General features: G+C 41.7%; 11 protein-coding genes and 1 pseudogene across 17 annotated transcripts in view; 9 read left to right on the forward strand and 3 right to left on the reverse strand.

Annotated features, from left to right (window-relative positions):
• Positions 1-257: 257 nt before the first annotated feature.
• Positions 258-6849, forward strand: LOC142374586 (urokinase-type plasminogen activator-like). Its single transcript, XM_075458325.1, has 11 exons — positions 258-381; positions 456-513; positions 588-692; positions 791-944; positions 2489-2586; positions 2882-2923; positions 3001-3199; positions 3287-3438; positions 4615-4755; positions 4872-5020; positions 5115-6849. The coding sequence occupies exons 1-11, from the start codon at positions 316-318 to the stop codon at positions 5307-5309; spliced, it is 1359 nt and encodes a 452-aa protein (XP_075314440.1). The 5' UTR covers positions 258-315; the 3' UTR covers positions 5310-6849.
• A 2300-nt stretch (positions 6850-9149) lies between these two features.
• LOC142374582 (uncharacterized) lies at positions 9150-13297 on the reverse strand. The gene is made up of 2 exons (XM_075458321.1): positions 12985-13297; positions 9150-11080 (listed from the first exon to the last, which is right to left on the reverse strand). The coding sequence occupies exons 1-2, from the start codon at positions 13088-13090 to the stop codon at positions 9699-9701; spliced, it is 1488 nt and encodes a 495-aa protein (XP_075314436.1). The 5' UTR covers positions 13091-13297; the 3' UTR covers positions 9150-9698.
• Positions 13298-17898: 4601 nt separating this feature from the next.
• On the forward strand, positions 17899-38553 carry nploc4 (NPL4 homolog, ubiquitin recognition factor). Its single transcript, XM_075458309.1, has 17 exons — positions 17899-18072; positions 18775-18855; positions 22154-22263; positions 22453-22674; positions 22752-22800; positions 23480-23574; positions 23676-23799; positions 24858-25037; positions 25129-25215; positions 27428-27499; positions 27593-27719; positions 30434-30594; positions 30749-30820; positions 30933-31025; positions 32219-32335; positions 32609-32711; positions 36252-38553. The coding sequence occupies exons 1-17, from the start codon at positions 18058-18060 to the stop codon at positions 36410-36412; spliced, it is 1869 nt and encodes a 622-aa protein (XP_075314424.1). The 5' UTR covers positions 17899-18057; the 3' UTR covers positions 36413-38553.
• A 7495-nt stretch (positions 38554-46048) lies between these two features.
• On the forward strand, positions 46049-111136 carry rnf213b (ring finger protein 213b). 2 transcript variants are annotated; one of them, XM_075458290.1, is made up of 66 exons: positions 46049-46121; positions 46390-46421; positions 46636-46785; positions 46871-47544; positions 47623-47778; positions 49375-49544; positions 49631-49911; positions 49998-50245; positions 53108-53314; positions 53385-53595; positions 54574-54629; positions 54704-54869; positions 54954-55100; positions 55636-55734; positions 55818-55946; positions 57412-57577; positions 58674-58841; positions 58952-59101; positions 61618-62243; positions 63034-63193; positions 63276-63493; positions 63574-63717; positions 63801-63953; positions 65179-66436; positions 67573-67757; positions 67839-67991; positions 68896-72648; positions 72740-72876; positions 74315-74413; positions 74506-74618; positions 74712-74825; positions 76308-76366; positions 76452-76608; positions 76727-76862; positions 78084-78272; positions 79096-79229; positions 79330-79505; positions 80616-80822; positions 80921-81108; positions 81184-81304; positions 82541-82641; positions 82800-82979; positions 84112-84257; positions 84342-84441; positions 86581-86692; positions 87932-88130; positions 89418-89605; positions 91105-91227; positions 92272-92373; positions 93492-93734; positions 94399-94483; positions 94851-94885; positions 94976-95079; positions 97399-97543; positions 97627-97783; positions 97948-98042; positions 99059-99307; positions 102136-102268; positions 102357-102440; positions 104385-104568; positions 106778-106979; positions 107065-107142; positions 107334-107531; positions 109681-109770; positions 110196-110374; positions 110846-111136. In XM_075458290.1, exons 3-66 carry the CDS (start codon positions 46684-46686, stop codon positions 110982-110984), a joined length of 15261 nt encoding a protein of 5086 aa, XP_075314405.1. In that variant the 5' UTR covers positions 46049-46121; positions 46390-46421; positions 46636-46683; the 3' UTR covers positions 110985-111136. The 2 variants fall into 2 exon arrangements, with proteins under 2 accessions (XP_075314405.1, XP_075314404.1); XM_075458289.1 differs by lacking the exons at positions 46049-46121; positions 46390-46421; positions 46636-46785; ... (9 more) ...; positions 54954-55100; positions 55636-55734 and having other exon boundaries at positions 55822-55946; positions 104388-104568.
• Positions 111137-111364: 228 nt separating this feature from the next.
• Positions 111365-136486, forward strand: cep131 (centrosomal protein 131). Of its 3 annotated transcripts, none has more exons than XM_075458294.1 (30): positions 111365-111499; positions 112777-112963; positions 113108-113202; positions 114654-114765; positions 115343-115470; positions 115813-115917; positions 116017-116193; positions 116294-116411; positions 117219-117332; positions 117764-117956; positions 118129-118223; positions 118304-118411; positions 119409-119577; positions 119668-119762; positions 121214-121393; positions 121495-121686; positions 121841-121978; positions 122074-122199; positions 122283-122399; positions 122593-122622; positions 123007-123109; positions 124804-125005; positions 127374-127481; positions 128409-128526; positions 128609-128683; positions 128971-129113; positions 129849-130026; positions 130127-130323; positions 133927-133987; positions 136245-136486. In XM_075458294.1, exons 2-30 carry the CDS (start codon positions 112778-112780, stop codon positions 136314-136316), a joined length of 3735 nt encoding a protein of 1244 aa, XP_075314409.1. In that variant the 5' UTR covers positions 111365-111499; position 112777; the 3' UTR covers positions 136317-136486. The 3 variants fall into 3 exon arrangements, with proteins under 3 accessions (XP_075314409.1, XP_075314411.1, XP_075314410.1); XM_075458296.1 differs by having other exon boundaries at positions 118159-118223; XM_075458295.1 differs by lacking the exon at positions 122593-122622.
• Positions 136487-138662: 2176 nt separating this feature from the next.
• st6galnac (ST6 (alpha-N-acetyl-neuraminyl-2,3-beta-galactosyl-1,3)-N-acetylgalactosaminide alpha-2,6-sialyltransferase) lies at positions 138663-156665 on the forward strand. Its single transcript, XM_075458323.1, has 10 exons — positions 138663-138812; positions 139639-139992; positions 144439-144751; positions 146795-146960; positions 149161-149335; positions 150824-150962; positions 151047-151150; positions 152823-152906; positions 154135-154234; positions 154540-156665. Exons 2-10 carry the CDS (start codon positions 139793-139795, stop codon positions 154708-154710), a joined length of 1452 nt encoding a protein of 483 aa, XP_075314438.1. The 5' UTR covers positions 138663-138812; positions 139639-139792; the 3' UTR covers positions 154711-156665.
• Positions 156666-172980: 16315 nt separating this feature from the next.
• Positions 172981-179823, reverse strand: LOC142374576 (uncharacterized). Its single transcript, XM_075458315.1, has 2 exons — positions 179560-179823; positions 172981-176759 (listed from the first exon to the last, which is right to left on the reverse strand). Exons 1-2 carry the CDS (start codon positions 179678-179680, stop codon positions 175255-175257), a joined length of 1626 nt encoding a protein of 541 aa, XP_075314430.1. The 5' UTR covers positions 179681-179823; the 3' UTR covers positions 172981-175254.
• A 10231-nt stretch (positions 179824-190054) lies between these two features.
• LOC142374569 (uncharacterized) lies at positions 190055-198906 on the forward strand. Its single transcript, XM_075458301.1, has 2 exons — positions 190055-190276; positions 195255-198906. The coding sequence occupies exons 1-2, from the start codon at positions 190162-190164 to the stop codon at positions 197405-197407; spliced, it is 2268 nt and encodes a 755-aa protein (XP_075314416.1). The 5' UTR covers positions 190055-190161; the 3' UTR covers positions 197408-198906.
• Positions 198907-204610: 5704 nt separating this feature from the next.
• LOC142374581 (uncharacterized) lies at positions 204611-210361 on the forward strand (annotated as a pseudogene).
• Positions 210362-218117: 7756 nt separating this feature from the next.
• Positions 218118-224470, reverse strand: LOC142374583 (uncharacterized). Its single transcript, XM_075458322.1, has 2 exons — positions 224155-224470; positions 218118-219603 (listed from the first exon to the last, which is right to left on the reverse strand). Exons 1-2 carry the CDS (start codon positions 224273-224275, stop codon positions 218270-218272), a joined length of 1455 nt encoding a protein of 484 aa, XP_075314437.1. The 5' UTR covers positions 224276-224470; the 3' UTR covers positions 218118-218269.
• Positions 224471-225499: 1029 nt separating this feature from the next.
• Positions 225500-232716, forward strand: chmp6b (charged multivesicular body protein 6b). The gene is made up of 8 exons (XM_075458326.1): positions 225500-225873; positions 226293-226402; positions 228471-228558; positions 228810-228896; positions 228970-229035; positions 229122-229202; positions 229293-229365; positions 231490-232716. The coding sequence occupies exons 1-8, from the start codon at positions 225811-225813 to the stop codon at positions 231537-231539; spliced, it is 618 nt and encodes a 205-aa protein (XP_075314441.1). The 5' UTR covers positions 225500-225810; the 3' UTR covers positions 231540-232716.
• A 658-nt stretch (positions 232717-233374) lies between these two features.
• Positions 233375-233404, forward strand: part of baiap2b (BAR/IMD domain containing adaptor protein 2b) — an 87267-nt gene continuing 87237 nt past the window's right edge. For all 4 annotated transcript variants that reach the window (XM_075458310.1, XM_075458311.1, XM_075458313.1 and 1 more), the window contains exon 1: positions 233375-233404. This exon is cut by the window's right edge and continues 365 nt beyond it. The gene's annotated coding sequence lies outside the window, so the exon portion shown is untranslated.

The raw sequence follows: 233404 nt of genomic DNA on the forward strand, positions 1-233404 counted from the left end.
TTAATCACACTTAGGCTAAAATCTGTTTAGCTCAGCATGTAAACATCTGCAGACCTGTTTCTGACATACCAGAGTTATTGATGTGCTTCCCAAGAATTAATGCTGCAGATTAACAACAATGAGTCATTCCCAGCTATTTCTTCACATCAAACCCAGCAGGCCATCCAGCTGTCAAACAGCTGGGAGCCAATCAGGGCTCACCCTCCTCCCAGCAGGACAGATATAACAGAATAAACCCCGAGGAGGCTCCCATACAGCTCTGTGCAAGCACGCTCATGCACTTTGTTTGGATTTCAACCTTTGCAGTGAAGAAATATGACAACGACAAGAAGCTTTTGTGTTTTCGTGTGCGTGCTGGCAGCCCTGTCAGCAGCCGAGGCGGTAAGAATGTTTTTTTTTTTTATCTTTCCTGAACTGAAACTTTGAATTTCTTTTCATTCACGTTCACGTTACAGAACCTGCGGAAACACAGGATAAGGGAGGGATCTTCTATTTTTACCTCTGAAACTGCAGGTAAGCTACTCAGCCTTCAGTGAAGCTCGCTGGTTCTGTACATCGAGTATGAGATGTGTGATTTTGGTTTGTAGATGGGATCTGTCTCAACGGAGGCACCTCTGTCCGTTCGCTGACCACTCGTGAACACCTGTTTTGTCTTTGTTCTGATGGTTTTGATGGGGAACACTGTGAAAGAGGTGAGACGTTCATCTCCACACTTATCTCCACACTTATCTCCTTTATCCATGCTGTTTGACCTTTTTAATGACCCTCCGATATTCTGCTGTGCATGTAGCTAAAAGTGATGGGTGCTATGAGGGCATTGGATTGTACTACAGAGGCACGGTGTCCAAATCAGCCAGCGGACAAACGTGTGAGAGGTGGGATTCAGACACCAGAAGGCGCTACCTGTCCTCAGACATCCGCTCCGGGAGGCACAACTACTGCAGGTAGACCATTGTTCAATCTGAACTCAGACATACTGGTGGATCAGCTTGTCCCCTGGAGAGATTTGTCATTGCAAAACAATACAAAGTTCCCCCGAGTGAGCACTATGATGATACATCTCTGTCCTGATGGGAGAGGCCTCTCCCAGGATGACAACCCTCCCATTCACGAGAGGTCACTTAATGGTTTCAGAACGAAACTGATTAATCATATATTATTGGCTTTGTAGTCACCAGATGCCAAACCCCTTAGACACCCGCCGAAGGATCGATGCGATCCGCAGCTTTCCTAAGCAAGACAACTTTTTACTTTTCTTATCATGCTTAATCAAATTGTTAAGAATTTAATTAGATTTTGATTGGACTTGAATTTATCTTGTTTACTTTCTCTGTAGATTATCCGGGGATGACTTTTGTTGTGAATTGGTACCATGTAAATGACCTGAATTGAACAGCTATGGGTTGTATCTTCGCTTAACAAAATGTTTTATCCTTCCACCATAGTTCCAGACACCTGAAGAATCAATGTCAAAATTCATTGAAGCTGTTTTAGCCTGAACGTCCTCTTTTGAGGCAGAACCTGCTAGTTTACCATCTCTTAAATTTCTATTACAGCTACAGACATGTATCTCACTTCCAGCATTAATTAGCACGTGTACTGACCACTTAATCATTAGCCTGCTACTAATTCTATTAACTCATATTAACTTGGGCTAACTATTGAAATAACTTTATTTTTTGAGTGTTACTTGTAGCCAACTGTTTGGTTTATTAGCTTCTCTCTGTGTTGCCATTCACAGTTTTGATTTACATCAAAAGGTGTTACTTAACACATACATAAACACTCTAAAACAGAAGAGAAAAACATACAAAACACAGTCTTTTAATCTTTAGCCACTCAAATGTTCGCTGCCTTTAATTCTGTAGTTCCTATGTCAGCAGTAGCTAGCAAGCTAATTAAGCTAACATAATCAGGACATGCTAGCGAGCTAATTAAGCTAACATAATTAGAACATGCTAGCAAGCTAATTGAGCTAAAATAGCACCATGAGCGGATTGAGAATGTTTTCTTAAGCTGACATTTACATATTTTCAGGGGACTATTTTTGAAACTCCAAATGCCAATACACTTACATTTACTGCAGTTAAAAGCTCTCATTTCATTCCAGTAACAGTTTGGCTCTTTAAGAAATATTTTTCTTTATCAAATTAAGAAAGAATATATTAGAAAGTACTAACTGATTGGGTTTGTTTACATTTGTATTGATGTCACCTAAGTCACATATAGGCTTTGTGAATCTTCTTCATCCATAGAATTTTCATCTGGTAACTGTTGTATTTTTGGTGATCTACCCTTAGGGTAAGGGCTAGTGAAAGGTTAATTAGCCTTAATTAAGACTGTTTGTCCAATGTTGTCTCTTCATTTCAGACCACATACTCATAATAAGAACCAGAAGGAGGGAATATCTTTTCAGGGCCTTCACAGTCAGAACCTTTTAATAACCACTTCAGTAGTATAGCCTGATGTCTTTGTTGTTTTCCTTCAGAAATCTTGACTACAGAAGGCGTCCGTGGTGTTACGTTCGGAAAAACCAGCAACTGGTGTGGGAATATTGTGAAATTCGACGTTGTGGCTTTCAGTCCAGTAAGTGTTTTATTTTCTGGCAGCAGAGCGTTGAAATGAGGTCAAACAGGTGCAGCTTAAGTTCTGTTTAATCAAGTTTCGGTTAATTTGCAGATGAGAGTTTTTAGAACAAGTTGAGACAGATCTCACTCTGACCTGGTTTCAGAGACAAATACACTTTGTAAAATTCATAAAGCCTGAGGTTGCTCCGTATGTTCAAACATTTCAGCCGGATGTTGAGAAATGTTTTAGCACTAAAGGCCTTAAATCTAATCCACGATGCATGCCTCACCTGTCTTTTCCTTTAATTCTGCAGTTACAGCCACACCTTTCCTCGCTTCCACTGAGCCTCAAACAAGTGAGTCATTACTACATGTTTTGTCTCAAATTCATGCTTTTATTTGACCCAGTTTTAAACATGACTTAATCCCCCAGCTGCAGGGATGACATGTGGTCAGCGCACCAGAAGAAAGCAGATGAAGATCGTGGGCGGAACAGTTGCAACTGTGGAATCCCACCCGTGGGTCGCTGCCATATTCTGGCGTAGCAAATCTACGGAGAAAGTTTTCCGCTGCGGGGGTAGTCTGATCTCCACCTGCTGGGTCCTCACGGCCGCCCACTGCTTTCCTGAAGGGTGAGGAAGTGAGATCACTTCCTGCAACCCTCAGCATGTGCTGAGGAATCACAGCAAGGGAACTTATGTTGGGAATTTGTGTTTCAGTTCTCAGAAGAAACCCCGACGGTTCTCCGTCATCCTTGGGAAAAACGCCCTGAATGAGAGCGACCCAGCTGTGGAGCAAAGCTTCAGGGTGGAGGAAATCTACACCCATGAAGGGTTTGACAACAGCGAGGGAAACTTCAACAATGACATTGGTGCGAACACAGCTGTGAAAACTCCCCACTAGAAACTATACAAATATTACGTTACATGATCTCTGAACAATCAGAAGAAGAAAGAAATCAAGTTTGCAGACACTTGAAACTCAGTTATTTCTCTTTAAAGCTCCTAAAGTATTTATAAATGCTATATGTTTTCTGGGGATCAAACAGTCTGATGTAGTTTTGTGTTACAGACCTTAAAGATTTAGGATTTTCTTTATTTAGGGCGGCCAAAGTTAGCTAAACTTAAAGGGATATTATGGAAAAATCTCCTTTTCTGTAATTAATATTGAATATATAATATTATTGAATATACTAGCAGCTAAAAAACTTTGGAAAGTCCAAACCTCTTTTTGCTTTGTTATCAACACATTCATCATTAGTTCTATAGCTCACTCATGACAGAAAGTAGCTCATGATCTAAGACCAGTGCTTTGTTTAATGTGAAATATCCCAACGAGGATATTCAATTTATAATTTACATTCTTACATTTTTATTCCCCAGTTTGAAGTTGGGAAAAACTGATAAATATGAGGGCAGGAGGGTGAATGCCAGCAGCTGCCAAAACTAAATGTCCATTTTTTAATTAGAAACCTTGATAATTAAGTAAAATTATACATGATCTCTAATAAATGAGAGAACCTTTGTGTAACAAAGTGGTGAGACTGCATGAGAATAGGTATTTTAAGTAAACTCCATGACATTTTCCAACAAGATTGAGCAAAAGAGCTCATTTTCTGGGCTGTTTGTCTTAAGTCGTGCAGAAAACCTGCAAGAGACACAACCGTACATTACTTTTAATGTAATTTTTCACCATTTGTGTGATCTTCAGCTTGACTTTTTAATATTAAACCAGAATGGATGTTTATAACTATATTTTTTTAATGTAGAATGTAGAGTTGCTGTGTTTTCATTACTGTAGAAGGAGAACAAACTGTGGGTCACTCTCCTTGCCTTGTTGCACCATCTTGTACAACAGTTTTGGGGTATTTAGTTGGTTGCAGTTTGTAGTTTTTGCCACAAGGTGTCAGTATATCCAACACAGAGAACATTTACTCACCCTGAGAAGAGATTTTCCTACTTTCTTGGATTTTATTTCGTAGTTTAGCTTCAACACAGATGCCACAAACCTGTCACATTTTCAGTATTTCTTGTTAACTGTCTCGCAGCTCTGGTGAAACTGAAGGCCAGTCGTGGAAAGTGTGCCGAGGAAAGCGACTCGGTGAGGACGGTTTGCCTGCCACCGCCTCAGCAGAGGCTCCATCCAGGCATCACCTGTGAGATCGCTGGATATGGCAAAGAGAAACAGGGTGAAGAAAGTTTGCATTGTTACTGTGAAAGTAGATCTGGGGTAAAAAAAAAAAAGCCTGAGAATTAAACAACAAACTGTTCATCCACATGATTTAACCGTTCCTCTTCTCTCCAGGTTTGTGGTATAAGTCTCAGTATCTCAGAGAGGCTCAGGTGAACCTCATCTCTGATGATGTGTGCGCACAAAAGGATTATTATGGAAACATGATCACTGATAGCATGTTTTGTGCCGGTCGTCCCGACTGGAGTCAGGATGCCTGCGAGGTATTTGAACGTGTCTGATCTCGACTTCAGCTTTGCTCAAATAGATCAGTTTGGCGGTTTTTTTTCTTCAATGCTGCACGGCTTTCTCCCGCAGGGCGACTCGGGGGGGCCGCTGGTATGCGAGGTTGGCGACAGGCTGTTCCTGTTTGGAGTCATCAGCTGGGGCGACGGCTGTGCAAATGTGAACCGACCTGGTGTTTACGCCAGAGTTACCAACTTCAACAAATGGATAGCAGAGAAGACGGGGCTGCCCGCCATCACTGCCGGAGCCATGTTCCCACAGAAATGATTCTGAGCTGCGGCTATGAACTGTAAAAGCTGCTGCTCCCTCATTTTCCTGGTGGTTTTATATATTTTATTAATGCCAAATGAATGCTGTTCATCTACCAATAGCCTGGTTCCCATTTTCACCCTCATATAGAGGATGTAAATGATAAACAACAAACTGGGAACCTTGTTTCCTGCTAGCTTCTCGCAGCAAATGGTCAAGATTGATTCCTGAAAATAATCTACTTAAAACATGCCCGTTTCTGATGATCCAAGGCTGAAATCCTCAGCCTTGGATGTCTGATGGCACTCACGATGTGCCTTGTGACACGTAAAAAAACACCTTAAAGACATGTGGGAAAGTTGTCAGTCCTTTAATATGGAGACTGTTTAATTCAGGACTGCATGTTAGGGGCAGATTAGGGATTTTTCTGAGTAAGGGGCCATCAAGGGGCCACAATAATCAAAGAGGGGCCAAGTATTTGTCCAACATCGTTCGAGGTCGTTCGAATCTTCTTCTTCTTCTGTAAGCTGTATTCACGCTTGGACATTCGTATTTGGCTCTTTAGCGCCACTACTGTTTCGGCACGGAATTGCACCCACCTGTAAACTGTTCAGATGAGTGACAGGTCAGGGGAACTACAGGGGCCCAATCAGATTTCAGCTGGGGCCAATGCGCCTGTGGCCCCCCCCTAGAACCGCCCCTGCTTCATGGTGAAACGTCATGTTTCATTAGACCAGAAGCTATCTGGACTTTGGACTTCAGAAGAAAAATGAGTGAAGCAGAAGTCTTCACTATTATCGATAAACAACTATTCAAATATTAGGGTCGTGAACAGGTGACCCTAATAAATGCAACACAAAACACATATTCAGATAAACACCAACAGTAGAGAGAAGACGGTTGCGTATCAACCCATTTTTTCCAGTAAAACACGAATTGTTCAGTCTCAAGATGAATAAATGTAGTTATATTTTCCATTCTCTACATGTTTATTGTGATTTCATCATTATATTTTACGTTGAACTGTCCTGTGATGACCATTTCCTCCTAATAGTTTTATTTACTGACCCTAAAAGTACAATCATTAAGTATTTATCAATTTTCTGTCATTCGTGGGGTATATACCCTAAATATATAGACTTATTTTAAGTCACTTCATGGATACAAATGCCTCGTATGACACTTTGAACTTTAATGAGAATAGAGCTACTTCCAACCGATAACAACATTTGTGACAAATAAGGAATATTAATGAGGATATTGATGGGAATCGAGCCACCGGAGTCAGGGTGGGCTTGGCCAGGACACCAGCACTGCTTAATGTTTTATATTTGGGAGACAGTAGAAAAATCTGCTTCATGAAGGAGGTTTGAGATGTTAGCCTGAAAGAGCCTTAAAATATATCTGTTCTGTTTGTTGCACAGATCTACATGTTTTATTTCATAGTTCTGAAGTCTGAACAACAAAAAAACTGTTGATTATTCAGTATTATTTCCAGATGGAAGATGTATTTGTATATTTTTGTAGATTAGCGAGAAGATAAACTCATTTATACTGATTTACTGGTGTTGTTTAGATTCATATAGCTGTCTGTATTTCATTATTTGGTATATTTGGGGTATTTAAAGCCTCTTTAATGGACACAACCTGTTGGATCAAAGCCCTGAACCTGTGTCAGTGTTATTTCTGTCATTTGTAACATTTCAGCTCCATCTTGTGGTCAAAATAAAGGCTACGAGAAGTCAAAGACAACATTTTAAAGTTGCATTAATGCTCTGCAGCCACTAAGGAACAATGAAATCCTCAGCAAAGCAGGAATTTTAAGAACCAAACCACGTTGCATCATATAGAAATTTGATTTCTCAATATTTCTCCAGAGATGAAGTAGCCAAATTAGGGAAAAACTGTTGTTTGGGGTAGTTTTGGAACATAGTTTGTATGATGTGGCCTTTAATGTGTTAGTTGTTGATCGGGAAGTTTGTCATTAATGAAAACACTTCAATTTATGGAGAAAAAGAACGGCATGAAACTATTAAATTTTGTAGAAGAATGTAAACTCAAGGAAAACCCCCCAGTATATTATTCTTTCCTTATGTATGTAACTGATATTTCATCATTATTTGCCTTTTGGATTGCTGTTTAGTTTGCTGTATTGATGTCAATTTGTCAATAAAGTTTGGAAAAATGACATTTCCGCTAGTTCCGCTAACGGGTTAAACAAAATTTTGGGTAGATGCAGCTACCGGGTTAGTTTGTTAAAATAACTGAATGTGCAAAATAACTGATTTACACCCTTTTTTTTTTACCCTTTTTACGCAAAATGAGCTTTGCAAACAAAGAGGCAGCCGGGATAAACACGTGTATCCATGATCAAAAAGAAAGTATATTTCTGGCCTAAGAATGAATGAATAGAATCCTTGGACAACAAGCAGCACTTTGCAGCCCTTTTTCTAGGTTTACACGAAGCTTGTGACACAGTGAATGTTAAAAGTTATTTAGACCTATCAGTGAAGGACTGTCTGAGGGCTCAATGCTGGGACCACTGGGGGGTCTCAAACTTAAAACAAATGAACTGAAATGTACCCTTTTTACGCAAAATGAGCTTTTTACACATGATTAACGTGCGCACGTTCTATAAATATGTCAAAGTGAGCTTTTTTGGCAAGATTAACTTGTGCAAGTTCTATATGTGCGCACGTATAAACACGTTCACGGATATATGTGTGTATATATAGGACTATATTTACAATTAATTCATTCATTTTGAGATATATATATATATATATATATACAAGGGCTGTATATGTATATATATGACACACTTTTCTTCTTCTTTTAGGTTCATTGGTGGTTGATAAACCAATTTAAGAGCACATTACCGCCACCAACTGGACAAGAAAGTCTAAACATCACAGTGACTGACCACAGAAGTTCAGTTTAAAACCAAAGCACAATGGAGTGGTTCTGTGTTCACATGTGACTCAGATCTAGATTACACCTCTTCCAACATTTTTTCTAAACTATTTGGTGCAAATGCCCACTTTCATACCACAGTATATTCCAACCTACATGCTAACAATGCTGTTTCAGTTCATTGAGCACAGGAGATCTTTTAAAATAACTTTATTGGTCAATGTTCATGTACAAAATAGAAGGGATCACAGAACAGTCATCAGAGTCACAGACGTTTTCCAGTTGTTGAGGTGGTTTAATAATCTGAAATAATTCACAAATGACTTAAGGGTAACCAAACGATAAACAAAGTTGGGGTCTCAGTCCTGAATTATATGTAAGTCCAATAAGAAACTTATAAACTATAACTTATAAACTTAATAAGGTCAGTAATGATCTTACTTAAACCTGCTTTGCTCCTGAGAAGGTACAGTAGAGGTACATTCTGGAAGATCATATAGGAGAAGGAAGCAGCACATGACACCAGTGCTCCATGGCTGGTGGATCTGAGCGCTGACCACAGCAATCTCCCAGAGCAGGAACCAGAGCCCATAATGGTGGCAGACATCCAACTACATACTACATGCATTTTGCTCCTGCCCGAGCCGAAATCAGCCGGCCTGAAGCTGATTTCGCTTAAGCTCTAAACTCTGTAAACTTTAGCAACATTTGAAACATTTTCTGGCGAGAAAGTAGTCGTTTAGATCCCCAACGTGTTGAAAACCTGACAAAATACCGGCTATTTACAATTTTGTTCCGACGAAATCGGCGCTACTAAAGCTAGCCGCAGTGAGCAACGCACTTCCTGTTATTTTCACAAAATAAAATACCCGTTGCCTTTTATCATAGGGAAAGCCATTACGATACAATTGGTGCTTTTGTTTTGAAAACAGGAAGTGAACCTACCCTCGTTGTAGCTAGCTTGAAACTGCCGTTTTGACAGGAAATGACGATCGGCGACGTCACGTTACGTTGCATCTTGGGTAGTTTGAGTAGGAGTAGTAACCTCATGATGCATACCCAACATTTCGGCGAATCTAGTATGCATCCGGGAAAAAAGTCAGTATGAGTAGTAGGAGAAGTATGCGGTTTCCATACTGCTAATGGACAGGACCCACCCAGACTGGTTAACCCAAGGTCGGACAGTCCTGATCGTGTAAGATCCACAGAAGGGGGCGGTTCCATCCAGCTACTGGCCAACATGGAAGCTCCCATAAGGCATGATGAGTAGGGATACGGCTCAATGCATGAGCGGGGAGGACCACCCGAGCAGCTAAACACCAGCTGCTGATCGGACAGGACTGTTAAATCTGTGCAAGTCGTCCGTTACGAAAACACACAAAACAAACAGTGAAACTCAGAAATCCATTAAAATCCCAGGTTGTGACATAAAAAAAAACACTGAAAGCTGCGGAGGTGCTGATTAATAACTTCCACAGGATGGACCGGGGAGTCCTACTTATTGTGGACCAACCTGCGGTGTCTCTTCAGAGTTCCCCGCCGTGAAAAGGTGGCGTTGCAAAGATCGCAGTTAAACGGTTTCTCTCCTGTGTGGATACTCATGTGCGCCTTCAGATGTTTGCTTTGCAGAAACTCTTTCCCACAGTCGTCACACCGGAACCGCCTCTTTTCTGTGGAGACCTTCCGACGCCCTGAGTGAACCAGCGCGTGTCTGTCCAGGTGAAACTTTCTATAGAACCTTTTGTCGCACTGATCGCAGCCGAACGGCTTCTCTCCTGTGTGGAGGCGAGTGTGTCTCATCAGACTTCCTTGCCTGGAAAATCTTGCTCCACACACGCCGCAGCCAAACGGCTTCACCCCAGAGTGGTTTATCATGTGCGTGTTCAGATCGCCTTTCAGTTTAAATTGTCTGTCGCACCTCTTGCAAGCATATGGCTTTTCTCCGGAGTGAGTTTTCATGTGTTGATTGAGAATTCCCTGCAGGCGAAATCTTTTACAGCAAACATCACACTGGAAAGGTTTCTCCCCTGAATGGCTGTTCATGTGACACTTCAGCTTTTCCTTTTCAGCAAATGTTTTTCCACATTCATCACAGGCAAAGGGTCTCTCTCCAGTGTGCACTCTCATGTGTATTTGGAGACGACTCTGGCAGCTAACCGTTTGACCACATTCACCACAACGGACCTTCCCTGCACGGACACTCGTCCGTGGACGTGCATTTTTCTTCAAACGTTTCTTGACAGCCAAAGAACTGGAGGGCGGTTTTCCTGAATGACGAGCCATGTGTCTCTGAAGAGACTGCTTGTAGACAAACTGCTTCTCACACTCGGAGCAGCCGAAGGACTTTTTGGTAGATTTACATTGAACATCAACATCAACTGAGCCCGACTGAACTTCTCTGGTCTGCCTCCATTCAGGGTCACCGCCTTCATCTTCAGATCCTGAACCTGAGGACTGTTCATTCCAATCATCGTCATCATCGGTGTCAGAACTGTCTGAAGCCTCTTCATCAGTATGTGGATGTGGGTTCCCGGCTGGTTCTGGTCCTCCACCGTCCTCTCCACCAGTCTCTGTTTTCATCTGATCAGCTGAGCTGCTGGTTGGAGGTTCTGTCTCTCTGTTTTCTTCAGCTTTAACCAGAAGAAGCTGTGAGGACTGAGCTTTCTCTTCATCATCTTCCCTCTTCACAGGAACAGCAGTGACTGAGAACCTGCTGTTATCCGTCTCCTCCCGTCCGTGAAGCTGCTCTCCCTCCTGACTGGTCCAGCCTTCCTCCTCTTCCTTCTTTATGTGCAGGAGTTCTGGATCCTTCTGGTCCAGATGGGAGCTCCATTCATGAGGAACTTCTTCTTTACTCCCCGACAGCTGCTGAACATCTGCAGGAAACACAGAGACGCACATGGACATTATGGACAACTGGATTTATGATTACACAAATGTTTCTGGTTCTGAGATGAGAAAGTAGAGAGATGATACTTAAGAAATATTCGGTGTCTTTGTTTAATATTCAGTGGGTCTTATGAGTCGCTATTTTTATAATAAAGATGAATTATATTCTTGGATCTCATAAAAATAATCTTTTTTGGAACTTTTTTTGGACTGAGATGTGATGTTAGAGGCTGATCTTACAGTCTGAGCATTAAAACACTGAAGTCAGAATTAAGGGTCCTGTAGTGGCCATTTGTCCATAAAAAAACAAATTCAACTTAAACCAAACAAAATCAAAAGACCACCGATGCACCATGGGGGATGTGGTTTAACGCAGGCAAAAGAAGATGAATGTCCAAAATGAATTCTTGCGTTTTCTGATGATTTATTTCAAAACAATAAAACAAACAAAAGAACAAAGAAAACCTGCTGCTCTGTCCTTTTCCCTGGTAAAAAACCATTGGCCCACCCAGGTGCATGCTGGTACTCCAGGTGCCCAGTGTGACCCAATTACACAAAAATATTCTAAACAAATAACTAACAAGGAATATTAGCAAACAAAATCGAATTTACTCATAATTAGCAAATTAAATTTACAACTAGAACCGAAAAACAAAAACTAACTTTACAAATAGCTCCTACAGGTCCATACAAACAAAGCTGCAAAACAATATGATGTTTAAACAAATCAAAGCCTGACTTCAACCTGACGTGATCAATATGTGGATTTTGCCCAAAAATAGTTGGTCCTGAAATGCCCCACGGCCTTTTAAAATAAGCATGTTCTTCTGCATTTCCACCAAGGACTGAAGGCCAGAGTTATGTTGATAAGGGAAATCAGTGGGAAACATTTTTATATATGTAATAAAAACCAACAGAGAGCGGAGCGTGGAAACAGAAACCAAACGCTGGCAGATCATCATCTGTTTGGAAATACTTTGGATTTAAGGCGAGTGATGTTAACCAAGAACAGATCATCAGCAGAGAGAGCTGCAGAGTTATTAAAGCATCTGAAAACACGAAGGCCAAGAAAAACAGTCCAACATCAACCAGCATAGACTCCGTTTTCTACAGGTTTGAATTATTTAAATACAACATGGAAGAGTAAGCAGGACCCCGTTGGTTTATTCTGATTGGATATTTTTTTAATTTCCATTTTTCTTCTAAAAGATGCTCTGAATTTATCTGAATAAGGATCAGAAGTTTGATTCTGATGAGAAGAGTCATGGTCACAGAAAAGTGGAATTAAAACTTTATTTCCCGCTAAAATCGGGGAAAATCGGGATAAACAATCTTGACCTCAATATTGATCAAAATTATCGTGATTATAATTTTGGCTATAATTGTGCCGCCCTACTAAAAAGCCTTTTTATTCAATCAAGTCAATTTTAGCGGGTTTTAACACAACTTCTCCATCAAAAGTGTAACAACATTAAACTGTGTCAGATGTTGTCGTTCACTGACGTAGATGACGGTGTGGTAAGTTTTGATAAAGTATTTAATATTCGTCTTAGCAGAGCTGTTTATTGAGACATTAAAGCCGAACTTCGCTTCAGCTAATATTGAACTACAAAACGACTCGTTATGTGCGCACAGTAAACTGTCCGGGTGAAACACTGTACCGCTTCACCGTCCTGCCTTTCGCAATCCGTCCACACAAGTTATTAATTAATATGTTATAAACCGAAATCAACTTTTGGCATTTGTAAACTGATTCAAATTAACAAAAGACGAAACAATTTCATTCTTACAGCTTATGTAGCTTTAATGCTACATAAGCTATAACTGCTCCAACAAACTAACCGTTAGCCATAAACACCTGCACAACCATTAAATGTGGGATTATTCTTACCAACAACATACTGCGTCTGATTAACTCCGAATGGTTTGATGTCCAGTCTGTCTTCTTGAGGCAAATTTTCAGTGTTTTGTTGTCGAAGATAATCAGCCTCATGCATGGTGTCTCCCCTTGTTCTTTGCTATAAAACAAACCGGAGGCTCGTTTGACATGAACGAGGCCCTTAAAGAAAAAATATCTGATCAATAAAGCTGTTGAAACACACTTTGACAGCCCCCACTTTGTGTTTTTGTGAACAACTTGTCCACGTCTAAATGTTCTTATCGGGCAGCTACACGGACACGCTTTTCCTCTTCTTCTTTTCTTCTTCTTCATCTTCTTCTTCTTCTATTGGGTTTTACGGCAGCTGGCATCCAGAAAGTTGCATTGCCGCCTCCTACTAAACTAGTGCACTACAAAATTAAATTCTATTATACAGTCCAGTATCATATAAAAAATTAAAGAAGTGGCGCTTTCCCTTCACACTTGTTCCCACATCAAGCACATTTTTCAAGGAGACGTCCTTCATCCCACATCGCTTTAGGCGCCTGATCAATTCATGCCTATGGGCTTCATACTTCCCACAAAATAACAATACATGTTCAACAGTCTCCCTCTGCTGGCAAGAACACAATCCGTCCTGATGTTTCCCTAAAACACACAGAGTGCTATTTAGACATGTATGGCCTATCCTTAGTCTCGCAATGATAACCTCCTCCTTACGCTTACCACTAGTGCAGGCCGTAACTGAGTCAGAAACACTACTTACTATGGAATAGAGATGCCTGCCCTTTGTGCCTTGTTCCCAAAGCTGCTGCCATTTAATAAGAGAGTTCTGCCATATTCTACTCTTGCCTTCTGATTTTGACAGAGTCAGAGGAACATCTATGGCTTCCCTTCGGGTCGCCTCCTTAGCCAACGCATCTGCCTTCTCATTCCATCTGATTCCCACATGGGCAGGTACCCATAAAAATGACACCTTCACTCCCTGTTTACTTACATTATGGATTGCCAACAGTATGTCATATACAATATCCTGCCGCCCCTTGGACATTCCCTTCCCAAGACTCTTGACTGCAGACACAGAGTCACTGCATATTAAAACCCTCCTATCTCTCAATTGATCCGCCCACTCCACAGCCATCAGGATGGCATATAACTCAACTGTGAACACATGTAACGAATCAGACGTCCTCTTTGAGGCATGGACATTCATTTTCTGAACAAAAAAGGCTGCTCCAGTAACCCCTGACTCCTGATCCTTTGACCCATCAGTAAACACTAAAACACAGTCATGGTATCTTTCTTCTATATGACAGTGAAACTTATACACAAGCTCTACTTCAGGATCTTTTTCCTTGAATTCAAGCAGTGTCAGGTCCTCTTCTTCTTTTAGGTTCATTGGTGGTTGATAAACCAATTTAAGAGCACATTACCGCCACCAACTGGACAAGAAAGTCTAAACATCACAGTCTGACCACAGAAGTTCAGTTTAAAACTAAAGCACATGTAGAATGGAGTGGTTCTGTGTTCACATGTGACTCAGATCTAGATTTACACCTAAATATCCTTTTTGTGTCTCTCTTCCACTATTATTTTCTAAACTATTTGGTGCAAATACCCACTTTTATACCACAGTATATTCCAACCTACATGCTAACAATGCTGTTACAGTTCATTGAGCACATTGAGTACTTACTTTTAAAACTACTTAAGTATTCAAAAGTACAAAGTACATTTTCTAATATCAGTACATTGCTGTATTGTTTTCTGAAAAAACACTCTGAAACCATCTGATGATGTACTGACATGTAGACTTTTTGTACCACTCTGCTACAAAAGGTCTGTACCACCTGTAAAAACGTCAGCATAAAATGCAATAAAAGTAATAACGACAGCTATTTTAATAAAAAAATAAAATATTTAAAACATCCCCACCAAAAAAAAAACAGGAGAGCCTTTTTTTTTCTCCCCACACATTCACTATGGAGCAGAAGTTCACCATTGAGTCCATTACCGGGAACAAACTACAACTCAAAGTGGCGATTCAAAGTGCTTTACAGATACATTAAAACAGTAGAAATAAAAAGCATGATTTAAATTTTTAACAAAAAAGAAAGAAATAAGAACAATAGATAAAATCGGATCAAATCAGTAGTTAAAATGTGATTAAGTTTTGAAACTCAAGCTTCAGATTTGGGCCTAAAAGGAACGAGTAACGACAAGCTTCCTTGAAATGTAGTGAAAGTACAATACGTGTCTTTGAAACGTAGTGGAGTGAAAGTTATTCACCAAAAAAAAAAAAAAAACTCAAGTAAAGGACAGATACTCAAAAAATGTACTTAAGTACAGTACTCAAGTAAATGTACTCCGTTACTGTCCACCACTGCAGTCATCAGTCACAGACGTTTTCCAGTTGTTGAGGTAGTTTAATAATCTAAAATAATTTACAAAAGACTTAAGGGTAACCAAACGGCAAACAAAGTTGGGATCTCAGTCCTGAATCATATGTAAGTCCAATGAGAAAAAAGGTCTGCGGGTATTTTTGGTTTTCAGTGTGAAACAAGAGAGAACTTGGGAAAATGTTGTTCTTCTCACTAACTTAGTTTCTTAATATAAACTTAATAATGTTAGAAATGATCTTACCTGTTTTCCTTTCAAACACCAGATCATGAAAAACCTGCTTTGCTCTCTTGACTGACTGAATAAGGTGATTCCTTCCTGTATTACATTTCCTGTAATGAAGTAGTACACGTTCCACAGTTTCTTTTATAAACTTCTTTCATAAGTCCTTTCGGCCCTTTATCTTTTGCATTCCCACTGAAGACTGATGAACAGAGTTCTGCAGATTAGAGAAACTAAGTTGACTGAAGTGTGGATTTTTCCTGCTTTGTAACCTTCAAACAGCTTTTATGAGCTGATTAAACCTGAAATAACTGAGACAGGAAGGTAGAAATCAAACACTAGTATTAAAAGACCAATCAGAAATGTATACATGCAGGAAACAGAATGAAGCTACTGACTGGAGTGTTTCAGATGCTCCGACGCTGTGAACTGTAAGAGAAAACCTGCTGCTTCTAACGTCCTCTGTGGGAGATCCCGGCACATGTAAGTACAGCTCAGTTCACTGTACAGACGTCTTTAAGTTACTTGGATGGTCATTTTTTATCAGACGAGGCTACGGTTATAAAATTAGGATTTTATTAGAGCAGAGCGACACTCTGGAAATGCTTTAAGTGAGTCTGAATGAGCTGATTTTCAGTCAACAGAAACAGAAAAATATGTGAATGAGAGCAGCTTTATTGGGAATTCAGCTGGATTAATAAAGACTCAGACTTTATGGAAAAAAGATGTCTCTTTGGTACATGAACAGAGCACCCAGGCTCATCTGAGTGTTGTTTACCACAACCACATTATCTGTGTGTTAGTCTAGTTTAAACAGCTCCGTTTCGGTCAGACTGGTATAGTAATAATATGTGTAATAAAATAAATAAAGTAAATAAAGTAATAATAGAGTCATATGAACATTCTGAGAAAAGTCAATGCATCAGGATCAGTTATGCAGCCCAACATATGGGCTGATGTTATGTATCTCATTCCTTGGAACAATGATTCACTTTCTCCTGTAAGGATCTACTATGTCTCCTGTTTTCTCTTCTAGATCAGAGCTTTCTTCTTTATTTTTATTAGCTATATCAGAACTAACTTTTAAGCCAAACAAAACCAAAGGTAACCAAGTAACCACACTGTACTGTATAACTTTCCTATTTAGGATTGATTTGAGCCTTTTATACATGAAACTCTAATATGTACGAATAAATCAGGTGTTATGCATTTATCTGTGTTATTACTATCCATCAGGATGGTCAAAATCAAACTGTGATAATAATAAAACAAGATGTTTCAGTACAAAGTCTCCAGTGCATTTTAGATCTAACCTTCATTTTTACAACTTTACCTTCAGAGGTCACATAGATGAAGCCATTCTTATAACACGAGTTGTGCTTCTGCTACATTTTTATGTGTTTAAATCATATATATTTCAAATATCTGTATATGAATAATGATAATGATAATAATGATAAGAGATGGATGGAATTCTCTCCTGTAACTAACATTATATTACAACTGGTATAAGTATTTCTAACATTGCAAACATCTGTCACACACATTTGACGGGACCTTTGGTGAAGTTTTCGTGATCGTCTCCTTTACGGTTTACTGACCCTCTCCAGCAGTGTTTTGTTTACCATCAGCCTCCTGCTTTAAATAGCCAACAGGACTGGACTGGATTTTAAAACTGCAGATTTCCATCTTTTTATTTATTTTACTTTATTGAAACAGATGAACGTGAGAAGGCAAAATTCAAAACATCCCAAAAAACTAAGCCTATAGCTAACAGAAAGTATTTCTTAAAGAAAATACTAGCTTTAAATAAAAATCTTGTAAAGTTTACAAAGGTTATACAATCTAACAGCTTTTTATTCGTACAGTCAAAAATTGAAGAGATGTGTTTGAAAAACAAAGTCAGTTCGATAAAAAAAAAATAGTGTTTTTTACCTATAACTTTAGATTTGTGAATATAAAATTTAAGTTAATCAAACAAAATGGTGAATTAAGCATCCTTTCAACACCGGTGAATCCAAACAGTACTACATCCCAAATCTTTCTGTAATCTCACAAGACCAACATAAATGTACCAGCTTCTGTCGAGCTTTTCCGACCAGTATAATAAAGGTGTACTTATGTTATTTTGTTTAAAATAAAATAAGAAGTCGACATATTGCCTTATTTTCATTCTTGACGCAGCTTTCCATCCAGAATCTTCCACATACGTGTGCGGTACGTGATTGTAATTTATTTTAACCGGATGTTCCGCTCTGTTTTCCAGAAGGAACGCTTGTTTCACCCGGGGTCGCTTCAGCGTGGGACTGATTCTAAACGGTCGGGCACTAATGAGTGCAACACCGGTGTTTTAGTTGTGTGATGGAGTTTCGCTGAGTGACACACAGTAACGTTTGTGACTTTTGTATTAACTGCGTTGTTACCGATACAGCTATATCTACAGGGAGCTCTCACCCGAGCAACATGGCGGATAATATTGTAAGTATGGCGGCAGGTCCTACAAGCGCTGCTGCGGGGTCGACTGGGCTAACTGCAGCTAGCGTCTTAGCTGAAGTCCGGAGTGATGAGGCAGCAGAATTAGCTCAGCTAGTTAGCATTAGCAAAGAGTGACTGCGGCCTGTTTAGCTGACCGGCTAAGCTTAGCTCTGCGGTGGGCTGACAACATCCCAATAAAAAGAGGGGGTGCTATAAATAGACCAGCCTAATGGACGGTTCACTAAATCCGACTAAAATGTCGGATTTTATTGCTTTAGACGTTCTGCTCATTAGCTGAGCATTAGCAAGAATCTGAAGGATGAACGCAGTGGAAGCTACAATGTTCATTTAAAGTGATTAGCTGGATGTGAAGAAGCCAATTGGGAGAAAACGTGTAGTTTAATGACAGTGAGCTCGTGTTGTTGTACTAAAAGGCATTCATGGTCAACGCAGTCTGGAATTGTTGTGAACGCTTCTGTTTTGCACCGTCATTGTTGTCACAATGTCCCGACACTGACACAACTGTGAAGAGGAGGGGGGCGAAAGGGGTAGAAGCGTCCTTGTTTTGATTGGCGGGTGCATGGAAGTCATACGGAAATACTGCCCATGACGTCATTTTGTTATTGTTTGTTAGTAGCTGCATCAACCCTCTGAATGTAAACAACACAAACCGCTGAATGGAGCATTGTTTTTTGTCTCTTTCAGGTCATCAGGGTGCAGTCCCCAGATGGGATGAAGAAAATTCCTTCTACGAAGAGGGAGACGGCAGCTGCTTTTCTGAAGAAGGTACGACGGGTGAAAGTCTCTCAAAGTCTGGAATCGCAATGTGACTGTAGCCTCCTCAAACCCTGATTTCTATGGATCTTACTGTTTTTCACTCTTAATGTATTTGATCTCAGTAGTAGAGCAGATACTACTGCGTGCAGTGTTAGGGACAAACTCTTGAACCTCATTCAACTAAATTCAGAGCGTCTCTTATAAGAAAAACAGAGATAAAAATATTGTAATGGAATAAACTAACAGGGCCCTGCTTTCTCTTCCACGTTGTGTTTAAATAATTCAAAGCTGTAGAAAACAGAGTTGGTGCTTCATTAGCTCTGCAGCTCTTTCTGCTGATGATCTGTTCTTGGTTAACGTCACTCCCCCTAAATCCAAAGTATCTCCCAAGAACAGATGATGATCCGCTTCCTCTTTGTTTATTCTGTTTCCACGCTCTGCTCTCTGTTCTTGTAGATCTGTTCTCGTGTCGCTACTCGCCCAAACTTCCAGCTGCTTGATTAGCTTTTTAAATATCGGATGATTGCCTCCGTTTAATTGTAGGTCAAAACCCAGATTGAGAATAAAATTAGGTAAAATTGTACAGCCCTGGTGTAAATGTAACACACTGGGCTCTAAGAGCAGGCGGCACTCCTGGGAATGCGGTCATGAGGCTTATCTATGGTCTCTGTTTTGTGACTCCTTGTCTCTATCCTCCGTCCTCCTCCCTGTTGACCGAAAATTGAGCCGAGGAAAATGCTCTGATGGATTTTTTAAGATGTGCTGGAGGAGCTGTTAGAGGTTAAAGCTGTCTATATTTTAGAGAAGTCTTTAGGAACCGTGATTCTTTTTAAGGGGAGAATAACATATTTATTCCATATTGAATCTCTAATTAATAGTAAATGTGAACATTATACCCAACACTGTTAATGCTCATCTGACAGAAGTTTATTATTCATCTATAAAGGCTAAGCCAGCGCTTGGAGCCACTGAGCTGTTCCACACCTGCATAACATTCTGTATGTGCTGATCATTTGCTGAATGGATTCATTCTTCATTCCATCTTATTTGAACAACTCTGGCTCAAGGAATATTTCAATTCCAACCTGAACATGGAAACATTTGTAGCAGTCAAAGACTGCTTCCTCTCCAGGTGGAAAAGCTCTCAGAGCAGATATTTGTTCCTCATTTTATCCATGAACCATCAGACCTCATGTTTTATTTATGTTAGTTTAGGATGAATATTTGATTTTGTTAAGTGCTTGTTGCTCCAACTCATCTTTTATTTGCCGCCTCCTCTCGTATCTGTGGTGGGATTATGATGTGAGAAGAGGAATTGAAGATGTGCGTTGGAATAAGTTGGAATGGAGCGGCTTGTTTTGAAAAATGATAAACTGGATGAGGAGATTGAGGTGTTTGGACCTTCGGAGCAGAGCCAGGACATGTGGAGACATTAAATCCTTCTGCTAGTTTGGGGATACCACGGTGTCTCCTTAGATGATTTTGTTGTCTGCTCAGACTGATTTTTGCAAATGAACAATATCACGTGATGTCCGTTTAGACGTCTGGAAACAACTTTAGCAACAGGACTTCCAGCTCCCAGCTGACATGTTCGAGATGCTCACATCTCACATGTTCATTTTCCTGTACAGAGTAAAAGACTCTGCAGAAATGAGTCAGAAGTTAACAGTCTATTTGTCCAGTCTCCCAATCTTATCAGTCTTATCACAGTCCTTTTGTTGTTGTTGTTTTTGGCTGCTTATTCTTGTTTAATATAAGAAGTTTTGCAAGAAGCTCTGGAGCAGGTCGGAGCTGCACGGCCTCTGGGGACTCTCTTGGCTTTCAGTGTCGACTTGTAGCTTTCAAGAATTCCCACTCAGGGATTGCAGTAGAAAAGTCGAGGCGAAGGATGACATGTTGTTCATCATTTCAACATGTTTGTGAGTGTCTCGTTTTTTGTTTTTTTTTGCTCTTTGATTCAGACTTTGGCTACAATTATAGATGCATTAGGAGTAGTAGTTAAAAATCACTTGAAATAGATCTGAGCTCCGCAGCAGCACCTCATCAAACATGTATGGGTGGAGGCATGGTGGCGTAGCCTGCAGATCGATGGGAGCAGCAGCCGTTCCCTTGTTGAGCAGCTGCCATCAGTGGAACAGAAAACTGAGCCCTGCAGGTTACATTTCTGCTGCTGCAACAGTGAGAGGTGAACGTAATGTTTGGTTTCCGGCTGTCTGATGAAGAAGCTTTTAATGAAGCTTTTGTAGGCAGCTGTTACTGATCTAAATGATGAATAAATAACCACACGCTGCTTAATGTTGACTAAAATCAGTGTTTTTTTTCCCAAGAGCCACATTGGCAGAGCCAAATCAAGGGAAGAGCCACTTTTACGACAACATACTAAAGTCCCTTTTTGCAAATATGCATTTCTACATATAAAACATCCCACAAAAAAAGAAACAACACTGCCAATACATTTTCAAATAAGACCACATTTACCTTAATACTGGGATGAGCAGAAGCTGGCATGCATGTCCTTGACTTTCTTCATGTTGTATTTGTAGTTTGTTGTTGTAATCATAGTGAGACATTCAGGATGAGCATGGTTTTTGTGCTGGTTTTTGCCCTTTTTTAATTAAAAACCGATCCATTGTGCCTGCATCTCGCGCTGGCTAAAGGAGCTAGCGTGCACTGCGGTCAAGTGTGACGGTGGTTTAAGCGGGCTGCGTTGCCAGGTTTAACAAAGCCCCCTTTAGGAAACGCCATTAAGCCTTAATTAATACTTAATAAAAATACTTAATACTACAAAAACGCAAACTTAATAAAAATACATAATACTGTGCAGTATTCGCTGTATGTTATTTGAAAAAATGTATTGTTATTGTTACCATATTGTTATAAGCTACTATGCGAGTGCGAGCCGCCAATTAAAGCTTGAGGAGCCACGTGTCGTGAGTATCTCTGGTTTAGATGTTACTGGAGTTAAATTTTAACATCAGATCCACACATTGCTGTTGGATTAAGTATCAGCCTGCCTGGGATAATTCTGTCCTGCTCAGAGGGTTTGTAATAATTTATTTTGGCACCATGTGCAACAAGCTCGTGCCAAGAAGCTCTTTGCTAATCTGCTTTGAATGAGTGACTGGTGTTTTCCCAACAGTGGGCAGCCTTCACACGTCGTGCCATATGTTCTCTGAATTACTTCCCAGCAATGATTCCAAGGAAGAACACCTTTTTTTTTTATTTTTATTTTTTTATTTTCTTTTCTCAAAAGATAGAGATTTAAGTGTCCGTTCTAATCAGCACATGACATCCATGTCTCCCACAGGTGGGCAAAGAGTTTGGGTTCAATTCCAACGGGTTCGCTATTTATCTGAACCGCAACAAGACCGGTGAGATTCTCTCCCAGAACAAAACCCTCAGCCTGCTCAAAATCAAGTAAGTCAGCTGTGGAAAATCAGCATCATAAGAGTTTGGATGTCACAACTCGTCTCTGGCAATATGGCTCAAGTTCAGTTCTTTATGATACAAAGAAAACATGATAAGGAATCGATTACAAGAAAAGAACTGATTAAATACTCCAGTTGTTGTTTATCATTGTATTCTCTTTGTTTTGTTGTTTTTTAGGCATGGGGACATGTTGTATCTGTTCCCCTCTGCTTCCTCCACCTCTTCTGGGGAGGTGATGGACACGGCCACCCCGCACACATCTTCATCCCTACCCTCCATCTCTTCTTCGACCTCCCTGATCCCTCGGTCGTTCTCAGCGCCACAGGTCCAGGAGGACGAGATCGATCAGTATCTGACCAAGCAAGACGGCAAGATCTACAGGAACAAAGACCCGCAGCTGTAAGGAGGAGACCGGCTGCACACAACTGGACCAGCTTCATATGTTTGGAAACTAATTATTCCCTCTCTTGTTCCAGATGTCATCACGGTGCTCTTGGAAAATGTGTACACTGTGTACCGTTAGAGGTAACGGCTCTTCAACTTGTTTCTTTAACTCAGGGTTCCCACGGGTCATGGAATATCATGGAATTTCATAAAAGTTTTTCCAGCCATGGAAAGCAGTGGTGGTTCGGCGTCAGTTGGCAAACATGCCTGGCAAATGCAGGTTCCGAGAAAGTTGGCTCGAAAATGACGATTTCAGAGGCTGGCTATCGCGAATTGATGACCACAGAGCTAAATGTAGCGTTTGTAAAACAGTCATATTTCTGTCAAATATGGGAGAACACGTGTTGCGGAGCCATGCGACTAGCAAAAAACATGCCTTGTCATCGACCTTGTCACAGCATGATTTTTTTTTTCGTCAAATAAACGATCGTAAATATTTAAATTGTTTTAATTGTTTTATTTACCGTGTGTTTACAGGGCTTTCAGCCGAGAAGGGTGGTAATTTCTGACATTTACACTTAAGTTCTGCATATCTGTGGTTGTGTAAACCTTCATATAGACAAAGAACAGCTCTAGGGGTGAAGATAATCTTGTTTTCACATTTTTAAAATCTTTTGAACGTCATTTCTTTCTTTTTGGGTCTGGAAAGTCATGGAAAATCATGGAATTTTATATCTGACTTAGAGTGGGAACCCTGTAAACTTGATGTCAATAATTTCAACAAAAGCTTTACAGAATATCCGTCCCGTGTCTCTTTCAGCCTTTTGACGAAGACTACCTGAATCACCTCGACCCACCAGTGAAGCACATGTCATTTCACGCATACCTTCGCAAGCTGACCGGCGGAGCTGATAAGTGAGGAGCAGTTTTTTTTTTTTTTTTTTTTTAATAGTTTTCCAGCAGGTACTCTCCTGATGCTGCTTGTCAGAGTCTAACACTGTCCCGACCTCCTGCAGGGGGAAGTTCGCAGCTCTGGAGAACATCAGCTGTAAGATAAAGTCGGGCTGTGAGGGTCACCCTCCCTGGCCAGAGGGGATCTGCACAAAGTGCCAGCCAAGTGCCATCACTCTCAACAGACAGGTGTGTCACCATAGATGTGGGGGATAATCAACAGCAAATAAATGGCTAAATGGATGCATTTAAATGATGATAAATTCTACTTAAATTCAATAAGAAATTCATTCTGAAAAAAGAACAAAACAATATTTCTGCTTTAATTTTAACCTGCAGAAATTTAAAAAAAATAACAATTTCTCCACATTCTCCACAATTATTTAGCATAAATGGATTTTATAGGTTTCTTTATAACCCTCATACCTGATTTAAAACGCAACTTAATTTCTGAAAAGGGACATTTTTGTCCCCTTTTAAAACGACCTATAAACATCACATGTTAATATTTGTTTCTGCTTTTTTATATCTTTTTTATATAGAATGCAAAGTGGAATTGTTGAGCGGGGATAATTATGGTCTGGGATATGTCAATGATCAGCAACAACATTGATTTTTAGGGATTTTTTTATTTTTTTGCTTTGTCTGATTTATAAAAAAAACCCCTAAAAACTCCTTTCCAATACTAATCATTGACATATCCCAGACCATAATGATCCCTACTCAATAATTCCACTTTGCATTCCATATTTTGAAAATACTGGCACCTAAAGGCTTAAAATATGGGCTAAAAAGTTCTAATTGGCATCTAAAGGGTTAATTTTTTTGAAAATAATTGAAAACTTGGTAGTTATGATCAGAACTGAAGTGGAATAAAAGATTTATGAAAAAAAAGTGGAAAAAAATATTAATATATGATGTTTTTAGGTCGTTTTATTTTCTACACAATGAAAAATTGCATTGACAAAATAGTCTAAAATGCACAACTGTGGCCAAACATGAGTATCACTATCTACAGTGTGAAATTAGAGGAGAAAGTATACCCCAATTGGACAAAAATGTCCCCTATCAGGGATTAGGGTTAAACAAACTTATATGTTTAGCCATTTATTTCGTATTATGGCAGTTTCAGTTCTCCATTTCTAACCAGGGCTGCAGGAGGGATTTCTGCTCATTCAAAGTATACGAGGCAGGTTGGACGTGAGCTTCCTTCGAAGGTGTTTTTAACTTCTCTGTTCCTCTCCCAGAAATACAGACACGTGGATAACATCATGTTTGAAAACCACACCATCGCTGACCGCTTCCTGGACTTCTGGAGGAAAACGGGCAGTCAGAGGATGGGCTACCTGTACGGAAGGTACACCGAACACACAGACATCCCTCTGGGCATCAGGGGCGAGGTGGCCGCCATCTATGAGCCCCCACAGGTGAGCGACCCGCTGAACGTGGTCATTTTCTCCTTAAATAAATCGGTGATAAACGTCCTGCTGTATTCTGACCTTTTCGGTGGTGTTTCAGAGTGCCACCCAGAACAGCCTGGAACTGTTGGAGGACCCCAAAGCTGCAGCTGTTGACGAAATCGCTGCCAAACTGGGTCTCTGCAAGGTTAGCCTTCTTTCCTCGTGGGTGCTCAGTGGATTGAATGTGGGAGGTGTTCTGGTCTTGCTTTGGTAGTTTAATCCTGGCTGTCCTTTGAAATTTGACCTCAGGGCTCAAAGCGGATTTATGCTTCCGACTGGAGGCACTCGGTTTAGCTATTAAAGAATTCAACCTGTTCGACCGCATCATTTTCAACACATCAGTCCTGCATCGACTTTAGATGCTTTACGTGCTGTAAAACTGCCTCAGTTACTGTATTTAAAATATTTACATTCGCACCATGTTGCAGTTTAGTTTCAGCTGTAATGTCACACCAGGGAGGAAAATCTAAGTTTGTAGCTTATTGTTATATCCTCTTTTGTAAGTCACTTTGGATAAAATAAGGGCTGGAGGAGTTAACTCGTTATTATCGCGTTAACTCGCTAATTATTTAACGACAATAAATATTTTATCGCGCATTAGCGCAGGTTTTATTATTTATTTTATTTTGTAAAAGTCTGTTGCTCACAGGCTTTTATTTTGTAAAAGTCTGTTGCTCACAGGCTTTTATTTTGTAAAAGTCTGTTGCTGTCTGCTGCGGAACCGGAAAAGAAAGTAATCGGCGGATCCACCAAACATGGAGAAGGGTACGGAACTTTTACTCGGCCATTTTCATTTTAAAGTTCTTCCAGACGGCGGAGTCGACAGAACCAAAGTCATCTGTAAACACTGCCAAGTTGAATTGTCTTCTCAGCGTAGTAGTTCCAGTCTAAAATATCACTTAAAGGCAAAACACACAACTGATAGCAGCAAGTCATTCAAGGAAACAGACAGTGGAGCGAGGCTTCTACATAAAAACTACAGAAAGATGCTGATGTTAAAAGTGTGTTTGCACAACAAATGTTATGGCACTTTCATTCATATGGCAGCACATTTAAAATAAAACTAAATGCTAAAAGCTATACACTACTTTTGGATTCATTTTTGGATTTTGCGTAAAAATGCGATTAATCAGGGAAATCATGTGATTAAGTAGATTAAAAATTTTAATCGTTGCCCAGCCCTAGATAAAATGCATAGACATAATATGCTAGCTTTTAATTACAGATATGTGTGTTTTATCATGGGTGCTTCACACATTTTAATTTATTTCTTCATCAAAATGTATTTTCTTTCTTGTTTATGTTTATGCATTTGGCAGACACTTTTATCCAAAGCGACACAGGTAGGCAGGTGGGGTTAGGGGGTCTTGCCTAAGGACCCCTACTGGAGGTATTACCTTTCATGCAGGGGATTTGAACCCAGGTCACCTACACGAAAGGTGGCAATCTTACCTCTACACTATCCACTATGGATTTGAGTTCTGTCATATGCCACTGTATACAGATGGAACCATCACACCGTTGGATGCAGTTAATTCAATTCAATTCAGTTTTATTTATATAGTGCTAAATTACAACAAATGTCATCTCAATGCACTTAAATAATAAAGTCCAATTCAAGCCAGTTGGAGTTCAATTCATTGTAATCATAATTAATTTCCAAATAATCCAATTCATTCATATAGAGGCAATTCAAAAACAATTTCTTAGCTAATCTCTTAGCTTTCTTAGCTATTATTTTTTGTATAACTTAGATATCTTTATACTGTGTGCCTTATATCTTTTTGTGTATCCCAAGCCAAGAGCTCCTAACTAGATTTCATTATGCCTGCATAGTGACAATAAAGATCCTTGATTTTGAAACCAACAGATTGCACCGAAACTGCCTTTAGATCCACCAGAGGGCGCCTTGGTATCAGCTTGATCCAAAGCATTTCCTCTCTATAAAATAAGCTTATTTTGTTTTTGTTTTTATTTTGGGAAATATGGTGAGCTATGTTGATCTAAGAGGAAAATCTCCACAGCAAAGACAAGGATTGTTTGTTTACTTTGTTCAAAGTCTTCCTGTAAAACTGAGCAGCGGAAACTTCTTCTTCTGCGTCTCTGCTCCTATCAGCTGCAGCAGGCCACTCACCAGAGGCCTGTACAAACCACTGATAAGGACTCCATGTTTGTTTTAAAGTCGCCCTGGTACATTAAGACAGGAAACATTTGTTTGTGGAATTCTTTCTGCATTGTGGATAGAATGTTTCCTGTTTTTTTAAATGTATAATTCTCCTTGATGTTTCGCTGCCACGTACACATGTCCTGAACAAAATGAAACCCATTTTAAGCGTTTGCTCTTTCTCATTTTCTAGATGGGATGGATCTTCACTGACCTGCTGTCCGAGGACACGAGGATAGGAACGGTCCACTACACGAGAAACCATGTGAGGACGCCGCTGACTGAAACACCCCCCTGTCTGTCAGAATAATACCGCCTTCCTCCACGTGATAAAAAAATGTCATTGTACCTTTGTTAGGACTCTCATTACCTGAGTGCAGAGGAGTGCATCACAGCTGGATACTTCCAAAACCAGCATTCAAACCCTTGCAAACTCTCTCGAGAAGGACACTTTGGATCCAAGTTTGTGACCGTGATCGCAACAGGTGGGTGTTTGTTTTTTTTTTGTTTTTTTTCCTCTAACACGAGGCTGACGTGATTTATTCTTTCTGATGATTATAAATCCAATGTTTGATATTGTGATTTAGTGCCATGCGACGCAGTGCCGTGTCTGAGGAGTTCTTGATCACAGTTGATCTTTCATTTTTCTGATATTGAAACATGAAACATTTTTATATGTGTTGCTAAACCCAAGTTGCACAATTTTTGCTGAAGCAGAATAAGGAGCTAAGAAGCACTTTTAAGTAGTAAGTAAATGTTTAGTCATTTCTTTGGCGCTTAAGTGACATTTAAGCCCTTTTTTTTGTTGGTGAAAAACCTCACATCGGACTTTTGAGTGCAGCCTGAAGGTGTTTAATTGGTACAGCATCGAATGACTTTATCAAGGGTGAGAACATAACACCCGGGGAAACGTATTTATTTACAAGATGTGGGCAAAGCTCGGTTTTTCTATACAGAAACACGTTCACCAACCATAACGTCACACTTTGAGGCTCTGAAACTGACAACAACAACAACTTGGAGACAAAAATAGACGAGACTGTCGTGAAGTAGTAAAAATATCTCCCTTCTTGTTGCCTTAGTTACGGGCTTTTTCTCTGGAAGGTTGTGGGTCTGAATGACTTGTAGCCCCTCAGAGCACTGAGCGAACACACTGCTACTCCCAACGGAAAAGGACGTGCATTAAAGGCGCTGCTTTCGGTGTAAGAACAGCATGAGAAACATTTTTCAACATTTCTACTCAAATTCCTGCTCGTCTTTATGTGAGTGACTCACTTTCTCAGCTGACAGTTCCTGCAGGGAGTAAATTCCTCTCCTGAAACCTTTTCCATTCCATCTTTCACATTATTGTCCTTAATGCGCCTCTGTCCATCAGAGCAGCTTCAGCCTGGAAGCTGTTAATGTGAACTAATATTCAGGAGGAGGAATGTTGTTAGAAATGTGTTTTTCTTCATATCTCCCAGCCCTAATTGTAGCTATAAATAAAAGCTGGTTAATAATGTAAATGTTTCCCTTGTAGATGATTATTATTGCAAAAGTATTTCTTAACTGATTAATCGATTAATTGATTAAATAATCAATAGAATACTTGATACAAATGACTCATAATCAGAGGTGGGTAGAGTAGCCAAACATTGTACTCAAGTAAAAGTACTGTTACTTCAGAATAATATGACTCAAGTAAAAGTAAAAAGTAGTCATCCAAATAATTACTAAGTAAGAGTGAAAAAGTGCTTGGAGAAAAAACTCCTCAAGTACTGAGTAACTGTTGAGTAACGTCTGATTTATTTGTTAACACAAGCATTCAATCAGACAGACAAAAATACTAAATAATCATCTTTAGGCAAATTAGAGTTCATCCAATTGATAAAATAAATTAAAATGAATGAATTAATTACAAAATAGCTTAAATTAAAATAATCCAGGTAAATTCAAGAACTTCAATAAAAAATAAAAGAGACCCAGGAAATGTTTAAAACATATGTAACCCATATGTAACCTAGTAAACAAATATTCACCTATCCATGGGGGAAAAAACTAATTTATGAAACTTAGCGCTACATGTTTCCTCAAGTGAGATGTTGAGTTTCTGCTGAAATGTGCGTTTGTTTTGGTTGACACAGAAGACACATAATGTAGCTGCTGTTTCTCACTCTTTGTAAGGTAAACATGCTTTCAGTATGAGGCCTCGTCTGCGTCTTCATTTCCCACCGTTGATTCTGACATTTTTCATCTGTTTCTTTGTTTGTTTGCTACGACTGCTAATGCTAAAGCTAACCCGTCCCGCCGCTGAGATTGAGTATGGTCACGTGACCAGACTGCACGGCTACGTCTGATTGGTGAAACACAGTCAGGTGGTAGAGCCTTTGGCGGAAGTCTCTCTCTCTGTCAGAATAAAACATTAAAATGAGGCGTACGCGGGGGGATAAAAATAATGAGGCGTAGAATACCAAAGAGGTAAAAGGAAAAGTAACCAGCTCATTGTAGCCTAATGTAGCGGAGTAAGAGGACAGTTTCTGCTGCACAAGTCTACTCAAGTAAAAGTAAAAAGTATAGTGATTTGAAACTACTCCAAGAAGTGTAATGTTTTCAAAAACTTACTCAAGTAAATGTAACTCGTTACTACCCACCTCTGTTCATAATGCAGCTGTCTCTGTAGATAAATTGCATTTAGAATCTATCCCAAACGAACTAGCATGGGTATAAATGAGGGTGCATAAACCTTATGAGCCTTTGCTTTCTCTTCTTGGTGCTGTTGCAACTACAAACACTCTTTAAATTAGTGGCTGGTGGAGCAGGCTTTCTGCAGCCTGCCGGGTGGAGGCCGACAGGCTCGGTCAGAACGTAACGAGGCCTGCTGGTTTATTTGTTCCAGGAAAGCACCAAACCCAGCCGGGATTTCATCACCAAAGCGCACGCCACGGTTACACGAGCCAGCCAGTATGAAGTCCCATCTGTTTCCCTTCCTCTCATATGAAGACTTAATCTGTTTTCTGATATGTTACAAAGCTGATTCTGGCTTGAGGGAAACATTTGAATCTTTTAGTCGTAAATGAGCAGAAGTTTTCTGGATCCAGTTTAAAACACAAAGAGCTGCTTCAGCTCTCACATTTGTCTCTTAAAGTAAAACCCACACCTGCATGTTCCTCTTCTTTACAACCATTTGATCTATCTGTTTGTATTTGTCTTGCATGTGCAGGTGGTCCAGACAACCAGGTGCACTTTGAGGGATATCAGGTGTCCAATCAGTGTATGGCTCTGGTGAGAGACGAGTGCCTGCTGCCCTGCAAAGATGCCCCCGAGCTGGGCTACGTTAAGGAGTCCAGCCCTGAGCAGTATGTACCAGACGTCTTCTACAAGGTGAGACTCTCACTCTGTCAAATGAAGCATGCAAAGTGACTTAGCGGCCGTTTCTGGAACAAAAATTCCTTCCAGATAGTTATTTGTTGTTTCTTTTCATCCAGATGTTGATACGTTTACATGTTTTATTTTGTTTTAAACCTTTATTCAACAGGACAAGGACAAATTTGGAAATGATGTCACGTTTCTAGCTTGCCCTCTTCCTGTGGAGTACCTTCTCATAGATGTGAGTCTCATATGTTGCTCCTGTGCATTTTATGATCCAGTTTCTGATTTGTGTGCGCGCTGCTCTTCTGGATAATTTCCTTCTTTTATTAAAAAAAAAAAATTCTCTTCAGATTACCACAACGTTTCCAAAAGACCCTCAGTATACCTTTACCTCCACACAACGCTTTCCCATCGAAAACCGGGACATCCTTGGAGAGACACAAGTAAGTGCTTTTAAAGATCATCGGCCTAAATGTCTTTATCGCCGGTTTCATTGTCTGATTTAAGATTTATCACATAAACGTTCCCAGTTTGAGTCCCAAATATTCAAACATTTTAGTACTTTTTAAATGATTTTTTTATTATCTCAGAATGTCAAATAGTTCTGGAAAGATTTAAAAACACGTCATTGAGCTTGGCTCAATTCAACTGGGCAAGGCAGGTTTATTTGTACAGCACAATTCAACAACAAGGCGATTCAAAGTGCTTTACAGATACATTAAAACAGTAGAAATAAACAGCAAACAACAAAAAAGAAAGAAATAAGAACAATAGATAAAATCAGTAGTTAAAATGTGATTAAGTTTTGAAACTCAAGCTTCAGATTTGGAGCTTTATTCAGCTGAAAATAGGTGTGTCTTAAACACACTGAGTGTTTCAGCTGATCTGAGGCTTTCTGGGAGTTTGTTCCAGACATGTGGAGAATAGAAGCTGAATGCAGCTTCTCCATGTCTGGTTCTGACTCTGGGAACTGATAGAAGACCGGATCCAGATGAGCTGAGGGGTCTGGAAGGTTCATACTGGGTCAGGAGGGCACTGATGCATTCTGGTCCTGGACCATTCAGAGCTTTATAGAGCAGCATCAGAAAAAGATGAATGCATCTTTAGCAGGCTTGGATAAGTTTTTAGGTTTTCCGTTGTCGGCTGTACTTTGTACCATATACTTTTGTTATCACTTCCTTTGCTGAGGGTCCAAACGAGCCGAGCAGAGACTCAACAGTGACGGGAAAACATGGCAGATCACAGATTGGTAGAAGAGAATATTCACATGTTAGTTTAAAAAGCCTGAAGCCTTTAACACACAGAGAGACGCTCCTTTTCTCAGAGGAAAGAAGTTGTTTGACTGCACAGTGACGGCTCAGGGTCAGTTCTTAAATGACATAATGGACTCGGTTAATGTGGAACGACCGTTTTGGTTGCTTTGAAATCAACTCGGCCGCATTTCACTCGAACGGAAAAACAAAGAAAACGTGTGTTTACAGAGTCGAGCCTCTCCAGAACAAATCACTTTACAGCCCTCATGGTTTTTATTCTCAGGCTGATGCATTAGACTGAGCTGAGATGTCCCAGCTGGGTTTCAGGTAACCGGTGGCCTCCGGAGGTCGGGGGATTGATGCGTCTTGTTGTTTGTTTTCAGGATTTTCACAGTTTAGCGACGTACCTGTCCCAGTGCACCGCCACGTCATTCCTGGACATCGTTTCAGACTTCCATCTGCTCCTCTTCCTCGTCACCAATGAAGTCATGCCTCTGAGGGTAAGCTGACACTTCAAAGCCTTCTCTCTCTCCTTTTTTCCAGTTGTTTTCAATATATAATGCAGAAAACAGGCCAGAGAGAACACGGCCGCATTCCTCTCCAGTCTGGAAGCGGTTAACTCTTGAGATCCTCGGTGTGTTTTTTTTTTTTTTTTAACCTGGTCCATCATGATGACCAAAAACCTTTTAATCAGCCGAGTATAAAGCTGATATTCCGTTTCAGCGTCTTGAATCATTGTTTGTAGGCTGAGCAGTTTGTGTTTGTGCTTGCAGGACAGCATCGGCCTCCTGCTGGATGCAGTGAGGACCTCCAATGAGGACCTGGCACAGACCTGGAAGAAGTCTGAGCAGTGGGCCACCATCGAGCAGCTGTGCAGTAAGTCGCTTCAGGGTTTAACCTGACCTGAATGAGCCATTCTGCAGTGTTGGAATGGTTTGTTTTTTTTATTTAATCTGCTGTTAAGATGAACCATTAAATCGTCCAGAATCTTAAACATAAACATGGGATACTTTTACCTCTTAAATACAGAAAGGAAATACTTCTAAACTTTTGTTTGGTTCAAGAATGAGGAGAAAAATGTGATTAATATGAGAAATGTAGTTTTTTTTAAACAAATATTAGAGGATTATAAGAAGTACATATAAGTCAAATAAAAGAAAGATGACATCATTAACTTGTAAAAAGTGAACCGAATCCTCATAGAAGCATTTTAACAGCTCATGAACACCGTGTTTAAACACCTATGAAGTCACAAAAAGTTTTATTCCACAATATTTTGAGTTTGGTACAAACTGAACGTTTCTTTACACCAAACAGAAGAATTCCTTTTTAAGCTGCTTCTCTATAATGAGATTTGATTCATTATGATTCCATATCGATTACTAAAAAAAAAAAAAAAAAAAAAAGCAGGTTTTAGTCCCTGAAGGAGAGGAAAACACTTCCTAACATGGCAGTTAGTGAGGACTTATGACTGCATTAAAATAAAGAGAAATAAACTGATGTCTGTTGCAGGATTCGTACATTTGCATTCTTCTTGTTGTTGAACGTGTAAATATTCACTTAACTTCGCTGTCAGAAACAAAGAGACTCAGAGTTCACAGAATGTGTTTTTCTGAGCGTCTGTTTTCAGTTATTCACAAAGAGGTGAGAGCACATGTGGCCGGCTAAAGAAAAGGAGACTCTCCCAGAGCGCTCTTTCTTCTTCACGTGTTTCTATGCGACTCGCAGATTTTATCAGGAGGTTTAGCAACTTTTCAGAGGCCTTTTAGAAAGAAATCTAATCGGCTTTAGTCACATTTTGGACAAAGTGTTGTCAGTGCTGCAACATCTGTCACTAACCAGGTTTTCATCTGGTTTCTTTAGTCAAATATTCAGCATGTAGAGCTATGAAAGATGTTTTTTTGCCCGTTGAGAAGAAGACTTTTTGCACGTTAAACAAGTCTTAACATGGCAAAGAATAAAAAGGATGCGACCGACTCACCGGCTGCTTCTGGTCTGAGCCAGTAAACAAACTGGTGATTGACCAGCGTCTTCTCAGATGTTTTTATAGTGTTTTATTGGAACTTTGTTTAATAACAGAGTTTACAAAGTGCTTTGACAGACCAGGTGGAGTCGAACAATTAGAAGTTAAAGGTGAGACAAGAAACAAACCAGTGTATGCCAGTCTATAAAAAAAGGTTTTTATTTTATTTTCTCAGGAAGATTGTTCCAAAGTTGAGGGGCCCTGATGGCAAAGGCACTGCTACAGAAGGGACCAGACCCATACGAGCTTTAAAAGTGATCAGTAAAATCCTCAGACTGTACAGGGAGTCAGTGCAGGGCAGCCATGATCGGACTGTTACTCCCCATCCTGACTGAACGCGAGCGAGCGATTGATTAAAAGTGATCAGAATGCGTACTTTTCAATCAGCCTGTCCTGACATGTCTCTATCTGGACGACATTTCGCGGCGGCGTCCCACCCCTAAACACTTCTTATTGGTTGAAATGAACACGCTGCTTCCTAGTTAGCAACAGGTCAGCATCACTCAGGGAATAATGGACGAGGAGAAGCTGATTAATTCAATTCAGTTTATTTATATAGCGCCAAATACAACAAATGTCATCTCAAGGCACTTAGATAATAAAGTCCAATTCAAGCCAATTGGAATTCAATTCATTGTAATCATAATTATTTATAAAATAATCCTATTCATTCATATAGAGCCAATTCAAAAACAATTTCCTAGCTAAGGAAACCAACAGATTGCACTGAAACTTGTCTTCAGTCCAATCTCCCGGCCTGAGCGTGTCTGAGGCGACTGTGGAGAGGAACGACTCCCTTTGAACAGGAAGAAACCTCTGGCAGAACCAGAACCAGGAAGGGCGGCCATCCGCCTCCACCAGCTGGGGTTTGAGAGGACAGAAAGAGGGGGGGACACTGTAACACCATTCAAAGGATATCTGTTGGAACAGGGAAACACGAGTTAAGGACCACAATAATGTCACATGTACATAATATCATTTGAGAAATGAAACGGGGGGAAAAAGAAAGTAAAGTGAGGAAAGGTGTGACAGATGAGGCCCCCCCAGCAGTCTGGGCCTATAGCAGCTTAATTATGGGATGTTTCAGGATCACCTGAGCCATCCCTAACTATAAGCTTTATCAAAAAGGAAAGTTTTAAGCCTTAAAAGTGGAAACGGTGTCTGCTTCCCGGACATTTACTGGCAGCTGGTTCCACAGAGAGGGGCCTGATAACTGAAGGCTCTGCCTCCCATTCTACTTTTAGAAACTCTGGAACCTCAAGTAAACCTGCAGTTTGGGAACGAAGTGCTCTGTTAGGAAAATATCTTATAATGAGATCTTTAAGATATGATGGAGCTCGGTCATTAAGAGCTTTATATGTAAGGAGAAGAATCTTAAATTCTATTCTGAATTTAACAGGGAGCCAATGAAGAGAAGCTAAAACTGGAGAAATATGATCTCTCCTGTTAGTTCTCATCAGAACTCTGCCTGCAGCATTTTGGATCATTATGGATTTCCCCTCTGAATAACACACCTTCAGTTAAAAAGCCTAATTTTCTCCACCTGATTGGGAACTCAGCAAATAGCATCAGGGCTCATTAGACTCTCTCATAGATCTGGATTTCCACATAAAGTTACCGAAAACCTTCGATTGGCTTCAAACATCCCAAACTGCAGAGAGATCTAGTTGCTGTTGAGTTTTTGCCATTTTCTTTTTCTTTTCTTTTTTGTACTTTTATATTTATAGAAGGAAACAATATACAGAAAAACATGGAACAAACAGTTGGTCACCTACACATTCATACAGACATTATACTGATGATACGAGTCAGTTCATACAGTAATGGCTCAGTGAGCATCTCTTGAATGTTTGTCACAACATCTATCCAGTCTGTCGCCGTTGGAGGTGAAGCCTGCAGCCATTTCTGAGTTACAGCTTTCTTGCTGGCTGCTAATAATATTTTTAAAAGTTATTTGTCTCGCATCAGTAAATGGGGTGCAATATTGCCGAGATAGATTGTGGAAAAAGAGTGAATTTCATCACCAAAAATATTTTGGATTATCCGCATGAACAGCTGGGCAGCTCCAGAATATATGAAAATGGTCTGCTAGCTGTTCTCCACAGTTCCTCCAGCATAAACCTCTTACTGTCTCCCCTGTCTGCACACATTTTAAACTTATGAAACATCTGATCAGATTCCGCCAGCAGAAATCCCTCCAAAGACCAGAACTAGTGGAACTGCACAGAGCAAATATTCAGCCACTCTTCTACAGCTCCAGATTCTTTTTCCCACTTTAATCTAACCTCATCCGTTGAGTGTTTCTTATTGGATGGAATACGGGAGTACAGTGTTGAAACCAGTTTCTTATTGTCCTTTTGAACAGGCCTGTAATCTGTCTCCTGTCCCTTCAGGTACGGTGGGCGGGCAGCCGTCCAGCTCTCTGGGTTACGGGGCCATGGGCGGCCCCTCGGTCCCCGCCTCCTCCTCAGCCATGTGGTCCTGCCTCCACTGCACCTTCATGAACCAGCCCGGCACAGAGCACTGTGAAATGTGCAGCCTGCCCCGCGGTTAAGACCCCGCCTCCACGCCCCCCCCAACCCTGAGCGTGCTCGCCGCACCAGGACCAGCTGCAAGATTCAGACGGCCTCGCTGTTTTCGTTGGCCTCGCGTCGAAGCCTCTGTCGTTCCCATCTCACAGGCCGCTGTACGCAAAGAGGGATGAGCTTGTTTACACCCAATATTCTGAGTAAAGTTAAACCAGACTGATTTTTCTTGTTTTTTGTCTTTTCATCCCTCCACACAGCAGCTCCTGTGAGCAGCGGGGTACGTTTTTAGGTAAAGCACTTTTCTCCGAGGCCCAGATCTCTTGAATTAGCTCAGATAATCCTGCTGTGTCTGCGGACAACAGTCGGGAGGATTTCTCACGCCCCTCTTTACTCACAACGTCTTCTGGAAAAATCTTGCTGTGTAAAAACAAAAAATACCTTTGAGGAACGACACTGTTATTTAATTCATTTTTTATTTTATTATTATTCTCAGATTGTAGCGTAAACCTTAAACCTTTTGAATCTTCAGCGTGGACTCTGCTCCGTCAGGTTTTTACAGGTCTTTGTCTGTGACAAGCCCCCCTAACAGTACAATCATCGGTCGAAGCTCCGACCTGAAAAGGCTGAAAGCTTCAGAGTGAATCCCCTAAAAACAGAGTTTATATTTTCAGTGTTAAACTTAATCCCAGATTTGGAAAAGGCAGCCTCCGCTGACCTTCTGTTGATGAGTTTCACCGTTTTTTTTAAACCGATTTCTGCAGATCTTTAACCGGTTTGTTGGAGTTGTGGTGGTTTGAACTCGAGCAGGTACATTATGTAGCTTATTTTCTCAGCTGTGTGTTGATAACACACCCCAGGACGACGTCCGCTTTCATTAAATCATCTTGATTAGTCGCGAGGTGCTTTAGAAACAACTGGTGCTCGTTACTCTCGCCCCCCCCTGTGGACCCTCCTCTTCTTCTTTTGTTTTCACGCTCATTCCGGTGCGTAACCGCTGCTCCTCCCATCACTCGGCCTTCAAAGACTTTGCTGCTCAAAGTACGAGGGGGTCACAGGTCAGGGTGGCGTCGGATCGTAATTCTTTAAGCTGGAAGGCGATGGTTGAAGTCTGTTTGAGTCTCCTAAAACCCCAGAGGTCGTCCAAACATCGCAGACATTCAACATTCAACAAAATGGGTCCTTTAAAGGGCGAGTTCACCCAAATTTACAAAAAGGTTAACACGTTTTCTTACTAATGCAGCAGATATTTTTGATCTGATGTGTCAATGATGACTGCCTCTTAACGTCTTTTATGTTTCTCAGAGTTGGAGAGCAACAAACTTCTCAAATCTGGACGGACAAATCCGTTTGAAAGCCACCAGTTGTAGAGAGGTCTTAGTAAAAATCGATCGGATTAAGACGTTTGGTGACATACGTATTTCTTTCTTTTGGGTTTTTCTTTGGGTTCTCATCAGTGATTGGGACCAAAACATGTGAGATCATTAAAAACCATCCGGCAAGCAGGTGCTCGGAGCTTTTATAACATTCAGGAAAACCAAAACATTCTGATGTCTATCTGTACTTTAAAGCCATTTAAAGGAAACAAACATGTGACCAAAACTAGTGCCTCAACACAATTTGAATTGAAAACAACAGATAAAACATTGCAAGCTGTAGATTCACACCTGAACCATCCCGACTGTCACGTTTCCTGCTGACTGACAGAAGGCCAATAACACACTGGAACCTTTCAGCGCCACTTTGGGGGTTTTCGTTCGGTTTTCTCCGTGACTCGGTGAGCTGCATCACTCCAGTGATCCAAACTGGTGGAGTTACTGACGGGCTTTTGTTTGCTATTTATGAGACGTGTGTTTCTCTTTAAGCTCGTTTCCACTCGTTAAGTGAGAGCATATTTTAGTTGTAGATTGATTTGAAGAAGAAAAAAAAAACAATTTTTCTCTTTTTTGGCCCGGTGGTGTCATTCTTGCCCCCATGAGAGTTATTTCTCATGCGAATGGACGGCGGTGACCTTTTCCTTTTGTATTGATCTGGTGGCCATTTGCTGAGCGAGCTCGCTGTTGGACCCACAGCCTGTCCTTATTTTCCACTGAGCTGACTGAGGATCCTGAAAGTTGTATGCTGTTGACCTGGATTTGAAAAAAAAACAATAAAAAATAACTTAAAACTGTACCGTCTTTTATTTGTTGTTTGGATTCTGTTAGAAAACTAAAGATTGGGATTCATTGCCTTGAAATTTGGTGCAATTTGGTTCTTACCAGGTCTGAAAATTAGGTAAATACAACCTTACAAGAAGAACAACACATGACATATTACACTGTCATTTATTGAACAACAAGACAAGTAGTAGCCAGGTGCTGCTGATCAATGCTCTCATTAACTAGCAACGATCTCAGAGAAGCAGCTGTTGCTGCCCATCAACCTGGGAAGGGTTATAAGGCCGTTTCCAAACTATCTGGAGTCCATCATTCTACAGAGAGAAAGATTATTCACAAGCTGAAAACATTCAGGACAGCTGTCAATCTTCCCAGGAGTGGACGTCCCAGCAAGGTCAGAAACCCAAGAGCTACATCTCAGACTCTGCAGGCCTCAGTCAGCATGTTAAAGGTTAAAGTTCATGACAGCACAGTTAGAAACAGACTGAACAGGTATGGCTTGTGTGGAAGGGCTGCAGGAGAAAGCCTCTTCTCTCTAAAAAGAACATGGCAGCACAGCTTAGGTTTGCAAAGCTGCATCTGAACAAACCACAAGACTTCTGGAACCATGTCCTTTGGACAGACCAGACCAAAGTGGAGATGTTTGCTCATAACGCACAGCAGCACGTTTGGAGGAAACCAAACACAGCATATCAGCACAAACACCTCACACCAGCTGTCAAGCACGGCGGTGGAGGGCTGATGATCTGGGCTGGTTCTGCAGCCGCAGGACCTGGGCACCTCGCAGCCAGTGAGTCCACCATGAACTCCTCTGGATACCAAAGTGTTCTAGAGTCAGATGTGAGGCCGTCTGTCCGACAGCTGAAGCTGGGCTGAAACTGGCTCATCAACAGGACAAAGATCCCAAACACAGCAGCAGATCTACAGCAGAATGTGTGAAGAAGAGAAGAATCGAGGTGTTGCAACGGTCCAGTCAGAGTCCAGACCTCAGCCTGACTGAGATGCTGTGGTGGGACCTTCAGAGAGCTGTGCAGAAACCAGAGCTGCAAACCTCAATGAGCTGAAGCAGTGCTGGAGAGAAGAGTGGGAACAAGATTCCTCCAGAACCATAAATAATGACGAAAATGTTGTTTTCCATTTGAGGTTGGATTCACTGACCTTTAACACCTGTTCAGGACCAGATGATATCTAACTGAAAGAGGGATTTCTTCTCTTTTCACCAGACTGAACACGGTCTGGATATATTCATTAGAACTGATAATAAATAAAAAACCTGATGCAGCAGAATATGTGTGATCAGCACGGAGAGCAGAACCACCAGCTGGAAAAGTCCAGACCTCATCATTCATCAGCTGTCAAACTTAGCTTCAGTGTCCGAATGGTTCCAAAAATCCTTCAAAACCAGAGGAGTGGAGGCTGTGACAGCAGAAGAAGACAGATTGTGGTTTTCAAACAGATGTGCATGAGATGTGCAGGTTCCAAACACACTGAGGTTTGTTTTTACTTCATTCGTTCAAGTCCCTGAAAAGTCTTTCCAGACCTGTTTTTGTCGGAGGAAAAAGTCTTAAATGTCCACCTCACTGTCAGATTCTTCAGGTGTTTGTTTTGTAGGATGTAAAACATGTTTTTTGTTCATTAATTCACTGTAATCCATTACCATAAAACCCATTCTGATCAGTTTTTAGCGCCACACATGGGCAGCAGATGAAGAACAGGAATGTTTCGGCTCTGTGTGACCCTAAAACATCAAACACCTCTGAGGACTGAGCTCACACTGCAGCTGTACTCTGGATCGTCTCAAACACGTGATGAAACCATAAGCTTGGACAAAATTAACCCCCTTTTCCTGCCATTTTGGTGCTCTCATCACTGGATTTAAGACAGATGGAAAACTGTGACTTGGGGATAAGTTTTGGCGGACGTTGCAGGACTGATGGGAGTGGAGCCTGAAGACCAGCCCCCTGTTCCAGATAAAAAGCAGGTGTCAGCTTTGTTCATGCTGGATTCTTCCAGCTCTTTAACCACAGGTGAGTTTCCTGCACTCGTGTTTACGATGCTTTGGAGCTCAGAAGCTAAAGGAGGTGTGTTTGCCGTCAGGATGAAGACCGCTGCAGCTCTGCTCGTCTGGTCTGTGGCTCTGTGTGCCGCTCAGAAACAGAAGACCGAGTGGGATCACAGGAACGAAGGCAAGACCGACACCACACAGCCACCGTCCCTCCATAAGTCTGGTGCAGGTTAAAGCTTTCTCACTCATTTCAAGTCTTTAAATCTTTAACTGCAGATCTGATGTCAGGATTCACTCGTTTATAGATCTTACATTGAACATTTTTTCTGTTTTATGTCTTTTATCTCTTTAGCTTCTGGTGCATTTTTAGGGTAACAGACTAAAACAAAAGACACTTTTTAAATGTACAACTATACTTTATTAGTATTCAGCATTTTGATTTGATTCTTTTGATAATTATAGCTTCATTTTATGTTTGCTTTTGGGGGGCTTCTTACCTTTAACTTTATATAAATAATGAAGCAACAACATTATATTATTATTATCTCATCAGTTAGATTCTTGAAACACATTTTCAGGATTAAATTGTTCAACCTTTTCTTTGAAGCGCAGGACTTCTGCCCGCAGCTGTTTGCATTTACAGCGTCGGTAATAATCTGATCCCATCCTTCTGTCTTTCTTGTCTTTTTGTTTCCTTTTCCCCTTTATTCCAAATACTAAGAATGCTGATTTGACCTGTTACCGTGGTGATGATGATTATGGAAGGGTAATTGAATTAGATGCTTTCTCAATCACTCTGAGTTCAGATTAAATCAGTTTAAATGTATCAAAGTTATTATTGTTTCAATGGTAAACCAAGGTCTGGTGAAATAAAGGCTTAATAGCATTTTATAGGCATTCTTAGAGGTGTTTAGAAAGTATTTATGACTCATCGTGTCATAAAGAAAGAAAGACTTTCTCTTTATTTTAAGCTGACCCATATAGAGCTAATTGGGCTTTTCTGTTTTTGTAACTTTAAGGTCACTTAGTGCCATTTACGAGTAGAAGAACGTGACGGAAATCTGACATTAATGATTGTGGTGTCTTCCTGATTTGACCTGCAGCAGAGAGAGTGAACACCAGAGGATGTGCCAACCTCACGCTGGTTTTAGACAACTGGAAATACGCCATCATGACGCAGGTCAGAGATCTGCTGCTGCACGACCACAACACCGTGCTGCCCGACTACGGAAGGTGGGGACACGTGTCCTGTTTCAGGGCTTCATTAACTCACCTTCACTGGAGCGTTTGGACCGTTTAAATAAATAGAGATAAACTGAGTAGGAAATGCAGCCTTTTAAAAAAAAACAGTGCACAAATGACCAAGATTTCAATGTAGATTTAATCAACAAAAGCCACACAGATTGTGGTATAGCTCAGTGGTTTTCAAAGTGGGGGCCACCACAGGGCGCTAGGGGGGCCTCAGAAAATTGGAGGGAAGATAAGAAAAAAAAATCCAAAAATTTAATCTCATTATAAAAAATAGTCAGATTTTTTTAATCAATATTGTAAAATACAATTTATAGCCTAATAATATATCATATTGAAATGTTATTTGCCATGGTTGTCTTTCTGATTGGCTGCCAGTCAAAACATCGTAGACCTGGCGGTTTGCACCTGTTCTCAAGCTGCTCTAAAGGGCAGATTACAGTTCTGCGTCTATCGTCTTGACGTGTTGCTTTGCTCTGGTCGCGAACCACTTTTCATGTTATGGTTCTGCAACCTCGACCTAGAATTTCTAGTGACGCATAGCAGTTTCCCGCCAAAACGCTAGTGGGAGCCCATTCGAGAACTCGCGAGTTGCGAGAACTTCGGTGGGGGGAGTGTATATATTCCGCTGACACGCTGATCCTGGTCAAAACAACAATGGCGCGTCTGCAAGATACTATGGAGATGGATATGGAGTTGCTCGACCTTGAAGAAGAAAGGATTCTGCTATTGGAGTTGGCGAAAAGACGAAGGAGGAAGCGTAGGTGGTCTGTACGCCCGTTGAACCAGACCAGGGAAGAGACTGGGGAGTTTGCTACACTTGTTAAACCCCTGCGACAAGACGAGGAGATGCACTTCAGGTATTTCAGAATGTCTCCTGAGCGAGTCGACGACCTTGTTCGTCGTCTACAACCTTTTATCCACCACCAGCACACACACCGTATGCCTATTGGACTTGAACAAAGACTCAGTGACGCTGCGAGTACTAGCTTCAGGTGCTAGTCAACAGACTGTTGCAGACAGCTACAAGCTGGCTTCCTGCACCGTATCTGGCATAGTCTCTGAACTTTGTTGTCCTTATACAACTTGTGGGAGGCATTGTATAGATGATGGTATTTTCTCACTTCCTCGATGAGTCTCTCGTTGCTGTTGTTCATCGTTCCTTCGGTTTTTAAAAATGGCGCGCCCAACACCAAGCGAGAATGACAACAACACAGACAACCGGAAAGGCACACCGAGGACCAATCACAGCCGCTTTTGTCTGCGCACTTCCGTTGGTGGTCTGCGTGCGTCTGTCGCGTAGTCAGGATTTTTTTGAGGTGCACGAGAACGCGCGCAGAGCCTCTGCGTGGGGGAGTGGTCAAGATTTTGACGCTCGCAGAGGTTATGCGTCCGAGCGTCAGAGGCTGCGTGTACACCAAGAGCGAGAGAATTTGCTTTGGTAGCTTTGGTAGCTCGTGACGTCACATTTAGAATGTTCAATTCTTAAAGGCCCCGCGGCTGTGCAGCACTCCCACGGAAAAAAACATGAGCAAAGAGAGGGCAGGGACACAAATATAAACGTGTTGTTATTTACAATTTGTTATACAAGATATACATCATGTTACAAATTATGTAAAACTACATTAGGTACACCTGAGAAGAGCAGGAATAGCAAAGGCAGCTGTGAAAAAGAAACTAAATTCGAAATTAAATTCGAAATAAAACTTAATTGCAGTGAGAAAGGTATGCGTGGGGTTACTACACTATTGTATTGAAGCACTCGACACGGCAATTGCAACAGTCTCAGGATTAAACGACTATTGTTTGGATAGGAACTAAAGTTTACACGTCTGTTTCCGCGAACCCCGCGGATTGTCGGACCCCTACAATCTGTGGATTGTCATTGGTTTTCGCCGAAACGCGTCATAGCTCATTACCATAATGTTAGCTTGAGTTTAATCGCTTGAATCCGCTCTGGTAGCGCAGTTCTCTTCGCCACTGGAGAATCCGCTCTGGTATCCCAGGTAGCTCACCCTCCATAGAGAAATAATGATTTCCGGCGCTCAGGTAGCGTAGGTCGCTCTTGGTGTACACGCAGCAAGAGGCTTTGCGTCTGAAGCATAAATTAGGCTTAAGAACCTAAAAAACCTAAGAACTGGCCAACTAAAATCAGAAAATACATTAAGTTTGGCTTTACAGCTATACAGAAAAATGGCCACAATTGCCCGAAATGCGTCCTCTGTCTGGAGACCCTCTCAAATGAGTGTTTAAAACCTTCGAAACTTCAGCGTCACTTGATACAAAAACGTCCGAAAAAACGGTAGACTTCTTCAGACGTAAAAAGAAGAGCGTTTAGTCAGGCTGCATTCACACAGCGAGCTGCTGTCTGTGAATAAAAGAAAGAAAATACGTTCTAAAAGTTTATGTTTCTTTACATATTTTATAGCATTGTCTGTGGTTTGCAAAGGGGGCAAGAAGCTAGTACTGTTTGGGGGGCCTTGGCATGGAAAAGTTTGGGAACCCTTGGTATAGCTGTAAGTTTGAGAAGCAAAGTCTATCACAGAGTTATTTGTCAGAATCAGCACATTTCTGGAGTAAATTTAGCTTCCAGAGGGAGTAACCTGATGGATTCCTTTCCATCCCTGCAGAATCCAGCCGCTCTCAGACGCTCTGGGAGATCTCTACAAAGAGTTCAACGCTCTGAAGGAGCGCCTCGCTGAGCTCACAGTCAAGTTTGATGGCGTGGAGGCCTTTGTGGATGATGTTCGATTGGGAAGGAAACCCGCGCCGCCTCGTCGTGAACCACGACCCCCGGGGTCACCACCGGGAGAAGCCCCCGCCACAGAGGCCGGAGGCCGACCTGCCGGAAGGAGGACCAGAGTCATAGTTCGAAGAATCGAGAAACCTTCAGGCTCACAGGACTGACGTCCGGAAACAGCATCATGATTTGTTTATTCAGGAAACTGTTACCGTCTACGAATAAGGAAGAATCAGTGATAACGTGCACATCACAGATATTTGGAGGCCAGTCACAGCCCAACAAGTGTGCAATTATAAGTTAAACACACTCAAAGTGACACTGATGTTCAAAGATAAATATAAAAAAACTTAGGTAAAAGTTAAATAAAATACATACTTCACATTGAAAGCATCTGAATTAATACAACCTGGCGGAAGTAGTACAGTTCCTTCAGACAAACTGTAATACTCGGTATGACCACTAGATGGCTCCCTGCTAATACAAAGAGGACAGAAGCATCCGGTTCCACTCCAGACTCACACAGCTAAACAAATCATGAGATAAGTAGAAATTAGTGGATTAATCTGCCTTTGCTCTCCAAGTATTTGGCTTTCAGTACAGTTTGACCTCTTACCTTGTTTGACCTTTTAACCTAAAATCATTAAAGGCATCTGGGAATGGAAAGCAATTATTTTTCTTTGCTTCCCTTTTAGCTCGTGTTCTCAAAAGAAAAGAAGCCGATTAATGAGGAGTTGATTCAGACAGACTGTTTTCTTCCTTCATCTGTTTGATATGTATGTGTCTTTGAAATAAATAATTTTTTTTCACAAAGTACCTTTTGGTTTTGTTTCCTCCTGGACAAAATATTTATAACCAGCAGAGTTATTTGTTTAAATCAAAATCTAATGGTTCATTACCGTTTATTTGCACATATAAAACACACACATATTATTGCTGTACTGTTCAAAAGTAATTTCTTAAAGTTGTCTTCAGGAATAGTTCTCCAGGCTTCTTGAAGGACAGAGTTAAGTGGCTTAACAAAGAAAAAACACATTCCTCTGAAAATGCTCAGGTACAAGGACTGGAAATGAGGGAAAAAGCAGAAAATGTCCACAGAAAAACTTTTAAAGACCTGGCTTCAGAAAGCAGTTTGTACAGGACTGCAACACAAAACTTAATCAAAGTCATGCAGATATTCACCGTTTTCCTTTTTGCAGGAAAAGAATTTGAAAAGCCAAGGAAACCTGAAGGCAGCATAAGTTTCTTGTTTGATGAAACTCGAGGAGAAATGAAACCGAAAGACAAGTCCTGTTGGTTTAGGGACCGTTAACAAATTATAAACCAAATCCAAGCAGAAAGACCTGTAAAACAACACTTTAGCGGTCTCTTTTTATTAATTTGGACTGACATTTATCAAGTAAAGAAAGTGATATTTTATAAGTCACTAAAATTAGTAGGATATAGAACTAGAAATTTATGGGAAAACAACCGCCTGGAGAGTCATCAATATATTTGTAGAGGGTCCCTTACTGTTACAGCAGGTTGTATCTGATACAAACTTTGCTTTGCATCATTTTATCCTGGATGTTATTCACTGACAGTCACAGGTAGGCGAGCATAAAACCCTAACTGTTTTAGTCTTTAAATGTACTGCCTCTAAACTTTTATATTTATTTGACACTACAGCAGATGAGGAACATCTTAATGAACAGTTATTAAGACTTTTCATTAAGACCAGCTCAAATTAGCTAGCTCAAACTAGCTAGCTCAAACTAGCTCGAATTAGCTAGCTCTTTTCTTTTTAATCGTTTATTTCCTGTAATGTTGTCGTAAATTCAGAGTACAAATACGTGTGTTTGTTAATCTCATTTGCAGGTCATGGTAACAGATTCTTTCATCAATAAAAGGTAAATCATCTGTCGAGTTGAACTAATATAAAACATTTATTAGTTTCAGGTGTTTTTTTTAATCAGTTTTTAAAGACTAGATGGATATCATGCTGTGTTGTGTAATTTGTTGTTTGTGTGCCTCAGCAGGTTGAATAGCTGCACCCATTATGACACTCCCTGCAGGTAATTGTCTCAGAGATTTGTTGTAACTCAGCCTAATTTTTCTATTTAGAGAGACAGCAGCGGAAGAGGGACTCTCCGGAGTAAGTCGTCCCTACAGATGGAGGAGGGGGCAGGGAACCCCCACAGCACCCCTGCGCCACAGGTGAAATCCAGGGAAACAGAGGATGTTGCAACCAAAAGACCACGAAGGAGAAATAAGGTAAAAAATTCAGACAGAACAACTCTAAGTCTGGCTTTTAGTGCTATGTGAGTCGTCATGAAAGCTCTGTAAATGTGTATTCCAGCAAGAAGGACCAGGAAATGCTGGCAGGAGCGTTCAAGATAAGACAAGAAGGAGAAAGAGAAATCAAAGAAGGAAAAAGAGCGTCTCCAATGCAGAGAGAGGTGCAGATGTGAATAGTGAAAGCTCGGAAAAGGAGAGGGAGGTGGTTGTAGCGACGACAAGCAGCCAAACTCAAGACAGTTTGCCTGTAAAAACACAGCATGTGGATCCTCCTCGAGAGGAAAACGGTCGTAAACAAAGCCAGAAAGATGCAAAGATGGTGCAAGCACAGACTCAAACAAGCAAGCATAAAGGAAAGGATAAATACACACAGACCAAAGCTGTTTTTCAGGTGAACCAGGAAACACAGACAGATTCCCTCGTGCCAAAACAAGAGGAGCCATGCACAGGCGGTCCTGCTGAGACACAGCCTGAAGAAGACAAACATGCACCTGAACCCGAGCAGCACGACAACACTGTTCAGACTCCAGTAGGCCAAAATGAAAATCCAGTCAGAGACACGTCACCAGAGTCAAACCCCGAAGAGGAGAGAGTTCCCTCCGCTGATGCAACAACGTCTCAGACAGAAAAGGAGGCCAAGCCAAAGTCGTATGCCACTGCTGTGTCTGGGGGAGGTGAGAAGCAGGCGAGTGCGGCCGCCTCCAACACTGCAGATAAAACTTCGGAGAGAACACGGTAAGTCTGCAGTCACCTGCTTTGTCAAACTCTGCTGCTGAAGCTGGTGTTTAAACGTGAATCTTTCTCATTCCACAGTGACCGAAGCCCGGTGAGGGCTCCACCTGGTGTTCCCATGTTCACCTTCCACATCTACGCTGTGCTGGACAAAAAGTTCAGATTCAACCAAGAATACGACACGCTCATGCTGTATTATGAAGGAAGATATTTACCCTTAGAGAAAACTCATTTTGTGTGAGTATTGATTGATTTGTAGTAGGGCTGGGTGAGTTAACTTGTTATTATTTAATTATTTAACGCCAATAAATATTTTTTATCGCGCATTAATGTATTAAAGTAAAAATAAACTAGCAGGTAACATCACCGTTACAGGTGCTCCTCGGTCTCTGTGTGAAGCTCACGGAGCTAACCGGCGCTACTTCCTGTTTTACTTGTTTCAACATTAAAAAGCACTTATTTCAAAATAATTAAAAAAAAACTCCTGCATTTACAGCCAAGTTGAATTGTCTTCTCAGCGTAGTAGTTCCAGTCTAAAATATCACTTAAAGCTGCCGTCGGCAACTTTTTTTTAGTCATATTAGCTTGAACTGTCATGGGATTCTGGAAGTAGAATATTAAATAGGCTGTTTAGGAAAAATCCCGAATTCTGTAGCTCCCTCTAAAGCCTGTAATCGTGCTTGCAAATATCGAGCGCTCCCGGCTGTTTTTAACCAATCACGTTAGGTTTATTATTTATCTATTATCTGAGCAGAACAGTCACCAACCACGTCTTCCATGCTGAGCGTGAGTCTGCCCCCAGCTTGTGTGCGCGCACACTAGTGTGAACTCACGTGCACAACCTCGTCCACAGAGGGGGAGGGACCTGAAAGTTGTATCAGTTCGATTTTTCCGACTTTAGACTCGGAATTTTGAAAACGGCAGCTTTAAAGGCAAAACACACAACTGATAGCAGCAAGTCATTCAAGGAAACAGACAGTGGAGCGAGGCTTCTACATAAAAACTACAGAAAGATGCTGATGTTAAAAGTGTGTTTGCACAACAAATGTTATGGCACTTTCATCCATATGGCAGCACATTTAAAATAAAACTAAATGCTAAAGGCTATACACTACTTTTGGATTCATTTTTGGATTTTGCGTACAAATGTGATTAATCGTGATTAATCGGGGAAATCATGTGATTAATTAGATTAAACATTTTAATCGTTGCCCAGCCCTAATTTGTAGTCTTTGAGACTGTTGATTATACACGGTAACATTTACAACAGATTGCAGCAGGATTCACACCAACACAGTCTCTCATCTTTCTCTTTCAGTGGGATGGTCATTCTGGATCTGTTGCTTTGCTTTGTTTCTGTAGCTTGAGATATAAAGTTGAGAACGGTTAATCTTTTCCAGCAGCAGCACCACCCGAGTCACGTGTCTGATCATGTGACTGATTGTTGCTGTTGTGCCAAATGTCAGACTCGCCCTCTGTCAAGCATAAAGCACGACGTCAGTGTAAAACCTGTCAGAGACCGGAGCCTTTTCTTTCATTTCTCCAACTTTGAATGCATAAAATAATATTTTGTCAATAGGTTTGGTTAATCAGGTTAGATGTGCACTAATGTTGATCTATTCCACAATGGTTTTATGTTTGAAATGTAGAGATTAAGCTGTTTTTCTCCGAGCTCTGAGTCCTCTCCCTTTGACTTCTGTGGCTTAACTTGGTGCCAGTTTCTTTCTGTATGAAGGTTTATTACCAGCTGGCAATTTATTAGAATCTGCAGTTTTTGCTTGAGTTTCATTAAAACATTTCTAAACATTCAGTTTTCACTATTCTTTTGTTTAGTGGAATGAAGAAGGGAGGCTATTTGGTTGAAGCAAGTCTCTCAGTTGAACAAAGCGACCTGGTAAGAGGCTCCTGGCTTACATACTGGTACCGTGTAAAGCAACGACAAAAAGAGCTTTCAGGAACTGCCACAAGATATCGTCAAATTCCACTGGACCCAAACATCAAAGGTAAGTGCTTGCACTTCATTTGAGTCTACCTTGTTGGTTTCAGTCTGCTCCCAACCTGATGACGAACCCTCCTGTGTTTTATCCAGAACTGCATCTTTATGAAGGCTTCATCTGTTGTTATGATCAAAGCTTTATAAAAAACAGTTTTCAACTCTTTGGCCTGAGGAAATCAAAAGGTGCGGAGCTTTCAGACGCCTGGCAGACCTCAGCAGCAACTCTGCTGAACAGAATCTTCCAGAAATGGACCCCATCAGACAAACAAAGCACTCATAACCTGTGTCAACACTTGATGTATTTTACACGGAGCCTCAATATTGCTCACACAAGAATAGAATACGCAGACCACTCAAATCCTCCCATGATCAAGGTTTGTTCTGTGAGAAGTGTCAAAACCTTTTCTTTTATTTGCTTTACCTCAGCCACTCCACCAATCATGAATGTTTGCATCTACAGGCACTGGAGCTGATTTCAGAGACTTTGGTTCAGATCTTAAACGGAGAGCCAAAGGAGAAACTTCCGGACAGATGCAGGAACATCAGTCCTCTCGTTCTGGGCCTGTCGGTTTTCACGGTCTCCGCAAACATCAAAGCCAACCTTGGAGTTAAAGGCTGGGCCGAGCTGTGCCTGCTGGTGTCTTCAGAGGCCGCGATGGACAAGAAGAACCTGGAAGGGTTGAAAACGTCTTTCGAACATCCACACTTGTAAGTTCTGTAGTCTGTAGTAAAATTCTGGAGAGACAACGCCCCCCATTGAAAACTTTAGGTTCGGTCTCTCCAACAAGGTTGGGTCGTGGCTCACCACTTTGGGCCAAACTCCGTCAGAGAATCATCAATAAGTTCAGAAAATGTTTCTCAGAGTCAGAATGTAAAGAACTTTGGTCTTTCAGCATCTGCAGAGCAGAATATTGTGAAAAGATTCAGGGAGTCTGGGGAAACCTCAGAGTGGAAAGGCCAAGGACAGAAAGCACTGCTGGATGAGCTCTGAGCCCTCAGGCAGCACTGCAAGAGAAACCGTCATCATGCCACCATGATCCATACAGCCACATGGGCTCAGGAGGAGCTGGGAGAACCTTTTTCACTCAACACGGTCCACAGCTGCAACAATCGGTGTCCTCCGTTCCCAAACCATTAAAAAGTGTCATAAGCCCCTTTCACACTGCGACCCGCTACCTTAGCGGGTCCAAATTGCACCTTCGTCCCGCGTCGAGCAATGTGAACGCTTGGCGTGTTGGTGACCCGTGTCGCCTGAAGCCGAGTTCAGGGGGCGTTGCCTAGTGGCAGAGCGTCACACGAAACACATAAAATGCTGGGCGTGTACAATGACGTAGGCACAAGCCATGCGTCGGAGGTAGGGTTAAATACACCTTGAGGACTCGTTTTTGCAATTGTATATGCAGTTCATGGAGATGTTATTTTACGGGGTGTGGATGGTTACAACGTGGGATGCCGCCGAAGAACATATGCGGAGAATACAAGAGCATAGTCCCCGAAATGTGGCGGTAAATAACGTCCTCTGCTCGGAGGCTGAGGAGCTCGCGGACCTCCTTGTCTCCCCAGTTGGCCATCTTCAAAAAAGTCTCGAACTTGATGTAGGCTAAAACAGAGTGAAACTTGTCCTCACCTGTCGCTGTTGTTCTGAATCAGCTGTCCATTCTGTCATTTAAACTCCTCACGTTAAGCCACGCCCGACCCGCGTCGATTGCGTTCACACCAAACTCGGCTCGGCAAAAAGACTAGGGTCCGACGCGGGTCGAAAGGCGAGTCGAGTTTACGCGGCAGCCCGGGTCGGCAGTGTGAACGCAACAGCGGACACGCTAAATTCGCGGATTAAACGCGGGTTATTCGTCAGTGTGAAAGGGGCTATTGAAAGCTGTCCTGGAAACATTGGGCCTCATGCAAGAACCGTTCGTACGCGCCGATTTGTTCTTAAGTCGTGCGTACGAGTGATTTAAGAGAATTTGCGCATTCACCAATCTTTTCGTATTTTACGTTTTCTTTCAGGTACGAACAGAATTTACGAGTGATCCAGAGCTGTCGTAGGAGTTTCCTAAAATAGTTTGCTGTTATTCCAATCAAGTTTGCTCGACTAATGGATTGTATATTTACTTACTTTGAAGCAAACATAAATAAATATACATTATACCCCATAATTATGCTGACATTATTATGTTTGACTTAAATTCTGCACTAATTGAAGGTTCATTTGAATCTGTATATAACAAGGTCAATGGGAAGCGTAACCAGCGACTGACTTGCTACTTTTGGATGCCTTAGGCACTGTGAAAGAGACCGTGAGATGTCCTGCGGAGACAGACAAATGGCTGACATTGCGATTTAGATCACCAAGGACTGTGCTGCTGCAAATATGCAGCTTGCTAGAGCCACAACTCCAGAGAGAAACACGCCGATCAAACCCAATTCCACCACACGCCCAGGTCCTCACCACCGTTTGATTTTTGGCCACTGGAACCTTTCAGAGGGAGACTGGAGACAGATCGGGGGTGTCCCAGTCCTCTGTGAGTTGTGCGCTCCCCTTGGTCATCAAAGCTCTCATCAGTTTATCACCCATGGTACATCAAATTCCCACACACCGCTGTCAAACAAGTACAAATTAAGAGGGACTTTCATGCCGTGGCTGGACTGCCAAACATAATCGGAGCAATAGACTGCACACATTTACGCATCAAAGCACCCGTGCTGTCGTGGAGCGCACTGAGCTGAAGGCCAGGTGGGTGTGTCTAGATACAGCGGGGGGCAAACTGCACTATAGCCCAGAGAAGGCATGCCAGATTTGTACAATATTGCCATGAATGAGGGTCTCCACCTTAAACAGCCCAGGCAGACCAGAAGGTGTGGTGCCAGAAGACCCCCCTCATGGACCACCCCATCAAAGTGCCATCATGATGAGGCAACAACTGAATGCACGGCTTTAGTTGCAGTCATTGAGCGCCTGGCCATGGCGAGATGTTTTCTTTTAAGCCATTTTCATATCAAACCATTTATTTTTTATTTCGGTGACATTACGAACAACAGGTGACACGGAATTAACAGCACTCGTAATTGCTTCCCATTTCTTCGGTTTAGCAGGTCCCGTAATTCCACTGCTGATGCTGCTAAAAATGACAGATTTTCCTTTTTGGATCTCTGAAAGCAGAACTTCAATCTCAGAGCCCCTAAAGTTGTTCTTTATGCGCCTTGATGCCATTCTCATGACTCAACACTCAACACTTCCTGGCACAGGAGATAAGAAGCACAGCCTTATATGGTATAATTTTGGGTGTGGAGTATGCAAATCTTAAATATGCACGGGTGGCATTCATCATTAATGCAGATTGTTTATACACTTTTTCCGAAGTTAAGAGCGAATCTGATGTGGCGTGTTCGTACGAGACCGTCGTACGAAAAAAGTAAGAGAAATTTAGAATAAAAATACGAAAATGTTCTTGCATGAGGCCCATTGTTTGTATTCACTTGAAATTCTGAATTTACTTCCCTCATGGCTGGAGAAACGATGACATAAACATGATCTTATGCATGAGCTCATAACAGATTGTTTCCTTTCAGTACTGTTGGGGGTCTGATGAACGTCTGCGCTCAGAACTCGGTGGCCGAGCTCGTCCTGCTCCCTCCTCTGCTCTTCAGACTCAGACAGCCAGGAGCCGATGCAGCAAAAGTGGGTCCAACTGTCGAGGAGACCAACTGGTCCGGACTCAATAACGTCAACTTTGTTAGATTCAGAGAGAGCGTGAAGTCCCATCCTGACAAGAGAAAGTGAGTCCATCCCAAAGCCGCACAGACTTCCTGTTCCTGACATCTATTGAATGAACTTTTCCTCCCTCAGAAGGATGCTCTGTTTGATCCAGAAACACCAGGCAGCAGCTGCAGAGATGCCTCTGCTCCTGATGAGCTGGTCGTCTCTGCTCGCGTTTGAGGATCTTCCCGAGTTTTCAGATCTGACAGGAATACATGTGGAGCACCTGATCCAGAGTCTGATGTACAGACTGCGAAGCTGTGGAGAGAAAATGGACCTCAATCGAACTGAGAACATAAAAGTGAGTGGATATGATAATTTCCAGTCATTTCATTCTTAACCTTGGGTACTTCTAGATTAGCTTTGGACACTTCAGAAGTCCAAATAGTTTGTAACTAGTTCAGGTTGAGGTAAAACTTTCTCTCGAAACAAAGCCTCCAAGGAGGCTGAGGATTTAGCTCAAGTGCGTTTTGGATTGGTCAGATTCCTGGAGGTTTGCCGAGGGGGCGGGAAAGAGGACGATGGTGACTTGGGAATGCACACGTACTTGCGACGGAGAAGCATACCGAGGCCTTTAGCGGTTAAAGCAGACCCCAAATACAGGACGGAGTGAGGCACAGCCAGCAGACGATCCTAAATGATCGATTAATACAAAGCGAGGCCAACGAAAGGCTACAACACCAGGAGCTGAGGGAGTGACGAGGGGATTGAAAACAGTTAATCAGCATCAGAAACCAGGTGTAACACAGGAAAGAAAGACTGTGCAGAACAAACAAGGGGGAAACTCTACAAAATGAAACGGGAAGTAACCAGAACACAAGTCCAAGAACCACGACTGATCCAAGATTACTGGGTCAGTGTGTACCCCACACCTAGAACCTGGAACAGATTTCCTTTAAGACATCTCTGAAGCAAAAACAAAAAAAAAGCTGAAACTCTGAAAAGTAGAAGCGGATCACTCTTCTTGTGGAATAACTTCCCCTGTTAAATGCTTATGTTGGATAACGTGCACACTCTCGCTACTTTATGCACTCACTGCCTGGAGAATTTGACCACAAAAGGAACTCCTGAACTGTGACCTTTGGCTAAAAAGGTTAAGGTTCCTTCTGCATAAAGATACTAAAACATGCGTACACCTCTTTGTTTGGGTGATGTTTAAGGTGATAATACGTTGTTTAACGCTGCATATAAGCCAGAAAGCATGTTTTCAGACCTTAAAGATTATAGATTCTCTTTTTAAATCAGTGTGTGTGTCGATCCTTGTCTTGTTTACATGCAGCTTGCTCACAAAACCTTGACCCACATCCTGCTGAAGGTGGACAAAGAGAAGGACAGGTACTGACATCTGAGATTTACGCACCAGTTTCTGAGGCGTTGCGCTCCATGTAACTTCAGCTGTGTGTTTGTAGACTGATCGAATGTGGAAACATCGAGCCAGCGTTCATGAGCAGCATCAATGTTGTGAGAAGCACTTGCGGGATTGCACGACTTGTACCGTGGTACCCGACAGCGGTCCTGTCATTCCAGCTGATGTTGAAATTGGCAGAGATCCTGGAAGTTAAACTGAGAAGAGAGGTAATGATATTTTTATTACGTTCCCTAAAGCACCTAAATATGGATTATTGGCTTTGATCTATTGTCTTTGTTTGTGTGTTTTAGTCCAAAGAGGAGGAGTTTGAGGCCTCAAAGCAGAAGTTCTTGGAGATGGTGTTTGCTGTGCAGCAGCTAATCAGCGAGTGGAGGGATGGGCTGCTGCAGAAGTCCCTTATGGCAGCAAGAGTGCTCTCATACCCAAAGGAAATTGAGGTACACCACAATGATTTATGCAGCTGAACTGATTAAACATTTAGTTTATGAACAGTTTCAAAAAGTCTGAGGTAACTTTAACAAAGACCACAGGTATCAAAACCCCCAAAAAGAGTTTCATTTTGCTACAATCAAAGTAGACGTGAAAAGCGAAAACCCTCCTTTTTCTCTTTATGACCACAGAAAACATTTTCCTAATGAATTTACGCTCGTCTTCCTCATAGCAGGAGGATCTTAGTTTTGGCTGCTTTGGTCCCACTTATTGGCAAAATTGTAAAAGTGTCAAAAAACCAATAAGTCCTGTCACGTTTGATTTAAATATGGTAATAAAAAGAAATATTTACATTGTAGTGAGCCTTTCTCTTACGGTTTCTGCTGATGAGAACGTGTGAAATGAACTTTTTTCTTGCCAGAAAACATTAATAAAATGTAAAAAGATTAACATGCTTAAAGATGTTTGCGATAAACTTGAAAAGGTGTGTATTTCATTTAGATTTCACCCAATCTAATGCAACTTACCCCGTTGAATTCTCAGATGTGGGATTCGCTGCTGAAAGTGGAATGCTGTTGTGAGGAAGTTTCATCCCGCTGGACGCAGAGCCTAAAGAAAGACCTGATGAAAAGGATATCTAAGGTCAGCGGCTGTTTACTGATCAGCGGCAAATTAAATCACTTTTGGTTTACTTTCACACCTCATCTGAGCTGTTTTTTCTTCAGGCCACTGACATGGATAAAGTGCTGGTCTGCTGTCTGAAGTCATCTGTGGCAGCTTTAAAGAACAGTCACGAAGTTGTACAGACCTGCTTCCATGAGCTCTGTCACTCTGCCATCAAGACAGTCTGCCAGGTATGATGCTCATTCATAACTGACTCAGAGGCTTATTTTCATTTTTGTCCACTGGGTGCTTCCAGGAAAATACATGAGCTATAGCGAGCTCTCAGCAGGTAACACAGGTGAAGTCTCAGTAGGACTCTGAGAAACTCACAGCCAGCAGTTCAACATCTGGGGAGCAGAGACGCTCCTTCTCAGTGACACGTCCAGGATTACAGCATCTGTTGTTAACCAGCTCTGTGATCCTCCTCCTTTACTGTTAGTGCTCTGTCTGCAGTCTCTGTCTGCCCGGATAGTCTTAAAGCTGAGCAGAGAGCTGTTAGAGCTGTTCCTGCAGCCAGGTTTCACTGGAAAAAATAATATTTCCACTCTGACATTCCTGCTGCATCTTCATCAGGGGTCCAAGCTCGTCCATTTTATCTGCCAGTGATATCACATTTCCCATGATGATCGAGGGAAGAAATGGTTTAAACCTCTTCAGTCTTGCTCCATCTTCAGCTCATCTGGATTTGGGGTCTTATTCCGGGCATTACTTAGGCTTTGGACAGCTCAACCAGCTGCTTCCACATGTAAACAACTATCCCGTTGCCATGGTCACGCATAATAACCGATGTAATAACCAGCAGCACAGCATCCAAACCAGCAAAAAATGTTGAACCACAGAAAAAAGCTCAGGAGAAAAACAGAAAAAGACAGTTTATCCGGAGCTTCTGCAGCAGGCCGCCGCCGTTCTAGAACAATCTGGATCAGGAAATAAGAAATAGACCCTTTGGGTCCTGTGGGTTGTGGGATGGGCACTTCAGGCTTCCCACAGAGGCCATCGGGTTGGTATCTGTGGAGGTTGGAGGCCAGCTGAGCACCTGTTTGTCGTGTTTTTTACAACGAGGGTAGGTTCACTTCCTGTTTTCAAAACAAAAGCACCAATTGTATCATAATGGCTTTCCCTATGATAAAAGGCAACGGGTATTTTATTCTGTGAAAATAACCGGAAGTGCGTTGCTCACTACGGCTAGCTTTAGTAGGGCCGAATTCGTGGGAACAAAATTGTAAGTAGCCGGTATTTTGTCAGGTTTTCAACACGTTGGGGATCTAAACGACTACTTTCTCGCCTGAAAATGTTTCAAATGTTGCTAAAGTTTACAGAGTTTAGAGCTTAAGCGAAATCAGCTTCAGGCCGGCTGATTTCAGCTCGGGCAGGAGCAAAATGCATTATGGGTAAACGCTCTGCATACTGTCTGATCGATGAGTATGAAAGTATGAAGTATGTAGTATGTAGTATGTAGTATGTAGTATGAAGTATGCGGTTTCGAACACAGCCCAGGACTAGAAAACTAAAACCAAACATGAGCCAGAAAGCCAAGACATGAAACAAACCAAAACATGATAAAACACAAAACCAAGAACTCAAAAACATGGGGGAAAACCCCATGGACGTGACACAGGGTGTGACTGATCATCTGTGTGAACGGTGTGTTCATAGAGAGGACAGGAGGGAGACCTGATGCATCATCTCCGCTCCAGGGAGAACGATCTTCCAGAGGCTGTCGTGTCAGCTGTTGTGGTCGAGTCGGCAGCACGTTTCGGAGACAACACGGTCGTCCAGCTGCTGGATCCACAGTCAGCCATTAACTTCCTGCTGTCTAACTGTAAGTTATTTGAAAATCTTGTCATTTATTTTGTTAATCATTTTATTTTATTTTTTACAACTTTGTTTATCATTTTTCCATATTGAAAACATTGACATCATTAGTTAAGCATTTCCTACAAAAGTTGTGAACCCGCCCCACCCCATCCAGGTGGCTTCGCCACAAAAACACTCACGTATCAAACGTGCAAACAGAACACCAAAAGAAGAAAACAAATATACACAAATACAAAAACAGACATGGACAGAAAAGACTCAAACCAATCTATGTTGATCATTATGGTCATAACACCAACATTCTGGACCTCTGGCATAAGAAAAAAGACAAAAGTCCCATAAGTGAGAATATGGGCATCAAGAAGACTAGGACGGCAGGCAAAGAGAAAGAAAGAAAAATAAATACATTGTCTAAATACTTGTCTACAGTAGTAGATCAACCCTCATCTTACTTTGAAGCTCCCAGATCAAGGAAGTGACGTCGACGCAGCTTTAGCAGCAGAAAAGCTATCAGGCTTGTGTTGATAATAATAAACTTCTGGACTATGTACAAACTTCAAAATTCATCGTTTTGTGAGTACAGACCATATTTGTACTACTGTAGAAGTTTGGTGTCATGGCATGTGATTTTAGTGTGGTAATTTTGGAGATACTGCCAGGTTCCGTTAGCGCTTGTACTAAGCTATTCGGGATAACTCGGTAACTCAGCTGATGTTCAGCCAATATCAAAAAAACTTCGGGTGGGCTACTTGGCTGGATGTCACGGTTCAAATGACCCTAGGGTGAATCTACTCCGAACTATCACTTTAATGAATAAAAACAAGGAGTCAGGCAAAAGGCAGGCTCTTGATATGAGTTATGAACTGTGACCAGGTTCTGTCATATTTGTCCTCTAACCCGTGTACTGTATACCTAATTTTTTCCAGAGCCAATCCCAACATCACCTCTCTAATCCAATGAACATAGGCAGGAGGGTTCTTTCCCTTCCAGTTCAATAGTATCAGATGTTTTGTTAATAATTTTAATGTATTTGTTTTCTTCCCAATGTTATTTGCTCTGTATTTAAAGTTTCATGTTGTTTTTTCTACATTTTTGCCCAGATGAGTGGAGATCCATCCAGGTGGATGATGCTGCAGGGCAGGTGGTGCACAGCTGCGTGGAGGCCGTGCAGACTCTGGTGGCGTCTCTGCTGGAAGGACACGTGACCCTGGGACACCTGCAGACCTGCCTGAAACATCGAGAGGAGTTTAAGAAACTCTACCTGCAGTGTACGAACCTTCAAAGGCCCCAACAGCCCTCTGTTAACACCGAGTTAAACGTCCTCTAACACAAAAAAATCATGTTTTGATCGATTTTTGCATCACTGTGTCTTCCACAGACAAGAAGAACACCAAGTCTCAGACCGTTCCTGTCGATGCAGAGGTTGTCTTAGCTGAGAGGGAAAAGGATCTGAACGCTTTCAAGCAGCGAAAACAGCAGATCGAGACACTGATAAAGATGATGGCGAAGGTCACAGAAAGCATCACAGGTTGGTGTGACAGTGCTCTGCTGTGTTCCCTCTAATTTTTCACGTGTCTGGGCAAACACACAAGCTCCCTGAGCACACTGAGGACCACTGTGAGCAACATCAGATGTGCACGGTGTGGCCACACACCAGTATCACACCTGTTCAAAACCTTGGATCATAGCAAGTTACATGGCTTATTAAAATAATCAAATCACAGCAGCAATTTCCATTAGTTTACTTTTAATATAAGTGATTTGGCCCACTTAAAATGAAAAAGACAAAAATCTTGTTGTTCATGAGATGTGTAGTATATCTGTTATATGTGAGAGTCAAGGCTCTAGCATGGTTGCCGCGTCTGCTAGCGCGACCGGTGTTGATGACGTCACGATTTCGTGCCGCCATGTATAGTGGCGCAAGTCGATGCGCCAGTAGTTGCAATTTTCTCCGTCACAGAGGTGGCGCTGCTACGTTAAAGCAATACTATTTAACATTTCTACCTTAAAATAACAACTTGAAAAAAAATGTGCGGCTAGAATGAGTTTTAATATTACGATTGGCCTGTCTCCTATGCCCTTCGGGGGTCTGAGTTGGAAAAACTGCGCTATGTAACTTTGCTGGACCGGCCCGGGAGCTGAGCGGAAGTACTTCGACTTGCTTTCTGGCACACCTACCGCAAAAACAAATAGACCCCTCTCACGCTCCCAGGTACATTTGATTACTCTTACCTTCTCGGTCGACATAGCTTGCACCTTCTGACTCCTCGCCGGTTCGTCAACAAACGTGAAACGTGAAAGCGAAAGGGTGTTGTATTTGCGACAGTGTAACCGTACATTACCTCCAAGCCTGTAGGGGGAGCTCCATAGTGGGCTTTTTGAGAAGTTACATTGTATCGCTTTAAGGTTAGCGCTACTCTACAACCACGAAGGTGGAGAAGAAAACAATGCCGCTGTCAAGAGCAAGAATACTGTAATTAATGATACTGCTGCAGTTTTCGGATCATTTTAATTTTTTAATTCAGTTAAAAGAGGTGAAGGTCTGAAGCCCCCGGCATCACCACTTTGAGTCTCTGCCCTCTTCTTTGCCTTCACGTATCTGTCCCGTAGCTTCTTCCACACATTCTTACAGAACTCTCCCTCTTTCCCCAAAGTTCTGCCCATCTCTGTGCATCAGTTTGGGGAGTTTACGTGCTCCCTGTGCTGTTTCACTGCAGTTTCGTACAGCAGTTTCGTACAGCTGTCTGTACAAACGCTCCTCCTGACTGAGCCTGGTCTCACAACAGTCCATCCGGTTCGTTGCTCTCGGCGCCGCCAAGTTACAAAAATCGACTGGTGCACGACAACGCGCTGTGCCGTCTTTTCAAGGGAAGCGCCAGGCCTGAAACGTCATTTTGACGTCACGGTGCGACACCGCCGTGACAGACGCGGCAACCATGCTACCGCCTTCATGCTTGCAGCCTGCATGTTTTGCAGAGTAGACCTTTCTCACACGAAAAAGAAAAAATCCCCCCCAGTTTCACCGCTTGTTCTTCTATTTGCACTCAGACTGCCATTCCATCCTAAAAGAACCGCATTTCTTTTTTACTTTTGCTCGGTGAGTGGATGTGTCGCTGGCGCTGCCCTTTCGTTTCGCCATGATAAGGGGCGTCTCTTAACTCCTAACTCCGCCGCACTGTTGTTAGCTAGCTAACCTGCACGGCGCGTATGGGCAGGGCACATATGAAAGCACTATCAATGCTCTGATTGGCTGCATAGCGTAAGTAAACCGTATCGTATCATTGGCTGAACACTTGTCACTCATTGCGTTACATTGAAAAATGGTACAGAAAATCACATTATTGGTCTAATTAATTAGATTAGATTAGATTAGGTCTAGTATTAGATATTAATTAATACGTTTATGGTGAATTTTATTTTATGCGCTGCATAGATTTTCTTGTGCGCTGAGAATGTGCGAGCAGCTTAGAGGGAACATTGGTGCTCTGCTGTGTTCTTTAAAGATAGATAGATAGATAGATAGATAGATAGATAGATAGATAGATAGATAGATAGATAGATAAGTACTCTATTCATCCCAATTTGGGAAATTATTGTGTTGCAACAGCGTACAGTATAAAAGATATGTAAACAATTAAAGGAAAAACAAGCAAATAGAATAGAATAAAAACAGAGAATAAACATCAGCTATAAACAAATCTACAGTATAGAAGAAACATCAGAGAAATAAACATTAGCTATATACAAATCTACAGTATGAAGAGGATAAATAATAATAATAGTAATAATAATAAACATTAGTAAACTAAATAAAAACAGATTTGTACATTTAACAATAAAGGTGAAAATCAATTTAACTGAGCAGACTGAACCAATAAGAAATATAGGGTATATGGATAAAATATGGGGTATATGGATAAAATATGGGGTATATGGATAATTTACATTATATTGTACTATATTGTACTATATTGTACATTATATTGTATATTGTATCACGCTTTTATATGGTTTCCTGGTTTTTCTCCAACACGGTTTCAACAGTTCCAGAGATGGCGACTCTGGAGGAGCAGCACGGTGCAGACCTCCTCGCTGTGAGCCTGAACAAACTGGTGCTCGTTCAGCCCTTTGATGCAGACGGGAAGCTGAGGCAGACGGGTCCTCCACAGGTCATCTGGTATAAAATCAGTATGAATGTTTTGAAAATGTCCGCTGAGATGCACAAACTGCGCCACAGCAACCTGATCCTGTCCTCCTGGGTCAAACGGGCGGCATGCTTAGCATCACTGAGGCATCCCGCCCCACCCCCTCTTCAGGTGACCCTCACACAGATTTGTGATGGCGTCTGGAATTCTCTGCTGGCTGAGTTCTCTCACACTGGCGCCAGGATCGCAGAGGCAAACATCACTTTCCAACAGCTCGATCAGGTGTTGTTGGAGTCAGGCGACCAGGGCGACGGGAAGCTGATGGAGAAGGAGCTGAATCTGATGTCAGAGGTGATTTCTGGAGGCCTGGCAGCGGAGGAGAACTGGGTGAAGCCGAGGCTGGATCAGATCCAGGGGTACCGACAGCTCTGCGAGGCAGCGGCTGCAGCCAGCGCGATGCTGAGGATTGCTGAGAAAATGAAGCTTTCTGGAGGATTCACGGAAATTAGCACCCTGAGCCAACTGGTAATAGTTTTTATCTGGATTAAAATGAAGAATGTTCAGAAAGATTGGGGTTTTATTTTCTTGAACCCGCCTTCTTATTCAAGGTTTTTTCATTAGGTTATACTGTGAAGAACAAGAGAGAGACATAAAAATGATCATTTAACTCATGGATTTATGTAACAGTTAAACCGCAATGTGTCACGTATTCTTCTTTTGTTAAAACTTTTCTCACTCTTCATTCCACAACCAGCTTAACGAGGTCGTCACCTGTAAATTTCACATGTTTCGGGCTCTTATTTCTTATTGTTTATTTTTTATTGTTGGTTTGCACTTTAATAAAACATTACAAACAAGAGTACATCACAAAAAAGAAAGAAATAGAATAAAATAAATAAATAAATATATATATATATATATACAATAAATGATAAGCTGCAATGAATCAGTGCTGGAGAGGTTAGAAACCCAGGGAGGGATTATCTAGGACCTCGCCATTAAGATAAATAAACAAAATTAAATGTATCTTATCAGGATAAAACAAATGGATTAATGAGAGAGAGAAAAAAACATGCTTTTCCTTAACATGCTGTGCTCGACCCATCTCAGATCACCTCAGCCGGGAGGCGGTGGGTGAACGTAGATTCGACATGGGGCTCACAGAGCCTGGACATGTTTTTTTTGGGTCATTTTCCAACATTTTTGTTTGTTTTTGCAGTGTCTGTAAAGTGGAAAAAGCCTGTTTGGAATGACTGTCCGCGTGTTGTGGGTAATTTACGTTCATTCTTGAGTTCCGTTCTTTGCTTTTTAACAGGGTGAAGACACCTTTAAGCAGAGAGTCCTGGGATCTCTTACTGACGACCTGTTTCGTGCCAGACAGCAGATCTCCACGGTCACCAGGCAGCACACCGCATGTCTGGAAGAGTTTCTAGAGAGCCAAACTCTGGTCAGATGGGTCAAAGAGCACCTTGGAAGTAAGTATGAACAGCAGGCTCAGTGTGATCTAAATCATCTCACAGCCGGTTCTCACCAGCTCACTTTCCTATCTCATCACAGATATGAGCGAAGTGAAGGTTTATGTGGAACTTGCGTCCATATCTGCCGGAGAGAATGACACAGAGATTGATCAGGTGGCCTGTTTCCATGACGCGGTGATGGGATACGCCCCTCTGCTCTACTCTCTGACCTCTCAAGCTGGCTTTGAGGAGTTTATGGGGTGTGCTCAGCAGGTGTGGGACACCCTGAGCAGAGATGAGAAGCTCCCTGACAAACTGGTACAAACGCACATCTTCTCCCCCTTTACAAAAAGCCTTGTTATTGTGGCGCAGTGACGGTGACGCTTTTTTATTCTCAGAGAGAGTCGACCCGATTACTGAACTGGCTGAAAGGGCTGAAAGAGACTCACGGCTCTGTGGAGCAGTCCTCGCTCTCGCTGGCTTCCTCTATCAACGCTGGAGGAGTTTACCACATTGGATGGTCTGATAGAAGCACAGAGCGGGTAAATGAACGCACGTTAGAGGGCTTCTCAGGTTGAACTCGTAAAATTCAAGACATTTTCTGTCTGATTCCGCGTGTTCTCAGAGATGTCTCCAGAACATGGTCCAGGTGACAGTGAAAACGGGCAGAGAGGAGAAGATCTACAAGCTCGAGGACCTGTTGGAGCTTCAGAACAAACTCATGCTGATGTCTTCGAAGGGGGAACATGGCAGAGAACAAGTCAACAGATTCACAGAGGTCAGAGGCATTTAGGGCTTAAATGGCATCCTGATTAGTGAGGAAATAACTCTTAAAACCCTTTTATAGAAACAAATCTTTTACCTGTGTTGACTTAAAGGTTGAAATTAGTTTACCTTCCAGCTCAGTGTTTAGCTGCTCAATGTTAGCTCAGATTGAGCGTAGCATTAGATCAGGCCGGCCGTGTCATTAAGCTCAGCCTACATATCGATATGTTGGTTTATCTAAGCACAAAAATCACATCAGTTGATCAACCAGCTGTTTCCTCTCTGAACATTTAAATCAGTGATACTCATTATTTTTTTCACAAGAGCCAAATCAAGGGAAGAGCCACTTTTACAACAACATACTAAAGTCCCTTTTTGCAAATATGCATTTCTACATATAAAACATCCCACAAAAAAAGAAACAACACAGCCAATACATTTTCAATTCAGACCACATTTACCTTAATACTGGGATGAGTGGAAGCTGGCATGCATGTCCTCGACTTTCTTCATGTTGTATTTGTAGTTTGTTGTTGTAATCATAGTGAGACATTCAGGATGAGCATGGTTTTTGTGCTGGTTTTTGCCCTTTTTTAATTAAAACGATCCATTGTGCCTGCATCTCGCGCTGGCTAAAGGAGCTAGCGTGCTCTGCGGTCAAGTGTGACGGTGGTTTAAGCGGGCTGCGTTGCCAGGTTTAACAGAGCCCCCTTTAGGAAACACCATTAAGCCTTAATTAATACTTAATAAAAATACTTAATACTGTGCAGTATTCGCTGTGTGTTATTTGAAAAAATGTATTGTTATTGTTACCATTTTGTTATAAGCTACTATGCGAGTGTGAGCCGCCAATTAAAGCTTGAGGAGCCGCACAATGAGTATCTCTGCTTTAACGTCTTCAAGACATAACAGAAATGGTTTCAGAGAGAAAGCATCCTTCTTCCTTAGTGGCACATAGATTTGGCTGTCATCAGCATAACAATGGAAAGAGATGCCATGCTTTCTTAGGATGGAACCCAATTTAAGGTTCACAAACGTCTCTTGTGTTGCTGTAATGAAAGTTTCAGGATATTTAAAACGGTGTGTATCAAAGTAAGTAAGCTAGCTGTAGCTGCCCTGGCACCATTTAAGATTTCTTCGTATCGTTATTGTAGATTTGCGGAGCTTAATTGTACGATAATTGAATATTTCATCATTAAATGATGACATTTCTGCACTCGTGTCCTCTTTCGCCGCAGGTTTTTGAAGGCGTCCAGAGAGTGGGAACCATCCTTCTTCAGATGCAAACATCTGGCAACATGCTCTTCAGGGAGTGGCACGCTGAGGTGCACTGCTGCTCGCAGCAGCAGCCGTGCATGAGCGCCGCCTTCCCGTCGCTGCGGGGTAAACGGATGCTGTACCGCGGAGAGGTGACAGAGCAGCTTCAGAAGCTCGCTCAGTCCATGGACAGCTGCCAGAACAAATGGTGCTCCTTCATCAGCGACATGCGCTCAGGCTTCAGCCTGCTGAACCACTACACCTCAGAGCAGATGGTGTACTTGTGCCAGTGGGTACACAAAGTGTGTCAGCGGCAGGCATCGGCTCCACAACAGCTGTGGCACTTGCTTTTTCCCATAAAGCCTCAGTGCACGCTCGCTGATGTTAGAGCCGCTTACATTAACGCATCAAACATGAGCTCAGTCTATGACAGATTAGAGGAAGGAGAGTCTGATGATGAAGATGAGTTTAATGAACCTTTGTTGGAGGCTACATCTGAGCACACCGAAGAGGTTCGGGATTTGATGGAGTTTTCCTCAGAAGATGAAGAAGAAGATGATGTCATGAAGGGTGATGCTGACGAGGACAGTTTTGAGAACCTCTGGGATCGATTTAAGAGAGATATGTCAGAGTATCTCAGCGAGTCCCTGGACATCTTGACTCTGGCCCACTTCCTCTCATGCCTGTCGGAAGTTAATCAGCTCCTCGTGATCCGAAATCTTCCGCCAATTCTCCAGGAAGGAAAGCCGAATCTTGTGCTCTGTCCAAACGCAGAGGTTTTCACCACCACTCTGTCTTTCTACATGAAGAGTCCAGAGCAGCCTCTGCCGTCTGCTGACGAGGTTCTCGTCTGCAGAGAGAAAACCACCAAAGAAGAAGTGGAGATCTTTCTACGGCGAGCTCTGGGCCAAGGATCCAAAGCAAACTGGCAGAAGATCTATTCTTTGGTCAATCCTGGGGTGCTGGGATATGATGTCAGTGAAGCCTTGGTGGAGCTCTTTGAGGCTCTTGAGAGAAGTGCCAGCCCACGTTACCGTTTGGTCATAGTCAGTCCCGTTGTTCACCAGCACAGATGTGTGCCCTCTTACTTCAGCAACAGTAAAGTACAGGCCGCTCTGAATCTGACAGAAGACACAGGCAGGAAATATCTTCTTCACCACTTCACACAAAGCCCAGTCGCTCTGGTTTCTCCAGATCAGCTCTCAGTCTGGATGGTGTCATCTGTGCGCCCTGCACTCGGTGAGGATAACCACTACTAACATCTCATTACAAAAAGGCTCCTGACATTTAACAGTTGGCACATTTAAAGGGATAGTTCGCCTCCTTTGACTTGAAGCTGTATGACATCCCATATTAGCAACATCATTTATGAACATTTTCTTACCCCCTGCTGCGTCCTGTGAGCAGAGTTCCAGCCTCGTTTTGGTGTTGATGAAGGTAGTCCGGCTAGTTGGCTGGGGTTTAAAAAATAAAGCGTTTTGCTCCTCAAAACAATATGCGTTCAAAAGAGTAATACATTTGCATCACAAAATTGTTCTACAGGAAAAAGTCAGACCTCACAATCGCTTGGCCCTATTTTCTCTCCCTTTGTATCACTGCCTGCTGCCGCCTGCCGCCTGCCGCCTGCCGCGCCTGTTACGGTGTTTACTGCTCGGAAAGCAGGGGACTGCTCGGTGTGCACTTCGGTCTGCACGGTCTACACTGCAGGCAGTGATACGAAGGGAGAGAAAATAGGGCCAAGCGATTGTGAGGTCTGACTTTTTCCTGGAGAACGATTTTGTGATGCAAATGTATTACTCTTTAAAACGCATACTGTTTTGAGAAGCAAAACGCTTTATTTTTTAAACCCCAACCAACTAGCTGGACTACCTTCATCAACACCAAAACGAGGCTGGAACTCTGCTCAAAGGATGCAGCAGGGGGTAGGTCAAATTGAATAAATGATGTTGCTAATATGGGATGTAATACAGCTTCATGTCAAAAGAGGCGAACTGTCCCTTTAAGTAACTGTATAGCAAGTTTGGCGACTCTTTGAGGGAGCATCTGATCTTCATGCAAATAACCACAAACAGGTTGTAAACACTGTGCTAAAGTCTTGATCCAGCCTTCATTTCTTTAAAAATTTCAAGTAAAGCAGGAGATATATGCAGCATTTTATTGACACATGTCCAAACATAAATGCAGATAAAGTATATAAGACAGAAACAGCTTTAAAGTGAACATCTGGTCTGAGCTCCTTTATTCTCCAACACAGCCTGAAGCTTTCTGTCCTTTCTTTAAGGAGTCTTCAGGAATAGTTCTCCAGGCTTCCTGAAGGACATCCCAAAGCTCTTCTTTGGATGTTGGACATTGAAAATCTCTCTCTCCATTAACAGGTAAATCCCTTTACGTGGATCGTTTGTTTGAGAGGTTCCAGCAGAAATTTCCCAGAGCGAAACACATCAGGATCAGACTGATCGAGTCATGCGTTGACATAGACTCACTGATTGAGAGTCTGTCGGAGAAACTGTCGCCCTTGAGAGAGCAGGATCCTGTTCTTCTTCACATCGACACAGCTGGAGTAAGTGTGCACGCCTTCATACCTGCTGGCTGATTGTTTTGTTGTAAACTGTCCACGAGAGTCTGCTCTTTTCCACCTCAGGTTCGCTCGGGACTGGAGGAGCTGCTGTTCCATCTGTTGGTTCTGGGCTGCTTGAGTGACAGCCACGGCATGCTGTGGAGGAGGAACGCAGCTCACCGGATCACTGTGGAGGTTTTGAAAACAAACACCTCCCCTCAAAACCAGCCAAAAGAGGTAGAAATGTCTTGTTAAGGTCTTTTTGGAATGAATACTAACAGTCCTAAAACGTATATTTAAATAGCTGATTTAAGTGTGTCTCAGACATGAAACAAGAGAGAAACTTTTATCTTTTTCAAGACTTTTACTGATTCTACAAAAGGAATTGTTTAATATCTAATATATCTAGGGCTGGGCAAGTTAACTCGTTAATCATTTAACGCCGATAAATATTTTATCGCGCATTATTTTATTATTGTGAAAGTCTGTTGCTCACAGGCTTTTATTTTGTAAAAGTCTGTTGCTGTCTGCTGCGGAACCGGAAAAGAAAGTAATCGGCGGATCCACCAAACCTGGAGAAGGGTATGGAACTTTTACTCTGCGGTTTTCATTTTAAAGTTCTTCCAGACGGCGGAGTCGACTGAACCAAAGTCATCTGTAAACACTGCCAAGTTGAATTGTCTTCTCAGCGTAGTAGTTCCAGTCTAAAATATCACTTAAAGGCAAAACACACAACTGATAGCAGCAAGTCATTCAAGGAAACAGACAGTGGAGCGAGGCTTCTACATAAAAACTACAGAAAGATGCTGATGTTAAAAGTGTGTTTGCACAACAAATGTTATGGCACTTTCATTCATATGGCAGCACATTTAAAATAAAACTAAATGCTAAAAGCTATACACTACTTTTGGATTCATTTTTGGATTTTGCGTACAAATGCGATTTAATCGTGATTAATCAGGGAAATCATGTGATTAATTAGATTAAACATTTTAATCGTTGCCCAGCCCTAAATATATCTGACTTCAGCACTTAAAATCTTTCTTTAATTGCTTATAAAACGTTTACCACTGTCTGTTGTTTCATGAGGCTTTCAAACCTTGAAGTATTTAACTGTTATGTGTTGAATTTGCTCCCTCAGATAAGACTTGGACTGCTTGACATTCTGCCCACCATTCATTGCAGACCACCCAGAGAGGTGCAGCAGCTGTTGGCCAATCGAAAGCTCTTGACAAAAAAGACCTTCGATCCTCTCATGGACGACCAGGAGTTTAGTAGTGAGGGGATTCAGAGAGCCTACCAGTACTTAAAGCTGTACAGCCAGAATCAGAATCTGGATCGTTTCAACTACGAGGAAGGATCCAGAGTCGGGGATCCCAGTGAGTGTCTCCGTCTCTTTCTGTCACACTGTGGCATGGACGATCCATCCTGGGGTGAACTGAAAAACTTCTCCTGGTTCCTCAATGTGCAGCTGAAAGACTGTGAGAACTCAGTTTTCTGCGATCCGGATTTTCTTGCTGACCAGCTTCCTGGCTTCAAGGGTTTCATTGTAAAGTTCATGATTATCATGGCAAGAGATTTTGCCTCACCCTCTCTGAACCTGTCTGATAAGAGTCCAATGCTGCGCACCGAAAGCAGCCACGAGGACGACCTTCTCACCCGTCTGACCATTCGTAAGCGCTGGGAAAACGAGTCTCATCCTTACATTTTCTTTAACGCGGACCATTTCTCAATGTCTTTCCTCGGCTTTAATGTGCAGAAAGATCGGAGGCAGAACGTACTCAATGCGGTTGATCCTCACAGCAAAAAGATTCTGATACAGCGAGTGATGTCACAAGAACTTTTTCAGGATTTGGAGCGACAGAGGATTTCTCTCACAGGGGACTTTGATCAGTTGCCCCGGGCAGACAAAATCAAAAGGATTTCACTTGTCGTTGGTGCAACGAAAGGGATTGACAGAGGGTTGGATCCAGACCCAACGTACGAGCTCACTGCTGACAACGTGATGAAAATGTTGGCCATACACATGAGATTCCGGTGTGGAATACCGGTTGTCATCATGGGAGAGACTGGTTGTGGAAAAACCAGACTGGTTCGTTTCCTTTGCACTCTTCAAAGGGAGGAGAGACCAGTGGAAAACATGGTTCTCGTAAAGGTTCACGGTGGGACCACCGCAGAAATGATCTATAGAAAGGTGCGAGAGGCCGAGGCACTTGCACACAGGAACCAGCGAATGCACAAGCTGGACACCATTCTGTTCTTTGACGAGGCCAACACCACAGAGGCCATTTTTGCCATCAAGGAAATCCTGTGTGACCAGACGGTGAAAGGAGAACCTCTGAAGCCACAAAGTGGCTTAAAGATAATAGCTGCCTGCAACCCTTACAGGAAGCACTCGCCTGAAATGGTGGAACGTTTGGAACGTGCCGGACTGGGATACCGCGTGAAGGCAGATGAAACAAAAGACCGCTTAGGCAAAGTTCCTCTGAGACAGCTGGTGTACAGAGTTCACCCTCTGCCTCCAAGCATGGTGTCGTTGGTTTGGGACTTTGGTCAGCTGAGTGATTTCACTGAGCTTTCATACATCAGGCAGATTGTCCAGAAGAAAGTTGCAGATCATCGTTTGCCGGCAGCCTGCAAAAGCATCATTTCAGACGTGCTGGCGGCCTCCCAGAAATACATGAGAAGTCGTAAAAACGAGTGCAGTTTTGTGAGCCTCAGAGATGTGGAGAGGTCTATGAAAGTGCTAGTTTGGTTTTACCAGCACAGCAACGACCTTTTCGACAACTGTACCCAACTTAACGAGGTTCATAAGACGTTGAAGTGCCTGATTCTTGCTGTTGGAGTATGCTACTACCCGTCTCTCGTGACCAAAGAGGGGTACCTGGCTGAAATTTGCAGGTACTTTCCAGGCCATCTCAACTCTGCAGCAGCATTGCAGGAAGAGATTTCCTCTTGTCAAGACTACTTCCTTCAGAACATTCAGACCAGAGAGACCATTGCCAAAAACATTGCACTCAAAGAGAACGTGTTTCTCATGGTGGTTTGCGTAGAACTCAGGATCCCACTCTTTGTGGTCGGCAAGCCGGGAAGCTCCAAGTCGCTTGCTAAAACCGTTGTGGCAGACGCCATGCAGGGCCAGAACTCCCACTGTCAACTGTTCAGGAAACTCAAGCAGGTTCACATGGTCTCCTTCCAGTGCAGCCCTCACTCAAGTCCAGAGGGTATCATAGGGACATTCAGGAACTGCGCTCGTTTCCAGAAGGACAAAAACATGGACGAGTATGTGTCGGTGGTAGTGCTTGATGAGATTGGACTTGCAGAAGATTCTCCCCAGATGCCTCTTAAGACCCTTCATCCTCTCTTGGAGGACGGTTGCATCGACAATGACAGGCCAGATCCACACATGAAGGTTGGGTTTGTTGGCATCTCCAACTGGGCTCTTGACCCAGCAAAGATGAACAGAGGAATATTCGTGTCCAGATGGGATCCAAGCGAGGATGAGCTTGTGGAGACTGCTAAAGGAATTTGCTCATCTTCCGAGCATATTCTCTTGAAAATCAAACACCTCTTCCCATCTTTGGCAAAAGCCTTTTTGAGGATCTGTAAAGAAACGTCGAAGAATCAGTTCTTTGGTCTCAGGGATTACTACAGCCTCGTAAAAATGCTCTTCGCTGCAGTAAAGTCCACACAGCAAGAGCCAGATGGAGAGCAGTTGGTAGAGGCCATCCTACGCAACTTCAGTGGACAGCCTGACGGTTTCGACGCAGTCATATTCTTCCAAGAAGTTCTCCAAGACAGCACAGAAATCCCCAGACCAAGCACCTTGCAGATGGTGAAAAAGAATCTCGATCACGAGTCGAAGGAGGAGAGCCGTTACCTCCTTTTACTGACCACCAACAATGCAGCTCTCCATACCCTTCAGCAACAAGTCTTTGCAAAAGGAGACCATCCGCCTCCTGAAATCATCTTTGGTTCGGGATTCCCAAAAGACCAGGAGTACGCCCAGGTCTGCCGCAATGTAAATCGTGTGAAAACCTGCATGGAGACCGGACGCACCGTGATCCTTCTCAACATGCAGAATCTTTATGAAAGCCTGTACGATGCTTTGAACCAGTACTATGTTTACCTCAGTAAGCAGCAGTATGTCGATCTGGGTCTGGGCTCCCACAGAGTCAAATGTCGTGTTCATACAAACTTCCGACTGGTGGTGGTGGAAGACCAGAAGAAAGTCTACGAGCACTTTCCTGTACCCCTCATCAACAGGTTGGAAAAGCACAGGGTGGATCGGAGCACCGATCTGGAGTTGTGGCAGCACAGGGTTCTGGACAGACTGAAAGACTGGGTGAAGGAGTTCTCAGGTGAGGCCAGCGAGGACTTCAGGCTGTCTGACATTTTTATTGGCTTCCATGGGGATGCATGTGCCAGCGCCCTTTTGCAAGCATTAGAGAGACGAGCACAAAATGTTGGAGACGAACCAAAAACTCTCGAGTCAGACGAACAGAAACAGGTGATTGAGATGGAGGACGATCAGTTTGTTGATGCAATGGACACGGAACAAGAAAAGGAAACATCAGGGAAAACTGATGATGAATCCAGTGAGGTTTGTGCTGACGAAAAAGGGATGTTGGATAACGAAGAGCTGATGGAGACTGAGAATGATGTTCAGTCGGCCAGAGAAGACAAGGAGGAGGAAATCTTGGATTTGGCCAAAAGTCTGTTGTTGAACTGTGCTACCCCTGATGCTGTAGTGAGGCTCAAGTATTCAGATTTAGCAAATCAGGAGAAGGACAAACTCCAGAGATCGTACTTCCAGCAACAGCACCACCACTCACTCCGAGATTTTCTGGGAGAATATCAGATCCAGCATCGAGGATCCAGCAGGTTTCTGGAGGTATGGTGCAAACTGCAGTTAGAAATTCAGCAGTGCTTCAACAATCCTCACAAACTGTTGAGGGAACTCTCTGCTTTGTTTTTTTGCTTAGATTACAACATTTTCCAGCTTGTTAACGAGATCAGATGTGAGAGTTGTAGCTCCCGCTCTGGGACTGCAAGCAGACAGGATTCTCCTGCTGTCGCTCCACCAGTTTGACACCGAGGTCTCCTTCTGCAATAAAATACGGTACAGATGACATCAGCGTGGCTTTTTTTATATTTCCCCTTTATATATCTTTATCTGTTTTAACCTTCAAATGTTCATTTTTCATTGCTTAATTTCTTCACAAAGACAGAAGCAATCGACATGCGTGGGGGTTAAATTGGGCTGTGGATTTTTGAGACGACCTTTGCAGTAACATTAGGGACATTAGGAACTAGGGACCACGGCCCTCAGTTCCTGGAACCATTTTAGCTCCTTCTCCGAGGCTGGGTCTGTTCTGGTTTCCATAGAAGACATCTGATGGAGGTGTTTGGTGGTTGGTAGCTACACTCCTTGTCAGATTTCAGCTTCTTCATGTTCCTGATCTGCTCAACGTAAAACAGCAAAATAACGGCTGAAATGTTTCCTCATACGACACGGACACAACCGGCGCGTGTTTAATAAGTTAAACCTCCACGTGGTCTCCTTTGTCTGCGGCGCTCTGCTCTCCTTCCTTCATGAAACCAAGAAGTATGGCCTGCTGCTCCATCCTTCGTCTCCTGACTCTCTCTGTGAGCTCTTCCAGCCTCCAAACCTTTCGAAGTTCTCCGTCGGGATGTCGGATACACAAGGCGATTCACCTCCCGATCAGTAGGTGTCGCTACGTTAAACGACCTCGCGACGTCTATGGTGAAAGTCGTTGATTGGTTGTTCACCTTCCGGCTCCGTTCCACTCCTCACAGCGAACGATGGCGACCGAGAGAGAAAGACTGTTGTTGGAGTTGGAGCTTGTTGATTTTGAAATGCAAATAATTTTGACCAAATGTTGACCGGCACACAGTAAACTCTTTCAAAAATGGCGGTGTTGTTGTTCTGAGAGGAAGGAGCTAAACCGGGAAAGTGATTCCGGAAATGATGTTGTTAGCCGACCAACCACAGCCCTTGCGGTCTCCGCGAGTCTCCATCTCCTCGACGGATAGATGGGAATGTTGGCTGACGCATGCAAGCGACGGAAAGCGTCTCCGGGAGGGTCTCCGTCGCCCTCCGTAGACGACCATAAATCAGGCTTTACAGGTCGCTGTCGCAGACGGTTGCGTCGCATCAGTCCCTATCAAGGTCCCGACTCATGTGCGAATGTAAAATGAAACAGTTCCCCTGGGGAAGGGCAGCTTTTAGAACGAAATTCCAGGTGGACCGTTCTCAGAACTGCGTTCTTAGAACTTGGAGAAGCAGCTGGTTAAGTTGAGCTCAGAGCAGCATTTTCTTTGACATTTGAAGGACATTTTGATGAAAACAGCTTTACAGATTAAGATAAAGCTGGTGATTGGGAACTAGTTTTTACTGTGTGTGTGTTTTCTATGTTTAATTCCACATTCAAATGTGTGTGCTTAGTCTGCCTTACTGACGTGATGATATGTAGGTCTGTTACAGAGTGAAATGGCCTGATGCACAGTAATTGTTCTTATTCATCTATCTATATCAGGAGCTTTCTCCAGGGTGCTGCCCACTCTCTTCACATTCTGTTAATCCAGATGGACCTCGAGGAATCCCAGTGCAGTGATGAGCTCATTGCATCGGCAAAGTAGGCCTCAAAGTCGAGCTCCCGAAAAAAATCGTATTTTATATTCATGCATGCCACATCTCTGCATGACAGGTGTGTTTATCTGCCAACAGGTACTGCACCATGAATTACATGATGTCCCCGGTGGATCGGACCTGTTGGGTGATTTTCATTGTGAAGGTGTCGAGGATCCCAAGTCAGTCCCAGTACATTGGTTTTCAAGGAGGTGAGAGCCAATAGGAGGAAGATCGTTCATGCAGCACACCTTTTTACCGCATGATGCACATAACAAAAACACGTTTTGTGTTTTTCATCAAAGGAGTCTGGCATTCAGTGCACATCGATGACCTGAGGGATTCAGAGGACATGAGTCTGAACCTGCTGGTCTTCTGTGGAACTCTCATTAGCAGCCTGCTCAAACCTGCACTGCCGGGTAGGAGCCGTGCTCCTTCTGGGCTTCAACACTGGTTTTATTTCATTCATGGGAATTCAGTCAGAGATCAGAGCTCTGCAAGGGAAAACATCTGTGCAGATATAAGTGATAACGTTTTATACTCTTTTAGGACGACCATTGATACAATAATCATAAAAAGTGGATAAAATACTGGCTGGACGAGATTTTTATTTATTTACTGATATTCATTATTATTCCTAGCCTGGGAATTCCCATGCTGCTTTGCGCTCGATTTCATTCACACTGCAAAGGCAGCTTGGAAACCACCGCCCTTATTTTTGTCTGAGGAACCAATCACAGAACGGGGGGGCAGCAAGACGATGACGACGTCTATGCGCAACACCGAAGCTTGTAGATTGTTAATCCAACATGGCAGCGGACACAACGTTACCGTTCGATGCAGCCTTAGAAAGTGTTTTAAGTAGCTTAGAACGCAAGTTTACTTTTAAAAAAGAGCAACGTTTGGCGTTGAAAGATTTCATTGCCTTCTTCCTCTTCGAATTTCTGTCGCTCTACATACGTCATCTGGTATAAGTGATACAATTGGCTATGAATCGCGCGCAAAGCAGCAGAACCAGACGCCATTTGATAGACATTCGTAGCGCCCAATAAACGGCTCTAGGCATTCGTAAACCACGCCTCAAATACGAGAAAATGCACACCTAGTTCCCAGACCACCATCTCATCGAGATGTGGACGCGTCAGCCAGGCTATATTATTCCTGCAGTGGTTTAATATTTCTATGGTATTTAAAAGTGAACATTTTAAAACATTTAGCTCCTTTCTTGATTTTGGCTTCGTAAAACAGTCTGGACTGCAATTTTCTGTAAATAAACGGTACAGTGAACCTTAAAATAATTTGCTTCTGACTCATTTTGAAGCACATTGACCTTTTGTTCTGAACATTTTGGGGCCTAAAGTTGTCCTGGTGCATTCAGGGACTGAGATACCGTAGTTCACGACTGGAGTTTCCAGCCCTGTTACGCTTGAGGGTCGCTTGACATTTTTGTGGGCTATTAAAGGCGTCTTTGTGGCCTTTTCAACATGACAAAAAAATTCCTATGTGTGGCTGAACATGTGCAGCGCTCATACAGAAATGTGTTGACAAATTCTCACGTACTCTGGTGCTCCAGGGCAGTTTCAGGCCTGTAAATGTGCATGACGAAGGTCAATGTACAAAACGAGTCAGGAGCACATAGATTTAAGGTTCACAAACTTCTCTTGTGTTGCTATAATGGAAGTTTCAGGATATTTAAAACGGTGTCTGTCAAAGTAAGTAAGCTAGCTGTAGCTGCACTGGCACCATTTAAGATTTCTTCGTATCGTTTTTGTAGATTTATAGAGCTTAATTGTACGATAATTGAATATTTCATCATTAAATGAACATGTACTCATGTCCTCTTTCACCGCAGGTTTTTGAAGGCAGAAACGGTTTTAAACAGTTTTCTTTGTCTTCAACAGAAAACCAGTCAGACAATGAAGCAATGAGGACAGGACACGACTCAGAAGAAGACAGAAACGTGAGCTGTTTTATAAAGTGGTAGTAATGTGAGATTAATTGATAATGCATTGAAAATGAAACATCTTGAGTGTGTTTGCGTCCAGGTGGAAAGAGCACACCTCCACAGCCTGTCCTTGGTGAGATCATGCATCCAAAAAGCTGTGGGTTTGCTGAGGGACCCCAGCGGCATGGCACCCAGGAGCATGCAGCGGATGCATGTCCTTCTGACTCTTCTGGCAGCTGGCCAGAAGCAGACAGGAGGTGAATGTGGGGTGTTTTTATGTTGCATCAGAATGTGTCTGCAGAGCTCACAGAGCCCAGTCTCATCTGTATTCAGCGTTTCTTCACATTTTTTATTAAACTGCAATGTTTATTGAAGCTCACTTTCAGAGGGTGTTGATGAGTAGGCTGGCCGAAGCTCTGGCTCACAGAGAAGAAAGGATGGGGGCTCCTAAAGAGTGGGTGAGCTTAGAGGCCAAGAAACGCCAGGCTCTGCAGGAGGGGGGGACTCTGAGGTAAAATCTGAGGGGACGGTAAACTGCTTCATCATCAGCTCAGTTGACAGTAATTGTTCAGTAGCAGATACAGAGCGGTGCAAAAGTCTTGAGCCAGCCTTCTTTCCTTCATGTTTTGCTTCCAAGCAGCCAGACTTTCTTCTAATCTTTTAAAGTAGTCTCGAGGAATTGCTCTCCAAGTCCAAAGCCTCGTCAGAAACGGTCTCCATGGAAGGGTGGCTGTCAAGAAGCAGTGAAATTTAGTTTAACATCACTTTACCACCATGTTGCAGTTATAGCAGTGCAATAACAGTGTAATAACAGTGAAATTGTGATAAACAGAGTTTTAATAAAGGAACAGAATTATATCTAATCCCAAAGCAACAAAGACAAGTTACAACAAGTTCCTGTTCTCCCAAAATCACCTTCATGGCTTTTCTGTTCATGCAGACGATAAAGAAATTATAATTACTGAAATAATGTGACCTCTGATGGGCATGAGACTGACTCTAATTTCTAACCATGAACGAATAATCAGTTTAACGTCACTTTACCACCATGTTGCAGTTATAACAGTGTAATAAAAGTGTAATAACAGTGTAATAGCTGTATAATAAAAGTGTAATAAAAGTGTAATAACAGTGTAATAGCAGTATAATAGCAGTGTAAAAACTGTAATAACAGTGTCATAACAGTTTATAAACAGTGTAATAACAGTGTAATAGCAATGTAAAAACTGTAATAACAGTGTCATAACAGTTTATAAACAGTAATAACAGTGTATAAACAGTGAAACTGCGATAAACAGAGTTTTAATAAAGGAACAGAATTATATTACAGTCTATCTCCTGTTTTCCTGGAATTATAGACAGAAATGAGGGTTTGCTCTAGACTTTTGCACAGCACTGTACATTAACAAACGAGGGATTCAAACAGTCCATGTAGGTGTATGCTGCTGCAGCTCAGGACCCAGGATTGCTTTAAGAATAAGAGACATTTGTTCAGTCCCTCCTCTGAAATATACTAATTCAATGTTATTTTTCTTCACCGTATGATTATTTCAGACAGTAAATATTCAAAACATCTACTTAGTTAACCGAGAAATTAAATAAGAATTGAAATAGTGCATAGCCGCAGCCCTAATGGAAACATATTATCAAGTTTGCTGTGCTTTTAGTTGTAATGAACTAATGTGAAATGAGGGCATGTGAGTGACTGGAGTCTCTTGTCTTTGTGTGGAAGACATACTCTGTGGCGCTGTCTTCAGAGCACCGTGACGCCGATCTTGGCCAACATGTTGGAGGTGATGGACAGGTACGGAAACCTGGACCTGCTTTCTGACGACAGGCTCGGCCGGGGCCTGGTGCAGCTGTGGATGGACATCCTGGCAGACTCACAGATTCTACATCTGACACCTCTCCAAAACCCAAGGTATTGATTCGTTTTTCACCACTTTTGTGTGCACCGAGGAGCCTTCCTGTGATGTCCAAACAGCGCCGACCTCACAGAACTCTACCGACCCTTCGTGGGGAATCTTTTAGGAGCTGCAGGTTGTGAGTTGGAGCTGCTACAGATCAGAAGTCAGTAGTCATCACCTCACTAGTTTTGGTGTTTGTCTAGTCATCAGCAGTTGGTTCGAGTCTTTACTTCCCCACATTTTCACCACATTTGGTTTGAAAACGAACTGTTCACTTCAGGCGTTAGATATCTCAGACCAGATAAGTCAGTTTGTGAGTGACAGTGTTTATATGGCTCACTAATTTATAGGGGTGGGCGAAAAAATCGATTCGTGTACATATCGCGATTTTTATTTTTTTTATGGGATGATTTTAAAAATCGATTTTTCTCCCCTGAATCGATTATATTACGTCATATCCGTGTCCAGAAAAACTTCAGTTATGTTAAAACTAGCCCACATTTGTGCTGTGTGGACATTTCAATTCATTTTGTGACTGTAAACTTTAAAAAATGCTGTACATGTTAAGTACCTCTTTTTGTCTCAGTTGAAATAAACGTCAGCTGCTGGACTGACTGACACAGACTGATGTGCATTGTTTATGGGAACGACATTCATTCTAGAAGTGTATGATTCAACTTTTTTGTTTTTTAAGGAGGAAGAAAATTGCAATTACTGGTTATACCGAATCGCAATACTTGTAGAAATCGCAATTATCAAGAATCGCGATACAAATCGAATCGTGACTAAAGCATATCGTCCCACCCCTACTAATTTATCTGTTATTATATTCTCCAGTGAGTCGGACCAGGAGGTGCTGGTGCAGCACCTCTTTGTGCTGGACGGTGAAGAACAGCCGTGCCTGGCCCCGTTCAGCTGGCTCATCAGAGCGCACCTCGAGAGCCTGTGGGAAGAATCTGAGTTCATGCCAGGTGTGTGGCTGAATGCGTAAACCGGCCATCAGATGCTGAAGCATGTAAACCGTGGTGTAAAACAGATTTGTTCTCCTGGGCTCTTTTACCTGCTGCACAGTGACGAAAGAGGGTGGCTCAGAGAGGATTCTCCAGTTTGTGAGCTCCTTCAACAGCAGCCGGCTGGCCGGTCACATCCAGAAACTCTCAGAGGAGGAGCGATGGGAGTACGGCCGCCTTTTCCTGCAAGACTTCCTGCTGCTGTCTTCAAAGATAAAGTCAAAGGACGAGCTCAAGGTACAGATTATTACGTCCATACCTTCAGATTACAGGGGGCTCAGTGTCCCAACATGGAAAACATTCTCAATGAGAATCTGCCTCCATTAAAGGGACATTTCTGTTGTTTTGAAGCGTAGTGAAGTACCTCGGAGCAGCCAGTCTCTTACCCGCATTAAACATCATTCAGAGCGCTCCAGTTTAAAGAATCAGGGAGGAATTCTGACAAATGAGCTAAAGCTAACAGATATTCAGTGCTGGAATAAAGACACCTAAAACTATTTAAACCTCTATTTTTTCAGCAGTTTGAGCAAACACCAAATATGAATTTTACTCTGTGTCACATTTGCATCAACACACCAACTGGAAGACGGATGAAAAGCCTGTAAAAGCAGCTTTTATTATTGATTTGATAGCCAAATTACCTTCTGTTCAGGGCTGGGCGCGTTAACTTGTTAATTATTTAACGCCGATAAATATTTTATCGCGCATTAACGCAGGTTTTATTATTGTAAAAGTCTGTTGAATGCATCACATTCACACAGTTACAGCAAACACCACGAAGCATGGAGTAATAAAATAAAGATAAACTAGCAGGTAACATCACCGCTACAGGTGTGAAGCTCACGGAGCTAACCGGCGCTACTTCCTGTTTTACTTGTTTCAACATAAAAGCACGTATTTCTAAATAAATTTTAAAAAAAACTCCTGCATTTACAGCCAAGTTGAATTGTCTTCTCAGCGTAGTAGTTCCAGTCTAAAATATCACTTAAAGGCAAAACACACAACTGATAGCAGCAAGTCATTCAAGGAAACAGACAGTGGAGCGAGGCTTCTACATAAAAACTACAGAAAGATGCTGATGTTAAAAGTGTGTTTGCACAACAAATGTTATGGCACTTTCATTCATATGGCAGCACATTTAAAATAAAACTAAATGCTAAAAGCTATACACTACTTTTGGATTCATTTTTGGATTTTGCGTACAAATGCGATTAATCATGATTAATCAGGGAAATCATGTGATTAATTAGGTTAAAGATTTTAATCGTTGCCCAGCCCTACTTCTTTTTATGGCTAATTTGTAGCTAAAACGAACCCGTTTACACTGATCATGCTTATCCCACACAGGTCTTCACCAGAGCCATGCAGAGCTGCGTGTCTGAGCTGCAGGCGTCCGTGGGAGCCGCCGCCGACCTGTCTCCCGCCTGGATAATGGCTGCCGCCAAACACTTTGCAGCCAGACTCGACACACTCTGCCACATATTCCTTCTGCAGCCCCAATTAGCCACAGATGTTGTTCAGCAGGGGTCGAAGAGGAAGGAGCAGCAAGAGATGGTGAAAATGACCTTTTGGTTTCTTTCTAAACACTCTGATCACCATTAAAGTGTTACAGCTGAATTTCTTTGTGTCCTGACGTGTTTTATTTCTGGCAGGTGGAGGATGTTTTAGCTCTCGGTATCTGTGTTGAGCAGACCAAACTCCTGACCGTGACGTCCCTGCACGAGTGTGAGTCTTTTGTGAGCAGAGTGGAGTTAGTGCAGCCCTGTTTGGACAGAGTGTTCGGTCAGAAATACGCCGCCCTCTGTAGCCCCGCCTGTTTGCAGCATCTGGACTCCATCAGGTGAGACGGACCAGATGCAGAGCAGCTTTTTACTCTGTGTGTCGGGTTAATTTCTAACGTCATCTGCCCTTTCAGGTCGCTGTGGCAGGGGATGCTGGTTGTTGCATCTTTCATCCAGCACGTTATCTTTAAAGTCAAACAAGATGACCTGAAATTGAAAGAACTGGCTGTCAAACACTGCAACCTTCATCTTAACGTACGTATTTATGTTTTCGACGTTTTTGACTTGAACTTCCCTCATGAGATTTCCATGATTTTGAACTGAAAAAGCTGAATTAAAGATCTGCTAATTAACAAGCTGATATTGTGCTGATTCACCACAAAACCTCTGTTTTCTTTGGCTAATTGAATAAAATGAATTCGAGTGAACAGAATTTCGTTTCTATATTTCAATAAAAGCGAGAGGCTTTAATGTAAAAGTGACCAATGAGCTAAAGCTAACAGATATTCAGTGCAGGACTAAAGAGGACGACATTCTCAACACCTAAAACTACTCAAACCTCAGTATTTTTTCAGCAGTTTGAGCAAGCACTAAATATGAATTTTACTCTGTGTCACTTTTGCATCAACACACCAACTGGAAGACGGATGAAAAGCCTGGAAAAGCAGCTTTTATTATTGATTTGATAGCCAAATTATCTTCTGTGAGTGTTGGCTGAGTGTTGTTGCTTTTCCAGTTCAGAGATGGAGTTAATGATGCACATTTCATGTCTGAAAGGGGCTGCAGTTTTACACCTGTCAACGGTTTAAAAGCTACAATAAAGGTTGAACATTTTGTAGCTATGAACAAAGACACGAAAGACCAAGGCTGTGTTCAAAACCGCATATTTCCATACTGCATACTCATCGATCAGACAGTATGCAGAGCGTTTACCCACAATGCATTTCGCTCCTGCCCGAGCCAAAATCAGCCGGCCTGAAGCTGATTTCCCTTAAGCTCTAAACTCTGTAAACTTTAGCAACATTTGAAACATTTTCAGGTGAGAAAGTAGTCGTTTAGATCCCCAACGTGTTGAAAACCTGACAAAATACCGGCTGTTTACAATTTTGTTCCCACGAATTCGGCGCTACTAAAGCTAGCCGCAGTGAGCAACGCACTTCCGGTTATTTTCACAAAATAAAATACCCGTTGCCTTTTATCATAGGGAAAGCCATTACCATACAATTGGTGCTTTTGTTTTGAAAACGGGAAGTGAACCTACCCTCGTTGTAGCTAGCTTGAAACTGCCGTTTTGACAGGAAATGACGATCGGCGACGTCACGTTACGTTGCATCTTGGGTAGTTTGAGTACGAGTAGTAACCTCATGATGCATACCCAACATTTCGGCGAATTTAGTATGCATCCGGGAAAAAAGTCAGTATGAGTAGTAGGAGTAGTATGCGGTTTCAAACACAGCCAAACTTATTTACGTGTTTTTCTTTCTCTTACAGCTGATGCAGGAGTCACCTGATATCAGAAGTCTGGACACGCTGCGGCAGCTGATTCGCATTCTCAATTCGTTCCACGATGACTGCATCAGCAGAGACCTGAGGTCAGGTTCTGTCCTTAAACAATGAATTCAGCATTTTATCTGATAAGAGCGTCTAAGTGAGGTGGATCCTCTGCTGACTGCTGGATTATGATGTATGATTTCAGCATTAGCTCGAATCATCTTAAAAGTGAAGTGATGAATCTCTCTTTCCTGCAAAGGTTTGGTATGTCTTGCTCAGTGTGTCTGATGGAGCTCACTGAGCCGTCCGTTCTGCCCTGTCAGCACATCGTGTGCCTGCGGTGTCTCCAGCGCTGCATCGCACAACACAGCCGTTCCTGCCCCATCTGCAGGGCTGAGCTGCCAAACGACTTCACGCCGACCATTTCTCACAAAGTCAAGTAAGTGCAAATAATAATGTTAAACTTTGTGGTGAGCCATTAGCATTCACAGAAAGTTGAACTTTTTTTCACTCAAGTTATGTAACATCAGTGTCTTCATCAGTCTGTTAAACAAAAAAAAAACACTACATGTTTCCTCAAGTTAGATGCTGAGTTTCTGCTGAAATGTGCGTTTGTTTTGGTTGACACAGGAGATTCTGCTGGGGTGTTTGCGCCTTCTTGTGAGGAAAGATGAATTATATGTCACTTTCACAGCTTTCTTGCCTGGTTAGACTTAGTTTTTGTTTGGCTAAAAACAGTCAAATGTAGGAGAAAAGAGAAGAGATGGAGAAAGATGGACCTTACCGGGAGTAACTGAATTGTACAACTTTCTGCAAGATCTGCTAATTAACAAGCTGATATTGTGCTGAAATCTGATCCACCGCTAATCAATAAAGTAAACTAATTATTAGGGCTGGGCGAGTTAACTCGTTATTATCGCGTTAACTCGCTGATTATTTAACGCTGATAAATATTTTATCGCGCATTAACACAGGTTTTATTTATTTATTTATTTAAAAAAAAAAAATTATTAACAAAAAAATTGGGGGGGGCTTTTGTGCCTTTAATGGATAGGAAACTTCAGAGAGCCAGGAAGCAGGGGGCAGAGAGAGGGGGAACAACACGCAGCACATTCATATGGCAGCACATTTAAAACTAGAAATGCACTCAGAGAGTGCAGACCTCCGCCAAGGAAGCTTTGTTGCCACCTTGTGGCAGGTCGCAAGATTGCAGGACGAACAGACAAACATCCAGACCAACAGACTCGGGCGATCACATAACCTCCTGGGCGGAGGTAATAAAGCTAAATGCTAAAAGCTATACACTACTTTTGGATTCATTTTTGGATTTTGCGTACAAATGCGATTAATCGTGATTAATCAGGGAAATCATGTGATTAATTAGATTAAATATTTTAATAGTTGCCCAGCCCTACTAATTATAATACCAACAGATGCATTCAGCAGTGTGTTCATTTTATGGAGCCTCTTGTAGTGGCTTTTGGTAGTTTCTGTAGCAGAGTAATGTTTCGTGAGAAAACGTGATGGTGGAACATCTTGGCAGCCTCAGTTTCCCTCCTCTTTGCTTTCAGGGCAGCACTTGAGCAGCAGGCGGCCATCAGGCGCTGCTGTAACTCCTTCTTCCTGGAAGTGGTGTCCAGGTTCTGTCTGTCAGAGGGGCGGCAGCCTGAAGATGGCTTGGTGGAGCTGCTCTTCTCCTTACTTGTCTCTGCTAACGGTCAGTAGGAGAATTGGTCAGTGATGGTCAACAGGTGGTGGATTGTGCGGTGATAACATATTGTTGTCCTGTCATGTGATGCAGGAGATGTTTACCGCACCAGAGAGCTCACTCCCTTCTTGGAGTGTGTGGATAACAGCCCGGTGGTCCGATCGGTGCTGCCCAAACTACTGCTGCAGTACAGGTGAGGAAGAAGGGCTGGAGGAAGTACTGATTTATTTAATTTTTTTAAACATATATTTAATGGTTTTTCATGTTAATATAACATCCAACAATTTAAACATCCAAAACATATGGCAGTAAAGAAAATAATAATTAAATTATTAAAAAAGATACATTAAACTGCAGTAATTAGTCAGCAAATTACTGTGCAATTAATATGAAATAATGAAAATAATAAAAAATAAGTAAGTAAATAAACACATATATAAATAAAAATAATAATAAATACATTTTGAAAAAGTATTCAAAATGTAGGTTACAGCTTGCACTCCCAACAACAAATTATTTAATTTTGGAAGTACTGATTTAAGAGTTGTAGCGAACCAACTGGTAAATACGAGTTCAGCATGCACGATTTTGAAAGGATTAGCTTTAAATTGAAAGGTTTTAACATGTTTTCTGGCTGTTAAAACAACATGTCATCACCACAAATGTCACCCAAAGTTTAAAAAAGGAGGTATATGCATGTTTTAGTACGTTTATGCTGAAGCAAATTGTTTTATCCATTAAACTCAAACTCTCTCTGAGAGTTTTTTTGTTTGTTTGTTTTTAGCAACTTGGCCACTTTCATGTCATAGTTGACGGATTTCCTTATATGGTCAAATTGCCTAGGCAGTGTGCCCCAGATATAGTGTGTACGTTATCCACTGTGACCATTAGGAATGAGTTTTTCACCACCACTTCTCTTCATTCGTCTTTCCGCTTTGTTTTTGTTTCGGAAGTGTCCTGAAGAAAATATGTTTTTGGTTGTGCGAGCAGGTCGACTCTGTTCAGCTTCCCCAAAGACCTGGCGATCTGGGCTCAGTGTTTTTTTTTTTTTCCTTCCCGGCAACGGTCGGGAGAAGGTTTGGATGTGTTTGCTAAACTTCACGGATGACAGTTTTATGAACAAGAACCAGTTCGACGCTGGCTTTGCAGAGAAACTGAAGCTGAAAGTCGAGGCTGTTCCAACACTAAAAGGACACGAGTCTGAACCTCAGCCGTGGAGTGAAACTGTTTCAAATGTCTGTTGTTTTAGTACAATTTAGTACAAACAACATGGTTACACTGAGTGAAAAGGCAGCTAAGGGGTATTTTGTGTAAATACATTTGTCCACAGGGTAACTGAAAGTATCCATTTGTTGTTTCTACAACTGCTCAGAAACACAAACTTCACATATTGTGTAGAAACAAAAGTCCAAAGCACCTCAGCTTCAGTTAACAGCGATGAGTGTGTAAGCTTCTTGTAGTTTTTCTAGTTCTTGGAGCAGATGTTTTCTGCCTCAGCTGGCATTTTACGACAGTTCCCACATGTGCACCTATTAACATGGGAGTACACGGAAAAATATATAAACGGTGGGGAACTGAAAGACGACCCACTCTGAGCATGTTTACCACACAGAGACGTCCGGCTGGAGCCTTTGTTGTGATGGTCGGTCCTTTGGCTCAGTTTTATATTCTGGATCCGATTCTGACTTCAACATCTATGACGAGTTTCACTCCGTCTGCAAGCCTTCGAGAATTTGACCAATCAGAAGACACTTCACCCCGAATCCCCCAAGAAAAAGCTCTTCCTCGTTCTGAAATGATTTCAAATTGTTTGGAGTTGGTAAGAAGCTAATCTTGAGCTACCCAAGATTAGGAATTAATGAGTGGAACGGATGCTGTCAGTGATTCTCGGTGTTTGGGTTTTTCTTTGCTGTGGCACTCGTCATTAGAGTCGGTTTCTTACAAACCAATCCAGGAAGTCCGACCTGTGATCTAATTTCAGGCGACAGTGTGAGGCATAACAGACTGAGGCAGGAATCATGACCTGAAGACACTTTTCCAGCTAACTGTGCTCAAACTGCCAGTGGAGATTAAACTTTCACCAAATGTAGACATTTTTCCAGGTTAAAAACATTTCTTTTCTCATGTGTCTATGCATGAAATCTGCACGAAATCTTTTAATTTAAATTCATTTAAGTTATTTTATTTGTTTCTCTTTATATTCTTTTATGTATTTTCAATGCTTCTTACACTCCCTGCTGCAATGCTTTTATTTTATGTAAAGCGCTTTGAATTGTTTTGTACATGAAATGTGCTATACAAATAAATTTAATTAGATTTTTTTTTTTTTTAGTTTTGAGCAGGTGAAGACTCACATTCAGGCCTACCTGAAGAATCTGGAGGAGTACATTCTGGACAAAGAGGACCGCACCGAACTCTATCTGCTGTTTGTGAACTGCTTCCAGGTGAATAATAACAGCTTCTCTGCTTCGTCGGGGCTTTTTGTTTTAACGTTATCATTAGTGCTGGGCGGTATACCGGTTTATAATTTCGTTATGATATGAATTTTTAATATACCGCCATACCGGTGTATTTGATTACACAACGGGGGGAACGCTGCGTCGCGCGACATTGTTTGAGACAGGACCCTTTTCAGTGTTGCGCTTCTAAAGATGCATGTTTACTGTCTATGGGTGCGAGGTGGTAATAAGCACTTGCGTTACCCGAAGGTGAAGGTGGATAGCAGTGTTTCCCAGACTAATTCGTGGCGGTGCGCCACAGATTAAACACCGGCCGCCACATATTGCGTTTCGTTATCATTATTATTTTAAACGCTATTTAAAAAATACTCGTATTCGTTAAGCTGCATTTCCTTTCCCTGCTCTCCCTCCGTCTCTCTCCACACAGCCCCTCCCCTCCGTGCACACCGCGTGTGTCTCCATCAGCGAGATCATCCCTGGAAGCCTGGAAGCTTGCTAGCTTCAGCGTCGCGTTAGATTAGCTCCCATTAAAAAGTCCTATAAAAATATTTTATATTTTGAATACAATGTTGTCCCGTCCCGACCCGACCCATAGCAAACAAGCGATTACGCCTTCTTTATAAAGTTAACTAGTCGCAAGTTTGCCGTAAAAAAAATAAAAAAATGTAGTTGGGTTGTCGAGGTCGAAACACTAGCAGCTGTGAATCAAATAAAGTAGGTTTTTTAAACTCTTACACTGAATGTTTGCTGCTTCAATCCAGATGAGTATTGAAAAATATTTTCCGCGATTGAAAAAGAGACGTGCGTGTTGAGGATGAGGACCAGCCTGAACCGGAGGTATCAGTCTGAAACAGAGCTGAACAGTCCGACCAGTGTAATTAGCTATGTTATTAATTTGTTTACAATGAAGATGTGAATATTAATACAATAAAGTTCTGTGTGACCAATTATTAACGAAGGAATTATTTTGAAGAATTTTTATTTTTATTTTTAATTCTGTTCTCAATCTGTAGAAAATGCTGTGAACACCTAATTATGCATGAAAAAAAAATACCGTGATATACCGTGAAACCGTGAAAAAATACCGTGATATGTATTTTTGGTCATACCGCCCAGCACTAGTTATCATCATAACGTCTTATTTCTGTATCATTACATCGTGTATATTTTATGGTTCACCTGCAGAAATCTCTCATTTGTAGTTGTTCTACATTTTTCTCTCAGGACTCTCTGTTGTGCTCTAAAGCTAAAGACGCAGAGCAGAGCACAGAGCAGCAGGCGGAGATCATGTTCCTGAGCAGGATCGCCAGGAAACAGACTGCGGACCGGCAGGAGGACCCGGTGGAGTTCCTGCTCAGCGTAGCCAGGCTGAGGATCTGCCTGAGCTCTGCTGCTAAGCTGCTGGAGAGGGCCACACTTCAAGGTGGGTTTGACTTTAACCACCCCTGGATCACAGCAGTTAATGCTCTCTAGATGTGCAAATTGACCGAAGTTGGGAAATAAGTGAGGATGTTGCCAAGTGTCGCCACTACTATGGAGTCAGCGAAAACTTATATGCATGCAATGATATTTACTCATATTTCCTACTGTTATACAACATGGTCACATACATCAGAGAGTACTTTAAAACCAATCAAGTCTCTCTTCAGGAGAACACTTAAAACTCTCGACAAAAAACCTATACATTACACTTGAAAAAATCTAAGTCTTACCAAGTATATTTCTCTCATTTCTAGTCAAAATATCTCAAACTGTCACAACTGCCTAACAAGTACTATTTCAGCCAGATATAGGGACTTGTTTGAAGACAATACATCTTGAATATCTTGTTAAGTGAAAAAGTCTTGAAAAAAAATTGTTTTGAGTCGGATTTCATATGAAACAAGCTTTTTTTTTTACATTTGAAGAGGGTTTTAAGCTAATTTCAAGATCACTTTTATCTCAAAAGTCCCAAATATCACATTTTATTTCAAGAAATCTTGACAAGCCGATTTTCACTAGTTCCATTGGCAGATTTTTTTGCTTATTTCAGGCAAAAAAGTCTTTTATTTGTTGTTTTTTTACTTATTTTTGGAGGGGCATTCTTTCCAGTGTACCATTATTGTAAAATTATTAAAAAGTATAAAATCTTGGACCTTGATAGCTATCAGTTGTTTTTGGATGTCTGTCTCATCTTTAAGGTTTTGAAAGGATTAGCCCCTCCACTATTACAGGATTTCATAAAGACAAAATCCTCTAGAGTAAACACCAGAGCTCAGACTAGAGGAGACTGTGATGTACAGTGGCGCAGGACTAAATTTGGCCAAATGATGGAGTCCATCAGAGGAACACAGTCTTGGAACACACTGCCAACTCATGTTAGAAACTGTGACAATTACACCACCTTTAAAAAGACCCTTAAACAGTGGTTGAAAACAACCCCTTTGTCTTTTCCATTTTGTGTATGAGCTCTTAACTTTGATGTGAATTAGTGTTTTTTTTTGGTTTTTTTTATGTCAGATTTCTGCATGTTATATGCATTTGTCATGGTGCATTGTCTGTATGTTTTTTTTTTTATGATACCTGCCTTAGGACAACGGATGAAATTTAGCAACTGTGCTAATTCTGGCATATTTACATTGATGCTCTGCTGATATGTTGATTAATGTGCATTGTCCTAATCAAATAAATAGATAAATAAATAAGTTTCCTTTTGTTTTCTTATGAAAAGGTGGAGAGGAGGAGGCTGAAGAGTACCTGCGCCAGATTAGGGGGGTGTTTGAGTACTGTGGCAACGACTGGTTCAGGGTTTACCTGCTGCGAGCCCTCCACAGATGCTCCGGTACGGACTGCATACTGTCCATGATGAACAGCCCGGCCTGGAGGTGGATTTTCCCCGCAGACCTGCTCCGACTTCAGGTAGAAATATCTAAACATACACTGATGGAAAATTACTCTGAAACCATTTGAAGTGACCTCGAGCGGCACTGGTTCAGTCTCCAGTCAAGCTGCAGCACCAATAAAGTCCATGAAAATGTCTGATATTCCCATTGTGAGTTATATTAGGGCAAAAAGTCATCATGTTTTTGGCTTTAAAGAGTTGTCACCATGCATGCATCTATGAAAAACAGCAAAGATAACACCTCGGAGAAGATCCAGGACCTGCTTGAACAATTGCAGTCTTCTGATCCAGCCCTCATTTCTTTCTGTTTCCCTCCAAGCAGCCAGAAGTGGTCCTGATCAACAGTTCTCCAGCTTTCTGAAGGTCTTTCAGAGTTTTTCTTTGGACATTTTCTGATTTTTCCCTCATTTTCAGTCCTTGTACCTGAGCATTTTCAGAGGAATGTGTTTTTTCTTTGTTGAGCCACTTAACTCTGACCTCTGAATCATTCAGGCAGGAAAAAGGCTCCTAACTCAAGGGATGAACCAGCGTTGTGTCCACACAGAACAGACAACTTAGCAAAGAAGCCATTTTAAACTGGATCTTTAGGCACTTTGTTCCCAGCAGCCTGTCACACAGACACATCATTTGTTCCCATTTCTTTAGCTGCATCTGTGAAAAACAGCAAAGATAACACAGTCTGACAGAAAACAGGATTTCTGCAGCAACAAGGTGATTCCCAAAGAGCTGTTAGCTGAAAACTTGGCATATCTCAGCATGGTGTGCAGTGTGTCCTTAAAACATTTGAGGAAACTGGACAAGTGGAGGACAAAAGAAGAAGTGTCAGGCCTAAAGAACTATCTACAGCAGATGAACAGGATCTGAAAGTGAGAGGAAAGAATCCAGCAAAGACCTGACACAGGAGCTGAGAGATGCATCTGGACCTTCAGCTGATCCATCTGCTGTTGGCCCAAGCCTCATCAGAAATGGGCTCCATGGAAGGGTGGCTGTCAAGAAGCTGTTCTTAAGGAAGGGAAACAGGGAGAAAAGGCTGAGCTGTGCCAAAGGACACAAGAAGTGGGCTGAAAATCAGTGGCAACAGGTCTGATGGAGGGATGAATCCTCCCCAGAGCCCGGAGCTCAACATTACTGAAGCAGTGTGGGATCATGTTGGCAGAGAACGGAACAAAAGGCAGCCCACATCCAAAGAAGAGCTTTGGGATGTCCTTCAAGAAGCCTGGAGAACTATTCCTGAAGACTCCTTAAAGAAAGGACAGAAATGTTCACTTTAAAGCTGCTTGTACAAATCTTAGCACCTATTTCCTGTTTTATATATATTAAAATCAGGGGTGGATCCATTCTTTTACACAACGATGTGCATTTTAACTAAACATCACAATTTGCTCATAATCACAATCCAGCCATAATGTAACCATAACAGGGATTTATTAGAATCGACTAAATGTTCCTGATGAGGCTGCAGCCAGTACGTTTTAACTGTTCTTTCAATTAAAATCTATTTTTTTTTTACTCATAGAGGATGATTCCAACTAAAGTGGACCACTTCCTCTGCTGCGGGACGGCCTACAGAGCCATGAGAAACACGGTGGCCCAGGTTCTACTGGAGAACAGGTCCGACACCTTTGTGGCAGAGCTGCAGGTGAGGATGACTTCTCTGATATCACAAGGTTGATGAAGAAGATGTTTACTTGATTTAGTTTGAGATCAGAAGCATCAGGGATGTGTGATGTTGCTGCAAAGCCTCATTATGACCACTAGAGGTCAGCATTTACATTAATGAATAGATTTAGTTTATAATCAACAACACACTGAACAAACACGTGGTTACACTTTTAAATTTCACTCTATAGAAATTTAATTAAAGATTTATACCAGACTTCCCTGTAATTAAAATAAATTAATCAACAGTTTAGTTTGTATCTTTTAAAAGTTAAATGATAACTTTGCCTTTGTTTTCATAGATCCACAAAATGATGTGATTCATTATCTGTTTATACGACAACTTTCTGCTTTGTTTTGTCAGAATATTTCAATCTTATAGTAAAATATTTATATGGGTTACAGTTATTTTAGGAAATTTTAGTAAATAGATTTTGAATAAAGCAGATTTAATATTGTTGCTTTCTTTTTACGGCTGTAATTTAGTAGATTTAATGAATTAGATTAAATATAAGATGTTTTAATTTGTCTCCTGCATCGTGGCCAAGTTCTGAAACATTTCTTTTGTCATTAAGAGAAACTGTTTTAAAACAATGTTTTATTTTTCATGTTTTTTTTCATGAATTCCGATACAAAAGTAACCCGTAACACCTTCTGTAAGTCATGAACAACACAACATGTCATGTTGCAAAGCTTATTATAGTACGTACACACAGCGCAGAGCCAGTAAAGTTATTTAACTTTACTGTCATTAAGGCCTGAGCTGGTCGAGGACATGATTTGATTTAGTTTCCACAGTAATGATATTTAAGGACGTGTAATTACAGTGTTTTTAATCATTTCAATTGTCTGATTGTGGGTGTGGTTTCTCTTAAGTTATTAAAGTGCTACTGACGTCGGTTGTGTGTTTTATGTTTGTTTGTTTGGTATTTTTAGGGCACTGCTGATTAAGTTTGTAGCAGATATATATTCCTAAGCTTTGTATCAGCTCAGCCATAATGTGAGCTTTGTGATTGCTCTGCAGAAGCTGAGAGGCGCTCAGATCAGCCTCGTGGCTCTGGCCTTGTTCAGACAAGTCACCTGCCGCTACAGATCACCTGACCCCAAAACGCGTCCCTCACAGCAGGTACGTCCCCTCTGATGTGATGGCACACATCACGGTTTTTGCTATGGGCAATGTGGGCGACCGCCCAGGGCGCGCCGCACTCTATGTGCACACTCTTAAAAAAAAAAAACTTGCCAGTTTTCTAGAGTACCGCTCATTTCCATGTCAAGTTAGTGGAGTGGGTGCTGGGGCGCCGGGGGGTAGACTGATCCCAGGCCATCAGGTGCCCAGTTTAGAAAGAGAAGAAGAGAAGAAACGGGCAAAAGATAAAGGGATGCAGATTTCTATGAGTGACGTAGGCTATAGGCTATCTGTTAGCCTCTTGCTAATATGTTGCTATTAGCCACGACTGTGTTTGATTTTTAGTTTTGTTGAACTAGAATTAGAATTGAGGCATCATGTCATGCAACTAATTTCACCCAAAGGCAACCTGGTCTAGTTTTTGTTTGCAACACAACAAAGTTAATGTTAATGCCAGCTGTTAACAGGGTGAAAACAGTTGCTACAGTCTGAGCACTGTTGTTATCGTAACTGCAGGAATATTTTTTTCATGCTCCATAAAGTAGCCTTTTTTTTTTTGGCTTTCTTCGGTTATTTTTTAGGATTTTTAGGTCATTTAAGGATTTGTGATTGATATTTATATTCTGTATTTCATTTATTCATCGTGTTTTTTCTCAGTTCTTTTTGTACCTTTTTGTATTTAAGATTATATATTATAAAATAATACAAATAATGTAATATGTTGTTGTGTTGGTGCCGGGTAAGTCTTTTTTTTGGGAGGGGGTTCAGTGTGTGTCTCAGTCACTGCATTGTAGAATAAGTCTAGGAGAAGCCCTGCTCATGGACAAATCCTTTATCTCATCTTTTCTTGTCCCTTTCACTGATAATGTGAGCAGAGGACTTGATAAAGAAACATTTAAAAGTGATTGCAGCCTTCTGCTGTCAGATGACACCATATGTATTGATTTTATAAGTGGTACGGTAATAGTAATGAGAAGATACAATTAGACAAATGAGAAGCGCTTCAAATCTAAATTCTTTTATTAAAAAAGCAAGAAGGTGCCATCCATATTCAGTATTCAAAAGTCTACATGACTTTCCTTTTTCTTTTGGACTTGTGGCTCTGAATGAACCAACAGGAAAGAACGAGACTGGAAGCTCTCCTCAGAAACATCGACTCCAGGGAGTTCAAGGAGTTCTGCTCATCTCTGCTGTCCAACCGGATCGGTGGACCGGGCTCACGTCTCTGCGTCAGCTCTGATCTGTCAGCCCCGAGACAAACTCTCCTGGAGCTGCTGGTCCATCTGGACTCTGTGCTGCTCAGTGGGAATCCTCTGCTGGTTCCTCTGCGTCAGATAGCCTTCCAGCCTGAGAATGTCACCGTAAGATGCCTCTTCTCTTGATCTTTTTATGCATTTTTTTCTTGATTGTCAACTGAAAGCTCACTCTTGATCCTGCAAACAATGTCAGTCTGCATCTGATATGCAGGACCAGTTAGGGCGCTTTCCCAATGAAACCGAGTCCCCTGGACTATCCTGGTGGCCTTTGGGAGTACAGGGAGTTTTCCCAGTGAGCCGATGAACAATTTGTCCGATAAACTTCAAAGTGTTGAAATGAAATAAATAATAAAATAATGCAGTTTTAAAATCTTTCGGTTTATCGGGGTGGTCGGTGGCGTAGTGGGTTAAGCAGGCGCTCTATGTACAAGAGGCTACAGTCCTCGCTGCAACTGGCCCCGGTTCGAGTCCCACATCGGATGGCCCTTTGCTGCATGTCTTTCCCCCTCTCTCTGCCCCCCTGCTTCCTGTCTCTCTTGAACTGTCCTGTCCATTAAAGTCATAACCCCCCCCCCCCCAAAAAAAAAGAAAATCTTTTGGTTTATAACCACATCACATGTGTGATTACAGGCTCAGGTTGGACAGGCACGTGTGTTCCAGGGGTTTTTAATCTGTATTTAACCGGCGATAGTCTTGTGCATCCATAACTTATTTATTTTTTATTGTTTTTTCTGTTACATATAAACTCGACTTGCTTTTTTTCTCTAAGAACTCTTTTCTGCCGACCATGCCGGATGATCACTCCAGTGAAGTCAGACAGTGGTTAAACAGAGAAGACAAAATCCAGATGTACAGTAAGTCTTCACATCAATAGGCTCATTTTTGTTATGAATATATTTTCAAAGTTATCTCACTTTACTTTACATAAACTAGCCAAATGGTTTCAGCAGCACTTGGCGACAGTGGTGAGAAAAGAGTAATTACTTCTAAAAGGAAGAATTCATTTTGCCAGTAAATTCAGGTAAAATAAGGCGTCGTGAAGCCTTTTTTATGTTTGGGTTAAGGAACATATCTTGGTCTTAAATATCTCAGGAGTTCCTCACATCCAGAGTAAATACTCGTTTAGTTTGTATCTAGTATTTAGAGCCAGAACAATGACTTCCTGTAAAAAGCTGCAGTGATAAATTAAATGTTGAATGTTTTGCCTTTCTTCATTTTTAGCGTGTCGAAACGGACATCTGTGCGTGGTGGGAGAAGTGAGTGTTTTTAATTGCCCGAATATAACATCAAGTATTGAAAAATAAAAAATATATTAATTAATTAATTCATGTCCAATCATCTCAAAGTGTGGAAGACCAGTGGTTACATCAAGATGTCCCGACTGTGGGGTTGCGATCGGTGGAGCAAGACATATCCCAGTCGCTGGCTTTACTCAACACATACAACAGAGGTCTGATCTCTTTCATAAAATCAGCTTATTGTCTTTTTGAATCACCAGTCTCAGTGTTTCATGACCCCAGTTCCAAAAAGGTTGGTACTTTGTGTGAAATGTAAATAAAAACAGAATGCAATCAATTTAAAATCTTATAAAGTAATATTTTATTCCAAGTGTTGAAAGTGAGACATTTCACGATTTCCTGAAAACTATTTCTTCTTCAATTTGATGGCACCAATGGCATTAATGCCTGTGGAACTGGAAACCTGCACATCTGGAAAGGCTCCATCAATCCTGAAAGGTGTAAACAGGTTTTAGAGCAACATCTGCTCCCATCCTCAGGGAAGGCCTTGCATATTTCAGCAGGACAAAGTTAAACCACATCCTGCATCTATTCCAACTAGGGCTGGGCGAGTTAACTCGTTATTATCGCGTTAACTTGTTTATTATTTAATGCCAATAAATATTTTATCGCTTATTAACGCAGGTTTTATTATTTGTTTTAGTATTGTAAAAGTCTGTTGCTCACAGGCTTTTATTTTGTAAAAGTCTGTTGCTCACAGGCTTTTATTATTGTAAAAGTCTGTTGCTCACAGGCTTTTATTTTGTAAAAGTCTGTTGCTGTCTGCTGCGGAACCGGAAAAGAAAGTAATCGGCGGATCCACCAAACCTGGAGAAGGGTACGGAACTTTTACTCGGCTGTTTTCATTTTAAAGTTCTTCCAGACGGCGGAGTCGACAGAACCAAAGTCATCTGTAAACACTGCCAAGTTGAATTGTCTTCTCAGCGTAGTAGTTTCAGTCTAAAATATCACTTAAAGGCAAAACACACAACTGATAGCAGCAAGTTATTCAAGGAAACAGACAGTGGAGCAAGGCTTCTACATAAAAACTACAGAAAGATGCTGATGTTAAAAGTGTGCTTGCACAACAAATGTTATGGCACTTTCATTCATATGGCAGCACATTTAAAATAAAACTAAATGCTAAAAGCTATACACTACTTTTGAATTCATTTTTGGATTTTGCGAACAAATGCGATTAATCTAATTAATCAGAGAAATAATGTGATTAATTAGATTAATAATTTTAATCGTTGCTCAGCCCTAATTCCAACAGCACGGCTTCTTAGTAAAAGAGTCTGGGTGCCTGCAGTCCAGATGTTTCACCAACATTTAGACCCAGGACTGCAGAGCTGCTAGAATCCTCTATCAGACAGGAATGGGACGACATTCCTTTCCCAAAGGTCCGGCAGCTGGTCTCCTCAGTTCCAGATGTTTACAGATGTTGTTAAAAGAAGAGGGGATGCTGCACAGTGGGAAACGTGGACCTGTGCCAAACTTTTTAGAGACGTGTTGCTGCCATCAGATTCAAGATGAGCTGATATTTTTCACTTTCAACATCTGATATGTTTCAATTCTAAATGAAATCTTAGTTTATGACATTTGAAAATCACTGCATTTTGTTTCCACTTTCCACGTTCTTGGATTGGGGGTGCACTTTAGTCATGGTTTACGTTTGGATTTTCTAGCTGGAAATCCCGTCTCCTTCAGTTAGTTTCTGTTGTTTGTTTCCTATTTTCAGACGTGTTGCTCCGAGCTTTCTGTCCCGACTCTTTGACCTCTTATGTTTCCCTTTTACAACCTTCCCATTTTTCTATTTGTACTTGCTCCAAATTTCAGACCCAGCTGACTGGGGACATCTTTGACCATAATCTGAGTTGAATGACCTCGTTGTAGGAGTTTAAAACTTCCTGTCCACTGTTTCCACTGACAGCTCTCTTGTTTAGGCCACAGTTCAGGTGCAACAACTCTTTTAACTCGTGTGCACATTTAGACTTAGACTTTCTTTATTGTCATTGCACAAAAAAACACAGGTGAGTCTTGACAACGAATTGTCGTTACTTGGCTTCCAGTCAACAGCACTAAAATTTTGAATGCTGTACAGTACTATACAATAAAAATAAATAGGTATGGAAGTGCTATGTGCCAGCACTCGGAATAAAAATGTAAAAAATAAATAAAATGCACTTAGTGCAGAAATATTGCTAAATATTGCACTCAGCCTTAGGGAAATTGCACAAACAGAAGTGTGTTCGACCCCAGGTACAATGTAAAATACAGATGTGCGAGTGTTGTCCATTTAGACTTTGTACAGGTATTCAGGTTCGGTACGTTGTACAAAGACAGTATGTTCAGCTGTAAAATAGCTTAGCGTCATATCTGATTTTTTGTTTTTCTACCAAATGAAACAGCTAAACAAGCATCCTTTATGATGCCATGTTTGCACGGTATTTTTCTGATCTTAATCTGTGCCCGTTTGTCTGAAACCTCAGCGATCAGACTCGGACCGGACACATTCTCGGCGAGGCTCATCGCAGGTCTGAAGCTCCAGACAGACAGATGACCTCTGCCCAGTCCTGCGTCCTGAGGCTGCTGACGCACCTCGCCATGCTTCAAGGCGCCGTGAGGAACCAGAGAGTGAGGCCGGCTCCTGTTTTACACATTACTGCTCGTAAAAGGCCGCACCGTGTGATGGATCCCGTGTTTCTGCTTCGTTGTAGAGAGTTGAGGACGTGATTCATCCCAGGCCGCCTGATGTCTTCAGCTTCCTGTGGAACCACCTGGAAAAGGACGTGAAGGTGCTGGGAAAGACTCTGGATCAGAACACGGACAACACGGCGGTCACGGTTCATTTGATCCTGACGAGATTCCCAACAGGTGAAACTGACTTCACAACAGCTTAAATCAAATCAAATCAAATCAAATTTATTTGTATAGCACATTTCATGTACAAAACAATTCAAAGTGCTTTACATAAAATTATAGATCGCTGTTTCTACTGAGGAAATATGTGTCACCAGCTGTGCTTTACCTTAATGCAGGTCAACGTGGAGCCACGCCAGATCTGTCCTCCAGACAGGGCCGGCAGCGTTGGGAGAAACTCATCTGCGATTCTGCCATCGACCCAGTACTGAAGGTAAGGAGCACAATGTCTCTAAAATTATCTACAATTAAATGAAGACAAAACTGAGATCATTCTGTTTGGGAACAAAGAGAAGAGGGTCAGAGTTGGTAAATATCTTGAGACTCGGGACCTTACCATCACTGACCAAGTTCGTAACCTCTGAGTGTTGATAGAGTCAGATCTGACTTTCAGCAGCCACATCAAAGCTGTCACCAAGGCAGCTTTTTACCACCTCAGAAATATCAACAGAATTAAAGGTTTCCTCTCCCAAACAGACCAGGAGAAACTCATCCATGCATTCATCTCCAGCAGACTCCATCACTGTAATGCTCTTTTAACGGGACTTCCCAAAAAGAGCATTAAACATCTGCAGCTCATCCAGAACGCTGCTGCTGGAGTTTTAACCCAGACTAAGAGATCTGAACACATCACAGCAGCTTTAAAATCTTTACTCTGGCTTCCAGTCAGTCACAGAATAGATTTTAAAAGCCTGCTGATGGTTTACAATCTGTGATATGTTCAGAGAATATAAAGCCAGCAGAGCTCTTAGATCCAAGGACTCAGGTCAGCTGGTCCAGTCCAGAGTCCAGACTAAACATGGAGAAGCAGCATTTAGCTGTTATGCTGCAAACAAGTGGAACAAACTGCCAGTGGAGATTAAACTTTCACCAAATGGAGACATTTTTAAATCCAGGTTAAAAACATTTCTTTTCTCATGTGTCTATGCATGAAATCTGCACGCTATCTTTTAATTTATCTGGACTGTTGCTTATTTTTAATTCATTTTAATTATTTATTTGTTTCTCTTTATATTCTTTTATGTATTTTTAATGCTTCTTCCACTCCCTGCTGCAATGCTTTTATTTTATATAAAGCACTTTGAACTGTTTTGTACATGAAATGTGCTACAAATAAACTTGACTTTGACTTTGACTTAAAATCTGCATGTAGTAGTTTTCCTGACATTTTCCCTTGTAAGAGACGCTTCCTGGTTCAGGGGGATAAAGTCTTCCTTCTTCTGCTTTCAGAATTTGCAGAAGAATCTGGTTGAAGCTCAGGACAGCATCAGCAGTGATGATGGACTCGCTGGAAGCCCCCTGATGACTCTTCTCTCCGGGGATCCTGGGAACATGCTGGGCCTCCCCTCAAACTGCCCGACACATTGCTCCTCCTTCTGGACTCCACGCGAGACGATGACGGTGGAGCGCTTCTCCCAGCTGGTGGGAGAGATGCAGGGACACCAGCCTTTATCTCTGCTCTGCTTGTTTATTAAGAAGGTATAAACCACCCTCAGAGCGTCCTATAAACACGCATTTAGATTATTTTATTGGCAGGAAACGTCTGAAGCTTATTTCAGATTGGTTTAGTCTAATGTAGAGTTCCTAAGATGAGGCTGAGCTTTCTCTGTCTGGGGTAGTTTATTTCTCTACCTTTTGATTTTCTTCTTCAACCAAAACTTACTAATGTATTGTCCTCGTTGTTTGAGTCTTTTGGGTTTGTGACTTCGTTGTCTGTCTTTCTAAACTTGTCGCATGACTTTAAGCCTTTACTGTCACGGGATTTTAGTGGATTTAGGATTCAAAAAAAGTAGACTCAATGGCAAACATCAGTTAAGGCGGATTTATTTTCGGTAGTAAAGGATGTTTAATCCAAAGTTTGGCATGGCTTAACTTGGGAGGCCTGTGCTTGAGCTTCCTATTCTGTGATATTCATTGTGTAGCATTGGTCTCCAGGGCTGCCTGGGATGGTGACCTGGCAGGACTCTGGGAAATCTGTTAACGAAACAAGGTTAGAAAAGACTTAGACTGACTGTACATGGTGCAGTGATCTGGTGAGGAGTGGAAGAAGCAAACAGATATTTATGGTGAGCGTGGATAATGAGCCTCACACACCAGGAGCTGCCTCTGCCATAAAGCACAAAGAGAGGGGGGAAGGGGAGGCTACCTCCATGACATTTACATGTTAAATTAGACATATTTCACCATGAATGTACCCGTCTGCTCTCATAAAATAGATCCAGATCCCCATCTGAGGTATTTCTTTCTCAAACACTACTCCCCATTCAAAGCTGTTGATTTGATTTTATACTTGAGTTCTACTCTTCTCAATTTGCCAGAAAAAAAATGTAAAAATGCACACAAGATTCAAGCTCTTGCCTGTTAAGATCAGTCGTACTCCCTGAGGCAAACCCCTGAAGTACAGTCCCCAGTAAATGTATTCAGTCCAGTGAAGAGGAGGCTGATTAATTTGGCTTTTAAATGTGACTTATTGCCACGTGAGAGTTTACAGTAGCAGGTCAGAGAGCTTAGCCGGCACGCTAAGCTCACACTGCCTCAGTAAACTGATAACTGCCCGGCAGTTTCAGTCTTAAATACTTACCCTTTCCTCGTTTGTGGTGCAGCTGCCAACAGCTGGTATAATCCTGGCCCAGCTTGGTAAAACACCGCGCCACAGACAGAAGCAGTAGAGTAACGTAACATTCATCCAGAGTTTAACGTTCAGAATCGCTGCTCAAATGATGATATTTAACCGATGTCAAGTTTTTTTTTTTTAATTGATGCTGGACTAAAACACCAGCAAGAACCCTGACTTCCACATTTTAACCAATTTCCCCAAAAGGTGCAGTAGCTTACCAAGCAGTGAACAAGCTTTCATTTGGAATTCTTGATCTAACTGATCAAAAAACTTTGGACGAAACATTATTACTTAATTTCTGTCTTAACCCCTTAACGCCTATTGTTGCATATACGCTACAAACCATTTGACTCAATCAACCAGCTGAGATAGCATCTTTATTCCCCCAATGCCGGTTAGTCCATATTCACTACGGACCTAGGAACCTTTATATAAATAAATGTGTAAAAAAAAAAAAAAAGGGGTGAATAAAAAAACATTGTTTTTTCACTGTTATATTACTGTGTTGTTGTTATCTTATTATTGACCATTATGCGTGGTGTTGCAAATAAGCAACATACCAAATTACATACCAAACATACCAAATCGACTCCAAACTGACCAGGATGCCTGTTGTCGCAAATTTGCAACATACCAAAATTTCTATTTATTTTTTGTGCAAAAGTGAAATTAATAATCTCAGCATTATTTACCATCTACTTAAAGGCTAAAACACACACAAAACATTTTTTTAAATGCAATATATGGTGATGAGGATTTGATGTTGACTGCGAAGCAAATATTAAACATAGACAAAGCTGGATAATTCTACCCAACTTGGTTTTAGTGGTACCGCATTAAAATAGTTTAGGTCTTATTTGTCAGACAGAACCATGTCTGTAAACTTAGCTGGTTCTGAATCTTCCACTGCTCCTCTACTTTATGGGGTTCCACAGGGCTCAATCCTCGGTCCCCTGCTTTCTTCTCTTTATTTGCTTCCTTTGGGTTCAATACTCAGAAAGCATGGGTTCATCGTTATGCTGACGACAGTCAATATACATGCCACTAAAAAAAGGAGCCTTGTTCTAATTTAAAGCCTGGATGGCTTTAAATTTCCTAAATTTTAACGACCAGAAAACAGAAGGGATGGTTGTTTCGTCCCAGCAGTCTCTGTGAAACATCCCTTATTGATCTGGGCCCCTTGACGTCTTATTTGAAGCACAAAATTTCTAATTTGGGTTTTATAATAGAGTCGTGATCTTAAATTAGATCGCCAGGTTGGAGCAGTGGTCAAGTCCTGTTTCTATCATCTTAGGCAGCTGGCAAAGATTACCTGGAGGTACCGAGGTCTAAACTAAAGCTGAGAGGAGACGGAGCTTTTAGTGTTGCTGCTCCCAAACTATGGAACGATCTGCCGTTACATATCAGAAGTGCCCCTTTATTGTCCACTTTTAAAACTCATCTTAAGACACATTTTTATTCTTTGGCTTTTAACAGATGTTGAGACTTTTGCTCTTACTTTCTGTTATCGTGTTTTATTGTTTCTGTTATCTTTTCCATATTTTGCATGTTTATTGATTTTCGTCTGTACAGCACTTTGTTTTAAAACTGTTGTTCTCACGTGTCCCCTTCAACGTTACATTTGTTGTCATATCAGTGTCAGAATGACCTTGGAGCCCTTGCACTGACTCGGTGTGTGTGTTTGTCTCAGATCCACTGCGTTCGGCAGCTGCATCACCTACCTGAGCTGGCTGCCTTACAGTCAGACCTGCTGAGGGTGTTTCCACTGACGTCAGGCTCCACGCCTCAAACCATGGCTCAGATGTTGCAGCAGATACCTGCAGGTATTACAGCCTTCCTTCTTTAACCGAGAAGCAGAAAGAAAACGCTTGTGATCAGACACAAACTGAGTCTTCTCCTCATCCTCGTCAGGGTACCAGAAGAAGACACTGACTGAGAGGGTGGACAGATTCATCAGAGTGTGGAACTGCCTCAGAGCAGAGGTGGCAAACAACTGTAAGCGTGTGGCCTATAACATTTCACATAGATGTATTATTGTGAGAATGCTTTAAGGCATTCTCACTATTAAGTTCCTGTTTTTCTTTATTATTATTATTCCGCCAGTTTTCGGCACCTAACTACTCCTGCATACTTTCAGCTATTTCTACAATTTTGGTATCAAAACGTTCAGCTCCTTCAGCAGATTCCTGCCATCATTTTTGGTGTTTTTAACTTTTACACCATTTAAGAAATTCAACTTTAATTCAAATTTTCCCGTCATTCAAATGAATGGAAACTGCTTTCAGCTCTTCCAAATCATCTTCCTCTTTCCAACTATTTCTTTATGCTTTCAGCTACAGACACCATTCAAACATTAAATGGATCACAAGACATTCAGCTATTACCAATTGTTTCAGCTTTTTCAAATCTTCAGCCAATTTTGAAATATGACAGTTTCAAAAACATGAACATTTAGCTCCTTCTTGATTTTTATGAATAAGCACAGTTGAGTGCATGCTGATAAGTTTCACATTTTAAATTTTTTTCAAACATATTCCTCTAACTTTCATACAATTTAACTTACAGAAACAAATTATACCTCAAAATGTAGGAAAAATTGTCCTCTTTCAGCCAATGTAACCACTAAAGAGCTCACATTTACAGAATTTCAGCTATGAGCCGAGATCAACCTCTCAAATTCTCTGACTAACTCCAATGTTAAGTTTGGTAGTACACAAAAATCACAAAATCCCTTCAACCAATACCCAGTTTTTACTGCTAAAATTGAAATATTAAAAAATATTTTCAGCTTTTTTAGCATGGTCAGCTATCCCCATTCAGCTCATAAGCATTCTCACTGCTGTTTCGCAGGAACAGCTCTTTCTAGTTCCATTATAAAGCTTGCCAATTCACCTCCTTCTACTCATACTGCCAGATTTAACAGGGATCATAAAGGGGAACAAATAAGATCATGTGTCTTTACACTAAACATTAGTTGGATGTAAACAGGAGAAAATAAAACATTTTTCCATTTTAACCACAATGTTTTACATAAACAATTTGAATTCTTTCGTGTTTGGAGTCATAATAATTCCTAAATGTTACAACCCGGCTCGCAGGCTGCAACAAAAAGTAGAGACAAGGGAGAGTTCAGCAGAATAAGGGCTTCATTTGATCAGAGACGGTAACAAAGCTGAAGTCTGTGAGCTGCAGTGCACATGTGAGCATGGGCCATGATGCACTCTTTGGCTCAGATAAAAAAAAAAAAAAGATGTTTATGTGGTCTGCTTTTTATCAACAAACTTCCTTCTTCAATTTAAAAACTTTCAGTTTGGTTATAGTTTCCTTGGTTCGGGATCAAAGTGAGAACGAGCCATTAAAGCCCAACATGTTGCCACATAGTGATCACGGAAACCTTTTAGACTGACCTTACAGCAGCTGGATAGTCAGTGGGAAGCTGCCAAAATGCATTTTCACCATTTTTTCACATTTCAGTTGAATAAATGGACTCAGATACTGAAGTTATGGTGCATCGATTCAAACAAAACAAACATAAAGAAACAGCTGGAAATAGCTTTGATGCAGCCCCTTTTACACGACTCCTTCTTGTAGGAAACCTTTTTCACATATCAGTTGCATTTATTAGTGCAAAAACTAGGGCAGGGCAACGATTACAATTTTAAATCTAATTAATCACATGATTTCCCTGATTAATCACGATTAATCGCATTTGTACGCAAAATCCAAAAATGAATTCAAAAGTAGTGTATAGCTTTTAGCATTTAGTTTTATTTTAAATGTGCTGCCATATGAATGAAAGTGCCATAACATTTGTTGTGCAAACACACTTTTAACATCAGCATCTTTCTGTAGTTTTTATGTAGAAGCCTCGCTCCACTGTCTGTTTCCTTGAATGACTTGCTGGTGTGTGTGTGTGTGTGTGTGTGTGTGTGTATACAGCAGCAGACTTCGGAGTGGATGTGAATCTCTGTGAGAAGGAGGTGACGGTGGACAGCTCAGGGGAGTATCTGACACCGTGCCGACATGGACCGGGTTCCTGCCTCCGAATTCTTGTAGAGTTCCTGTCAGAGACTCACAACAGCCTGGTGAAGGAGGCCAGAAGAGTGCGGGGCCATGAGGACAGGTCAGTCCGGCATCAACTGAACAGGGTCGCAGCTGTTTATCAGATGTTCAATTAAAGGCTGCAAAAGCGCTCGATCCAAGATCAGTCTCTTAAACCGTATATAACGTCTAAGTGATTCCTGAACATTATTCAGATACAATAAAGCACACATTCGACTGCAGACTACCTCATTAGGACACCTTTATTTTACTCACAAGCTCTGCAGATATGACTTTTCTGGCACTTTTTGGATAATTTCTATGGTTTTTAGCCACAGAATAAATCTGGTGGTTTATCTGGGGATTCAAATTCTCATCATTCAGAGCATTTCTGCGGTTTTAGGTCACATTCAAATGTCTGTTCATCACCCACAGAATCTGAAAATGAATACTCAGTCACACTGTCAGAAGCTCCAGAATAAATTAATAAGAGAGCCCAGAGATGCAGTCATGAGAATATCAGACCAAATAATGAAACTCACTGATTGTAAGAGGTTTGATCATTATGTTCATGGTTTATTTCTTTTTTATGACTTCATTCATCCTGTTCTCAACATGTCCAAAAAGTCAGAAATGTATCAGCTCTTTATTTGTTATGTACCTTCTTATTTCTTCCTGTTTTCACGATGGTTAGCTTCTGTTTAGCTGTAAACTGCAAACATATGATATGAATGGAGAAAGTGTTGGATCCTGCAGTTAGAGGGCGTTTTTTTAAAAGGGAGAAATACTGATAAGATTATAACTGTTGTCGAAGTCTAGAGCTTCTAAGAAAACCCTAACACAGAGGCCCAAATATACAGGTTTTAAACTGAAGATGGAACATTTGAGGAAAGTTTAGCATCTGGAGTCCAGTTACTGAATACTGTTGAGATATCTGATTTGTTGGCCAACATGATTAAGAAATGACAGATGTTCCTTCATGTGATCTCACCAGAATCCAGCTGTTTCTTTTAGAGTTAGAAGATCAAACCTGGGAGCTCGTGGATCCAGAGTTGCTTTATTCCAGCACTCATTGATTTCTAAAGCTGAATTAGAGAATTCAAGATAATATTTATAGACAGAAAGTTAAGAACAGTTTGACTTCCTCTGTTGCACTTTCTTTTGTTTACTTGTCTATCTTTCTAAAAATTGAACTTTTGACTCTGTATGAGCTCTGTTGTCTATTTTTCAGTGAATTTCACTCATTCTTATTTATTTATATCCCGTTTTTTTCTACAGCTTTTCCTTATTTTAACTGCTGTCTTTGCACTTTATACTTTCTTTCCTGTGAGCTGCCTCAGCAACTGAATTTCCACACTGTGGGATCTAATCTAATCATTCAGTGGTTATACTTAACAATCTAACACTAACAACCGAACAACTTCTTGATTTTTTTCTTAAAACTAAAATGCAATTAGCAGGTACATCACAGCTGGAGCCAAAACTTTATCCAGTTTCTTCATGATTAATGATAAATACTGTTGGAAATATTCCCTTTACTTGCTGATTTAAAGGCTGGAAAATAGAATAAATTCTGTGTGTATTCAGCAGGTTGTAATGTGTTAATTCCTCACTCAGTGGGGTTACTTGGCACTGAAAGAATCGGATTATTGGCTAAATTACAATAAGATTGAGTTATTAAGTTCATGTAAACACTTTAATCTGACAAGAAATTGGATCGGATCGGATTAAGACCCCGAGATAACTGGGTTGAAAGTCACTCTAAACCTGCTTGTAAATGCTGAAGCACGTGGTGAATCAGACTTTGCGTTCTGCGCATGCTCCAGATGTTTTCCCGGGGTCGTGACCCGGAAGTCGAAGGAGACGATATTACTGTTGTCGTCGCCGTCAGAAAGAAACAAACAACGCGATGGAGAATGCTCCGTTGGGCATCGAGTTTGTGCAACAAGCAGCTCATCACAGACCAAATGTAGAGGGACGTAGCTTCATCTCGCTCTGCGTTCTCCATCTTTCTCCAATGCCTGAGTTTGTTGTTGTTGTTGGTGGTGCAGAGGTCAACAGGAAGTGGCTCTATTAGCAATAGTTGGAATGGGTACAGCGCCACCTATCATACTGGGGTATGACACGCTTTGTGCCTCTGATTCGATTCATTCACCGCCATATATCCAAGGATAATTACCCTTGATCAACTCATTCTTATTGTAATTTAGCCAATAATCCGATCCTTTCCGTGCCATGTGACCCTACTAAGTGAGACAGCTGGTCATGTCTGCTCTCCGTTTGTTCCTCAGTGAGTACAGTGTTCCTTTAGAGAGGGTATCAGAGACCCAGCTGATGCTTTGCGACCCCGAGCGAGAGCTGCTGCCGCTCGTTTTAGCAAACTGCAACTACACGCTGCAGAAAGGCGGGGAGACGGACAGCAGCCACGACCTGCCGGGCATCCAGACTCAGCTGGCTCGTCGCTTCCTGGCTGGAAAACCACTCATCCAGGCGGTAAAAGTCCAACCTAGTCACACAGCTGCATGCAGACGTCATGCACCAGTAAACATGAGGCTGACCTGCAGCTCTTCTAACACAGGACACATCGAGGTACCTGAACCGACGCCTGCAGGATTTCTCTGTGATTCTAACCGAAGTCAGAGGAAAGATCCGTCAGGTAAGATCTTTCCACTCCTCTCTGACCTTCAGCGTTTTACGGGCTCTCATCTGGAACTGACTAATGCCAGCTGAGGAATGTTCACACTGGTTTCCCCTGTTGGATTTTTGGGAGGCCACACTGTTAGAGGTCACATTCCTTCCATCTGCTGCTCTCCTCTGGCCTGCTGACAGTCTGTGTTGGTGTTGCAGGAAGCGTTGAAGGGCTCGGTGAGCAGCGCCATGAGAACTGTGCTGCGCTCTTACACCGACGTCTGTGACGCCGTGTTTGTGGTGGAAATCGGCCTTCGTTTCCTCGGGAAGACGGGTGGAGATCCCCAGGGTCAGCTTTTGTCTTACCTTACTGATTCGCTGCAGATGGGCCCACAGATTTCCAGCACCGTAGCCAAGGTATAAACCCCCAGAGCCACAGCTATGTCCGTTACAACATGACATGCAAAGAATGTTGATCTCATTTTGTGAGCAATCTACTGCTGCAATACACTGTTTTTACATTTATTAAACTATTATGAGCTCAAAAGCACCAATTCAGTGTCAGAGTGGCGAGGAGACGTGTGGTTTCCGTCCTTTGAACAGAATATGTGATCACACTGAGGACTGCTGCTGGTGTGAGCCGGTTCTAAAGCCGTCAAAATGAAATCTAACCAGTTCAAGATGAGGAACTGGCTCCAAACCAGCAGCGGAAAAATGAATCTAGATGTCTTTACAGAGTCATTCTTTTCCTTCCAGGAGTTTTCCAGACAGCCCCGGTCAGAATGCACTCTGTAAAATGTAACAGGCTGTTGGCAGACGCATGATACTTACAGGAATTTGCAATTCATCACAGTGGGTGGGGTTGAAGACTGTTGTCAAGTAAATGGGTTTCATACAAGAAACACGTGTGCGGTTTTCTTGAACTGAAAGAAAACTGAAGCTTTGGAGTGATTATTTTTTACTCTGGTGACATTCTAATAAATGGAGAGAAAGCCCAACTTAAAGACTGAGGAGATGTTGATAATTCAGACAATAATCAACTGTTTTCACTCATCAGACTAGAAGATTTTTATTCAAGTTGGTGTTAAGAGAGCTTTGGGAATGTAAACTACAATATACAAGTATTTATCCAGCCCTTATTTCTTTCTGTTTCCTTCCAAGCAGCCAGACCTTTCTCCAGCTTTCTGAAGGGCTTTCAGAGTTTTTCTTTGGACATTTTCTGCTTTTTCACTCATTATCAGTCCTTGTACCTGAACATCTTCAGAGGAATGTGTTTTTTCTTTGTTAAGCCACTTAACTCTGACCTGTGATTCATTCAGGCATAAAAAAGGCTCCCAACTCAAGGGATGAACCAGTGTTGTGTCCACACAGAACAGACAACTTGGCGAAGAAGCCATTTTAAACCGGATCTTTAGGCACTTTGTTCCCAGCAGCCTGTCACAGAGACACATCATTTGTTCCCATTTCTTTAGCTGCATGTGTGAAAAACAGCAAAGATAACACAGTCTGACAGACAGAAAACAGGATTTCTGCAGCAACAAGGTGATTCCCAAAGAGCTGTTAGCTGAAAACTTGGCATATCTCAGCATGGTGTGCAGTGTGTCCTTAAAACATTTGAGGAAACTGGACAAGTGGAGGACAAAAGAAGAAGTGTCAGGCCTAAAGAACTATCTACAGCAGATGAACAGGATCTGAAAGTGAGAGGAAAAACTCCAGCAAAGACCTGACACAGGAGCTGAGAGATGCATCTGGACCTTCAGCTGATCCATCTGCTGTTGGCCCAAGCCTCATCAGAAATGGGCTCCATGGAAGGGTGGCTGTCAGGAAGCCGTTCTTAAGGAAGGGAAACAGGGAGAAAAGGCTGAGCTGTGCCAAAGGACACAAGAAGTGGGCTGAAAATCAGTGGCAGCAGGTCTGATGGAGGGATGAATCCTCCCCAGAGCCCGGAGCTCAACATTACTGAAGCAGTGTGGGATCATGTTGGCAGAGAACGGAACAAAAGGCAGCCCACATCCAAAGAAGAGCTTTGGGATGTCCTTCAAGAAGCCTGGAGAACTATTCCTGAAGACTCCTTAAAGAAAGGACAGAAAGCTGGTCTGAGAGGGTTCAGGCTGTGTTGGAGGAGAAAGGAGCTCAGAGCAGATATTCACTTTAAATCTCCTTAGGATTCTACTTTTTTATTTTATTTAATATTTCTATTTCTATTTCTTATGTTTCACATGTTTCAATAAACCACTGCATCTATTTCCTGTTTTACTGGAAATAGATAAAGAAATCAGGGATGGCTCAAGACTTTTGTACCGTACTATACAACAGCTATATAAAATAAAATGGAATTAAATGCCCTTATATTTAACCTGATTATTATATAAGAATAATGTAATGACTGAGCTGACGTATTTCCGGCTGCACATGCAGGTTTCAGAAGTTTACATTCACACAGTGAAAATAAAAACAAGAATATAACAGTATTTATGTCACGCTTTAAAGTTTCCCTTAAACATGTTCCGAATAAAACACACTTGTACAGGATTTTTCTGAACAAAGCTGTCTTTTTTTATTTTAGGGTCTTGGGGAAAGCAGGCTGGAGAACAGCATCTTCACCTGGCAGCTCCTGACATGTTGGAAATCTGAGCTCATGCTGAACAGGAAGCAAGTATGTATGAATAAAATCTGAAAAATGTACTGGATGTAGGTGGGATATATGTGCAGCAGGATAACCGTCAATGTCCTTTAAATACTCACAGTTCCTCTTGAAAGACGAACTTTACCTCTGGTGACCACATAAATTGATTAGAGTCAGTACTTTTAGTTGGGACCCCTGCTGGCTGCCACTGACCCCAAACCACCCCACAAAGAGTGAAATTTCACTGGCTGTAATGCGTGAAAGTGTGCCATCTGACACTTCAGGCGCCCGGGGTTTGACCTCAGTAAAAACCCAGGAATTCTTTCCACATTCAGGCCGCAGATATGAAGCATTTTTTCTGGGACAAACACTGGAAAAAAAAATGAGGTTTGAGAAGTGTAACGTCCACAACCTGCATGAACTCTGACTCTGCTGAATTCATGTCGTTGTTTCAGGACCCGTTTCACAAGCTCCCGTCTGAGTTCCAGCAGAAGCTGTCGGCAGAGGACAGGAGAGGCCTGAAAGCTTTCCTCGCTGTCACAGATGTTGAGACTTTTGCTCTGGAGCTGCACGAAATTCTGCTGCTGAAGACCAGCAACGCCGTTCCCGATCAGGATTACCAGCCACACTGGGAGTAAGCACGAGCCATTTGCATTCACTCATCTGTTATTACAACTACTTTGCCATTTGTGGGTTTGCTTTTGGTCGGTGGTAACCCACCAAATGGTCAAACATTTAGAGACCTTTTCTCCCCAGTTTGGCCAGAGGGTGTTTTTAGAAAAGTGTGCCTATTGTCAGTTCAAAGATGACCACCCTCGTCTAAAGGAATCCATTGATTCCTGACAGCTTTAATCAGAGCAAAGTGTGGAGGTCTCAGCTGGGGCCCTCTGGGATTTGGAGCCTTTTGACTTCCAGGATCAGAGCATGACCCTTCCAGGCAGCCATCTGTCAGGGAAAAGCAGCTTAAGTTGTATCCCCTCAGCCACAGGTCATTCCTATGGAAGCAGCAACCGGGCACGGGCTCAATAGGAATGCTTGGGGTGAAAACAATGGATGTAGAGCTAACAGTTGTTTTCTCCATATCTTCCCTCCCTGCTGTGTGCAGCATCAGATCCACCTTAGAGGGCCATTTGGAGCAGAAGGATCTTCCACCTCTGCTGGAGCTCGAGGCTTTACCAGAGGAGATCACGCTGGGGCAAGGAGCTGATGTGTGGAAGGCAGCTGCAGAGTTCAAAAGAAGATAAAATGTCTGGATTTGGCTCTCATTAATTATATCATTCCAAATGAATAGATTCTGATTTAATGGGTGTAAATATTTAAAGAAAATCATTGTTTGAGATGTATTTGAGCAATTATGTTGCTGTTCTTTGTGTCATAAATAAATTAATGAACTAAAGTATTGTTTTCTGTGGGTTTCCAAACACTCTAAACTTGAAGAAATGTCAGTTTGCCATTACGCCTCTTTTTGCAAGGTCAACCAAACATTGACAAGAGAAACGCCCCTCTCCAAATGGACGGTGCTTCCCAGCCAATCAGGTGCAAGCATACGGAACGTTTCCACCAATTAGAGGTGTGGAGGAGCGGCGATCGCCTGTGTTGTTACCACAGAGATGATGATACGCGTTATTTGGTTCTTCGTGTTTGTACTGTGAGTCCGCGGAGTACTTTCACTGCTTATCGAGCGGATTGTGTTGGGGATAAAATCACCACCATTAAGCAGACTGGAGATTATCAGCTATGGTGCCTTCCAGCTGGTGAAGTAAGTCGTTTATGGTCAGCAGCCAATGGTGTTTTTTTCCTCGGCGTTCGTTGAAGGAACGTTAAAGAACTGTTAGCTTGGAATCCTCCCACCAGACTTCACTTAAAAACTAACCGTTTTTATTTCTCTGCATCATATTAGGACTGAAATTCATTAGCGTAATCTGTCCGTATTACAATGGCAGGGAGTAATAATTAAACGTGTGCTACGTTGAAAAACAAAACTGTCTTCCCCAAGCTTAGGTGTGCATATGCCTTTAATAACGTTTTAACTACTGCTAGCTTCCTATATTATTGAAGTTACTAAGTTCTAGCTTCTTTTTTTTTAATACAACTTTATTTTGCTTTACAAGATACAAAAGCAGTGCAAAAACATGACAAGTATCATTAATAATAAATGAAGAACAAATAAGCATACCAAAATGAATACATAAATAAGTAGTTTAAATAATAAATTAAGAGAGAGAGAGATTTCAAAGTGGGAGACTAGATTTATAGTTTTGATAGCTTTCTTTTTATTAGAGGAGGACATTGACTTGAAATATATCTGGAGTTCTATCATGAAAGCACAAAAATTGGGTTTCACCTTGGCAAATTTACATTTGTGTTACTAAGTTCTAGCTAGCATATCGTTAACAGGTGATGCAGCGTCACAATATGTGACCTGGATTTATAGACACTTTAAATGCTTTTCCATCGTGCTTTGTGCATTTGTTTTTGAAAGGTGGTACGTCACTCACAAATGTGTGTATGTTCTGACCTGCCAGCCTCTGAGAAGCTAAAAAACAATCAGAAAAACGTTTAAAGATATTGTTAACTGAGTTTTTTGCTGGTTTACCAGAAACATGCACGTTTCATTTTCTGTTTTTTATTTTTCCTCAATCTATGCAGAACAAACTAACATTATAGTGGCATTATAACATCTTAGATTATAACAGATGTATCATATTAAACCTTTCGACTGGGAAATTCAACAAAAAATCTTAGGTCACATGGGTCATAGAACCTTAATAGGCATCAATTTTAGTGTCATATCTTCTGCTTAGTTTGTCAGAGGTGGTTCATAGCTAGCATGATAAACATTAAAAACAATAGTCCGGTTTCACATCCCACCGAGATGCCATGCTTTCACAGTGGCTGTAAAAATAGTTAGTGGTTTTGTTGATGGTTACCGTGGGAGACAAACACTCAAGTCTGCTCTTTCCCCTGTTGTTGTGGTTGTGCCCGCTGCATTCCCAGGGAAACGGCATGAGAAGCTCATTGCATCTGTTTTCACAGGATGCATACAACACGTAGCCCCTCGTCCATCCCGACAGGTGCCCCAGGAGACGCCCTGGACCTCAGCTTGTCCGGCCTCCAGCTTTCTATGTCCAAACGGCCCAGCAGCGCATCACCGGGGAAGTACTTCTCTCGATCTGTGTCGGTGTCTGTGGCTGGTGACAGCAGAGGAAAACGCAACACGCTGGTGAGTTACTAACGTCTACCACTGATATAATCAAGTCAAGATGCAGGAATGAGGAAGTCCAGCTCTGTCTCCTCGTTCTTGTTTCACAATTCCCTGTAATCCCAGCGCATAACTCGCCTATTAACAAGCCTTTTACGTCCACAGAGTGATGCCAGCTTTGGTAGCTCCCGCTCCATCAAGAACCTGAGGCGGTCCAACAGCACCACTCAGGTTAACCAGCAGGCCAACCTCAGTTTAAGGTGCAAACACACAGTCGCTCACACCCACTGATGCAGTAACAGTTGCACAGAGAGGATAGTGGCGTCTCTCTTTGAGAATCATTTTCTCATCTTACTTCTCTGGGTCAAACCAGTTTTGCTCATTTCTTATCGCTGACATTGACACAGTGCAGTGCGTACAGTACGGTATGTGCTGATTCATGTTCTCTGCAGGGCCTCGGGCACAGCCGGCTCTGAGGTTCTCAGTTAGATCACAGAGTAACCTTTACAGAAAGTACACATGATTCTGAAATATGAAGGACGTGCTTTTTTTAGATAACAAAAAGATTATTTGTGCATTTTAGATCATTTGTGCCCAGCAGTCTTGAAGTGGTGCTTGTATTCCCGGGAACTCATTTAAAGGCTCAGGCCTCCGTCGTGAGGCTCTTTAAACCAGAGTCTGACTCTCCTCGGTGAGCAACAGCTGGTCACCCTGACGCCTCGGCGGCTCGGACAATGGGAACGATGGCGCGCCAACTCCTGCATGATAAAAGGGTGGAGGCTGTTTCTGGGGTCGGGGGGTGCAGGGACTGGCTTTGTCCCATGTTAGAGGGGGAGGGTGAGCACCTAATGGGTCAGGTTACCCCCTCCACCAGGAGCCAGTGAAAGGAGAAGTGTGTGTACACATTTGGGCTCTATTGTCTGGCAGCTGCCGCCATGCCCCCTCCCTCTCAGTCTTTGACATGAGGAGCTGTGTGCTTTTAGATTTAAAGACAGTCTAACCCCCCCCCCCCCCCCAACACTTTCCCAAACCCTCTGGACTCTTTTCGGGCTGTCATTGGGTCACTCACCACCGCTCTGCCTCTCCACTGGTTCCTCCCCCTCCCTGCATCTATTGCTTGAAACTCAAAAACTAGAGGAATGTGCTGCCTGAATAGTGTTGTCAGATAGCTTTTCCCTGGGCCAGCTGGCCTCACACACACCGCCCCCCCCCTCGAAGACACACACTCTCGTCTTATGTACTTATGCAGACAGAAACACGCCGCACAGACAGGGGGTCACCCTGCATCTGCGCCTCATGATGGAGGGGCCGCAGCGCAAGGCCACCAGGATCAACATATGCAGGCATTAGCGTGGAATCCATCACAGGCCCCCCCCCCCCAGCAGACAGTCAGCTGCTACATGGTGAATTCCAGAAGAAAAGAAGTGATGAGCCCCATTTCTGCAGCTGTCATGACAGCAGTTAATCAGAAAAAGCTGCGGCTCAATGGAATACCTTATTTCAAGTTGTGTAACTGTGTGAAAAACTGCTGAGACCCAAGTTTAATGATGGATTAGAGGATTGGCTTTGCTTTCATTCACCCCAACAGCTCTTTTAACAAGTCCAAGGTTACCGAATGACAAAAAAAAAATAGGTTTTTCACCCGCTTGGGTCTTCTTTTCTCCGGGTTTTGAGATAACAGTCTAATGTGTGGCTGGTTTGTGTTCTCCAGTCAGGACCAGAGCGAGGACTACTTGGCTCTGTTTGACAGCAGCTCAGATGGACGTAAGAAACTGGCCAGTTTGAGCAAGACCTCGCCGGACAGAACCACCTGGAACATTCTGGTATTTCAAACACTCTTATCATGCTCTGCTGTGATCCACAGCCCAAATGCCCCTCCAAAAAGAAAAACAACAAATACAAGACGTTTTTGCTTGAAATAAGCAAAAAAATCTGCCAATGGAACTAGTGAAAATCGGCTTGTCAAGATTTCTTGAAATAAGATGTGATATTTGGGACTTTTGAGATAAAAGTGATCTTGAAATTAGCTTAAAAACCTCTTCAAATGTAAAAAAAAGCTTGTTTCATATGAAATCCGACTCAAAACAATTTGTTTTCAAGACTTTTTCATTTAACAAAATATTCCAGATGTATTGTCTTCAAACAAGTCCCTATATCTGGCTGAAATGGTACTTGTTAGGCAGTTGTGTCTTATATCAAGTGTAATGAGATATTTTGACTAGAAATGAGACAAATATACTTGGTAAGACTTAGATTTTTTTCCAGTGCAATCACATCACCTGTGGTAAACAGCTAGAACACAAAGCTAAGCATTAGAAATACAAAAGCCTTTTCAAATATTAATACTAGTAAGATTGTAGTAGTTAAGTGTGTAATAAATGAATGTTTTTGCCTTTTAAGGACGATCAGCCCAGATCTTTCCCCCCACACTCGAGCTCCCGCAGCACCGGCAGCATGGACTCGCCCACCAGCCTGAAGAAAAAAGAGCCTGGAATCGCTCTGGCTGCCACCTTCACTGCCAACAACAGGTGGGCGGCATCTTTGTCTCTCACACACACACACACACACACACACACACACACACACACAATGACCCAGGTGTCTCCTTCTCATGCTTCTCTCTGGATTTCTAGCTGTTTCTAATGTTTCATACCTGCTGATCACGGCATCTGATACCCACGCCTGCACGAATTCCTCCCACACACACACACACACACACACACAGAGTTTTCTTCCATGGAAATAATAAAACAGTCTTGGCTGAGTGTGTGCCATGGTAAGAATCTGTGTCAAAGCCTGCACAGTGTCAGTTACTTTAATGCCCCAAGGAGGTCCGTGCGCTGAATAATGTGGCTGTTTGTTTTTCACAGGAGCAACAAGGGAGCTGTGGGCAACTCCGTCACCACAATCTTACACAACAATTACTCTGAGAAGCCACTCACCCCTAAGAGCTCCAACCAGAAGCCCTCCTTCAAGTACGTCCCGAAATGTTCAGTCACCCGCTGACATCGGTGGGTGTTCAGAATCCCAAGTGCTGCAAACGTATGCCAGACATCAACATGTTGTTCTTCCAGCAACATCCTGAAGGCCACGGCGAATGACGAGGTGTCACTGGAGAACGGCTCCCTCACCAAGTCCCAGAAGAATTTCTGCTCATCTTCCGCCTCCAACAACAGGTCTCCAGTGTCGGCCCGGCGCTGCAGCCCCGTCCCCCCGCGGAGGGGGGAGGTCACAGAGGAGGAGGCCGAGAGGTCAGACCCGCCGAGCACTGGTTGCTGTCTGCATGCTGACTCGGCTTCGGTGTTTTGGTGTTTGTGCGGCTCACAGCAGTTCTCTTGTGTTCTCTCGAAGGTTCATTCTGCAGGTGAACCAGGCAGCAGTCACCATTCAGCGCTGGTACAGACGTCACACTCAAAGAAAACTTACCAACCAGGCAGCTATCAAACAAATCCTGGCCAATAAAAGAAAGGTATGTGTTAAGCCTCATTCGCACTGTAGGAACCTTCTGCAGTTCCTGTAACCTTTTCAGGAACGGGGCCGTTTTCTCCCGCATTCGCACAAACAGGAACTCGGGACAATCGCCCTCAGTTCCTGGAACCATTTCAGCTCCTTCTCCGAGGCTGGGTCTGTTCTGGTTTCCATAGGAACACATCTGACGGAGGTGTTTGGTGGTTGGTAGCTCCGCCCCTTGTCATGTTGTCATGGCTGAAATGTTTCCTCATACGACACGGACACAACCTTGGCGTGTTTAATAAGTTAAACTCACACGTTGTCTCCTTTGTCTGCGGCGCTCTGCTCTCCTTCCTTCATGAAACCAAGAAGTATGGCCTGCGCTCCATCCTTCGTCTCCTGACTCTCTCTGTGAGCTCTTCCAGCCTCCATGTTAGACGCTCGATGTGATCGGCCATGATTGATATCACCGTCATGCAGACCATGAACACGGTGGCCTCCCCGCTCTCCATGTTAGCTTCTTGGTGGTGTTTTTTTCTTCTCTTCTTACTTTTCGCGGGTTTTGTTTTGTTCTGTTTTGTTGTTGAATGTGGCGCTAAAGGAACACGTCGCTGTCGCAGACGGTTGCATCGCATCAGTCCCGACTCATGTGCGAATGCAAACTGAAACAGTTCCGCTGGGGAAGGACAGTTATCAGAACGAAATTCGAGTAGGACAGTTCTTAGAACTGCTCTGTCCGAATGCGGCTCTAGCTTCTTCTTTTTACCCTCTGTGGTCAGAACTGGTTCTACTTTCTGTGGTGCTGACACTCTTTTCCCCCCTGCAGGAGTGGGAGGAGAGAACCCAGGAGGACGGTCACCTGGAGGGGCAGAGGAAGGTTGAAGACAGGAAGCGGATTCGTGAGGAGAAAGCCCGTCTTGCCCGCCTTGCCGCCATCCAGGTGCACACCTTTGATAACACTGATTTACTTCCAGTGATTCCATACAGATGGGAGATGTGATGAGCATTGTGAATGAAAACAGTCCAAACTGAAGCTACGTAACTGACAACTTTACTCTCAGTCTCCTGTATGTGTGACTCTCTGAGAACATTAAATCCTTCTCTTACCATAACTCACAGGCATCTTTCTTAGACCCTTCTGTTTTTTACAAAAAGATTAGAAACTGTCAGACGTTTGCTAAGACTTTAACACGTATGAGGACTCTTCTCAAATGAAAGCACAAACTAACTCAAGCTTCTCTTTTAGCTTCTACACCATAACTCTTAGATATGTGTCCCAATCTCAATCCTGCCAGCATCGATTCTGTGTAGAAACCTTCCCCGGATAGTTCACAGGATGATCTTGTGTCTCCCCCTGCTGGTGTGTTGCAGGAACTGCAGCAGAACAGAGCACAGCGAGCCGCAGAGGTGCAGCATGTGGCCGAAGCGGAGTTGGAAAACGTGTGGCAAACGGGTGCAATTGGACGAAAGAAGCAGCCCAAGATTTCCCCGACTTATAAGAGTCCAGCCTCACCGGGCAACAACAGCCCGATGTCCCCCACAGACACCAAAACTAAGAACACAGGTTTGTACGAGACATCACGATCTGCTTCCAGCCATCCCTGAACCTTTTTATATGACGTTATGAGTGCAAACGTCTTCATGTCCTCTTATAGCTTCCTGAAGAGCGTCATATCAAACATGGATGATGTTAAAGGATTGTAATCAGTGTATTGATCAGCTGCATGTTTCTGCAGACTTCAATCTGAACATTGTGGCTGATTTAGTTGAGATGAGCTTCAGAGCCATATCCCCTGCTCCGTCCAGTCACAGAGGCTCTCAGTGTTCTCAGGTGTGTCCTTCATTACCTCTCAAGGTGCTTTAATTCTTTCATGATCGTTTTGAAAGACTCACTTTCTGTTCTATTTGTAGAAGGAGGACAGAACAGAGGGAGACGTTCCTGTGGGTCAGCAGCAGCATCAGGAGAGTGACAGGAAACTCAAAGAGAAATCTCGTCTGACCCGTCTCACTGCTGCACAGGTGAACACATGTGATTGCGTTTCAAATGGAATTAGTTCCTGGGCTGCACGGTGGTGAGCACTGCCACCTCACAGCTCAAAGGTTTCTGCTTCTCAGGCTCTCCTGTGGGACGTTTGCCTGTTCTCCCATGCATGTGTGGGTGCTCTCTGCACTCCGGGTTCCTCCCGCTGTTCAAAAACTAGGGCTGGGCGAGTTAACCCGTTATTATCGCGTTAACTCATTAATTATTTAACGCCGACAAATATTTTATCGCGCATTAGCGCAGGTTTTATTATTTATTTTACTATTGTAAAAGTAAAAGTTGCTCACAGGCTTTTATTTTGTAAAAGTCTATTGCTCACATGCTTTTATTTTGTAAAAGTCTGCTGCTGTCTGCTGTGGAACCAGAAAAGAAAGTAATCGGCGGATCCACCAAACATGGAGAAGGGTACGGAACTTTTACTCGGCCGTTTTCATTTTAAAGTTCTTCCAGACGGCGGAGTCGACAGAACCAAAGTCATCTGTAAACTCTGCCAAGTTGAATTGTCTTCTCAGCGTAGTAGTTCCAGTCTAAAATATCACTTAAAGGCAAAACACACAACTGATAGCAGCAAGTCATTCAAGGAAACAGACAGTGGAGCGAGGCTTCTACATAAAAACTACAGAAAGATGCTGATGTTAAAAGTGTGTTTGCACAACAAATGTTATGGCACTTTCATTCATATGGCAGCACATTTAAAATAAAACTAAATGCTAAAAACTATACACTACTTTTGGATTCATTTTTGGATTTTGCATACAAATGCGATTAATCGTGATTAATCAGGGAAATCATGTGATTAATTAGATTAAAAATGTTAATTGTTACCCAGCCCTATCAAAAACATGCAAGTTTTAGGTTAATTGGTGATTCTAAATCGACATTCTGTCCCCCTGCACAGGAGGAAGTGGGTAATAAAAGTGAGTGAACCGATTAATGAATGAAACTTGATGGTTTGCCTCCCTCCCTGCATTACAGGAACAGAGAAGAACGCAGCGAGCTGCAGAGATGGAGCTGGAAAGCATGAGGCAGACGGGTACGATGGGACGTAAGAAACCGCTCAAGATTTCCCCGACAAACAAAAATCCTGCGTCACCGAGCAACAACAGCCCGATGTCACCCACAGACTCCAAGACTAAGAACACAGGTCCATCCTGTCATTCACATCAACACTGTCCTCACAGTGACTTTTGTTCGCCAGAAGTAGATTCTGACTTTGGATTGTGTGTTTCTACAGACTCCGGTTTAAATGTCGTGGCTGACGGAGGCGACCTCGGCTTCAGAGCTGTTTCTCCTGCTTTGTCCAATCACAGAGGATCCCAGAGTTCTCAGGTGAGTCCGGAACGTTTCCTCTCACACACCAAGGCTCGGTGTGGCGTCTGACCGGCATCTGTCCTTGTTTTTCCTGCGTGGGACGAACCATCGGCTCTGTCAGACCCAGTCGAGGCTGTTTGCACTCACTTCCTCGTGTTAAATCGCTGTCGGGGCGAGCAGGGGAGGAAATCTGTTGTAATTTATTCTGCCTTTAACTGTTATTTTTCTATTTAGTAAGTTTAAATGTCTAATGAAGGCATTCATGTAGGAAACGTTTAGTTTAAACTAAAATTCTGGTTTTTGGGTCGAAACTAGGGCTGGGCAACGATTAAAATGTTTAATCTAATTAATCACATGATTTCCCTGATTAATCACGATTAATCGCATTTGTACGCAAAATCCCAAAATGAATCTAAAAGTAGTGTATAGCTTTTAGCATTTAGTTTTATTTTAAATGTGCTGCCATATGAATGAAAGTGCCATAACATTTGTTGTGCAAACACACTTTTAACATCAGCATCTTTCTGTAGTTTTTATGTAGAAGCCTCGCTCCACTGTCTGTTTCCTTGAATGACTTGCTGCTATCAGTTGTGTGTTTTGCCTTTAAGTGATATTTTAGACTGGAACTACTACGCTGAGAAGACAATTCAACTTGGCAGTGTTTACAGATGACTTTGTTTCTGTCGACTCCGCCGTCTGGAAGAACTTTAAAATGAAAATGGCTGAGTAAAAGTTCCGTACCCTTCTCCATGTTTGGTGGATCCGCCGATTACTTTCTTTTCCGGTTCCGCAGCAGACAGCAACAGACTTTTACAAAATAAAAGCCTGTGAGCAACAGACTTTTACAATAATAAAATAAATAATAAAACAGGGGTGGTCTGTGGCGTAGTGGGTTGAGCAGGCGCCCCATGAACAAGAGGCTATAGTCCTCGCTGCAGCTGGCCCCGGTTCGAGTCCCGCATCGGACGGCCCTGTGCTGCATGTCGTTCCCCCTCTCTCTGCCCCTCTGAACTTTCCTATCCATTAAAGGCACAAAAGCCCTAAAAAATTTTGAAAATTAAAAAAAAACATGCGTTAATTCGCAATAAAATATTTATCGACGTTAAATAATTAATGCGTTAACGCGATAATAACGAGTTAACTTGCCCAGCCCTACTAAACACAGACGTAAACTTTATACAAACATTGATTTGTTTACGTTTCTGCCTGGTTAAATTATTCGTTGACCAAGTCGCGTCCTTTTGCACACGTGTGCTGTATGATGGAGTCGGCAGTGGAGGTTATCTTTGTGGTGTGTTCAAATACGCCTCCACCTCCCGCCAACATGAGGAGACGCAGCATGGAGATCTGCCATCATTGCTTGTTTGCGACCTTGCTTTGGTGTATATGAGCCCTAAAATCTCATCAGCAATTCTTGTGTCTTGATTCTGGTGACATTTGTGAGCATGTTGGTTGTGTGCGTGCTGCAGGACATCCTGCAGAGGTCTGTGAGTGTGGAGGACCAGCGTCAGGGAGCTCAGTCCTGCAGAGCTCCATCTAAAACCACCCTCAACGAGCTGCTGGACACCCTGAAGCTGTTAGAGGAGGAGCCAGTCAGGCTGTCAGAGCCAAAGTCCTACTGCAAGGAGAAATATGCCTGGATAGATGAGGTTGGTGTTCATTATCTTCAGAGGTTTTGTTTTAAAAACAATCCTGATGAAACTGTGACAAAACTGTTGACTCTATGACTGTGACCTGCATGTTGTTTAAGGACGGGGACTCCAACTCTCTGACCACTGACAACGTTGAGCGTCACGGTCAGCTGAGCCATCACCCTGCACTGCCAGACGGGGGCGCTCTGCTCTCAGAGGCCAAGCTGCAGAGCATCATGAGCTTCCTGGATGAGATGGAGAAGTCTGAGCAGGAGAGGCCGCGCTCAGTCACCTCAGGATCACACAGAGAGGTCAGTGTTAAAGGGATAGTTCGCCTCTTTTGACATGAAGCTGTATGACATCCCATACTAGCAATATCATTTATGAACATGTTCTTACCCCCTGCTTTAACTGTCTTTGTTGAAGTTTCTGGTTGGTGTCCCATTGGCCCGTTGTTGTTTTCAGGCTGTGTTGTCTGAGGAGGAGCTGGTCGGCATCGAGCACGCGTCGGCCACCGCTGCTGAAGTCACCGGCTCTATGATGAGAATCAAAATGGAGCTGGAGGAGAAGAAACGCACCGTCAACATGCTGCAGACAGCTCTGGTGGGCGAGATGCGCACCCCCGTTAGTTTTTGACTCTGTTCGATGACGTGCTCACAGCTAAGGTCTTTTTGCCCCTTTTTCCTCCGGCGCATCAGGCCCAGCAGAGGGAACTGACGGCGAGACACGTGAAGGAGACGGAGAAGGAGCTGAGCAGAAACTTCCAGCTCCAGAAGGAACAATACGAAGCCACCATCCAGAGGCACCTGGCCTTCATCGATCAGGTGCGTGTGCATGCATTTAAAACACCCTGACCGGCTGTGTCTGTGTTTAAACTCGGGCTGAGATGTTCGGTGTCTCTCCTCAGCTCATCAACGACAAAAAGACTCTGAGCGAGCGCTGTGAAGGAGTGGTGACCGAGCTGAAGCAGGTGGACCAGAAGTACACCAAGAAGATCGCACAAATGCAGCAGCAGCACGAAATGGTGCGTTCCTTCCCTGTTTACAGTACCGTCTCTGCATCAGTTCTCACTGCGAGCCTCGGCCTCTCTGCTTTGCATCTGGTGTGAGTGTGACTCGCTTCCTTCTGGTGCTGCTTTAACTGTCTTTTGTCTTCCCTTTTTCTTCATTCTCTCTTCCCTCTCGTGTGTATTTCTGTTTTTTTTTCTCGCCGTATAGGTGTGGCAAATTCTCGGTCCCTTGTGCGAGGTAACTTTAACTTCTCTTCTTACTCATTCATCTTCGGGCACAGTCGTCTTTCAGTTCCTCCACTCACCTCTCATTTCATTTGTCTGTCCCACACAACTTCTCTCGGACAGTCTGTCTGCATGTGAGTCTTCACGCTCATTTTTTTTTATTGATGCCTACATTCAAAGCTCACTGTTCTTCATGTTAGTAGGTTAATTATTTTTGCCAAAATTAGCATCAGCTCTCCTCTTCCTCTTATTACCTGCATCCGCTGTCACCGTTGTTTCATGAAGCAGTGCTGGACTGCCCGTGTTATGGCAGGCTTCATCACTGCAGCATCTTCTCTCTGTTACACCATGGTTACCCTCTCCTCTCCTCTCCCCAATCCTCTTCCTCCTTCTACAGGAGATCAAGAAGTTAAAAGATCTAATGAGCGCCACAGAGAAGATCCGCCGGGAGAAGTGGATCGATGAGAAAACCAAAAAGATTAAAGAGATCACAGTCAAAGGTAGAGTGGACGGAGCTGAAACCTCAGAAATGAACAGGGAGCAAATCAAATCAAATCAAATCAAATCAAATCAAATCAAATATATTTGTAGCACATTTCATGTACAAAACAATTCAAAGTGCTTCACATAAAATAAAAGCATTACAGCAGGGAGTGGAAGAAGCATTAAAAATACATAAAAGAATATAAAGAGAAACAAATAAAGTAATTTAAATTAATTTAAAAACAAGCAAATGTCCAGATAAATTCAAAGATAGCGTGCAGATTTCATGCATAGACACATGAGAAAAGAAATGTTTTTAACCTGGATTTAAATATGTCTCCATTTGGTGAAAGTTTAATCTCCACTGGCAGTTTGTTCCACTTGTTTGCAGCATAACAGCTAAATGCTGCTTCTCCATGTTTAGTCTGGACTCTGGACTGGACCAGCTGACCTGAGTCCTTGGATCTAAGAGCTCTGCTGGCTTTATATTCTCTGAACAGATCACAGATTGTAAACCATCAGCAGGCTTTTAAAATCTATTCTGTGACTGACTGGAAGCCAGAGTAAAGATTTTAAAGCTGCTGTGATGTGTTCAGATCGTTTATTGAGCAAAGAATCGTTTATTGCTTGAGAGCATGTAGTCGGATGTCTTGGACACTTGAAATATCTCCTTCAGGGATTTGGTCAGATATGCAGAGGATTTCTACGTCACACTCCCAGATCAGAGTAGAAATGTCTTCCTGTTCGGATCGTGCCACTTTCACTGTACCTCTGAAATGGGAAGTTGGATTTCTTTTGCTCTTGCTTTTTGTTTTGCTATTAACCACAAATTCTCATCAGCAGTTTCAGTTTTTCATTAAAAACTTTGCCAGTGGAATGTTGGATATTTCTGTTTCCCATTTTATGTGAATGCAGCACTATAACAGAACCTGCTATTACAAAGACATGAACATGTGTCCGATGCTGATGCTGTGCATCGAGGTTTATTGAGGACTGGAGTTACTAGGCTCACTTTCAGCTTCATGAAACTCCATCAAACTGTTATTTTTTGTGCTAATGTGGAATTTCTGAGTTTTTGTTGCACTAGAAGCTCGTTCGTTGACATCTTTTGTGCAGCAGCAGAGGCACCGAGGCGCTCACAAACATTTTTAGCAGATGTTTGGTCACATAGAAAAGAGTGTGGAGGCTGTTCAAGGCAACTGAGAGAGTTGGGGATACATTCACATATTGACACCAAATAGGTTAATCAACACATAAAAGAAGGTTTTACATACATAGTTTTTAAAGTAACGAATCCTTTTTTAAGAAAACTGCTGGGTCAAAGCTCCGTCAGCTGTCTTTGATAAGAAAAGTAAGACTGTGTTCTTGTTTTTTCTGGAATCGACAGGAGGTCTTTGGCTGACTCAGCCCACACAGCTTCAGATTGTTGTTTCTGTTTGTTAGGTGTTCAATTAACTGGCTGACTGTGTTGTTTTTTTTATTTCCTGTCTGTGAGGTGCTGATTCCAGGAGAAGTGTTTGTACAGTCACAGGCCCGGAGACTTTATTTAGTCTGTTGACCAACTTGCAATCTGAGAATAAAACTGTCCTCCTGTAATCAGGCTTCTGAGCCTTGAAAATGTGAATCATGGCAGTTTTTTTCCCGCACATTGTATCCAGTGAGGCGTAAACAGAGCATAAACCTTTCTCTGTTCCTCTCCGTCCTCGCTTAGGATTGGAGCCGGAGATCCAGAAGCTGATCTCGAAGCACAAACAGGAGCTGAAGAAGCTGCGGACGCTTCACGAGGCGGAGCTGCTGCAGGCGGATGAGCGGGCGGCGCAACGCTACATCCGCCAATGTGAGGAGCTCCGGCAGCAGCTGGAGAGGGAGAAGGAGGAGCAGTGCCAGAAGGAGAGAGATCAAGCCAAACACAGGTGAGCATGTCACGCTGTCCTCAGCACTTCATGCTTATATGTTGTTATAAGGCTACTCACACTTTATGCTTATATGTTGTTATGAGGCTACTCACACTTTATGCTTATATGTTGTTATGAGGCTACTCACACTTTATGCTTATATGTTGTTATGAGGCTACTCGCACTTTATGCTTATATGTTGTTATGAGGCTACTCACACTTTATGCTTATATGTTGTTATGAGGCTACTCACACTTTATGCTTATATGTTGTTATGAGGCTACTCACACTTTATGCTTATATGTTGTTATGAGGCTACTCACACTTTATGCTTATATGTTGTTATGAGGCTACTCACACTTTATGCTTATATGTTGTTATGAGGCTACTCACACTTTATGCTTATATGTTGTTATGAGGCTACTCACACTTTATGCTTATATGTTGTTATGAGGCTACTCACACTTTATGCTTATATGTTGTTATGAGGCTACTCACACTTTATGCTTATATGTTGTTATGAGGCTACTCACACTTTATGCTTATATGTTGTTATGAGGCTACTCACACTTCATGCTTATATGTTGTTATGAGGCTACTCACACTTCATGCTTATATGTTGTTATGAGGCTACTCACACTTTATGCTTATATGTTGTTATGAGGCTACTCACACTTCATGCTTATATGTTGTTATGAGACTACTCACACTTCATGCTTATATGTTGTTATAAGGCTACTCACACTTTATGCTTATATGTTGTTATGAGGCTACTCACACTTTATGCTTATATGTTGTTATGAGGCTACTCACACTTCATGCTTATATGTTGTTATGAGGCTACTCACACTTCATGCTTATATGTTGTTATGAGGCTACTCACACTTTATGCTTATATGTTGTTATGAGGCTACTCACACTTTATGCTTATATGTTGTTATGAGGCTACTCACACTTTATGCTTATATGTTGTTATGAGGCTACTCACACTTTATGCTTATATGTTGTTATGAGGCTACTCACACTTTATGCTTATATGTTGTTATGAGGCTACTCACACTTTATGCTTATATGTTGTTATGAGGCTACTCACACTTTATGCTTATATGTTGTTATGAGGCTACTCACACTTTATGCTTATATGTTGTTATGAGGCTACTCACACTTTATGCTTATATGTTGTTATGAGGCTACTCACACTTCATGCTTATATGTTGTTATGAGACTACTCACACTTTATGCTTATATGTTGTTATAAGGCTACTCACACTTTATGCTTATATGTTGTTATGAGGCTACTCACACTTTATGCTTATATGTTGTTATGAGGCTACTCACACTTTATGCTTATATGTTGTTATAAGGCTACTCACACTTTATGCTTATATGTTGTTATGAGGCTACTCACACTTTATGCTTATATGTTGTTATGAGACTACTCACACTTTATGCTTATATGTTGTTATAAGGCTACTCACACTTTATGCTTATATGTTGTTATAAGGCTACTCACACTTTATGCTTATATGTTGTTATGAGGCTACTCACACTTTATGCTTATATGTTGTTATGAGACTACTCACACTTTATGCTTATATGTTGTTATGAGGCTACTCACACTTTATGCTTATATGTTGTTATGAGGCTACTCACACTTTATGCTTATATGTTGTTATGAGGCTACTCACACTTTATGCTTATATGTTGTTATGAGGCTACTCACACTTTATGCTTATATGTTGTTATGAGGCTACTCACACTTTATGCTTATATGTTGTTATGAGGCTACTCACACTTCATGCTTATATGTTGTTATGAGACTACTCACACTTTATGCTTATATGTTGTTATAAGGCTACTCACACTTTATGCTTATATGTTGTTATGAGGCTACTCACACTTTATGCTTATATGTTGTTATGAGGCTACTCACACTTTATGCTTATATGTTGTTATAAGGCTACTCACACTTTATGCTTATATGTTGTTATGAGGCTACTCACACTTTATGCTTATATGTTGTTATGAGACTACTCACACTTTATGCTTATATGTTGTTATAAGGCTACTCACACTTTATGCTTATATGTTGTTATAAGGCTACTCACACTTTATGCTTATATGTTGTTATGAGGCTACTCACACTTCATGCTTATATGTTGTTATGAGACTACTCACACTTTATGCTTATATGTTGTTATAAGGCTACTCACACTTTATGCTTATATGTTGTTATGAGGCTACTCACACTTTATGCTTATATGTTGTTATGAGGCTACTCACACTTTATGCTTATATGTTGTTATAAGGCTACTCACACAACCAGGATGCTGTAGATGGGAGCTTCAGTAGTTTGTTCACTGAGTTGTTTGCGTGTCTCTGTCAGGTATGAGAAGCAGCTGCAGGAGGAGGAGTTGTCCCTGCAGCAGCAGAGGAGGCGTCTCTTCAAGGAGGTGTCTGATGAGAAAGAGAGGCTGGCTCAGCTGGCTGCCAGGTGAGGTCAAAGGTCAGAGCCAAACGCAGCTGCATTTCAACTGAAAAGTACCCAGAACCTTTACCCCGGGGGCCGAAAAGGGGATTTCTTATCACAGATGTTTGTGTTTCCAGTGAAGTTCTGCTCAGATTAGATCATCAGTCTGAGCTCCTCACACAGAGTTCAGCTCAGCTGCAGTCACATGGTGTTGAGGTGTCTGTCAGCCCATTATACACCGTGTTTCTCCTCCACTGATTGATCCAGACAGAATAACTGTCACTGCAGTATAGCATAAAATGAGAGGGAGAGATAACTGAGATAGAAAGGAGAAATAAGATGGCAGGAGTTCTGAATCCATCAGAAATGTTACGCATTTTAAGCCATGTCCTAAACGTACCAGATGCCCTGAAAGGTTCAACCAGTGCCTGTTTGTGGTGTGAAATATCTCCCTGGTTCCTTGTTTAGCCCAGGATCCCTGCATTGGTCAGGGAAGGACCCTCTGAGCACTGTAGCACCGTGGTGCAGAATATTCCTCTGCGACCGTCACAAACACGAGGGGAATCTGCGGGAAGTGAAAACAAAAGCTCTCAGTCCAGAGTTCTGTTCAGTGTTGGTGCTCCGCCGGAGTATCTTTAAGGTTTGAAAAACAAAGGAAGCCGGATCACCTGGAGGTGGGTTCTCCTCCAGTTCTGAAAGGAACATGAAAGCCACGATGCCCTGAGGGACAGTTTTCCCATAAAATAGTTTTTCAGCGACTGAGCTGCAGAGCAGGTCACATCTGGAACACTAGAAAACAAATGTGTCAGTCAGTGTGAACTTTCTACAAACATGTGGAATTTGATCCCACATTGATGATCCTCTTTAGATTTATTTAGAGTGGCTCAAAAGTAGTTTTTTCTGTTGATGTAACCAGAGATTTTGGTTGTTCTTCTCGTTCTTCTGCTGCAGGCAGCGCAGCGAGCTGGAGGATCTGCGGCGGCAGCTGGAGGAGAACAGTTCTCTGGCAGGACGAGCCCTCAGAGAGGAGCTGGATAAGACCAGAGAGGAGCAGGAGAGGAGGCACCAGGTGAGACTTCAGGCTCCACGGCCTCAGATCTCCTGCTTTTATCAGAACTAAAGCTCATGCAGAGTGCTGTTTGCGTTTCTAGGTGGAGATGAAGGCATTGCAGGAACGTCTGGACATTGAAAGGCAGACATGGGAGGGAAACTACAAGAAGAAAGAGGTTTGTCATGAATCCAGCACAGCCACACTCTGCTCTGTTTATCCTCACCTGTGAAGTATAATTAATCATTAGATACTCTGTGAATATGAGATACTTTATCCGTAGACGTGTAGGCATCTGAGTCTAACTCCAGTTGGTTGAGGAAGGAAAGAACTTTACATTTCCTTCTGCAGTCGTTTCAAAAGCAAGAGAACTTCATCCGTGTGAACAGAAGCTGAACTTTTCTACTAAAACGGTATCTTTCTGTCACACCTCCCTGCTATCAAGCTGTGTTTGTGTGTTCACAGGAAGCGTGGATGCTGGGCCGCGAGCGCGAGCTGAAGGAAGAACTGCGGCGGGATCGTGACAAAGAGATCGAGCTCGCCATCTGGACGCTGGAGGAGGAGACCAGCAAGGACAAAGAGGATTGTGAAAGGGCAGCTGACAACAGGTGTGTGTGTGTGTGTGTGTGTGTGTGTGTGTGTGTGTGTGTGTGTGTGTGTGTGTGTGTGTGTGTGTGTGTGTGTGTGCGTGTGTGTGTGTGTGTGTGTGTGTCTGTGTGTGTGTGTGTGTGTGTGTGTGAAGCCCAGTCTGGGGTTCTGTTTGTAAGAAAAGCTGTTTACCTTCAAGTTCAAACACGTGTGACATGCTCATTACTAGCTTAACGGGATAGTTTGCCTCTTTTGACACAAAGCTGTATGACATCCCATATTAGCAACATCATTTATGAACATCTTCTTACCCCCTGCTGCATCCTGTGAGCTAAGTTCCAGCCTCGTTTTGGCGTTGACGAAGGTAGTCCGGCTAGTTGGCTGGGGTTTAGAAAATAAAGCGTTTTGCTTCTCAAAACAATATGCGTTCAAAAGAGTAATACATTTGCATCACAAAATGGTTCTCCAGGAAAAAGTCAGACCTCACAATTGTTGGTGCTATTTTCTCTCCCTTCGTATCACTGCATCTTTTGAACGCATATTGTTTTGAGAAGCATATTGTTTTCTGTTTATCATCTTCCGCCATCTTTCTCGATGATGTCATAAACATAAACCTGATGCACCAAACATATGAAGAAAAACTGAATAACGCCATCATGTCCTGCGAGTGTCCACAATCAGTGGATCTTAATTCTTAGTGAATAACAACAGTAGTGTGCATCAATGATGCTGAAATCAATGTTTACCGCTTTCAGAGTGAAGCGCATCAGAGAAAAGTACGAAGCTGAGCTGAGGGAGCTGGAGCGCTCGGAGAGGGCGGCTGTGGAGAAACAGCAAGAGCTGAGGAGGAAGCAGGTGGAGACGGAAGGAGAGCTGATCCGACTCCAGGCTGTGCTCAGACAGAAGCAACAGGAGACTGACGACATCACGCAGGTGAGAAGGATGCGAGCGACTTCAGGTTTGAACCGTTTTAAACTTTCTGTTCCCAAAAATAAATCGGGCTTTGTTCCCGGTGTTGGGCTCGTCTCCTCAGACCAGAGACAAGCTGGCAGATGAGCGCCGCAGACTGGCAGAGGTGATAAGGCAGGAGTTCGCAGACCGCTTGGTGATGACGGAGGAGGAAAACCGCGGGCTGAAGGTGGAGGTCTCAGAAGTGCGAGCGAGGCTGCGGCTGGAGGTGGAGCGGATCACCCGGGAGAAGGAGGAGGAGCTGGCTGAAGTCCACCACCGGTAAGATGGAGCTTCCTTTGTTTTCCTCAAACAGCGAGTCAGACAACAGGCCTGCCACTGTGCTGTCAAACGTACCGTGTTTAACGTCATGTTAAAAGTTTAAGAGACACAGAAACTTCCCCGAACCCGCTGCGGAATGTCAAGTGATGGATTTAGATCAGTGGGAGTCTCCAAACATTTAAAAAGCTTTGTTAGAGGCCAGCTGGCTCCCTCCACATCCACTCCAGTAAAAGTGGAAAAAGGAATGTTGACACGCCATTTAAAACTGTAGCTTGAACTATATTTGGGGCAGAAACTGAGCAGCTCTGCTGGGATTTTAGACAGTTTATAAAAGAAGAGAAATGTGAGCTGGATGGAGAGTTAAAGGAGCTCTGAGGAGGACCTGATTCATGGAGGGTAACGTTACCGGATGCTTTGACACTTACATTCAGCCATTTAGTGAACGCTTTCTCCAAAGTGAGGAACATCATCTCACAGTCTGCAGGGAAAACAGGTGAAGAAGCGCGAGGTAACAGTGAGTTAGGCATCTATTACAGTGTTCAGAGAGGAGGTGAGGTCATCTTAAATGTTAAAGAAATGTTCCAAACGAACGCAGGAGACGTGCAGCCGCCCATGATAAGCAGCGTATGTTCAGTCTAACAGGAACACGTGGCTGAGGAGGAGCTCTATGATACACCAAAAACCTCCTGCTGTGTGCTTTTATGCTGAAGGTTTCCCAAAGGTCGCAACTGCCTCAGTGATGTTTGACAGGCAGGAAACTGAGGTCACACTTTCATCTACAGCAGTGATACTCACTATTTATTTCCCAAGAGCCACATTGGCAGAGCAAAATCAAGGGAAGAGCCACTTTTACCACAACAAACTAAAGTCCCCTTTTGCAAATATGCATTTCTACATATAAAACATCCCACAAAAAAAGACACAACACAGCCAATACATTTTCAATTCAGAACATATTTACCTTAATACTGGGATGAGCAGAAGCTGGCATGCATGTCCTCGACTTTCTTCATGTTGTATTTGTAGTTTGTTGTTGTAATCATAATGAGACATTCAGGATGAGCATGGTTTTTGTGCTGGTTTTTGCCCTTTTTTAATTAAAAACCGATCCATTGTGCCTGCATCTCGCGCTGGCTAAAGGAGCTAGCGTGCTCTGCGGTCAAGTGTGACGGTGGTTTAAGTGGGCTGCGTTGCCAGGTTTAACAAAGCCCCCTTTAGAAAACACCATTAAGCCTTAATTAATACTTAATAAAAATACTTAATACTACAAAAATGAAAACTTAATAAAAATACTTAATACTACAAAAATGAAAACTTAATAAAAATACTTAATACTGGGCCGTATTCGCTGTGTGTTATTTGAAAAAATGTATTGTTATTGTTACCATATTATAAGCTACTATGCGAGTGCGAGCCGCCAATTAAAGCTTGAGGAGCCGCGCAATGAGTATCTCTGCTCTACAGTATGCTACTGTATGAAAGTTTAGCAAGTTTGAGGCTGTTTTTTATTATTGTTACTGTCAACAGATGAAATCATGTCCTGCTCTCTGTTTCAAGCCGTCCGTAAATTCCCAAAAGAGCCTGAAACTGCTACTTTTACTAAATATTTGGCTCCAGTTGATAGCATTGTGTTTGTTGGGAGCTCATTTCAGCAGCACATTAGGTGCTGTGGTGTTTCCAGCCGCGGTGTGGTGTACATGGAACCCGCTCCAAATGAATCGGTGCCTTTGTGGTCATTAATTAAAACGTCGTCCGCTGCAACTCGAGCTGTGTTTGTCTTCTGCAGAGACGATATCTCTCAATGTGAATGAGGCTTGTTTCCATTTGCTGTTTTGGAGTAAATCAACTTGGCTGCACAGTGTGCTCACCAGGTCGCAGTACAGTCCACTTTACTCAGGACTCTGATAAACGGAGATAAAACACATCACAAAGAGAAATGGAGAAGTTTTTTAACTGCATTTCAGTGTTGGCCATGAGTGTAATGCTTATTCCTCATTCGTGCTAAATGTTCACCACATCCACACTTTGCAATAAGATGTTTGCTTTCAGCATGTTTTAAAGAAAATGAACAGATATCAGATAGCATGAAAGACACATTTGTGTGTCTGCAGTCTGTGTTTCAAATACTGTTATAAAACTAAGAGGAAAAAAGATTTATTTACATGATTTATAATGTCTTCTGCATTTTGTATCAATTAGCAGTAAGCAATGTAGCAGTAAGTAAAGGTTAATTGATGTTAACGATTAATTAATAATCTTAATTAATTTATCTGGGGAATTTTATATAGAGAAAATAAATGGAAGTAGCATCACTGTGGAGATGAAGATTATTATTATTATATTCTAAGTATTTAACTGTATGAATAAAAGATGGAAGGGCGGAGGCAGTGTTCCTGCTGTGGGGCTGTGGCTCCCACTCCAACAGCTCCAGCTCTGCATCGATGATAAACCGGAACAGATCTGCTTCTTTACCGGAGAGTTTCCCCGCCTCGATCCTCCTGGTACAAAATAAACTGACTTTCTGTGGTGAGCCAATTAAACTTTGATGAACTGAATGAGGCCAGAGACCAGACCTGATTACCTGAAAACTGAGAAGTGGTTTCAGATAACTGGAAACAACCTGATGGTGGAGGTAAGGACCAGCGAAGGCGGACAGGACAGAGATGAGTGCTGCAGACTGCAGTGTGGTGGCAGGGCTCAGAGACAAAGACTGTTTTCCTCTGTCTCAGTGTTCTCAGATAACATGCACCCCCCTCTGTGAGAGGGTTCAGATTAAACTCTAAAACAACACCAGATAAGTTTGTGAACCTTCACACTATGTGCTTCATATCAGTTTTCCCTCCGCTGTGTCCCTGACGGGGGACGACTGTCACCGTACGCCTGATAAAAGCCTCCCAACATTCGTTGATTAAAAATAAACAGCTGGTAGAAAGTCGGTCCCAAATATCCGAATGCTGCTCTTTGACTGAGAGAAAAACAACCGAACCATCGATAAGATCTGAAGTGAAGACTCAGTTTGCTGTTGGAAGCCTTATCAAACACTTTTTTGGTCTTGCCCCCCATCCAGAAGTGGCAAATATCATTTCAAAGGTTCTATGTTTCAATATCAATGCATCATTCCTCACTCTCTATCTTGGAAATATTCCAGATGGATTGAGTAAAGCTGATAATTATCTTCTTAGGGTCTTGCTGGTAGCAAGTAAAAAGGCCGTCACAAAATGTTGGCTCCAGAAAAATGCCCCCACTACAGATACTTTTGTTGATATTATAAAACAACTGCATGTCCCAGAGCAAATGACTTACTCAATCCGACTCCAAAAAGCTTATTGGCTTATTTGGCCAATGAGTGAGACTGTTTTAACGTGTTGTGTATGATATTCTGTCTTTCGAAAATACTGACCACCCCCGGACCTTGAATGTGTAATTGTTCAATGTTTTGTACTATAAATAAAGAGTTTTAAAAAAGAAAAAGAACCCTTATCAAACACTGATGAACAAAAGTCAGAAAACATGTTCAGGCCCGGTGGTTTGAGCTTTTAAAAAGGTGAAGAGGGTCTCTGTATTCCGGGATATTTAACACCCTCGTGTTTGTGGTTTTTCCAGAGTGAAGTCGGCCATCTTGAAGAAAGAGGAAACTGTGAATAATCTCCGGAAGCAGCACGAGGTGAGTCACCTGATGAAGCCAGATCAGACGTGGCATTAAAATTCTTTCTGTAACAAACGAGACAAAGAAAGGAGGGTGAAATAGTATGTTGTGTGAACATCTGCTGACTGAAGCCATGCAGGTTTCAGTCAGAAGCAGCCTTTAAAGGAGCAGCTCAAAACCACATCTGCTCCCAATAAAAGGCAGCTTTACTGCGTGTGATATATCCCTGGTGCTCTGTGGGGTACAGTGTGCAGCAACACATGATATAACACACACTGATGTAAGAAACAAGTGTCCCAGACCACAGCTGAACGTGTCCTGAGTGCGTTGGTGTGATCTGACAGAGATGGGACACATGTGCAAGTCCCAAGTAATTTTTTCTTGGGCAACTCAAGTCACCTTATTTTTGCAATTTTACCTGCAGAATCTGATCTTAATAAAGTGAAAAGACAAGATTTAAGTAACTGTCCCCCACCCCGTATCATATCAAGCTAACGTTAGCTAACTACAGACTAGGCTAACAGGATAATATTAGCTAATTTGACAAGCACTTACTGGTCAGAATGGATCTTCAAATAACGAACAAAGTTGGAAGTTGTCGTCTGGCTGTCTGAGATGTTGATGCCGCATGTCTTGCACAGCGCTGTTTCGTCTTTAGCCGTCAAAATGGTAATTACGAAACCCTCCCGCTGCCATGTTGATGCATATCTGATATGAGTTTATTCTCTCCAGTGGTGGAATGTAACAGAGTATTTTTACTTCGTTACTGTACTTAAGTAAATTTTTCCGTATTTGTACTTTACTTAAAGCTGCAGTCTGCAACTCTTTTTCAAGCATAATGCCTGGAACTGTCCGGGGATTCTGAAAGTAGTACATCAAATACCCCAATACAAAAAAAAAGAGTTCTCTAGGTCCCCTATATGTCCCGCTAGGTCCCTCCAAAGCCAGCAGGTTTGTTTACAAAATTGCAGACCGGACCGGTAAAAGGTAACCAATCAGGTTACGAGCTGGGCTCTGCTGCCTGTCAATCACCGATTGTGCACGCGCGATATAAGGTAGGCTCGGCCTCACGCTTATTTATCTAGACTATTGAACTTCATTACGGGCTACTCTACTTACTGTGTCTTCCATGATCGCAAATGACAGGTGAGTTGATGAATGAGGAGTCGTGTACGCGCATCTGGCGTACATGTAGACGTGCACGAGTTCTCATGTGTTTTGATGGGGCGGGACAGGAAGTTGAATAACTTTTCATTTTTCGGTTAAAAAATAAGCATTTCTTGCATTTTGCGACTACGGAGGTCACCGTTTTCAACTTCAAGCGTTCTGATAGATCATGTAAACTCTTAAAATGCCAAAAATTAGGACTTTACGTATGACAACAACAAATCCTGCAGACTGCAGCTTTAAGTAAAAATAATAATGCATACTTTCGACTTTTACTCCATTACATTTTGCAGCTATTAACTATACTTTCTACTCCACTACATTTCTACAATATGTGTTGTTACTCGTTACATTTTATAAATGCAGTTTTGCCATAACGTTGCCTACACAAAAATATGTTTAAACCAATCAGGTGGCTCTGTCAGCTTCAATGTTGCTTATAGTTTTTACTAACAGTGACTTCTGTAGAGGCTTAAGTATTACCAGTAGCTATACCTGCATTCTTCATCAAAATGGCCTAGACATTGAAAGACAGCCAATAGCGCGCATACTTTTACTTTTAATACTTAAAGTAAATTTAAAAGTCAGTACTTATGACTTTTACTTAAGTAGGATTTTTGATACAGTACTTCTACTTTTACTTAAGTACTACACTTCAGTACTTCCTCCACCACTGATTCTCTCCAATAAACACGTAAGGTATGTAGAGAGGGCATGGCTGATTGACAGGGTAGGGATCCAATCATGACGCCATTCTCAGCCTGCGCTCCTACCGGGTAATCCATATTATTTTTTAAATTAATTTATTCATTTTATATTCAAACTGAAAACATGAACTGAATAACACTCAAGTCATTCAAGTCATCGTGTCTCAAGTCAAGTGCCGAGTCTTTAACTTCCAAGTCCGAGTCGAGTCTCAAGTCTTTTATTTTTTGTCAAGTCACAAGTCATCAAAACAGCGACCCGAGTCCCCATCCCTGTGACCTGATGACCCTGGGTGCATGTTGGTAGCGGGCCCGGTCGGTGCTGCTCTCTCTCTCTGTCTGTCTGTCAGAACAGAAGTTTAAACATGTTTGATGATTGACAGCGCTGTCCTCTCCTCTGATAGGCTGCCCTGAAGCGGGCGGACCACCTGGAGGCCCTGTGGGAGCAGCAGAGGAAGCAGCTGTTGGAGAAGTGACTGACGGGAGGGTCTGGCTCCATCTCTGTGGACCCCCACCCACCCCTCCTCCATCAGTGCCTCCACCTGAGGCTGCTCTGTTCTTTGGAGGTTTCCCCCGACTGTTAAGACTGAACATGTGACTGAACCTACCTCACTTGAAAAACGCAGAATGGGGAAAATGCACTGAGTTTGGCTGTGTGGGACCCCAGCCCACCCCCCACCCCCACCCCCCACAGGCATGAAGGAGTGTGTTTGAAGGCCCCTCAGACCAGGTGGCACCAGATAAGGACCGTGCATGGACCTCCCTCTCCGGTTGTTTAGTGTCTGCAGCCGTCCTGCGGCCGTCTGTGGGAGCAGGAATGTTCCCGTTCCCCGCGGAGCCGTCACACAGAACGCTTCCAGATGTTTCTGCAGCCTCAGCCGTCGTCACAGCCCAAGCACGAGCTCTCGGTGTGCCCTTTAATCTGTTGAGTCATGTGCTCCCGTGTGCCCCCGAGGCCAGTGTTAATTACAGGGTCTTTAACCCCCTCCCCCCCGCCCTGCCACCAGCTCTGAACAGCATGTGCTTAAAAGCAACAATATGACGCCGGTTACAGGCTGAAGTTAGAGAGCAATGTAGAAAGATTCAGAAGGTTTGGGAAACTTAGAGGAAAGCGAGCGAAGAATAAGGTTCTGAGGTCAGATGATTGCAGAGTGGCTCTGAGGGTTTGTGAACCCAGGGAAGTGGAAAAGGGAAAGAGTGCAGATCCAGAACAGAAGGAATGCGCACAGAAAACGTTCAGAAGATTAGAAAAGCAGAGCTGGGACAGAGCGGGCTGATGGGAGGGTCTGAGGGGGCTCAGGACATGTGGCCGGAGGTTAGAAGCTGCGCTCCACCTCAACAGAAGAAGAAGAAAAGGCCTCGAGTGTTCCTCACAGCACTTCTGGGCATCAGTTTTTTCTGATTTCTCAACCTTTATGATGAATTAAGTCATGTTAAAGGCGCGTCCAAAGACACAAAGAGTCTTTGTGGTTGGATTCCAGTCAGAGGGCTTAATATCCTGCATCAGTGAGAAACTCTAACCCTGGAAGCACAGCCGGTTCTCTAGGTACAGCTCAGTCTGATGCGTGATTGTTAAAGCAGAAAATATTTATTCTGTCTTCTCTCTTTATTTATTCCAGCACTCGGATGTGAAGTCATTCTTACACTTTATTAACACAACGTGTTTGTTAGAATTTCTCCTGCGAGAACACTAAACAGTCACGGTGAGACTAGAACTGTGCCATCTCTGAGAGTACGTCGGGTTTTTTCTGACTGGGACCACGTCCGAGCCAAACTGTGTGAGATGGAAACTCGTGTGCAGCTTCAGTTTGAGCCCGATGGCGACAGAAGAGCCGGCGGTGGTCGGTGCTTCACTGCGGGGACGCCGGTTTGAAGCCGCTCTGTTGCTGTCGGCACCGGGGACCCGACAGGGCGGCCGTGTGAGCCGGCGTTCCTCAAACACGTCCGTCCTGCAAGTGCCAGTCGGCCTTTTTCTTTGTGTGTCACCACTCCTCCCGCCCCGACCCGGGGTGACGGACACTTTCACTTCAGCCGAGCACAAACCCTTCCCACCGCCGCCGCCCGCCGTTCTCCTTTCTGTACGCAGCTCTGTACGCAGCTCTGTAAACATCTGGACGCACCGTTTTGTTGTTTTTCATGGTCACCGTCGGAAAACTGTGAAGAAGACGGTGACTGATGTGTCAGCAAAAAGAGAATAAAAAGCAAAGATTGTTTAAAAGATGCAGTTTGTTCCTCGTCTCTGTTCGCTGTGGGGAAACTGACAATTGTTTGCTTGTTTTGTCCTCCTCCCTCCTCCCTCCATTCCTCCCTTTCAGACCATAAATCATGAAGAAGTCTTCAGACGAGACCCCAAATTATGGTTTGGAGCCTGCAGTGGCTCCTTCTAAATTGCAGAATTTAATTCCTGAAGTATCTGCGACCCACAAAACTTCAGCACAGTTTTTTCTTCTTCTTTTTTTTTTAAATAAATGGATGTTTTGCTGTCAGACTTTTAATTGCAGCGTGTCTCCTCCTCCCTGCGGTCAGACGTCCTCGGGGACATTTTCCGCCTATAAATCTGGAAAAATGTCCAGGGCTGACCCACTTCCTTATCTTCCTTCCTCTGCCTTCAGGTCCAAAGCGAGCCTCCTCTCTCGGGGTGTATTTCCTTTCTCCTCCTGATGCTTTCCCCTCATGTTTACATGCTGTGTTTGCTCTGCCGCTATCTTGGTGTGATTCAGGTTGTGCACACTGTGAACATTCAGAACTGCCTGTTTATGTCTAACTTGCTTTATTGCTGCCCCCCCTCCTCCTTCCCTGCTCATGTACTGGAGCTTACAGAAGGAGGGGGGGGCAATTGCCAGCAGCTGTTGCTCATTTCACAATGGTCCCGCCCATACAGTGCTGAAGCAGCCCTCCACAGCAGATGAGCTCCGTTAGAGTGAAGCGTCCACACAGTTTGGGAAACTCAGAGCGCAGAAGATCTCCTGCCGGTGAGATAGATGTTTTGTTTTCCTCTTTTTCTGTTTGATTTGAAGCTATTTCTGTGTGTGTTTGAGGGTTTTGTCACAGTTTGACAGCACGACTGCCGTCTTCCTCTTTTTCTGCCTCCGCTAAAGATCACTTCGACACTTTCAGCTTGTTTCCTGAGAGGAGAACAAAGTAAAAAAAATGACTTTCAGGGTTTCCTTTTTTTTTTTTTTTTTTGGTCTCGGTCTTCTTGTGGCGTCTGTTATCAGACACGTGAGAGTTTATCACCGAATCTTTCCAACACATTCTTTCCATTCCCCACTCAGCCTCGGCCTGAAGTACCTTCTCCCACGAGCCTGGGAAGTTACTCATCATCTGATCCACACACTTGTTGAAGATAGTTTTGGGCTTACAGCCGGCTCAGGGAGCTGATCCTCACTTCCTTTGCCTCGGGCTGAGTTTATTACACTGCTCACAAAGGGGTGAGAAGTGAAGAAGGGTGCTGCTCGGCTGCACGTTAATGCCTTCAAATTCTGCTGCGACATTTAGAGACGCTGGTTTGACCACAACAGGTAGAGACACGTTAAGTTTCCTCTCGGTTTCAGGCTCTCTGCTCTAAACCACAGATGACGTCCGGTTCTGCAGCTCAGCTGCTGCACTGTGACGGCAGGTCAGAGTAACTCTGACAGCAGAGAGGAAACAAAGTAAAAGGATGTAGGAATAAAGGAAGACTTGGTTTCATTAAAAAGGGATTATTGGGTGTTTCGTCGTTGCTGAGAGATAAAGTTTCCCCTCCTGAGTCTTCGCCCTTGTTCCAGCTCTCTCCTTCTGTCTCCCTCCCTTTTGTAGCTCTGCTCAGAGAAGCCCGGGTCGTGTTGTGGGCTAATTAAATCCTCGCCATCAACAGCTCGCCTTCCCACACTCCCCGTTGGCCTGAACAGAGGAACCGACCTGAGCTGGACTTCCTCTGCCTCCTCATGTTCCTGCAGGCGGGGCGGAGGGCATGGCGAGCACACGCAGCCTGCCGGCCAGAGTCAACAACACCATGACTGGGATGGCGCTGCAGAGGAGGCTGCTTGTCGTCATGGGGACCGCGGGCTGCGTGCTGTTCGTTTACATCCTGTGTCTGAACCTGGAGTGGCCTCTGTCCGGCTCCATAGTGCCTCCCAGGAATCACCACGCCACCATGACGAGCACGAGCAGGTGAGATAATCTAACCCACCGCGTGGCTCAAGGGGAGAGTTTCAGCTTTCATTTGAGATGATAAAGCATTTAAACATTCAAACTATGGCTGCCGTACAGGCACTTCTTTCCCACGTATCTGAGGAGCACCTCGTTAGGTCACCTGATCTAAATCCAGCTGATCATGTTTCACCTGCTGCAGATCAAAAAGCCCCCGAAACAAGCAGGGGGCGAAGCTGCCAGCAACACAAAGTCTCTATATTTCATAAGATCTGGCACTGAAAACGATTAATTCAGTATATTATTTCACGGTTATTTAAAGGAACGCTCCTATGTTCTCACCTGGAAGATGAAATCCTTGAAACCTGGCCGATAACGAAGCATTAAAGTTGTATAACAGTGTGATAAAATATGTACAAATATGTATTACATTAAGTTTCAGAGGCATAGAATATGAAGTTTATCTTTGAAGAAGTAGGAACAACACGTGAAAGTTGGACTCTTTCAGGTCCAGTATCCGGTTCTTCTGTGCTTTGTTCCTGCAGGACGTTTAAAAGCCGTTTGTTTTTCACAGAGTTCTTGGTTCAGATCGATCCGAGGGTGGATCTGTGTGTAAAAGTCTGCACACATGCAGGATGGATGTGGCGCTTTAGGGAAGAGTCGCCATGACAACCTCAGGGAATAAAACATAAAGAGTCAAATATAAAGAAATGAAGGTGGATGTGTAGCTGCAGAGATTCAAAGGGACAGAATACCACGAACTTTAAAGCTTTACAGTCGATCCATTAATGCAGCCATGTGTGACACTGGAAAACAATTTTCCACTTGAGATAACCAGGAAGTCAAACAATCAGGGGCTTGAAAAGGAAAAGCGGCATAAAAATCTACAAAAATCCAGACGATACGACGGTGTCATATCTCTGTTTATGTCTAACAAGAAGTTTCTTCTTCTCAGGACCTTTTAATGTCAGAGCTTTGGTCCTTAATCATCTTATTAAGATGTTCTCAGTTGTTCATCTGGGTTCACGACTGGTTCCGAGTGTGTTAAAGATTACAGAGCTTTTGGAATGAGGAACAAGAAAAATCTGCTTCTGTGGGGTCTCCGAGGCTAAAAAAATGCAACTTGTTTAAAAAGAAAACTCAATAATTAACTTCTTTATGGCTAATTTATTCCTTACTTTTCCTGTCTTAAGCCGGGCTTTCAGCAGGGCGGTGTTACAGCTGAGGGTGGGTCGTGATTAAGCTGCAGTGGGTGTGGATGAGTGGCCCAATAAATCCAGATGGCTGGCCTGGATAAGGGATTATTTCCATCGTGCTGACGTCACCATAAACACAAAATAACTCAAACTACCTGAGTGGAATAAAGAGCTCTGTGTGTGTGAGTCACTGTTGGATCAGAAAACGTCTTCACAGCAAAACGGTAACGTGTCAACAGTTGGAGAGGTGCATGAAAGTCTCCCTATTAGTGAGACTTTCATTCATCCTGTCCAGCTGCAGCGCACACTATGCTCATGATACCCTTTTTTTTTTTTTAAGGTTGTAGAGCCTCCATTTATTGATCATCTTTCATCTTAATCTAAACCAGTTTGATTTAGCTCATAATATGGATTTAAAGCCTCAAAACGACGACGACCAGAGTAAATGGGCATCAAAAGCAATCCTAAATAAGTAGGTTTTTAGCATTAAAGTCATTAAAGATTGGAATGAAAGGAATAGATTTCCGCTCTAACAGATCCTGAAACTGCACCGGGGGTAAATTTATCTTCTCTCTTCTGCTTTTTGGTGAATGAAGCAGAAAAGTAGAGCACAAACATTCACAGTTCCTGCTTCTGCTAAAGGGTCGTGGTTAAAAACGTTCTTGTCATTTGATCCGCTGAGACCTTTAGCTAAGTGGCTGCTGCTCCGGGTTTCTGTTAAACCGGCAGCATCAGGCTGGTTTTCCCTGCTCGGACACAGATGACCTGAAGCCACAGAGACGGAGTTTAACCGAATTCTTCTTCTGTCGGATGGACAAACGACGCAGTCTGAGTCTGAGATGTCCAAACCCAGAGCTGCATTTAGGTCGGGGTTTAAGGGTTAAAACTTTCAGATCACATGGGGCACGAGGAGTTTGTGAAGCCGGCACTTATCACCCCCCCCACACCAGGTTGTATCATTGTGGTCCCAACAAAGGAGCCACACAGCGCTCTGCTCGCACTAATGAAAGAAATCCCCTGCAGTTATTCCAGGGAAGGTGGTCTCCGACATGTGAAATGTGCGCTTTGGTCTGAAACCATGGTAACCAAAGCATGAATACTGTTGCCCTTATCGTTGGTCTTCTCTTCTTTGTCGACCTTTGTTGATGCTGAAACACTCCCAGAAGTTCGGCCCGATTAAAGGCGCTCAAAGACGAATGTCTCACTTTATTAATCTCCTCCGAAGAGTTTGTTTTAATTTCAGCACGTTCTGGAAACACAGGAAGTGTTCAGGAAGCCGTTTAAGGACGCATACGAATGAGGGAAAGGGTGAAATCCATTCTCTCTGCTCTGTAGTGTGTGTGGATGAGGAGGAACATGTAGTTGGATGTGGTCATTTTGACTTTTTGGCCTCCCTGTTAAAGTGTTGTGTTACTTTATTGTTGTTTGGGGTTATTTTCAGTCTTCTGATGTTTTTCTCTGGTCTTTAGTGTTGGTTTACGCTTCTTTGTGGTCATTTTTGGTTGTTTTGCATCATTTTAGTGTTTTCTGTGCCTCTGTGTTGTTGTTTTTGTTTCTTCTGGTGCTTTTGTGTCTCTCTTAGTGTTGGTTTATGCCTATTTGTGGTCATTTTGTGCATCTTCTGTAGATGTTTTGCGTTTTCCTGATATTGTTTTTGCATCATTTTAGTGTTTTCTGAGCCTCTGTTGTTGCTTTTGTTTCTTCTGGTGCTTTGCGTCTCTCTTAGTGTTGGTTTATGCCTCTTTGTGGTAATATTTGGTTGTTTTGCATAATTTTAGTGTTTTCTGAGCCTCTGTGTTGATACTTTTGTTTCTTCTGGTGCTTTGTGTCTCTCTTAGTGTTGGTTTATGCTTCTTTGTGGTCATTTTGTGCATCTTCTGTGGATGTTTTGCATTTGCCTGATATTGTTTTGCATCATTTTAGTGTTTTCTGAGCCTCTGTGTTGTTGCTTTTGTTTCTTCTGGTGCTTTGTGTCTCTCTTAGTGTTGGTTTATGCTTCTTTGTAGTCATTTTGTGCATCTTCTGTGGATGTTTTGCATTTGCCTGATATTGTTTTGCATCATTTTAGTGTTTTCTGAGCCTCTGTGTTGTTGCTTTTGTTTCTTCTGGTGCTTTGCGTCTCTCTTAGTGTTGGTTTACGCTTCTTTGTGGTCATTTTTGGTTGTTCTGCATAATTTTGGAGGTTTTTTTGTGCCACTCTGTGATCGTTTTGCATCCCTTGCTTATTATTTTGTGTCCCCTGATTTCTTTGCATCTCTCTGTGGTTATTTTCTGCTTACTTTCTTTCTGGGGACACTGTCATCATTTCTTACTGCAGTAAGGGATGTCAGGGGCCTGAAAACAGCCTTTAAACCCGGGCCCCTTCAAGTCGTGTTACATATGGTTGTGTTTTAGTAACATCTGATCTTTTCTGCTGGAGAACATTTGATCACAGTGACACAATGATTCAGCGGCTTCATTACATTTGTGCCTCGTTAACGTCTTTACGAGGTTTGCTGGCTGCCAGCAGCATCCGCCAGAGAGAGCAAGGACGGCAGAGTTCTTATCAACAGCAGTTATTGATTACAGGAACAAACACAAAGGTGTCTGCATATGTTCGGTTTGTACATTAACCATCACCGGGTACACTGGCAGACCTCAGTGAGCTTCACTAAAACCATCAGGAAGCAGAAGTTAGACCTTTGACCCTTTGATCTGAGCGTTAGATGTATTTAACTAAATAAGATCAATTCATTTTGAAATGATTGATCACTTTTGAACACATGACAAAGGTTTGTATATCAGCTCTGTGAGGACGTATTGATTTCTCATTTCACAGACCACATGCGTGATAAAAGAAATATCCGATTAAAGGTTTCATAAAAGGTAAATGTTTCACTCTTAAGACCGAGCGGACAGTCTGAAGGGCTGAAATAAAACACCGAAAGCTTCTGAGTCAAAGCTCCTCTGAAAGACTGAGAGGTGGACTTTGAGTTGTCAAAATTAATTAATTAATTGTAAATATAGGCCTATATACACACATATATCCATGAACGCGTTTATACATGCGCACGTATAGAACGTGCAAAAGTTAAAGAAAGGACAGAAAGCTTATAAACGGTGTTTATATTTATGTTTGACTGTTTCAGTGAACTACAGCAACTATTTCCTGTTTTTTATTGGAAGTGTTCTGAAGGAATAAAGGATTCTGACTCAGACGTCAATCTTTTTCTATTGAACAAACTTTTAAGAAAACACTGAATTAATCATTTATGTGCTTTTGTTCTCACAGCAACTCGCAGGACTCCGAGGAGCTTCTGGACAGGCAGAGCTACACCCACCGGTGGCCCCCCCCACCCGTGACCTCCACCCCTCAGCCCGACAGAGTCACACAGCCTCCATCTCTAACCACTCAAACAGCAGCCAAAGTGCTGAAAACAACTCAAAACAAAGCTGTGGACGTCTCAAAGTCTGGCTCCAGGTCCGACAGCGCGGGCGAGGCCGGCATCAGACGCCCCACAGTGCGACCCACCCGGGGGGCCGGACCCACAGAGCCCCCCTTCATCGGAGACTCCTACATGAGTGAAGACGTCCCCCCACAAACGGTGAGTCCTTTGTGGTGCAGATATGTGCGCTGAGGTCTGTTCGTCTCCATGAAATTATGTTTGTTTACAGTTTTATACACACACAGAATTTACTTCACATTCTTGCTGATAAAGTGCTGCCGGTGTCTGAACGTTACCATGACAACGCTGGAGTCCTCCTGACTACCAGGAAAAAAAAATTGTTGCCATATCACTATTTTTTTCATCTTTCCCAATTGTTTGGGATGCAAAGAGTATATTGCAAATATTTAAAAAAAAATTTTAAAGTTTTTATTTTAAAGATATCACGTGTCCTCTACAGTGTACATTAGAATTTCATACATGTGAAACTAAACCACGATGACAATCAATAAATTCAATGAAAATATCTATTTCAACATAAGACCTGGCAGTCAGTCTCATACTGAAGCCATGCATTGGTAATCTCCAGAGTCCTGAGACTCAATGCCATAGCCAGAGGATGCCATGATCACTGGCTTATTGTGAAACACTTTCAGTCAGTTGGGTTCGGTTTGGCCCTAACATACTGGCGAACAGGGCAGCGACCAGTAAATGGAATCCTTTGCTCATCAATGGACAACTCCCCGGTTCTTGGCAGGCTTAGAGATCCCTGCCTCACTTTCCACAGGAGATCTTTGCTTTTATCCTCATCAGACACATCAAGGTCATTGACAATCTTAAAGGAATGTCTTAGTTTGTAGAACTGATTTACGGTCGTGGATTATGACCCTATTTGAACTCTGGTGTGTGAGGCCCAACACATCTGAATGTTTGGATAACCTCGGCTAACCTTTCTTGAGCTTCCTCGTCAGACAACTCGTGATCTGAGTTAGCTGAAACAACCCGCAGTAAAATTCTCTCTGCCTCTGTCAGTGAATCCCTTCCATCTTACTTGAAAAAATACAGAACAAAATGGATAAAATAACAACAAATGTCCACTATAGAGGACATTTTTCAAGAAAATATTGTTAAATTATTTTAGAAAATGACATAACATCTTATAAAAAGGTTAATGTATTATAAAACAACAACATTTTGAGGCATAAATAGCTCAATGACAATTAATTTGAACTTTTTGTCTTTCCATAAAATGTGCTTGTGGTGATGTCCACCATTTTCTTTGAAGAGGAAGAGGAAGTTCCCAAAGGCCCACCCCTGCATATTTGGTATCAAAATAAAATCCTGAATGTCCTCTTTAGAGTATAAAAGGAGTTACTTTAGTAGGGTGAGAGGTAGTCAAGTTTACAAATGTCCTCTACAAAGGACAAATTTGAGCTACAGGTAGTCAGGTTATCAATATGATGCAGTAAGAATGTTTGAAAGTACACTTTCAGTAGATGTTTTATAGAGTTGCGCCTCGCCAAATATGTTAATTATCCATTTTTCCTCCTTCTCATAACAGAAAACTGTCTAGTTGTTTGTTCTTGTGATTTTTTTTTCTGGGAGGTGAACTGTTGAGTCACATATTCATCAAAATCCCAGAAGAACTGAAAGAGTCATTCCAGCCTTATTTCTGCATCACAACCACTTCTGCTGGGTCAAAACGAGGATTTACACGCTTATGTTTGGGGGGGGGGGGGGGGGGGGGGGCTTTGTAACTGAGCTCTGTTACAGAGAGGAGTCAGATCTCTCATGATCTTATCTTTTAATTCGTTACCTGTAAAAATCCAGATAGAAAAATGGGGTGGGGATAAAATCAACATCGTTAAAATGTAATCTTTGTGAAGGTCACATGATCTGGTTCATCATTTGTGGAGGTCTTGAAATAAAATGAGCATAATTTTGTTCAGGATATGCCCAGCTGCTTTCTTATTGGTCCCCAGCACTGAGGGGAGACTTCAGCTGTGCTCCGACTTCCCTCTGAGGGGAAACAGCTGTTGTTGTGGGCCATGAAACCTTCCGCCACCACTGGAACCTTGACTTTCTCTCCTCTTAACTGTGCAGCTCCCTGATAAATGTCCGACGAGCCTCTGGAGACGGACACACTGTGCCTGTAGAAGGTAAACTGATAACGACGTGGCTGCGTTTATCTGCTCCCCGCAGAACTGCTCAGACAGCATCCAGGGGCGGGTCAAAGATACTGAATTTGGAGGTCGATTTCTGGAGCATATTCCAGTGCTGCAGTGGGCCAAACACGTGACTCAGGAGCAGCACCAGCGCCTGAGACAGTATCCAGGGGCCCACGGCTGGGGAGGCATCAACTACAACAGTGAGCGCTCGTTTCTGTACACATTCAACTTTTGCTCTTTTAGTTTTTATTCCATTCTTTGTTCTTATCTTTCCAGTTTCTTGTCGCTTTTATTAGTTTTTTTTTTCTTTTTGTAAGATCGAAATTCGTTGCCCAACAAATGAAACTCCCGATGACTCAGTTTTAGCGGTTCTTTTTTTTTTTTTAAACATACATTTATTGGTTTTTCATGTTAATATAACAACCAACATTTTAAACTTCCAAAACATATGGCAGAAAGGAAAATAATAGCTAAATGATTAAAAAAGATACAATAAACCGCAGTAATTAGACAGCAAATTACTGTGCAATGAATATGAAATAATGAAAATAATAAAAATAAATAAGTAAATAAACGCATATAAATAATAATAAATTAAAAAAGTATTCAAAATGTAGGTTACAGCTTGCACTCCCAACGTTTTAGCGGTTCTTTGATTTAATTAATTAAATTTAATGTCACAGCGGGAGAAACGCATGTTTGTGTTGTAGCATCAGCGAAGGCTCGGCCCTGTTTAATTTCCCAATAAATTGCTTGTCTTTAACGTGATTAAACACGTTAAACAGGCTCGGTTTCTCACACCTGTTTGCTGATGTGTGAACAAACTGTTCGCCTGATTTAAGCCTTCAGTTTAGCTCAAGCTGAACACTCAGCTGCTTTAGAAATGAAAAAGTAGAGTTTTTATGTCGGGGCCGGTTCACTTCTTTCAAATGGCTTCTTCTGGTCACAGTTCTCCCAGTGACGCCCTTACTGCCAGTGTGTTGTGTATCACTGTGGCCTTGTTTTACTCCGGAGGTACATTCAGGGACCTCTGTTGCATTTCAGATACCTAAGAAGTGGAGAGCCAAACTCAAATTACATCGTTTTCTATTTCTGTTGGACGTACAAAGTTAGAAGAACATGGACGCCTTCAGGTTGGAGGTTGCTTTGCGATTTAAAAGAACAACTCTGATCAACATTTATGTTGTTCAGTTAACAAATGAGCAACAATTTTGACAAGAGAACCATTAAATTAGATCATGAACAATAAAAAAGATGCTGTGTTGACTGTGTAAGCTGCTGTTTTTGGGTTGTGACTGAAAAGCTTGACTGAGATGACTAAAGATGAATCTAGAATTCAGTTCTTGTTCCCAAAGCTCTGCTTCCTGAGCTCACAACAGTGTGAACTCGTTGCTGTCCCACTGCTGAAATGCTGCAGTACAGAAACGCTCCTCTAGCTTGGTCTGATCGGCTTTTTAATGAAGCTGTAAATGTGTGTAAATTCCTTTTTTTAACACTTACAGCGTCCTAATCTGGGTTTTGCTGCTGATGCACAAGATGTAAATGTACTTTATTTATACAGCCCTTTACAAACAATCCTTACTATGTACCAAAGTGCTTTACAGCAGGTAATAAATAAAGAGAAGAATAAGTAAAAACAATAAAAGAACTGTGAAAGCAATAAAATACAACAAAATCGATTAAGATAAAAGTGCCATCATACATAAGATGAGCAACATTTGTCTCTAAAAGATGATCTTATGTGAAATGTTAACAACAAATTTGTCATTTAGTTCAACAGGTGCTCATTTGTGATTATTTAAATGATTTAAATATTATTTATATTCAAGTTTTATTCAGGAATCTGATCCATATGAGCATGAAATCAAGCGATGGTGACTGCTTGTGGCGAACAAATGTTGTGTAATAATTCAGCTAATCAGACGCAGCTGTTTGGTTTCCTGTTCCAAATGAATTGGCTATAAATCTCTGTCTGGATCTCCAAATGTATCACAACTGCTTTTGATTAATTTTACAGCAGAATTTCACGAGAAATGACAAAATGTGTCGACTTGTTTTGGGTGTTCATTCTGAGAACAGACGGCAGACACGGTTGACTTAAGCGTGGTCATCACAGCGAGGTTGGAGCCGATGCTGGCCTGCGTCGGTCCTCCGGGACAGAAGAAGCTGATCATTCTGGGATGATTTGATGGTGGAACTGTGGGTCTCATCTCAGCTTCCTGTCCTGTTCCCACACACGTATCCTCTGGGATTTTCTTTCTCTTCTAATCACAAAGATTTGAATCTGTGGGCAAATGCACACTTCCTAAGGCACAAAAATAACTGCACGACTCCGGGGTTTATTTATTTATTTGTGGAAATTAAATCTCATTCAGGTTAATTTTGTATTTGTGCTTTCAGCTCTGGTGGAAACGCTCTCTGTTCTCAACTCGTCTGCGAACCGGCAGATGTTGAACGACTGGGAGGCTCGCTGGAATAAATCGGCGTGCAGCCGCTGCGCTGTGGTGGGGAACGGAGGGATCCTGAAGGACTCGCAGAAAGGGAAGGAGATCGACGGCCATCACTATGTCTTCAGGTAGATTCTGCGTTTTCATAAACCTTTCAAATGTGAATTTATCCACGTTCAGAGCAACGGCTGATAAATGTCAGGTAGGGCGGGTGGGTGCGGGGAAGGATGCGGATGCAGATTCTTGAAAAACAAAACTTGATTTACTTTCAAAAACAGGTTTTAACAAAAAGCGCGGCTGAGCCGGATACCAAAAACTGAACTGTGACAAAAACAAAACATGACGATGGCTGTGTTCGAAACCGCATACTTCTCCTACTACTCATACTAAGTTTTTGAGTTAGTATGTGAGTTTGAATAAGCAAGAAGTTCCCGGATGCATACTAGATTCTCCGAAATGTTGGGTATACATCATGAGGTCACTACTCATACTCAAACTACCCAAGATGCAACGTAACGTGACGTCGCCGATCGTCATTTCCTGACAAAACGGCAGTTTCAAGCTAGCTACAACGAGGGTAGGTTCACTTCCTGTTTTCAAAACAAAAGCACCAATTGTATCGTAATGGCTTTCCCTGTGATAAAAGGCAACGGGTATTTTATTTTGTGAAAATAACCGGAAGTGCGTTGCTCACTGCGGCTAGCTTTAGTAGAGCCGAATTCGTGGGAACAAAATTGTAAATAGCCGGTATTTTGTCAGGTTTTCAACACGTTGGCGATCTAAACGACTACTTTCTCACCTGAAAATGTTTCAAATGTTGCTAAAGTTTACAGAGTTTAGAGCTTAAGAGAAGTCACCTTCAGGCCGGCTGATTTCGGCTCGGGCAGGAGCGAAATGCATTGTGGGTAAACGCACTGCATACTGTCTGATCGATGAGTGTGGAAGTATGTAGTTTGTAGTTTGTAACACAGCATTCGGCTTGGAATACTAACAGATACTTAACTTCATTGTGAGGATCTGGCTATGAGCATGGACAAACCGGGAGACTAAATACTGTGGAGGGTGAAGGAAGTGAAGCTGATGGCAGGAGAAACACTGAGGAAAAAGGTGGCATAGCATGACAAAACTAAATACAAGACCTGAACCTAAAACTTAACAAAACTAAGACATGAGAAAACTAAAACATGGTAAAACTAAGAACTTAAACGGAAACTAAAAACGTGGCAAAAAACCCACAGACATGACAATAAAGTCAACAAAGGATTTTTAGAAAGGAGAAAATAAACGATGGCCGCTGTGTTCAGCTGTGTAAGAAGGACCATAAATCAATACAAAATTGCGATCTTTAATTTAATTTTAGAGCTCCTAAAGCATGTAATTCCTTTAAAATCATCCCTTTTATTGTCATACATGCTGAAGACAACAGGAGCTTTTAACTGAGTTTGTTTTCAGTTGCTTTGGCCCTGGGGGCCACAAACAGCCGCTGACTCTGGCTCTGCTTTCTGTCCAAACAGCCAAACTAAAGCAACAACAAGCTGCTGTTCGCTCCGACTCGTGTGTGTGTTTGCTGTCTCGACTGAACTTTGTGTTTGTCTGTGGACTCTTGTGATGTTCAGGACCAACGGGGCGATCATTAAGGACTTTGAGCAGGACGTGGGGTCTCGGACCACCCACTACACATTCTCCACAAACACGCTGATGAACTCCATGCGGAGCTACGCGGGCGCCGGCTACAGAGGACCTCCTGTGTCCAAGGTGAGGACAGAGAACTGCAGGTCTGACCTCACTGAAAGGGGAAATAAAGATGGGCTCACATCCAGCTCTGCTGATCCCTGACAGGAAACCAGATACATTTTCCTGCCTGATCACGACCGGGATTATCTGCTGATGAAGGCGGCGGCGACGCACACCCCAGTGGCACGAGGGCCTGAGCGCAACAAAGAGTAAGCAACACCTCACAGGCGGCAGCTGGGCCCAAAATAATGTTATTTTTATGTTCTTCTGTGTTCAGTTTAGAGCCGGCATCATGGCTCAGAGGCTGGGTTCATGCTGCAGCTTCTGCCCAAGAGAGGAAGGCGACATTTACGTTGCTCCAGTGAAAACATCGATGAGATGCAGGCCTCTGAGCTGGATGCTGATAACACTCCAGATTGTCCCTTTCCTCTTTAAAGGATCATTTCAGAGATTTATTTTTTTAAGAGGAGTTGTAGGAAGCAGTCGGTTTGTGACGGTGATCAGAACGCTCTCAGTTTGGAGAAGCTGACAGGGGAGCTAAAGCTAAAAGCTACTCAGAACGAGGCCACCAACAGTGTGTTCAACATCATGCTCAGTCTACATTATATCAGGGAAATGGCTCACAGTATGACGTAAGGCGTTCTTGATTCATTGAAATTAAAGGGGTAGTTCGCCTCTTTTGACATGAAGCTGTATGTCATCCTATATTAACAATATCATTTATGAACATCTTCTTACCCCCTGCTGCATCCTGTGAGCCGAGTTCCAGCCGAGTTTTGGCGTTGGGCCACAAAAATAAAGCGTTTTGCTTCTGAAAACAATATGCCTTCAACAGAGTAATACATTTGCATCACAAAATCGTTCTCCAGGAAAAAGTCAGACCTCACAATCGCTTGGCGCCATTTTCTCTCCCTTCGTATCACTGCCTGCCGCGCCTGTTACGGTGTTTGTTGCTCGGTCTGCACAGCAGGCAGTGATACGAAGGGAGAGAAAATAGGGCCAAGCGATTGTGAGGTCTGACTTTTTCTGGATGAATGATTTTGTGATGCAAATGTATTACTCTTTTGAACGCATATTGTTTCGAGAAGCAAAACGCTTTATTTTTTAAACCCCAGCCAACTAGCCGGACTACCTTCATCAACACCAAAACGAGGCTGGAACTCGGCTCACAGGACGCAGCAGGGGGTAAGAAAATGTTCATAAATGATGTTGCTAATATGGGATGTCATACAGCTTCATGTCAAAAGAGGCGAACTATCCCTTTAACACGATTTGACAACGCGTACAGAGAAATGGAAGCACGTATTTTGCTAAAAGCTACGATTGACTTTGCAAAATCTCCCTGACAGAACACTGACAATTCAGTAAAAGATCTTCATGAGCATTTGTTTCCCATTTATGCGGGTTTAATGTGGATCCAACTCTACCCAGTGTATGGGGGGGGGGGGGTACTAACCCTGATTACACCATAAAAATCTCAGATTCTGATCCGTCAGACTCACCTCAGTCCATCTTAAACGACCTTGGCCCCAGAGGTCAGACGCATCTCTGCATTGCGTTCCCATGTTTTTTCTTTGCACGATAGCTTTGACTTTAGTACACAATCTGAGGAGTCTGGTGTTTTTCTCGCTGTGTGCCGAGCATGTATGCACAGCTGTGTTCCTGCGTAACAGCACAGCACAACACAGGAAGAGTTTAAACCTCACTGTGTCAGACGGCCGTCTCCACCACGTCCACCTTTACACATTCTCTGCCTTCTGGATTCTGTTTACAAAATGAACGACTGTTTGATTTTCTGCTCATCTTTACAGACGGTAAAACAGCATTTCTAACCTGTAAGTGCCGGTTAGTTGTGTCATTGTGCAATGTTTTCTCTCGCAGTCCATCGAGGTACTTTGGAGAGGACGTGTCAGCAGAAAAGTTGAAGATGTACCACCCTGATTTCATCCGGTACCTCAGAAACAGGTGAGCGGATTCTTATCAGAGCAGGCAAACTGAATTAAATGAAAAAGGGGAACTCTCATTTCAAACGGCTCAAAATGACAGTGAAAGAGAAGAAGCTGAAACCACAGTGAGCTGTGGAGGGAAGTTCCCACACAGTGCCACTTAAAGGGATAGTTCGCCTCTTTTGACATGAAGCTGTATGACATCCCATATCAGCAACATCATTTATGAACATGTTCTTACCCCCTGCTGCGTCCTGTGAGCCGAGTTCCAGCCTAGTTTTGGTGTTGATGAAGGTAGTCCGGCTAGTTGGCTGGGGTTTAAAAAATAAAGCGTTTTGCTTCTCAAAATATATGCGTTTGTTAAAATTGGCTTTGTTAAATGCTGTACTTTTCCACGATGGACACGATATATGACCTTAACTGATCCTGGAATGGGGACACAAAACAATTATCCTGGGAAAGCAGGTGCAAGGTTCACACACACATTATTTGGCTTATTCAGAGAATATCACGAAGCATGTTGAACCTACTCATGTCCAATCATATTTGGTCGACAATGAGTCCAACCTATGTGAAACAATGAGGCATATAAATACAAAATGTTACTGGAAATCGAGGCTCTGTCTGACGGCTTTCCTGCAAGAGGTCTGTCATACTGGGTCCAGCGCTGATATACTCCATTTGTTACCACAAATAAAGACTTCATTTAACTTGAGATTACTCCGGCTTGTTCTTGAGCTTCCAATGAAAGAATCGAGCTAACAGTTTTAAAAGAGTAATACATCTGCATCACAAAATCGTTCTCCAGGAAAAAGTCAGACCTTACAATCGCTTGGCCCTATTTTCTCTCCCTTCGTGTCACTGCCTGCTGTGTAGACCGCGCAGACCGAAGCGCAGGGCAAACGATTGTGAGGTCTGACTTTTTCTGGATGAACGATTTTGTGATGCAAATGTATTACTCTTTTGAACGCATATTGTTGCCCCAGCCAACTAGCCGGACTACCTTCGTCAACACCAAAACTCAGCTGGAACTCGGCTCACAGGACGCAGCAGGGGGTAAGAAAATGTTCATAAATGATGTTGCTGATATGGGATGTCATACAGCTTCATGAACTATCCCTTTAAAATAAGGCTAATGCAATGATTAATGTGAGCCATGAGTTTTTGACATCACAGAAAATGTGTTATCTACCCTGCCCAACATAGTCTGACCAAGTGTAACTGTCATTTCTGATTTCTTGTTTCAGGTTTCTTCGGTCTAATGCTTTGAAAACCAAATATAAGGACATTTACCGTCCATCAACAGGTGCTGTGATGCTGCTGGCTGCTCTGCACACCTGTGATCAGGTAGGCTTAGGTTTTCCCCGTGATGTGTTGTGATATCAATCAGACGAGACTGCACTTGCCTGATTGCTTGAGAATGTTGTTGATTCTCAGAGGGAGTCTGTTGATGGTGATTTGACAGTTATGTAGAAATTCTCCGTGTCTCTAAAAAAAATCACTGCACAGTAAAAACCTGTTTTTCAACCTCTGCAGTGAGAATCTAAGAGGGTGACAAGTCAAAACATGAAGTTGACAGTTGTGAGAATGTCAGAATTTGACAGTTTGTGGTTTTCTTTTTTTTTTTTTTTTTTTTTACTTGGCTGCTGAAGGTGAGTGCCTACGGTTTCATGACTCCAGATTACAAGAACTACTCTGACCACTACTACGACAGCAACTACCACCCAGTGGGCTTCTTCATCAACCATGACCTGCGCTTGGAAATGAATCTGTGGCAGCAGCTGCACCAGGCGGGCCTCATACGGCTCTACATGCGCCACTAAATAAGGAGAAACCAGAAATGATGTCACCCCGTCTGCACACTAGTCGCTGGTGTGGTCATGAAGAGACAGGAGGTGCATTAAAGTGACGCTGGACTTTATTGCCTCCAAATGACTCTTAACTGAGCAAAGCAAAAAAAATGACAGAAGTTTTCCTTTGGTGAAGGAAAAAAATACACGTTTTTAAAATTACAGCTGCTGTGATCGTCGATGATGAAGATTTAAGTTTATTTATCAAACAGCTATTTGTTACAAATCTTCTTAAATGTTTATTTATCCGGGAAGTGATGATTTTGGTTATTTTGGGGTCAAAATGGGCAGCAATGCTTTGTAAGATTTAGTTTTGTGATACAGAATAGTTTGACCTCTTTGGTCCATATTGAACAGGTATATTCAGATGTGCAAAGTTTCAGTAAATTCATTCTGATCCTCCAACGTTTTATGTAGCATTATCAGGTTATAGCCTTGAAATCTACTTGGTAGGCTACAACATTTTGGCACAGAAAATCATGGTTTCAGTAATTTGGTTTAATTTACATAAATGGTTAAAATCGCGTTAATCCATGAACACTTGGATGGAAAAAAATACCAATTAAATAAAATCCCCTTTGGCCTTAGCTACTTTGTTTAGTGCTAATTGCAAAATGTTAGCATGCTAAACCAAGAAGCTGGATAAAGTAAAAATAAACCACTGACTTTCACTTTAAACCTGTTATTGTGCCAACATTATTATTGAAAACACTTAGGTTCGGTTATATTTATTTAAATCTGTTACATTAATGTTAAAGTGAGGGAAAATTTAAAACCGACTGTTAGCATTTTCGCTGCTAACATTAGCATTTAGCTAACATCCTTTGGACTCCGTTTGCCTGCAAATAACAGAAAACTGCTCAAGTCACCACATAGATAACGTAAAGATTCACAGACCTTTGTCCCTTATATGCAATATCAAAATAGGCAAATTTTCCCTCAGTAAATAAATAAATGACCAGCTCATTTTATTCTGTTTATCTACCTTTTGGGACTTGTGTTAAAGTCTGTTTTAGGTCACATTTATACAAATATATAAAAAGGCTGACAACTGAAACCAACTTTTAAACCTTAAAATCACCTGAAATATGTTCACTGGGAAGACTTAATCCATTCAGTCCCTACGTTTTAGTATTATTTGACACACTGTGCTTTTAAGACAATACTGCAACTTGGTTTGCCACTTGCTTAAATAGACAGTTGTAGCTCTGCTGGCAGTGGCTAAAGTCTGTGCTGACATTTTGTTTTCTGACTGTATCTATGTCTTTTATTGTGGAAGGTGGAAGAAAATCCAACCTATGTTAACTTCAAAACTCAGAAAGACAAATGTTTGAATGTGGAAGGTTACACAGTTTAAGGCTTTTTATCTTTATATATATATCTTTTCGAGCATTTTGTTAGTTTTTGTTTTCCTGTGATGATGAGAACACTGTGTGACTTTCAGTGCCTTTAATGTGAATCAGCACATTGTGGGGAGATTCTGGACTTTCCCTCAGCAACAGAGACGAGGAAGTGTACAACGTTTGGATTTTGAAGCTGAAACGTCGGGGAATTCGCCTGTTCACCTGCTGCACCTTTCTAAGCCGTGACAATAAAAAGTCAAAATTCACTGAGACTTCCTGGGTTTGCTCATATCGGATGATGCAAAATAAGCAAACAAAGACATGTTTTATTGCAGTACCAGCGACGACAACATACTGTATAACTGAGAGTGAGGTAAAAGACACCAAAAACAAAGCAAATCAGGGAATATGCGTGTTTTAACTTTTGTTTATTTGAATCAGTTCATATTCAAAGTCATCCAGTTATCTGAAATACTGGGTTGTGTTTCTACAGACTGTATCGGATCAAAGGGAATGTTTTTACTGTGCAATTTATGACCCTGACTTTGACATTTTGAAACCCTATTAAAAGGAAACTCAATTTTATGTGAGTGGTTCTTTCCCTTTCAGAAGCGAAGACTTTGGTCACGCTTTATTCTACTTGGTCTCGTGGGTTTTTATCCTTTTTGTAACTGTAAATCTGGAGGAAGCTTCCTGGAAAGGAATAGATGAAGTGTGCTCAGTTGGTATTATTTTTTATAATTGTAGTCTTTGTCAGCAGCTGTCAACAACACTTTAGATAAATATAAAAAAAAAATGTGAAACCTGCTCATATTTTTATTCACTTGCTCATTTGTTGCAAGCTGTTGGGGCTTGTAAAAATGATATTTTTAATGTAATTTGCAATAAATGATCAATTTCAGCTTCAGTTTAAAACCAGTGTTCAGCTGAGGACTACAACACCTCCACTACAACTCTGGCTGACAAACACATTTGGATCACAGGTCAGTCATCGGGTCTTTATAAACCTTTTGTCAGAGAAAATAAAATCCTTCGTCCACAGCAGGCAGAGGAAAGTATATCTGGCCTTCAGGGCCTCTTTGCCTTCCTGTCAATTCAGATATTTCTGTTGTAACGGACGCATGAACCCTGCCACCCCTTCGGTTTCCTCTCCATCTTTATCCTGTCTGAGAACTCTGCTGCGGGCCACGGAGGGAGAAACACCGCCAGATGTGCGTGGTGCCATGTGGTCAGGGAGGGGGCTGCGTTAGGGAGTTACTGAAGCCATGAGTCAGGCTTTGCAGAACTGCCAAAATGTCTGGCGGCAGGACTTTACAATGACATACTGCAGTCGGTAATGTGCAACCAGCAAGACGAGACCTTTCACACAGGATTATACACTCACAGAGCACTTCATTACAACACAAGAGCTGCGCCATAAACTCTATTAAAGTGTCTCTAATTAAATTAATGCACATAAGTGGGCTAAAATATGAGGAATACTTCTAAATATGAGCCAGTCCAGTGTACCAGCACCATCCACTGTAAACGGTATTTAGTAGAATCATCACATCTCTGACATGGTTAACACAAACTGTCAATGAAGAAGATTTATAACGGGGACTGTCTTTGTGTTAGACTGAACCCGTGTTCCTGATAAAATGCAAGCTGAGCGTCAGCAAAGGCATGCGGGATGAGAGGTGATCGATTTGTATGACACCAGTTCAGTATATTTAATATGTTTAAGTTGGAGAAAATCATAGATGAATATGAGTCTGGGAGAAGATTAAAAGAAGAACTAAAAAAAAAATCTGAAATCCATCATCCTGCTGTCTGGAAGATCCTTTACAAGTGAAGAACATTTAAAACATCGGCCAACTTAGACAAGTCGGGGAGTCTTGGCAAGTTAAACCTCTTCAGATGAAGAAATAAAGAAGTCTTTTGTTTTTTTTAAACCTACTAAAAGTTGATGCCAAAGTAAAGAGAACACCAGGACTTCTGGAACAAAGTGCTTTGGACGGATGAAACTAAAATTGAAATATTTGAACACAGTAACAGTGTGTAGCGTAAACCAAAGGATGGCGTTTGAGAAGATTTTCATACAGACCTGAAAGCATGGGAGTGTAAATGTCATGGTTTGGGACTGCTTAGCTCTAGCAGGACCTTTCCAACTCACCATCATGGAGTCCACTATGAATTCTTTGTATCAGAAGGTGCTGGAGAAAAGACTGAGACCAAGTATCCAAAGATTTGGACCAAAAACACTCCAGTAAATCCACCAAGGTTTGGCTCAAAGATAGAAATGAAGAGTTCTGGAATAGCCAACCAAGTCTAGATCTTAATGCAGTTGAGATGGTGATTGGAAACTGGCTGGAGATGCAAGAAACCCCTCAAACATCAAACAGCTGAAAGAAGTTTTGTATCTATCCTCTGAGAAATGGAGAGGATGTTAGAGACTGTTCAGGCACACATGCTGTTACAGCATTCGAGTTGAGGTCAGATTGGTTGACAGTTTCTTGCTAAAGTTAAGGCAGAGTTTGACTTTGTTATGCTTAATTGAGACAATTAGACCAGCTCTGGGCTCCGGTCTCTGATTGGTTTATTAACCATCTGCCTGTTAAGGCTGGGTTTCTTTTTTAGTTGATGCTGTGGAGCCCAGAGAGCTCATTAGTCCTTGACTGTGCTTACTTTAGTTTGTTTTTAATACAAAAGGGAATATTTTCATTGTTTTTGTATAATTTTCTTTGTACTACAAGAAACTGAGAGTAAAAGATCAAAGGAAGCCACAGACTGATGGTGTTTTTTGTGAAGGCGCTTGCGTCTCCACAGCGAAAGAGGGCACTTGGGAATAGTCAGACCCACTCTTACACATCTTATTGAGCTGATTTCGGCCAAAAGAGGAAATAAGAGCCACAAGATATCCTGTTCATCAGAGGGAATTAAGGAACTTTGATATCTTTATTGATTTTTCCAATTAAAATGATTTGAAAGAAGATCAGATATTGATATGTTGCCATTTCTAAATGATTAAAATATTTAATGGGGGGTTCTAGAGTAGTAGAGTAGAGTGTACTTTATTGTCCCCAGGGGGAAATTTGTCTTGGGCTTCCAACAATCACTGCATAACATACAGCACTCACACACTCAGCATACAACATAAACATAGAAAAAACATTAAAAACATAGAACATAAGACTGTGCAGCGCATGTCTATCTGTGATTGAGCATTCTTATGGCAGACGGGATAAAGGAGTTCTTATATTTGTTGAGTCTGCAGTTCAATGTCCTAAAACGTCTACCTGAGGGTAGCAGAGTGAATTCATTGTGCAGAATGTGTGTGGGGTCCTCTAGAATCTTCAGTGCCTCCCTGAGCACTGACTTTTCATAGATGGACTGCATATATCCCTGATCTTGGTGACCAACAATCTTCAGTGCAGTTTTAACCAAACGCCCCAACTTGGTTTTTAACTGAACAGTCAGATTACCATACCACGTTTGCACACCATACTGTATCACACTTTCTAAGATCATTTGGAAAAATAAAAACAGAAGCCTATTATTAACACCATACAGCCTTAGTCGTCTTAAAAAGTACATCCTCTGTTGGAGCTTGGTACAGAGGCTCTCAATATGGACTTGCCATGTTAGTGAACTGTCCATGAAGACACCCAGGTATTTATATGAGGGGACCTGACATATGGGGGTGTTATGGATGTGTACTGCATTTGTGTTGGAAACTACTCTTGGGTCAAATATCATTTCCTGAGTTTTTTTCACATTGACAACAAGATGATGGGCATCATACCAGTCAACAAACTGTTCTATCTCCGAATGGTATGGTGCTGTTTCCTGATCCTTATGTAGTAGCCCCAGGATTGCAGTGTCATCTGAGAACTTGACAATGTAGTTGTGTGGGTGAGTACTCACACACTCATTTGTGTAGATAGTGAAGAGGACAGGAGAACTCACACAACCTTGAGGAGCCCCTGTGCTTATGCACTTAGTTTGTGAGGCTGCATTGTGGCCTCTGACATACTGCGTCCTATTTGTTAAAAAGGAATAGTACCACTTTATGATAAAAGAGCTAACACCCATGTTCTTTAGTGTCTCTAGTAGTAAAAATGGCTGAATTGTATTAAAAGCTGAGCTAAAATCAATAAAAAGTAAACGAGCGTAGGTCTTTGGGTCCTCCAGATGTTTCAGTACAAGATGGGTGATGCTGCTTACAGCATCATTTGTACTACGCTGATGCTTATAGGAAAACTGCCATGGGTCTAGTTTTGGGTTGACCTCGGTTTTTAAAAGGGACACCATGTATTTTTCAAAGCATTTCATGACTTCTGAAATGGTTCTAATTGTTTCACGACTCTAAATAATCCCCAAACAATTAAAAACTGGAGAGACACTTTCAGTGCAAGGTGAGATTTTTTGAGTCAACATTTTCGAGAGGCGTCTGGCTGCAGACCTGCACTGTCAGGACCCATGACCTGCACTGTCAGGACCCATGACCTGCACTGTCAGGACCCATGACCTGCACTGTCAGGACCCATGACCTGCACTGTCAGGACCCATGACCTGCACTGTCAGGACCCTTAGTTGCAGACATGCACTGTGACGTCACCTGCACTGTGAGGACCCGAAGCGACAAGGAGGAGCACGTATTTTTCGTTCCCCATTTGAACTGTGGAGACGACAAGGTGAGTAAAAGTCGAGTGAAAACAACTTTCATACGAAGAAACAGAAACAGTCTTTATTCACTGGAACGTTACGTTGCACACTATATACTCTAAAGTTATATTAATTTTAAAGAATCAGGGTTTTTTTTAAACTTTTGGCTAGTCTTCAGCGTTGTTATCGTATCGATAGTGCTCACTTGTATAATTTTGTTTGACTTATTACGACATTATTTGTCTCTTACAGATGCATATTTCAATAACTATATACTGTAAAGTTATATTAATTTTAAAGAATCAGGTTTTTTTACTTTTGGCTAGTCTTTAGCGTTGTTATCGTATCGATAGTGCTCACTTATATATATATATATATATATATATATATATATATATATATATATATATATATATATATATGTATATATATATATATATATATATATATATATATATATATGTATATATATATATATATATATATATATATATATATATATATATATATGTATATATATATATATATATATATATATATATATATATATGTATATATATATATATATATATAATTTAGTTTTACTTATTACGACATTATTTGTCTCTTACAGATGCATATTTCAATAACAACCGCCGGCACTACGCCCAAAATCGAACGCTGCACGTCATGTTGCAAACTGTTTCACTGCCCTCTGTGCCTACGATTTAAACCAGCAAAATTGTCCAAGCTGCAGAGCCACTTAGAGGCACAAAAGGTGGCATTTTATTTAAAGGTAAGCATAATGTATTTGTCTGTTTGTTTGTACTCATAAGTATTAGCCAACGCTACTAACTTCTGGCAGGTTGTGGTTTGGTTTGTAAAAGGGTAAAAGGAAAATGAAGGGAATGTAGGTTGCAGTGAAGAACATCTGACACCTCATTTTCTGTCTTTTAGAAACCTATCCCAGTCACTAAATCCTGGCAACTGGACAGAGAAAACTGGACTACAAATTCAGGTAAGAGTATAAAGTATGTATAATGCATGTATTCATATTAATAGTTGAGTACTCAGGAAGAAGAGCAGCAGGCAGAGGTCTCCAAGAGAGCCAGACTTGCTGATGTGGACACACCAGTGGAAGGCGTAAGCTTTTGCACAGTATCTATTGGTCAGATACTGTTGGTGTGGCAGCTATAGTACAGACATCTTTCTTTCTGTCTTTTCCATAGGACTCGGTTGAAGATCGCATTCTTAAAAATTGCAGACATGCAGCAGAGTGGGCTGAGGCCAACAAACCACTGTTGTCTGGCAGATTGGACCTGCCTGACGTTCTGGGCATGGGGGAAGAGGAACAGGCAGAGGCTGCTCTACAGTATGGGAGGTTGTGGAACGAAGAACTGGACGAGGATGAAAGAGAAGCGATCCTGGAGCCTTTCAAAATGATATTTCACAATATTAACGACATGTTGATATTTTGTGAACAGGTAGTCGACAAAAACAAAGATTTTTTGTCATATTGTGAATGTTTGACTGAATAAACACTACAGAACATTTGATCATGTTGTGACTTGGTGTGTTTTTATGTTTTCTCATTGATCCCTTAATAATTTGACTAAGATTATACTGTAGATATCAAGAGTTAGGGTACTATTTAGTGTTACTAAGGTGTTCCAGCAGCACAAAAACATAATTGGCATAGACATAGAACCAAACATGAAATTTATGGTGGTTAAGGATAAAAATACAGAATAATACAACAGAAAAACTAATTGAAAGAAATATATATATAAAGAGCAGTGCGATAAAGTCAAAATGAAATGATAATGAAATACCAGTGACTTACTCTATAGTACACAATAAAATGTACAGTATAGGCCTATGGCATCTTGTGAGATGTTGGCTTATGAATATGAGCCTAAGAGAAAATGTGTGCACTGACCAAACAAAAGTTTACAATACAGATAAAAACAATAGACCGGGAATTGATAGACTTTATGTCGTACTGTTAACTAATTAATTCATTTGTGAGGACCTCTTGAAAAATATAGCGTTTAAAATCGTTTAAAAATACGTGCTTCCGATACACACGCTTTTATTTTGAAAGGCTTCGAATCAACTTCCGGTCCTCACAGTGCACTTCCGGTCCTCACAGTGCAGGTGACGGTCTGCAACAGGGTCCTGACAGTGCAGGTCTGTGGGTCCTGACAGTGCAGGTCTGCAGCCAGACTCTCTTGGAGATTTTCCGCTTCCTTCAGGCATGAAGTTACTCACTGCTGCCCCCCAGTGGTGAGAGCAGGTCATTGCAAGCACACCGAGTTAAACAGCCCTTTTACCTTCATGATGAATTTAATCAGTCCCTATCAAATAAACCATAAATAAACCATGAATAATAAAAGAGTTCCTTCTTTCCACTGTCGCCTTGTGCTCGCTCAGGATGGAGGATTGAACCGAAGAGCAGTTTAGATGCAGCTTGTAGCTTTTCTTAGTAGGAAACTTTTTCTTCTGAATGGGCATTGAATGAAATTAACTTATGTGGATTTTATACAATAGAATGTATTGTATTTCCAATCAATTGTATCCCAATTAATAGGACTGATTGGCTTCAACTGGACTGCATCTTTGACGTGATGTGACATTTTCATGCTATATAAATTAAACTAAATTTAATTTAATTTAATTATATTTACTTTGGAAGAGAAGACATGGATATAAGTCATATTCTGCATCAACAAATATAAGTGGACTCATTGAAAAGCAACATTTTGAAACTTTATTTTGAAACCAAAGAACTAACAAACCTGAGAGTTTTGAAGATTAGTTTAATAGCTTAAAAAGCTTTTCCCCTCCTTTTTCTTTCAGTTTTTTCATTCTAATCAGTTCCTCTCCGTGCTTAAATAGTGTTTTTATCCTCTGTTTGTTTTGTATTTGTACAATATCTAAATAAAGTACTTAGAGAGGAGAGAATGTGTGTTTTTCGATCAAGCTACAGGAAAAGAAGGAACGTAAAGGTGTCCGTGCAAATGCCTGCTTAAAAACAAAGCAGACATATTTCTATTTATGAATGGGTTTGGGTCCTGTCTATCCACTTTAAAACATCTGTGAATCCAGTCTGAGAGAAATGTAATCGCAGGGATCGAACCTCCAATTTGTTTTTTTAAGAGGCGAACATGAGCGAAGTGGATTATCTTCAACAGAGCAACAGAAAAAGTCAGACTTTAGAGGACGAACTGGACACTAAAACCCTCGGAGTTCATCAGGATGATGTTATAAACCAAATAGCGGGTAAAAATAATGACAGATTAATGCGGAGTGTTTCTGCTATCTGTTAGCCTGTTGTGGTGGTGTCTGAAACAGCTGTTTCTTTCACGTTTTAATCAGAATCCGATGGGGGTGTCGCCACTCTCTCTCTTTTTACACGCACTCTGGCTGTGACGTCATCCGTAAACACAGGAGCCGAGTCTCCCATTGTGTAGAGACAACACGTGGACGGCGGCAGCAACATGAATTATCTTCAACGGAATAACGGCGAAAGTCGGTTTTTAAAAGACGAACTGGACGTTAAACTGCTCGGTGTCCATCACTGGAAGGTTGTTTTAAACCGAACAGCAGCTAAGAAGAATCACTCATTTCGAGCGGGCTGTTTCTCTGGGAGGAAAACGTTTAAGTTTTTTGTAGGGGAGGCTGGAAAAACGACTTATCGTCCGATCGTCTGGCAAGATTAGAAATACAAACCTGATTTGTTTGATGAAATTAGGTAATGAATTTGTTCTGAGTGTTGAAAAAGGCGGAAGTATCAGGGGATGCAGCACCCGGACGTTTTTACAGCGCGCACACGGTTACTTTGTTCTTCAACTTTACTCCAAGTATCTATAAACGAGTATCTAAAACGAAGTTTAAAATACTGCATGGTCATATTGAATTAGGTTAAAATATCATTGGGTTAATTTTTGTCACGTTCTTCTTCTCGACAAAGCCTAAACAACATCCGGTTATGGCGGAAGTTGATTTTCTCTTTTACTCCAGTCTCAGGGCGTGTTCATTTAAAAGTGAGTTTAACTTTATCCGGACTTCACACCAAATGCAGTGTTTTTAAACGTTATTTAAAGCGCTTGTACACTTGTACACTTGTACACTGTGCTTGTACTGCACAGTTGGATGCAGCAAAAAAATATTATTTTTAAACAATCTTTTTATGGAACTAATGTTCACGGTGCTGTTTCTGCAGAGCAACATTTTATTACATATATATATATATATTTTTTTTATAAAAAATATATTATATATTTAAAAAATATATATATTTATTTTTTTAATGATTTTATTGCCTTCTTGTGATTTTATGTAGCTGTAAAGCACTTTGAATTACATTGTGTACGAATTGTGCTCTACAAATAAAATTGCCTAGCCTTGCCTATTAGGTCTCTGTTCAGAAAACATTCCACGGCTTTGAATTTTGTGTTGTGGGATGGATATAAAATGTGCAATGCGTTGACTGATTGATTCAACTTATTCAGTGAAGTCTGTTTACTCTTTACTCTCCTTTGGTGTGGTAAAAAACAAACTGCTGTTTTTTTTTGTTTGGTTTAAAGTTCAGATCATGTTTCAGCCTGATCAGATATCTATAAAATGGCTTTAATTCTGCTGTGTCAGAATGTAGTGCATCAAACTATGCTGTTATATCAAGGTGTTGCCTTGTAAAAATGCAGGAAAAATTATTAGAATAGAGTGAAGAGCTGACTGATACATTTTGTGACAAGCTTTTTCCCTGACATAGGTTTTGTGTCATTAGGTAGCAAAGCCGTATTAAAAGTCTCTTGATGACATCACCTTGATGTTTGGAGACAAAGTTGTCCTGAATGTATATGTGTGTTTCAGTGTTGCCTGCAGATATCCGGCGGGTCCTTGTGATTAAAGAAGAGGTTCCCTGGAGCTCCAGTCCGGACCAGCAGGACACCGAGTTCCTCTACATAAAGAAGGAAGAGGAGGAACTCTGGAGCAGTCAGGAGACAGGTGTTGCTGTGAACAGTGCAGATGAAGAGCACTCTCACTCCTTACAGCTTCAACAAATCAAAACTGAAGATACCAGAGAGACAGGGCCCCCAACCAGCAGCTCGGGACCAGAACCAGATAGAAACCCAGATCCAAATATTCGTTTTCAACCAAATAGTGATGAAAAGGCTGCTGACACTAAAGTCAGTGAGGACTTTAATTGGCAGAAATCTTCAGATTTTGTACCTGAAAGTAATGACAAAGCACCTGAGTCAAGTGTTCAGAGTAATGTGGGGTGTAACGCGGCCAACAAGTCTTTTAGCTGCCCTGAATGTGATAAGAAGTTTATCGACTGGTGTCCCTTTCAGAAACACATGGCAATTCATTCAGGCCTTTCAGGTAGTAAGAAACCATATGTTTGTGATACTTGTGGCAAAGGATTTAATCGACGTTGTTATTTGAGAAATCATGTGAAAATTCATCTGGTAGAGAAACCATATGCTTGTGAGGACTGCGGTAAAGGTTTTGTCCGAAAACAACAACTAAAGTACCACATGGCTGCTCACACGGGACTGAAACCTTATGTCTGTGATCACTGTGGGAAAAGATTCTCCCAAGAAACATACCTTAAGGCGCATAAGAACACCCACCAAACAGAAAGACCATTTGTTTGTGACCAATGTGGTAAAAGATTTATGCAAAACGTACACCTGAAGTTACACATCAAAGTCCACAAAGGGGAAAGACCCTTTGTTTGTGATCATTGTCAGCGAGCATTTACTCAAAGGTCTTCTCTGAAAAACCACACCAGAATCCACACAGGAGAGAAACCCTTTGGTTGTGATCAGTGTGGTGAAAAATTTACATTCAGAGGCACTTTTAAATTACACCTGTTGATTCACTCAGGGGAAAAGCCTTTCAGTTGTGATTATTGTGATGAAAAGTTTATTTATAAAGTTTCTCTGAGAAACCACATTATGCTCCACACGGGAGAAAGACCGTTTAGTTGTGAAATATGTGGGAAGAAATTTGTAGATAAAAAATGTCTGAAAAATCACATGAAGGTCCACAGGAGCAATAAACCATTCGGCTGCGATGTTTGTTACAAGAGACTGAAAAATCTGAAGTCATTAAAACAGCATAAAAGACGGCATACACTAGAGAGCACGTCTCATTATAAAAGTAAGGAAAACTGAAACGTAACATGAAAACCCACACAGGAGAGGAACCAGTGCGTGGTGATGTATGAGTTAAATAGCTCAGTGAAAGGGAAACTATTTGGTTGTGATTATTGGGATAAAAAACGTGACGATGGATAAGAATCTGACAACACATTGTTTTCTCCATAGAGGACAGAGTGACAGTGAATTTGATGCTTTTAAACAGAATGAATTGCATATTGGTAAAGCAGGACAGTAGAAAATATAATTTAAATACTCTTAAGGGATGGAGAAAATTCTGCTAATGTAGTCACAATGTGAAAATGTTTGTTGTTTTATGACTGGGCTCCGATTTGTTCCAAAATGTTCCACAATTTAAACTACTGACCTTTTTTATGTGTTATGATCTGAGGATTTGATGCTTCGATTTCCCTGAAGTGTTGTGAAATAGGTTAATGGAGGCCAACTTGTCCAAACTTTTGCTCAGATTTTATTTTTAAAAGTTTTTGAAGAAGTATTTTGACATTTTCGAAGCACCAGGAACCACCGGGGGGTGATGTAGGAAAGTCTTAAGTCGAGAGACTCGGCATAAGAGGGAATTAGTGTGGTAAAGGACGATTTTCTGAGCTTTAAAAGCTCAGAGTTGTCTCCATAGACGAGAGACGATGCGTGGTGTATATTAGGAGACACATGAAAGTCCAACAGCTGTAATGTTGTCTTAGTCTCGTGTGGACAGTTGAACTTGGTGCTTCTGTCCAGTCCCACGTTGGTAGAGCTGACCAGGAGAAATTAAAAGAGTAAGAAATGTGTTGTTTTTATCGCTGTTCTTTATAATTTGTTCAAATAAATGTAACACAGTTTGTTTAATAGACCTCTTGTTCTGACTGTCTGATGGTCCGATGTTTTATCTGTGAAGTAATCAGAATTTAGAGGCTAAAACGTGGACCAGAAACCTCTTTGTAATTCGATTTATTTTCTCTTTCTTTAAGGATCAGAAACCTGTTTGTTGTTTGATTTATTTTCACTTTCTTTAGGACCAGAAACTTCTTTGTTATTCAATTTATTTTCACTTTCTTTAGGACCAGAAACTTCTTTGTTATTCAATTTATTTTCACTTTCTTTAGGACCAGAAACCTCTTTGTTATTCGATTTATTTTCTCTTTCTTTAAGGATCAGAAACCTGTTTGTTGTTTGATTTATTTTCACTTTCTTTAGGACCAGAAACTTCTTTGTTATTCAATTTATTTTCACTTTCTTTAGGACCAGAAACTTCTTTGTTATTCAATTTATTTTCACTTTCTTTAGGACCAGAAACCTCTTTGTTAATTGATTTATTTTCACTTTCTTTAGGACCAGAAACCTCTTTGTTATTCAATTTATTTTCACTTTCTTTAGGACCAGAAACCTCTTTGTTTGAAGCATCTGGAGAAATGGAATAAATGTTATTACATTTAAACTGTTGAAATGGAGTTTTTTGTTTTAATTTAAATGTACATTCCAGCTGCTCTGTGCACATTTGTGCTTTAAACACAATTAAGATGCCTTGTGTAGAAATACAAGAAAACCTTTGTATTTTCTACCTTACATGCATACATTTGTGTTGGGATGGTTTGTGCTCCGTATGGAAAGTTTCCTTCGTTCCAGAAGATGATCTCAGTTTGTCTCGATGAGGGAGTCACCTCCAACTAAAGGAAGCAGTAAGAATGATTTTATATTCCTCACAGCTTGAAGGTGGAACCATCCATTTGGTTTAAATTCAGTTAACCTTGTTTTCCATGTAGTGTTTGATGCATCTAAACCAGTTTAAAGGTGACATTTTGCCCTTTTTAAACAATTTGATTATTATCAAATTTCCTTATTGGGATGTGTGAGACAATGCCAGCTGGTTTAAGAACAGTGGCCTTAAACTAAAGAAAGTTTCCAACAGAAAGTGACATCTCGGGCAAAACCACGGGATTATATTTGTTTGAACCGCAGTCGAGGAGCTACTGGAGCTTCGGCTCCTTTTAATGACACTTCTTTGTAGTTTGGGAACTGAGGATACTGATTGCTGCACTTTTTAAGAGGAATCTGTTTCCATTCTTGCCGAATCCAAGATTTCAGGATTTGAAAATCTCCCACTCGTGTGTGTGTATAAAGCTCTGAATAACTTTTTAGCATCGTGTCTTTAAGACCTCGTAGCTCCATATTTTCTCAGCAGGGCACTTTGCTCTGACATGGTTTCTACTTTTAGGACTAAGCTAAAATAAAACGTCCTTTTTTGGTTCAGCTCGTCAAAGTCAAATTTATTTGTATAGCACATTTCATGTGCAGAACAATTCAAAGTGCTTCACATAAAATAAAAGCATTGCAGCAGGGAGTGGAAGAAGCATTAAAAATACATAAAAGAATATAAAGAGAAACAAATAAAATAATTCAAATTAATTTAAAAACAAGCAACAGTCTAGATAAGTTAAAAGATATCGTGCAGATTTTGTGCATAGACACATGAGAAAATAAATGTTTTAACCTGGATTTAAAAATGTCTCCATTTGGTGAAAGTTTAATCTCCACTGGCAGTTTGTTCCACTTGTTTTCAGCATAACAGCTAAATGCTGCTTCTCCATGTTTAGTCTGGACTCTGGACTGGACCAGCTGACCTGAGTCCTTGGATCTAAGAGCTCTGCTGGCTTTATATTCTCTGAACAGATCACACTGAACAGCTCGTAGCTACACGCTGAGCGTATTTGTGCCATTATAAGTATATAACTCTGTACTTTGAGCTCTGTTCTCTCTGCAGATATCTGTGGAACTGGAGCCACATGTTTCTGATCTATGGTTACGAGTCTGAGTAAAAACAACACTGTACAGTGTTGGTTTCCCTCTCTGTCCTTCACTCTTCCTGCCCTCCCACCCCCAGCCGGTCGAGCAGATGGCCGTCTTCCTGTGTGGTTCTGCTGCAAGTTTCTTCCTGTTAAAACACGTTTTTTTTCCACCTCACTTTTGCAAAATGCTGCTTGAAGAGAGTTTGTGATGTGATCCACGGTATTTGTTTGCTTTATGCTCAGCACACTGTTAAATTAAGTTCTTTTGTTCCCTTTTGTTTCTTCTCTTGATTTTCTTTGGCTTTTGACACATACCTTCACTCTTTAGAGACGCTGTCAGCAGCTCAGACTTGCAGAACTTCGACCATGTTTGTCTTTTACACGCTTTGAGGAAGACGAATGACTGTAAAAGTTCCACATTTTAAAAAAGAAATGGAAATTACTTCTGGAGGCTTGTCAGTCGTCCAGAAAAGAACTCTGAACTACTTGTGCTAACTTTAAAACGTCCCAGCCTCTTGTTTAACACATTTAACGATGTTCTTCTGGCTGTAATGTTTTATATTATTACAGTTTCAAGTCAGTTTTATTAATCCAATCAAAATATATTCACACAGAGCCAATTAAAAAACAAACAAAAAAAAAAACAGTTGCTTGCTATGGAATCGACCTGATTGCATCAGAACTAAGGAACGACTGTGGAAAGAAAAACTTCCATCAGAACCAGGAAGGGCGGCCATCTGCCTCGACCAGCTGGGGCTGAGAGGACAGGAAAGAGGGGACAAAGAGCACCGTAACACCAGGCCAGAGACACCTGCTGAGAGAGAGAAACACAAGTTAATGACAACAATGATGTCATATGTACATGGAGAGGAAAGAGAGCAGAGGGAGGAGAGGTGCATCATGGGAGCTCCCCCAGCAGACTGGGCCTATAGCAGCTTAACGATGGGATGTTTCAGGGTCACCTGAGCCATCCCTAACTATGAGCTTTCTGAAAAAGGAAAGTTTTAAGTCTGATCTTAAAGGTAGAGAGGGAGTCTGCTTCCTGAAGCCAAACTGGCAGCTGGTTCCACAGAGAGGGGCCTGATAACTGAGGGCTCTGCCTCCCAAACTGGCAGCTGGTCCCACAGAGAGGGGCCTGATAACTGAAGGCTCTGCCTCCCAAACTGGCAGCTGGTCCCACAGAGAGGGGCCTGATAACTGAAGGCTCCGCCTCCCAAACTGGCAGCTGGTTTCACAGAGAGGGGCCTGATAACTGAAGGCTCCGCCTCCCAAACTGGCAGCTGGTTCCACAGAGAGGGGCCTGATAACTGAAGGCTCTGCCTCCCAAACTGGCAGCTGGTTCCACAGAGAGGGGCCTGATAACTGAAGGCTCTGCCTCCCAAACTGGCAGCTGGTTCCACAGAGAGGGGCCTGATAACTGAAGGCTCTGCCTCCCAAACTGGCAGCTGGTTCCACAGAGAGGGGCCTGATAACTGAAGGCTCTGCTCTACAGTTAATTTTATCATGTCTTTTCTCTTTAATGTTTGTTTACTTCTGCAAAAAACAGAACTCGGCTTTCTCAGGAGAACTGATAATTTAGTCCATATTCTGTGACTTTTAGCCATTCGTCTTGACATCGTACCAGTTATTTTCACTTAAAATTTTGCATTAAAAGAGATTGTAGGCGTTTATTTGCTGGGTTTTTTAACTCTGGTCTGACTTCCACCAATGCGTGACCTCATGATGCATTCAAGTACACCTTGTAAACAGGATACTCCACAGTGAATGTGCTGCTTTGGTAGATCTACACACTTGCAAACTTCAGGTTTCTGCAGCAGGTCTCAAACTACCTCTGTCATCCTCTTTGAAGCCAGTTTACGTTACTTAGGATTCTTATTTTTCCCATTTCAATTCTCAGCGCGACTTTAATTTGCTAGTGATTTTCATGTATTTTTCTTTTTTGGGTGTGTTTTTAGGCTGCGTAACGACACGCTTCACATCATATAACCTTCTTAGCATCTTTTAACCATCAACCATCTGCCAGGCTAACCCTCACATGTCAGATGCCTGCATTTAACCCATAAGAACCCACCATGACACAGGTGTCACACGCCCTTTAAATGTTCTGGAAAATTCCATAAAAACTTTATCCTTGATTTCAATTCATGAATTGCCAGAGTGACCCATACTTAACATCCTGGTGGGTCATGTGACAGGTTATATGTTATTTAGTCTTCCCATAATAACATTTCCAAGATGTCTGTGTGCCAAGTTACCACTACGGGCAGAGCTAGCTAAATTTAAATTGTTTGTTTTTGGTTGCTAAAGGAAAGATTCAAACCTTTTAACACTTATTGACACATCTTTGACACTAGGGAGTGTTATTTTGAGAAAAATGTCAGAAATGTGTTCTATATAGTCTGTTTACTCTGTTTTATGTCCCCCATACCTTTCCTTGATGGAGAAATTATCCAGGTTCTTAACGCCCAATGTGACATATATCTCACATTACAGATCTCTGACAGTGGGGGGATGGTATTTTGAAAGAAATGTGGTCTATTTAGTCTGTGTTATGACGCCCTTAATTTTCATTTCAGTAGAAATGGGTCTGGGTTCTTATGGGTTAAGAGAGGTCTCCACGGTTTTTCAGTTATGGACTAAATGGATCGACCGCTGAGATGGAGGCAAGTGCTTTTTTTAATGCTTCATATAACCAGGAAATAAAAACTTTGAAGATTTAAAATATCTTTTCCAAGAAAATGCATACACTGAACACAAAATAATGTATATGTAATGTAATAAAAGGGAACTTTGAGAAAAAAAGTCAGAATATATTCTTTATACATAAAAAATACCACTTAAGAACAGAAAAGTTGTTTTTTTAAGATATGTCTCCTTTAAGTGGGTTTCACAAACCTTTGTTGAAGAAAGAACACTTTCATTTCTAACTGCTTTGATAAATATTTGTAGTTTTGCTGGTTTATTCTACTAGAAACGATTGATTTGACAGCTCAGAGGTGAAATTATGAATGGAGAGGTTTAAAGTCTTGATGTGATCTTGAGCAGGATTCTTCTGTGAATCTTTCCCCGACTGGCAGCATGTGGCAGAGGCAGGATTATTCACAAAGATGCACACGTCCGGTTTATTTTACTTTCCATTGACAAAACATTCCCAAACTATCTGAACTGAAATCCTAACCCTAAACTTTACCAGAGCCATTAAAGCCATGAAACTGCTGCCCCCACGTTCACAGGAAGTCGACATAAGTTGGTGTGCGACCAGATTTTTGTCCCCATCATGTAAGAAAAAACAAGTCCATGAATATTTACTCTTACTGACACTTTAATTAAATCTTCAATAATTCTCTCCCACATTTTTTGGAACATTTTTATTAAATTTACTTTCTCAAAATCCACCTTTGAGCAAACACAAGAAAGTAAAACCATTTCAAACTCATTAAGCTTAATTATTGTAACATATATAAAATTATATTAATATTTTTTCCTAAATGTCTATTCAGTAACATGCACGTCCGTTTCTCCTTCCACAAATACACAACCACAAATATAAAAAAATGACATGTACAGTGTGTCGTATCTATTATCCTAAAATAATTCAAATGCTTTATACACAGTATGTAGTTTCAAGTCTGTTCAACTTAAAATGGCACAAAAAAATCCTAAAATGAGCGCTTCCTAATACAAACAAAGATAGATACAAGATTAATAGTCTTATTCTAATACTACTTTTTATGTCGATTCATGCAGAACTTCTGCATCTGTGCCACCCAGCTAACACGTTTTCATTCCTTCTTTCTGAAGCCCGACTGAAACCGGGAAACATGCGCACACACCGAGGGTAACTCCAGCTGATGCACGTCCCGTGTTCTGTTTAGTAGCTGCCACATATGAGCTGGATATTCTGAGATCGAGCTCTCAGTGACATGATAAGATAACCCCGCTCTTTGTTTATTGCCCCGTTTTCATTTCCATGACTCAGCTCTGTGGTTATTTCACGAGCGTAAAGTTTACAACCTGAAATACTGTTGCAACAAACTGCATCTGTTGGACAAAATGGGAGTTTTTAGAGGTTAGTCCCCCTAACCTGAACCCATAAAGAGATAAAAGGGGGGACGAATGCAGGGATTCATGCAACCGAAACCCGGTTATGACCCATGAATCCTGCCTGTATCGGGTAGTTTACAGTCGGAAAACATGTTTTAATGAATGTTAACTTTACTTTAAAGATATTTTAGTTTGTTGCACGGTCTCCTCACAGCAGGAGGGTTCCAGGTTCAACTCCCAGCTGGGGCCTTTCTGTGTGAAGTTTGCATGTTCTCCCGTGTAAGCGTGGGTTCTCTCTGGGTGCTCCGGCTTCCTCCCGCCCCCCAAAAACATTCACCTTATGTTAATGGGTTAGGTGTGAACGCCCAGCCCCCTGGAAGCACAGTGTATTTATAAAAATCAGAGCCAGTGTATTTCTGGTGCTGGTTGCATCAGGAAGGGCATCCGGCGTACAATCAATGATGCGAGATCAACTCGCCATGGCGTCCCCTGATAAAGGGAGAGGCCGAAAGAGGAAGATTTACTTTGTTTCTATCGGCTGAACCAGATAAAACCATTTTCAGTTTGAAACGAGTTGATTGTTTTCAACCTTTTTTATCATTAGTTGGGTTTATTTTAACATATTTTAGCAGAAGCTTTGTTGTTCTACTAAAATCTACCTACAGGTGCAACTTGCTGGGTAACACGTTTAACCCCAAATCATAAAAAAAAAAAAAAAAAAAAAAAAAGGTTGTTCTGAAATTTAATTTTAATTCACTGCAGACAGTAGGAACCCAAAAATATTTATATTTAATTTGTTGTTGACTGCAACAATGTTCCAAAAAAACAGTTGGGATTAGTTAAAAGGCTGTCTTCAAGAAGGAAGAGAGCAGACCTCACTTCTTAAGGAAGCTTTAAGGAGAGTTCAGCATCTGTTCACAGCATCTGTTTACAGCAGCAGCATCAGAGACTCAAAGAAACTGAATAAATATATAAATAACGCTGGCTCTGTGGCGGGGGGACTGCTCTGGAGCTGACTGTTAAAAGAAGAGTGCTGCTTTAGTTAAGAAACATATTAGACAACACTGCCCACCTTCCACATAACTTCTTTAGTGGTGGAAATGGTCTCTGTGTGCTTAAACAAAGACAAAAAGGGGCATCCAGACTGAGCAACATATGCTGCCTTCAGGGCCACATCTTTTCCAGGGACGTCCGTGCGTTTTTCAACAAGACAATGTAAGACTGAAGAAAGAGAGATTAAAGGTACTGGACTGGCCCACAGTCCTGAGCATCTCCAACAGGGAACGTGTGGAGAACTTTAAAACAAAAACTATAGCATGAACCCCATTCTGTTGCACATCAGGGTCTTAAATTCTATCGCTTGGTGTCTTCAGTGCCAGAACTTATAAAACTTTCTTAACTAAAATGTGTTGCAGACAGAACATGAACAAAAGTACGTCTATTATCATATTAAATAAGTTTGATGAGGAAAAAAAGAAGAAATATCTGGGGTTCATATTATCTGCAATAGATAGATGTCAGAATATTTGGGATTTTTGGACCCTGAAACATTCATGTGTGGATTTTCATGTGGCTCTTCAGATTTCCCTGTTGGGTAAATCTTACACCACACAGAGCACAGCAAAATGGCTTCTCTCCCGTGTGAACTACTGCATGTCTTTTAAGAGTGCACTGCTGCCGAAATGTTTTCCCACAGATCTCACAAGCGAACGGCTTCTCCCCCGTGTGGACTCTGATGTGACTCTTCAGAACCCCCGGTTCTGTAAACCTTTCGCCACAGATCTCGCAGCCAAAGGGCCTCTCTCCCGTGTGGACTTTCGTGTGTCTCTTTAGATGCGTCTTGCAACTAAACGTCTTGCCACATTCATCGCAACCAAAGGGTTTCTCGCCAGTGTGAACTCTCATGTGTCTTTTTAAATTACACTGAAGTCTAAATCGTTTTCCACAAGCTTCACAAGCAAAAGGTTTCTCTCCAGTGTGGACTCGTATGTGTTCCTTAAAATGGGTCTTATGGCTAAATTCTTTGCCGCAAACACCACAACCAAACGGCCTCTCTCCTGTGTGGACTCTCATGTGGGTGTTAAAATGCGTCTTCCGAGCAAATCTTTTCCCACAAACCCCACAGACGAATGGCTTCTCTCCAGTGTGGACTCTCACGTGTGCCTGCAGACTTCCCTGACGTCTAAATCTGTCACCACAATAATCGCATATGAACGGTTTTTCCCCTGTGTGGACCCTCTTATGACTCTGCAGATTTCCCTGCTGGTTGAATCTTTTCCCACATTCATCGCAGCTAAATGGCTTCTCCCCTGTGTGGACTCTCTTGTGTGTGGTAAGATTGGTCCTCTGGTTAAACCTTTGCCCACAAACGTCACAAATGAATGTTTTCACTTCTGTGTCCAGTCTTGTGCGTGACTCTATGTTTTCCAGACCACTGAAGCACTTTGCACCAGCAACGCTGGTGGAGTGACATTTCATGTGTCTATGAAGGGACTGCTTGTAGAAATACTGTCGATCGCATTCGAAGCAGCTGTAAATTTTCTTTGTAGTGTCGCTTCCTTGATTACTATTTACACTTGATTCAGGTGCTCTGCTTTCCTTCCAACCATTATCAGGGTCTTTGATTTCAGGTCTGACATCTGACAGGGGTTCCTGCCATTCATCCTCATCACTGACTTCAGTCTCCGAAGAGTCGGAAGCCTTTTCTTTAGTGTAATGATCTGGGTTCCAGTCTGGTTCGTCTCCATCAGGTTCAGTTTTTATCCATCTAACTAAGCTGACGCTTGGAGGCTCCGTCTCTCTGTCATCTGCAGCTTGGCTTCGACGAAGCTGTGAGGACTGAGGTTTCTCTTCATCATCTTCACCCTTCACAATAACAACACTGAACGGGAACCTGCTGATATCAGTCTCCTGCTCATGAATCTCCTCCTCTTCCCGTCTGGTCCAGAGTTCCTCCTCTTCCTCCTTTATGTGGAGGGCTTCTGGGTCCTGCTGGTCCGATTTGGAGCTCCAGTCATGGGGAATCTCTTCTTTAATCACCACCAGTTGCTTTACATCTGCAAGTAAAAACATTGAGTAATTATAATATAACTCAGAGATACTCATTGCGCGGCTCCTCAAGCTCTAATTGGTGGCTCGCACTCGCATAGTAGCTTATAACAATATGGTAACAATAACAATATTTTTTTTCAAATAACACAGCAATTACTGCACAGTATTAAGTATTTTTTTAAGTTTGCGTTTTTGTAGTATTAAGTATTTTTATTAAGTATTAATTAAGGCTTAATGGTGTTTCCTAAAGGGAGAACTGTTAAACCTGGCAACGCAGCCCGCTTAAACCACCGTCACACTTGACCGCAGTGCACACTAGCTCCTTTAGCCAGCGCGAGATGCAGGCACAATGGATCGTTTTAATTAAAAAAAGGGCAAAAACCAGCACAAAAACCATGCTCATCCTGAATGTCTCGCTATGATTACAACAACAAACTACAAATACAACATGAAGAAAGTCGAGGACATGCATGCCAGCTTCCGCTCATCCCAGTATTAAGGTAAATGTGGTCTGAATTGAAAATGTATTGGCTGTGTTGTTTCTTCTTTTGTGGGATGTTTTATCTGTAGAAATGCATATTTACATAAGGGGACTTTAGTATGTTGTCGTAAAAGTGGCTCTTCCCTTGATTTTGCTCTGCCAATGTGGCTCTTGTGAAAAAAATAGTGAGTATCACTGATGTAACTTGAACTTGGACCAACTCACATCCACCCTGCTGGATGGATAAGGCCAGCTTCTGGTGGAAATGTTCTGCTGTCAGCTGCACTGAGGAGCATGCATCTTCCATCTGTTCCCAAATTACTTTGTTAGCTGAAGCTTTCTTGCTGAACGGTTACGTTCTGTAACTCATCAACCTGCAGCTGTGTGGATAAGGTGTGTTTCCAACACAACACCGGTCCTCTCCTCACTCTCGGTGTGCTAACGTTACATTATCGGCATGTTTCTGATAAAGATGTAGGTCTCCAAATACAACTGTTTAATGAGGTCAATATATCCAAAATGTTTAAACGCAGTAATTAACGGTACACATGCATTACTACGAGTTACGCTGCGTACAGCTCCGGCTTGGTCCGTTACTGTTGATGAGAAAGCATTGTTTGCTAGCATCTGCTGCTAGCTTACAGCTACACTGCTAAAAATATTTCCCTCTTACAGTAAGAGCAAGATAATCTAATATATACAATTTGGCTTATAAAGTAACCCAATTAAAAATTATTTATAATTAATAATAAATGTGCTGTGATGTTAACTCCATATTCTCTCTTCCACTTTATTATGTTTTCACCAATGTTACCATGGATGTTTCAAACAAAACATTGTCTGTGTTTGTGTAGGAGCGCTTCTGGGATTCAGCATGACATTTATTTAAGATGCTCTTTGGATGGGGTAGCATAAACTTGACTGTAAAATGAACCCCTAAAAAACTCCAAGGGCTCATGTGTCCTTCAACCCCATGTGTTAAAGTATTTTCCAAGCTGAATAAGTTGATAAAACACCACAGTGAGACCACACACCTATAAGTACCATCAAGCAAACAAAAGTCAAGGTAAATATTTAAAATAAAGGAATGTAAAAGATGCTTTGGGGACAAAACCCTGGTGATCCTAGATGATTTATTAACAATCTCAACCGTTTAAAAATATATAGATTGGTAAGGGAAAGAAGAAGTAATCTGTAAAAGCCATGGAACTCAGTAAGAAAACATCCAACTTGTTTAGGTATTGAGGAGACAAACGCATGTAGTAACATGTTCCAAATATGACCAAAAGAGGCAGCATTTAAAGGAGGACTAGATATCAGGGACTCTTTATATTTAATGAATCTGTCAGTTGACACAAACACACGAATTGTCTTTAGTTTATTAAACAAACGGGATAAATAAACAGGATTTAATCTCTGAGCCAAACTCCGAAGCAGAAGGTCGCAGTGATGCTCTGATACTCTGCCGTTTAAAAACCGTAGAAGAAGAAGAAGTTGTTGTTAGCATGAGCTCATAGGAGAAGCTACTTGTTGTGTTTGGCTTCTTTCTTTGAAACAAAGAAACATGTCAGATTTGACATGTTCTGCTTTTCGCTGCGTTAGCACCAAATCAGACACCATGAGCCTTCATGTCTTTCCCAGAGACGCTGGAGTACAAACACAAGTGGATTCAGTTTATTCGGAGACATCGTGATGTCCCGTTAAAAAATACCAGAGAGGACACGGATCTGCAGTCTTCATTTTTCGGGTGGCTGCTTTGCAAGTTTGACCTAAAAACAGTTTTGCAACTAAACTAATTATAAAGTCCGACGCCGAGCCAACCATTTATCCAGGAGAGACCGCAACTGTGAACGGGCCCAACAATAAACCAGTGAGTTTATTTTTTATCTGCTTCTTCTGTGCCCCGTTTACATTAACGCTTCCTGAACTCAGCCGAAGAGTCTGTCGGGACCCCTGGCGCAAAGCTAACCCGGCTACCCGACTGCTGCTGGCCTATTTCTAAAATTTGATAGAGTTTTGGGTCAAATTTAACAATTTTTTTCTGTGAATTCCTGCTCCAACTGAAACGGCTTCAGCTTTTTGTTTCTGCCCCCTGCTGCTGCTGCCCACTAAGCGTTAATCACAAAGGAAGCACACATAAATGGCTATTTACTATAATCTTAATCATATCAGGCATATTTACCACATTCATAGTGTGTATTTGCGACTTGATTCCGAAGCTCTGTTCTTACGTGATTAATTTTCCAGCCACCGCTACAACAAGCTAACAGTTAGCCGTTTCCTCCTGCAGGAAGACTCAATGTTAAATATGTGATTATTCTTACCTGCTGCTTGGTTTGTAACAGCATCCTTCGTCTGATGAACTCCGGGGCTTTTAGTCCCCAGCTTGTCTTTAAAAGTTAGACTTTCGGTGCAGTTTTGGTTCAGATCGTACACTTCGCTCATGGTGTCCGTGCAAGTTGTTTTCTTCTTTACAACAAACTGGAAGCTCGTCGGAGATGAACCAGGTCTGCGCAGAACCGATCACTGTCTAATGCAGCCGCTCATATTTCTGTCAGATTGGATCCATGGATGCGTTATAGTAGCCAGATAGAGACTCAAATCAAACCGTGTTATTGTTTTATAATGATTTAACGAATCTGATGTGGTTTTTTTGGACAGGCATTCACAAGGACACCTTAAACCCTCCCCAAATTTTGCTTGGTGCAGTGATTTATTTTCCCTCCCGTGTTTTCTGGTTTATGTGTCGTAATAAGATGATGTATTATCATATAAATGTATTTTAAAGCTAAAAAATAAGAGATATGTTGTGATGGATGGTTTTGTTCAGTCCCATATTAGATTAAATTAGATTAAACTTTATTGTCAAAGAGCAAGTACAGGTACAAACCAATGAAACGTTAGTATCCAACCAGAAGTGCAAAGGTGTGCTTTTATATATACTGAATAAATAATATGTACATGATATACACAGACTAAATATATACACTATTTAAATAAGTAACTGAAGATTAATAAATTAAATAATTAAATATAAATAGTGCATAGACAGTGCAAACCAGAAGTTGTGCAAATGGCAGTGGATTGGGTGGATGGAGAAGAGTAGGTGGGTGGAGTAGGGTGGAGGGATGGGTTAGAGGTAAATCTTTTTACAACACTCTGGTTATCTTCTCCATGCAGTGTGTGTCCATGAGATCTGGGGCATGTACATCATCCACCATGAGTTTTCGCACCATCAGGAACTCATAGCATAAGGATAGCATGTTTGTCAAAGATTTATTTATTTATTTATTGTTTGCTTATTAGTTGTAGCTTCCTTATCAGCAACAAGAGTTATATTATGAGTGTTCAGAAGTTAACATCTTAGTTCCTCAGCCTCCAGAAATTCAACCAATCAGACGATACTTTTGGAAATCATTGCATTCTCCGTATGATGCCTCACTCCAAAGAAATCTCCGGTTGATCTGAAATAGTTAAGAAAATATTTAGAGTTTATGATGGATGTGAATCTAATCTAGAGGTACACAAGATTAAGAATTAAGTGACTGCAAATGATCGTGTCAGGTCCCCTTTAACGTCAGAAACGCATCAAATAAAATCACAAATAGAACAAACAAAAATCTGACATCTATTGAAAATTAAATCTAATCAAACATTTGAGTGATAACAAAGACAAACCTTTCTGTGCTTAGAGAAATGTGCAAAAGTCTACAGTCACCCCTGATTTCATGTATCATTTACTCAGATTTATATATTGTTACCATAAAAAAAAAAACCCAAAGAAACTGACTTCAGTTTCATTTTTTCAAAAAAAGAGAAATAAACTGTATTTATTTTAATGTCTGTTAACTTTTGGAACAGTTCAGGTCAACTGAAAGCAGGATTTTAACTTGGCGCTGCTCCCAAAGGACAAACAGGAAACCGACAAACACAAGGAAGCAGAAGACAAAAGAGAGGATATGGGAGAGGCAATTCTGGAGCCAACACAGCACGATACAGGCAGGGTGAAAGCACTCTGTGTTGGAAACAAATCTGCTTCAGAGCACGGTTCTTTAAATGGATTTTACTGAATGATGACTAACGCAGGTTAACAATGATCAACTGAAGAGGACAACACTCCCTCAAACATTTCTGCTTACAGCTCAGACACATTTCGGCCAGTGATGAGGACATAAATGTAACATGTTTTAATAAGAGTTTTATGTATTTACACTGTTTTTTTTTGTCTTTTTTTACTCCTTGCCCCTTTTGTTTAGACGAGCACACCCAGACAGCTGGCGAGGGTTTGTCCTGCAGACATGTTGGCACCTCCGCAGAATGATGATGAAAAGGCCGCGCAACAGAGCTCGCTTGGAGCTGAAGGAGGAACTCTTTGGCAGACAGCTCTTCTATGGGTGTTAAAAAGCCACATGATTCCACATGGGATCCAGTGGACTCATCAGACGTGATTAGGTTACTTTATTGGTCATGTTAAAATTGGCCTTCACATAAGGTTTTAGGCCATTATGAACAAAGATTCCACACGGAGGATGGGTTCGGGGCCACATACACACAATACATATAGCAAATTATTATTTTCTACATATAATCTAGTAAGAAATGTGCTCATTTGCGGAATTATTATCAGTTGAGTAAAGGTTTTAAACTTACTAGAAAAGAGTCTCTATTTCTAGAATCTAGATTAATATTCCTGATATAGAAGGTTTTGCTAAAGCGTCAGAATTGTTTTCCAAATGTGCTCATTTGCAGAGTTATAATCAGTGACTTATGAAGGTCTTAACCCTCTCGGAAAGAGTTTCTGTTCCGAGTAAAATGATGGAATAGTCCTGATTTGAAAGTGTAGCTTAAGCATTACAATTATGTTTACTATTTCCATGCCTGTGCAATGAAGACTTGCTTGCTGCTTTAATTGCAATGATGAACAGATTACACATAAGCTTACATAATGATATATGAAGTCACATCAAAAAGGGGGATGACAGACATCTCCTAGCTGGTTGTGCTACATCTCAAAAGGTAAGTGGCTCTTGCAGTTTGGGGGGTGGCTGCTAAAGTCTTGCTACTGCTAATACAGATGTGACACAATATAGAAGATTACATTCCTACCTCAGTTATTTGACTGAATTAGTTGAAATGATAAAATCACTTCAAAAGGGGGATTGTTAAAATTGGCTTTGTTCTTAGATATTATGAATGAAATAAGTCTCAGTACTTTTCCATATGACCTAAAGTGATCCAGGAGTAGAAAGACAAAACAATTAGAAAAGCCTGGGAAAGCAAGGGCAGATTCACACACACACATTATTTGGATTACTCAGAGACATTATTTGGGTTAGTACGATTCATATCCAATCACATTTGATCAATAAGGGATCCACCGTGGGAAACTATGAGACATGTATACGAATTGTAACCGGAAATAAGGGGCTCTGTCTGACAGATTCCTGCGAGAGTTCTGTCTTACTGAGACCAGCGCTGAAATACTGCACGTGTGACCAAATAAAGACTTCATTTTCACTTTAATTACTCCGGTCCGTTCTTGAGCTTCCAACTAAAAGAACCGAATCTAACAGTCATTTAAATAATTTGGTTCACGTTTTACTCAGGCATGATGGATGCTGATCATTTTTCTGTCAATTTTTTTCTGGTTCTAACAGAAGAGAAACTTCCGGCTCAAACCAGAAGTCGTATATATCGTCTCTGAAAACCGCCTGCTGGAGCTGTTTGAGGTGTGTAAACAGGTTTCAGATGTGAGAACAAGAAGGTTAGGGGCGTTCCTGTAGAGTAGCGGTGCCTTCAGGGTCAGTTCTCCAGGAAATCTGAAGAGACGCAGAGACAGTTCCTCCAGGAACTTAAAGGGATAGTTTTGACATGAAGCTGTATGACATCCCATATTAGCAATATCATTCATGAACATTTTCTTAACCCCTGCTGCGTCCTGTGAGCCGAGTTCCAGCCTCGTTTTGGCGTTGATGAAGGTAGCCCGGCTAGTTGGCTGGGGTTTAAAAAATAAAGCGTTTTGCTTCTCAAAACAATATGCGTTCAAAAGAGTAATACATTTGCATCACAAAATCGTTCAATAAAAAAAGTCAGACCTCACAATCGCTTGGCCCTATTTTCTCTCCCTTCATATTTCAGCACGCCCATATATGTATAAATTGGGATAGCTGAAGCCATCATGATGCAGATTTATAGTCCCGAGAACTAGGACCACACACTTTAGGAACAGCTTTGTCCCTTCTGCTGTCGCACTTGACGCACCTGACGCACTTTACTACTGAGATCTATTTTACAATTTATTTATTACTTAATTCTATTTATTAGAAACCCTGACCCTGGTTTCAACCTTTATTTATTGTTCCTTGCCCTGTGGGTAATATCTACTTTTATCCTGTTCGGTACATTGTGAGTACCTGCCATGTCTGTCTTTGTACTGTCTTGATCTGTCCTCTGTCAAATTAATGTCTGTTAATAAGGTGTGTGAGATGCCTTCTCCTATTTTCTGCAGAACAAATCTACCTACGGGTACTAATAAAGTCAACTTGAACTTGAACTTAAAGGGTTAATTACCACACACCTGTGTTTTGCCACATTCGCCTGGGAAGCACATAAGAAGCAGGTTATGTTGAGCAAGGAGAACAAAAAAGCACAAGTAAGTTTTAATTTGTTTGGTCATATTATTATAGTTAGATTAATAAAGTATACATTCATGTGAAGTGTTGTTTTATTTGCTTCATGTACTTGTTTCCATGGACCATTTGTAGGAGAAGAGTTTTTACCTTTGGCAAGCGAAGCGAGGTATGTGGCATTTCAAAGACTAGTGTGTGTGGTGAAGTAGTTTAATTTGCAATGTTATATGCTTATTGTAGTATGTGTAGTAATTAAGGGTTTTTAAAGAAAATGTAGATTGAGATGTACTCAAACTTTTAATGTGTGAAAATACTAATATTTTGCCAGGGCTGCTACACCCTGTTTGACATGGACATTTAAGGCTGAGTTATACTTCTTTTAACTGCCCTTGCGCTTGCGTCTTGCGCGTATGTTAATGGCTCGAGACGTTTATACTTCATTTTGCTTTGTCGGCGGTTGTGTGTGCTGCGTGGCGATTCACCGCCAGGACAGTAGGTGGAGTAGCGGGTTTTTTCAATGACAAGCCTACTACGATGAAAGGAAATTCACCGCCAGGAGCTCTTTGGCAAGTCTCTCTTCCATAGATCTCTTCGACTGGATTCATGCTTCTTCTTCTTCTTGTAAATAGCCGGTATTTTGTCAGATTTTCAACACCTTGGGGGTCTAAACGACTACTTTCTCGCCTGAAAATGTTTCAAATGTTGCTAAAGTTATATATTTACAGAGTTTAGCCTATAGCTTAAGGGAAATCAGCTTTTCAGGCCGGCTGATTTCGGCTCGGGCAGGAGTGAAGTGCACTGTGTGTAAACGCTCTGCATACTGTCAGATCGATCAAGTAGTAGGCGGTTTCGACCACAGCCAGTGGCTTGCGCTTGCGTCTTGCGTGAAGTTTAGAAAATTGAGGTGACACACGCAAGCACGCAAGGGGGGGCTTGCAACCGTGCAAGGGCTTGCGTTGCGTCTTGCGTTACCGACTATAAACCAGGCTTTACTGTCTGCCACAGCCTTGCAGGGCTCTGGCATCCTCCAGCATCCTCCGGTATCCCCAAGCTGTGGAAGCAGCTACATACAGCTGCAACAACCTTTGCATACAAGTTGCTGCATGAGCTGACAAATACAAAGTGTTCTATAAACACATGAATAAATGATTTTATGAAGGACATAAACAAACAACCAGGTATAACTGTATCATCGTCTGAAGGTAATGACTAAACTGAATGAGTACATGAACTTCTACTCCAGGCTTTATACTGGAAGCCCCGCCTACAAGATACAACACAAGGCAGGTTTATTTGTGTAGCATAATTCAACAACAAGGTGATTCAAAGTGCTTTACAGAGACATTAAAACAGTAGAAATAAAAAGCATGATTTAAATTTTAAACAAAAAAGAAAGAAATAAGAACAATAGATCAAATCAGAAGTTAAAATGTGATTAAGTTTTGAAACTCAAGCTTCAGATTTGGAGCTTTATTCAAATGCAGCTGAAAATAGGTGTCTTAAACCTGGACTTCAACACACTGAGTGTTTCAGCTGATCTGAGGCTTTCTGGGAGTTTGTTCCAGACATGTGGAGCAAAGAAGCTGAATGCAGCTCCTCCATGTCTGGTTCTGACTCTGGGAACTGATAGAAGACCGGATCCAGATGACCTGAGGGGTCTGGAAGGTTCATCCTGGGTCAGGAGGTCACTGATGTATTCTGGTCCTGGACCATTCAGAGCTTTATAGAGCAGCATCAGAACTTTAAAGTCTACCCTCTGATGGACAGGCAGCCGGTGTAAAGACCTCAGAGCTGGACTGATGGGGTCCACTTCTTTGGTCTCAGTGAGGACTAGAGCAGCAGAGTTCTGAATGAGCTGCAGTTTTTAGGTAGACCTGTAAAGATGCTGTTACATTAATCAAGCACCTGAAGATGAATGCATGGACTAGTTTTTTTAGGTCCTGCTGAGACATCAGATCTTTTAACCTCGATATATTCTTAAGGTGATAGTAGGCTGACTTTATTTGCCTTAATGTGGGTTTTTTTCGAACATAAGCACATTTTTACACAAAATATGCATTTCTAAACCTTCCAAAAGACTATGCAACTTGCTATAACACCAGAAACACCCCTATGTAGAGTCTAACTCTTTGTACATCCCAGACCAGGAAACTGCATGCAGGTGAGGCAAGCAAACAATACGTGTAGTAATCCACACATTTAAATAGATGTCGTTAAAATACTCTGTCTCATTGTGTTTATTAAAGTCGAAACTTACACCAAATTGTCAGTTAAAATGACTTGGCTGTTATTCTTATTTAGCATGTCCAGTTAATGCTAATGTTCTGCAAACCATGGTATTTAAAGTAGTGCACAACACCACATAAACTATGTAATTCAATAAGCTGCAACTGTATCTTTTTAGCTGTGTGTGCAAACTGTGTGCAACGTACTCATCAAAAGACCCGGGGCTACACCATAACAGTGGGTATGAGAGATAAACATTTATTAGAATAGTTACAAAGGGAAACCTAAGCTGACCAAATGAAAGTGATTACAAGAACCTGACAAAGCAACATGAAAAAGACTAAAAACACAGCTAAAAACTCATTTTAAGGTGAATATCATCAATGGTCATTTATGTGGACCTGCAGCACATTTAAAGCAATCCAACCTTTGATGTAGACATTCAGAGCTTCCTCTGAACAAGTCTGTGTAAAAGAGGCCAGAGAACAGAATCTGCAACAATATGCGGACAGTTTGGAAGCCTGTGATTACTGCAGAAAAATGTGACCTGATCGTTCTGTATTAAATATGTGGCATGGTAAACAGATGAATTTTCATTAAATATTTTAAATGGCTCCATTTGGAATGCAATATCACCTTAACCCCCTCAAACCTAAAATCTTTACTGTTATTTCCATCACACCAAACACTGGAGAAGACCTCCATGTGTGTTTCAGCTGTTGTTTTCACTGCCTTCACCAGAAGTGATAATAATGCCTATTTTTACTTTAGTCAGGTATAAATTCAGTTTATTTCTTCAAAGTACATTTTCTCTGGTGTTTGTCAACTTTATTATTGCTCAGTAAAGAATTTAAATACTTCTTTCACCGCATCTGTTTTTAGGCTTTTCGGAGAGAATCCGGGGAGGTGGGAACTGTATGTTGGTTGTGCTGTGTTTGCAGGGGGAACTAAATAATGGTCGGAATCAGTAGCTTGTTGCGGTGATGTTGTTTTGTCCAAAGGGGAAAGTTACTGGTGATAGCTGCCTATTTAGTGCTGTGAGGAGTTTTAAAGCCAAACTCTGACAGGTGGAGGATCAAAGTAGCCGAAGAAGAAGGGAAGGCGCGTGAAGAAGCGGAACCAAAGCAGAGAAGAAGACGGAAAGAAAACAAGGAGAAGCGTTGGTGTGACTAGCCTGACTACGTCATACTCACGATTCTAGTCAGAATGTGAGTCTGATACCGCTCAATAGAGATTTGGGTATGGGGCGTGTTTCAACCGAACCAGGAGAAAAAATGCCTCTTCGCTCAATTGGACAGACCTACAACCAATCAGAGCAACGTAGTATGTGACGTAGATTAAGCAACACACACTTGTTGTAGGAAGGACGGCAAAAACATCTTTTCTATCGATAAAAGCCTTTATTTCGTTCCTCTGTTCGTCTTTCAAAATGAATGCAATGTGGAGATCCTGTAGAACAGACTCGATGGCAGAATCTACACACCCTAGCTCTCCAGCGGCAGCCGTGTTCAGCTCTTTAGTGACGTAGTCGATAATGTCCCTGTTGATCATCTGTCCATCATCGTATAAAGCCCGCCCTGGCAATCTGATTGGTCCGACCAATTCTTGGTCGGGCATAATGATTTCCCAACTGAGCAGAGCCAGACCGAACTTCCCGACCAAAACTTTTATGGGCGGGGCTAAGTTCGGCTGGCACCCAGGCTATGGTGTGACCTTTCCCAGCTGGAAATCACTGATGAGGGACAGATGTTTTCAGAGAGACGCCGAAGTTGTCTGTTTTCTACTGGACAGGTAATTTAACCCACCAGTGTAAATGTAACTAGCTGTTTGGTAGCGTCCATGAAACATTGACATTTCTGCTCCAAACGTAGAATTTCTGTTTGTTTTTACCCGGTGACGTTACTGAGATCAGCCCACTGCTGCTGACAGTTACTGAAAGTAAAAACTGAGTCAGGCCAACAGCTTTTCTTACTGTTGACCTGATGCTGTGTGGAGAAAAATGTGTATTCTGCATAAAACCTGCAACAAAACTGTTAGATCTTTATTTCCTATTATGGTTCCATTGCGAACTGACACTATTTGGTCCTTCATAAACAACTAAACCATAGAGATTTAAGTTAAATTCAGTGTTGTAGCTTTTTCTAACTGTTAGCAGGGTTGTAAGTTAATATTTCTGCTCCAAAACTAGAAATAGTATTGATTTTTTAGATGAGATGTGGTGTTTAAGATCTTGAGTTGTTCTTTCTATGTGAGGTTTGCTGATATGAGTTTGTCTTTTCTGATGGCGTGAAAACAAACTGTTCATATAGTTTTCCTGTTTACTGACTTTTGGGGGATCTTACTGCCTTCATGAGGTCATTCTGGCTCCTCTGTTTCGCCTGTTGTCCAGTTTCTACTCTGTTATAAATTGTCTCCTAAATGACCACCAGCACATTTATTATAAGTGAATCAAACCAACGACAATAGAGGAAAAATTACTTTCTTTATATTATTGTTTTGAGAGACGTCTCACAAAACTGACTCAGAGTTCATGTCGCAGCTCCAGCAGAGTCCACATTGGTGCTTCTGGTAGAACAGGTGAGTCATCACAGGGAAATAACTGAAGGATAATCTCATCCCTCTGATTTGTTGCTCCCTCATCTTCCATCTTGTCCATCCTGCTGCCTGTGTTGGTTTCTGTTAAACATTTTTAAGAATATTTTAGATGATAAATCAAATCAAGTTTATTTGTAGCACATTTCATGTACAAAACAGTTCAAAGTGCTTCACATAAAATAAAAGCATTGCAGCAGGCAGTGTAAGAAGCATTAAAAATACATAAAAGAATATAAAGAGAAACAAATAAAATAATTTACATGAATTTAAATTAAAAGATATCCTGCAGATTTCATGCATAGACACATGAGAAAAGAAATGTTTTTAACCTGGATTTAAAAATATCTCCATTTGGTGAAAGTTTAATCTCCACTGGCAGTTTGTTCCACTTGTTTGCAGCATAACAGCTAAATGCTGCTTCTCCATGTTTAGTCTTTAGTGATAAAATGAGCTTGGAGGAGAGAAGAGGTTTGCTGTTAGAGAGGATACACCAGTGTGTCATTATTGGGGCCTTTTTGACATCTACATTGTCACACATAGCACACTGTGAAGCGAACTAAAAGTTAGTTTTTAATGTGTCACAAGCATTTTTAATGTTCATCTTAACGAAATACACCTTGCCTCCTCTTCTCAGCTCTATAGCAGAGGGAACAAAGACCTGAGGAGAGGAGACAAGTAGGTACAAAAGGCGAGTTTTTGTCTCTGTGATGTTAGCTGTTGTCTCCATACGAGAGGCAGCTGTGTGAGAAGCGTGACAGAGCCTGCTTCCCTGTGGGCTTATTGAACCGTGTGCCTAAAAATAAAGTATGTTTGTGGCCGGGCTGCTGGCGGTGTTGCTCATGGCTTTTTCCCCAGTGGCAAAAACTCTGAGCAAGAGAAAAACTGAAGTGACTTCTCATACTCGTGATGTCTTCTGGACGCATGGCTTTAACCAGGTCATACTTTAACAATACATACATACTGTATTTATTCTCATACACAGCCTTTTGTTTTACCACCCGTACTCAAATTTTATTCTTACTGTTCTGTATTTCTATTTTTATTCTTTTATGTTATTGTTGAGTGTTGTACTTTGAGAGTGAAGTTTAACCGGAGTCAAATTCCTTATTTGTTTACTCAAACCTGGCCAATATAGCTGATTCTGATTCTGATAAATAATTATCTGAGTTGTTTATGGTTAAAATAGGACGTTCGGGCAATCTGTTCTGTTTGTGGTCTGTATATTCAAAGCGGAAATCCTCAGCTATGGTGTCGATGGATTATTAATCTCGTCATATAAACATCTTAACAAGTTGAAAAAGTTGTTTTTAGCAGACGGACACTTTAACGAATAACTGACTGAATAACTGATTTTTGTGTATCTACAGTTTCAGACCGCTGTGCACGAAAAACAGCAGAAGATTCAGCGTATACACTCCCAAATCTACACCTTCATCCTTTAGTTATAAACCAGGATTGTGAAGAGGTGGAGGAGGGATGCCTCGAAGGAGGAGCCTCCAACCAGTTGACTCCAGAGGACCCAGTTTGGTGCCCCCAATACCTGCAGCATTCACATCAGAACTGGAGCAGACACAAGACGGCAGAGATCTCAGTAAGTGACTCACTTCTGTTTGTTTGTTTTGTAGCATATGAACTAATCCTTTAATTTAGGCTATAAAGCTGCTTGATTGCGGTAAAACTGATGACAGTTATTTGGAATGTTCTATATATAACACAAATTTCTGCTTAATTTGAAAACATAAAGAACTGAGGGAATCTTTAAAGTCTGAATAAAGCAGAAATGAATATGCGTTCTGAGTTTGTGTAAAAGTTTATCCTAATAAACTGAGCAGAGCTGTCTGCTAAAGACGCTGAATGGCAGATCTCAGGGCAGCTCAATGAGCCACAATAACAACACTAACGGGAAAGATTTATTTTAATTAAACTGCTTAGATGTTAAATCCCAATGCACACGGCACATATTAAATATATTGTTCGCTTTCCAGCTGTGGATTTAGATATGAACCGTGTCACTTAGACTTTTTTGGGAATCTCCTGCCAACCATGCGGCTGAGCCGTCGCCACCATGAGCGCAGCAGCAGCAGAGGGAGAGTCAGCCACGCTGGAGTAAACTGTAGCCGTGGTGCATCGGTTTATCTCATCTGTCTCTGGATTAAAGAGGAGGCGAAGTGCTGAAAATTATGCTCAACTCTCCATCCATGTGGCTCATCAGCACAGCATCCATCAACTCTTGCAGCCTTAATCCTCTGTGAAGCCATGTTGGTTTCTACAAACACATACAGCCCATAATTATGGAAGCCCAGAGCGGACGTGGTACATTTTAAACTTTCTTTTGATGGTTTTCGAGATCACGAGATGACTATCTTTTCTTGAATGCTCAGGATCAGTTTCTCAGTGTTCTTAAAGATGAACTGAAACGAATGTTCATCTATCATTCAAATGAAATTTTTGTCTTTTTCTAAAACCATCAATCCAACTTGAACTAAATTTTCCGGGCATAACTTGTTAAAACGGCCATTTAAAAGTGTGAATTATGTGGCCTTTGGTGCGAAATTGGCCACATGACCGTGACGTCATAGGGTTGACTCCCTTATTTGCTAGTATGGCTGGCTGCGATAATAACATACATTTGATGGACTTATATCTCATAAAGGAAACTAAATTCTGATACAAACATCAGCAGGTCGAAAGAACACACCTCTAACATTATGTGGAAAAACTTTCGTTGAATTTAAGCCACACAAATCGATTTAATATCTATATTGTAGAGGCTCTCTGCACCTCCCGTATGGGTAATGGCAATGAAAGTTACCATTTTTGGTACAGGATCGGCGGGCACAAAACAGCCATCGCTCCTACTACACGCTGATTATTATTAAGATGTTATCAATCAAATGACACAATAGTTTATGTTTGCTGTGGTAAACTGGAAAAGATTTGAACATGCCGGATTCGCAGATATGGCATTCTGCTGCGCTGTCTTTGACACGTTGAAACCTAACGAAGGGGCACTTTGAAATCCAGCCACTTAAAAAAAAACGTATGTGATAATAACATGGTTTTAATGTAAGCTTAATAAACAATGGCGTGGATTAACGGGTCGGAGATCCTCCAGTGCGCGGCCCCATCTGCGGATCCTCACGGGTCGGCGGCAGGGAGATGGGCACCCGGCCTCGGCCCGACTGACAGCAGCCATCGGTAAGAGTAATCCTCTGAGCCTCGGATGTCGTAGCCGGCGCAATCACCGGAGAGACCAGACAGCAGATGGCGAGCGTTGTTGGTGGAGGGCAAAGCCAGGTGGGCTTTCAGCCGGCATATTACTCCACCTCTCTTTCCACGTCTTCTGCGACGGCTGTTGCGTGGCAACCGACCAGGTAGATGCCATAGGTAAGAGGGTACAGACGCCAAAACAGGTGGCGGTGGCTTTGTCTCATCGTTGACGTGATCGATATTATGTCCACAGAATCTCTGATTTTCAAGAGACTCAGGCGATCATGCATCAGTAGTGATGAAAACGATAAAAAACGATAAAAACATGACAAAACACAAAAAAAGCTAGCAGAGGTAGACGGCCAGCCACTCACAACGTCGCCAAATTCTAGCTGGATATGTGTGTAGACCGAAGTGCAGACCGAGCAGTCCCCTGCTTCCGAGCAGCAAACACCGTAACAGGTGCAGCTATCGGCAGGCGGCAGCAGGCAGTGATACGATCCACCGTACTCTTGTCTTTGCCTTCTCCTTGTCAGCCTCAGTTCCAGTATTTTTTAGTTTGGGAAACATGTGCAGAGAGATGCCTTCAGTGAAGCTGCTATTTTTGCAACTAACACCATTTGGCCCTCCAGCAACACAATATTTTCCACCGTGCTTTGATGTCTTAGCCATAGACGCCGCCATTACAGTTAGACTACTAGAACTTCTGTCAACCCTATGACGTCACGCATAAAAAAAATGAATTCGCACAAAAAGACAAAATGTGGCTCCTTTTGAGCCCGTTTTAACACGACTTCCCGGATAAATTATTATCCAGACAATATCTCATTTTAATCGCAAGGCTTGGAACCTTTAGAATCAGCAGCAAAAACTGTGAAATTCCAACAATTAAAATTCGTTTCATAAGTCCTTTAAAGCCTTTCCAAGAACGGACTCAAGCTGAAAATGTCATATTTTGGAGAACCCGACATAGATCAACGCATCAGATTTTACTTCTATCGAGGTCTAACAGGCTGAAATTGCAATTTGTTTGTCTTGTAGCGATAACTTTTATATCAGCCCGCGTCATTTAAGGAGACGGCCGGCTCGACTGCAGCTCAACAGGCGTTTACACCTCAGTGATCCTGCTGATATAGTCGACTTCATCAGTGACCAGCTGAGGGGACCAGGCAAAAACCATCGGTAAATTAACTCGTTATCCCGAGAAAACCATCAAAAAGAAGTTTATACGTACCACGTCCGCTCTGGGCTTCCGTACATAATAACCTGGGTGTAGGATTACTTTGACCCTGTTTTTGCAGGAGCACCGGTCCAACATCCACACGGTTTCCTCTTAAACTGGGAGGGGGTCCTTTCCGTGCTCAGTCAGCTGCTCCAACTTTTAAACAACCTTTCCATGGATGTGGTAACTCGTCATGGCAGATATTAAAAGTTTGAGGATAAATCGCTGAAGCATCACCGTTAAGCCGGCGTAGATGAATCCTTAAAAATCAATGTTTTGCCGAAAAAAGTTTGGTCATTAATCTAAAGAACAAGTAGACGATATCATAGGAGCTGCAACAACGCATTGTAGAAAGAAAGCTGCGCTCCTCAAAGCTTCATGCAAGATATTTGGCTTTCGCACAAAATTGGGTTAGTTGTGTGAAAGATAACAGCGGTGGTTGGGATCAGCTTAGAACGCGGCTTCTATATAAGCTGCCCTTGTTGAACAGTCTGTGTTAAAAAGTGATAGAATTGGCCTTTTATTCATGGTGGTTTTACCACACTACACAGTGTTATCTTTCTCTTTTTATATATATATATATATATATATATATATATATATCATCTTCATTGTAATCTCTCTGTGCTGCATGATCCAAAACCTTTTAAATTCTCATAATTAGTTTTCTCAGAACAAGTCATTTTGCCCCAATAATCTTTTCAGGCACGCTGTGGTTGTGTTAGGAGCAGCTGAAAATAATCCATCACTGCAGTTGTTTCTGATGATGCATTAATTCAATAATCCTTAAGAGGCAACTGAAGGGATCTTAGAGGAAATTGGCAGTGAGCCACTCATATTAGGTTGAGAGCTGACAGTTCTGCAGGATCATTGATCCCGTTGTTTCCAACGGAATACATATTTCATGTTATAGTGTGCGTCAGACTTTATATTCTTCATCTTTGCTTATTAAACCTGTGAAATTTCTAGGTAAACATTGGTGTTTCCATCACTCAAGCCCAGCGACAGTATAATAAGCTCACAAAATGTTCACTTTTATTTCTAATTCAAACTGTATTTTAAATTTCTTCACCACAGTTTTTTAATTTTTTTGGTGAAAGATTATTTCGCTCAATTATCCAACCCTAAAATGGAGGGATTAATTATGAAGTTAAAACCACTTTTACTGAGGATGGGTCTAATTCCTGCATAGATTACAGGGTCAATATAGCTGTAAAGAAAGGCTGAGACTGTTGTGTAGGTTTTCTGTCTTTTTAGTCGGCTTTTCATTCACTTCCAGCTTTATCTTTAAATTGATTACATTCACCCTTCACATTTCCTGTTTCCTCTTCTCATTTTATGTGTTTAGTTGATAAACTCTGTTCTGTTCCTGCCACATACACCTTATTGCCATTAGTCTTTACCCTCATTGCATGGATTTATCTTCCCCTGATTTCAGTCATCTCTTGCTAAATTGTCTGTGTTCCTTAGTAACTAGCTTTCCTGCCTATTCCTCTCTTTTTTTTTTTTTCTTTTTTTTTGCCAGTAGGTTTTTGGCCTCTGTTTGTTTCTGCCATTTCATTGCTGAATGCTCCTGGATTGTCAACCATTGATTGTTTACTGGACTTCTATCTGTTTGTTTGTTCGTTTCATGGACTGATAATTTGTGAATGACACGAGTCTGTCTGAAGTAACTTATTTGCTTTTTGAATTTTACGTGCTGTGTTCTGCTTGGATCCTCATTCTTGGACCCCCATCACAGTGCATGTTACTTTTACATTTACGTATGTACTAATATGTTACAGCACTATATATACGTATATACTACCTGGAGTCCCAGCACAGACATCCCAAGCCATGGTACATTGCAACAAAAGTGGAATACAAAATTAAGGAGCAAACAGAAACAAACTGCACATACAGAAAGAATAATTTCACTCAACGATGTGAATATAAACAACTAAGTGCTCTGAAGCCATTCAAAATCCCCAGTCTTTCCAGTGTTCTGTCCAGCATCGTATATGTCGCCCTTCAATTGACAGAGCTGACTGAGATGCTGTTTTAATTATTATCATACATTAACCTATTCTGTTATTTCCGTTGATTTAATGACTTTCCAGTGACTCACAGTTGTTTTCAATGTATGTTTGTGATTCAGTGTTACCTGAAGATGTCCAGCAGCTGTCTGGGTTCAAAGAAGTGGTTTCCTGGAGTTCGAATCTGGACCAACAGGACCCAGAACTCCTCCACATGAAGGAAGAAGACAAAGAACTCTGGAGCAGTCAGGAGGGAGAGCAGCTCAATGGCCAGAAAGAGGCTGGTATCAACAGGTTTCTGTTCACTGCTGTTACTGTGAATAATGAAGATGATGAAAAGAAACCTCAGTCCTCACCGCTTCATCAAATCAAAATTGAAGATGGCACAGATATACAGCCTCACACCAGCATCTCATCCAAACAGATGAAAACAGAAGCTGATGAAGAGAACCGTGGAGGACCAGAACCAGCTGAGAGGTTGCATCTAAATTGTCATTTAGAACTTAATACTATTGTAAATACTTCAGACACCTCTGAGACTGAGGTCAGTGATGATGAGTATTGGCAGAGATCTTCTTACACTGAACCTGAAACTGATGACAGAGACCCTGATTGGTGGGCAAGTGAGTTGGGTGTAAATCATGACGTTGGATCTAACACTGACAAAAAGTCATTCAGCTGTTCTGAGTGTGGTAAGCTGTTTACCTCCAAGTATTGTTTTGATAGACACTGGCACGTCCACGCAGGGGAAAAAACATTAAGCTGTGTTGATTATGGTAAAAAATTTACACACAAATCAAATCTAATGAAACATATAAATGTTCACACAGAAAAAAAAACAATTGGCTGTGATGTCTGTGGTAAAAGATTTAAAAATAAGTCACATCTGAAGACACACACAAATCTCCACTCAGAAGAAAAACCATTTGGCTGTGACATTTGTTTTAAACGCTTTAATCAAAACACGAATCTTAAGGCACATATGAGAGTCCATACAGGTGAGAAACCATTTGGTTGTGATCAGTGTGGCAAAAGATTTTGTGATCAAGGAAATTTTTCACGCCACATGCGAATCCATAGAAGCGAGAAATCATTTAAATGCGATGTCTGCGGTAAAAGTTTTCACCAAAAAACTAATTTTGAGGCACACCTGACAGTCCACACAGGACAGAAACTGTTTGGCTGTGATGAGTGTGGTAAAAGTTTTAAAACTAGGTCACATTTGAAGAGACACGTGAAGCTCCACACAGAGGAAAAACCTTTTGGCTGTGACATTTGCGGTAAAAGATTTAATCAAAACACAAATCTTAAGGCGCACATGAGAATCCACACAGGTGAGAAACCATTTGGCTGTGATGAGTGTAGTAAAAGATTCAACCATAGGTCACATCTTAAGATGCATAAGAGAGTTCACACTGGAGAGAAACCATTTGGTTGTGATGTTTGTGATAAAAGATTTAATCGAAACACAACTCTTAAAACACACATGTTAGTTCACACTGGAGATAAACCATTTGTTTGTGATGTTTGTGGTAAAAGATTTAAACGCAATGAATATCTTAAGTTACACATGGGAGTCCACACAGGAGACAAACCTTTTGCTTGTTTTGATTGTGATAAAAGATTTAAAAATAAGTCGCATCTTAAGACACACATGAACATCCATCCAGGGGACAAACCATTTGACTGCGACCTTTGTGGTAAAAGTTTTAATCAAAACTCAAATCTTATGGCACACATGAAGCTCCATACAGGAGAGAAAACATTTTGCTGTGATGTTTGTGGTAAAACATTTAATCAAAACACAAATCTCACAGCACACATGAGAGTCCACACAGGTGAAAAACCATTTGGCTGTGATGAATGTGGTAAAAGATTTTGTGATCAGAGAAACTTTTCACGCCACATGAGAACCCATAGCAGAGAGAAACCATTAAAATGTGATGACTGTGGTAAAAATTTTTTCCAAAAAACTAATTTTAAGACGCACATGAGAGTTCACACAGGAGAGAAGCCGTTTAGCTGCGACAAGTGTGGTAAAAGATTTAAGACCGGGTCACATTTAAAGAGACACATTAAATTGCACTCAGAAGAGAAACTATTTGACTGTGATGTTTGTGGTAAAAGATTCAGCCAAAACGTATATCTTAAAGAACACATCAGAGTCCACACGGGTGAGAAACCATTTGGTTGTGATGAGTGTGGTAAAAAAATTTGTGATCGTAGAAATTTTTCCCGACATGCGAGAGTCCATAGCAGAGAAACAAATATTTAATTGTGTAAAAGGTTTAACCAAAAGGTGTCAGACATGAAAATCCTTCAAGAAATAACACTGTTGTAGAGTCTGATATAAAACATTTATCTGGCAGGAAAAACTTAACAAGTTAGGATCGAGCTCATGCAGTTATAAAAGTTTTTCTGCAGTTGACCTGTCGTGTAAATACAAGCGTCTTTTTAAATCAGTTCGGTCTGTTAAAATGGTTGTTTGAGCTTTTACTTATCGGTAAAACTAAAATCACGGTGCATTACCTGAACACAACATACATCAATAAAAGCTGCTCAGTTTGTGCTGACAGTGTCTAAACAGATTGTTACTAAAGTCTGATGAAGATGAAGGTTAAACCAAAAGCAGAAAATATTAAATGACTAATCATTTCATATAAACACCAGCTCATTCATGTGCAGATTAGTTTGAATCAGTGCAGTGTTTCCCGCAGCGCATTATAGTTAAGGCGGCCGCCTTAGCAAACTCGCACTGCCGCCTTTCCAACGTTCCCCCCCCAAAAAAAAAAGTTTATTATTTATTTATTTTTATTTATTTTTTTAAACCGAAGTAATAATGCTTTGCCAGGCTCAGACATTAAAAAACAGCATTGATAACATTGAATTGCGACACCTACTGGTTGTTAATGTAAATAGTTGGTCGGTTTTTTTTGTGAAAATGCTGGGTTTGGACATCAAAATTTCAAAATGTTGTGGCTGGGCAGTGGTAACAGATGGAGCCTAACAGTAAATTAGAGAAATGTTGTGGATGACCCAAAGTTTATTTTGGGAGTAAATGTCCCCACCTAATTTGCATATTATGACGTCATATGGTGGTGGCCATTTTGAATTTATAATGAAAGATCTAAAATTTCCAATACATTTGAATAAATGATTACATATATTTTACAATATTTTCCCCCTACCATCACTAATTATGTTGTACACATACAGTAGGATTGGGAAAACAATACATTGTAAACTAGCAATGCATATTGTAACTAATATAGTGCACAAGCAATGGTCGGTGGGTCTTTTGACTGTCAGCATAAAAATCTCATGAGACTGTGAGATGACATTGTTGATATTGAGTGTGACTGAAGATGAAGCAAACATTTATAATGATCCACTGTTTATGTCTTGAGTAAATTTACACATCTGATTTGAATACTGTGATGTTATAGGGTGATGGCCATATTGAATTTTGAAAATATTTTGCATAAATGTTGAAGTTATTTCAACATTTCCCCGCCCACTAAATGCAATGTTCCACACTTACTCTATACTCGGACAAAATCAGAAAAAAAGTGAACATAATGTAGAACTACAACTAGAACTAGAACTATTTACATGAATAACCACAACTGTAACTGTAACTATAACTAGCCTATGTATAGTGTCATATGGAAACATGCATGTAAGGGTCTGTAAGAGTGTGTGTTTTTTTGTTTTTGTTTTCTTTACTGACGCTTGCTCCGCATGGAGCAGGGGCTGCGTGATGGCCACCTCTCCCTCTCCCTCCCCTACTAGTCTTGCGCACTGCCTGGCTCTCGCGGGTGAAAGAAGTATCATCCCTGACACGACTACTCCCTCGAGTCATTCTCTGACCCCATTTACCTCTTCCACCCGCCCCAACATTTCCTCCACTCATTTCGCCATCACCCTGCAAACCCTCCCCATGAGCAGGCACAGCGTGGCCGGTGCGGTAAAACGACCCAACGCCAAGACTTTCACCAGCCCGGTTTTCGCTGCGTGCAGTGCTACCACCACGTCCCCCAACTTCCCCATGAACACCAGAACTATCACCACCATTTGTATTTGGGCCAACTTCAATTTTGATGACCGCAAAAGGGTCGGGGGTGTTTGGTTGTGCTTGTGCAACACGTATCTCAGCCACAGACTCTGCCTCTGCCACAGGCGAGCCGGGAGAACTCGGATCACTGAACGAAATATCATCCTCTGAAGGCATATATTCCGCTTCAGAATCGGGATCTGCAAACAGTAAGCCTATAACATCAGCTCTGGACATGTTTCGCTTTGCCATTTTACCGTAATCTGCACAATATAAACTATAAACCGCTAGCTCATCAAACTTTGCTACCTCTGTTAGCTCCGCTAAAATCCCACACGTTTCAGTGAGATTTCCTCGAATAAAATACATTGGACATATGTTATTCTGAGTTAGGAATGAAGTAGAACAGGTCTGCCCCCAGTGGAATGGAGTTTGAACAACATTTAACACTCTACATCACACAACAGGCATTTTAATTCAGTATCGCGTCCTGTCGCAATTTTGCGACCACGGCATTAAAAGGGTTAATAATGTAAATAAAAAAAGTGTTACAGCTCTTAAACAGCTTTGTTATTGCTCTAACAGCCCCTGTCCCATTCCAAGGCTTTAATGACACTGGAAGTAATAAAATTAAAAGTAATGTCAATGATAGGCTATTGGCTGTGGTACTACTTTAAACGGGACACATTCTATCTATTATTAACACAAGTCACACCTCCTGTTTTTCCAATAATCCAAAGTATCTGTAGCTTGACTGTATTTTGTTGCCAATGAACTATTTAAAAAAAAATGACAAGAAGCACTTTTAGCTGGGAAGATTACTTTTGTTCTCCTTGTCTGAACTAATGTAGATGTTTTGGGGGTTTTTTTTGGACAGTTTGAAGTCAAGATCTAAAAATATTGAAACCGGATAAAGCATTCTAAATTATTTTTCGAGCATCTCAGTTTGGTCATCGAGGTTTGTGTCATATAAGATAGAATGTTCGTAGATAAACATGAACAATATTGCTACCTGCAAATAAAGGACTATTATGAGAAGGAGATAAAAACTGACACTGATAACGAAGTTGTTGAGGTATTCAGGAGAGCTTATGAAGGTAAAAAATGCAGAGTAATCTCAGTCCTATATAGAAGTTTAATGTCATGCAGAAAGTCTTCCTCTTTTTATATCAAAGAAAAATGGGAAAAGGAATTGCAAGAACAAATAACTGAGGAAGAGTGGTTTAATATTTGTAAAACCCAGTGCACGTCCACCAGCTCCAGGATCAGGAGAGAATTCAACTGGAAGAATATGGTCAGATTTTTTTAAAACTCCAAAGATTAGGAGAGGAGTGGTGTCTGCTCAACAGCCATGCTGGAGAGCATGTGGTCACATGGATGCTGACCATACACACATATTCTGGTCCTGCCAAAAGTTAAAAGGATACTGGGACAAACTATGGAGGGGTTTACAAAAAATAATAGGATATGAGATACCAAAAATGTGTAAAATACTCTACTTGGGTAATATAACACGAGACATAATACAAAGAGAGGATGAGTATCTTGTTAAAGTGCTGTTATCAGCCAGTAAAAAAACAATTACGAGAATGTGGTATAAAGTAGACCCACCGACCGAGGAGCAGTGGATGTGCACTGTGGAAGAGATTTTTGTAATGGAGAAAATCGCACACAAACTGAGACTACAAGAGGCGCAATTTGATGATAAATGTGAAAAATGGACTGACTATAGAGGACGAGAAGAGGACACCACAATTGCCACTGGACAATAAGGACATTGATATAAGGATGATTGTATGTTGTGTCCTGACACTGTAATTGTTGAAAGAAAAATTAATAAAGAATAAGTTAAAAAAAAGATAGAATGTTCGTTGTATTTTGTTCCAGTGCTTATCTGTTGATGTTATTAAATGCACTCTTTAATAAAAAAAAAAAGAATTGCTTATTATTTGTAAATTGTGCTGTCTAAACTGAAATTTAACCTTTTAAATCAAAATTAGCTTTTTAAGCAAGATTAATGTGCGCATGTTCTATAAATATGTCAAATTTAACGCGTTAAAGGATATATATATCTATAGATGTGTGTGTATATATATATATATATATATTTACAATTAAACAATTTTGACAGCCCTTATATATATATATATATATATATATATATATTATCAGAACGATTAATATCTCTACACCAGCCTACATTTCCTGTAGCCACCAGGGGCCTCATGTACAAAGACTTGCGTGGATTTCCTACTGAAACATGGCGTACGATCAAACCCAAATGCCCTCCAATGTACAAAAATATCCGGATGTATGAATCTGTGCACACGCATCAATCCAAGCACATTTTGTTTGTACATCCCAATCAACGTGGAATTGAGCCCACATGTCAGAGCACCCGACTCCTCCCTGTCCACTCCCCTACTTAAATATGCTAATCATATTTAAATGAGCCCTGCACCTGCGATTCCCCTCTCTGCACGATCAGAAAATAAAGAAAAAAGAATTAATAAGACGGTAAAAAGAAGAACTTCACGGAAAGCGAGATGTCGGTGCTACTTTCTGAAGTGGAGGCCCGCAAAAATGTGCTCTTTGGCACGCTGTCCTCCCATAAGCAGCAAACGTAAGATGAGTGGGTGGGAGAGCCTATGCAAAGTTGTCAATGCTATGGGGTCAGAGAAGCGCACACAAGCAGAGGTGAAGAAGCGGAGGTTGGCTGCCGACTCTGTTTGAACAGAGAGTCGGCGCAACTATGGGTGACACTGCTCTCTCTGGGGTGGTGGGAGCACACGTGGGTGACTCTGATTACCTCCAAGGTAAATACCGATGTTTTTGTGTAACTCACAACAATGTGTTTCTACAGTAACGTGCAGAAGTGCGTCGGGGAAAAGGTGAGGCTGATTAAGACATTTCACACTTTACGCACGGGGTTATTAACATTTGCCCACAGAGACGATCAGGGGCTTGTTAGAAAGATCTTAAGCTGAAGTTTAACCAGCAAAAAACAGCAAGAAACTAACTTTAACCATGACTAATCATGATGCTGTGAAGACGGGATAGAAATTGGGGGTGCACATACTCAATGCACGTCACGGGGAGTAATATTAGGACAATTACACAAAAAAGTTACTCACCAAGAAGCCAACCATCACGCACAGTGCCAGCTTGTAGTCTGTTCCCAACAATGCTGTTACTCAGAATGTATGAATGGTGCGTTGAACCAGGCCACCTCGCCACAATGTTGGTTAATTGTATTTACCCATCACATATGATCTGTACATTGATTGAATGAAAATGTTTCCTGTTAACATACAAATTCATCATGTGATGGCGCTTTTATAGCAACGTGTGTGCAGTCGATAGCTCCGATTACAAAACCGGCTCTCGCTTCAAATTGAGCTTTAATGTTGGCCTGTTCAACTGCATTGTGGGAATTTGATATACGTGGCTGAGATGCGAATAATTCTGTCCCACACGGCTGGCATTGCTCGGGTCAGGGTAGACTGGCACAGACCCAATCGGTTGGCCAGCTCTTTGGAATGCTCTGGTTGCTATAGGAACCCCAGTGTGCACATCACCTGTGAGCACAGGCAGCGCATGGCTCCTCGCTCTGTTGCGCTCCAACGCCGACCACAGCTCTGCGCACAGTTCAAGGAGGATTTCCCTCAAAACGACTAATGAGTCAGTCGCCATCATGTGCCAGCTAATCCTCTCTGTCTCTGAACACACGCTCTCTTCTAATTGCACCATTTGCAAAGTCTTCTAATACTGCTAAAGCAGCCATTGTTTTTAATGGTGTGCATTGCACCACTTTGCGCATGCTTTTATATCCACTCGTGTAATTGCAGACACATGGGTGTGTTAATTGTTTATCAGTATTAATTGTTCATGTATCTCAAATGTGCACATCACTGTCTGAGGTCTAATTGTTTTCACATTTATTTATTATAACAGTTTCCCGACATCACCTTAGGTGTCGCCAAAGAATCAACAGCTGATGAAAAGTGCGTACGCCAAACATGCAGTTGGTGTGAGGCGCCGCACATTTCCACGGTCTTTTCGCTCTTGATACATCTGATCGTTGACGTGAAAAAGTGCGTACGCCACTATTTTGTGCGTACGCACCCTTTGTACATGAGGGCCCTGGTGTTTGAGCAGCTGTTTTATGGCTGTAGCAGGAATAGTGACCTTAACAAGGAAGGCTCGTGTATGTTCATGTTCCTGGGTATTTCATCCTTTCTCATTATTCAACTACTTGACAATTATGCATTGTTGAAGTGTTAAATTAAACGTTTAACATTTCTGTCTCGCCATAGTTTTTGATGCCACCCCCTCAGGTATTTTAAGTCTTCTAAAAGGGGCTGTCAAACCTGCAAATCTACCCTATCTGGACCCCAGAATGACCTTTGCATGTTTATTAATAAAAATAACTGTAAAATATGGCTATTATTGGTGTACTCCAACTGTTGTACTCTACTGGGCTAATTTTACAGAGAATGTGAACTGGAGAAAGATTTAGTCCTAAGAAGAGATTTCTTCTTACAAATAAAATATCAGTGTTTTGAGGAAAACATCTGTGTCAACATCTCTTTGTGTGAAATGTATCCACAAACAAACTGTGCACCTGTTTTGGCAAAGTTATTACTCTAATAAATTTTGGAAAGATCTTACTCATTATATTCTCAATAAATTGGACGTTGTAGTCTGTCGTTGGGAAAGTATACGTTTTGGTTTTGTTAGCTCGATTCTTTCATTGGAAGCTCAAGAACAAGCCGGAGTAATCTCAAGTTAAATGAAGTCTTTATTTGTGGTAACAATGGAGTATATCAGCGCTGGACCCAGTATGATAGACGTCTCGCAGGAAATCCGTCAGACAGAGCCCCTATTTCTGGTAACATTTTGTATTTATATGCCTCATTGTTTCACATAGGTTGGACTCATTGTCAACCAAATATGATTGGACATGAGTAGGTTCAACATGCTTCGTCATATTCTCTGAATAAGCCAAATAATGTGTGTGTGAATCTTGCACCTGCTTTCCCAGGCTAATTGTTTTGTCTCCCTATTCCTGGATCACTTAAGGTCATGTATCGTGGACAAGTACAGCATTTAACAAAGCCAATTTTAACAGGTTTCCACGATAAAAATACCAAAAAACAGAATAAGCTATATTCTGTGAATCTGCTGATCGTTTTAGGTAAATTTAATTTCACATCCTCAGAGCAAAATGTGGCCACTATAAACCTTTAATTATAACCTTTAAAAAGAAAACTTAGCTGTACATTAACACTATCTCTAAATCAGAAAATAAGAAAAGCTGTAAAAACTCCTTATTTGTGCTCCATATTTGTTTACAAACAAACAAAAATAACGGCTATTCATTTTCGGTCGCCATCTTGTAGGGGCGCAAAGGATTGTGGGTGATTTTAGCACACAACAGTAGCTTGCTCGAAAATCCAACAGAGTAAATGGCTGTTAGCCTAAGTTCTTCGAAGTGTCCTCGATATTGGAACAATTCTTCGGCGAGATTTGATGTCCCAGTGTCCAAGAACCGCAGCCGCTACGGCTCCTTACGTGAGAAGCACCGTGTCGACCCTAAAGGAGGGTTTTCATTCTCGCTGTACAACAGCTACTGCTGCTGGCTACCCGTTTAGTGTTGCGATAAACGGAGGATCATAGCAGCTGAAGAAGGAGCAACGGCAGGAAACGAGGATAAACATTGGAGTGGCTTTTTCCAGCTGGAAATCACTGGTGAGGGACAAATGTTTTCAGTGACGCCGAAGTTTTCTGCTGGAAAGGTAATTTAACCCACCGGTGTAAATGTAACTAGCTGTTTGGTAGCGTTAGCTTGAACATGGGCATGAGCAGTTACCGACACAGGAAACTGTCTGGGTGTTTGCAGGGTTTTAAGTTGACATTTCTGCTCCAAACGTAGAATTTCTGTTTGTTTTTACCCGGTCACGTTACTGAGATCAGCCCACTGCTGCTGACAGTTACTGAAAGTAAAAACTGAGCAGGGATAAGCTGAAGAGATCAGTTAGGATGGAAGAAAGCTCATCCTCACAGTTAGTGTTTCAGGAGAGAAAGAGTCAGGCCAACAGCTTTTCTTACTGTTGACCTGATGCTGTGTGGAGAAAAATGTGTATTCTGCATAAAACCTGCAACAAAACTGTTAGATCTTTAATTCCTATTATGGTTCCAATGCAAATTGACACTATTTGGTCCTTCATAAAACAACTAAACCATAGAGATTTAGGTTAAATTCAGTGTTGTACCTTTTTCTGACTCTCAAGTTAATAAGTTAATAATTCTGCTCCAAAACTCGAAATAGTATTGACTTTTTTTTTAATAGGTGAGTTGGTGTAGCTGAATGTTTTTTTTTTTTTTTTTTTACATGTTTTGACCCTGAACTGATTTTTTTTTTTTTTTTTTTTTTTTTTTTTTTTTTTTTTTTTTTACATCATAATCCACAAGCATTAGACTTTACTGCAGGTGAGCTGGTGTGGGATGACAGTAAGGTGAAGACAAAGTGTTTCCACTTGGCATTAAAGAGGGCCCTCACGTGTCAACTTTAACAATTTTACTGAAGTTTTAAGTTAAAAAAACAGGAGTAGTACCAGTTCCAGCGAGTTGACATGTAGCCTTACTGGGCTAATTTTTAGTCACAGTTTCTGATGCCTAGAGGAATGTTTGAATGAGAGCAGCTTTATTGGGAATTCAGCAGGCTTAATAAACACTTAAACTTTACTGTTTTCTCTAAAAGATGAAAGATCACAGCTCCAGCAGAGTCTTCATTGATGCTTTGACAGGTGAGTCGTCACACAAATAATATTTTTCCTTGTTTATGTTCACTGTTGTGTCTCCGTGTGTGACGTGTAGAACATGTTGTGGTTATTCTGTAAAGAGGTGAACACCTGAATGTTTCTGCAGAAGACAGAAATTCAGAGTCTGGAACAAAGGTAACATTTCAGCTGTCAGAAGCTCTTTGATCTGCATGTCGTCTGTTTTGTTTCTGTGTTTTTTTTTTTTTATGAAGCATATTTGACATGAACATTGTTGAACACATGAAGGCAAAAAGATGAAGATTTTACACTTAAAACAGCACAAACACTGTTTTTTAAACCAATGTCTTGTATGCAGCTGTTTGTTTATGTAAATGTTCACTCTGCGTTTTTATTTGTTTAAATGATGTACTGATACTGAATAGTTCACATTTGTGCATTTACAGTTTCAGACAGCTGTGCTAGAATAACAGCAGAAGATACAGCGTATACACCCTGAAATCTGAATAAATCTACAGATATAAACAAGGATGGTGAAGAGGAGAATCACAGGCGGAGCAGGGATGCCTCGAAGGTGGAGCCTTCAACCAGTTGACCCCAGAGGACCCAGTTTGGTGCCCCCCATACCTGCAGCCTCCACATCAGAACTGGAGCAGACACAAGACAGCAAAGATCTCAGTAAGTTTTGTAGCATATTTAATTGTACTGTTACTTGTACTCTTATGAAAGAAGACATTTAACAGGATTATAAAAACAGCTTGAAAAATTATCAGTGTGACGCTTCCATCCCTACCTGACATCCGTCACCGCTCCCACTGTCCCCGCAGCCTTTTTACCTCATGTTGTCAAGGTAAAGCTAGAAGGTATCGGAAGGTAACTTTCTGCACCCACTCCATTGGTTGAATGTCCCAGTTTCAGCCCAGCTTCAGCTGTCGGACAGACGGCCTCACATCTGACTCTAGAACACTTTGGTATCCAGAGGAGTTCATGGTGGACTCAATGGCTGCGAGGTGCCCAGGTCCTGTGGCTGCAGAACCAGCCCAGATCATCAGCCCTCCACCACCGTGCTTGACAGCTGGTGTGAGGTGTTTGTGCTGATATGCTGTGTTTGGTTTCCTCCCAACGTGCTGCTGTGCATTCTGAGCAAACATCTCCACTTTGGTCTGGTCTGTCCAAAGGACATTGTTCCAGAAGTCTTGTGGTTTGTTCAGATGCAGCTTTGCAAACCTAAGCTGTGCTGCCATGTTCTTTTTAGAGAGAAGAGGCTTTCTCCTGCAGCCCTTCCACACAAGCCATACCTGTTCAGTCTGTTTCTAACTGTGCTGTCATGAACTTTAACCTTTAACATGCTGACTGAGGCCTGCAGAGTCTGAGATGTAGCTCTTGGGTTTCTGACCTTGGGGTGACCTTGCTGGGACGTCCACTCCTGGGAAGATTGACAGCTGTCCTGAGTGTTTTCCACCTGTGAATAATCTTTCTCTCTGTAGAATGATGGACTCCTGATAGTTTGGAAATGGCCTTATAACCCTTCCCAGGTTAATGGGCAGCAACAGCTGCTTCTCTAAGATCATTTCTGATGTCTTTCCTACTTGTCATGGTGTCATTTTTTCACACAGACGCTGATAAAGACACACTGAAGCTTTTAAGCTCTTAAATTCTGACTCCTCACCAAAAGGCTGCCATCTATTTTCTCAAAACTTTACTGTGCACTTAAGTGCTGCGTATTAGTTGTTTTACATGTGACTTACTGTTGAAAAGCTAAGATTCTTGTGAAGCCTTTGGATATATTAATGGATAATCACAGATAACGCCTCCTGGTAATCCACTCATCTATATTTTAGCCAACAAAAATGGTCTGTTTTTTCATTGATAAGAGTCTCAGTGATCCAGTGCAGTAAACCTTTAACCTGAAAAATGTTTCTTAATCATTTCCAATTAGCTGGCAGCTGTGCCTGTCTTTCATGTGTTCTCTTATAAATCTGGCTGGCATGTAAACATTCATGATCTGGTGTTTTCAAGGAATAAGCAGCCTTCTTAACTTTTGACTGACACCTTGAAGCTGGAAGCTTCCATGTCCTGTCCACTGGCTACAATCCCCAACTGTGTTTCCTTAAACGGCAACTTCCTCGACCGAGCGGGAGCTTTGGAGCTGTGTTCACAATTGCTTTGTTCGCTGTCAGAGACGAGCAGGAGGCTTTCTGTGAATCATTCAATCCTTTGAGTTTTGAAACGGCTTTTTGCACAACATACTGGTGGAAACTCGTTCTGCTAAACCTGCCTGTCTTTACTGACAGTGATAGCAACAGTGAAGCTAACTCTGCATCTTCTTGAATCTCTTGCATCATTCACATACTTTTTTTTTGTTTTTGTGATGACAACTTTCCTCCCGTCTTTATTTGTAATGGTGACAGTAACGTCTATCCGTTCTTTTTTCCCCACTTTATTTCTTATAAGAAAAGTGTGTTATCTAGTTTCTGGTGCATACGTGGTAGCTAAAGGGTTTGTTGCGTTGTGCTGGGCTGGAAACCCAAGTTGTGATTGCTGTATTTCAGCCTATAGGCACTCCAGGGCAGTTTCAGGCCCGGGAATGTGCATAACAAACGTTGATGTACTTCAACACGAGTCAGAGGCGCAGTTTTAAGCTTCAAAATTTCTGTAGTGGGCAGGGAAGACTCAAATACTTTAGAAAAAATGCTTGTTTATTTCAGATTTGTTAAAACTGGATTTTTCTAGTGAAATTCATGCCATCTTATGATATGAATTGTCTCATTAATGATCATTATTTATAAGTTCTCATTCAATTTGGGATTTTTTTTTTGTTTGCTTTGCAGAAATGAGCCACAAACTTAATTTGTAATATTTCAAATAAAACTACTGAGGATCAGGGTAAATACATATAAGCTCACAGTTGTCGTTCAATGTACGTTTGTGTCTCAGTGTTACCTGCAGATGGCCAGCAGCTGTCAGTGATGATAGAAGAGATTTCCAATTCATGGAGTCCCAGTGTCGCCCAGCAGGATCCGGGGGCCCTCCACGTAAAGGAGGAAGAGGAGGAGCTCTGGACCGACCAGGAGGAAGAGCAGCTTGATGGACAGGAGCAGACGGATTTGACCAGGTTATCGTTCATTGCTGTTACGGTAAAGAGTGAGGATGATGAAGAGAAGTCTCAATTCCCGCAGCTTCACCAAATCAAAACTGAAAACGACATTCTGACAGAGCCTCCAACCAGCACCTCAACTAAATGGATCAAAACAGAAACTGATGGAGAGGACTGTGTAGAACCAGAACCGACCAGGAACCCAGATCCAAACTTTAATTTTCTTCCAAATACTGTTGAAAAGGTTTCAGACTCTTCTGAGACTGAAGACAGTGTCAGTGGACCTAAGACAGAGGACAGTGACAGTGGTTGGATAGAGACCATGGTACCTGAGTCGGGTGAAAATGATGTTGATGATATAGGTTGTGACGATGCTAATTCTGCCAAGGAATCCTTCAGCTGCCCTGAGTGTTATAAACAGTTTCTCCACAAGCAGTCTCTTAAGAGACACATGCAAGTTCACACAGGAGAGAAATCTTTTCTGTGTCATGATTGTGGAAAAGGATTTTATGAAAAGACCTGTCTTAAAGAACACATGAAGGTCCACACGGGAGAGAAGCATTTTTCCTGTGATATCTGTGGTAAAAGATTTAGCAGAAAGCAAAATCTTAAAGTGCACATGCGAGACCACACAGGAGAGAAACCTTTTGTCTGTGATGACTGTGGAAAAGGATTTAATCGAAAAGCAAATCTTAAGATGCACATGAGAGTTCACACGGGAGAAAAACCTTTTGCCTGTAGTGTTTGTGGGAAAAGATTTATCCAAAAAGCATATCTGAAGATACACATGAGATTCCACACTGGAGAGAAGCCATTCGCTTGTGATGAATGTGGAAAAAGATTCTATCAAAAAGCTAATGTTAAGGAGCACATGAAAATCCACACAGGGGAGAGGCCTTTTGTCTGTGTTGTTTGTAGTAAAACATACAGCTTAAAAAAAGAGCTTCAAGTACACATGAGAATCCACACCGGAGAGAAACCTTTTGCCTGCGATTGTTGTGGCAAACGATTTACACAAAAGAAAAATCTTAAAACGCACATGAGAATCCACACCGGAGAGAAGCCATTCACTTGTGACGATTGCGGTAAAAGATTTAACCAAAACACGAGTCTTAAGACGCACATGAGAGTCCACACGGGAGAGAAACCTTTCGCCTGCGATGACTGTGGACAAAGATTTAACCACAACTCGTCCCTGAAGACGCACATCAGGTTCCACACTGGAGAAAAATCTTTTGCTTGTGATGAATGTGGGAAAAGATTTTATCAAAAGGTACATCTTAAAACTCACATGAGAGTCCACACGGGAGAAAAACCTTTCGTCTGTGATGTTTGCGGTACGAGATGTGGCTTAAAAACAGATCTTCAAGCGCACATGAGAATCCACACGGGCGAAAAACCTTTTTCCTGCGGTGACTGCGGTAAAAGTTTTACCCAAAACACAAGTCTTAAAACACACATGAGAGTCCACACAGGAGAAAAACCTTTTGCCTGTGACGTTTGTAGTACGCAATGCATCCGAAAGAAGGATCTAGAAGTGCATTCCAGAATCCACACAGGGGAGAAACCCTTTAGCTGTGACGTTTGTAGTAAAACGTTTAGCAGAGTAACAGATTTCCGGACACACATGAGAGTGCATACAGGAGAGAAACCGTTCAGCTGTGGTGATTGCAGTAAAAGTTTTAGCCAACACACATCTCTTAAAAAACACATGAGAGTTCATACCGGAGAAAAGCCATTTCTTTGTAATACCTGTGGTAAACGGTTTAATCGAAGCACAAATCTTAAGACGCACATGCGAGTCCACACTGGAGAGAAACCTTTCGACTGTGACGTTTGTGGTCAAAGTTTCAGTCAAAGCACGTGTCTTAAAACGCACATGAGAGTGCACACGGGAGAGAAACCTTTTGGCTGCGGTATTTGTGAAAAAAGATTTAGCCAGAGCACACGTCTTAAGACGCACATGAGAGTCCACACGGGAGAGAAACCTTTTGGCTGCGAAATCTGCGGGAAAAGATTTAGTCAAAGCACGTGTCTTAAAAAACACACGAGAGTCCACACGGGAGAGAAACTTTTCGGCTGCGACGTTTGTGGTAGAAGATTTAGTGTGCAAGGCAATCTGGCAAAACACATTACGATCCACACCAGAGAAACCAGTGGCAGTGAACGCGGCAAAAGATTTAACTGAAAAGATAAACTGGAATCCACATAATAGAGCAATTTGGTCTGACACCTGACCTATAAGATGTGTAAAAATAAGCTTATCAGTCCTGTATGGAAACTGAGTGTCTGAGTTGGTGGATATTGAAATCCATTTTGTTTCCATCCCCCTGCTCTCACTTCCAATCCAAATACAAAAAAAACCAAACAAAATGCATGACATGATCACTTGTGCCACATAGTAATTTAAAGGAGGTTGATGACTGTTGCTGATCCCTAAACGAATAATCCTGGATGGTCTCTTCCGGCTGCTTTAGGATGATTAGATTATCCTAATCATCTTTACATCAGGGGGTTCATAAAGGCATGTTTTGCAGAATACTCCTCAAACGGATCATATGAACTCATACTAAATGAATACCTCTAAAGGCCTCGGTATGCTTCTCCGTCGCTATCCGTCAACTCCATGGTCACGCAGAGGCTATAAAACCTTTCGATGTTCTCCGTCGGGATGTCGGATAAGCAAGGCAGTTCACCTCCCGATCAGTAGGCGTCGCTACGTTAAACGACCCAATCTCACGACGTCTATGATGAAAAACGTTGATTGATTGTTCACCTTCCGGCTCCGTTCCACTCCTCACAGTGAACGATGGCGACCGAGAGAGAAGGACTGTTGTTGGAGTTGGAGCTTGTTGATATTGAAATGCAAATTATATTGACCAAATGTTGACCGGCCACACAGTAAACTCTTTAAAAAATGGTGGTGTCGCTCTCCGTAGACGACCATAAATCAGGCTTTAGTCATGCCGTGCCGCTCGGTAGAAATCTGTGTTTGTCTATTTCCTTGTAGAAACACAACGGTCTGCATTTATTACTTCTTTAGGCCTTATTCAGTTATTTCAGGACATTTTTGGGGGATTTCTGCCAACATTCTCCCCTTAATGCTACGACTGGACTCTTAAGATGCTATTACTTGTTGACATTGGCCTCTTTCAGCTGGTTAGTGGTATCCGTGCACTCTTAATTGATCTGAAATGTGCTCAGTTTGATGTTTGGGACTTGAATGTCTCATTGTGACAAATGAAAGCTTTGCTCTAGAGGAGCAGAATTCAGCTGATGAGCCTCCATCCGCCGGTGTTTGCCCTAATAGTGGCGTCTAACAGTATGAAAAATGTATAATAACTAAAAGTGATTGAAGTGCATTGCATATTTTGAATAACACGATGCAACATTCCCATGTTACAGTTGTTGAACCTGAATGTAAATAGATCAAAGTTGTTGCCGAGTGGTTTTTGTCAGTATTCGGGAGAGGTTCATGTGATTAATTATCAGATATCATGCGCAGTATTTTTCTTTTCTGCTCTGTGCAGAGAAAGACTCGGACTTCACTGACAGAATGATGAGTTTCAAACATTTACATGTACGTACATTTGTGTATTCATACAGACTGATATGGGTCCTACGTCCAGCCAAGCCAGAGAAATGGAAATAATGTTGGTAATCTGCTGAAAAAGCCAGGACCTCACAGCACGGGGAGGGAGAAGTTTTTTATTTTTTAAGGAAAATATGCAAATGTTGCACAAACCAGTGACGAGCGTGGAGTCGGAGCCCCTCCCAGAAGAGTTGGGGGTCCAACGTTGATAAGTAAACATGATTGAAATGGGGCCTCAGGGGGGACGGGTTGATAACTGGATGTACAGAACCGGAGAACTCTGGATCTCTGTGGGTTTGACTCCTTTGTTTCTTGTGCTTATTGGCATAATAAACATCTTATTGTTTGAAGTTGTGCCGTCTCCCAGTGGTCATTGCAGAAAAAAATGTTTTATTTCCCAGTTTCTTTGTTCTGTTCTTTCAAGAATTCTTTGCTGCTTTTAACCAACAGAACCAGAGTCCAGAAGAAACCTTTGGTGGCAACAAGTCGTTCCAGGTTCCCAGGTACTCTTACACCTCTGCTGAATTTCATTTTATGGACCTTCTTACACATAAGGATGATCATTAATGCACTGAAATTGTGTCTTTGTTATTTCGTGAAGGTCTTCGGTCTGGTTGAACTGTTCTTTTTTCCTAGGAAGGTTCCTAACTAAAGCATCTGAGGAGCAACCCTCGATCAGAGCTGGTTGAACTCTTTAAACGCTAAAGTACCGTAAATTCCGGACTATAGAGCGCACCTGAATATAAGCCGCACCCTCTAACTTTAAAAAGAAAATCCATTTTGTTCTTGTATAGGCCGCCCCGGATTATAAGCCACACGTGTCCACATTGAAAGATGTTACACGTGAGGATTTTTAAACTTAGAATTAAATGTGTATGGTAAAATAAACAAATACAAACTGCAAATGCTTTTTTTTTTTTTTTTTAACAGTGCCTGTAACACCGATAGTTTTAACTTAAATACCCATCGGTAACGTACAAATGCGTGGCGTAAATGCTTTTTTTTCCCCGGAACAGTGCCTGTAACACCGATGGTTAAAAAAAAAAAAAAAAAAAGTAATTGTAAAATTCATTGATTGCCGTCAATTTAAAAGCTGCATCTGATGCATTTCTGTGTTTGTTTTCCATGTTGAGTTTGAGTACAAATGACCGATTTACAATAATTTACTCATATAAGTGTGTTCGATTTATCGTACAATTTCATTGGACCACTGTGAACTACTCGTTAATTTTATTGGTCTAATATTACGAGGCAAAATGTTTTTGGCGACATGAAAAAAGAAAAAACATATTAGCCGCACCGGTGAAAGCCTCGGTGAAAAGCCTGGAAAACACTGGATCGTCATTTATGAACGAAAGGAACTGATTCGCCTCGAACACTTCTGTGACTGCCGACCTTTGATTATATCAATCTCAGTTATACTGACACTGCTGTACTAACTGTGATGGATAAATATGAGGACAGGTGTGAGCAGCTTGTGACAACCATATCTGCCCTTTCTGTCCATTTTAAACGGCTAACATTGATCATATTGTGATTTATATCTGATACAGCCTCTGTGTAATAAAGTGATGAACTGTGGATTCAACTCTGCAGACCACCTCACAGCTTAGTCTAAGGCAGTGATACTCACTATTATTTCACAAGAGCCACATTGGCAGAGTAAAATCAAGGGAAGAGCCAATTTTACCACAACATACTAAAGTCCCCTTTTGCAAATATGCATTTCTACATATAAAACATCCCACAAAAAAAGAAACAACACAGCCAATACATTTTCAATTAAGACCACATTTACCTTAATACTGGGATGAGTGGAAGCTGGCCTGCATGTCCTTGACTTTCTTCATGTTGTATTTGTAGTTTGTTGTTGTAATCATAGTGAGACATTCAGGATGAGCATGGTTTTTGTGCTGGTTTTTGCCCTTTTTTAATTAAAAACCGATCCATTGTGCCTGCATCTCGCGCTGGCTAAAGGAGCTAGCGTGCACTGCGGTCAAGTGTGACGGTGGTTTAAGCGGGCTGCGTTGCCAGGTTTAACAGAGCCCCCTTTAGGAAACACCATTAAGCCTTAATTAATACTTAATAAAAATACTTAATACTGTGCAGTATTTGCTGTATGTTATTTGAAAAAATGTATTGTTATCATATTGTTATAAGCTACTATGCGAGTGCGAGCCACCAATTAAAGCTTGAGGACCCACGCAATGAGTATCTCTGGTCTAAGTGGTCGAATGTTCAGTGCAGCACAGTCGCCTTTCCTAAGTTCTTAATGAATTTCTCTTCCTCATCATGTTTGCCAACAAGGTCTCAGAAAAGAGCAGCAGCTAATTCTTTCTTACTGTGTCGTGATTGGAAGAAAAAAACAGGAAGTAACTTACTGACCATGTCCAGGTGTTTTCAAAGAGGAAGAAGCAGAATGTGTGACAGCCTTCCAGGTGTTTTTTACTGAATTTCTCTCAACTTTGAGCCGCTCTAAATGCAGCATTTCAGCAGTGAAGATAAAGACATAGACACAGTGTACGCCTGTCCAGCTGCCCGAGTATTGATCAGTTCTGATGTGATTTCCCATTTTTGTTAAGTTCTCCGGAAAAGAGCCACATGTTTATTTTGTGACATTGTAAATAATCATAAAATTGCTGAAGATTGTGCGAATACTCAAACTCAAATGAGTCTGGAACGCATATTTGTGTTTCAGTGATCCGCGTAAGAGGTTTCCTGGATCCTCAGTGTGGACCAGCAGGGACCAGAGACCCCCCCCACATGACGGAGGAACATGATGCCGATATCACCAGGTTACAATTTACAGACGTGAAGGTAATCGATTCATCTGGAGATCAAGTAGGAAGAAATATTTCCAGAAAACAAGTTGAGTTGAAGATCAACTTTATTTTTCGTGTTCTAAAGAAATGAGCCAATATAAAATCTGTTTATTCGTATAAATCCAGGACATTTTGCACAGCAACAGTAAAAATACGACACACAGAGTCAATTTGACACCTTTGACTCAACACTGAGCTTCAGAAGATTCTCTGAAAACATGCGAACCAGAAGCAGAAGGAACGATTTCCAAGGTGCACAGTTTACTCATAATTAAGTTTTTATCCACATCTAGTTGTTTGAGGTGAATCAGACTTTGTATGTAAAAGAACTGCAGATTATGGGTCAAGGTAAGTACTTCTATGAATATCCTTCTTTCCTTAAAATGTTAATCTTGTCGCTGTTCGTTTAATTTTCCTTGTGTAGCAAATTAGTTTTAATACGATTTAAGATCAGATCGAGTCCTCGTGCTGCAGGACATTTTTTTCATCCTCTGTGAGTTCAGCATCTTTTTAAAGACTTAAAGCAGTTTGATAAAGTTTTACCCCTTCCTCACTACACTGAAATCAGATATTCAGACTCACTAATTCCTATAAAAGCTGCTTTCATGGCTCATCTGGGACCACACGTTCACCAGCTGTCACTTTCTAAGCACTGCCAGGTTACTTCTCTGCTCAGATAAAATCTTTTCACCATCCTCTTAAAGGGGTAGTTCGCCTCTTTTGACATGAAGCTGTATGACATCCCATATTAGCAATATTATTTATTAAATTTTCTTACCCCCTGCTGTGTCCTGTGAGCCGAGTTCCAGCCTCATTTTGGTGTTGATGAAGGTAGTCGGGCTAGTTGGGTGGTGCCACAAAAGTAAATCGTTTTGCTTCTCAAAACAATATGCGTTCAAAAGAGTAATATATTTGCATCACAAAATCGTTCTCCAGGAAAAAGTCAGACCTCACAATCGCTTGGCCCTATTTTCTCTCCCTTCGTATCACTGAGTGCTGCCGCCTGCCGACAGCCGCACCTGTTACGGTGTTTGCTGCTCGGTCTGCACTTCGGTCTGCACGGTCTACACAGCACGCAGTGATACGAAGGGAGAGAAAATAGGGCCAAGAGATTGTGAGGTCTGACTTTTTCCTGGAGAACGATTTTATGATGCAAATGTATTACTCTTTTGAACGCATATTGTTTTGAGAAGCAAAACGCTTTATTTTTTAAACCCCAGCCAACTACCTTCATCAACACCAAAACGAGGCTGGAACTCGGCTCACAGGACGCAGCAGGGGTTAAGAAAATGTTCATAAATAATATTCCTAATATGGGATGTCATACAGCTTCATGTCAAAAGAGGCGAACCATCCCTTTAAGTTAAAGACAACGTCTTGGCTATCTTTGGCGAGACAATATTGGAAACTTTCTTCTATGCATATTAGAAAGCCACGAAGGGGTCTGAAAAGTAGAAAATATAGGAATAGATCCACCAAGTAAGATCTCCGTGGGTCTATAAAATATTACTCCAGACTGTATTTCTGGTCATTCTTATTTAAATACCAGCTATATAAGCTTTTATCATTTTCTTCTCTTCCAGTAAAATTCCCTTTACAGTATAGCACAACTAAGGACAATTATGTCGTATTTCCAAAGAGTTTTATTGAGAAATGTTTCAACTACCCAGGTGTCGTTTCACTTTTAAGACGGAGTGAGGAGGGATTGTGTGAGAGATGTCTAACTGCATTCTGGACCGCGGCTTAAAACGAGAGCTGCAAGGGAGGAAAAGCTGGGAATTCAACTTATATAGATGTATAATACTGGAAGGAAGAGTCAGCTACTGTTTTTGTTCAGCTTGTCTGACAGTCGTTCAGTGTTGGGTTAAACATGGTCTGAAATCTGTCTCGAATCAAGTCTTTCCAAAGCGTTTCAACTAAAGCAAATTAAACTGTGACAAGTCGAAGTAAATTGTTGTGTTCCTTAAAAAAGTGCTAATTTGCTCATGAGTAAAAAAGTAAAGCAAAAGTGCGTACAGTTAAAGGGATAGTTCGCCTCTTGTGACATGAAGCTGTATGACATCCCATATTAGCAACATCATTTATGAACATTTTCTTACCCCCTGCTGCGTCCTGTGAGCCGAGTTCCAGCCTCGTTTTGGTGTTGATGAAGGTAGTCCGGCTTTTTGGCTGGGGTTTAAAAAATAAAGCGTTTCGCTTCTCAAAACAATATGCGTTCAAAAGAGTAATACATTTGCATCACAAAATCGTTCTCCAGGAAAAAGTCAGACCTCACAATCACTTGGCCCTATTTTCTCTCCCTTCGTATCACTGCCTGCTGCCGCCTGCCGACAGCCGCACCAGTTACGGTGTTTACTGCTCGGTCTGCACGGTTTACACAGCAGGCAGTGATACGAAGGGAGAGAAAATAGGGCCAAGTGATTGTGAGGTCTGACTTTTTCTGGATGGACGATTTTGTGATGCAAATGTATTACTCTTTTGAACGCATATTGTTTTGAGAAGCAAAACGCTTTATTTTTGTGGCCCCAGCCAACTAGCCAGACTACCTTCATCAACGCCAAAACGAGGCTGGAACTCTGCTCACAGGACGCAGCAGGGGGTAAGAAAATATTCATAAATGATATTGCTAATATGGGATGTCATACAGCTTCATGTCAAAAGAGGTGAACTATCCCTTTAAAAAGCAAAATGTCTCATATATTAAATGAACGGTGACAGAATGAGCACACGGGCTAATCTCAGGGTGGAAAACATCCCCGGTTCAGGCGGTAGATGCAGAACATGAAGCTTCTACCCTGTGTGGGTTTTAATGTGTCTATTAAGACTCCCTCGCTGCGTAAAGGTTTTACCACAAACGTCACAATCAAACGGCTTCTCGCCTTTGTGGGCTCTCATGTGAATGTTGAAGTAGTTTTGATGAACAAACTTTTTCCCACACAGATCGCACACGTATGGCTTGGGTCCGGTGTGGGTTCTGGTGTGCCTGTTGAGGTTTTTCTGTTCTCGGAACTTCTCTCCACACATTCCGCACGCGAATGGCTTCTCCCCCGTGTGGATTCGGATGTGCGCCTGGAGCCTGAAGGTGCACCTGAACCTCTTTCCACACTCGTCGCAGCCGAACGGTTTCTCTCCCGTGTGGAGTCGATTGTGTCTCAGCAGACTTCCGTGGCGGGAAAACCTTTTCCCGCACTCGCCGCAGCCGAACGGCTTGACGCCGGTGTGGCCTCTCATGTGCACCGTGAGATCGGTGTTGCGTCTGAATCTCCTGCCGCAGCAGCTGCAGGCGAAAGGTCTTTCTCCCGTGTGGACCGTCGTGTGGGCCCTCAGCTGCGACTGCTGGCAGAACCTTCTGCCACAGTGTTCGCAGTTGAACAGCTGCTCTCCGGTGTGGACCTTCATGTGCGTCTTCAGGATTTTCTGCTGGCTGAATCTTTTGCCGCAGTCGTCACAAGCGAACGGCTTCTGTCCTGCGCTGACTTTGATCTGCGAGTGCCACGTCAGGTGCTTCTGAAGGGCCCGCTTGTAGATGAACCGTTTCCCGCACTCGGAGCAGCTCAGAGATTTTTTGGCAGGTCCCACGTCGCCGTTTACACCCGGCTCGGGTGCTCTGCTCTCCCTCCAGCCGGCGTCGCTGTCTTCCGTTTCAGATCCAGAATCTGAGAAATGTTCCTGCAATCCATCATCATCATCATCATCATCAATACTGACCTCGGTCTCAAAGAAATCCTCAGAGTTTTCATCAGTGTTTGATGGTAAATGACTGTTTGGATCTGGGTTCCTGGCTGGTTCTGGTCCTCCACCGTCCTCTCCATCAGCTTCTGTTTTCATCCCCGCAGGTGAGCTGCTGGTTGGAGGCTCCGTCTCTCCGTTGTCTTCAGTCTTGATTTGGTGAAGCTGTGAGACCTGAAGTTTCTCTTCATCGTCTTCGCTCTTCTTAATAACTAACGTAAACGGAAACCGGGGGATATCGGTCTCTTTCAGTCCATCGGGCTGCTCTCCCTCCTCACCGGTCCAGAATTCCTCCTCTTCCTTCTTTATGTGGAAGATTTCTGGATCCTGTTGCTCCGGACTGCAGCTCCATTCTTGGGGAACTTCTTCTTTAACCACCAACACCTGCTGAACACCTGCAGGAAACACAGAAAACTTATTATCTTCAGCAAATGATTATTCCATCCATCCATTTTCCAAACCCACTTCATCCAACGCGTCCGCGGGGGGGCTGGAGCCCAGCTCTGCAACTGAGGGCCCTTTGTAAGCATTCACATTGATGACAAGAAGACGTGGGCTGTGTTCGAAATCGCATACTACATACTACATACTCATCGATCAGACAGTATGCAGAGCGTTTACCCACAATGTATTTCGCTCCTGCCTGAGCCGAAATCAGCCGGCCTGAAGCTGATTTCGCTTAAGCTCTAAACTCTGTAAACTTTAGCAACATTTGAAACATTTTCAGGCGAGAAAGTAGTTGTTTAGATCCCCAACGTGTTGAAAACCTGACAAAATACCGGCTATTTACAATTTTGTTCCCACGAATTCTGCGCTACTAAAGCTAGCCGCAGTGAGCAACGCACTTCCTGTTATTTTCACAAAATAAAATACCCGTTGCCTTTTATCATAGGGAAAGCCATTGCGATACAATTGGTGCTTTTGTTTTGAAAACCGGAAATGAACCTACCCTCGTTGTAGCTAGCTTGAAACTGCCGTTTTGACGATCGCCGACATCACGTTACGTTGTATCTTGGGTAGTTTGAGTAGGAGTAGTAACCTCATGATGCATACCCAACATTTCGGCGAATCTAGTATGCATCCGGGAAAAAAGTCAGTATGAGTAGTAGTAGAAGTATGCGGTTTCGAACACAGACACGGATCTGTAGTGATGGAGGCAAACGACGGTCTCTGAAATCTCAATTCACCTCAAATTCCATTTTTTCACAATCCAATCTGTCCAATTCTATGTTGAACCACGACACGGTTTCCACTCACAGCGCCGTTCATTGATCTTTCAAACAGAAACGCTTTCTTTAATTCCAGATCAAAGCATTTTTCAATATTTAAAAAACGTGTTAAAGTTGTGTAAAAGTGACCTGGTTTGAGTTTAAAGACAGAAGATGAGTGTTTGAGGAACTTTTTAAGCAAAGAGTTCCATGTTTAAACGGGTTTTTAAACGTGAGAACACCCGTTAAAGCGAGTTTACCCTTTCCCACGACCAGGAGGAGCTTTGGGGCCTACAATGTTTTCAGAACCGGTCCAGAAACAAACTCCTAGGAGACGAGGCTGTAACTATGGCGACAGAAAGGGATGACATTATGTATCCTCCAGGAGGGCCTGTCGGCAGTGTTTGTGCACGAATTGCACAAACACAGACAAAACGAACAGTTTAATAAGTAAAATAACCAGCGACGGTTTTACTATTTCAGCGTTTAAAATGAAAATAATGAGTTTTTAAGACTGTTGTGTTTGTATTTCAGGTTTAAGGTTGGATCACGTTTCAAACCAGCCATTAAACTTACAGATATCTATAGAGCGTTCACTGCACAGAGGTTGTAAAAATGAGATCTGCACATGAACAAATGGACAAAGTGCATCAAATGCTGCTGTTACACACAGAGATGTTGCACGGACTGAACACGCCTGAGCGTTTTATGCAGGAATAAAATAAGAATAACTACTGAAAGAGTACAATTTACAACTGTGCAAACAGCTAACTGATGCATTTTAAAACAGCATAGCTCACAGATTCCTTCACTCTGCAATGACACCAACATGTGACACGTTAACGACAGCGTGGAGGACAAACTTAAAGCCGCCGTCCTCACCACGACGCAGGGCCGAGCGAGCTGTCACGTGTCCGACCTTCCTCACACTTCCAGCTAAATCTCGAAAACTAAGATGACTGAGATCCTCCCGTGACATTTCTGATGAGAACAGGAGGAGGAGGGTCACACAGAAAGATCAAGACCACCTTCGGACATAAAACGCCTAAGCTTATTAGAAGGTATAGACACTGGAAAGAAAAAAAACACGACGTTTTTAGTGTTAAATAAAGTTTAATACGAGGCTTGTGAAGCCCAACAACACGACAGAAACTAAGAGACAGATGCAACGAACTGCAGCATTTGTAAATAAAGATGTACAAATCAGTGTGTAGAAGGCACTTTAATCTAAGGGTTACTGGAAAAAGGCGTTTTAGTTTCACTTGAAGCAACACAGGAGAAGTTTATTAACCTTAAAACTACGAGCCTCTGACTCGTTTTAAAGTACACTTTGTTATTCACATGAGCCTGACACTGCCCTGATACCACAGTTTACATCTTTGGTTTCCACCCCCACACCCCACTGTTTAGCTTCATTTTTGACAGTTTGTGGCCTCTTCAACGTGATAACAAATTGACATCTATAGTTGTAAACACACAGGACTCAGACACTTAGGTGAAGTTAGTTTTAAGTTGGAAATTCGACAGACATTCGAAAGCCACTCCAACATTCCAAGTGCACCCGTATTGCAGACTTTACAGTAAACACACAGAGAGGATGACTGCAGGTGTTCCAACTTCCTGTTTTCAAAATAAAATAAAAATGAAAAAAATGTGATATTTAAAGCAGAGATGAGCTACTGTGAATAAAGTTATTGAAAATTATGAACAGAACTGAATTGTAAAAATAAAAGGCGTATCTCATAAAGCCAGTGTAGTTACATGATCCCACACTGATTTGGAGTCAATTGATCACAAGACCTGGAAGCTATTGAGCAAAAATGCTAATATTTACATATAAAAATTCATAAAAAATATGAACAGATCTAAAATGTAAATGTGTTTTTTGCATGTCTTTCATTATGTTTTATCCAAGTGTCTTTTAATGTATTATTTTCCGAGGGTTTCACTTTTGTTTAAATTTTTTTATTTCTACATTTTTACATTTCAGATCTGTTCATGTAAATATTACATATTATTTACATGAACAGATCAATATTAGCATTTTTGCTCAATAGCTTCCAGGTAATGTGATCAATTGAGTCCAAATCAGTGTGGGGTCATGTAACTACACTGGCTTTATGAGATACGCCTTTTATTTTTACATTTTAGATCTGTTCATATTTTTTATTAATTTTTATATGTAAATATTAGCATTTTTGCTCAATAGCTTCCAGGTAATGTGATCAATTGAGTCCAAATCAGTGTGGGATCATGTAACTACACTGGCTGCATGAGATACGCCTTTTATTTTTACATTTTAGATCTGTTCATATTTTTTATTAATTTTTATATGTAAATATTAGCATTTTTGCTCAATAGCTTCCAGGTCTTGTGATCAATTGACTCCAAATCAGTGTGGGGTCATGTAACTACACTGGCTTTATGAGATACGCCTTTTATTTTTACAATTCAGTTCTGTTCATAATTTTCAATAACTTTATACACAGTAGCTCATCTCTGCTTTAAAGCTGCAGTCTGCAGGATTTGTTGTTGTCATACGTAAAGTCCTAATTTTTGGCATTTTAAGAGTTTACATGATCTATCAGAACGCTTGAAGTTGAAAACGGTGACCTCCGTAGTCGCAAAATGCAAGAAATGCTTATTTTTTAACCGGAAAATAAAAAGTTATTCAACTTCCTGTCCCGCCCCATCAAAACACATGAGAACTCGTGCACGTCTACGTGCACGCCAGATGCGCTTACACGACTCCTCATTCAGCAACTCACCTGTACCTGTAGACACAGTAAGTAGACTAGCCCGTAATGAAGTTCAATAGTCCAGATAAATAAGCGTGGGGACGAGCCTACCTTGTATCGCGCGTGCACAATCGGTGATTGACAGGGAGCAGAGCCCAGCTCGTAACCTGATTGGTTACCTTTTACCGGTCCGGTCTGCAATTTTGTAAACAAACCTGCTGGCTTTGGAGGGACCTAGCGGGACATATAGGGGACCTAGAGAACTCTTTTTTTTTTTTTTTTTTTTTTTTGTATTGGGGTATTTAATGTACTACTTTCAGAATCCCCGGACAGTTCCAGGCATTATGCTTGAAAAAGAGTTGCAGACTGCAGCTTTAAATATAAAATTTTTTTCATTTTTATTTTATTTTGAAAACAGGAAGTTGGAACACCTGCAGTCGTCCTCTCCGTGTGTTTACTGTAAAGTCTGCAATACGGGTGCACTTGGAATGTTGGAGTGGCTTTCGAATGTCTGTCGAATATCCAACTTAAAACTAACTTCACCTAAGCGACTCAGACAGAGATTTGTTCCTGTGACAGTGGTGTACATCACACAGCTGTAGGCCAAAAATAACGTACAGAAATCAGTTATTTTAACAGTGTTTTATCCATAAAACTAAAACACAGCATGAGGTCAAATCTTTGACAATCTCTTGATTTGATTACAGCTAACCGAAGTCACAGTTTTATTATTAAAGAACTACAAGATAAATCTGTGCCCGCAGTTTATCGTCCGGCTGCTGCATTCTCACAGATGAGTTCCCCATTTTTTTGTTTCCCACAGCACAACGTCTTCATATCGCATTAAAGACCTTTTTGGAAATCTCAGGTGTATTTCAGAACACACAAGACGAGAATTTCCGTTTTAATGTGTCTGTTTTTTTTGTTTGTTTGTTTTTACAACAAGCTAACAGTTAGCCGTTTCCTCCTGCAGAAACATTAAATCTGGGATTATTCTCACCTTCTGTTTGATTTATGAGTACATCCTGCAGCTGATGAACTCCGAGGGTTTTAGTCTCCAGTTTGTCTTGTAAAGTCTGCCTTTCAGTGTTGTTCTGTTGAAGATAATCCACTTCGTTCATGGTCACTTTTTCCCTTCTTTGCAACAAACTGGAGGCTCGTTTGAGACGAACCGGGCCCGCACAGAGTCGATCACCGCACAATGCAGCCGCTTATGTTTCTCTCAGACTGTATCCATGGATGTATTGTAGGAGCTAGAAACACACAGGGGCCCACTCTGTTTGTAAACAATTTATTAACGCCTATTGTATTTTGAACAGGCATCTGCACAGACACCTTTAGTTCCCGTCATCGGCGGAGCCCTCATCCATTGGCTTTTTTCCATTTCCATTTTCGTAATATATCAATTTTTAAGCTAATAATTTTAAAGATTAAAATGTTTTTTTTTTTTAGTAAAAGTAAATATAATACATATAATGGGATAAATTAACTTAAACAATGACGGTGGGTCACTTTAAGAGCTCCAGTTTTTTCTCAATGGTTGTCCACTGCCCTCTAGCGGATACTCTGAAGAACTGCAGCTGTCATTCATAGAACGAGGCATAGCAACATACACTTACTTCCGGTAAATACTTTAGAAAATAAAGCGATCAAACTGCTAAAATCTACATCGAATTTTGACTTCTTTATATAAAAAACAATACATTACCTCCAGCAAGCAAATGATAAAACATACATAGTAAAACATAAATAAATAATGAAAGGAAAAAAGTGTAATACAAGACAACTGTCAAGTCAATTATGTATTCCAGATCCTGTTTTAATCCTGTACAAATCAAAGCCAGTTGTTTTTGTGATGAGTTATGACCAAATGTCACAAAATCATTTATTCTTAGAGAGTTTTTAAGAGTTCCAAATTATAATAATACGAAGATTCAAAACTGGTATGGATAAATTATACCCTGTTGTACTGTTTTAATCCAGCTTTAGACTGTTATTATGTTATTATTTTTTAGCATGGTCCGCTAACCCCATTCATAATGTCATTTACTGTTAAAATGTGGTTGATATATTTAATATTCGATCAAATAAATGCAATTTTTGATATTTTCACTTTAAGTTAAAATATATTGATCTCGAGCAGTAAACAGTATTTTACTTTACTTTGACTTTAATTTGATGAATATTTAATGTTTTTTAATCGCACAGGTTTGCACTTTGTTTATTTTGAAAGGTTAAACCGGATGTATTTATTTCTACATTGACGCTTGCTTGAAAAACAGACTGATGCAGTTCTTCTGTTTGGCCACCAGGGGCAGTGTTCTACGTACATTAAATCCAGTTTGTTTTGTGATTGACTCGTCGGTTGTTTCGCTCAAAGCAGGAAGATTATTTATATGAGCGATTATTATTTTTAATTATGATAAAACAGTTTGATTAAATTCATTTCATGGACTTTTTAACTTTTTTAAATACCATCTTAGAAGCGTTTGTCCCCGCCCAGACACTGTCCTTCCTGATGTGGGTGTGGACGCCGATGACTTCACAAATAATGGAGGAAAAGCTGCTGAACTCAGCCTGTTGAGAATAGTTTCATTTTGACACAGTTTCTTGTTCTTCGCCCGGTTTCAGGTCGTAGCTGGCATGCTGTGTCGGGATGGGAAATCTGTTTGGAAAAAAGAAACAGTCCCGGGTGACGGAGCAGGACAAAGCCGTTCTGGTAAGTGTCACAGCGAGCTAGCATTAGCAGGCTAACCAAACTGTAAATAAGAGCCCGACGTTGCTTTGAGAAATGCGCTACTTTAACCTTGTTGCGTATCAATAATAGTTTGTAGATATCTGACACAACTTTATTTAACATTTGATAGTTCTTTATTAGCTTCTCTGAAATTCGGCATCATTTTATAAGAAAAAATATAAACAATCCAACACGAATCTACTTGTAAAGAATTAGTTCAGATATTTACGTAATCCTGGCCCTGTTGCTTGATTTAAAAATAACTTGACGCTTTAGTTTTATTGTGCATTTTGCTCCTGACAGCTCGGGTATCCGAAACTAGAACAACACAAAGCTGTTGTGTGTAGTTTAAAGTATGTCTGCAGGTGGTTTGTGTGCTCATGACTGTTTCCTCTTCCCAGCAACTGAAACAGCAGAGAGATAAACTGAGACAGTACCAGAAGAAGATCAACCTGCAGCTGGGGAAGGAGAGACTTTTAGCCAAACAGCTGCTGAAGGATGGCAAGAAAGAGTGAGTAAAAATACTAAACCGTTCAGGCATACAGAGAGCCTGATTATATGTAAATAAATCTGAACTGAAAAGCTGCAAGTTATCTGAACACTTAACTGAAATAGTTTAAAGACTGAAATAAAAAATTCATCTGTATGGCGCCGTGTGGTCCTCCTTTATTTTTAGTTCAGCATGAATGGAGCCACTTCTTTACCCTCACAGATCAGAGGCTTTTAAACTGTTTGTTGATAACACATCAAATAGTTCTTCTTCTCTTTCGCCCGGAGGACTCGGCAACCACGATTTCCAAAAATAATCTCAGCTTCTGATTGGTCAGAGCACAGGACAGTGTTCAGTTTCAGCGGTTACAACCTGGTGCAACACGAGCATCTCATCAACAAACTGATATCGATAAACACGAGGGCAAAGTCAGTCATTTACAATAAACTCCGAGGCTTTAACCTCCCAAAGAGCTTCTGTTTTATGTTTTTAGCTCCTTTAGAGGCTGAGAAATGGACAGCTGCAGGACAGAAGGCTTCAACTTTCTGCTGTGGTTTCAGGTATAAACTGAGCTGTAACTGAGTCCATCTTCAGCATAATCATGTCTGAGGGCCTGAAGATCAGCTTGTGTACACAGATTTCTCTGATTTTCTGATCCTGTATTGATGTTAAAGGTTGTTTACCTCAGAAAGACTCACATTACTGGCCTGTTGACCATTAAATCTAATTTAGTTTAGAATTACACAACCTCTCCTATTCTTAGTCTTATTCCCCCCCCCCGTCTCAGTTTTGGGAAACTTGTTCTGTCATCAGATGAAAAATAGGAAGCTTTAAACCGGTTTATTGCAACGAGAAGTCATTGGAAAGACTATGTCACCTGATAACACTCCAAAACATGCTCCAGACGTTAGTGGAAGTAAAGTAAAAGTAAAGTTTTATTTGTATTTTAGCTTTTTAAGATAAGTGCTTAAAGAAAAAAACCAAAAGCAACTTTAAAAGCTGAGATTTTAGCTGCTTTTTGAAAAAGATCTGAGGCTCAGTGGGAGAGAGTTCCAGAGTCTGGGGTCCGATGTCTCCTTTAGCTCTCAGCCTCCATCACATGACCTCAGGGACCTGCCGGGGACGCAAGGATGGAAAACCTGATGAAATAAATGCATGAAGACCAGCGTCCAGTTCAGAGCGGGACAGGATGAGACTCAACAAGAGCGAAGCAGAGACTGGAAATGAGCATCCAAAGCAAAAACTGAGGGGAAAGTTGCCTCTGAAAGGAGCCAGAGTTTCCATGATCATAGGTCCAAATCTGCTACTTCTGTTTCCTTCTCATTAAGTTGGAGAAAATTGTCAGAGTCTAAGCTTCGATGTAAAGTCTGCACCTCAGAAGCTTGAACAGCTGAACAGCTTAAAGGGATAGTTCGCCTCTTGTGACATGAAGCTGTATGACATCCCATATTAGCAACATCATTTATGAACATTTTCTTACCCCCTGCTGCGTCCTGTGAGCCGAGTTTGCTTCTCAAAACAATATGCGTTCAAAAGAGTAATACATTTGCCGCACTTGTTTCGGTGTTTTTCCTGGAGAACCATTTTGTGATGCGAATGTATTACTCTGTTGAACGCATATTGTTTTGAGAAGCAAGGCGCTTTATTGTTTAAACCCCAGCCAACTAGCCGGACTACCTTCATCAACACCAAAACGAGGCTGGAACTCGGCTCACAGGACGCAGCAGGGGGTAAGAAAATGTCATACAGCTTCATGTCAAAAGAGGCGAACTATCCCTTTAAAGTGCTCAGAAGTAACGGGAACGATGATGTCATCTTTGCACATGTTGACTTGATTTGATTTCTTTGCATTGACTGAGAAAAGTGAGCAGTTTGTCTTCACCAGGTGGCTTTTTACAGATGTTTGGCAGTCGATAAAAGATAAAAAATGTTGTTCTATTTTCAGCTAAATGTTGGCTTTGAATTATCCCCCAAAGTCCAAACAGTTTAAGAAGCAAATCTTTGGTAAACTGTGAGTTTTAAACTACTTTTTCCTTTTACTGGTTTGAGCTTTCAAGCGTTTCCTTAAAGTGACTGTTGACCCGAACAGGAAAGCACTCCTCCTGCTGAAGAAGAAGCGCTACCAGGACCAGCTGCTGGACAAGACGGAGAACCAGATCAGCAACCTGGAGAGGATGGTGAGTGGCGGCGAGCTGAGGCGGCGAGCTGAGGCTCCGAGCTGAGGCTCCGAGCTGAGGCTGCGAGCTGAGGCTGCGAGCTGAGGCTGCGAGCTGAGGCTGCGAGCTGAGGCTGCGAGCTGAGGCTGCGAGCTGAGGCTGCGAGCTGAGGCTGCGAGCTGAGGCTGCGAGCTGAGGCTGCGAGCTGAGGCTGCGAGCTGAGGCTGCGAGCTGAGGCGGCTCTTAACTCCTCCCTCTGCTGCTGGTTTCAGGTTCAGGACCTGGAGTTCGCTCAGATCGAGAGGAAAGTCATAGACGGGCTGAAAGTGGGAAACGATTGTCTGAAGAAGATGCACGAGGTGGGTGGCGCTTTAAGTTGAAAGGTGTCGGCTGAGGCGGAGCGCTGACGGCTGCGCTCGACTCTGCTTACAGGTGATGTCTGTGGAGGAGGTGGAGCGGATCATGGATGAAACCCAAGATGCCATCGAGTACCAGAGGGTGAGTCCGTCTGCGTTTCCCGGATTCAAAGGTCCGCCTCCTCCTTCTCTTTTACTTCAAAGCTTTTCTTCTTCGTGTGTCTGCAGCAAATCGACGACATGCTGGCCGGTTCTTTGACTTCAGAGGACGAAGACGCGGTTCTGGCTGAGCTGGAGGCCATCACTCAGGTCAGTTCCAGGTGGAACACACACAGAAGGGAAGGTGACCCAGAGGCAGTGCGCTGATTTTTCATGCCGGTTCTGATCCGTTTCTCTCAGGGAGACGTCGAGCTTCCAGAGGTTCCTTCAGACCAGCTTCCAGAAGTCCCCGAGGCCACCGAGGAGGAAGCAGGTCTGTTCTCTCACATCGTGTCTTTAGGTGGCCGTTCTGACCCGGAAACGGCCCGATGAGTCCGACTTCCACAATCCGCTCGTGACTCTGAGCCGGCGAGCATCAGCGTTTTTCTCTGAGCGTTACTCTGCATTAGGTTCTGGATCTAATCTGGGATGTTTCACGTGTGATCTGCTCAGAGGCCGAGCCCCGGGTCGAGTTTGGCTTGTGACCAACGGTGTTGTGCTCAAACTCTTTGTGAAGAGAGCGCAGGGTTGAACCACGCTGCTGCTGACATTGAACGTCTCGTGGAATAGATCTGAGCTCCGCTTTGTGATCATTTAGAAACGAGTCGTTAATGGTATCCCCTCAGATGGAGGAAGCTCTGCGCTTCTCACCTGGGCTGTGTTCCAAACCGCATACTTCTCCTACTACTCATACTGACTTTTTTCCCGGATGCATACTAGATTCGCTGAAATGTTGGGTATGCATCATGAGTTTACTACGCGTACTCAAACTACCCAAGATGCAACATAACGTGACGTCGCCGATCGTCATTTCCTGTCAAAACGGCAGTTTCAAGCTAGCTACAACGAGGGTAGGTCCACTTCCTGTTTTCAAAACAAGAGCACCAATTGTATCGTAATGGCTTTCCCTATGATAAAAGGCAACGGGTATTTTATTCTGTGAAAATAACCGGAAGTGCGTTGCTCACTGCGGCTAGCTTAGTAGCTAGATTTTCAACACGTTGGGGATCTAAACGACTACTTTCTCACCTGAAAATGTTTCTAATGTTGCTAAAGTTACAAAGTTTAGAGCTTAAGAGAAATCAGCTGATTTCGGCTCGGGCAGGAGCGAAATGCATTGTGGGTAAACGCACTGCATACTGTCTGATCGATGAGTATGTAGTATGCGGTTTCGAACACAGCCTTAGTTAGATGCACACGTGCATCAGCATCGCAGAGGTCAGAGGTCATTACAGGAGATCAAAGTGCTGCACATTCAGGTTTAACTGATGAGGCTCTCCAGGGCAGCCTGGTGAAATAAAAGCATGATTCTGTGCTCCACGCCTTCCACAGAAAGTGCCGTTTCTGCTCTGAACAGAGCCGGTCAGCGTGGACCTTCCAGCTGACGGCGTCGCCCAGGTGTTTGTATGAGCGGTCCTGACTGATGTGTGTGCTGTGAATGAACACAGGCCTGCGGTCCCGGACCTTCTCTTCAGCTTTAATAGCATGCAAAGTCACACCGCTGCACAGTTTTCTGTAAAAACGCGGGGCCCCTGAGCTGATGGGTCTGGGTTCTGGAAGGTTGTTGACACGAAATGATGCTGTGCCTCACAGCTGTGCCAACAAACACCGGGCAGGCTGCATTTCACAGGCTAACGTGGGTCAGACTGCTGCATGAAGCAGAAAAAGCTGCTTTTCCTCGTTTATTTGGGTCCGGTTCCACATTTATAGGAGCGACCTGTTTGATTTAAACTGTGATATCTGTCACTGTAACTCCCGACATATTCAGCACACACAAAGTACTGCTGGTGAACATTATTCTTTTGTCCACAAGGAGGCGTTTCAGAGCTACAGAATGACTTTACCTGCACGTCATCACTTCAATCAGAACCTGAAACAGACCTCTGAAAACGCTGAATCAGGGTTTTTGCAGGTATTTCTATCAGTAGTGAAGCCCAGACAAGGTGCCCAAGTTATTTCTGGAACACAGAAGAGCACAGAGTGCATAAAGAAGAAGGAAACGTGTTGATTTCTGCAGAGTTGGGAGAGAAACTGGCAGTTACAGAAGAGTTCTGATTCATGGAGAAGATCCATGAACGGATCCTGAATATATTCATATATATATATATATATAAATGTATGTATAAAGCTCAATATTTGGAGAACTAATGAAAAGTAGTCGGCTGAGGTGGCTCATCTGGTTAGGATGCCTCCTGGGAGGCCCCGGGGCAGATCCAAGTAGTCTTATATTCATGAAAGGGACGAATAACTGCAGGAAAACCCCCAAAACATCCGAATTTCCTCTGCATTCAGAGTCAGGATCTCTTTGTCCTCCGATCCGACTGCTCGCTCAGCCTCTGCCCGCTGCAGTTCAGGCGTGAGCACGGTCTCACGGTTTGTGTTCGTGCTTCTGTTTCAGAGCGGGAACGACCCCGGAAGAAGCCGGAGCGCGAGCTGCTCGCTGCGTAGGAACCCGGCCGGGCGACCTCCTTCCCGAACATTCAGCTCGGAGGCCACAGTGGCCGCTCTGAGGTGACCCCACATCCCACCCGGCCGCCCCCCCGTCCTCGTCTGAAGGTCGGACCGGTTCGCCGCGGCGCCCTTTGACCCATGGAAACCTGTGAGATCAGATAATTGTGCCTAACTTTAGTTTGATTCATCATACGACTCTGTGTTTATCATTTTATACTCATGAACCCGACTTAAATGCACGTATATCAAATGTATCTCAGATAAATCCATCAGATGATCTTTGGATGCAGTCTGTAAGCGAATATCTTAAAGGGACAGTTCACGTCTTATTTCCAGACCTGCGTGTTGTTGTGTTTTGTGTTGGTTTTGCTTTTTTTTGTGAGGCTCGTGAAGGATGGTGACCCACCGACCTGCTCACGGATCTGCTGCAGCATATTTTACATTTCTACTGTTTTTTAACCTTTTTAAGCTTCTGACATTAAGAAAAACACTCCAGATGTTTGTATTTAACTGAAAAAAAAAGAAGTGATTTGATAAGATTGACTCTTTTGAAAATACCATGGACTGTGTAAACAGAATCCTCTCATAATTTGGTTGAACTGACCCTTTAAGCTGCGTTCCGTAAGGCTTTTTTGCTGCCTTTGCTTTCACAAAAGTTCATCCTGAAACTTTCTGCCAAAAAAACCCCCAAAACATCTGTGCAAGCATCTGTTTCGCAGCATATTCTCTCCGTCTGACCCTTTTTCAAGCAGCTTAACTAATCTAATTTGGTGCTCCCCTTGTGGATTAGTTCGGTGTCATTGGAGAAAGGGCTAATCATATCATATGTGGGCTTACCTCTGACACCCAGACAACAGTTTGTAATCTGCCCAAGCCGATAACTTGACAGAACCTGGATCTGCACCCATAGAGTATTATCAGCACTGTAATTATTTAACTGTGTAAAACAGGCCGAGGTTGGCTGGTGTGTGGATACGCCGCAGGAGTGGTGGCCTACATCCACGGGGCTTAAGCTCGTGTATCTTTGAAGATCCACGGAACTAATCTGTAAATCATTTAAGCTCCGAAAACTCCGATGACTAACTCTGTCAGGCTGCAGCATCAGACTTAAAGTTGGCTCGGAAATCTCTCTGTACATTCTTTTTACAATAAAAGTGTTTTTTTTATTGTCTGATTTCTGTCCGGCTGCAGCTCAAAGGTTCTTATTCAGCCGTCGGACACAAGGTGGCAGCAGTTAGCAGCTGGAGGGGGGCCGACTCTGGCATGTTTGGGGTCCAGTTTGTGTTATTCTCTCTCATCTCGGCTCCTTCTTCCCAGTCCGGGCGACGCAAAGCTAAACTTTTTGGGCATGAAGTAGCTTCCGTAGTGCTCTGCTGACATGGAGTTTTGGAACGTATATAATCAACACTTTAGCTCAGTAACCCCCCCCTCTTAAATGTCTCAGATAAAAAGTTCTGCACTGAAAAAAGTGAAGTAAACTCTATTAGAGTAACTGTCATAATTTCTACCTTTGTATTTTTTAAGATTCAGTAAGAACTAGAGCTTCTCAAGTAAAATTAAACATTTTATGAACGTAATAGATGAATTATGGGGGAAGAGTAAGTTTTACTTCGGTTTCCTCATACAATTTAAATGTTTAATGGTTGTATGTACATAAACCTAGAAATACTACATAAACTTTACTCTGAAAGTGTAGCGTTAATATCTACTAAGTTACTTCATAACAGCAAATACTACAGATATATAAAATTTACTTAAAATTTTGAGTAAAATGATGTTCCTGCCTATGAAAAACAAGTAGACTTTACTTAATTTGTTTAAATAAATATAACTTAATATCTTCAAAACTGTTATGTTTTATG

Source organism: Odontesthes bonariensis, chromosome 23 (genome assembly GCF_027942865.1).
Source record: "Odontesthes bonariensis isolate fOdoBon6 chromosome 23, fOdoBon6.hap1, whole genome shotgun sequence".
Lineage (NCBI taxonomy): Eukaryota > Metazoa > Chordata > Actinopteri > Atheriniformes > Atherinopsidae > Odontesthes > Odontesthes bonariensis.

Bases quoted from the DNA above. Each gene is read 5' to 3' on its own strand.
- LOC142374586 (XM_075458325.1), top strand. From the start codon at position 316: ATGACAACGACAAGAAGCTTTTGTGTTTTCGTGTGCGTGCTGGCAGCC. The intron at 382-455 runs GTAAGAATGTTT...TTCACGTTACAG, and splicing joins CCCTGTCAGCAGCCGAGGCG to AACCTGCGGAAACACAGGAT. The intron at 5,021-5,114 runs GTATTTGAACGT...TTTCTCCCGCAG, and splicing joins GGAGTCAGGATGCCTGCGAG to GGCGACTCGGGGGGGCCGCT.
- LOC142374582 (XM_075458321.1), bottom strand. From the start codon at position 13,090: ATGCATGAGGCTGATTATCTTCGACAACAAAACACTGAAAATTTGCCT. The intron at 11,081-12,984 runs GTAAGAATAATC...TGTTTCCTGCAG, and splicing joins TCAGACGCAGTATGTTGTTG to ATGTTCAGCAGCTGTCGGGG.
- nploc4 (XM_075458309.1), top strand. The intron at 22,801-23,479 runs GTAACGGCTCTT...TGTCTCTTTCAG, and splicing joins TACACTGTGTACCGTTAGAG to CCTTTTGACGAAGACTACCT. The intron at 32,712-36,251 runs GTAAGTCGCTTC...CTGTCCCTTCAG, and splicing joins CACCATCGAGCAGCTGTGCA to GTACGGTGGGCGGGCAGCCG.
- rnf213b (XM_075458290.1), top strand. From the start codon at position 46,684: ATGGAGGAGGGGGCAGGGAACCCCCACAGCACCCCTGCGCCACAGGTG. The intron at 92,374-93,491 runs GTACGTCCCCTC...ATGAACCAACAG, and splicing joins AAACGCGTCCCTCACAGCAG to GAAAGAACGAGACTGGAAGC. The intron at 98,043-99,058 runs GTAAGGAGCACA...TTCTGCTTTCAG, and splicing joins CCATCGACCCAGTACTGAAG to AATTTGCAGAAGAATCTGGT.
- cep131 (XM_075458294.1), top strand. From the start codon at position 112,778: ATGCATACAACACGTAGCCCCTCGTCCATCCCGACAGGTGCCCCAGGA. The intron at 119,763-121,213 runs GTGAGTCCGGAA...TGCGTGCTGCAG, and splicing joins GAGGATCCCAGAGTTCTCAG to GACATCCTGCAGAGGTCTGT. The intron at 123,110-124,803 runs GTAGAGTGGACG...GTCCTCGCTTAG, and splicing joins TAAAGAGATCACAGTCAAAG to GATTGGAGCCGGAGATCCAG.
- st6galnac (XM_075458323.1), top strand. From the start codon at position 139,793: ATGGCGAGCACACGCAGCCTGCCGGCCAGAGTCAACAACACCATGACT. The intron at 146,961-149,160 runs GTGAGCGCTCGT...TTGTGCTTTCAG, and splicing joins GGGAGGCATCAACTACAACA to CTCTGGTGGAAACGCTCTCT. The intron at 151,151-152,822 runs GTAAGCAACACC...TTTCTCTCGCAG, and splicing joins GGGCCTGAGCGCAACAAAGA to TCCATCGAGGTACTTTGGAG.
- LOC142374576 (XM_075458315.1), bottom strand. From the start codon at position 179,680: ATGAGCGAAGTGTACGATCTGAACCAAAACTGCACCGAAAGTCTAACT. The intron at 176,760-179,559 runs GTAAGAATAATC...TTTTACTTGCAG, and splicing joins TGTTACAAACCAAGCAGCAG to ATGTAAAGCAACTGGTGGTG.
- LOC142374569 (XM_075458301.1), top strand. From the start codon at position 190,162: ATGCCTCGAAGGAGGAGCCTCCAACCAGTTGACTCCAGAGGACCCAGT. The intron at 190,277-195,254 runs GTAAGTGACTCA...TTTGTGATTCAG, and splicing joins ACAAGACGGCAGAGATCTCA to TGTTACCTGAAGATGTCCAG.
- LOC142374583 (XM_075458322.1), bottom strand. From the start codon at position 224,275: ATGAACGAAGTGGATTATCTTCAACAGAACAACACTGAAAGGCAGACT. The intron at 219,604-224,154 runs GTGAGAATAATC...TGTTTCCTGCAG, and splicing joins ACTCATAAATCAAACAGAAG to GTGTTCAGCAGGTGTTGGTG.
- chmp6b (XM_075458326.1), top strand. From the start codon at position 225,811: ATGGGAAATCTGTTTGGAAAAAAGAAACAGTCCCGGGTGACGGAGCAG. The intron at 228,897-228,969 runs GTGGGTGGCGCT...CTCTGCTTACAG, and splicing joins GTCTGAAGAAGATGCACGAG to GTGATGTCTGTGGAGGAGGT. The intron at 229,366-231,489 runs GTCTGTTCTCTC...CTTCTGTTTCAG, and splicing joins GGCCACCGAGGAGGAAGCAG to AGCGGGAACGACCCCGGAAG.